Genomic DNA, 288,358 nt, shown 5'->3' with positions numbered 1-288,358 from the left:
TCCATTAATAGTACGTATCGGTGTAATTGTAATGCGACGGTGGTGGGTTCCATCCCCACTCGGAGGGAATGAACTATTATTTATTAATATTTTCCTTTCTTCGCTCTCGTACCAAAAAAAAAAGCCCGGCGGTAAGTTCCACCACTTAACACGCAATGCATCGAAAAAATCTAAGGAAAAAGGGGAACGGAGTGTTTTAACAGTAGATTCCCTCTGCCTACCCTGCTATATACGGGATACAACGTGAAGTTGAAAAAAAAAACAATAATTCTTGAGATTAGCACGTTCAATCACCTAAAAATTTCCGTAAGCTAACGAAGCTAAATCAATCCCGTCAAAAACATAAATGTAAAATGAAAGCCAAGTTCAGTAATAAAACATATGCTTTCAGCGATAAAAGAAGTGAGATGTAAATGTATGCCAAGTTCAATGGTCAGTCCTGAAATTTATTTTTAACAATATAAAATATTTTATAACAACTGTAAATGCCCATTTTTCTTACAACTTGGAGACTTTATTTATGTCTAATATCTGATTTGGCTAGTTTTCTTATGAATTTACAATAGAATCTGAGTAGAATACAATTTGAATACATTCATTTATATCGATGTAAATTAATTTGAAAACTAGCCAAATCAGATATTAGACATAAATAAAGTCTCCAAGTTGTAAGAAAAATCGGCATTTACAGTTGTTATAAAATATTTTATATTGTTAAAAATAAATTTCAGGACTGACCATTGAACTTGGCATACATTTACATCTCACTTCTTTTATCGCTGAAAGCATATGTTTTATTACTGAACTTGGCTTTCATTTTACATTTATGTTTTTGACGGGATATCATTACTTTTTGTACAGAAATCATAAGTAGAAAGGTTTATAATGTAATCAAAATCAAAATATTCTTTATTCAATTTGGCCATTACAAGTACTTTTCCTATAGGAAGCTAATACGGCAAGAAACTCAATAGTTGCTCAATAAAAAACTCATAGGACATTTCTGTTCCCCGAATAAACCAAGTAGGACACCATTGTGATAATACACTTCTATCTTAATCTATCTATCTATATATATAAAAGGACTTGTCCTCACTGACTGAGGTAAGACGCACGCACAGCCGTAACCGCTGTGCGTAGAAACGTTAAATTTGGACAAAAGTTTACTTTCGTAATCTGGACATCCACTAAGAAGGAATTTTGAAAAATTTCAACCCTAAAGGGGTGAAATAGGGGTTCAAAGTTTGTATGGAAAAAAATTTAAATTGGCACTGATTTTTCTAAAATTTGAAATTTAGATTTTTAAAAGTATTTAATTGAACACGTGTTTCATTATTTTCTAGAATTCTCCCCCTAAGGGTGCAAATAAGGGGTTGAAAGTTTGTATAGGTTTTTTTGAAATCGTCACCAATTTTTATAAAATTTGAAATTCAGACTCTTAAACGTATATAATTAAACACGTGTTTCATGGTTTTCTAGAATTCACCCCCTAAGGGTGCAAATAAGGGGTTGAAAGTTTGTATGGAAAAATTCTTAAATCGCCACCGATTTTTATAAAATTTGATATTTAGACTCTTAAAATATTTAATTGAACATGTGTTTCATGGATTTCTAGAATTCACCCCCTAAGGGTGCAAATAAGGGGTTGAAAGTTTGTATGGAAAAATCTTTAAATCGCCACCGATTTTTATAAAATTTGAAATTTAGACTCTTAAAAATATTTCATTGAACATAAGTTTCGTAGTTTATTTTAATTCATCCCCTAGGGGTGTAAATAAGGGGTTGAAAGTTTATATAGAAAAATCTTTAAATCGCCACTGATTTTTATAAAATTTGAAATTGACACTCTTAAAAATATTTTATTGAACACGTGTTTCAAAGTTTATTAGAATTCACCAATAAGCAATAAGCAAGCGAAGCTGCGCGCGTCCGCTAGTACTGTACAAATCTACTGCAGCCTTTATTTCGGAAGTAGCTCCGTACGTAGTTAAGCAAAGCATGTCTTCTTTAGAAGAGTAAGGATTCCCGTTTCGAGCGCTAGTGTAGATACTTAAATCATTCCAGTTACGACATACGTACTCTACCATAGTCTCGCGCAATTTATTAGTTTGTTGTATATCAATTCGCTCAAACGAAATGAGAAAAATGCAATAGCATGGAAGAGACAGCTCCCATCGGGAGGCATTGGAACAATTCGGTGTAAGGTTCTTGTTTCAACCACAAGCAATTCTATTGAACGACTCATTGTTCAACATGTCTTGGAAAAAATATAAACAATAAGTTTATTAAGTGCTGACGGTACAAATCTGAATTGATATGATCCCAAGGTCGACTTCGTTCTCTGCCGTTTCCACAAGTGTTCCTAAAACCAGTAAAATCATGAAACCCAGGCCAAAAAAACCATTAAAATATGAGCGCCTTCGTACAATAAAATATATCTAATATAATTAGGTAAGTATTTACTTTTTTATTATGGTCAATAATATTATGTTTTATTACTCTTAAGACGATATTTAATTATATATGAAAATAGATTATATTTATCTATGAATCTCGACTATAGTTTTTATTTTGTTGATTAAATGACAGTTGTCAGATTAAAAAATAATGAATGTATGCTGCGTTTAGAAATCTGATATATTTATTATTATTTTTTTCTAATGTTATTATTTTGTTGGAATAACTCAACACGCAATGCCTCCAGAGTTCGATGGAAAGAGGGGAACTGAGTGTCTTAACACTAGGTTCCCTCTATCTACCCCGCTATGTGTGGGATACATCGTAAAGCGGATTTATTTATTTTGTATTATTTTGTTTAAGTAATTTTTAATTTTCTCTTTTTTTCTCTTATTTTTTATTAACAATTACTTAAATTTTTACTGTTAATAATTACTTTACAATTACTTCTGTTAAGATAGCTGGTAGGCTGACAATATATCAAATTAAAAATAAAATCAGCTTCACGCTGTATCCCGCACACAGCAGAGTAGACAGAGGAAACCTAGTGTTAATACACTCAGTAACCCCACTTTCCATCGAATTCTGGAGGCATTGCGTGTTGAGTCACGGAACTCTCCGCCGCGCCTTGCCTCGACACCAGAGCGAAGAAATGGAAATATAAGTTTAAATTAATATTTCATTTCCTCGAGTGGGAATCGAACTCACTACCAGTCGGTTTAACAGTCACACTTTGTGCCCCTGTGCCACGACTGACCTTGCAGATAGTATATTATTATTAAATTTTATATATATTTCTATCAATATAATTATTTTTTTTATATTTATTTTTTAGTGTATTTTTTCTGTTTTAGGGTTCTGTACCTCGAAAGCAATAAAGAGAACCCTTATAGGATCTTATATAGGACTTAGTACTTAAATATTGTAATAATAATTTAATATCAAATACGTTAATCGACTATGCAAATACTCTTAGTATAATAAGTACTAAAACATATGTTTAAATTGTAATAAATAATAATGAAGGATGTTAATCCATTTATTATATTTTTATATAAAAGGACTTGTCCTCACTGACTGAGGTAAGACGCACGCACAGCCGTAACCGCTGTGCGTAGAAACGTAAAATTTGAACAGATGCTTACTTTTGTAATCTGGACATCCACTAAGAAGGGATTTTGAAAAATTTTAACCCTAAAGGGGTGAGATAGGGGTTGAAAGTTTGTATGGAAAAAAATTGAAATCGTCACCGATTTTTATAAAATTTGAAATTTATATTTTTAAAAGTATTTAATTGAACACGTGTTTCATCGTTTTCTAGAATTCTCCCCCTAAGGGTGCAAATAAGGGGTTGAAAGTTTGTATGGAAAAATCTTTAAATCGCCACCGATTTTTATAAAATTTGAAATTTAGACTCTTAAAAATATTTCATTGAACACATGTTTCGTGGTTTTTTAGAATTCATCCCTAAATACGTAAGCGAAGCTGCGCGCGTCCGCTAGTATTTTTATATTTTTACGTGAAGCCCTTGAAGTCCACATGATGGCAGGCTTTGTCAGGACATAAATTAGAGGCATTTTCAGCTACAAATGGAGACATATCTTATCTTATATTATAAAATATACTTGAAAGCATCGTGTTGTTTTAGATGGCTTACGTAAGTAATAGTGAAGTTAGTCTCCATAACAAATAAAATATTTACTAACGCGTGACATAAATTAAAGCAACATATATATAAATAATGCATTGCTCTTATTTTTTTGTCAGGCGCTAAGCCTAAAAATCAATTATCATGAACTTTGATTGCTATGATTTCTTTACAGGCACTATAAGTAAATGTTCCTAATTGAATCTATTTATTGAAAAATTATAAGAAAATATGAAAAAAATACTAGTTTCGGATTTTTCCCTTGATATACACCCAATTACTTAACCGGATGCTAAATTTCACCATTCTAGGTCATCTGGAACTTGGTTAACATTAAGGTCTATAGGTCAGTCACCCCCCTAAAAATTTACGATTTTTGGACGTCATTATCTAAATAACTGTTTGAGCTGTGTTTATGAAATTTAATGCACGTATACAGGTAGGGGGTCTAAATATTTGAGCCAAATATGACAGCTTTAGATGGAATAGTTTTTGAGTTACGAATAGGTAAAAAGTGGCTTCAAATGGTTCGTGTAAAATAACACACGGTGCTGCTCGCCAGTTTTGTTTGTAAAAACACTTGGCTACGCGCTCCGCGCGTTTTAAATATACCAAGCATATACTTAAGTTGCGATACACTGGCATGGTTCCACCATAACATATGCGTAAAACAGCTTCTTAGTAAAAGGATATTTTCGTGAAATTGGTGCATAATTTTTACATTCGAGCATTCTTCAGTCGATGGTCGTGAACAGTTCGGTCACAGACGGACAAAATTCCATTAGTGAGTTTTGGAAGTACGCCAGAGCGGCCACCGTAGGATTTTAATTTTAAAGACTCGAAATAAGTGAAAAGTGAATAGCTCTTGATGAGGTCTCGTGCTTTATAATAATAAATAAGCACTGAGTGAAAACATGATGTTAAACTTTATAAAAGGTTTAAAATGTGGTTGGTACATTTGGAGGAGGGAATAATTATTAATGAATATTTTCATTTCTTCGCTCTGGTAACACGGCAAAGCGTGACGGCAACACGCAAAGCCTTAAAAATTCGGCGGAAAGAGGGGAACGGAGTTTCTTAATATTAGGTTCCTTCTGTCTACCCAGCTATATGATACTTACAGCGTATAGCTGAAAAAAAAAGATATTTGTTTTTTTTGTATGAAGATAAAATTAATACCTAGGTAAATTTTTATACAATATAAATTTTGGTCTTCCATGCCAAAAACACGGAAACTAAAAATAAATAATCATTAGTACTAGATAAACATAAAACTAGTACTGTAGTATGCTGGTAGCTGACGCCTTTAAAAAATCTAATTTGCAACTTTTAACATCGTTAGCAATTAAAACCGAATGTGAGTACACTCGTCATAACAACGTTGCTAAATCCGAAAATGTGAGGTTTACGAGACTTTGGAAATAAAACATTGAACTGCACCTACCAACTTTGTCCATACTAAAAATTTAATTCACATGAACTTCTCGAAACAATAAAATGACCGCGACAATTTTTGGCAACGAATTCTCGACGAAAATAAGTAATGATTCACAGCATAGATATACAGGGTGTCCCAGGAGTCAACGATAAAACGAAACCAGGTGATAGACCAAGTCGTGACAGTTATGAGAAAAATATAAAAAAAAATCTTTGTCATGCATTTTTCATATTATATTGATTTTAAAAAATATCGGAAAAACCGACACCCTGTGATGGTTTTTCAAGTCCCAGCTGAACGTCATCCCGATTATCGTGTATTTCGATTTTTCTCTCTTCAACAAAGAAGTAATCCAGCAAGTGTCGTACCATTTCGAAATTCAGATTAAATGCGCCAACTTTTAAAGTTACTTGCAAAAACAGTGTAGTACATTTTTTTTATAGTACAGTCGGTTAAAGTTGGGTGTAGTAAATATTTTAAATTTAATGTTTGGCAAAAACACGATATTTTATTGAAAACTGATGCAGGTATGTTTCAATCTTAAACTGTAATTCACAGAAAGGTTACTCATGATTACATTACAGAAAAAAAAATGAAGAAAGAGTAATATTTGTAGTCCTGGGACTTGAAAAACCATCACAGAGTGTAGGTTTTTCCGATATTTTTTAAAATCAATATAATATAAAAAATACATGACAAAGATTTTTTTTTATATTTTTCTCATAACTGTCATGACTTGGTCTATCACGTGGTTTCGTTTTATCGTTGACTCCTGGGACACCCTGTATATAGTGTATGTATATTTTTTTAGTTTCACGATGTAACCCGCATATAGCAGGGTAAGCAGGGGTAACTTAGCGTTAAGACATTCCTTTCACTACTTTTCACTATATTTTCGAAATATTACATGTTGCGTTTGCTTTTTTTTGTATAACAATCGAATCTACGAACTTTACATTTACAGTCTATGGTGCAGCACACCATAAGAACCTCGAGCGGCAAATATATTTTTAGATTTTAATTAAAAACTTATTTGAAAAATTTACAAACGTTGCATTTCTATACTAATATAATAAAGCGGAAGAGTTTGTTTGTTTGTTTGTTTGTTTGTTTGTTTGTTTGTTTGAACGCTAAGATCTGTGGATCTACTGGATCGATTTACTTTGTTTTTGTTTTGTATGAAAGCTGCATTGTTCAGAAGTGCTATAGGCTATATAATATTACATTACATATATATACTAATAAATTAAAATACTTTCTAATTTGACATGCAATTTATTCTGCCATGTTAATAACAATCGTCGTCGCTACGCGACCGCGTTCGTTAACGCGTCATTTTGATATTCATCCTTATGAAAATAAATATAATAGTCACTTTTAGCATTTCATCTAGATTGAAATTATATTTCTATAGAAATTATATTCTTATATTTCAAGCAGGCGTAGCCGCGTCCGGGTCCGCTAGTTATATATAAAAATATTTCCCAAAAGCTTATTTCAAACAAAATGTTAAAATATTTCAGTATGAATGTAGCGTTACAATGGAGTTTAAGTATGTCAATGAGTAATTTTTTTCATTATTTGAAATGACAATGTTTTAGTATTTGTGTCATTTCATAATCCACTTTCCGCCAATTTTGTATATAAGGTTTAAATCCTGAGCAAGAAAATGAAAACAAAAAATACTCTCAAGTGTGAATCGAACCCACAATCGTCGTACGAAATTTTAACAATAAAACGACAAAAATAATAATAAATGATTAGAAATGACATTACCTGCATTAAATAATCAAAAACTGCGTCATTAGCGTAGTTTTCTTATTTCCTTTCTTTTTAATCTTACGTTTAAATTACTTCGTCGAGAGAGCACGAGATAGTCAACTATTTGTTTATGTTAAAACTAATTGGCTATACTAGCGTCGGTGGATAGTTGTTTGGCACGCACAACTGAATTTATTACTATTTGCCTTTAACATTCGTAAGTAAGAGATTGACTTAACTTGAACAAACTAGAATTTAAAAGTTTATTTCCATATATAGCTAAAAGTAGTAGGAACTAAATATTGTCTCAGTTAAATTGTTTAAAAATGTACTTAGCCAATATTATTTCAATGTTTTGTACAAATGAAAATATCATACAATTGATTCTTGAGCATCAATCATCAACGCTTCCAAAAAATCTGATTTTTTTTAAATAAAATTTTATTTCTCTTGATAATATTTATTTTTATATTATTTATATTTAATACAAAAAAAAAACCTGTACTTAGTAACAGTTAAAGCAAAACAGCTAAGATTAGATTTAAAAACAAAAGCTTTAGCTAAGAAAACTTTTGTTTACTTATCTTTATTTATATAAAAAAGTTTCATGTAATTTAAATGTACACAAACAGTGCTTCCCAACTTTTAGCGAAGTTAGCTTGTTTGTTTCTTGAAGTTCTCGCAAACACTACGATCTCTGCGAGCAAATATTCATTTATTCATCATATATCATGCAAAGGTGCATAATCTTTGCACTAGTTATGAAATTCATAACTTATAGTCTTCTACAAGACTATACTTCTGCATGGATTAAGTTGGTAATATTGTAGTCGATTGTTGAGAAAATAATATGACTACCTTCTTTTTTATTACTGAGATTCTTCTTCTTTTAATTTCTAGCTGGGTAAGTAAAGAGAAACAAGTGTTAAGACACTCTATTCGCTACTTTTCGTTAATTGCTAAATTTTGGGTTTGATAAGATTGCAGGTTTGATCTTAATAAGCCGAAAAGTTTCACAAAATTTAATAAAGATTTTGGTTGGTGGTAAGTCATGTTTACATGGTATTATCAGACTCTATCTGATATCTATACTTCTCTTGTATTCTCTATCTTCGTGTACTTCTATTTAATATTAAGATGTTAACGTAAATTAAGCTTGAAGCTTTATATAAAGACATATTTTATATTGTAAAAGCTTCGTAAAATATATTGTTTTAGACAAATGAGCTTGCAGTGGCGTGCGGTGCGAGCTCATTACACGTATTATTAGGTAAAGCTCCATAATCTCCGTAGAACAAACTGGATATTATAAAAGGACTTAATTTTATATATTGTATATCTATATTTCGAAGCCAGTCGTGGCGCAGGTGTGCAAGCGTGTTACTATAAACGTAACAAGTTGTGGGTTCGATTTTCAATCGAGAAAATGAAATTTTTATTTCATTTCTTCTCTATGGTATCGAGACAAAACGTGATGTTCCGCCACTTAACACGTAATTCCTTCAAAATTTGGCGAAAAATCGCCGAATCTACACAGAGTGTCTCAACACTAGGTTTTCTCTGCGCATAAAGTGTACAGGTACAGTTTGAAAAATATCCATATTTTCCATACTTAAGCTTTTTACCGAAGCCTTTTACGCTTTAAAGAGATGGATAAATTATATCGTATATCATAATAAAGATTGTTCGACTTTAATAACATAATGATTTACAAACCGAAACTTCTAATATTTTTAATTTTAAGGTGAAAAGCAAAGATATTTACATAAAAAAATAGCTTAATGAGACGAAAATGTATTTTAAATCCGTGCCAAAATTCCATCAAATTTAATAATGCCTCGACAAATTAGGATTTTTAACAATACAAAACAGAGAGTTGTAAAGGGGAATTTTAATCTTTTTGGCGTCTTTAGTCTTACGTCAATCCGCACTCAGAGAAGCGCGTTTAGAGGGTCGAAATTAATGAACTTGTTCATTACAGCTAATTGGTATTACCACCGTTGTTTTAGTAAATGCTGTACTTTTTATTTCATTTTGTTATTTGTAACTTTTTTCTACATTTTATAAAGTAATCTATATTCAATGAATGTAAGATTTTAAGTAATCTATATATATATAACGACTTGTCCTCACTAACTGAGGTAAGACGCACGCACAGCCTTAACTGCTGATGGTAGAAACATGAAATTTGGACAAAAATTTACTTTCGTAATCTGGACATCCACTAAGAAGGGATTTTGAAAAATTTTAACCCTAAAGGGGTGAAATAAGGGTTGAAAGTTTGTATGGAAAAAAAAATAATTGGCACCGATTTTTATAAAATTTGAAATTTATATTTTTAAAAATAATTTAATTGAATACGTGTTTCATCGTTTTCTAGAATTCTCTTCCTAAGGGTGCAAATAAGGGGTTGAAAGTTTGTATGGAAAAATATTTAAATCGCCACCAATTTTTATAAAATTTGAAATTGAGACTCTAAAAAATATTTCATTAAACACATGTTTTATGGTTTATTAAAAATAACCCCTAAGGGTCCAAGTAAGCAGGCGAAGTACAGGGCACTAGTTTTAAATATTTGGAATGTAATTTGTATATAAACAAACTATAGGCGATCTTAAAAATACACATGTAGCTTTTTTATCATTTAATTAGTGACCATAATTTTAGATTTTAAAGCTATTAAAAAATCTGTGCCATTTAAACTTTACTGCAATAAATATGCTGTGGATTTTAACTACAGGTAAGCAAAATTTCCCTTAAATCCAACGTTATTTTGTTTACATTTCTCCTACTATGTGACCTAATTAGCGTCGCTGGTGACACAAATCCTGTTGATAGAAACACTTGGCTGTATTTCTTGTTAAATAACATGTGGAAGTCTTAGTATGGAGTTTATATTGTTGATGTAGTTGTGTCTTTTTATTGGTAATTAAAGTAAAAAAAAAATGTCAAGTGTGATTTGCCAACTGAGGGTTCCCTACCAATTTCGTGATTATAAATCAACGGGAAGTATAACTTATAACGTTGACATACATAAGTTTGCGGGCTTATGTACCTACTCATTTTATATATATATTTTAACTTCACGCTGTATCCCGCGAGTACCAGGGTAGGCAGAAGGAGCCTAGTGTTAAAACACTACGTTTCCTACTTTCCGGCGCTTTCTGGGGGCTCTCTTTGCATCATACCAGAGCGAAGAAATTAAATTATTAAATATTTCCTTCCCTCCAATGGGAGAAAACCTATAACCAGTTGCGTTTAGTCATACGATTGTGCCCCTACGTTATGAATGGCCTCTAGTATCGGGGTTTTAGATTTTAAACTTAATTTTTATAAATGTTAGTCCTATACCAAAACCATCTTATAACACTAACACGACTTAGCTACGCCACTAGATCCGTATAATCTTCTTATAAGCATTAATTATTCAATATGACTAAGCCTCTTTGCATATTATAATTGTGTAACTTCTTGTCTTCATAATCTTTGACTAGTATTATTTATTTAAAAATAATTGTATTTCCATATAAAATAACTTTATTTGGTAATAGTTCATAGATAGTAAGTTAAATAATAGTGGATATTAAAATAGGTTAACTGTATTTTTTTTGTAAATTATAGATAGGTAATTTATTCTATACTGTATCAATCAAAATTTCTTGTGAAACTTAAAAAAAAACAAAAATTAATCTTTTGTAAGCACTTTTACTTTTAAGCATAATTAGTTTGCAAGCCGTCGATGCAAAACTTATGTTAAGATATTTGAACGTTTTCAAAACAGACGCGGAATTAATTATATTTTATAAATATATTTTATATACAATTTTTTTTTATTTTATTTTCTTTTATTTTTATAAAGCGACAAATATAATTAAGATATTTTAATTAAGCTTAACTAAATAAATTAAAACAAAAAACATACCAATTTTTAAAAACAACTCTATTCGTAAACAAAAGTTCACTGGAAAATTCTGTCTGCTGCCGTGGAAATTATATTTGTTGGACTTTTTAATAGAAAAATACGAAACTTTATATTCATAGTACATTTTTGTTTATATTGTCTAAAATGGTTTATAATATTGAAAGTAAACATGAAGGCATTGTGTGTTGAGTAGTGGAACTCAACGCAGCGCTTTGCCTCGTTACCAGAGCGACGAAAAGAAAATATTATACTAATTTAATTTCCCCTAGTTAGACACGAACCCATAAGCAATGCTTTGACAGTCGCACCCTTATACCAATGTGCCACTACGACCTCATCACTTAAATATTTAAACGATTACTTTGCAAATTTACGAAAAATGTGAAATTTTTCAACTGTACCGATATTGCTGGTATAATCTTAACAACAAAACAAGAAAAAGCTGACGTAGCTAGGCTGACGTTCGGCAACTGAACAGCATAAAATATTTTTCATTTTAAGCAAAGTTGAAATTGTGCTTATTTGATTAATTATATTTTATTATTTATTTATTACATTTCAATATTTTGCATGAATATTAATTGGGAAATAAATATTATTTTAGTATATATATTTTTTTGCTGTAAGTTGTAGAATTACCTCTGAGCTCATCGCCGTGCTTTGTCTTGATACCAGGGCAATTAAATAAAAATATTAAATAATTGATTCCTTTCCTTGAGTGGGAATCAAGCCCGCAACCGTTGCACTCACACGCCGTGCCACTAAGCCACGACGGTCGTCATTAGTATGTTTACTATTCTCGTATGTATATTTGACTATTTTCATATTTTTCAATATAGAATAATCTTACTTCTATTTATGATATTAGTAGGATTCGAAGTAATAACTTCGAATCCTACTAATATCATAAATGTGAAAGTTTGTAAAGACATATGTTTGTTCCTTTTTTACACAAAACTGCTTAACCGATTTTGATGATTTTTAACCGACTTCTGTAAGAAAAGGAGGTTATCAATTCGACTGTATTTTTTTTTTTTTTTTATGCTTGTTACCTCATAACTTTTAACTGGGTGGACCGATAATTTTTTTTTTATTTGAAAGGTATAGCTTCCCGAATAGTCCCATTTTTTTTTTGGTCCATGTCTGACAATGGTATCCATGAGAAAATCACATAAGTCTAAAAATTTGCATTATGCATGTGCGCGACTAATAGCCGAATAACTCAATGTCGCGCCAACCGATTTTGATGATTCTTTTTTTATTTGAAAGGATACACTTCAAGGATAATTTGGTGAAAGTTTGGTTAGGTTTCGATTATGGAATCCGGAGAAAATTGAGAAAGTTTGTTTTTTTTGGTCAAAAATTAATTATACTGTAATAGTTACAAGCAAAAACTTTTTAAATTGATGTCAGAAGTGAGATTCCTGATCGTTGCATTTCTTTTCAACCAATCTCAAAAAAGAGGATGTTCTCATTTTCAACCAACTTCAAAAAAGGGAGATTCCGAATTCACCCGAATACTTTTTATGTTTGTTCTTGTCAATATACCAAAATGTAACTTTGCACAAAAATAATAGCTAATTAAATGAAGTTTTACATAGAACAATCACAACCACTCGTTGACAACCACTACCACCACCATCACCACTAGTTCAAGAAGCATCATTTTACGATCTACCCATCACTAAAAATCGTAAAATAAATTAATTTTTAACAAAAACAAAAACCGACTTCTAACAACGAACTAAAAAGTGAAAAATAATTATATAAAGATTTTATAATTTTGAAGTCGGTGTCAAACTAATGCTACAACACCTTTACTACAATATCTAATTACTAAGCCTGTTTGTTCTACTTAGCACCGACTTTAAAATTATAAAATCTTTATATAATTATTTTTCACTTTTTAGTTCGTTGTTAGAAGTCGGTTTTGTTTTTGTTAAAAATTAATTTATTTACAATAATACGTTAGAATACCACAGACTACAATTAACGTAAAGATTTAGATTAATTTGGCTAAATTAAACAATAATTTTAAGACAGTAAATGTCAATTGGTCCATATTCGAAAATATTTTTTAGTATGAATACTAACAAAATGCGCTACATAAAACTCTTTCCTGCACAGACATTGGAGTAGCCTTTTAGGCAGACAGTTATTCACTTTACAGGGGAAAATTGAAAAGTTAAGAAGCTTATTCCATGTTTCCTGTTTCAGTAAACTGCTCTTACAGTTACCGAAACTAACGTTTTTATTATTTTTTGTGCATATATTAAGAGATATTTTATAATAACAACAATTAAACTAACGAATAATATGTTTAGATATTGGATTCGGTATTTTATATATAGGTGGAAAGTATGCAGAACAGAGTAAAAATCTTTAAAATAAAACCTCTGTTTGTTCTGCTATGTCAGTAAAATATTTATTTTCAGTTAATTTTCATTTCTTAAATGTGAGTTCTGTAAAAAAATATTACTTTATTTAACAATTATTTACTTATTAGGGTTACGTATTTCATTAAAAAAAATATTACAAACTAATATATGTAGTTCGTTGCATGAAAATGCAATTTCAATTTTATTCTTCCCGATGATTTACCTGTAATCCTGGAGTTGTACGGAAACCTTAGTGAGTGCGTCCCACTCGCACTTAACTGGTTTTTTTATTTCACTTAGTGATGCTATTGCTAACTCATGTACCAGTATCGTAACCTATAAGGTATCGTATACACTATAAGGGTGCTAAACACGTAAGGTGGTACAGGTGAAAAATTAAATCTTTTATAAATTAAATAAGGTACTTGGAATCAGCTTAATTGGTTAGGGGATAAATAAATCAATTAAATTATGCCGCTGAGCGCACCGCTTAATGGCTTCGATGGAAACCGTATCGACCTTCGAATCCTTTAACTATTTGGTGAATATTTTGTAAGATTTTTTTTTAGTATTTTTAAAGATGGAATTAATATAAATTGATATAAAAATATTTTCATTTAGTAAGTAGATACACATTGTATCTTGCAAATGGCAGGGTAGGCAGAGGGAACCTAGAGTTAAAACAATCCATTCTCCACTTCCCGCAAATTTTTCGACATATTACATGTTGAGTGGATATCAACACCGCGAACGAAGCTTTCTTGCTACCAGAGCGAAGCAATGAAATAATATAATCCATTCCCCCCAGGTTGGAATCGAACCCCTAACCATTAGGTTAATAGATAGATACTATGAGATTCACCACGACAGACGCAAAAGACCAAATCAATATAGATACCTAAAAAAATCCAATTGAAATATCAAACTAAATGTTTGTATTTCGAAATCAAAATTGGTATTTTAATGATTACCAGGACGCCAATCACACTCACGCCTAAATCCACTTCCTAACGAAGGCATTGTACCGCACACCGGTTAACTCGAACATATCATAAAGCCGAGAGTCGTTTATCAACGGTCGAGTAGCGAAACGTAATTAAACGCTAACCACCTGACACACTGACGAGGTATTTTGGTCATTATTTTATTTGATTTCGAATGTTTTTTTTTATTGTTTTTTTTTGTTATTTATTAGAAGGAAGATCGTAGATTCAATTTCGGTATGTTAAAATAGAATTTGAGACATAATTGCTTAGGTTAATTTTTTTTTTGCCTAATTAAAAGATAATCTTAATATGCATATCATTTAAGCATTTCAAAATCATAAAAATAAGGATGATTTGCTATGACGATATATATTCATACTTTTTATCATTTAAGAAATTCTTTCTTTGGTATAGCAGAGTAGACAGAAAAATGTAGAGTAAAGACGAAGTAAATTCTTTACTTTACTCTTTTCTCCACTTTTCCTCACTTTCCCATCGAATCGTTTCGAAATCGTTTGTGTTTTGAGCGGCGGAACGCTACGGTCTCTGCATACCTCGCCTCGTCCGCTATCGTCGACGTTTTGATACATTCTCTTTGGAGAATCCTCATCCTTTTTAGGTGACCAATAGGTTACTCTCATTTTCTTGTTCACTCCCTTTTAGGCATGAAGTATGTAAAATTTAATGTTAATTTTCGCCTTTACAGGAGTCAATGATTTATTACTATAAATGTAAACGTGCTACAGACTGCTATAATATTTGACCAGAAACATCAAAAGTAAGAAATTTAAATATAAATTTGAGTAAAGTTTTCATTTCTCAAGTTAATACACCTTTAAAACATTCCAAAGTATTTTAAATTAAATTTGAATATTTAACTTCATTGAAAGCTAGGCCTGTGGGTGCAAGATACCCAGCATTAGCAATGCATTCGCTCTTAAATGGACAAAGTAAATTATTCCTTAGTGTCCTATGACTGCTGAAATCCACTATAATGATATTAGGTACAAGAGCCAGTGAGAGCCAGTGAGATAATCTTGTTGGAACTTCTTGACTGTGAAACCTTGGTTCTCGATTTAAGTCGTGTTAGGTAACTTTAACGTCGTTATTACCTTTTACTACTTTCACACAGTATTTATGAGAAAAGAAATTGTCAGAGTAAAATTCATGGAAGATCTCGCTCTTTTCTCTTTTCTTATAAAAAATTGAGTAAATATTTTTGCCTATCTCATAATAGCATAAGTTTATGAATAAACGTTCATATAATTGCGATTTGAACTCACCTTTTTAGCCATAGCTATAAAATATTATAGCACTTCAATACATTTTAAAGTTTTCTTTCATGTTACGTGGCCTGGGGCTAACGAGTTTAGCTAAGAAGAGACGCATCAGCGACCACAAAGTTATCTTCGTTCTGATCACTCACAGGCGTCCACCCTTTAAGGTCACAGTTTGGTATGAAAAGCGGTACCTACTGTAAACGAACTTTGATCCAAAGGTTTTCTATTCAATTTGTATATTGTGAAACTGTAATTAATTTCGTGTAAAATATTTTAAATCGTTCATTTTACGTACTTAAATGATAAACTTTTCTAATGTATTGAAATTTTAAGCTTCTGTATAAAAAAAATTAAGAACCAGTATTTGAATCCACTCCTCTATGTATAATTATGTGTTAGTTATCTTCTCTTAACATTCATTTTGTATTTCTAGAAGAAAAAGTGAAAAGTCGTGAAAATTATTGAGTTGGGATGGAAAACAATCCTTAACAAGACACTGTTTCCTTAATATGAACTCCAATCAATATAGTTGTATATTAGCATTAACACTGCACTAGAAATTTAAGTAAATTAGTTCTTCAAATTCATTCGGAACTAAATAATTGCTATGAATTCTCACATATATATTTAAAAAATTTTACAGTTTCAATACGTAAAATTTTCTTCTGCCTTTTAGCGTAAAATAATACAATAATGAAATTTCATTCCCCCATCATTATCCACGTGTTCCAACTTTTTAATTGTTTTCACTTATATTTCATGAAATAATGAATAAAAAATGAACGTTTGTTTTGAAAATGAATTATTTCAAAGTGTGAATGTTGAAATCCAGCAATTATTTCAATTAGGAACTGTCAGAAACATCCTATCTATTGTTTAAGGAGACAAGTAGATTTTAGTAGGTATGGGAACGTTTAGAATAGAGATTTGGATAATATTCTTTTATGAAGGCTCTCGTGGCACAGTGAAACCGCGTCTGACTGTAAATTCGATGGTTGTGGGCTCGATTTCCACTTAGGAAAATATTAATATTTAATAAGTTTTCACATTGTTTTTCTTTTCCTCGCTCTGGTCGATGGCAGAACTTAACAAACACGCAATTTCTCAAAAAAATCGGCAGAAAATGGAAGACGGAATGTCTTAACCCTCTGCCTATCCTGCTGCGGGAGAACACGTGAAGCTGTTCTTTTTATGATTTTAAAATGATGTACAAAGAATACGTGAATGGACATACATTGGCTACAGTGCTATGAAGCTTTATTCTCAATTTTTATCAGAAAATATAATATAATATCAAAAATGAAATGAGCTTACTAAGTTGTACCAAAACTACTTATGCGATTCCTTTTCAGCACAGATTCTAAAATGGAAATGGCTACTATAGCTTCACTTCCTATAATATTCTTTTTAATATAGAAAAGTTATGAGGTTAATTAGAATTTAAAAAGCACGATGTATGTTTCGCCAACTAACATTCAATGCCTAAAAAAAATGGAAAAGCCTGCCTGCCTGCCCTCGCTAAGTGTAGGAAAATGTTGTTATAATTATTACAACAAATAACTTACATCACATCTTAATGTAAAATAAAAGAAACATTATCTCTTTCTCTGTATATTTAATTTGAAATCTTTAACAGTTAAAATATTACAGGAGTTTTCACATACAGGCCGTTTAGGGACTGTTGAAAAGCCGGAAAAGCGGCGATCCATCACTGAGAGTTACCGCGTGCTCCAAGTAATACAATACCGTACAGTTGAAGCTAAATACGTATAAAAATCTGTTGTTTTAAATATTTAAAAAGAATTAATATGTTATGCTTAGTTTTGTTTATTTTTTCTATGGAAGAGACGAAGCAAACCAGTTTAGGGGTTACCAGATTTATTAATATTTTTATTTCTTCACTTTGGTATCAAGGCAAAAGCGCGGCGTTGAACGCCAATTGTACATGCAAAACTTCGAAAATTCAGCAATAAATGGGTATCGAAGTATCTGAACACTGGGTTCCCTCTACCTACCCTTCTGTATGCGAAGCTGGACATTTGCCCTATCATTCACAGGTGTTAGTATAACACGAGTATAGTTAATTTGAGACATTGAACACTTTGAATAGCGTCTGCATTCTTGACGGTCTCGTGAGGGAATTTGAATTAAATTCTGCTGTTTCCATTCTCTAAATTATGTGTCTAGTGCCTCTAATATTTAACCACGTAGGTAATATATTGTTATTCGTTTAAATGATTCTTAGTAAATCACTAGTGATGTGCTTTAGGTGTTCTCAGGTGCATTTATTTAACATCTATGTTTTAGTTTCGTTTTCTTGATAATATTTTTAACTTTGAAATAATATTTTAATATTAACTTTGTCATTAGAAAAATGTTAAGAATTTTATATTGTTGAAAGCTATTTAATCTGTATTATGTAAGACTGTAACCTCGTCATAGCATAATAAAATGCCTTTGTAAAGAATTTATTAAAAATTGTTATTTGACAAATTTTATCAAGGTACTTTGAGTATGTTTGAGGTATGTATGTCGCACATAATAGGGAAGGCAGAGGGAACCTAATGTTACGACACTGCTTTTCCCATTAGGACAGTTCCAGTCCCTAATTTTCTCCGAATTCTTGAGACATTACGACTTGAGTGGAGAAATTCAACGTAACGCTCTACCTCGTTACCAGAGCGAATAAATGAAAGTATTAAATATTCCATTACCCAGAGTGGAAATCGACCCCACAATAATCGCGTAAAGGTAAAATCTGTGTAAAAGTACATATTTTTAACGTCATATACATTTGTGAAAAAATATATATTTTTGTCTTAATTAAGTTACAATACTAATTTTAGATATTGATATTGTTATGTATTCTAACTGACAATCAAAGTAAGTAAAAAAAAAATCGAAACGGAAAAGATAAGCTTATCATAGCTAAGCTTTCTCTAAAGTTTATTACAAATATTGACAAAACCACTATCTGTACAGTTTCCTGACGTAATTGAATAGGGAACAGCATTAGCAATTTTATGCGGGAAGATCAACACGACGACGACGGGCGGGCGAAGCCATTGCTTCATTTGTATTCGGGAAACGTCCCTCCTTTATAATAGGTTTATGAATACTTACGATAAGAAGTTGAAGGAACCTGCCTAATAATATATATGAACTAGAAACACCTATATATTTTATATATTTTTGTTTAAGAAAGCTTATAAAGTAATATTATAAATTTATTTTTAACTCGCGCAATGTACTGCCTATGGTGGGGCGGAAAGAGAGTAAATTTGCGTTAAGCTTCTTCAACCAATCCACCCTAATTCAACACTATTAAGTTTTATAGTGAAACTCAACACTGCGTTATGTCTAACCCCGGCCAGGGGTATCCATCTCAGCTTTTGGACCAAAAGTTGCGGTGTGGTACACGGGTACGCGACCCCGGCTTCCCGAGCTTCTACTGTCGCTTCTTCTCAAACTTCCAGGCAGTAGTATCCTATTCCCCTTTATATCCCTTCCCACTCTTACCATATTCCTTTTCATCCCATCCCTACTTTCCTTCTCTAAGTCCAAGAAAAGCAGTTCCCTCCTGCTAAACACAAAAGTCTGTTTCGGCGAGGATGGCAGCCCAACGCAGATAATGCAAAAGGGCCTGGCGGAGATGGCGATCCAGCAAGGCAAGGTGGATGGCCCAGGGCGACGGTAGAGGGCGCGTGCAGTTACCGTCGGTCAGACACTGCATCCAATCGTTCCTCTGATCGTAGCGGTACTCCGTTCCATTGGAAGAAGGAACGGGCGGACGAGAGAGTGCGTCTGTGTTTGCGCACACACTTACGTACTATAACATATTCCCGCGCAGATGACACCTGGCAATAATTCGGACAGTGAGCAAAGTCCTACGGCGATGGAGACTGGTGGTGGGGTACTGATCTGGTGAGTTTGGTCCCTAGCTGGATCTCTGCACGTAGGCGGTTGAGCGGTGATGGTCGTTTCATGACTTGACTGAGACGGAAGTCTGGTTCGGCAGCTCGCCCATTGACAAAGCAGCCCTATTTAGGGATCGCACTGCTTTCCCCAATCCGGGGAGGGGCCTAGAAAAGGTGGCCTAAACAAAGTTCGTCTCACTTTTTCCCGGTCGGCTAACCGCGGTCGCCCGGTCACCATCTTAATGCGGTCGAAAGAAACACAATTATACGAAACCTTTTACTATAGCTGCTTGGAATGTAAGAACTTTGCTAGACAACGAGAACAACTTGTGTCCCGAGCGAAAAACAGCGCTCATTGCGCGTGAACTGTCCCGCTATAACATCGATATCGCTGCAATTAGTGAAACGCATCTAGCAGACAGTGGCGAGCTCTGTGAGAGACTCGGTGGGTTTACATACTACTGGATAGGTAAACCAGCAACAGAGCGATCCGCTAGTGGTGTAGGTTTTGCCATAAAAAATGAGATAGCTAGATCTCTAATTGAACCTCCAAAAGGCATCAGTGATAGAATCATGACTCTGAGACTCTACGTAAGACCTGGTAAATACCTGCATTTCATTAGCATTTACGCTCCTACCTTGACCTCATCAGATGAAGATAAGTTCAAATTTTATGGAGACCTTCGTACAGTTCTGTTCAACCTACCACAGCAGGATAAGATTGTTCTTCTCGGAGATTTCAACGCGCGTGTTGGGACGGATCACATAGCTTGGAGAAACGTACTGGGCAAGCACGGTATCGGAAAGTGCAACACCAATGGTACTGCATTATTGACTCTATGTGCGGAATTTGAGCTTAGTATCACAAATACGTTCTTCAGGCTACCTGATAAATACAAAACATCTTGGATGCATCCGCGCTCTGGCCATTGGCATCTTCTTGACTACATCATAGTTCGAAGGCGTGACCTGAAGGATGTACTTATCACAAGAGCGATGCGTGGTGCCCAGGGTTGGACAGATCACCGTCTCATTCGATCCAAAATGGGGCTTAACTACAAGCCTCCGCGCAGAGCAGAACATAAAACTCCAGCGAAACTAGCTTTTACAAAGTTAATAAACGACGAGGAAACTCGGCTCCTCCTTGACGCAGAATTTGATTATGCTATGTCCAGTGCTGATGGTGACTCAACCATTGATGTCAAATGGCGTTTGTACGCGGAGACCCTACATGAAGTATCACAAAGAGTTATTGGTAAATTGCAGAAGAAACACCAAGATTGGTTCGATAATTCTAATGAAGAGATACTAAAACTTGTTGAGAACTTCAGAACTACTTTGAAAAGCACTGTTGACTTTGGACAACGAAAATCTATGCAGCAGGAACTTAAAATAAAAGTGCGCCAATTAAAAGATAACTGGTGGATCAGAAAATCCGAGGAATTACAGTGGCTGGCAGATACCAACCATACTGCTAAATTCTTCGAGGGACTTAAGAGCGTTTTTGGACCTCGGACTAGGAAGACAGCCCCAGTATACTCGCGAGATAAGACCAAGAGGCTGACTGATCCCGCAGAAGTTCTCCTTCGTTGGGCTGAGCATTTTGATGAAGTGCTCAATCCCGGTAGTCAAGGAGTGGATCTACAATATATCGATGCCCTTGAAAACCTGCCTGTCGCGTCTGAGTTGGATGAGCCACCGTCACTTGCAGAATTTGTTTCCGCTATAGATGGTTTGAAAGACAGCAAGTCACCAGGTGCAGATAGTCTTCCTTCAGAAGTTTTCAAATACGGAGGACCAAACATTAAATCTAGACTGTTTGCCCTAATTCAACAAATTTGGGCTGATGAGCTTGTTCCACAAAACTGGAAGGATGCTACTATTGTTAAGCTTTACAAAGGCAAAGGGGACCTCTCAGATTGCAGCTCATTTAGAGGAATCGCTTTGCTTTCAGTGGCTGGCAAGATCCTGGCGCATATCATCAACAAGCGCCTGTGTACGCTAGCTGTAAACTTCCTTCCCGACACCCAGTATGGTTTCAGGCCAAATCGAGGGACGGTTGATGCCATCTTTGTTGTCAAACAATTACAAGAAAAAAGCCTTGAGCAACACCGTGACCTCTACATGTGTTTTGTGGACCTGGAAAAGGCCTTTGATCGCGTACCAAGATCTGCCCTCTGGATAGTACTCGAGAAATATGGCTGTCCTGTGAAGTTCGTAAATTTAGTGCGTCAATTTCATGAAGGCATGATGGCCCGCGTACGCCACGGAAACGACTTTACAGAACAGTTTAATGTAACAAGCGGAGTGAAACAAGGCTGTGTAATGGCTCCAACCTTATTTGTTATATACTTTGCTGCGGTTATAAAGGATGCCCTTAGGAACTGCAATGATGGTGTTTCGCTAAATGTTCGTATGGACAAGAATGTACTTGACCTTACCCGTTTCAGAGCAAAACATAAAATCCAGCGGACATCTGTACTGGAAATTCTTTATGCAGACGATGTTTGCCTTATGGCTGACAGTATGGAGAATCTGCAAAGATACGTCGACAACCTAGACGACTCCTGTCGAAAATTCGGCCTTGTAATCAGCGCGTCAAAAACTCAGATTCTGAAACAGCCTGTAAGGGGAAAATCTGCTAGTGACACTGCTCTCTACTTGGGTGGGAAAAAACTAGTCGAAGTCAATACCTTCCGGTATTTAGGGAGTCTAGTTCGTAACGACAATCGTCTCGAGTCTGATATATCTGCGCGAATCGCCAAAGCCGCTGCTGCTTTTGGTAAACTGAACCAAAGAGTATGGAAGTCTCACGACCTAAAGCTTCACACAAAACTTGCCGTCTATAGAGCAATCATAATACCTCTGCTTCTGTATGCCTCGGAAACCTGGTGTCTGTACAAGAGTGACATCAGGCGTCTTGACGTCTTTCACATGAAGTGTCTTCGCACCATCCTTCGTTTGAAATGGCAGGATCGTGTCTCTAACTCTGAAGTTCTTCGTCGGACGAAAATTGCCGGTATGGAGAGTCTGCTAACGAAGTGTCAACTACGCTGGTCTGGACACCTTGTGCGTATGGACTCCTCAAGGTTGCCAAAGTCAGTCTTTTATTCAGAGCTTAGCTCAGGAAAGCGCAAAACCGGAGGACAATTTCTACGCTACAAGGATGTTCTGAAGCGCCACCTAACATCCTGTGGAATATCTTGCGATTCTTGGGAGGAGCTTGCTACTCGGAGACCGGAGTGGCGAAATGCTGTCAAAACGGGTATTATTAATTTTGAGCGCGCTCGCATCGAACATCTTGATGCCAAACGCCAGTTTCTGAAAACGCGACCCAAGCCCTCCTATAACTACACTTATAATGATAATGGGCAGCTTCACTGCGCTATCTGTGACCGAATCTTTAAAAATAAATTTGGCTTTGCAAGTCACATTCGCGCTCACGAACGTCGAAATATAAATTAGTCGAAATATAACAGTGTGTCGCCGTCGACGGATACGTCTGGGAGGACATCATGTCTAACCAGAGCGAAATAAAGACATGTAGATTATACAATATGAAATATTAAACTTTAGAAGAAGTCTTATTTATAACTTAACTCCCCCTGAGTTATATTTAAGAAATTATTAAGGTATTAGTAAGACATACGGCAGTATTTAGCTCTGTCGATAGTTGCAATACTTCAAACAACAACCTCAAAATTATTTGACAATAAACAAATGAAATGAATAAATATTTTAATAAGCATTAATGATACAATTTTGCCTTAAAGGTAAATCTATTGAGCGCCGACACCCACGTCCTACACATGTGACGTGAACTCTCAAAGGATTCCGTCACTTCCAGTAATTCAATTTATATATTACATACATATAATAATAACATTTAAAGGTTATATTTTTGGAAATACCTAATATGTGCTATTGGCGTAATAGTGTAGGATGTAGTAAGGAATTAATTATTTATTTTATTTCAAAAATATCTTCACGCTGTTCTTCCAGAAACAAGTAGCGTTAAGACACTCCCATCCTCTTTTTCAGCGTAATTTTGTGCAAAACTACGCTTTATGTCGTTAACCGAAAATTAAAACAATTCATCAAATGAACGGAATGGCAGTTGAACCCACAATTACCGTTTGTAGTTTACCGCCGCTGTGCCACGATGCCGTCAATTCTATTCTATTAAACTTGTTTGTATATATTTTAATACTGAAACAAAATTTGCAAATATATTTAAAATCATATCGTTCATAACGTTCTGATATATATTCTATATCAGAACGTTATACGAATCCGCCCTTGCCAATTCTTACTCGGTTGATTAAATTCCTTAGCAGCCGTCCTCAAATGTCACCAACTTTGTATCAATTAGCTGGTAGTGAACTACCTGATTGTATTTATATCTATGGTAAAGAATGTGTTAATTTCATTTCTTCTCCTTGCTCCCACACAGTCGGGGTTTTTAAAGGTATGGTTTTTGTATTTTATATTTTCTCTTTGTAAGTCTTATTTTTATTATGTAAAGAAGCTATATAATCAGACTTATGATTTAATAACGCATTTAGAACCAATTTTACTTCTCATTTTCAATTTATGTAAAATTGAAGTTAAGAAACTATATTTTTAGTACCAACACAAAATTTTTGTGCCAAAAAAAACAAATACTTACTAGAAACATTACAAAATATACATTTATAAATATTTTTCTATTTTTATTGTGTGAAAAATGCACTTGTGGACATAAATATTTTTATTTCTGTTGCTATAGTTGCGCTTTAAAACATATTGCAAAAATATTTTTTAAATCTATTTCAAGAATTGGATTTTTTGGAGTTTGTATATAGAGAAAAAAATATTGAATGAAAAATACTGTTAAAAGATAGAATTGTACTTATAAAATGCATACATATTTTAAAATTGCAATTTCAATTTTCGATTAACACATTTTCATTGACTTCCATAATATAAATAACTAAGAGTGAATGAAAAATAAAAATAACAAGAAAGTTGTGACCTCGTTGTTAGTGTCATATTCAAATGAAATTTCACAAATGAAGGCAAATTTAATGAAAACATGTCATTGTCAATATTGAGAACACTTTGTCGTTATAATTAATTGCACAATGTGCTTATGGAATTATATTTATTCACGTTATTTTTCTATTATATAGTTCACATTATTTTTATATAAATGTTTGACAAAACAAAGGAATCATTTTGAAATTATTTTAACTTGCCGCCCCTAAAAATTAAAAAGCAATTGGCAACAACAGGACGACAACAATGAAATAGCTTCATATTGTTAAAAGGCGGACAACGACTATATACAGTTCATATAAATTCCAACGTAATCCTTTGTAAGTATTCGAGTGCAAATATTTGTGTTTCATTTTCCGTGTTAACGATGTTTTAATCTCCGCGCCGCCCATTATCGTTCTGATCGCAATACGAATATGTAGGGGGTAAATTGAAGTGCCGAAATGTGGTACAAATAGCTTGTATAATGAAAGAGCATATCAGCTCGGTTTATATTAAAAAAGCTTAAAATGACAAAAATATGGTGCAGAAGTGTGAAAAGCTGGAGCTGCTTAATATCTTTGCAAATATATGCAAACGAATGTAAACATTTGCTAAAAAAGTATATATAATATATAGATATACATATATATAATATATAGGATATTTAATATCTAAAATACAGGATAACTAGAGGAAAAAGAAAACCAATATAATTATACAGTTATAATATAAAGAAACTATTGCAAGTCATATAAGATGCTAATATTACCCAAAAAACTATGGTAGCACCCAACATTAGACTTCAGCAAGGAAATTCAAACTACGTAAATAAACATAAAAACCCCACCAACCCATATAAAACGTGACCTTTCTTAATCAGGCCATATAATTCGAGGCAGTGTTTCCTTCCCATTCGATGCAAAAAACAGTTTCTGGTATTCCATTCCATTCCATTCCATAGGGCAAGCGTGGCATAATGAAGATTGTTATCACGATTTCAATAAATTGTTCCTTTAACCCTCTTTTAGTTAGCAATAGATGAGATAACTAAATCGAATTAATTTTAATTGTATAACATAGCTTAGAAGTGTTGTGGCGCAGTGTAAGCGTGGTGGTTGAGAGTTTGATGTCCATTCGGGGGAATGATTACATTATATTTGTTTTTTAAATTTTCAAGTCATAATTCTAAGGTGTCCGCTGAATCCCACATAGAGCAGGGTAGACAAAGACAACCTATTATTAAGACGACTTCATTTCCCATGCTACGCCGAATTTTGGAGGCATGTGTGTTGAGTGGCGGAGCTCAACGCCGAGAGCTAAAAAATGAAAATATAAACGTAAATAAATATTTTATTTCCTTGAATGGATATCGAACCCACAACGAGTCGCGTTTACTGTCACCCACCTGTGTCCCAGCGCCACGACTGGCCTCTGGAATTTAAATAGTACCAAAAGCTATAGCAATAAAAAAACATACAAAAACACTTAATGGCATGTACATACCTAATATATATGTGTATTTAAAATTATAGCTATTTGAAACTACGGGTGGCATTATAAATCGTTTACACTTGCCTTCTTTCTATATATGGGACCGGATATCGGATTAGTGATATACGAGTATGTATAGTGGTTAAGTGAACTGGTTTGAACTAGTTCTATTTGTTATCTCATTTTGAATGATCTTTGATAATATTGACGATAGTATCAAAAATAAATTAATGTGAAATATACCTTTTTTACAAGATATTAGTTTGGATGTAATGAGATTCCAAGAATTATATGTAAAAATTTTTATACAATTTCTAAAATGTATGTTACCGAATTTTGTTAAATTTATAAATACACATACATACTATAATTATAAACATATTACATACAGGAAAGGTTCATCTTATTATTTTTTTTGTATCTAAATACCACGTCCCAGATAGGCCGCGAATCAAGAACGGAGTGTTGTATCACTAGTCTCAGAAAACGAATATCACTAACCTCTTACTGCTTATCCTACCACGCAAAAAAATGAACCTGTACCCTCTTATCTCTTCATATCACAATAAACTTAACAACATCAACTTTCATACATTAAGTTAGATTAAGGTCAATATACAATTACTACACATGAACTGTGACATATATACGTCAATTATCTCCAGTCCGGCTTTTATGACGGGAGGCTTTTACGCTTAATTGAAAACAACTCATGGTTTATTCAATACACGAACTCTATCGAGACCAGTGTAACAAGATCTCCCCGATAGGAAAAGTTCAACACGAAATAAACAAAAATATATATCACTGATTATAACGAAGAGGTCCAGTTAAAGTAGATATATTTCTACTTTTGGATGCTATTTGATTTATTCTAGTGGATGATACGAGTTATTTTCCAATTGCATGGGCATTGAGTGAGTTCGTTTTAGAATTTTATAGTGTCAATTTAAAGTATTTATTAATATAAGCTCAAGGGAAGTACGTGTTATAATTATTTATTTATGTTATCTTTATCAATTTTAATATGTTATTCCAGATTTATATACTTAAGAAATATTTTTTAGGAAGACAAAAAAAAATCAACAACATTAATAAGTTGTAACAAACGTATAATAGGTTCGATGTAGATAGATGATGTTAATGAAAAAATATGGTGTTTATTTTCTCCGCCACTCAACACGAAATACCTTCAGTATTCAGCGGAAAGTGGGGAACGGAAGTATTTTAATAGGAACGAGTATCTTAACACTAGGTTCCCTCTGTCCATTGCTATTCTAAAAGGAACCTCGGTATGTTAACACTACGTATTCACGACTACAACATCTTATACAAAGGCATTTGCTACTTTTATTCAAATAAAATATAAATAAAATGTTAAACAAACACGACTTCTCTACAAATCACACAAAGGATGGCAGAAACAAGATGTATAAATAAATCCCAGTTCAAACCTATCGAATAAAGATATACTGATAAAGATGTAAATGTTTCTCTCCTTACTTCAAAATTTACGTTTTTTCAATATGTGTAAATTTTTATGTTAAAGTATTATTTAAAAACGGTAAATCCAAGAAACGCTAACTACACTCTTATAAAGTTAATATTAGACATTTATTTCTGTAAGCACTTACAATTTTGTTACAGTGTAAATTTCATTTTTCATATTAAAAATTTTAATATTCCAAACGATTCCTTCCTTATAAAATTTAAACAAAAGAAATGAGATAAATATTTATTTAAGAACTCATATTAGTCTTGTTACATCTGGATTTCTTTTTAAATAGTTCCTTTTCGAATATTTATATGCTGTTTTTTTAACTTATGAGCATATAAACAAAAAAATTAATCATAAAATTACAAAAATATATATGTGTATATGTATTTTTACATAATATTTAAACTTTTACAAACAATAAAGTAAACATACAAACCAACAAACTAACTTAAGCGGCTCTGGCTACAGACAGTTTATCTGTAATTTCCCAAAACATCCCACCACCACCGACAAAGCAGTCAGTTCGTAACTGTTGAAACTGAGTACAATCGCCTGTTGCCTTAACTCGCAAAGCTTGGTCGATCATGGAATAGTTTGGTCGTTCTAGTGTGTATATGGCCGAATGCGATATATTAATAAGTTTATAGTTACATTTTTCTCAATATTAACATTTTTTTTATGGATATTATTAGAAATAAATATTTTTTAGTCATAGATAATTCCGGTCTTCATAAAAATAATATTTATTACATGGTAAAGTCTCTGTCCCTATTTTATTAGTCTAATGACATCTCAACACTAATTTTGCCTTAGAGATTAGAGATGGCAATTGTCAGATATAGCGACCAGTCAGAAAATTAATTTCTTAAACAAATCTGCACTATTATTTATACATGTAGATACCAAAGCAACGTCGAGGCAAAACGCGGCGTTTAGTTCCACCACTCAACAGGCAATGCCTCCAGAATTTGGCAGAAAGTGGGGAACAGAGTATCTTAACATTAGGTTCCCACTGCCTACCCTGCTGTGTGCAGGACAGCGTGCCAATACCAATAAGCAATGTATAAAGTAACTACGTCTTATTTGTCAAATGCACTAAAGATTTTATTTAACCGCGCCCCTTCAAGTGACAATATAAGCGATATCTATAAAAATGTCGATAGTACCTGCTGTGAAACTCACGCAATAATAATTTTTAAAATCATATTTAATGAAATTGTATAAAACATCTCTAAATCGTATTTGAGGCATTACGTGATATTTTAAATGTTTTTCAATATTAAATCATTAAAAAAAATTTTTGAGGGCTCTGGAGTGTTGATGAGTTTGTATAATTTTCCGATTTTCTAATATATATTGATATTTTCTCGGTTGGGTTCCGCCATTCACTATTTAGAGGTTTTAATTAATAATAATAATAAAATAAAAATCTTTATTTCCACAAAAGATAGTAACTACATAAACAACAAATTGAAAACAATTGAATGTTTTACTAGAAGAAATCTATGGAGTATAAAGTAAAACACATAATCCTTTAATAATATCACGCTTTTCCGCCGCGGCTTTTCGTTTTTACATAATTTGTAAGTTACTTGACCTTTGCCAACTATCCGGGGGAAACGACCGCAACGTTTTACTTAAATATGACATAAAAATTAAAAACAAAGCTTATGTTTCAAGTTTACGAGTGCTTTACAATTGCCAAATATGGTAGCCAACATTTATATATAAAGAACTAAAACATCGTAACTTTATATTTCTTTAAAAAGCATTATATTTCTTCTATTTTTGTTTTCATCAGACAAACACATCCTAGTAGTTACATATCCTAATTCCTGCCCCAAATCACGACATTCTCCAACTGTCTTCGACGGCTTCCAAAGCCAGTGAGTTCAAATCCCGCTACGTTCAAACTTTTATATGTTTCCTCAAAAAGTATTTTTCTTTCTTAAATGTGGAATTACACTTTAAAAATGTTAAAAACTATATCTGGACTCAGACATATAGTGTAACAACAACTAAAACAGTATTATTATATTAATATATTTGTATTAATCCATTCTTTCATATAAACCAATAATATTTTTTTTTAATTATAATTTTAATTAGATTCAGAACACTGTGTGAATCCGAGCGCTCTTAACTAATACATTTAGTACTTTACATGTATTTCCTACACATATATATAAAAAATCCTATATGTTTATTAATTAGTTCTCAACCTAGTTTGATTCGTATGCTAATTAATTATTACCACGTAATATATGTACATATTAATATTTGCGCTTGACTCTTCACGTGGAACGCTAATTTGCTACCTGCGGGTTCGCCTCTGGCTCTTTTATATTATAGTTAACGTAACGGCAAAACTGTGACAAATATTAAAGTGAAGCTATATTTTTTTTTTAATATAAATTTTGATATAGAATCGATAAATGTAGTCAAAATGTATAACTAAATACAATAAAACTGTATAAATATTATAACTTCTAATATGTATAAATTTCATATGTATTTTAAAAAACTTTTGTTCTTTGGCGGTCCGAGTTTGAAATATAACATGTTGAGTAGCAAACTTCACGCAGCGCTTTTTATAGTCAGACTGGAGAAATGAAAAATATTTCAATGAAAATAGTCATAGCTCCAAGCTGTATCCTGCACATAGCAGGGTAGGCAGAGGAAACCTGGGAACTTCCACTTTCCGCCGAATCTAAAGGCATTGTGTGTTGAGTGGCGGAACTCAACACCGCCACGTGTGACGCTAAGAAAAGTCTACCCCGAGAGGTAAACGTGTCCCAAAACCACAGCGCTTACAATCAGGCCCTGTCCGCTAACAACTGCCTCTATAATCAGTTACTCAAAATAATATAGACTAATAACAAATTAAATCTTTTCATTTTACCCTAATTCAGACAAAAAAATAATAGATATTAATATATTACTTAAATAAGATTTTTTTACAAGAACATTTAATATTGCTTAACAAAATTTATATAAATCTTAAATAAATACGTCCAATTTCTTCCGAGGCGTACAAAATATTGGTTGACTTAAAAGGGACTATTAATGAGAACTCTAGATTTTATTACAATTAAAATTAATTGCATCGTGGTATACTATCTTCAGTTTTATATAAAAACTTAGAATTACAAATTAGAAGTTTTTTTATAATATTTAAAAGAACTTTTTTTTATGTTATTAATTAAAATTTAATTAATTTTTGTTTTAAGTTTAACTTAGAGCATAATTATATTTCAGTGGTGTGGTTGTGAGTTCGAGGCCCAGTCGAGGAAATGAAACATTGAATATTTTGAAAGCCCTTACTCTAATGACAAGGCAAAACGCGGCGTTAAGTACCACCATTCACCACGCAATGCCTCGAGAATTCAGAAGAGAGGGCATGGGATGTCTTAACATTAGGTTCTCAGGTTCCCTCTGCCTACCCTGGTATATACAGGATGGGCAGAAGAATACTCTCCACTCTGTCCAATTTTTGAGGCATAACTTCTTTAGTGGAAGAACTCTACGCCACGCTTCTTTCTATTACTTACTAAAACGAAAAATGAAAACAATCTATTCCTCTGAGTTAGAACCGAAACAACCTTAAACATAAAGTCTCACGCTAAAGAAAGAGAACTGTATAATAAATCCTGTACAATTATGTATAATCCGTGTAATAACTGTATAATTCATAGCGAGACGTATCGCTTCTGACGTACGTTAAATACCAGTCTAATTGCAGTCATCTGCACACGATCGCCATTTTTCATCCCACCACCGGATTAATCGTATGAGGATAAATGCTTGTATTTTATAGCTATCTAAATTGCACACTAGTTTTTCTTTTTTTTATATATATATATATATATAATGGGACTTATAAAACTTTAGGGGTTTGATTAAAATTACAGTAAAAAAACGGTTTTTTTAGCGACACGATCGTGGTTATTAATTATTGTCATTTCCCCTTTCTATTAAGAGACAACATATATATACATATTTTGTTGTGGCATATACATATTTTGTTGTGGTTGTCTGCATATACATACATAGAGGAACAATACCGCCATTTTTATTTCACCCATATTAAAGTAAAAAATATACATTTTAAAAATCTAAATAAATCTACGGTCCATTTTCTCTGGTTAGGGAAACAGCGTGAATTTAAATTAACATAAAAAATCTTCGGATTTAGAGATTAAGATAACGATACCTTAGTGGTCAAAATTCATCAAAGATACAAAATAAAATAAAATAAAACATAACCCCCCTTCGCAGTCGGGTAAAAATGTTAGCCGATTTAATATTATTTATACGTAAATACTGGGAATCTAAAAGTCAAACTGTTTAATCAATGCTTCAATTCAATGAAGTCAATATTGATAAACCAATTAGAAAATGCTTACTAATTATGAATGAAATACTAATGCTGTTTATTTAAATTTCAAAATGTAGGAAAAAAGGGATATTTATATGAACATTTCTAGTTTATTAGAACAGTTCACAGAAGAATATTTCACAGAACATTGGTAGCCACTTCAATGAGAAGGCTTGAGCATAATATTATTAAGGTTCTTCTATAATATCGAGTGCTCTTCGATGCTTCGTCTGCGCCTTGTATCTGCCATATTAAAGTCTGCATGTTGTCTAGACTGGAATCTGAAGCGGATATAAAATTTTCTAGTAATTGACGTTTCCTTTTCGAACTTTAATTTGTTGAAGAATTTTTTAAATTATGTTAAATTTATTTCTTTTATTTTTATATTGGAAAACTCTTCTGGAAATTGCTATTTATAAAATATACCTTAAACAGATGTTTATATGGTTTATTTATCAGTTTTATAATATAGTAGTACATAGTATCTAGCTACTTAAGAAATACAAATATTAACAGTTAGTTAATTATAATTATTTTAACAAGCTTAAATATTTTAAATAGAATTCCTTCTTCTAGTCATTGACAAGAATTTTAATTAAATATGACGTTTACGATTTACTTACTTAATTTAGATTCTATAAAAAAACGTTAAATTACTGACTATAAATTGGTACTAGGGACATCTGGGACGATGTCTTTAGCTTTAAAAAATTACTTTAAATTTTAATTCTACCACAAAATTAAACCATAATTTTACACTATTTATTATAATTGCATAACATTTCAAGTGGAAGCAATACAGCTGTTTTATCAAGAGCCGGTTGCAAGAGACGAGCTTTGCGTTGCTTGAGACAGCGAACATTGTAAGGAGATTGCTTACACTGTACGTAATGCCTTTGGTGCCGATGGCATATATATATATACATAAGTATTTCATTTACGATCATATTTAAGTACTAGAAGCCCTTCTACGGCTTTCTCCGCTTGAAGTATACGATACGATACGATTATAATATAAAATTCTAAGTTTACATTATGGTAATTTCCATATAGTGAAAATATATATATAGATGTTTCATTAATAAGAAAAATCCAAGGTATGTTATAGTAATATACATTTGCATAGTATATGCGAGAGCTCTCTATGTTTACTATAAAAGAATAGTTAAACTTTCATTCTTCACTTTCCAATGAATTTTCGAGGCATTGGGTGTGGCGGTGGCGGAACTCCACACCGCGCTGTGCCTCAATATCAAAGCAATAAAATAAAATTTTAAATATTTTATTCCTTCAAGTGGAAATCAAACTCACAACCGACGTATTTACAGTTGCATTCTTGCCTACGCCACTACGACTTCAATGTTATATTCAACAACAGAACAAGGTGATAGACGACGGTGACTGTATCACAGAATAACAACTCTGTTTACACATTCTGGCCGTATACCTGAAAAAATGTGAGATACATAAATTATGAACTAAAAATTAGTTACGAAAAGTTTTCGCAAAGGTACTGTTTATCCAAACTTTTAAGGGCCAGACCCATAAATAGCTGGTCCACGTCGTATTTCGCGGAAAGGTGGCCGTCCTTCTACCTGATCTATGCGCTGTCCGAACATGGAATTGAACCCACTGTCCTCTGAATGGATAATGCTAATACGCTATGAAAATATTAAAAGAGCTATGTAATCTATATATATAAAAGGACTTGTCCTCACTGACTGAGGTAAGACGCACGCACAGCCGTAACCGCTAATGGTAGAAACGTTAAATTTAGACAAAAATATACTTTGGTAATTTGGACATCCACTAAGAAGGGATTTTGAAAAATTTTAACGCTAAAGGGGTGAAATAGGGGTTCAAAGTTTGTATGGAAAAAAATTTAAATCGGCACCGATTTTTATAAAATTTGAAATTTAGATTTTTAAAAGTATTTAATTGAACACGTGTTTCATCGTTTTCTAGAATTCTCCCCTTAAGGGTGCAAATAAGGGGTTGAAAGTTTGTATAGGTTTTTTTTAAATCGTCAGCAATTTTTATAAAATTTGAAATTCCGACTCTTAAACGTATATAATTAAACACATGTTTCATGGTTTTCTAGAATTTACCCCCTAAGGGTACAAATAAGGGGTTGAAAGTTTGTATGGCAAAATTCTTAAATCGCCACCGATTTTTATAAAATTTGATATTTAGACTCTTAAAAATATTTAATTGAACATGTGTTTCATGGTTTTCTAGAATTCACCCCCTAAGGGTGCAAATAAGGGGTTGAAAATTTGTATGGAAAAATCTTTAAATCGCCACCGATTTTTATAAAATTTGAAATTTAGACTCTTAAAAATATTTCATTGAATACATGTTTCGTGGTTTATTAGAATTCACCTCTAAATACGCAAGCGAAGCTGCGCGCGTCCGCTAGTTAAATATAAATAATAGCCTCTAGAGGGTGCTTAAACAGAAAGAGCGGTACGATGATATTAATTAATCTTTTCATAAAAGTTTTAAAGATCCGTGCAAGTTAATGTATATAAATTTACTTTGGATACTTTAAATTATTTAGAAATTATATTTTTATTAATACTACTACAACTATATTTGTGGTACAAAAAAATATGATTGTCTAAATATGATGGATTTATGTTAGAACATATTTACCAGCATACTATTAATCAGCTTCACGTTGTGTCTCGCACACAACAGGGTAGGCAGATGGTAATGTTAAACCACTCCGTTCTCCACTTTCCGCCGAATTCTGAAGGCATTGCGTACTAAGTGGCGGAACTCAACGCCGCGCTTTGCCTCGACACCAAGCGAAGAAATGGAAATATAAATTTAAATAAATATTTATTTTTTTCTCGAGTGGAAATCGAACCCACAACCAGGCGAGTTTACAGTTACACTGTCCCTCTGCGCCCCTATTGGCCTCATACTATTAATTTCAATTCAAGTCGCATTCAACATTTATAAATGAAACTATCTCACAAGGTAAAGTTTTCAGTGGATAGCGTACCTAATGCAATTTACACGTGGACATCGCACCCTAATAAATTCCATACTTTACTATTTTAAGTACATTAGTACTTAATTTAAGAAGACTAGACAAGTATATAGCTTTTCATAGCTCTTTATTTTAGAACGTGAAAGAAGTAAAACCTAAATAGGTAAATAAATAAAATAATTTTTAACAAAAACAAAAACCGACTTCTAACAATGAACTAAAAAGTGAAAAATAATTTTACAAAGATTTTATAATTTTGAAGTCGGTGCCAAGTAAAACAAACAGGCTTAGTAATTAGATATTGTAGTAAAGGTGTTGTAGCATTAGATTGACACCGACTTCAAAATTATAAAATCTTTGTAAAATTATTTTTCACTTTTTAGTTCATTGTTAGAAGTCGGTTTTTGTTTTTGTTAAAAATTATTTTATTTTACGATTTTAAGTGATGGGTAGATCTTAAAATGATGCTTCTTGAACGAGTGGTGATGGTGGTGGTAGTGGTTGTCAACGAGTGGTTGTGGTTGTCCCATGTAGAACTTCATTTAATTAGCTATTATTTTTGTGCAAAGTAACATTTTGGTATATTAACAAGAACACACATAAAAAGTATTCGGGCGAATTGGGAATCTCCCTTTTTTGAAGTTGGTTGAAAATGAGAACATCCTCTTTTTTGAGGTTGGTTGAAAAGAAATGCAACGATCAGGAATCTCACTTCTGACATCAATTTAAAAAGTTTTTGCTTGTAACTATTACAGTATAATCAATTTTTTACCAAAAAAAACAAACTTTCTCAATTTTCTCAGGATTCCATAATCGAAACCTAAGCGAACTTTCACCAAATTATCCTTGAAGTGTATCCTTTCAAATAAAAAAAGAATCATCAAAATCGGATGGCGCGACATTGAGTTATTCGGCTATTAGTCGCGCACATGCCTAATGCAAATTTAAGACTTATGGGATTTTCTCATGGATACCATTGTCAGACATGGACCAAAAAAAAATGGGACCATTCGGGAAGCTATACCTTTCAAATAAAAAAAAATTATCAAAATCGGTTCACCCAATTAAAAGTTATGAGGTAACAAACATAAAAAAAAAAAAATAAAAAAAAAAAAAAATACAGTCGAATTGATAACCTCCTTTTCTTACAGAAGTCGGTTAATAAATAGACATTTTCCATGTCTACCCAAGACTATTGACTACTGCAAAGTGTTCGAAACGTCGAGTTTTCAAAAATTTTTATTACTAAATATAACAATTAATCCGGTTAAATAATTTTATTTAGGTTTAGATATGTTATGTTTCAAGCCTAATATGGCATAGGTATAGTAAAATATGCAAACGGAATCTAGTGCTAAAACACTCCGTTCCTCACCTTATAGCGAATTTTCGAGATTGCATTTCGAGAGGTATAATTTGATGCCACGTTTAGTCCTCTTTTTTCGTGAAGAAACCCTTTTAGGGGTACGCCGTCCGAGTGGGGACTCGAGCGGGTTATGTGGGACTCATAGCCCTGCATATGTGCTCCTCCTCGACTGCCACAGGCCGGGGCTACGGGAGCCAAGGTTTTTTCCACAATCCAGTCCTTCTACCAGAGCGAGAAAAGGAAAATATTGTTGATTTCACCGAGTGGGAATCGTACCCATAACCATCGCGCTAGCACAACTCACAACGTGACGGTATATAATATATGAAATTATTAATATATTTTTTTTTCAAATTTAATTAAATTACAATAACATAGTTATAATCATAAATATGTAGTATATGCAAATTTTATTCAAATTATTATTGAACATGCTATTTTGTATAATATCATATTTATAGAAATAGCAAATTTGCAATGTAGTATATTTTGTGACTGGAGGCTATTTATACTAATGGAGATTTTAATGTTATTAAAAATCGTATTTCATGGGGTAGCACGTGACTCGAATACCTGCAATACCTGGTTTTGGGTTCCATCTCCACTCGGAGTATTTTTTTTTCATTTTCCCATTCTAACAAATCAATAGTAGTCTAATGTCTCGAAAATTAGGCGAAAAGTACCGTACTGCTATATAGAAAAAACAGCGTGAAGCGTGAAAAAAATGTATGTTTTAGTACTTGTGCCTTAAACGATCAAGTCACCTGATCACCGAATTTACCACCAAATAAAAACTAAACAACATTTATCAAGACAACAAACGAAATCAACAAAAATGTCTAATATCCTCAAAAATTACATTACATATCCGAATATTATGTTATATTATACAAGAAACTCATTTTCTTTGATTTTTAAGTATCTTCCACTTGATGGCGCTCTAAATCGAAAACATCCATTTACGAACACTTTATTATTTATAGATGGCGGGATCAAACGCTCTTGTAACGTACCCGTCGCACTTAATTTAGAACGATTGATGTTATACTTTATTGGTTGTTATAGATTTTCTGAGTGGTTTATATTTTATATTGAAAATTTGGTTTCTTATAAACTGTGGGTGGATAAATTGCTTTCTCGGATTGTGGTCCTCAATAAGCCAAGGCTTTATTAAATACTAATTTCATATGGTTTGATATTGCGTTATTGACTTCACTCCGCTCTTCAGTTTAACGATTAATTTTGTAGGCAGCTTTTGCTATGAGTGCATAAGGGCGGAGGGAAGAGGCAGAGAGAATCTAGGAACCTAGTGTTAAGAAACTTCGTTCCCATTAAATAACTTTCATTACCCATTTTCCACCAAATTCTTGAGGCATTCCGTGTTCCGGTCTGGTTTCCACTCCTATCTCCTCTTTGCCCTTTTTCGGGCAAAATGGAGACCGGAGTGAGCTAACTCTAGATCTTGTTTATTGAGATACGTTACGCTAAAAAATCATACATTTTTTTAAAGTAAGTAATAATAACATTTTCACCTAAAAAACGATACCTGTGTAATAATACTAGTGGATTCCAAATTACACAGTAATAAGAATACTAAGCAATTCCACGAATAAAGATTGTCGTTATTTACTCATTAAAACTTTGAATTGGGCGTCCCCCATCGAAACGGAAAAGTAAAATAAACTTTTCAATGATATCTGAAGACGTTGCAAGCGAGAAAAAGAAATTCTGGAAAGCATTTTATGAAGTGCTCATTTCGTCAAAATAGGAACTTGAAGGTTTGTTTCGATTATACATTTTTTCATTATTTACATTTTGTGTATATTTTTACTTTAGGTCGTTTTAACGCAACGGATCAGCGTCTGGCTATAAATGCGATCGATGGCTGTGGATTCGATTCCAATTCGAGGGAATAAATTGTTTGCACTTTCTCGCTCTGGTAAAAAAAACAAAGCGTGGCGTAGAGTTCCGCAACTCAACAGTCAGTGTTTTGAAAATAGGACGGTATTTGAGTATATGTAAAAAACGATACCGACGAATATAACGATAACGATAGAATTAGAATTTTCTAATAATTTAATTTATCTAATCTCTGGAAAAAAATATTTCGAAAACTTACTATATTCGCTATTTAATTGTTATTAGGTGCAATTTTTGCATACCAACAACACCAGATAAATAAAATTAGTATTTAATATTTATCACAGAACAACAATATTCGTATAGTAAGTAATGAATATTAAACTTCTAATATTTTCCATATTTATTGCTTACTAGGATTTTCAATCATGAACCAAAATAACAACAAATTGAGCATTCCATTCCATCCACAATAAAATTTAAATAAAATCAACACACACATTGCATGGAATGGAAAAACGAATAGAACGATTGTTTGATTACCATTAAAAGTTTTCGAAACACTATTGTTTCCATCGTGTTTGCAAACAAATCGTATTGGCTGAAAATTGTGGCGTTCTGTAGATAACGGACGGACGTACTCGTATGTATGTAATTTTATATATGCCTATTCTGATTTCAGTGATTCGGGAAAGTTAGATTAATATACGATGCACGATTGGTTAGATGATATACATACAGACATACATACATACAGCTTAAATAATGGATGAAGCTAATCTATTTGACACTTAAACTTTTTTTATTTTCTAATATTCTTTTTAAGTGTCCCTCTAACCATTTCAGTCAAAAATACTAAATGTACAGACAAAATATTTTTACTGTTTTATTATAAGTATAGATAAAATGACTTCAGAATAAACATAATATAAAAAATGGGAAAAATACAAAATACTCCTTATTATGCTGTAAAAATAAAATTATTTTCATATTTATATATAAACAAACAGAACAATTTTAGGTCAAACAGCGTTTGGATGAAATTACGGAGAAAAAAATATACGTACAACTGCTGAATTATTCAAACGAATTGGGAAAGTAAAAGCACTCTACTCTTTTGAGACTAGCGCCTGTCAGTCAGTTTGTCACTTATTTATGATATTCACTCAGGCTTTTGATGGGACCTGGCTGTGCTATTTTAATATAGGTTTCGACTGTTTGAGTTAAATATTTTTGGCTTGTACCTTGAAGAATTTTTACCTTTTTTACCGTGTTTAGTGATAAAATTAATATATTTATTATATTTCTTAAGCACGAGAGAGAGAATAGATTTTTTTTCGACTTTACGCTGTATCCCGCATATAGTAGGGTAGGCAGAGGTACCCAAGGGTTAAGATACTTCACAGAAATATTAAATATTTCATATCCTCGAGTAAGAATCGAACCCACAACTAGCGTTTACATAGTGGCGTCAGAAATAAACAGTATTCAATTGGCCTATTCCAAGTTACAAAGAAAGCACACCCTGTATATACAGACAAACAGCAAAACTGCACCAAACTGCGCTCATTGAAGCATGAAATTGAGCTAGTGCCAATTTTATTTTTCAATTCCTTTAGCATCGGCGCTACATTACGGAAGATCCAATTAATGTTTATCGCACTATCGGTTTTGTTGGTCGTGGGGAACGGCAATATTCAATTTATATTTTAGTTATAATTGAAATACTGAAAGGTAATTACGCTTATTTCTTTTAATGCAATTTTTGCGCTATTTAAGGTAGACTAGAAATTTTTAGATAACCATAGGAAGGTAATGGAACTAAAGATACTTTTATTCGCCAATATTAACGTTATTTATTTTTGTATCCCGTAAAAAGCAGAGTTAGACAGATGAGGCATGGGTACATAATGTTAAGATACTCCGTTCCTATTAAGAAACTTCCTTTCTCCACTTTCCGCAAAATTCTAGAGGAATTGCGTGTTGAGTGGCTGAACTCTTTGTCACGACACCAGAGCGAAGAAATGAAAATATAAATTTAAATAAATTTAATTTCCTCGAGTCCCCACTCGAATCCACAACCAGTCGATTTTGCAACGCATTTGCGCCTCTACGCCACATTTGGCCTCAAATAATTAATTACCATTAAATAATTACTAAGGAGTTAACTAAAATATCTTAAGACCAATAAATCATGCGGTGCATGACAATCAAGTGGTTGTTTTTGTTCCCCCTCGCCTGTCTCCAGCAGATCTTGGTAAATAGCTAAACAAATGATCGACAAGACAAATTGCTAAGTGGTAAAATGTGAACACCCTTTGCATTTTATTAAGCTCTACCCCTCATAGCTTACGCTTCCTTGATCCTTGAAGTTTGTTTTTATATTAATAATTTTATAAGATGATGAATCTTCCTTTTGTATTATTATTGATAATAAATAATCTACCAAAATTCGGTGAAAAATGGGGACCGGTGTTTTAACACTAGGTTAGGGTAGGCAGTGCAGCACACTGTATACGCGAGAGGTTATGAGTTTGTTCCCCACTTAAGGAAATGAAATATGTAGTGTTTTCATATTTTCTAAAATGGCGAGCGGAGTGTCCTAACACAAGGCTCCCTCTGCATTACTACCCTGCTACGCGCGGGTTACAGCGTGAAGCTGAAAAACAAAATTAAGTTAATATAATATTCAGCTGCAACAAATAACTATACAATATAATTACAATATTTAACATATAATTATGATTAATGATATTTATTACAATGGCCGTTTATTACTACGGAAATTACTTCATCACAATACAAGTAATATTTCAAATGGCGTTAGACTTAATTTATGTAATCAATTATTTATCTGTGTTCCAAAGTACTATGATTATTACTTAATTATCTAAATGTCGTATCTATATCATTTAATACAATTTCATTTTCTATATCACTATATGTATTTTTAATCTATATTATTTCTTTTCTCTTTTTTTAGCTTTCGGCTGTATCCCGCACATAGCAGGGTAGGCAGAGAGGACCTGGGAACCTAATGTTAACACAATAAATGAGAACGCCCTTTCTACTGAATCTGAACCACTAATATATTATTTTAGTTTAAATTACTTTTTTTTACAACCAATTAATTACATCAAAATTATAATTTTGCACTTATTTATACTAACAATATAATATTTTAAAAAAATATAAACAAGGAAGTCTTAAACGGAGAGCTGTCCGGTATATTAAGATATAATCTCTTTGTTTTGCATTGTAAGCACCTTAGCTACAAGTTGGCTGAGTGGGACTAATTAATAACTGAGAATGTTGCCAGGCTTTAATATTGTACTACATATTATGAAGATAAGGTTATATTCTAAGACTTTTAGAAGTAAATATTAAAGTACTTGTTCTAAACATGGCTACCGCTTTATCGTTCTATTATATATATTTCAGTTAACTACCTATTTCAGTTAACATTTTTAAAGAACTAATAAGGCATTCCCCAAGGCAAATTGGAAATCAAACCCAACCTACACGGTGATCCCATGAGATGTTAATAAATTTCTGATCAATGGGTCGCTAAGATATAAATGTCGTTGGATTTCGTCGTCCAGGACATAATAAAATAAATTAGTCTTATCAATATATTTTATATTCTGTCCAAAATGTAAGAAAAAAGGCAGAAAAATTAAAGAAATATATCATGAAAGTAAGAAACAGTATTTAATCATAGAAAGAGCTACAGTAAACGGGTTCTAGGTCAACGGTTCACTGGCACAGTGCGTATTTCTTCACGTCGCTTTTGAAACCGACTCGTGCGTTAACGCTGTTTCTGCTGCAAATACAGAAATTAAATGAAATAAAACTTCCAAGTAAATGTAGGCAAACTTAGAAAATTATTGAATGCATAAAATAATGTAGTAAATGTAATACGTTTTGTCGTACAATAGCCTCAAGTGTATCAGATTTCTTTACTTAAGTTGCAAGTCAAATTCGGAAATATTTTATGAAAGCACTAATATTTCTTCAGAGACTTCGCCCTCGTGGTCAACATGGTTGTTTGTCTTTTTATTTTTCCTCTTTTTGATGGTAAGCCTGGACCTGTCCAGGTCATCTTTCAAACTAGATGAAAATCGGTTCATTCGTCCTTCGATGCCACAGACAGACATAAATAATGTTTCCGTTAAAAAATGTAATTTATTTGACATGCGAAAAATAATAGAAAATAGATGTGAAAATAATTATTTTCGGTAATTTTGGTAACTTTAAACATAAAAATTACCGACCAATATTAATATAAAGTTAACTTTTATCGTTATTTTACAATAAAACGTCTGGAATAAGAGATAGTAGAGACGTGAGGCCCTCGTCAAACCTGTGCACCGGCCGTATAAACTTGACAGCGGTTGCCACGATATTGTATGTCCTTTATAAACTGAAAAATATATACGTGTGTGTATTTTGTATACTAGTATATTTTCAATAGTGTTCGTGGTTTTAAATAATAATATGATACAGATTTTCAACATTTTTATAGTGTTATTCCACACTTGGAAAGGAGAACAAACTCTTCTACAAAGATAAAAGTACGTTGTATTAAAATAATATTTTCAAAGTGGTGATGTACATGCACAAGTTAAAAGTCATAATTTTATAGGATTCTAATCTTTACGTATCTCTTCTACACCGAATTTCAATATTCCCCTAATTTTTTTAACCGTATTGGCGCAGATGCACTGCGTCTGAACGTAAACTCGGCGGTTGCGGGTTCTATTCCTATTCGGGGGAAATAATAAATTAATTTCCTACCTTTCCTACCACCACTACGCCACACCACACGCAATATCTTAAAAACTAGGAGTTTCTTAAATAAATATGAAAAAGTCAAAGAAACTATCAGTTTTACAATATTATTAGGAGAAGCCATAATAATAAATATTCTTAGCAGTTCTAATGCAGTACAATACTTAACTCTTAAACACAACTTCCTTCACAAGTTAGCTTGTAACCGGAAAATTCCAATAGATTATACGCACGTTAGCCAACTGGAGTATATGCAGTTAATTATATCGCTTGGCAAGAATGTCTTCAAATGTTGGCATTACTGTAGTACAGGAAAGAATTGTCACTTGTTTTATCTTTTTTTTTTTCTTTTTAAATGTAAATGTTTTAAATAAAATATATCTTTTATATCATTAATCATGATGATTTCTTTTATTCTTCATCAGGCATAAAAAAGAATGCAGTGCTCACTATATTTTTATCATCTTCTTGTTCTTGTTCTTCCTGGCATTAATCCCGGCTATCACCAGAGTCTGCCTTTCTACTCAACCTACTCCACTTTGCATGATCTTTTGCGTCCTCGGTGGTTAGACCATTGGGTCTCATGTCCTGCATCACGACATCCAACCAGCGCTTCCCTGGGCGTCCGGGAGGTCGCGCCCCAGGAACTAGTATAGCAAAGCACTTGCTATCTATCTTTTATCTTCAGTTACTATCTTTTATATCCAGTTTATTTTTTTTTTTATTAGATGATAGTTCTGCTATATAATATAATAACACAGTTTTAGGAACTTCTATATAAATTCAAGATAAAGAAACCTGGCAATAGAAGTTATATTAATGACCTAAAATTATTTTAAGAGAAGTCAAGATGAGAATGTATTATTAAACACATACTGCGCGAAGTTGAGTCTTACTGGTAACAGAGTGTCTGAACACTAGGTTCCCTCTACTTACTCCACTATAAGCGAGATATAGCTTGAAGCTATAAAATATACACATTAAATATTAATCTCAAGAAGATATTTTGATTAGCTACTATAAAAGATTAGGTCTATAAATTATTTTAATGGGACTTAATAAACTAGAGTACTATACTTTCGTCATAAAAACTTTTATCGCCTTTAAGCAGTATTGTAACAAATGTAATCACACCCCCTGAACACTTTTGAATGGTGCAAATGAAATTACATTTCGGCCTTATCTTAAAAAGTTGGTCTTTGGAGGAAATTTAATATCTTCGAAAGTTGTTGTTATCTTCACCCGGAACAGATGTTATGAAATTAATTTTCAATTTTACATGTGCAAGTTGGGTAAGAGGGCCTCTCAGTGTACGTGGTAAAAGTAGATATCCTATCCTATATCTTATAAAACAAATTCGCTTTTTGTGTCTGTCTGAACTTTCTAACTCTTCTTCTTCTAAACCACCCAACGGATTTGGATGCGGCTTTCACCATTAGGTCGAGTATTTCTCAGGGAAGGTTTATATATAGTTTATTATTTGTACATTCTTATGTAAATTAACATAAATACGATAAATATGTATAAAGTCCTACCCGCTGAGACACTTTGGCGCATGCGCTGCTTTAATGGTAAATACTACATGAAAAAAATGTACTGGAGTATTGTTCCTCTTAATAAGATCTACAAAAAAGTCCGCGATGGCATATTCGTATCTTTTAAGAATAACGCGTAGTGATCATATTTCTGTCTAAAAATAGTAATTTCAATATATTTTTTATTGTGAGGGATATTTCTCCATAATGGTATTAATCCTTATCCTTTAAAATACTTTATTAATTTTCTACGTTAAACGAAGATAAAATTTGCTTTATAAACTATTTCGAAATTGCGAATAGTTTTACAGAAAAACGCATTTAATTGTTGACACATCCCGCCGTTGACACATCCGCTGTATGTTACTCAAGTTTCACTTATCCCTTACTCTCAGCATATAAATAAGTACATTAGTTACGTTGGCCATTTAATGTAGACCAAAACTGTCTTTTACTGTTTTTCATTTTAATAAGTACTTTAGAAGTTGTTACAATATCAAAAAAATCCTTGCTGCGAAACGGCTCGCCACTCGCCATGCGTCCGCCGTGCCCGCTTGCCTTACACGCATCGGTGGTTCAGTGGTAGAATGCTCGCCTGCCACGCGGGCGGCCAGGGTTCGATTCCCGGCCCATGCATTCTATTTAATTTTCCTCACAGGCAGCCACGTCGTGCTTGCTTTTCATCAGGGACAGAATACCCCCTTCAGCATTAACCACAAGCTCGGAAAAAAAACCCGGCTGCCTCTATAGCAACGAAGATTTAGTTAGATGCGTTTGCACGTATTGGATAATTGGAGTTGAATGTATTATTTAAGCGCGATATATTTGGTTTCACATTTTTTGTAGTAGTTATTAGTAGGTAGGTTTTGTTTATAATTTCTTCCGTTTAAAAATAGTCATTTAACTATCTAAAAATAGTCATTTAAATATATTTTAATAAGTACTTGAAAAGATTAGTAGCACAGATTTAAAATTACGGTACCTACTAAAAAATCCTTGCTGTGTAAAACAATTGGAAAATCCTTATTGAAACTACAAAAATGCGGGTTGCATTAGGGTTTAATTAATTTTCACATTATCTTAAGTGCAAATATACATTATATGAATAATCCAGTAGTTAAAGCGGGCGAAGCCGCAAGGGGGTCGCTAGTAGATATATATAGTAGATATTATTAAAAAATGTATAAATAATCATTACTTATATATTTATGCATGATGGTTATGGGTTTGATGCCCATACAGATTAATTAATTTCATTTCTGCTGAGTCTGTAATACGGGCAGAATCTGGAGAGCAGAGAGTATTGACACTAGGATGTCTGTCTCTATCTGCTACATAATAGGGTAGTTCTAGTCCTAGTTCTCATTGTGAATCTAAAATACTTAATCTTTACATAATAACCATATTTTAGTAGTGTTGTGTCCCTCAACGTTAGTCAGACATATTCGTACTAAAGGCCTGCCATTTAGAGCTTGTTGAAAAGCCGGAAAAACAGCGATCCATCATCGAGATTTACTGCGTCCTTTTATATAGAGGACCCCACGCGATATATTTATTCCGGTACGGTCTTTAATGTCTCGTATTTTTATATTTAGTTTCAACCTTTTAAATTTTCTTTTAGTATTCATGTCAGCGATTTTATTTTCATCAATTTTTAAAATACTGTATTATTATTTTTTTGTTTTTCATTTTATAGCAGAGTAGGCAGAAGGAACCTGGGAACCTTGTGTCCACTCCATTTATCGATAATCGAAATTTAACACCGCGCTTTGCCTTGATAGCAGAACTAATTACGTACACAATGAAAATAATTTGTACATTTACTAATAAAATAAGAATTAATTCTAATTTATTAAGAAGAATTACGCCAATATTGTAAGAGAAGTTATACAACAGACAAGTAAGGAATAAACCCGCAAGCCTAACTCAAGACCACAGTCTACCTTTTCATGAAAAACAAACAAGCGATTAGAGCAACTCATGAGATAGTCCTTTGTTCCGGTCGTGCGCAACTTTTGAAAGCTGGGAAGCTTTGTTGCAATCACCACGACGATTGAAGCTTGTATAAACCAAAGGCTTCCATTTAGGAGAATATTTTATAATTATTGTTATTTCTATAACTTCACATATAATCGACATATTGCTTGTTAAATGGCAGAGTTGTAATTCAGCGCTTTACGGGCTTTAATCCATCCATTCCCCCGAATGGGATCTGAACCCACAATCCTCGTGTTCAGTAAGACAGGACTGGAGGACTTCTGTTTTAAATGTTTATCTTTCTATAACATATTAACAATAAATAAACGACAAGGCTTATATTGGCAAAAAATCTAAAATACGAAATTAAATAGCAATGTGAAGAATGAATACCAGTTCATTAAAGCAAATACAAATACACTGTCATCAAACAATTTGCTCGTTGCTATTAAATTCAAAATCACAAAAAAAAATACTTTACATTTCTCGATGCTCAAATTAAACGCGTTCAAAGAAATTGTAATAAAAATATTGTAGTCCTTCAGAATTTTACAAATTCTTCTATTATTCTTTCTGTTTATATCTTATCTGGTGTCTTTTATCATTTCGATTTCATCTAAAATATTGTAAAGTCTCGTCTTGTATTTATTTACTCTGAAATAATTCTCTTCAAAATATTTTTTTTTTCATCTTCACAGGCCTAGTGCTAAAATATTCCGCTCCCCCACTTTCCAACGAATTCTGGAGGCATTGCGTGTTGAGTACCGGAAATCAACTACACGCTTTACCTCAACACCGAATGAAGAAATGAAAATATTAATTATTTCATTTCCTCTACGGTCTCATATAATATAGGATATAAATATAAATGTAAATGATTGTTTCGCTTTTAGGCAAAACTACTGAACGGATATAGATGAAACTTTACAGTTATATACCTACTTTATATATCAGAATAATACATAAACAATTTACATAAAGATTTTGTCTTATTTGGCTCTAACACAACAATAGGCACTTTTAAGCGGGCGAAGCCGCGTTTGGGTCGTTAGCATAATATAGATAAGTAAATTAGAATAAGGGATGGTATGAAACATTTGTACTGTAAATATATAGGAGTATATGGTACATATATTGTAAATACAATCTGTCACTAGCAGGACATGCAATTACGCGACGCCACGTCAAAATAATTAATTCACAATTTAAATTATCTAACCTTTTGTGCACTTTAATTTGTGTTAATATATTTACAACGGAATTATATTATAATATTTAATACATTTTAAAGTCCCAAAATACATATTGGTATTAAATAAAATTATGTTAACGATTTTCATTGAAATTATGTGCAATAAAAGGTTTAAGTTTTACTTTATTTATATAGCAGTTGTGAGAGTTAAAAAAATGAAAGTATACTGAAATATATAATCTCTACTTACTTGAGGTGCGACTGAAACTGAAACGCGACTGGTTGTGCATTCGATTCCCACTGATAATTCAATTTTTTTATTAGATTTTCTTTTATTTAGATTTTTTTATTTAGATTTTCTTCGCTCTGATCTTGACAGTGGTGTTTAGTTCCGCTACTCAACACGCAATGCCTTTGGAATTCGGTGGAAAATGGTTTACTTAATGGCAAAGGATGGTCTTAATACTAGGTACTCAAGTTCCATCTACCTACCTACCTCAGCTATGTGCGGGTCTGTATCCCGCAGCTACGAATAAAAAAACCAAAAAAAAGAAAACAGCTGTAGAATATTATAATCGATGTTAAAGATATTTACCATATACCACACTGTATATTAGAATAGAAAATCTTTGTATATGTCATTAATATTTCTCCTTCTCCGATTTTCGCCCGAATTTGAGACAAAACGTGTTGAGTGGCGGAAATTAACGCCAATCGCAATAAGCAAAGCAGTAAATTCTAGTCTTTTACGTTATTTCGTAGAAACAGTGTGGTTGACGTTTTAGTCTAGACGAAGCACAGACAATATATAGCTGTTCCTATCTTGTCTAACGACAACAGAGCGATACGATTCAAAATTAAATGTATTTGAAGAATAAACTAATTTAATCTATAGGTACATCTATACATATAACGATACAAAAATACAAACAAACAAACAATTTTAAAATTTTTGTCTATTCTATTTGTCCAGGCTAAACTCCGGAACAGCTGAGCCGATTTTTATGGGACTTTTACTGAAAGTTAGAGGTTGTGGAGCTACATTTCATTTAGATATTAAATAATTAAACATTTTTCTAATAAAAGAGAAAATTTTTGGGAAGAAAATTAAATAAAATCTCAAAATATTTTACTTAAATTACCATTTATTTCATTTATAATAACCGTACTTAAATAATCAAACAATGTTCTGTTTACAATTTACTGTTTTTTATTAAAGCAGGCGAAGCCGCATGGAAAACGCTACTTTAAGATATAATTAAATTATTCATACTCGACTTCAGGGTACGATTATATTTAATTAGACGTAATCTTAATTGTTATTAATTCGACACTCTGATAAGACAGTCAACGTTAAACGCTACATTTGAGGGAATGAACAATTTTCATTTTCTCTCTCTGGTAACAAAACGAACTGCGGCATTCACTTCCGCCACTCAATACAAAATATCTCATAAATTAGAACGTAGTGTTTGTTGCTACCTATATACCCCGCTACATACGGGTTACAAAAAAAAGTTAAATATCGTTAGACACATACAGTACTGCCTGCACTAAACTTATCATGGGTGTGGCTAAGCGAATGTTTACTTTGCCGGCCAAACTGCGAGCACTAATGCATCACACCCTTATCTTACCAGACCAGACCTAAGTTTAAAGAAAAATCTTTTGTGTTCCAATTTTTATTTAATGATTAAATTTATTAGAAAAATATAGTTAGTTTTTGTGTTTTTGTTAATGGCTATTTAAGACAAAGCGCGATTTTGAGTTCAGCCAAGCGACCTGTGAGTGGAGAACGGAATGTTTTAACACTAGGTTCCGTTTGTCTACCCTACCATACGCGAGATAGGTGTACCTCACGTTGTGGTGTGAATCTAAATGAAAAAAAAAAAAAGAAAAATGATACTTTTTAATATATTAAGATTAAAAACGCATACATACATATTTCACTTATATAATTTCTCTTGACTTACGTAATGTTCATTCACTTACGTGATTTGAAAAAAACGATAAGAAAAATGTCTACAAAATATTAGGTATATAATACTTAACTTTAATTAACAATTACCTGACTTCCTCATTAAATATCCATCATTCAAAATTTATGAGGGTATTCCAAAATTTGAGCGACACCTCGCGCTTCTATCACTTTGATCCGCTTCTCTAAACCAACTTGTTTGTTTTAATAAGTTACATACTGTTACATTATTTGGCCAATTAAATATATTAAATTATATATTTTTTTGTAAATATAAGCTATATTTTGCAAACTAGTTACTTTGCTCTATTTTCAATCTATTTTAGAAACGTTATAATATGTTTCGTGGCGGAACCCAACGCCGTGATTCAAGTAACCAGATTATCAAAATCGATTTTATAAAACTCTGGGACAAAATCATAACTACAAAGTATAATGACAGTCTACTGCATAATTGGCAAAAATATACTAAATAGAAATATATCCAAATTTATTTGCAATATAAGATACGATATCTGTTTTCGTTAATTAAGAGATATGAATAAAAAACCAAATTGTTGAAAATGTCTCTTTTTATCCACCAAAAAATATACAGTATACCTATTTCGTTGAACATCGGGGTAGTGTACGTAACTACTTATTTTTTCCAGCTTTGCACTGTATCCCGCATGTAGCAGGTTAGGTAGAGGCAGCCTAATGTAAAGACACTTTACTCTCCTCTACCCGCCATCTTCTATCGTCACTCAACACTGGGCTTCGATGGGTGGTGGCTGGGCTTGGAAATATTAAATATTCATTTCCTCAAGGGGAAAACGAACCCGTGACCTATAGCGTTTACTGTCATACGCATGTACCACTGCACTAGAACTGGCCTCATATATGTATACAGATATATCACGGCTTTTAGCTAAGTTATTAGAAAACTAGTACAAGTAGAGGAGACAGGCAATCGCGTGCGTCACGACATTTCAAGTAACATCTCACTACGACCCTATCATTTCAATTCGCTTGCCTAAAATACTTTGCCTACATTAGGTATCACACATACAGTTGTTTGAGAGAGAAAATGTATGAAGTATCAATATAAAATTTTATATTTTACATTTTATTGTTCTAGATATTTTCTTCTATATTCATATATTTGTAAATGCGATGTATATGAGTTCGATCCCTATTTGAATTAATTAATAATCAACACTAGGTTCTCTCTGCCTTCCACGCTTTAAGCGTGGTATAGTGTTTAATTAAATGAATCCATAACCTGTTAAGCTGTTTAAGCTAGAATTGGGCAAAGCTGGGCTAAAATGCATACGATATATGGCCTACACTATTCCTTACATATGTAACAACCAGAGATAACATAGTCTTATGTCACTCCATTCTCCACTTTCCGCCATATTACCGACACACTGCGTTTTAAGTGACTCAACTCAACAAATCTTGTCCAAGTGGAATTCGACCTCACGACCCTCGTATTCACAACCAGCCTTCCCACTATAACGACATCAGACCTCAAAATATAACAAAAAAAATCAATCAACCCCCACAACCGTGTGTCCCACGTGTAACGCTTAATTACGCGTCGCTACTCGACCCTCTGATAAACGACTCTCCAGCGCTCAGCCTCGTGACATGTTCACGGTTTTAACCCGTTAACAATCCCGTTCATTGGGCAGCCCGTTGGATTTAGGTGAAAACTTATTGTTATTCACTAAATTGAGCTAAGCTAAGCTATTCGATAACTGCGAATAGTTGCATGCTATTCCGTTTTAGTTTAAATTGTTTGTGCAAATGGATTGTTGGTGTTTATTTTGTTGTAGTGCTTTAGATAGACTTCATTGATTGTTTTATTTAGATAGATATTTGAGAATTTTCTTGTAATGCCACTAATATCTATTTAGTACGAAAAAGACAAAGCGAGTTGTTTTGTTTTACCACTCAACATTGTGTTTTGTTACGAAAATTGGGCGGAAATTGGGGAAAGGGGTGTTTTAACACTCGGTTCTCTCTGCCTACCTCGCTTTATGTGAGGTACAGCTTGATACTCGAGAATAAGATGTAGATTACACTTCCAATTAAGGATAAATTATAAGGAAAAACATTACAAAGTGCTCTAATAATTTTATAACAAGCAATATCACCATACAAAAATTAAAAGGGATGGTCTTATCACGATGTTTTTTCTGTGATTTTAAAATATAATAAAGATTTCCTGTATCTGATCTGATCTGCTATATGGGGTAGAGTGGGTAGGTAGAGGGAACCTGGTAACATTTCCTATTAAGACGTCTTCGTTTCCGTGGTGGAACTCAACGCCCCGCTTGCCTCGATACCTAAGCCCCTGCACCAAGACGGCCTTAAGAATACATAAATTTAGACCTTAAAAATAAATATGATGTTGAAGTTATAAGTTGAAATGTTAGATCCCGTTTTCACCGACGCCATTAGGCGGGGCGCTCGCCGGAATAATTCAATTGATTTATTTACCCCGCAACCAATTAGGCTTAATCCAAACATCCATCGATCTAGAAACGATTTTAATTTTACGCAGTGGTTGAAATATCCATTTTTAAATCCTGACTATTTTTATTTCGTGATATATTTTTGTTATATTATACTTTATAGAATTTCTATATGAAAATAAGAGGTAATAATAAAATTTTATATTTCTAATTGAATTGAGAAATATTTTTCTTCTAATTGAATGGAGTAATATTTTTTATGAAATGCTATCATTACAATAAGTCGACAAAACAAAACAATAATGATAATGATTGATGATTAACAAGCAATATTATAATTATTTGAATATTTTTTTTTAACATAACACTACATCCCGTACGTGGCAGAATAGGCAAAGGAAAAGGCGTTAAGACATTCCGACCCCCAATTTCCAAATTTTCGAGACATTCCGTGTTCATTGGATATAGGTAGGTATATATTATAAGCATCTAAGTGGCTCAGCCTGTCCGTTCCTAAAACGTAGAACTAATCTTGATAGAATTTGACAAATACATGATGAGTTTGCATTTCCGTTTCGGATATAGACGACCTTTTATCCAAGGAAAATGGGATATTTCTAAGGGATAACATGTTTCCCGCGGGGTACTATCATGGCTTGTCACTGTAGTCATAAATAATCTTATTTTGTAGGTCAATATTCTTTTGAGAATTAAGTTCAATTTTTGTATGACAAAAATATATATAAAAAACTGTACATCCTTTAGTCCTATAAACTTGAATTCCTTTTTATTGGAGTTTACTATAATATAACATTCTTTTCGAGCAAAACTTTATCACGTTCCAAGGCTCTAGCATAAGGTACCTGGATTACTCCAGGCCATGGTCAAAAGTAGACTAAGACAATCGTCTATCAGTTTTTGTTATCAGATATTAGGTTATTTTTAAAACAGTTGTAGCTGTCGTGGTGCAGTGATACAGGGTTCGATTCACACTTGAGAAATTGAATTATTTTAATTTTCTCTACTAAACTAATGAAAAGACGAAGCGCGGCGTTAGTTTTCGGCACTTAACACACAATGCCTCGAAAATTGAGCAGTAAATGGAGAATGGCCTGAAGAATGAAGAATCTTAACTAACCTGTGTCTAGTTATATCTAGCGGTATATTCTAATAAAAAAAAATAGTTTATAATTTAATTTCTAAGTAAAGTCTGCAACACATTAAGTTATTTAAAATTCTCTCTGCATGTAGTAAGTGAATTAGGTCATCGGTTAACAAAAGCTTTGCGCTTCTTAAAGCAATTTCCGTCATAACAACAGTTCAGCCAACGAAAAGTTAGAAAAGTGGTTAGAAAACACGCGCTTAGGCTTGTTAACTTTTCAATTTTCAATTTAAAATTCTGTAACTACCAGGTAAAGGCTACCTACAATAAGTAGGTACTGGATTTACGAGATACGAAATTGTTTTAGAAAAATATAGATTTATATATATATAAATATTGATTATAAATTTTAGCTCAGCTCAGCTATTCCTCGCAAACTGTAATAACTTTACTAAGAGCAAAAATTGAACCCATACCATTCGACTAGACACATTAAAACTCTGCCACCAAAGCACAAATACAAACAATATTATTGAAATATTTATAGAATATAAAATAATATTATTATAATGGAAAACAAGTCGCTAAAGACGTTCCATAATCCTAAGACAGCATTATTAAAGTTCCGTTTGTCATCGTGACTTTCCACTCGGGTGAGGCATTAGTATCCCGTTTAATATACATAGCCGTCGTTGACAATATCCTATTTAATAATTTATAAATATTGAATATATTAAAACTGTCTTAGTCCCAGTTTTAGATAATTTAAAATGTTTTCTTATTGTAGAATATTTGGAAAATATTTTTTTGTGAAAAGTAGTATGGTAGTAGGGATTTAATACTAGACGAGGCAAAGCGTGGCGTTATGTTCCACCAGTCAATACGTAATGCCTCCAGAATTCGGCGGAACGGAAGTGTCTTAATGGGAGTGTCTTAACATGAGGTCCTCAATAAGTTAAAAAAAAGTACTTTTAAATTTCTTTAGTTTATTATTAATTAATAGAAACCTTTTGATTCCCTCTCTCTTCCAAAAAACAGGGTGGACCTATAAAATAATACAAAAATATATAGTAAAACAAAAAATCCGAGTGCAAGTAGCAGTGTAAAACTAAAAATAAAAAAAACAAGGCCAATAATACGAGATAATCATTTTCTCGAGAGGGCCCCGAACTCACAATCACCCCGCTTACAGTCAGACAGTCTTACAGTTATCCCACTTTGTCACAACGTCCTCAATTCCCATCTTGAAATATAAGAAACATAATCCATAAAATTTCTCATCATCTAAGATCTTTCTTAACTAAATAACCATCTTTTTTTATCTATCCACAGAGCCCTCTGAAGTTGAAACGTTAGCCTTATCGTATAATTTCGGACTTTTAAACCTCGTAAACATAAATCATAGAACTTGCGTCGCTTATAAAATTGTTCTCGGTTATTAAAAGTTGCCCCCTTGATTGTGAACGCTAAATCCTTATTACAGCTTAGGGCTGTAACTTCACGGGAATACCGCTTAAATCCATTAATATCTGGTCCCTACCACCCTTTCAGGATATATTGACAATGTTTTATAATATTCAACCTCAATAACTTTTAATATATTATTGTTTATCCTTTTTTTATCTATTTAATTTTGTGTTTTTAATATATATTTAAATAAATAAAACCGTACTAGTATAGTGATATTTAAGTAAAAAAATCATAATTATATTTTAATTAGATTTTAGACAGAGGGATAGTTTTCGTTTCAATGCCAATTTTCCGTCCAATTTTTCGAAATATTTTATGTTAATTAGCAGAACTCAATCCACGCTTTGTCTTGTTATCATGGTAAGAAATTAAAAATAACTCATTTCTCCAGGTAGCACTCGAACCCATAACCGTCGCGCTTATATTGCGTGCCGCTACTCTACGATGGTCTTTACGTTTTTTACCCTTCAATATACCTATGCCAGACATAAACATATCCTTGACATTAATTATTATACTTAAGAATAAGTGAATAATAAGTGAATAATAAGCATATTTTTTTCTAAAAACTGAATAAATTATCACGCTTTTTCACGTAAAAGTTTCACTTACAATAGTTTTTTTTTGTAGAAGCGCCCATTAAATATTCAGTTTCAGATTTACTTCGGGTCGCACCGCAATGTCCAAAAGTGTAATTTTTACATAATTTATGTTCCACGCTCCGTTTCACTTCACTTATTTTGGTATATCCTCTGGGAACAAATGATTTATGTGAACGAAAAGTATCATACACCAGTACGATATGGGTTAAGTAAATTATATGATACAGGTATCTTTTAAAAGCAGTTAAAAGAAAAGCAAAGGAAGTAAGTTACTTTATATCAAAAAAATATACAAAGAAACAGGTTCCATAACAGTTTTAAAATATATACTTGAATGTATATAAAGGATGTAATTTAGTTTAGTTACTGTTTATTTTTATAAAAAAATATTATTTTCTAAAAATGTAATTTACCTTTTAGTTTTTACGCATGATGAAAGAAAACTTTGCGATACGGAATACCTTGTTGTTTAAAGATTGCGAGTTTCGTAATGGAACCCATCACCGTTATTCATTTGTTGATAATAAAAACTATAACAAGATTTATATGTAACTAGCGGCCCGCTCCCGGTTTCACCCGCGTGAACTATGGTATTATTAATTTCTGTCTCCATGGTTACGTCCTACTGACGTCTATGCAAAATTTGAGACTCCTAGCATTTAGTAACGAATGACAAAGACAAATGTCATTAGTAACGAAGTTTCATACAAACTTTCAACCCCAAAAACAACCCCTTAGAAGTCGAATATTACAAATTCCCGTCTTAGCGAGCACCTACGTCCTATAAGTAACTCCTATGCAAAATTTGAGATTCCTAGCACATGTAGTTTCTGAGATTTCGTGATGAGTGAGTGACCTTTCGATCTTATATATATAGATATCTCTACAATTCTAGAACGTTTTTTAGAAACGCAAATAAATTTAATATTATGTAACTGTTTTACTACAATATATTTTTGTAGTTAAGACGGAGTAAGGAGAAGAAACATAGTGTTAATACCCTCCGTTCCTCACTTTCCACCCAAAGAGGGAGAAGTCCCGATTGGGAATCGTACAAACATTGCGTACAGTCAGACTCAAATATTACAGTACAATATCTAAAAACTACTTTTGCAAAAATATAACAACTATAACGTAAATCCGTACAAACCTGGGACAGAAACTCACCGGAAATGTCACTAAAACCTACTTTCGTCGGCCCCTATTATTAATTCAGAACATAATGCTATTATGAGATGACCTTTACTTGAAATCACCTCTCGCTAGAAACCCCAAGTATAAGTTATTGCTATTAATATTGTAAGGGTCATCCGTCCTTTTTATGAACTTTTCATAGGTCAGCATGTCATATTGCTGTTCGAAATGGAATTTTATATGCAATTTTTACGTTAACAATGTACCTAATGATTGCAATTTTTTGATTATTATATATTTTAATACGAACGGCAGTGTTTCCAGGTCGGTACGATATGGGTACCTTCAAATAGCGTGTCTATCTCCACCGCAAAGGCCGGTAACGCACCTCCGGTGTTGCACGGGGTCGTGGGCGGCGGTGATCACCATCAGGTGACCCGAACGCTCGTTTGCCTTGTCCTTTCTCCGTAAAAAAAAAAAAAAGCCTAGCAGGATAGGCAGAGAGAATATTAGGACCTAGTATTAAGACATTCTCATTAAGAGACTTCTGTCCCCCACTTTGCACAAGTACTGTATGTTGTGTGGCGGAAGTCAACACCGTGCTTTGCTTAGTTACCAGACCAAGGAAATGAAAATATTCCTGCATAGGATTCGAAACCGCAACCGTCGCGTTTAGAATCACACTTGTGCCATTGCGTTACGACGGAATTAACTGCTTTTTTTTAATAGAAAGTTCTAAATTTGTACATTTTGTATCTATCTGCCGTAAGCTAACTAAAACTCTGTTCGTTGAACATCGTTCTATTTTATGTCTCTGTTGACTTCGAGTACCAATACCTGATAATCAAAGCTAAATTTAAAATGATTATAAATGCTTAAATTTAATATTTGAATGCACTTTCTTATAGAAAAAAAAATCCCTAAGGGATTCCCTCTTCATTTTTTGATTTTTAACTATCTGGATCTCAACAAATATTGTATTCAAGATTATGCCACTAGACGATAAACAAAAATTTACAAAAATACCGAGTATAATGAATGTAAATGGCAATCAATTAAAAATATTTCAATCAATCTATATTAAATTTATTATCGAAAACAAAGGAACAATGCTAAAATAATACAATATTGTTTATGATAATAACCTGTTATACAATTATACATCATTAATTGTTACTGTTATCAAATTATCTATTCATATCATATATGAAATTATATTTAGGGCAAAAACAATCTATTATTGTTATAACTGAATATATCTTTTTTTATTATCTCTAGGTATTATACGCAATGTACAAAAGGTATCAATAGAAATATTTTTATTGAGAGTTTTTATGAAAATACTAGTGGACCCGAACGCGGCTACGCCCGCTTGAACTATACGAATATTTATTAAATATATTTATGAAATTATTTTCAGTTTTCAATAGAGAGCTGGTTTAAGGCAGCTCATTTTGAGTAACGTTTTCTAACAACAAACTTTGCAAATCATTGCTTAGCAACGATAGCTTAGCGACGTTTGTTATTAACATGGCAGAATAAATTGCATGTCAAATTAATAAGTATTTTAATAAATAAATATTGGTAGATATCGAAAATATTATAAATATGAGAAAAAAAAGTATCCTATGTTTATCCTGAGACCCTCAAGTATCTCTATATGAGTATTTTATCACAATTAAATTAGCGGTTTGACCCTGATTGCGTAAAAGACAGACAGACAGACAGAGTTACTTTCGAATTTATAATATAGCTATGGATTGCACACTGAAAGAAAATGCGACGGTTGCGAGTTCGATTTGTACTAATACGAAGCTTTACAAATATATCTTTAATAATAGTTAAAAATCTTAAACGAAATACGCATCCCGAAACGATTTCCACTTTTCATCTATTTGAAATCTTTGAAGTCGTCCTCTACTGGCATCCACCCAAAATTCACTAATAAACGGTGTCCGCCTGTGACCGACCTCTTCACGAGCATTGACTGTGGATTATTTGAATTTAAAAAGGAATAGCCAGTTTTGTGCGAAACATCTTTTTAAGAAAACAGCTACTTAAATACATATGTTAGTTAAAGTGGAACATTGCCAACGTACTTACTACGGCTAGCTACAGTTTTGTAAGTAATATATGTAATTCTTATCTTGTAAGTCGCCAAGATTCTTTGATATAGCTGTATAGAAGTTGTACGTGCTATACTGAAATAGGAACTGAAAAACATTTATATGCTTTAAAATAGGTTGAATTGGTGGGTTTCATGTAACCTACGGTATATCGCTTAATATTTCTGTTATGATATATGATAATATTGTTATTATTATTTTTTAGCTTCACTCTGCTAGCAGGGTAGAAAGAGAGAACTTGGGCACCTAGTGTTAAGATACTCCATTTTCCTCTATTGGGCAAATTCTTGAAGTAAACATATTATATTTTGCATTTCCTTTACTGAGAATCGAGTTATTATAACAAATATTTTTTAGTAGAAGTAGTAGAAGCTGTATTAAAAACATAACATTAGATACACTTTCCCAGTCTTTAATCGATTAAGAAATAAATGGAAAGATAAAACGAAACAAAACCCAAAATCTAATTTTCACTACAAATTATGCATGGAAAATACGTACATAATGTTCTGTGGAAATCAAAATGAAAATCGAACTTAAGAGCGACGACGTGTTCCTTGTTTATTATTTTTAATTTTCGCCGAAGCGAGGGCTGCATAAAGGAAATAATAGTCGTTAAATTTTCAATCTCCTTGTGCCAGGCTAATGACATCGCAGGCCATTTCACGTAGCTCAGTACAGTCTATCAACCCTCTAGGTTGATAGAACGACTTTCATAATGTTCATCTTAAAAATAACTTAATGAAATATCGTAAGACATAGGTAGAATTTTCTTTAATATCATAAAAGAATAATTACTACATTTAGAAATAATAATATTTGCCAATTTAGTAAATATTTTAAATTATTTATTTATTAAGTATTTTATTATTTTTTTAGGGAAAGATTTAGCTTCAAATTTTAAGTTCAAAAATTTATTAAAAAAATAACGAGTAATACCTATGCATTATTTGAAAAAGCTATACAAATTCTCATAATAAACTGTCGGTACCTTAGAAACCTTTTAGTGTTTGCGTTATATTTTAACTACAAATTGCAGGAGTGCGGCGCAGTAATCACACATCTTAGAATGCTGTATAAATAATGGCGGAGACGAGATTCATTCAAAGTAAAAGTAGAAATACCGTTTACATAAACATTTATTTAAAATAAAATGTCACAGAAATCTTTCGCCTTTGACAAAATTCAGAAATAAAAATATCTTAATGAGCTTGTGGTTTTTTGACTTATTTCTTAAGATAGAAGTTAACATTCATATTTCTGTAAAATCTTATAATATTTATTATAGTTAGTAGTTATTTTCCGTAGCATAATGCTTGTAAAGTTTTAAATTATACTTTTTATATTTCTATTCCTACAATTTTTCGAATAGGCTAAGGTAACCTAAGATATTTTCATGCAACGCAATGTGATTCAGGGAAAAGTTGAGGTTAGCAGGCCACGCGGTAGATCCGCCATGCGATGGACAGACCAAGTGAAGGTTACCCTCAATGACTCTCTACGAGTGCACCAGGCAGACAGTCAACCGCGTAGACTGGCGTCGGACTGTGTGGCGCACCACCAACCTTTAAAAAGGACGACCACGACCGCTCTGTCAAGAGTGAAACGACAAGGAAGAAGAAGAAGAAGGTAACCTAATCAAAAATTACCCTGTTCCCCCAATTTAAGGAATTAATAACCACACCCGTCGCGATTATTCAGATATGTTTTACCTACGTTTCAAGGTTGAATTTATTTTATTTGCAAAATATTCTAAAATAATATATCAAGTATCCTACTAAATATTATTCGATAAATCATCGTTACGACCCGAAAACTAAACTTTACGTAATTTATGTATGGGCAAGCTTAATCTACATAATTATTTTTCTTCATTTATCCCATATGAGCTAAATATTAGTTTTTCAACAAAACATTGTTAAATTATTTCCAATAATAACTAGCTATTTAAGTAATGTAAGGTTAAATAATAACAATCCCCAAATAAAAAATACTAGCCAGATCTTTAAATAGATATGCCTGATCCAAAGATTCTCCCTTCCAAAAAATCCAAAGATTAAACTTGCAACATACAAATTGAAACATCCAAATGTAAATACTTGTTAACTACATTCCAATTCCCGAAAATGTCATCTTACATCACGACCGAAATAGGAACTCGTCGTTCTGAAATTTCTCAATGAATAAAATAACACTAACTCTCGTTCGGCCCAATTTGCTTTACAATCGGAAACGCCCTTCGTTCTAATAGTGCGTCTTTGTAACGAATTTGTGAACATCCAGCCCTTGGTGAGTAACTCGCTAATGGTATTCGTATGGGTTTCAATTACCATGCATGTTCTGTTAGGTAAGGTGGAAGGATGACTATCGGAATTTCTAGAAAATATAGGTAAATACATTTTCTTATGTCGGTATATCTTGTACATGTTAAAAAGAACTGAACTGACTGAATATTAAATATGGAATCACTTTTGGTAAAAAAATGGTCGACCTGAGGCTTATAATTGAAGAAAATGTTAATTGCTTGCCTTAACATATCTGGATACTTAGATATGAACAAAAATTCATTCAGATCATTTATTTTTTATACAATAATTTACTTTTTGTTTCTTTTTATGCTGAAAAAATAGAACGATGAATAATAGACATTTTAAGAAATAAACAAGTACAAAAATTAAATTATACTCGAAAATAACTTAATTGTAATACTCTACATTTTCGTCGATTTACGGTATAAAAACTTATATGCAATGAATATTACAAATCAGACAACTATAAACTGAAATCTATTTATCACTGTTCTTTAATACTAATTGCCTGAAAGTTCAATTTCTATACTTAATACGTTTACTTATATTTTATAGCTATTTACGAAATGTTCCCATAGCGGGGGTATATTGAATAGGATCCTAATTTTCTTTAATATCTATTCTTCTCTTATGTTCATGGTATAAGGCTAATGGTAATTACCACAGCTATGCTTTAGGGGACTAGTGTTGATTTGATGTGTACAAGTTATTAGTAGACTATTGGATTTATAAAATTAAGACAATTTTATTCGATTAAAAGGAAGTCAGGTTGATTCTGTTGTTACTGACATCATTGTACTGGGAAAAATGTTGTCGAGTCTAAAAAACTTAAAATATTTTAAATATTATTTTCTTTTATTTGTCCTAGTCTTCCTGAAAGAAAACCAGGACCATGATTGAAAATATTGTATTATCATCTGAGTCTTACCACCCGAGTTAAAATAATATTCTAAGTATTTATTTCTTTTCTTGAATAATAAATAGACAAACGATACATATGATAGTAAACTAATATAAAGCTGTTAAAAAAAGTGGAATCGTCTTAATAAAATCTTTAGTAACAACCAAAAGTTTCATCATAAAATTCAACTATTTCTATAAAATGTTTATACCAGTAAGTACAATAAATCACGGCATACAAATATGAAATGGCGCAAAAGGATCGTTATCAGAAAAATAAAAAGTCCACTAGTCTAACCTAAAGCAGCAAGTTAGTTTTATCTAACACATTTCAGCTTCAATATTTTCCGAACTAAAATGCTTGCGTCGAGGCAATGTGTCATTTCAGTGGCCAAAGTTAAACTTAACGCTATCGCTACAAGTACAATGGGGTGCTTTTGAAATTCGACACTTTAAGCGTTTACGTTGTAATAATATGAGAATTAAACGTTTTCATTTAAAAGCTGAATAATCTTTATTATGACTTTTTTATTTTTTAGGGGTATTTATAAATCTATCAGGTTAACGGAACGCGGCGATAAAATTTAGCATTCCTCGCTCTCGAGAGGTGCACTTGGGAGATGGAACGTGGCAGACCTCGTAAGGGTTGGCAAATATCGCTGTAGGCAAGCCGTACATCGTCCATCACCATTTATTATTTGCATGTATGAAAATGTCGATGGCTGTAGACAAAGCCATGGAAGTACTTGTATGTAGAGACCGTAGCGTTTGGCGCTCCCTTCTCTCTGTCTATGTAGTAGTAGTACTAGAAAAAATTAAACGCAAACCCGTGCAGCAGCTTCGAAGATATGCATATGTGACGAATACAGTGAGTAGGGATTAAACTCTCCGCCAATACGTTTACAGTTAAACTTGCATCACAATACCATACATATTTAAAATACCAATGCATGTATATTTAAAATCAAGTAATAAATAACAAAAACATAAATAATAAATAAAGTCGCCGAAAACTGCTTGTATATTACGTGAATTCCAAGGTATAAGTAATCCTCCATTTCAAGATGAGATCCGATGTTATCATTGTGAGGGCAACAAAAGAAAACCGATCTTAATATTCCTATCTATATGTAGTATCTATAGAAATAAAATATCCCAATCGTTTATATTACATATTTTTATTTGATAACGGTAAGAATATTTTTTATTACATCTAGGGAAACGGATGTAATAATAAAATGTTCGATCCGAGGGGATTTTTTCAATTAAATCAACAGTATAAGATGGATTTGAGGTAAAAGATTTTTCTCTTTTTTAAATTTTATGTAGTTACATTGAAATCTATTAATTTTTTACCAATAATTATTATTTAGTAATGTTTTACGCACTTCTTTTCCTCTTCTAAACTTAGGCCTATCTCATAGAGCGCCAACCTTCTCGTCTTGGACTACTCACTCCCGTCCACTGACAGTCACCTTCTATAAGTCTCCTATCCAATGTGTAGAGAGAACTTGGGAACCCAGTATTAAGACACTCCGTTCCCATTAAGACAATTCTGCCGATTTTTAAAGGCATTGAGTGTTGATTGGCGGAATTTGACTTCCACGTTCTTTGCCTCGTTACCAGGGCGAGGAAATAATAATACTAAATATTTCACTTCCTCTAGTGCGAATGGAACTTACTACCTGTCACGTACAGGCGCATGTTTGCATCTTATATATGATACTCGTATGCTTGGTTTCAAAGGTCCTGGTAAAGATTGGTATGTCGCCGGACGTTTATTAAACATGGTTAAACATTGCCATTGTTATTTCCACTCGTTTCACTCTCTCTAAAAGTAATTAATAAATCAATCCAAGCTTAAGTTAGAAATTAATCAAGTTTATTCAAATGGATTATAATAAATTTCTTAAACTATGTTTCTTAAGTTATGTTTTTATGTGCTAATAAAGTTTATGAACAAGATATTTTAATGGTTCAACTCATCTAACGATATAAAACTTTACTATCAACATACAGTTACTTGTTATTTATTGTCCTTCTGCTTTATGATCTTGGAAATTATTTGCTCTCAGATAATTTCCAAGCTGCTATCAGAAGGATTGCTATCAGAAGAAGCGAAAAATATATCTAATGTTAGAAAACGGAAGCGATTAACGTTTTTAAAATAAACACGATAAAAATACATACCGTCTATATGTTTCTAACGTACTCGGATAGAGGTTCCACGTAAATACAATAAGTGACGTGTATCACTCAATAACAACACTACATACTAGATACCTTCCAATCAGGGCTTCAGTGGTTAGCGCGGCGTCACGGCGTCCTAACCTTCCGCATGACACAGGTGCTCACGGGGCATGGCTGCTTCGGGGGTTACCTGTGTCGGATCGCCGGAAGGGAGCCCGACGCTCGCTGCCACCACTGCGGCGACTGCCTCGATGAGACGGCCCAGCACACGTTGGAGGTGTGCTCAGCCTGGGCGTCTCAACGTTTGACACAATTCCACTGCTTTTATTATCTTTTTCACCTAAATCTACCCACTTTTACACTTTTACACCAAATACTTAGTTAAGTACTTGTTTAATTTAAGTAACAAATCATAATCAGACTCTGTTTCTGAAAAAAAAGTAACTACTTTGGTACATTACAAACTATATCGAATTATATATTATATCCATACCTATATTATAAATTCGAAAGTAACTCTGTCTGTCTGTCTGTCTGTCTGTCTTTTACGCAATCAGGGCCAATCCGCTAATTTAATTGTGATAAAATACTCATATAGAGATACTTTAAGGTACCGGGATGAACATAGGATACTTTTTTTTCTCATATTTGTAATATTTTCGATATATATCAATATATTAAAATAATTAATTTGACATGTAATTTATTCCGCCATGTTAATAACAATCGTCGCTACGCGTTGCTAAGCAACGGCTTGCAAAGTTTGTTGTTTTAAGAAAACGTCACCCAAAATGAGTTTGCTTAATGGCGTGGCGCGCGCTGATATAGATTTGTATATATTTACAAAAATTAGATGATTTCTATGATTTGATATTCATCCTTATGAAAATAAATATAAGAGTCACTTTTAGCATTTCATCTAGATGGAAATTATAGTTTACTGTGTAACATTCTAATAAATAAATAAGGAGATGTCACTGATTCCAAATGACTTAGGCTACGAGTGGTATAGTATGAGTATGACCGACGCGAAGGGGCAGATGACTTTGATGGTTTTGTAAATATTTTCGAATTACTGTTAATTTTTATGTAATTATTTGCTGCTTATAATTAATTCATCTCAGTTCTGTTGTCTATACCGATGTTGTACACTTAGAATATCGTAATTTTAATCATTTGGGATTTTATTAAATATTGTTCGCAAAAATTAATAATTATTTAATATAGAACACTGTTTAGTACACGCGCACGGCAAACTTTAGGTACTTTTTCTAATATGAAGAATTTCCTTTAGTTACTTTTACTTCTTTTGTTCGTTCATTTCGGTTACTCAGATATTTTTTCTAATAATAAATCTCCACTTATTATTATTATTTAACTTATTTTAATTATTTAGGCTTATATTTTCGCGGGCGTAGCCGCGTCCGGGCCCACTAGTATTATTATAAATATTATTTCCACATTATTTCCATATTTCAAATCTTATTCCATAAAGCAAAGTAAAATGTCCAGCGGCAAACGAGCGCATCCAATAAGAACGCGATATGCATCGCTCGTATACGATATATTTTGTTATCCTTCACTGAGTTGTCTCTTTGATATCGTTTTCACACTGGGACTTTATTTTTAAAGATTTTAATAAGAATCCGACTGTAGTAGTAAATATTGTGTAATTTTATAAAAAAAAATCTATAAAGTAGTTAGTTCTAAATAAAAAAAATAAACATTTTATCCATAGTAAAATTAATATTAATGTTAAGGGAACAAAATAATAATAAGATAAAAAGCAATTGTTTGTAGTGTCCTAGTGTTAAAAATAGGAATCAGATTTTTGAACTCTTAAATTATTATTTTTTTTATTCATTTTATTTTTTCTTTATGTTGAAGACACTTGACGATGAAAATCACAAACCAGCTCAATTCATATATATTCCACCACTCAATAGGCAATGCCTCCAGAATTCGACGGAAAGTGAAAAAACGGATCTCTTAATGGGAACGGAGTGACTTAACACTAGGTTCTCTGGCTACCGTGCTATGCGAGATACTGCGTGAAGCTAAAAATATCATAAAAAAAACGCCACTTGCGTACGAACCTTTATATAGAATATTCGGTGGCCAAATGAAGCCACTCTACTGAATAAGTTTTATTGCGAAACGGAGATAAAAGAAACCGGACAATGATAATAAATATAGTCAATGTTTGGATTTTCGATGTATATTTTGTATGAACCCAGAATTTTTATGTACCAAGAACGTATATATTATGTTGTTTATAGTTATCAATTTAAATTAGTTTTTTTTTACTAAGAAAATTTATCATGTCATTTTTAAATACTTAATATAAAAAAATACTTAGTTAAAATGTATTGCTGCGACAAAACGGCATTTTCTTAAAATGATTGTAGGAACATCTTAAATGTAATTAAGAATATAGAATCTATATTTTTAACAGGAATTAAGATTAGCATATCATTTAATAATATGTTAATCATATGAATTCATTAGGATTACTTAACTGCTTTATATGTGTATTTTTACACAGTTGTTTTTTTTATATAATATTTTTTTTATTCTGCACGTTTTGGCCAAAATTTATTACCTTCGATATAAGGATTATAAAACACAAAAAAAGCCATTCTCAATATTATCTTGAGTAAATTAATATCGTGGGGATTTGATTTGAACCCGTTTCGCAGTCCACTAACAGCAGGCTATCACTGATACTATATTGACGTAATAAGGACAGACTAACGACGTGTTGTAATTTTATTACGTGTTGAAAAGATCATCAAAATCAATAATTTTGTTTATTCTCTTCTCTCTTCAACGCCACATAAAAACAAACATAAATAGATATCTACCAGCGTTACCAGATGTCTCGAGTTTTAGCTCAAACGTTCTGCGTTTTAGATTCTACTTAGTATAAAAACCTTTTAATAAGCTCACTTTTTAATTAGTTACTAACAATTTCATAGAAATACAAATACCTAAATATATTCGTACGATTTATTTAATGTCTCTGAAACTTAAATGCCTTACAGGGTAAATCGAAAAAAATATCATTTAGGTTCCGTTTTTCCATTGGAAAATATTTTATGTTGCTATCTGTAACCATTGGAAACCTTATTTAACACTCAAATGGATAAATTTAATAAATACTTTTTTTGTCCCGCTCTTGCGAAACAATCTTGTTTTTTTACTTAAATTGTTTAACCATCCTAGTTTTCACAAGATAATCTGGTGACGCTGATACATGCATACAGAGTGATAAACACATTAACCTCCTTTGTGTCGCGCAGTCTGGTAACAGAAAATAATATACATGTATATAAAAAATCAATTAAATATAAATAAAACACAAAAATTCAAAATATATCTTATACTTTATTTATTACTTAATTAATTACAATCAATAATTATAATTTGGTTCAGGCGGGTGATGCGGGAAGTGTCCAAATGGAGGCGGTCCACGAGGGGGGAACTGCGGCCTGAAGGAAGGAGGCGGCGGCCTCCAGGGCGGCGGGGGCCTCGCACCGGGTGGGGGTGGGGGCCCAAAACCTGGAGGGCCAAAGGGTGGTGGAGGAAAGTGGTGGAAGGGAGGCGGGGGCCCAGGCGGTGGAGGGGGGCCGGGTGGAGGCATTGATGTAGGGGGAGGTGGGGGAGCCATAGGTAAAGGGGGTGGAGGTCTGGCACTCATTGGGGGTGGTGGTGGCATTGGGGTAGGAGTGGGCGGTGGTGGAGGGGCCATTAGTAAGGGACCCATTATGGTTGGCGGCGCGTCTGCGAAGAGTTGATGAGGACGGTCCGCGTGCGATAGTGGGTTTTGGGCGGCTAGTAACCTGGAAACAATTTAATTTATTGTTAAGTTAGTGTCTCTTTCATAAAATATTTGTCAATTGTGACTAAAAACTGTATCACACACATAGCAGGAAGAGGGAACCTGGAACTTAATAAACTGTTACGGCATTGTTCCCATTAAGACACTATCATTCCCCTTTTGTTTGTTTGGCTTATTAATTTAATGTAAGAAAAGTAGTAGTCATAAAAAAAAATAAAAGTTAGGCTTAAAGCAGAGACATTTTGTAGGTACAATTTTAAAACATCGACACAGCTGCCATTGCTACATAATCAATCATCTTTTTTATCAAAATGCATTTAAATTAGGAGCAAAATGCAACTTTTGTTTTTTTTTTATTTTCTTTCACTTGGTATGGTGAAGGTTTTGATAATATACATAATATATTACATACCTCTCAGCTGCAGACCCGTGCCTTTCTCCCTTAACATCTTTCTTGAATGCATATGACACAGAAATAGGTCTGTTGCACAAATATTGATTGTTCATAGCTTCTATAGCCGCATCGGACGCTTCGAATGATGCAAAGTTTATAAATGCAAATGCTTTGGAGTTTCCAGTTTCTGGATCTCGCATGACCTTGAAAAAAAAACGTCAGATTATTAGTATGCCTGACTGTATATTTGATGGATGTGAGTCCAATTCCTCTTGGGAGAATGATTATATTGATATGTTCAAAGTCAAAGTCAAGTCAAAGTCAAAATATCTTTATTCCATAAAAATGCTTAACATTTACTTGGACATGTCATAAAAGTAGAAAAAAAAAAGCAAAACAAAATAACAAAAAAAAATGTGCAATTTCGACTTGAAAAAAGCCCGTTCAAATGGTTGAGCTCATGAGAAGATACAGGCAAAGAAACTCATGGCCACTCTTTTTAACTGCCCATATTTGTTACAAATTACAATTACAATTAACAATTTTAACTTAGAAATAGAGCAACTCATTTCCAAACATCTTTATCGCGAACATAATCTTTAACAGAGTAATATGCTTTTTGGCAGAGCCTGTGCTTTAGCACTTTTTTAAATTTGTTCAGTGATAAATTAACCACGTCGTTTGGAAGTTTGTTATAAAAGTGTATACTTTGACCTACGAATGAGTGAGACACTTTATGGAGCCTAGAGAAGGGCAAAGCAAGCTTATTTTTATTTCTTAAATTATGTTGATGGAGGTCACTGTGTTTATTCAATTTATTAATATTCTTATGCACATATACTAAGTTGTCGTAAATATATTGGGAGTGTAGTGTGAGGATGTTAAAGTCTTTGAATTTATTCCTTAGTGACTCCCGTTGGTTGGTTGTGGTTGTTATGTTGGTTGACACAACTCAACAGTCAATAAAACTTTAATTGCATTGAATAAAAATATAGAAAGGGTTTTACAATACTGGGGTCATTTTGCCTGTGCCATATGATAATAGTAAAGCTTCAAAAAATTGTCATCTTTAGGAAGTCATATTTTTTACTTGCAATCTATGTGAATTTTGATCTGTCAGAGAATAGTCTTCAAAATTGGGCAACAAAACAACATTAATAAATTAGAAAAGAAACAATATTTTCAGTCATATGACTGTCATAGCACAACTGATAGCAATGTAAGTAATGTTGGTATGATTCCCATATGAGGGAAGTTAATTTTTATTATTTCCTCACTATAGTATGCAGATGTGTGGTGTTGTGTTCTGCTACTTAAAACACAATGTTTCGTTAAAATTAACCAGAATTTGGGAAACAAGAGTCTAACATCCGATTCCATCTTCTTACACTAATATAAGCAGAATGCAGCAAGAAGGTAAATAATAAAATAATAAAAAACAAAGACAATACCTTAGGTGTTTGCAGTATAACACCAAATGCAGAAAACGTGTCATATAATAATTTCTCATCAACCTCTGGATCTAAGTTTCCAATGAACACATTAGCACCCACATCCAGATTCTTTTGATGGGCTGATGCTTTATTCACTCTTACTGGCTTACCATATAGTTTTATCATGTTCATGACCTTAAATGAAAGTTGTTTAATGAGCAATTTTGATTTCATGTTTCATAAACTGAACCAAACAATCATGGTGGTGGATAGGCCATAACCTTAGGCAACCTTTTCACAATCTTAATGAAATTAACAAGATTATTTTATGACAGTTTATGTATGTCTTAATAACAGAAGACAGGGGAGCTGTCTGTAATTTTTTATTGTTACTTGTCATTTGCAATTGATGGCCCCAGCAAGCTTTTATTTATTTATTTATTTTTGTATTCTACAATAAAAGATGCCCGTTACCAGTACATGGGCTCTGCTCTCATATTTTATTAGATTCCACATATGAATACAAATCCACATTGATTGAATTGAAATTGTAAATGATTCTAGATATGCCATGATCCCATAAAAATTGCTTTTATGTATTTTTTTCTCATAATATATAAACTATCCTTCTATTATATTAACAAATATAATCACTAGATATAATTATAACCAGAAATATTTATAGGAATGGGTTAAGATTTATAATTATAATATATACTAGTATACAGAATAATAAAATATTCTTACTTTAATTGCATAATCTGCATCCTCCTCTCCCATGAATTCCACAAATCCATAGCCTTGATGTGTTTGTGTCACACGATCTTTGGGCATGTGGACATTGACTGAAATGAAATTTTACATAAAATAAAAAAAATATTGATCTTATTTAAATTTTAAAATTGTTAGTTCTAAGAGATATCACAGACTTCAGTCTTTTTATAAAACTGTTATTGTATACTATTTATTCAAGATCATTGTGGTGCAGCAACTTATGATATATCAAACTGTAACTGCATACGTTCTGGGTTCATATTTTAATTATGGTGACAAATTTGTCACCAACACAATATAATTATATTTCATTGAGTTTTGCCCCTCAATATAATAAAAGCAAGGTCTCAAAAAAGGTGGAAAATAGTGTCTTAGCACTAGAACCCCTTTGACTACCATGCTATATGAGGGAAGCTAAAAACATACACTGCAACATAATATAGATATTATATGATTTTATGTATTGGACTGATACTGTTACAAATATCAATTAAAGTCATGTACCACACCAATTTACAGATTTTTATAAGTAAATAAATTTCTTATGGAAGATGTTAATAGGAATTATCGAATAAATTATTGAACCCACCCACAGGTCCGGCTTGTACAAACAGCTCCCATAGTAAACTTTCTGTTACTCTGTCATCCAAGCCGCCAACGTATATAGTAGCATCTGAAGATGACAAAAGATTATACATATAAGAAAGGAATTAAAAATAATAATATAATATGTAACTTAACAAGATAAAATGTATAATTTCATATAAATCGACCAGATATAACCTAAAATATATTGATTTATAAAATAGCACTTCTAGGATATAGCATGTTGCTGCTAAAGACAAATCACTCTACGTTACCTTGATTTCTTTCTGCTATAGGGCCTGCAGCCATTGTTATATTTTAGTCAAAATACGCGATTTAAGATTAATATGTTGACATGACAACAAATTACCGGACTGACGCTGTCGCTGACATATTTTTAAGCACAGATAAATAATAAAGTCGCCATAAATAAAGAACAACAACAACAAATAATAAAGCACAGACTAGAGATTGCATTGCGTTATCAGACCAGTCACGGAAGGCAATAAATACACTACCTAAAATTTATTACGTCCACTTAAAATTACAAAGATGAATTTGAATATATTTATTGTTGAATAATGTAGTTGTTTGCTTCATATATTCAAATAAATATGGTTTATCTTTTTTCTTTTTAAAATAATACAATTAATTTAAAAAAAATGTTAATTAAAACACTGCCTGCATACGCGTGAGGCTGTAAACGCCGTACGGGATACAGCGTGAAGTTGAATAAAAAAAATGTTTTATCGTTTTTATTTTTAAGATGTGCCGAGTATTGTGTCAAACGTTAAAAAAAACTTATTCAAACATTCTTCATCTGTGGTTCTATTTATATTTTGTAATCTGTTGCTAAGTGATAGATAATAAATTACATTAGGTACATGAGGTTGAAGTGGTCTGTTTGTTTTGTTTATTTTCATTTCATTTAGCATTCTGACTTTGTGTTGTACGTTATTTTCCATTGCATAATTAAAATAATATATGAAAAGTAGACATGCAGAGCGCTGCCAATATAATATCTTCGTTATTTTGGTTTAAAGACGATTCACATCCTAGTGAAGAGCTTAATTCACAAGTAATAGAACAATTTGTTCAAAATGTAGAGGATTTTAGTTCTCAGTATGGGAGCGAAATAAGTGTATCGTATACTGCAATTAATCTCCGAGGTCCTCCTTCTAATTTTCCAGATTATGGAGACTATCCTCAAGCCTTTGTTATGGTATGTTATCTTACTTTTTTAACAAAAATATTTGAAAATAAATACTCTATTTTATGCTATAAAATATGTAAATATTACATATTTTTGTCACTTATTATAGACTATTTATGTTTAACATTTATATATTCAAATTAAGTGTCAGTTTTAAGTAAGAAATAACATCATCCCAGTGTTCTTTTTATTTTCTTATAGAGAACTTATGGTACATGGTGGGATGAAGCCCCCTCAGTTCAAAAGGATTATATGCCACAAAATAGTGCAATACCAAGTCAAGATTTTGTAGGTTTGTATATGATGCGAAATATTTCCCTATGTTATTTTTATATAATTTTAAAATTATTTTTAATAATAAATGTAAGTTAAATAGATAAGAGAGTAGATAAATAAATTGTTGAATAATAAATGTCTTTATAAAAAAAACAAAAATATAATATTATTCTCCTATGTATTTTTACCTAGCATATCACCAAAATGGTTCTTAGTTAAAAAATTAATAGTCATAATATTTAATTATAAAAATTTTTATCAATAAACAATGAACACATGAGAATAAATATTTGGCTTTTTTTAGTAAAATAACATAAAAATATGTATCTCCTTTTAAATACAGAAGTTTCATTTGAAAGAGCCGTATATCCATTAGAAGTGGCAATCTTTGAAACATATAATCCAGGTGCACTAGTTAGGATATGGGCTTTAGGAACTTCATGGATGCTATTATGGGAAGGTGAACCTGAATATGTAGGTGATACACCGAGGATATTCAGTCCGCCTATTAGAGAAATAAAATGTGCTGTAAGGTTAGTTTTATTATTTTAATTTATTAATATAAATAAAATGAATATTGAGATGTTTGGTGAAATAGTAACAACTTAATACTAAATATATTATTTTAAATATATATTTAAATAAAATCATATTATAGATTCTACATGTGCCTTAACAATGCTCTTCTATTTATTCAATTTAATGTGAAAGTATTATTGTATGTATTATTAAGTAGTTACAAAATTAATTATCATGTTTTTTAACAGAATATTAAGGTTGGAATTTAATCATCGACTACTGCCATATTATACAGAGTTAGATGCAGTATTACTTAAAGGAATAATGCCAACAAACTTGATTTCTGTGAAAAATAATTTTGCATATTCTACAATTTTTTATAGAAAAGATAATGCATTGACTGATAAAGGTAAGTTTTTTTTTAATATTACCATTAAATTGTCAGCTTCTTTGAATTAGTTTAAAATCTTGGAGTACTTTAAAAGAAAACGGGTAGGGACTTTCCATAATGACATTGTTTCCCATGTTAAACAAATATTTTGAATTGATGTTTTTGTTAGTTTGTGCTTTCTTCTATTTCTACTTATATACTAATAATATAATTTGTGAAAATTATATATATAGCAAATACAATATAATTTCCCTAATTAATTCACGTTTAATTAATAAATCTATAAAATTTTGTTTTGTTGTATTCTATCAAAGATATACTTACTATAAGTAATAGGTCAAGGGTTATTTATATATACAGTGGAAAATTTGCATACAATATTTTCTTTTACACATAATAACGTTGATAATCTAAAAATAAACATTAATACATATTTATGCTTCACTACACAACACTAGCTAATTTAGGGTTGTGCTTTTTATAACTTTAAAGTTAGTTTTGTAAACAATATTTTTTAATTTACTAATGTATTTTTATTGAAGTTTTAACTGAGATTTACTTTTCCTGTAAATAAATCTAGATAAAAATATTTAAGGAAAACCATTAATTAATTAATTACTTATAACATGAAGTAGAGAGAAATTAGTATAACGGCCCTTAGGGCGTGCTAACAAAGAATATATATTATTCTGCTTTACGCTGTATCCCGAATGTAACTGTATCTCGAATGTAACAGAGGGAGAATAATGTTAAGACACTCCGCCGAATGCCGGAGGCATTGCATATTGTGTGACGAAACTTAACGCCGCGCTTTGGCCACGAGAGCGAAGAAATGAAAATATTCAGTATTTCATTTTCTCAAGTGGAAATTGAATCCACAACCCGTCCCGTTTACAGTACCATGATTGTGCCCATGTGCCACGACTGTCCTCAATAAAAAATATATTAATTCTACATTATTACATAGTGTTGTCAACCCTAACACGCACGTGACTGTCATTATAGACATGAGACTTGCAAACTTATGACGCGGGAAGCCTCAGATTGTTTAATAGCCCCTTAGGTCATCTTACCTTGATAATTACGCATTATACATATTTAATCGTAGATTAAGATGAAATTATAATTTTAAATTATATTCTATTTTAACAAGGTTTTAGGTTTACATTACGTTTTTAAAAACATTCTAATTATACAACATCCTAATTATAACCTAAAAAATATTTCAATAAAAAAAAATTAAAAACAAAAACCCCGACTTACAGTCGGAACCTATAAGTAATTTTTCAATCAATAAAATCTTTACCAGGAGCACCGCATAATATAAAAAATAGGTAGATACCTTTAAAATATGTAGTCAAGACATTTTTAAATGATAAAATGTATATTTACCTAATTCCACTGACTAAGGAAATCAATTGTTTCTGCAATTATAAACTTTTAACGACATGGACAAAAACGGTAAATTTGCAAATTAAAAACAGTTTCAATTTTCATCTCGTTAAAATTGACCTTCGCCATGATTAATATAATCGATCATTACTTAAGATCGACTTATAGTGCATTAATTTCCTTATTTTGTAACAAAATTCAAGCAGCACTTTGTTTACATTATTTTATGAAGTAAAAGATTTACCTTCTTTGTTATGGTAAATATTTATATTACATTTAAAGGTTTTTCGTTTTTCTTACGTTGATTTCCCTCTTTTAATAGCAATGCCTGTAATTCTTGGGAAGAAGGAAAACGGAGTGTCTTAATACTAGTTATCTTCTGCTTACTCTGCTATATGCGGGAGCATACACGTTATGTACTTTTCGTCGAATTTTCGAGATATTGTTGCTGTTTGTGTTGAAGCTTACCAGAACGAACCACTGCGCCACGACGGCATGCCACATAGGGCAGTGGCATAGCGTCTGATTTTTTATCAATTTGATAGTTATGGGCTTGATTCCCACTCGAGGAAAAAAAATATTTTCTTCGATCTTCGTGCGACGTTATTCTTTTAAATTATAAATATTAAAAATAACTGTAAAGCACGCTTTTCTACACCAAGCGCTTTAAACGCATGCGTCTCGAGCTATAAATTATATAAACCTTAAAACGAGTGGTTTACTAGTAAAAATTAAAGACACTATTGAAGTCCTGGATACTTCATCAGAACAGCGCGAAGATAGAGAATCAAATTCAGATTCTAGAATTTTATTAGAAAGTTGTTTAAAAAATGTATTCAATAAACATTATTATTTAAAATGTTAACATTTATAGTATTACTTAAATGGTTATATTTATGCTTATGTTCATTTTAAAACCTATTTTTAGTGTCAACGTTTTAGAATTACTTGCCAACTTATCAGATTATGATGAAGCTTAGTATATGATATTCATGAAGTCCGTATTATATTAACATGCTATAAATTTTAATACTTTGTTCTTGCTTGGATCTTTGGTCTAAATACTATGCTTTAGCTTTGCGAATATAAATAGGTCAAAATTGTATTTAAATTGCATCAATCATAGACACTGCTGCCTTGTGACATTGTTTGTGTGAGTAGGTGTTATTGCCATTTATTTTTTTTATATCAGAGGATTCTCATATTTTTTACTTGCCCTTTCACCCCTTTTTTAAAAAAATCTATTGTGTTTATGAAAAAAAAAATAAAACAATAAAATAACAGGCTTGAGGCATACACTCTTTCTGTTTTATCCAGAGTGGGAACTGAATCTACAATTTGCGATTGACGGATCCTAATCACTCCATCAAAAATATCTATCAAAAATAATCTAAGTATATACTTAGTAAAAAAAAAAGATCTAAGTATATACTTAGTAAAAAAAAAGATCTAAGTATATACGAGTAAAATCCCAACTTCGCACAACTCACCCACATAACTAACTAAACTGAGTGTACTTAGTGACATATTTTTCAATTTTTTTTGCCGGAATCTAACGCTTTACCAAAGTACGGCTAGCAATACTCTGAGGTTGCATTGGGCGTTAAGCCATTGTGAAACTAGACAAATCTTAACTACAATATTATTAATTCATTCTCGTATTTTGTATTTATCTATATATTGTTTTCAGAATTCCTAAAGAAAATGATGGCAGTGAATCGTCATGAAAAACTATTACAACCAATTGCCGTATCGACAAACGACGCTCTTATTGACACGGGACCTCCGTTAGGCGCATTTCAACAGTTACCGGTAAGTTTTAGTTACCATATATGTACTAGTAAGTTTGTACGTAGGCCACTCGTGGCGTGTGCGAAGCATTGTAAGGGCGAAAGGTTATGGGTTCGATTCCCACCGAGGAAATGAAATATTTAATATTTTTATTTTCCTCGCTCTGGTATCGAGGCAAAGCGCGGCGTTGAGTTCCGTCACTCAACATGCAATGCCTCCAGAATTCGCCGGAAAGTGGGGAATGGAAGTTTCTTAATAGAAACGGAGTATCTGAAGACTAGGTTCCACGTTCCCTCTTCCTATCATGCAAAGTGCGGGCTGTGTGAAGCTATAATAAAACATACATATATTATTATGTATAATAATAGCATAATTATTACATCTAGTTCCATTGCGAACAACAGCAACCTGCAACCTAGCGAAATTTCTGCCTATCATTAAGTAAACAAATTATAATATAGATGGTGGAACCTTACGCCACATTTTAGTATATTGAACTTTTTGCCGTTGAAAAGTCGTTCCTTGGCTATGTTATCTTACGTAAATTTTCCAGTACAATTAAATAATTATTTCACAATATATATTTAATATTAAATTACTTCCGTTATACAACAACAATGTGGATAAATAAATAGATTATTAACTTAAGTCATTATTTCATTGTATGAGTGTTGTAACGATTGTAAATTTCCATTGCTAGGTAAGGCGATACATATATTTTATTATCAATTAGATTGTAGAGATTGAATCTATGGTGGTAGATTTAAACTTAAATAATATTTAAGGTATAATTTTAATTATACATGTTAAAAGTAAAAAATAAGAAGTTAGGTAAAATAAAAACAACAATGCGATTTTATAGAATAGATTTATTTTATCGAAGAGACTGAACGTATTCATTTGATATTTAAATATGAATAAGAACAAAATAGTAATGGCTTCAAGCCATTTTTATAGTAAAAATCAAATAACAAGTACTCTACAGGTACCAGTCAATTGACAATCTAAAACATAAGTTTATAATAATAAAACAAGAAATCAAATGACTATCTCTAATATCAATTGACGTTCCAATATAAAGCTTACAATTGTAAGTTATATCTGTTATTATAATAAGATTTGTTGTTTGTTCGTTGCCGGTATAAATAAAATGATTGACAGCCAATGCTCGCGGTTGTAAACTATAGCCGTATACTGGGTCAAGTTTTGTTTATAAAATATCGATATAAAAAATACTAGAAAAACTTCATGGATTTTTATAAAAAAAATTATTGTTTCATGTAAAATTTGCAAAATAATATACGAATTTTATTTTATTTTATTTTGTTTTCTTCTATCTATTGACCTTTGATCTCTTGAAAAATCGTATTTCTACATTTACTTAAAGATATGGCCGTTTATATCGCAAAATACGCTTATTTTGACACTATGAAAGGAATCAAAATTCATAGCGTACTTCCTGTTGATCTAGAATTATGTAATTTGACACTTAGCATCTACAGGTAGTACCAGTTCAAAAATAATCTGAAAACTATCCATTTGGGGTTAAATCCTAAAAATATATTTTAAAATACGGAACTCTCGGTGGGCGAGGCCGACTCGCGTTTATCCGGTTTTTTTTATTTTTTTACGTTCAGAAATACATACTGATTGTGCGTTGTTCAATTTATCATCTACGAATAATTCAATAGGTAGGTACCCCTCATGCATTTTAACAGCGGAAAATTCCTTGCCTTGCCTTGTTTGAATTTATATTGAGCAAGATATGTACCTAACATTATTCAGTATTTTGTGTTTGTTATACTTATTTAGTTTTTGTAACATTTTATATTAAATATTTTTTTTCAGTTTCAGACTGTATCACGTGTAATCGTTAAATTTTTAACTATTTTTCTACTAGAGTTAATTTACAAGAAATACTATTATAATTTGCAAGAGTTAATTATAATTATATTTACTAAATAACACTGTGGTATATTGATTTCATTAAGATTAAAGAAATATTGAACTCAATACATGTCCGCCGATAAAAAACTTATAAGTGTGTCTGTTCTAGATTCTAGAAATTTACGAGTTCACCAATGGTTCGTTTAAGCATTATATTAGGTATATTTAATGTTCACAAAATAACTTCGGAAATAACTTAAAAATAAATAAGGAATAATTTAAATAATTACATATTTATTCTTCGCTTTTGTTTGATGCAATTGTAACACATTGTCATTGATTGTATGAGATGTGTTTTATTAATATTGGTCTTACTTTTATTATATAGTGGCACGTGGAAATTATTGCAAGTTTTTATATGTATTAACTTGCAATGTTATATGCATTAGGCAATTTACCTAACAACATTTTAATGTTGCAGCAATAAATTACAGGGATTTTCATTTTACGTCAAGTTTTCGAAATTAATACTTATAATAAGTTTTCTATATTACACGCTGGTTGACGTAAACTATTTTTACATTTTGTAATAAAATTGTAAATTACCTCTGTCTGTACAGGGATGAAAAATCTACTGTTGGGAGTATTTATATTAGAACCCAATACAATGGGTTTAAAATGTTTATACTTTCGTCTGTTTATCTGTGTTGTATGTTTGTCTAATCTCAGAAAAGGGTTAACCTGCGGTGAGAGTGTCATACACAAATTTAAACAATTTCCATCTCATCATGCAGGTGAAACCGCAAGTAAACGCTAGTATTGTATAACCATATATTATGATAGGACATAACAATGGTTTTATATTATATGCACCTAAAAGAATAAGAAATGTTTATAAGCCATGTGAGATGGGCTATATTGATAAGAAAATTTGTATAAACTATTCAATATAAGTAGTATTATGAAAAGAAACGTGTCTTGTAATATATATGGCTTTATGTAACAATAACATGAGAAAATTAGCAAAGTCAAATTGGATTCGCACTCCAGTCATACGTTAAACTTAGTATTCTTGTTTTTATTAATATTAATAATATTTAGATATGCTTATAAAATAGATGAACTTTTTAAGTATGGATAATTAATTTACTTACACGATGATTGAGGAGTTAAGACTAGTCGTGGCGTAGTGCCAAAAACGTGTCACTGTGAACGCGACACGTTGTGGGTTCGATTCCTACGGAATCTTATTATGGACTAGCGGACGCGCGCAGCTTCGCTTGCTTATTGCTTAGGGGTGAATTCTAATAAACTTTGAAACACGAGTTCAATAAAATATTTTTAAGAGTCTCAATTTCAAATTTTATAAAAATCAGTGGCGATTTAAAGATTTTTCTATATAAATTTTCAACCCCTTATTTACACCCCTAGGGGATGAATTAAAATAAACCACAAAACTTATGTTCAATTAAATACTTTTAAGAATCTAAATTTCAAATTTTATAAAAATTGGTGCCGATTTTAAAGAAAATCTATACAAACTTTCAACACCTTATTTGCACCCTTAGGGTGAGAATTCTAGAAAACGATGAAACACGTGTTCAATTAAATACTTTTAAAAATCTAAATTTCAAATTTTATTAAAATCGGTGCCGATTTAATTTTTTTTCCATACAAACTTTGAACCCCTATTTCACCCCTTTAGGGTTAAAATTTTTCAAAACCCCTTCTTAGTGGATGTCCAGATTACGAAAGTAAACTTTTGTCCAAATTTGACGTTTCTACGCACAGCGGTTACGGCTGTGCGTGCGTCTTACCTCAGTCAGTGAGGACAAGTCCTTTTATATATATAGATTATTTGGAAATGAAATATTTAATATTTTAATTTCTTCGCTCTGGTGGCGAAGCAAAGCGCGGTGTTAAGCTCCGCCACTTAACACGCAATGCCTCCAGAATTCAGCAGAAAGTAGGAAGCGAAGTGTCTTAACACTATGCTCTTTATAGAATAAAGATGCGGCTTGTTAGGTAATTAGGTATAGGTACATTATGTAGGAAATAAGGTCGCATATATATTTTTTTCAAGGCTAAATGGTTTTTGACATATATCTGATACTTTGTTATTTACTGGTATAAATGGTCTATACATTTTATTCATCTATGTGAAACTTCAAGTTATTTAGTTTAACTGTTTCGTTGTAGTTTATTATCTTTGGAAATTAAAAATTATTGCATATACATATATAACTTAGACCACATGGAATCGAACCCACAACCATCACGTTAATAAATTTAATAGTTATGCGGTGTTCCACTGCGCCACTATGCTCTCTTTTCTCATTATTATTTAAACAATTATTCATTCAGCCATTTTTTTTGTAACATGCAATTGATTATTTTTCAAGATAACGTTTTAATGCATATTTCAAGGCCAGCCCTTCTTGCCTGTACAGTGGCGATGCCGGAAATTAGAATTATAACGGTTCTATGTACTTTTGATGAAATATCTGAATTCAATTTCCGCCATTAAAAAAATGTAACTAAAGTAAGTGATTTTTTAATGAGTTTTTTTTTAAAATAAATTGATATAATACAGTGGAAAAAAAATAGTTATATGCAATATATTTATGATATTTAATAATGTCATTTATTATTATTATTATATTAATTTTACGTGACTTTTGTGTTATGTTATGATTTATATAATTGTTATCGTTTATATTTTGTGACATAAGCTATAGTAGTTAGATATCTATTCAATAGAAATTTATTCAAATTAACAAATTGTAGGTCGTTGACCTATCGGAAGTACAACTTATTAAATCTGATAAACTTAAGATTGCGGGCATTTACACTAATTTTGGGCAAGTTAACTACAATTTAGAGTTTGGAATAGTTTTTATTTGTATTATAAATGTAATGAGAATAAAGAAGAAAGTGCGCAACTGGTTTGGGCACGTTGAACGAATGAGTGATGAAAGAATGGCAAAAAAGATTTATGACGATAAAGTAAGCGGTAAGAGAGGTATCTCGAGATAAATAGTCTCGAGATACGGATAACAAAGTGATCCTATAAGGATTCCGTGTTTCCTTTTAGGGTACAAAACCCTAAAAGAAATAGAAAATAACAAGTATAGTTAAAACAATAATATTTTCTATTTCAGGACGAAACGATTCTATCGGTGATGAAATATTTGGACATGCAATCTCTGTGTAGGTGCGCGCAAGTCAACAAACATTTTAGCAGATTGGCCTCAGATGCTATACTTTACAGAAGTATAGATTTGAGGCCTTATTGGCACTGTGTTAGGTCCGAGGTAAGTTATGATTTTACAAGTAATTTACTTAGTAATGAGAATTTTATTATATTCTGTTGCATTTGCTGTTACAATTATATGTCGATTTACATACATATATGTGAGGGGCTCAGTCCACCTCAAACGTGTTCAACAAAACAACATAACATACCTATAGTTTCTAGAATTGATTGTTGATGAAGTCATAGTATATCTGTAATATTAGTGAATGCGTTCTCTTTATATAAATAATATATTTGGTATAAATGTAACAATGTAAAACATTTGAGATAAGGACGAATCGTTTGTCATCTTGTCTGTACAATTAATTACAAACTAGACACAATGACATGTGTTTATAATATAAAATCTTAATAATCCACATAAACGTAGTTTTTAATTTACTAATCAAAATAATGAAGTAAATATATTTAAGTTTGATTAATACTGCATATTTAAAAATTTAATACAGAAATTGAATATATGTACTTTCATTACTGTCCTTTCACATATTTGGAATTATTAATTAAATTAATATATTTATTAATTAAATAAATATTTATTATTTAAATTATATTAGCTTTTACTGTGGGAAAAACTTTATATAAATAAAATGTATCTCATTACAATTCAATTCAAATATTTAAGTATTCCTCTAGATTTACAGTTAGCCTTTTATAATTATTTTACATATTGTTTTTTATATACCTTTGCAGGTTTTAGCAACACTCTCTATGCGATGCAAATTCCTTCAGAAACTGGATCTCTCTTGGTGCGGCAGTCACTGTATGATAAAAAGTCAATATGTTGTCAAGTAAGTATTTTTTTAAACTTGGCATTGTATCCCGCACAAAAAGCAGTTTAGGGAGAGAAGGCAGCCAAGCTCCAAACAATTAACAATAGCCCGTGGTCACAGGTTGAATGAGGTGGTATTCGTTCATCAGTCGATACAAACCACCGTCAACGGCACGGCGTTTAGTTCCGCCATTCAACACGAAATGTCTCGAAAATTTGGCAGCATGTGGAGAACGGAGTGTCTTGAGATACTAGGTGGTACCCTCTGTGTACCCTGCTTAATTAGGGATACAAAGTTTAAAGAGATAAAAATTTAAAAAATCTAACGTATTTTGTAAAATATACTATTTTATTCTTCTATTTTTTTGAGTCATATTTATATGATTTCAAATTTATAGTCGACTTGAAATTATCTCAATTACTCATGTAACTTCCTGTACCACAATGGTATTATAGACTTGCGCATTGTTTTTTTTTTAATTTAATGAAGTTATTATAATAATCATAGAAATTAAAGATATTTTAATTATACGATCGTTTCAAAACTTGTAATTATCATGAATATATTTTATTCTTTATTCCCGTCATGGTAATGACTATAATGTTCTATTGTTATTTTTAATTTTAATATAATCTTGCCCAGAAGGCAAGATATTCAAAAATATGAAAGACTCATTTGAGTGTTCCCCTCCACGGAAATCTTTAGTAAAAGGCGAAAGATTTATGCGTTTTGAAGGGAAACCAGAGATAATTTCGTCAAAGTCGTAAAATTTCTTATGCTTTTACATAATAACATTTCGGTAGCGCGATTCAGAAATGTAACTAAATAGTACAGAGCCATCTATCGGTGGATGTGATAATATTGAGTAACATTGGTTATACTAGTAATTAATAATAATTATTGAAATAAGTTCCGCCACTCAACACGCAATGCCTCAAAATTCAGCAGAATGTGGGGAACGGAGTGTCTTAACACTAGGTTCTGTGTAACACTAGGTGACTGAGCTGACTATGTAAAAATATATATTGCAGACTTCTAAAAGAGAGCGGTGCTGAATTAACACATTTACGAATGAATTGTTGCAAATTCGTCGACAATACAGTGCTAAGAGCTATAGTAGACACTTCGCCTAATTTGCAAGGTATGTTTTTTAATAAACGTAGTAGAATACTTTTTATATGGTTACAGTTTCTTTTATTATAATATATTATAGATTGATACATATATATATATAATTTTTTATTTTTCATTTTATATGATACAAATATTATTTGCCTGAGTTTTTGAATGCTATTCTTGTATAATACTTAAATATTTATAAATAATTATATAAAGGATAATAAATATATGTTTTTGCGAAGAATAACTTTTAAGGTTTGTAGAGAATAAGAAAATTTTCTTTGTTCACAGAATTATGCCTCAGATCAGTTGTAGATTGTTCCGAATGGTCCTGTCTGTCAAATTTAACGAAACTCAAAAGGTTGGATGTATATAGAACGCATATAACGACTGCAGCTGTTGTATGTATTGTATGGTCCAATCCCGGCTTGGAGCATCTTAATCTTGGTAAAGAATTATTTTTTGTTTTAATGTATGTATGATTTTATAAAACGGAAATATGCCTAATAATATATTAGGACATATAAAACTACAGAGATATATAAATTTACAGTAATTAAAGCATAGTGAGTCGTCGGTAATCGTTGGATCAATGGTAATATTTTTATTTAAAGACAAACATAGTTATTACTTATGTTAAACAAGGAAATAGTTACTAAATTGTTATTTATTACTGAATTATTATTTAGATTTAGGCTTTCTGAACTTTTGAAAGAAAAATATTAAAACCAAATCTGCGCATCAACAACCGACTTCAAAGCGGCCACGCATCGTCGGACCCACTGTATATATCTTCCTATATAGGCACATTTCGTTCCAGGTTCGTGTAAAATGATATCAAGCATGGACGAAGTAGCAATGGCGTTAGGTGCAAACTGTCCGAATTTATTATCAGTTGATTTTTGGAAGTCATATTCGCTAACAGCGGTCGGTTTAAGAGCTCTTAGTAATTGTAGGAGTTTACAAGAATTGGACGTTGGTTGGTGGTGAGCAAAAGTGTTATGATATAAATATGTATAGATTTATGTTATTCTTTTTGTATAAAAATCTTTGAATGTCTTAGTTCTTAACACGGTAGGTCTATGCATTCATAATGCAATTTATTATTATTAATTATAATTATTACTGCAATTATAATTAATTATTATTACAATGAATGCAATAAACTTTCATCAACCAACAATACATTACCACACGTACGTTTACGTTTTTTCTTAATATGTATACTTTTATGAATAATATCTTTTATAACTATTCCAGTTTGCAAGCAGGTGGTTCAGGCGAATGGTTATCTTCACTAACCGGAGGTGAACTAAGAAAGTTATTTCTGGGTGCGTTAAGAGGAATATGTGATAGAGATCTACGGGCTTTATTACCTAAAGCAACTAAATTGACGCAGTTGGACTTGCTTGGAGTGAGGGCGGTTACACCTGATATATGTTCAGAGTGAGTTATTTGTTATTGTATCTAGGTAGTTAAAAAAAAAAAAAAAAAAAGTAGCTCCACGACAGAGTGAACCTAGTGTTAAGACACTCCGTTCTCCACGTTCTTACTAAATTACTTGGTATTATTTAGCGATGGAACAGAAAGCCGTGTTTTTTCTTGTTAGCAATGCTAGATTGAAAATAATTTATTATGAGTGGCAATCAAACCTCAACCGTCCCACTGTGTCTTTTCTCTCTAATATTATTAGTTATTAATACGTAACTACGTTTTATATTAAGAAGTTTTAGGAAATGATTAAGTTATTAATTATTTTTTAAGGATCCTAGCGGAATGCCGACAACTTAGACTTCTGGATGTTAGTTTTTGTGACCAGATATATGAAGCTCAGGTATATTAATATATTTATAGTAATATTAGTGACATGTACATTTCGTGCTTAATAAAATACAAATTATGGTTGTAAGTTCAATTCTCGTAGACGAAATATTTTTGATTAAGATGTTGATTGATTTTATATCGTTTTAGATTTATATATTAAAAATATTAATAAATGAGAGGTAGATGTAAAACAAGTAAACCCGTGTAATAAAAATAAAGCAGTGTTGGTCGTGAGCTTGTTGTTATATCATTGCTATTTGGTATAATACTTTTCACATATTTTTAAGTGTTGCCTCATTTTTATTAGCCTATAGAAAAATAGAAATTTTGATAAGAGAGAATACTGTTAATTCAATATTTCTTAAAAAAAACTTTATTATATTATAATAATTATGTATTTGTATTTATTTCTAGGTACTTGAATGGCGACAACAATATCCTAATGTTAGTATTAAACGTTCCTTCCAATCGGCTAATTTAACTACTGCACCAAATGCGTTGTTTTTGGCCCCGAGTTTAGAATAGTTATATTGTACTTAATGTTTAAATGATACCAAAAGTATCGAATAAATATCCGTATAATCGAATAAATATCTAACTCGATTAAATATCGATTTAGTTGTTAGAGTACATTTTAATCGATTTCTTTATACTTGGCTATATCGTTTATATGTGATGTTTGAAAATAATACGTATAAATATAATAGGGATGTGCAATTAAAAAAAATGTTTTTTTAAGTTATTAAATTATATTTTAAATGAATTTAAAAGAAAATACAATTATTTATTTTAAAATGATTGGTTATATGAAAGATTGGGAAACCCTATATTCTAAAGCTTTAATAATGATATTTAATTGGACTGAAAAATCATAATACTAAGAAAATCAATAGGTAGTGTATTATCCACACTATAGTTTTGTGTGAAATGATCATTCTTGTAAATTTTGTTTGGGCAGATACTAAATAAAAAGTAGTATTCATAGAAAATATAATATTTATTGATTTACACTTGAAGTTAAAAAAATAAGTGCACATTAAGGCAAAAATTATAAAAATGTTTAAATTTACAATATTAGGTATATTATTGTATTTAATTGGTTGTAATGTAATCTAGATCTTCTTCAATGCCAAATTTATATATTTTTCTCTTGGATGAATTGAATGTGATTATAAAAAATATTTTTTATATTATATAAAATTAGACTATTTATATATGACTGTCTCATTGGGATGATTTTTTAAAATTAAATTATAAATATGGTTTTTTTTAAACTTAATTTATATTCCATGTGGCTTTTTATAAAAAATCATAGACTGTAGCTGTGGTTCTTTTTTCCAAAAAGTTAACTATATTATACTACTGATTCAGAATGAATACGCTAAAAAAGCGTGTTTATTTTGACTCGGTTATAATTATTTCATTAAATTTCTTACGTCATTTGTGGTTGTACTTAATACATAATATCAACGTGTTCTACGTACACTGAAATAATTTATAAAATTGAGCAAATTTTAAAATTAAATGTTTAACATGGTTTTAAAAGGTGTTAAGATAATTTTAAATTTTTAATGATCTTATGTGAATTAAAACTTTTATTTCGATTCTAAAAGTAAATAAAACAAAAAAAATATATAACAATTTTGTGATAATATTTTATTCTATCAACTGATTCTCTGATTCTGATCTATTTTTGTGTACCTATGTAGAACTCAATCATCGATGTAATATATTATAATGCAAAGTCAAATTATAATAGTGTTCAAATACATTTAACGAAGGCTGCTTTACGTCAATTATATTATTAATAGTTATCCTATGAAGTAATGACGTACACCCCGCGAGGCGTAAGCTAAGCTTTATACAGGGTGGAAGAGGCCGCGCTTCTTTAATTGAAACTGCATATAGGGTAAAATATTTCAAACCCGGAGCTAAAGAAATTAATCAAGATGCCTCAACAATTTGGACGTAGGATTTTTTTTTCATTTCACGATTTTTCTCCATACCTGTATTTCGTGTGACGCACACATACACATACTACTACAAAAATACTACTAAGCGTTGCCAAACTTCTACTTTTCATTCGTCAAAACAAAACCGAACGAGAAAGAACGATATCTCGCGTTCTTTTTCACGCAATTACCTATTTATTATAAATCTAAATAACGTTCAAACCTCTTATTAAAATTGTTTAATAAAATCCTACTTTAAGTCAATTTATTATATCACCTTTATTATGAAATTATTTAGAAATACTGCATGGTTATTGAACCACCCACAAAATTATATTCAAAATTTTTAACACACAAAATGATATTGAACTACGATAGATAGGTACTTACATTTAACATTAGTTTTACATCGTCGTTGTCGCATTTTTCTTTTACTACCACTAATCACATCACAATCACCACATCATAAGTAATATTAAAAACTCAACATTTGTTTGAAATGTCTTAAAAGAATGTATGTTTTGATAGTAAACTCAAATACTGACACAATAGTTTCTTATTTGAGAAAAATACTCAGTAATCACATCATCACGATCACGAAACATTCATCACGATTTTAGAAATCCGATTAATGATAAAATTAATATTAAACAACATCCAAATAATTTAAAACACTTAATAATTATTCAACGTATAAAGTTAAACAAAATAATGTAAATACAACTGTTCTGAACTGTTCTTACACAGATAATTAAAAACATTGTAATAGTTGCCATTAACTAAAATACTTATCGAATATACTATTATTTTTTTTATTAAGATTTTCATTATTATTTATATTTGTATAATTATTTTGATAGAAAATCGTATAAAAATTAAATAGTAAACGAGTTTTATAATGTTACACGAGAACCTACGAAAACTCAATACGAAATAAATTAATATTTAGTAATTATTTGTAAATAGTATTGATAATTTTATTAATTATTTTAATATCAACTCATGCGTAAAAAGTATAATCTACATTTATTATGAATTATAGTATTATATTAAACTATCAATCAATATTAAAAATGCATTTTGTTATCTGCACAAAGACACCCCGCTCACGCCGCACCGATTACCGGGGATTCCCATAGAATCGGTGCGGCGCGTACATTCTTCGCAATAGTAGTTGGGTCGGACTATAGCTGAATGCTATTTACTAAACCATATAAATACAACGGGTTATGGGCCCAGACCACGTCGTAACAATAATAAAGAAGATTGCATCAATCGTAGAAAATTAGAAATACTGGCGAGATTAAAACAGCGTTACTTCACGCGACGCTTCGGCGTTGGTATTGAAATTTGGAGGTTAAGTTGCCGGGAAGGAATAAAAAAGAAAAACAAGCAAAAAAAAACAATCACAATGGAAGGGAAACAGCACAGTAATAAAACTGGAAGGAGTAAAAAATTGGAATGCTTGGAAGTTCCAAACATCATCATCTGCATTTATTGTAAAAAGAAATGCTACAATTAAAAGAAATATTAAATGTTTGAAGTGTAATAATATGGGTCATTGTCGAGCTGAATGTAATGTGGACAGAAAATGTAATATTTATTGTTAAAAAAAGTGAGAAAAAATGCTATTATTGTAATAATTTTGTAAACATGTTAAAAATTAGTGTTAGTTTAAAACGGGAACATAAAAAATGTGTTTGTAGTGCAACAAAAGTAAAATTAAAAACCTAATAGAAATAATTCAATAAAAGTGTGTGTAAAGTGTATTCCTAAGTGTTGCGTTAATTTAACATCAGCTCGCCGCCGTTACCTACATACCTACGCTAGTTGCTGCGACTCTGCGATTTCTTGAATGAAGCGTGTGCGACGTTGCCGCTTTGACAGGTAAGTGTGTGAGTGATAATATTACACTTTACAAATGGCGTTTTTTTTTAAAACTATTATTTTATTATTTATTTTGTTTGAAAAAATAACTTTTTCATTTTTGGGAATTATTTTTTTTCTGAATTATATTAGGCTTTTATAGAGTAGTTAAAACTGTGGTTTCATTTAAAGTGGTGCCGTCAATTCCACCCTGTATATTGTGTGAAGTAATCACCAAAAGTAGGGCTAAAAAAAAATCTTAAAAATATAATTTATTTTTAGTAATCAATAAAGAAAAATAACAAAAGAGTATACCACTTTTTCTACATCAGACTTGCTGTTTGTTTTAATAATTAATTGTTCTGCCAATAACAGGCTTTTGACTACGAGATTTCTTATCGTTTTACTGTTGTTCACATAAATATGTCTATTCTAGATTCTAAAAAAAAAAATTAAAAACTTTAATACGCGGCGTTGACGATGCATTATTATAGTAAATGTGTTGTAAGAGTGCGGTATATAGCGTCGCGGGAAGTGCACGCTGTCGCCCGTGAAAATTCAATTCACGTAACACGTAAAACGTATCCCGACGTGACTACCTAACTTACTAGTTAAGTATTTCTGATTAAATGGTTTAAGAAACCTCAATATACAGATTGACTGCGCCCCTTTTTCGGGGTCAGCGTATAAGGTAAAATATGTATTTAAAAAATATATCAAGATTCGTCAACAGTTTAGAGGTTTTTTTTTTAATTTACAACGATAATTTTATTGTTTATTTTGTTTGAAAAAATGAAGCATAAATTTTTGGCAAAACCTCTTTCTTTTTAATTGTATTAGGCTTTTATAGAGTAATTAAAACTGTGCTTTCATTTAAGGTGGTCAATATAAAAACACTTCATATACACACTTCAAATAATGAGTGAAAATATACATATGAAATATTGAAAAAATATTAAAAAAGAGTAGAATGCCTTAATTATAGATTTCCTACGATTGTTCAATTAAAATAACATTACTTCATTGGATAAAATACATGTGTTGCTCATATTTTATAAGGTTTTTTAATTATAGTTTCTTGTATTGTATTCATTCATCAATGTGTAGCTGTGTAAAGATTTTCACTTTTGGTTTATTTTATTCACTTTTCTACTACTACTCATATTTTATTGGAAATATTAATAGAAATGAATTAATGTCTAGACATAGACTAAATTGAACACATATTATAACTAAGTTAAATTAAAACGGCTCTTAGATTAAGCATATGTACATATATGCAAAAATAAACGACTATACTGAAAAGCTTGTTAACTATATAATTAAGAAAAATAATAAATAAATGTATCATCATTATATAAATATGTGCCATGTATTTTCTATGCCAGGGCATGTATTTTTGAATCGAAACGAATTTTTAGCTTGACCCATTACGATAGTATATATTGTATTTGTATATAATAGTACACTATTTGGATAGAATCCAACAGGTTTTGTCATTAAAACACTAACAAAGAAAACTAAGAAATTAAAAAAAGGTTAATATAAGAAAAAGTTGAAACTGAGTACTAAAAGTAAAGTAATAATGAAGTAACTTAACAGAAACAAAAACAATATAATGTTAAAAATTATTCGGTTCAAAGATTGCGATTTTATTTTTATAGTCATTGTATGTAAAATGATACGAGTAAATAATATATTTTCATAAAAATGTAAACATATATTTATAAAATATTCTGGCTATAAGCGAGGAGATGCAATTTCAAATTGATGAAATAACCTTAGTCTATAATGTATAACGCTATTTCTTTAGGACTTCGATATGGTTATTGTTATTCAGAAATTGGAAGTATTTTTAAATATAAACAAGACATTGGTGGGCATTGCCTTCATAATCTCTGAAATAGTGATTAAAAATGGAAATAAAATTTTGTGGAAAATTTATTTTTATATTTCTTACTATATTTTCACTGCCACAACTTTACTCAATTTACAAATACCGTCATTCAGTATAGTATAAATAAATTGAATTATTTGACTTTAAAAGTAAAAATGCTATATACTTTTTATTACATACATAAGTATTTGTCATAATATTATGTAATATTTTCTTAAATATATTTTTATATAAATCTATGTTTTATTTTTATTACAGTCCTATTTGATTATTTAAAGAGTTCAAATGTAGTATTTAACAGTAATGAAGGTAATAAAAAGTATATTTAAAGTGAAATAGCCATTTATTAAAAGTTTATGATTTTGTTTTTGTATGTTAGTTGAAAGTAATTAAATTTTCTGACCGTAAAGGCGACGATTGTGGGTTCGATTACCACTGGGGGAAGAAAATTATTTTCATTCACTTCGCGCTTTATCTTGTTGCCAGAGTAACAGGAAAGAGTTCTGCCACTGAGGGATCCAAGTGAAGTTGAAAAATCCTAAATGTTATATTAAAGATTTTATTAAGATAACAGGTTTGTTTTTAATTTTGTTTTTGTTTTTATACTAATTTTTGTATTGTCATTTCTGCACCAAAAATACACAACATTATGTTATCAAGGTTATTTAGGTCAGAGATTATGATAAATAGTTTTATTAGGTGTAGTGTCGAAACGATCCGACGGTTTGGGGTTCGATTGCCGAATTATATATAAGGGAGAAAATATACCAAAAATGTTAACGTCTTCCTTACTTTTTCAAATATATCAATATATATATAAAAATGGAAATTGAATATTCAATATTTTTATTTATTCGCTCTAGTGTTTAGGCAAAGTGCAGCGTTGATTTTCGCCACTCAACACGTAATACCTCTAAAATTCCGCAGAAAATGGGAGAATGGAGTGCCTTAACTCTAGGTTCTGTCTGCCTACACTGCTGTGTGAAGCTGATTAGTTTATTTATTTATATACATATAAAAATACAGTTATTGTTAATTTACAATAATAAAAAATGCACTGATAACCTCTGCGCTGTCCTAAATTGCCTATTATTTAATTGTAATAACAAAAATATGCTATTATCTTGTTTTACGATAGCACAGCTAATGAACGATAACTTATTTTTTTTTAATTATGGCATTTTTTTAGGTTAATGCTGTATCCTGCATATACGTAGCTGGGTAGGCAGAGGGAATACTGGAAGCTCAGTGCCATTATTTAAATGAAAATTGGAAATATTTAATTTCCTCAATTAGGAATCGAACCCACAAACTACCACGACAGGTGTCAGACACTCTCTCGACAAGACAATTTATCATTACATAAGTGTTTATTGCAATTGGCTTAAGAAAATTGAAGTAGGTATTTACTTCAAGATTGAGGAAATATACAAAACATGCATTATCTATGACAAGACTAAATTATAGATAGTCAATAGTTATTAATAGCAATGGAATAGATAAAAGATTGATCGAAGATTTGTTTACAACGATTTATTTAGATATCATCGTGGCGGAATGCATAATATGCAAAATAACATATGTTATTTTCTAAGATGTAAAGACTTTTATATTTTATTTAAATAATAAGCTCTCGTCGTTCGCCTGAGCTTATTTATGATTCAAAGAAAAATATGTTGTAAGGATAGAAAGACTGTTTCTTCTATTATTGTAACTTGTGATTTTTCATGAACGATATTTTTAATTTCACTCTGCTATATAAATTATGAAAATCCCTCAAAAACACTTATTATGTGTGTTACCGGCAATCTGTATAGCATCGGTATTCTATACATAATCTTGACAATGTTTGAAATACCTACTTATTAAGAAAACGTAAAAAAAAATTGAACGTAGCGGTATATGAACCCGTGCCTCTTTGGAAACTGTCGAAATTCTTATACTCTTTTTACAATTTATTTATGTTGTTAGTATTTCTGTAGGCAGATTTTTACAAATTTCTACTACCCAAAGATAATTACTTAGAATTATCGTTTGGCATGAGCGGAAAATGGAGAGGAAAAAGATTTTTCCTTCTACCTTGTATGCCACATATAGACAGAGGAATCCTGGAAATTTTGTGTTAAGACACTCCTTTTACCATTAAGACATTTCCATAGGGTGGAGGAATTCAAAACTGTGTTTGGTTTCTTTACGGAAACGAAAATATTAAATATTTAATCCAGGGGGAATCAAATCTGTCGCGTTTAACAGTCACGATTGTGTCCCTACGACACGACGGCGACTCTTTTATAGAATTTTTAATAATTTATTATTTATTTAAATTTAATTATAATAATAAATTAGAGTAAGTAAGTATACCTATATAGGATCTGATTAAATATTAAAATTAAAGAAGAAGCCTTAGATTTAGCCCGAACTTTGATCCTGTAAGCTCAAAGTATTAATTCAATTCAATATTTATTATTTACTGATGGCTTGTAAATTGAATATTGAAGGGTTCAAAAAGATAAAGTAAAGTTAAAATTGCTCTTTTGTTTATCTTTTTTCACCTTCATGTATCTTTTATAGAATGAAAAGTTAAAAAACTATAAAGTAACCTTAATATGATTAATATAAAGATTTGTTTGTTTGTCACAATTCACGCATAAATAATTTAACCGATCATCATCAAATTTATACACATATTTTTAAGAATAGGTATATATAGTTAAGAACTAAAGATACTTTAAAAAAGTAAATAAAAATTTTCGTAAGCTAATTATTTTTTAAAATAAAAATTAATATTTAATAACATTAGCTGAGTCCTCAGTAACTGAGTAATATTTGTATTTCTCATTCGTGCACATTAACTGAGTTTATTGTTCTATAGGTTAACAATATACAAGACAGGTTTTTTGTTCGATTCCCACTCAAGGTAATGAAATATATACTATTTTTATGCTCCTCGCTCTAGTACTGAGGCAAAGCGCGGCTCTGAATTTCGCAACACAACGCAATACCTCCCGATATCAGCGGAATGGAGAATCTTGACACTAGTTTCCTTTTGCCTATCCTGCTATCTGCGGGATACTGCGTGAAGATGAAATATAAAATTAAATATATATGAAATATAAAGGACTTATAATTGTAATTCTAGTTGCTCATTTTAATTAAAAAAGGTCCTGATATTTGCAGAGACTGGTTATGTAAGATAAAAGGATTACATAAATGTTTAATTGGGACTTGTAGTAAGAAAAAAGGGCAGTCGGTGCAAAAGTGACTTAAGCCGGAAAATGCTTTAGGAAATTTTGTATACAGAAGTATAACAAGATTATTTAGTATTTGTATAATTATAATTTCGAATTATCGATCGAAATCGAATTATTAACTAAAATAAAAATTATCCTTAAAAAAGAGGAACTTAATACGTCGAGGCGCAGCGTTGTGTTCCGTTATTCAATAAGCAATACCTCGGATTCGGAAAGCGAAGCACAGAGTGTCTTGTCACTTGGTTCAATTTAATCAAAAAACGGAAAAAGTATGTAAAACAATATTTTCTCTAATTAGTGGAGTCATGTAGGGGACCGTATTGTCTTAACATTAGGTCTCCGGATTTGGTGCGGGATACAGCGTGAAGTTAAAAAAATGAATAAATCAGTTATGAATGTAAATTATTCTTTGTTATACAATCTTTATTACTAATACTAGCATTTAATGTATAGAAATTTAGCCGTCTAGTATAGAATGTATAGAACGAAGTGAGTAGGTGACGTACTAGATTCTCGGTGTTATCGGATCTATGCGGGAGATGCATGGAGATATTATTTTTGCAGGGTTGGCAGAGTGAGCCTGGGAAATTAGTGTTAAAACACTCCGTTCTCATTAAGACACCTTCGCATGTTGAGTAGCGGAACCTAAAGTCGTGTTTTACCGCGTTGTCGTAGGAAATGAATGTATTAAATATTTCTCGCTCTTGTATAATTTGTATTTATTGCGTTACAAAAATTATTATTTATTTTCATTTTGTATATTTTCCAATTGCGAAAAAATATTTATTATCAAATTATTAAATGGTTTAAATATATAAAAATAACATTAGTAATTCTTAGACATCGATCATTTTCTAAATTAATTTTATTTTATTTTCCTTACTTTAGTTAAATTACTAAAATTTAATTTTCTCAACAGTACGCCAATAGGTGATTCCACAAAATGTGTATCGAGCGCAATTCTGCAAACTTTCAAATACAAGAGTGCACTGAATTTAAAATTCTGCACGTTTCTTCTCTGCGATACAATTTCTACTTATGTTTATTCTAGTTAGAAAATTGTCAAAGTAAGTTTATTACCTTAATTAAATTTACAAAAAAATAATATTGTACCTAATAGTAGTAATTTATACATAGGTAATATATCATCCTGTCAGTGGAACACTATCGTACTGTAATTACAATGGTCGTGGATTCAATTTCCATATAAGGGAATGGTCAAATTTATATTATTATCATTTTTTGAGTTTGTACTCATTTTGTTCTTGCAAAATGATCAACAATTGTGTCAACAGTTCAAACTTAACTCAAACGAGACCCTATTTGTGTTTAGTGACCTGAAAAATATGAATAATACTGAAGCGTAAATTTCTACACGAAGGAATAATTGTTGTATATAAAATACAGACATTTTCCGCAGCTGTTGCTTTTTCATATACCTATAAACGAATTTGTATTTAATAGACGGTTTTAGCTGAAGGATTATGTAATTTTAATCTTATCAATTAATAAGTTAAAGTTATCATTATAAATTAAGAAATGGGAAAGGTTTTTTATACAAAATAAAATAACTTTCGTTCACGCTTTCAAATACGTAAATATTCAGTTAGTATCTACATAGTATACGGTAAGTATATACTTTATACAACAAGTATCTGTTTTAAATTAAGACAATTCTTTTATATTTCTGACAAATTATTATTTTTTCTATATTCGAGAAATTTTGAAAAAAAAAACTGTCGAGTTTATTCAGACATTTTCTAAGTAAGCCACGCCACGTTAATATCGACTTCATTTTGTTCATTTCAAACAATAATATTTATTCTTTTAAAAGAGAGTTTGCAATAACATCATTTTTTTACAAAATGTGAAATTAAAATTATAGAGCAAAAATAAAAATTAGTTTTTAGTAAACTAACAACGACGACGTTAGCTGAAAGTTAAATAGAATCGACTAACTTTTATTCTTTGTTCAGCTCTTCACACTTAAGATAGTTTAATTACAAAAAATCTTCCAACTTTCGTAGTAGGTATTCCTTCAACGAGCTTGACTCTGGAGCTCTGGAGTCTTGACCAATTAGCTGTATGAAAAACTATTGAAGTTTCACAATTTTGCAAAGATCCTCAGTTATAGTTTTTGAGAACTTTTACTGAAAATATTTGTTCTTATATTTTTATATAATATTCTTTTTTATTTTCAAATATTTTTCGATTTTTTATTAAGTTCACGCTGCATCCCGTTGCAGCAGTGTAGGCAGAGGAAACTTAGTGTTAAAACACTCCATTCCCCATTTTCCACCGAATTCTGGATTTTATAATTTAAAATGTAAAACAATTAGACCAAATTAGACAAACAAAATAACAAAAGCATGTAAATCCCGAAAAAATGAATTATTTTCCATTTTATCATCCAAAGGAATACAATCGGGGAAACACAAGAGATGATAACTTGAAGCCGACTTAAATTTTAATTCAGTTTGTCTGCACGAACCATGAAACGTTCAGTGAAATTTAATTGAATATTCTGTATTCTTGTCTATGACACCAGCATTATATACTTATGTAGTGTTTTAAATGTGATTTTACTGAGCTCAAATCTTGTTACGTTTCCTTTTTCATATGAGTTTCATTATCGTACTTATATCTATATATGTAAAATCGAAAGGTCACTCACTCTTCACGAAATCTAAGAAACTACATGTGCTAGCAATCTCAAATTTTGCATAGGAGTTATTTATAGGACGTAGGTGCTTGCTAAGACGGGAATTTGCAATATTCGACTTCTAAGGGGTTGGTTTTGGAGTTGAAAGTTTGTATGAAACTTCGTTACTACAAATGCTAGGAGTCTCAAATTTTGCATGGACGTCACTTATAGGACGTAGGTACCTACTCATGGAGACAGAAATTAATAATATCGTAGTTCACGCAGGCGAAGCCGCGGGCGGGCCGCTAGTTATATATAAATGTGAATGTAAGTTTGTTTGTTACATTTGGTTAAGAACTAAGTGTGAGAGTAAATTTTAATTTCATTTAACAAAATACTAACTATTTGAAAAAGTTAATATTTAACAATTAATATTAATTGAACGATTAAGTTTTAATTTAAAACATGCCTCTAAACATCTTGTTCAGAACTTAAAATTAAGAATAATTAAAGTCCACGTAACTTGTCAGTAAATTCTTTGTTTTGTAAGGAAATTTACGTATAGCTATAAAAGTCAGTTCGTATACGACGGCTTACTGAACTGTTCTACTATATACATGTACTCTACTCTACTCGTGTGCGCGATATTAACACCACAGCTTTGTGGGAGATTTAAACACTAATAAAGGCAGGCCATAAAGCCCATGGACTCCAGTCGTTTTAAAATGCATTTTTATTTTAGAAAAGATCTCGTGGTGCCGTTGATGATAGGGGATTCGAATCCTCGTAATATTTACTATAGTTCTAGTGTAAAAATCTTTAACTAATTTTAATTAATAATGTTATTTTATATCCGGATGCACGATTACGAGAGATGATATAATAAAGCTTTGAAAATATCCAAATTATTTTTCGTTAAAAATTTTAATATCTTTGTAGTTATAGCATTTTTAACCGACTGCGTTTTATATTTTTTAAAAGTGTGTAATCTTCATAAGATAAATTAAGTTTCTTATACTTTGCTTCAATTAAAGTAAGTAAATTTTAGATATTCTAACATTCTTATAAGCATTTCGGGAAGTTTATTGCTTGCAATTTATAATATACACCCTCATCCATTTCTCGTAAAGGTTAACAAAATAAACCTAATGACAAATCGTTTGTTTACTCGTCCCTTTTCCCTCTTTCACCTATCTTGAGACAATACAAAGGAAAAGTTACGCAGCAAAAGTTGAGTTATTTTGTTTAAGTATACTGAAAAATGACTTCCCTGTGAAATTTATTATTGGTAGAAGCAAATTATGAGTAGGTTTTAGTTGTGATTTCGAATCTATAATATTTGATAAAATTATACAAAGTCTCATTATAGCTTTTAATATATATTATTTTAGGTAAATAATATTACAGAAATAAGACACTAAAGTGAACTTATAAGTAATAAAAAAACTGACGTCGATTTCATACTGGCGCAGTGATTGATTAAACTCGAATCGACTGAATTGTAGGTTCAATCCCCACCCTAAACAATAATTTTGTTAAAAATGCCTAGAAAGGTAAAATCTAGTTTTTTTTTAAATATATAATGAAAAAATGTATTGACTGAATTGTATTTGTTATTTAGATATACTATTCCCCTATTTTTTTTATTATGTTACTGAAAATAAATAAAAAACATTTTACGTATAAACTGTGTTCCTACCAATTCTACGCAGTGACGTTCAATAATATTTTATAGTAAAAATTTACATATTACATTTTCAGACAGAAACGTAAAACAGTAAAAGTTTTGTGATTTCATTCGGATTATTTAATTTTTGGAGCCCATCTGTGTGGATTAATGTATTTTAAAAATGAAATGTTCACAGGAAAATGTTCTATATAAAATATTTTACTGCTTGGATTGGTATACGAGTATATATAACGCATTTCTTAACTATTAAGGGTTTTCATATTTAATACTTTTATCCTTTATCTTCTATTCATGAAAATTAAAGAAAAAAAGATAAATATTATACATTTTGAATTTCCATATTATATTATAACTCGTGTATGAATATAACTTGTCACGTATATAAATGTACCTACACAAAAATACATAAACTGAAATTTTCCGGAATAATCGCAATCGGAAATTTTGGTATTAAAAAAAAATCGTATTAATGTCATAATAACTAGACCTTATCTAAGGTTTTTTTGTTTATAAAGACATATTTTATATATTTTTGCTTAGAAAAGTTTTCAATACGCTTTTAAATTTTCTTTTCAGATTGCACCAACAAAGATGCAGCTAAGGTTTTATGAAGCATCTCATACTTAATACGGTAATAATGTACCGCATTTTCACTTAATTACAATCACAGATATCTTTTATAAAGATTTTTAAGTTTATTAAGGAATAAAATATATCTTAGGTTGATATATTTCTTTAGGACCCAATGCATCTTTTAAGATTTAGTCGACGTTCACTTCACATGTTAAAGACAACTTATTTATTATTTTGCTATATTTTTTACATTGTATCCTGCACATAACAGGTAGGCAGACGAAACTTCTCTCCGTCGAATCCTCGCCTATTGCGTGTTGAGTGACGAAACTCAACGCCACGCTTTGCCTCATCAAAGGAGCGAGGGAATGAAAACATTGAAAATTTCATTCCCAAAAAAGTAACGGATAATTTAATATTGGACCACACAAATGTGGTTTTTAATTTACATCTAGAAAGTAAGTAGTTCTAGGATAATATAATTTATCATTCTGTCCCTTAATGCCGTTGATAAAAAACCCTTCCATCCAAAATCTTGTATCACCATGAGACGTATATTCCTGAGGATAAATAGGTTCCCTGTCGTAATATATCACCGCTTCGTCAATATTGAATGTACTTTGCGCTGTAGTATGATAAAATTACAGAATAATATATTTAAATTGTTATTATCTATAAGTACCTACTTTTAATTAAACTGTTAGAGGTTTTAAAGTGTTATTCCATACTTAAGAAAGATGAATATAAATAAATACATATATATATATATATATATATATATATATCCATACCTATATTATAAATTCGAAAGTAACTCTGTCTGTCTGTCTGTCTGTCTGTCTTTTCCGCAATCAGGGCCAAACCGCTAATTTAATTGTGATAAAATACTCATATAGAGATACTTGAGGGTCCCGGGATGAACATAGGATACTTTTTTTTCTCATATTTGTAATATTTTCGTTATATACCAATATATTAAAATAATTAATTTGACAAGGAATTTATTCCGCCATGTTAATAACAATCGTCGCTACGCGTTGCTAAGCAACAGCTTGCAAAGTTTGCTGTTTTAAGAAAACGTCACCCACAGTGAGTTTGCTTAATGCATACATGGTGCGCGCCGATATACATTTGTATACATTAACAAAAATTAGATGATTTCTATAATTTGATATTCATCCTTATGAAAATAAATATAATAGTCACTTTTAGCATTTCATCTAGATGGAAATTATAATTTACTGTATAACATTCTAATAAATAATTAAGATGTGACTGATTCCAAAGGACCTAGCCTTCGGGCGGCATAATATGAGTATGACCGACGCGAACGGGCGGATGACTTTGATGATTTTGTAAATTTTTATAGATTTTCGAATTACTATTATTTTTTATGTAATTATTTGCTGCTTATAATTAATTTATCTCAGTTCGGTTATCTATACCGATGTTATACACTTAAAATATCGTAATTTTAATAATTTGGGATTTTATTTAATATTGTTCGCAAAAATTAATAATTATTTAATATAGAAAAATGTATAGTACGCGCGCACGGCATACTTTAGGTACTTTTTCTAATATTAAGAATTTCCTTTAGTTACTTTTACTTCTTTTGTTTGTTCATTTCGGTTACTCAGATATTTTTTCTAATAATAAATCTCCACTTATTATAATTTTTAACTTATTTTAATTATTTAGGCTTATATTTTCGCGGGCGTAGCCGCTTCCGGGCCCACTAGTATATATATATATATTAAATAAATAGCATTCTCCGTTGCGAAATGATAATTCTAAGCAATTTCTTTGGGTATAGCAAATTTATAAAAATCCTACCTCGCTACAGAAATATTAACAAAATAAATAGGTTGTAACAAGCGTATAAAAATTTCGACGTAGCTCGATGAGAACCTATGACCTAGTAGTTAGAGCGCTTGAACAGTTTCCAAGAGACGCGAGTTCTAATACCGTTAAAATATTCCTAAATAAGCACATATTTTCAATACTTTTTATTAATATTTATTTGCTAATAATTACCATAAAGATCATCTTTCGCTATTAATATATGATATGAAAGATATCCTTTGTACAGATATTTTTATCAATCGTAATTAAAATTTGCCTAATTGATTAATATAAAATTGTTTGTGTCGGTTTATCTCGGATTATTGTGGAACGATATGCTATCGAGAAAGTAACTGAGATTTTATCGTACAACTATATAAAGAAAATCGTAGTGGGAGAGCTAACCAGGTTGAAAATACAATTAGTAATAAGATAACGTTATTAGGTGAGTGATTATTTAATTTGTTATTAATATTTCTAGAATAAATTTGTGTGTTTTGTAATATTTTTTTTAATTTACTCACTGTTATAGGTTTTAGTAGTTTTCAGTTATTTATTTTTAACTTATAACACAATTAGACCTTATAATAATCTCTCTGTCTCATCTCTCTATTTCAATTTTAATATTTTGTAAGTATTTCGTTTATCTAAATGTAAATACGTTAGTTAAAGTGTCACATGGACTAGTTGAAATATTTTTTTATATATAAGTTGTACTCCGCAGATTTTGATCATCTGTGTCATTCTAATTCCTCTGTGTTCCTCTGTTTTCCTTGATTTACTTATAATTTTTGATGATGGTGAAGTGAATATTTATCGGACTATCAGTAAAGTTGACCAAATAGTGGTGTCCTCATCAACGTCAAACAGATGTTACGGTGTTTTAAGGACCAGGACTTATCTATGTACATTCCTAAGATTCTATGATATGCCCGAGTTTTCCCCTATTCCGTATAGTTATAATAATACATGTGGTGGATTTAATCCCGACTCAGGAAAAAAGCACGATGTTGAATTCTCTGAGGAATGTCTCGGGTCCTGTTGTTACATTTCCCGAATATTTCTTATGTAAAATGCACATATTAAATAAACCAGATCAACGTTGTTATTATTATTGAGTCCAATGATAAATAATTTAGATAATAGTAAACTATTTGTTTTAATATGTGATGCAAGAAATATGATTAAATGGATATACTCGTATATTAAAACTTCGTGTATAGGGCAGGTCCATAGTGTCTTTTAGTGATTTTTAATTATTTAAATTCTATTATATTTAAAAAATCTATTATTGATAGCTGTTTCATAGAAACCAAGTAATAATATTAAGTGATGGTGTGACCAAACAATAACCTACTTAACAAGGTGAATTGAGAAACAATGGTGCGCAAATCTTTTCTATCTTCATTTAACACGAAGAAAATACTAATTACTTACATAAATTGTGCTTGCGTTTATATAAAACTAGCGACCGGCCCGCGGCTTCGCCTGCGTGAACTACGTTATTATTAATTTCTTTCTCCATGAGTACCTACGTCCTATAAGTGACGTCCATGCAAAATTTGAGACTCCTAGCATATGTAGTAACAAAGTTTCATACAAATTTTCAACCCCAAAAACAACCTCTTAGACGTCGAATATTGCGAATTCCCGTCTTAGCGAGCACCTACGTCCTATAAATAACTCCTATGCAAAATTTGAGATTCCTAGCACATGTAGTTACTGAGATTTCGTGATGAGTGTGTGAGTGACCTTTCGATTTTATATATATAGATAGATAGATAGATAGATAATAAGATATTGGTAATACCGGCTTAGCAACTATGCGTATTATCAATTATTATAAACCGGATATTTGTATATCAATAAAATTACTATATATTATATTACTATCACATCAGTCTGCTAATCATAATTATCATTTACACAAAATAATAATTTATTGTATAAAATCTTTAATGCTGTTGTCTTTCTTTCTATTGATACATGATAGCCGTTAATTGAAATCCCATTCGAAACATTGTTTATAATATTTAAGCTAGTTATAATCGATCCCGATCTTTTAAACTAGTGGAAAGTTAATAATTCCGCTTACATATTGTATAAATCGTGGTGTAGTGGGACTGTAAACGTGACGATTGTGGATTCAATTCCTACTCGGGGGAATAAATTATCTTTATTTTCCTGCTCTGATCAACTAATTGCAGCATTGAGTTTCGCAATTCAACAGACAATGTCTCCAATGCATGCAGAAAGCGGAGAACGTAGTGTTAAATCACTATGTCCTCTCTAGTTACTCTCCTATTAACGAGATTTACCTTTAACCTAAAAAAAAAATTTTTTTACTGTTACGTAAATTATGTTAATATTCAGTTCGCATAAATTCGACGTAATCTTCCAAATGCTTTCAATTTTTAATGGAAAGACGCTGTAGATCAGAAGTGTAAACGGGAGAACACAAAAGATATATTTAATAACAGATTTTACCTTAGTCGTGTTCTGTTACTTTCAATTTATTCACAGAAATATATGTAAGGATTGGTAGAAAAACGTTTGTTGGTAGAAAAAATAATGAAAGAAATGTTTCTAATTTACGTATATCGAATGTCTGATTCTTTGTCTATACTATGTATTATAATTGGAATTAAAAAAAATTGTAAGGAAATATAAGTAACAAAATGCTTAATCCATTTAAATGATGATAGTTATAGGAAACATAGTATTGTTATTTTCTTATTCTACTCGTATATAAGTATTTTAATTGTTTTTCCAAACTGTATTAATTTTCAAGATATCATGGATTCGAACACTAATATCGCTTGCCTATAATATAAAACCACCCACAAGTAGGATTCTTTAATCTCAAACCATATAAGACGTATCTTTTATAAAAAAAATATTCTTTTGGAACATAAACTATCCAGTATTCTATCATTCTCTGTAAACTCGATCGTTTATTTCGATATGAATGTATGTAAGTATGCTTAAATAAGCCTATTTGTTGCAATCCAAACGATGTGCAGTTCGGACTTGGGTTACTGATAACATTATCTAATGCGATTGTGAGTGTAGAGTAAAGTATTAGCTAGCAATTTCTTTGGTTTCACGATTTATTATTAAATTACAATCATTTTTATTTAGAATTCAATATTGATCAAAGTATCAAAAAAATAATTGTAATTAATGGAAGTTTACGAATTTAACTTCGTTAAATCTACTTTTCTATGTAAATCATGAATTTCTGTTGTACATTTTTGGACTTTCATATTTTTGACCACAAAGCCAAAATGAGCTACTGATAAGCAGAACAAATATAATTAATATGACCTCCAGATTAAATCTATTAAATTTTAATATTAAACTACTAAAAACAATAAACTTTTGCTTATTATCTAATTATCCTGCATTTTTGGTTTACAGCATCCAGGATGATACGTCTCATCCTCCTATTGTCGGCCGTCACTCTGGCGGTGGCATTCAAAAATCCACACTATGCGTCCGGGCGGACCACTATGGTCCATCTCTTCGAATGGAAGTGGGATGACATAGCAGCTGAATGTGAGAGATTTCTTGGACCACGAGGATTTGGTGGTATTCAGGTAAATAATAAGTTAATACAATTATTTGTAGCTTCACGTATCTAAATTGAGGTTCACTGTTTGTTGTGATTGTTGAGGTTCACACAAGCACAGCGTTGACTTCGGCCACTCAACACGCAATGCCTCCAGAATTCGGAGGAAAGTGGGGAATGGAAGTGTCTTAATGGAAACCGAATGTTTTAACACTATTCGGTTCACATGTTCCCTCTGCCTAGCCTGCTACGTTTGGGAGCACGTTTTGGTACGCAGGTCCTGCAATTATAGCAAAAAGCTAAAAACACCATATCTATTACATTGTACTGCCCCTTTTATGAGCTTCGATAAATTAAAATAATAATTATTAGAAGTAATTTGTCCTATCAACAGCTTGATGACAGTGTACGTCTATGTATATAATATGATATGAACAACGACAGATGAAAGTAAATTTATAATCATTTCATTTAACTGAGGATATAGTGGAGATACGGAAAGCAATCAAGGGTATGTGATGTTTACGAGAACGAGCTCTTCGCGTAAACCTGAATTGTTTATGACGACAACTCAACGTTAAACCTCTTAGATGCCGTTATTAGAATTATTTAAAAACATTATTAAAATATTATATTTATAATCAAAACATAATAATCATAAAAGATAAACATTTTATTTGTTAAATAATATTATTGTTTTTTTTATTTGATTAATTGCTTTATAGTATGTAGGTATAAAATATCAAGATAGGTAGATAAACCTAGTGTTCAGACACTCCATTCCCCATTAAGACACTTCCACTCAATAGTGGCGGAACTCAACGCCGCGCTTTGCCTTATTATCAGAGCGAGAAATTGTGCTATATGCGGGATACAGCGTGAAGCTAAAAAAGTGTTTTTTTTATTAAGCTTAAACTTTTAAATAAGCTCAAACTATTTCAATTACCGTTAAAGACAGTTTAGAAGCAATCCGTTAGTTGATTAAACCTAAGGTGAAATAGGGATTCTAGGAGACAAGAATCAATTTACTAAATAAATGGTCGGAAATTTAATTTGCAGAAAAAGGACTGCGCTCCTCAGGAAAAAATAAGACAGCCCATGATTAAGTTACTCGTGGAAAATATATAGCTGTATTAAGTTTGCTCTTTGGTTAACGATTCGACGGCTTTATAGGGAATGTGTACAATGTTTTTTTTATTCTGGATGCGGAATTTGGTCTAATAGTTTTTTTATTAAAAAAATTGACACCCTCGTAGCGCAGTAATGAAACGTGTAACTTTAAGTGTGAGGTTGTGGTTTCGATCCCGACTTAGGGATATAATTTCTTTTAATTTTATTGCAAAAAATAACAACAACAAAGACAGAGCGTATTGCAATATTTTAAAAATTAGGCGGAAAGTGGGGAACGCCATTCCGTTAATAAATTTTATACATTGAAATATGAGTCTCATATAAACTTTATAGGCATTTACCAATTAAATAAATAGGTTATAATATAATATATAATATTTAATTTTTTTGTAGATTTCACCACCAAACGAAAACTTGGCGATCTGGTCTCACAACCGTCCATGGTGGGAACGTTACCAGCCCATCTCTTACAGACTGGTAACACGATCTGGCAATGAACAACAGTTCGCTAATATGGTGCGACGGTGCAACAATGCTGGAGTAAGGTAAAGGGAATAGTTGTTTATGTTTTTGTATACGTTCTTGCGGGTGTATAGTGTGAAGACACTCCGCTCTCACTTTTCGCTTAATTGTCTATCTTCTTATCAGAAGGAGGAAATGCCGGCCTCATTATATTTTCACATATATGATTTTTATTTCAATACTGAATGGTGTTAATCGAAATGTTATATCACTATATTCTTTTTTCTACCCCAAAAATTATTGAAAATGTTTGAATGTAAAAAAATTAGTAAATTGTCAATAATTAATATTTGCATAACTAATTTTTTTTTGTCAAAAATCTGAATTACACTATTTTCTATTTCTTATACGTCCTCTTAAATTCTTAGGATCTATGTAGACGCAATCATCAACCATATGACTGGTACGTGGAACGAGAATGTTGGTACTGGTGGCAGTACCGCCGACTTCGGTAACTGGCACTACCCTGGTGTGCCGTACGGTAGAAACGATTTTAACTGGCCAAATTGTGTTATATCTGGCAATGATTACGGATGCTGCGCAGATAGAGTAAGTTTAACAATATTTTGGAATTTATTATGGAATTAGCACGAATGATAATATTAGAAATATGCTAGCAGTAATTTGATTTTGATAGTATATTAATTATATGAAATAATAGATATACTATCGAATGGGATTTGTACTCACGACTGACACTTACTGTCAGAAATGTACTATATTTTTATTAAATTAAACAGCAAAGAGAGCGGAAAAATTTGAGATTATTTTTCAGATTATGATCTCATCTCAAAATCTGTCCATTTTATACCATGGCACGCTAAAATTAAGATCAAATAATCAGATCTACGGTGCCTTGCAACACAGAAAAAAACATGCTTTATTTATATTACTCATAAAAACTATAACAAGCATATAATTGTAGAAACCTCTTCGGAGAATGTAGTGTTAAGACATGTCATTCTGCAATATCCACCTAATTTTAATATAATCCAATTCCATTCCAAATCAAATTTTTGTTACATATTCATGTAAAATGTACCATTTAATTTGTTACTAATACATAAATAACACCAATAACCGATTTTCATGTTTGTCACACAGATAAATCGTCGGCTTAAATTATAATCGCCGTGATAAATCTAAATACCGTTTACAAATTTATTTGGAATGAAGGCACGTACGCTTATATCTATTATGAATGTCACATTTCATACGAGCCTTACGAGCTTTGAAAATCGAAATTTAATTTTCTTTTTTGTAAGAAATATTTTTTCACACAGACCTTAAAGGATTCTGATTCAATTTTATAAGAAAAACGATTTAGTAATAAATGAAAAGTGTTTTGAGTTTATTACACTTAAGATTTCAATATGATTGAAGATTTGAAAGGCGTAAATTTCTTAGAAATCAGTTTCTTTTTTTTTATGTAAAATATTATTTATATCAAATTCAATAACAGAAACTTTATTAGCGAACTTTGTAAATAAAGAACTTGAACTAACGAATTAAAAAAAATAAAGAATTTAAATATAATTATAATAAAGTAATTAGTGCCCCCAACTTCATTTCTGTAGATTTTTGACTTTTACGTGTAGACTCTAATCTCTTAGAGTTCCACTTGAGTGTCAAGTGTTGAGTTTCAGCTCTTCGATTTTTATTACGTATTGAAGAATGCTCATCATGGCGAGCAACTTTTGCTACGATGGCATTTCCATATTTTAATAGTTTAGCAACCTAGTCTTTTATGGTGCTCCCTTAGGTATTGCAGTCTTTAAAATCAGTTATATTCTAATCCTAATATAATTTTTTTAAACCCATCCAGTATATGCGTGTACAAACATTAATATTTTACTGTTTTTAATATTTTTTTCATTTTTATATAGTAATAAATAAATATTTAACTTGTCATTTAGGTGCGTAACTGCGAATTATCAGGCCTCAAGGATTTGAACCAAGGGACAGAATACGTACGTCAACAGATTGTAAACTACATGAATCATCTCATCAACCTGGGTGTAGCTGGATTCAGGTAAGAACTGCAGTTCTTTCTTACTAAAATAAGATATAAGAGGGTCAGATTGTCGATGATTGTCTACCCGAAAAAAAATGTTTTATAATTCCATTATAGTGGAAAATAAACACCGTTACACTTGCGCTGTGCCACTACGCCTATATCTTCTAAAGATATATAAAAAACATGAAAAATATATTTTTTTCTATATCTTTAGAGGATTTTTGAACAAACATAAAACGTATTGTAAAAATGTTAGATATGGGTGCGAAGTGATGGGTTTATGGAGTAGGATAACTGACATTTTTAGGGTCGTGACCGGATTTATACAGATTGTAAGGATTCAATGTGTCTTTTAACAAAATATATTATAGAGAATGGTCTAAAGCATTACATTTTATTTCATCTAAAATAGCCGTAAGAAAACAGCGTATATAAAATTTCAGGAAAACCGTTTCAATATTTTATTATGAAAATATCAAAATAGGTACCAGTGTGTATATATGTGTGCAAATGTTAAGACAAGTACATAGGCAGATCTACGCATTTCTCGTATAGCAGAGTTGGCAGACCTATATTAGGACACTTTATTCTCCATTTCCTGCCTATGTTCCAGTCATTGAGAGAGAGTAAACAGTATCTAGTTTCTCAAATTCTTATGCATCTTATTTATTTTCATAAATACGTAAATAAAAAAGATTACTATTAAGTGAGAACTTTATTATTTGCCATAAATTCTTCTCGTAAGGAAAAAGAGGCAGAAATAATCTAATGTTAAGACACTCTTTCCCCATTTTTCACAAATTTTAGACTTTTTAACTAAAACAAAACATTATTTACAGAATCGACGCTGCAAAACACATGTGGCCAGGTGACCTCGGCGTTATCTACAACAGATTAAGGGACCTGAACACCGATCACGGTTTCCCATCAAACGCTCGCCCCTACATTTACCAGGAAGTCATCGACTTGGGTGGCGAAGCTGTCAGCAGGGACGAATATACACCTCTAGCTGCTGTCACCGAATTCAGATTTGGCTTAGAATTGAGTCGTGCCTTTTCTGGACAAAATCAACTTAGGTAAGATTATAAAATCAAAATTATAAAATCTTTGTAAAATTATTTTTCACTTTTTAAGTTTTTAGTTCGTTGTTAGAAGTCGGTTTTTCTTTTTGTTAAAAATTAATTTATTGTTTGAAGCTTAAGTTAATAGCTAAATTTTAAAAATACCATAATTTAATTAAGACAACTATTACTAATAAGCATTATTGAAACTTCTTTTAAGACAGATAATTCCAATTAAGATTTTATATGCAGAAGGTAGTTCTACAATGGCGTGGCGTTCATAAGAATGCTCGGAAACTTAATGAATAAATCCTTTCAAGTACAAAACGTTCATAGACTTCGAAGAAATAGAATAGTTTTCTACAAATATTATTCTACAAAATTAATTAACGTCATTGAACATATAAATATCGACTTAAACTAGATCCGCTTTATAGTAGCTTACTATATTACATTTCAATGATTTTGGTGAAAGAATACCTACTCGTATATAGCGTATTATCCTTATCATAAAGACATTCTAAAAATCATCTTCATGTTGTATCCTCAGCAAAGGGTGCAAGATACTCCGTTCTCCACTTTCTGCCGAATTTTTGAGGCATTGCGTGTTGAGTAGCGGAACTTAACGCCGGGATTTTGCCTTGGTGCTAGAACGAATAGGAAATAATAATATTTTTCCTTTAACTACAGATGGCTAGTAAACTGGGGTGCACAATGGGGTCTTCTAGCATCAGTCGATGCTTTAACCTTCATTGACAACCACGACAACCAACGAGGCCACGGCGCCGGTGGTAGCGTATTGACGTACAAACGCTCTAAGCAGTACAAAGGAGCTATCGCGTTCATGTTGGCTCATCCGTATGGTGTACCTCAGTTGATGAGCAGCTTCGACTTCCATGATTCTGAAGCTGGACCTCCTATGGATAGCAGTGGGAATATTATATCTCCTTCTATTAACTCTGTAAGTATATAAAAATATGTCAGATATATTTTTTAGCTTTACTGTATTCTATATTTAGCAGGGTAGGCAAAAGGAACCTAACCCTAAGAGACTCTTTTACCCACTCTCCGTCCAATTTTCGAGACATCGCTTGTTGAGTAATGATGCTCAACGCTCGCAACCATTGATACGTGTACAGATAGATGCTGTGCTGTTGCGTGAGAACATATACACCTACCTTAAGATATAATATTAATTTATGCATTTATATTTAGCAAATTCCAATCCACAACCATCGCATCATATTTAACAAGATTTTTGTACTCTCGGTAAGAAAATATTTGATTTAAGCTAGAACTACTCGAAAAATTGGACAAGGTACTGCATGATATTAGTTGATGATTGTTATGATCCCTGTATAAAGAAACCCAAAAAAAAATCTATATTTATAGCACATTTAGTATTATTCAAAGTATTTAGTGAAATTGAAACAATTATGTAGGAGTGAGTGTTCAAGACAGCACATTTAGGTTAAAATAAATGATTGTAAATACAAAAACACATTAATCTAACAGTAAGTGGAAGAAGTCAAGAGTTTAACATTTACATCGTAGTGTAGTACGCATTTAGTACATTGCGTAGGTAATTATAAATCTAATCTAAATATATTATATAAAAAAGCATTAATTCGGGATTTTATATTATTTATTTATTTATTTATATGTATTTTGTTCTTGAGGTAAACTAGTATTAAGACACTCCGTTCCCATTAAGACATTTCCGTTCCCCATTTTTCGACGAATTGTGAAGACTTTGCGTGTTAAGTGGCAGAAAACAACATCAACGCAGCACTTTGCCTCGTTACCAGTATGAAAAAAATAAATTTATTGAATTTATTGAGGCCAGTCGTAGTGCAGGGCACAGAGATCCTCATCTGAAGAAATGCCTACCCTGCCGTGTGCGGGATACAGCGTAGAGCTGTGTTTTTTAAAAAAAAACACAGCTTCACGCTGTGAAAAAAACATGATTTCCTCGAATGGGAATTCGCCACGTTTTCCATCTACAAATCATTTAAATATATCATTAAAATAACTAAAATATAATTTCACTTTGCAGGACAATACTTGTGGAAACGGCTGGGTATGCGAACACAGGTGGCGACAGATCTACTCGATGGTAGCCTTCCGCAATGTCGCTGGTACCACCGGCATCAACGACTGGTGGGATAATGGTAGCAGTCAGATTGCCTTCTGTCGTGGCGGCCAAGGTTTTGTTGCTTTTAACAATGATAATTGGGACTTGAACCAGAATTTACAGGTAAATAAGCTTAATTTCTTTTTGTTTATACACTCCTTTCCTTACACGTCGCCCATTTTTCGAGAATTATTAAGTGTTGTGTTGCGGAACTGAACGCTGCCCTTTGTCTTGTTAATAGAGCGAGGAAATGAAAATAATTCATACGTCCGAAGAGGAATCGAACCAATAAATGTATTTACGATCAGACGCGGTGCTGCTGCTCTACGACGGCTTTATTTCTATATTTAGTGTTAAATAGTATTTAAAAATTATAAAATTATATTTATATTAAAATAGTTGCATAAAATACTGAAATACCCACATCGTTGTCTTATAACTTCAGGGGTTTTCTTCGAGCAATTCTCTAGAATATGGAGTTATATGAAAATTAAACGCTAGGAAGTGCATTTAACTTAATTTTATATTATAAACAAGATCCTATATTGTTTAATATTAAGTTTCTTGTCGGAGTAAATTCATAAAGGTACTAAAACTTATGAGTTTTATAAGTAATCATTTGAAATGAAAAAACAAATTTTATGAATAGTATAAACCTTATTACACCCTCAGATATTATAAAGGTACTTAATCTCGACCATTTAGTAGGTACATAGATAAAAAAGCACTATATTAATAATTGTAGTAATATTTTTTCTTAAACTTCACTCTGTATACTTCATATAGCAGACAGAGAGAACCTAGTGTTAAGATACTATTCCACACTTTCCTCTTTCTTTTGAAATGTTACGTGTTGAGTGGCGCAACTCAACGCCGGTTTGCCATGGTACCAGATCGATGAAATGAAAATATTCACAAATACCCTCTAATGGGGTTCGTACTCACAACCATTGCACTACAGTCGCACGCTATAACTAACTATATTATTTACACATACTTTCAGACCTGCCTACCAGCCGGTAGATACTGTGACGTCATATCCGGTGAAAAGAGGAACAACGGGTGTACAGGAAAAACTATAACAGTCGGCTCTGACGGCCGCGCCAACATTAATGTCGGCGCTAACGATTATGACATGGTCCTTGCTATACATAGAGGAGATGAGGTAGAGTTTTATTTAGATTGAATCCTTTATTTATATCTTAATCTATTTTAAATTTTAAGGGGGTGGGATATCATTATCATATTTCACGCTGTATCCCTTATATAGTACGGTGGGCAGAGGGAATTAAATTAAATATTTTTGGATATGTGATAAGGTTCCATTTCTTTAAGCTATATAAAATAAATATAGTTGACACATTCTTTAATAAAACACATGCATTTATTTGTTTCAGTCACGATTATAAAAAACTGCTATGAAACATTAACACCGAATAATCATTAAATGTATCCCACCTGAAAAGTTGAAGATTGCTTGCTTACACGAAAAAATACTATATATATATTTTTGTAATTAAATCATAGAGCTCATACAATTATTTTATTTTTGATGATTCCTTTAATGTTTAATTTTCACCAGTATTAATGTGCAATGATTTACAAATATTATTGCTTATTTATAAATACCTAGCGGTCCGCTCGCGGTTTCGCCCGCTAGATCTTCACAATTATTTATTTACTAATCTGAATAACTTTCGTGTTCTAATAATTATCATTTGAAACATAAATTGGAAACTAAAATTTCGGCCAATAAAAAGAAACTAATCAAACTACTTATAATAAAATATGGGATTCGAACCTACTACCCTCGCGTTTACATTAAAATAATAAAAAATATATATATATTTCTAACTGGTAACAGTTTGATTATCTAAGTAAATTATGATCTCACAAATCAGTGGCTGCTTACGAAGTTAAATTGTGTTGTTCAACTAAGTTCTAGACTTAGCAGATTGTTTGACTGTTGGATCGAAATTTGACACTGTTTAGTAATGCCTTAACACAAAAGTTACCGAGCAAACTCCAAAGTAAACATAATATTATTAGAAATTCTTTTCAGCTAAGACAGAAATTCACTAAATATTATATTTCATTACAAATTCTTTGCGAAGAAAGTTGTAAGTTTGTTTCATAAGAAAAACTTGTAAGTTGCGGTTATATTAAGGCTATAGTTATACATATCCATACCTATATTATAAATTCGAAAGTAGCTCTGTCTGTCTGTCTGTCTGTATGTCTGTATGTTTTTTTCGCAATCAGGGCCAAACCGCTAATTTAATTGTAATAAAATACTCATATAGAGATACTTGAGGTTCCCGGGATGAACATAGGATACTTTTTTTTCTCATATTTGTAATATTTTCGATATATACCAATATATTAAAATACTTATTAATTTGACATGCAATTTATTCCGCCATGTTAATAACAACCGTCGTTGCTAAGCAACGATTTGCAAACTTTGTTGTTAGAAGACATCGCCAAAATGAGCTTGCTTAACGCATCTCTCTATTAAAAATTTAAAATAATTTCATAAATATATTTAATAAATATTCGTACAGTTCAAGCGGGCGTAGCCGCGTTCGGGTCCACTAGTACATAATAAAGACGGCTACATAAAAATAATATTATATTGTTTTAGGTATAAATTATAATTTTAAGGGTAGTTACATATCGCAAATAATCGCGGTAGAGTGCAAGTGTGTGAATGTAAACCCAACTATGGCGGGTTCGATTCGCGGTCGGAGGTATGAAATATTTATTATTTTCCACTCAATACTTCGAGAATTCGGCGGAAAGTAGAAAATAAATAGAAAATAATATGAAGGCAAAGTCACAATACAGCGTATAGCTCGATAAGAATGATATATTACAGCCGAAAACAGTTAGCCGTTACGTTAGACATGAGATTTGTCTCTTAAGGGTTCATGTCCCGACCTCTAATCTATAACGGCCGGGTCCAAGTTAACAAGCCTTGATTAACCCCCTATCTTTGAAGACGCCATTGTCGTTTTAGTATAAGTACTTCTATTAGTAAACATACAAGTTATTTAGCTGGTTTCTGTTGAGAGTCATTTTGTTAATTTTTTGGTTAATTTTTTGCGATAGGTAACTACAACAGTTAGTATATTATTATAAGCAAGTAGTAAGCTTATTTACAATATAAATATAATATACATATTGACGCTTTTCAAGTATCCTTCGAAATGTAAGCATAATAAATCTCACTGAACTATGACTAAACTAATGTATTACAAATAGTATTTGTATTCGTTTGCGACTTAAAAGGTTTTAAAACAAAATGTCCGTTACATGTCATATTAGCAAGTAGCGAGTGTGGCATCTAAAATTTAGTTTACTTCTTCTGCTTTTAACTTCTTTCTAAAAAGAATAAAATAAATGTATAGAAACTATTCGAAAGCAGTGCTAAAATAAGATTAATTTTGAACCCATTTCTAGGAAAATTGTGCGTCGAAGGAGTATGAAAGCACAGTTATAGCTTATACATATAGAGAAGTAGCGCAAAATGCGAATTAAAAAAAATGTATAAAAGTTACAATAAATTAATAAAATAAATATAATCAGTAGTTGGCAATATATTAATATACACTTTTTAACATACTTCTGTAAAGGAGGAAGTTATCAATTCGACTGTATGGTTTTTATGTTTGTCACCTCAGAACTTTTGACTGGGGGAACCGATTGTGTTGATTCTTTTTTTATTAGAAAGCTGGTGCGTCCATGGTCCAGTTCTGTTCTGATCCATGAGAAATTTACATAAGCCTTAAATTTTATATAATAAAATCGCAACATATACTTATATACGCGGCGACGGGAGCTCCAGTTTATATTATAAGTAGGATAGGATCGTTACAATAGCAAAGTGAATTTAAACTACTCCGCGTAATTACTATAGTTAAGGACAAAGAGGTGAATACAAAGCTTGATAAATTACGTCGCATCATCATATAGATCATTAATTTACTAAAACCCACACATCATCACGCCAGCCCCCGAATATTAGTTTGTATATCATTATTTATTAAAATGATTTTACACGCGGTTTGCGGGAAAATTGTGATTTAATTTTGTTCATATTTGGTATGGTTGTTGATCTATACAGTGGTCTGTACATAAAAAAATATATGAGGAAATTTATTTTTGGGGGCATTTATTAATGTAAGAGAACCCAAAACGATGATTTGTTATTTTTTCTGTTTGTCGGTTTGTCCGTTCGTCTGTGTGTTTGTGCACGCTAATATTAAAAACTGACTTTACCGATTTGAACACAGTTTTCACTATTGTATTTTGCCAAATTTTCTTGATAATTATTTGCCTCGAGTGAAAATCGAACTCACAAAGGTCGCGTCAAACGCTGTACCATTGTTTCACGACGGCCTCTGCAAAATTCGAATAGTGTTAATTAAAATAAAAAATCCTGCATATGCTTAGTATTGCGATATTTCGATTTAAAACTTATTTATGGTGAAAATTTTTCACCTAACAAAAACTTGAAAGCCGCATTCAGAATAATTATTTTAGTTTAAATTAGTTAACTTTTAATAAATAGTGAAATTTATATAGAAATACATTTGAACACATTTATATAGGTATATCTTTTTATTTTTTACTTTTTATTTTATAATTGCTATTTTCACTGTTTATATTCATTACCACTAGTTAGCTGTAAGAGATTTATTTTAAAAATAAAACCACCTCATATCAACTAACCTTTTAATTATATATTTTTACATTTTTTATGTGCAGTAAAGAATAATAAATAATCCAGGGACATAGAAATAAGTAATAAACATATATTTTTGTATCCAGTCCAGTTTGTTTGGCGAACGTGTCATGTTGACGAGAAACGGTATTCATAAAATACACTATCGCTGGACGTTTTCATTAAACTAGTTACAACTTAGTATGACCTTTCTGCTTAACTGATTAATTTTATAGTACACACTAAAAAAAGTTTAAATAAATAAAATATTTTTTATAAGAATTATGTATAATATACATTTATATTTTCATTTCTTCGCTCTGGTGTCGGGGCAAAGCGTGGTGTTTAGTTCCACCACTCAACACGCAATATCTTCAGAATTCGGCGGATACGGTCTCCACCACCTGGATAGATGCCACTCTACCATGTGCGGTTCCGTAGGAACTTCCCCCCAAGCACCACACAACTGTCGAATAGCCTACCTGCAGTGTTTCCAGGTCAATACGACATATGTACCTTTAAAAGTGGGTCTACCTCCACCTTCGCCAGCAAAGCACCAGTAGTTCCTCTGGTGTTACACGGAGTTGTAAGCAGCGGAGTTTATTTACCACCAGGTCCTTTCCATAAAAGAAACATATATAAGAGGAAGTAGGAATATATTTTTATTCATATAATAGATTGTATCGTTTGATATCCTCACATGTAGACATCAATATTCACAGAATGTGATACTTCATTAAACGACAAAGTTAATATCGCTTCAGTGAATAGCTCTGATTCAGTCTAGACATCTGAATATCCGTCATTTGGAATAATATTACAAAGTTCCTTCGAGCGAAGCTAAGCGAATGCAAATGTACAACAATTTGGTGGACGAGTGAACATCTCAAATGAAATAAAGTTACATGCTTTTAGTTTTAGTAATTTATCATAATAGGTAAGTTTATTTTTTATTCTTGTTAGGGTTCTGTATCTCAAAAGGTAAACATGGAACCCTTATAGGATTAATTTTTGTCTGTCTGTCATGACCATTTATCTCAAGATCGTGTGGAGATATGAAGCTGTAATTAATATTACATATTTAGGTCTACGATCCTTCGGGTCATAGAAAAAATCGTGCTTGTAAGGTAAAAAGCTAAAAGATATGAGTATTCATGCATCGATTCTTTTGCATTTTACCGCTTTTTTGAATAAAATACACCGCATAATCTAAAACCTAGAGTATTTTCCGTGGACTTACAGTTCTGAAATTTGGCACGAAGTGATAACTTACAATATATATAAAGAAAAAAACCTGGTAATTTATAGGTATTTCATAGAAAAATATAATTACAAACTTATATTTGTAGTTTATATCACAAAAAATAATGCGTACGTCCCCAAACTTATTTTGTTTATTGCATAAATGCAGTTACCTACTGCAGGCGTTGATTAGTGCATAATTTCAACATTCCGAAACTCTATCTACCTTCAAATTATGGAAATTAATTTTCTAAGCTTGAGTTACCTAATGTATAGGACATATATATTAAGCAGATAATTTCAAAATTTTACAAGTAAATGCTTAATCCTATGCAATATAAAAACGTAAACTTCTTCCAGCTTTAGTAGTAAATATTAATTAATTAAGCGTTTCCATGTATGGTAAGGTAAAAAATAATATAATCTATTATAATCACTGAGCCGCAACAACACGTGGCTGGGCAGCTAGTATAAATATAAACAAAGATAAGTAAAAAATTACATTATTATTTTGCAGAAATATTGATTCTATAATAATATCAAAGAACAACGCAATTATCGACAATTCAAACAAACGACGCAAATACACGATCGAGGGCTTATGTAAATGTGGAGCGTGTGCGAAGCATTCAACAAGTACTTAATTTGAATATAAACCAATACTAGATTATATATTTTTTAGCTTGACACTATATCCTGCACCTAGTTAGTTAGGCAAAAGGAACCTGGGAACCTAGTACCCTTTGCACTTGAACGGCGCCGATTCAGTGTCAAGCCGATATGAAGTCGAAACACCTTTGGACTCGCGGCTTTTCAGTTTCCATTGAGCCACTTCCGCGCCCCCCGCCGCCTAAATCTGGAAATTTTACCTGTTGAATGGCGAAACTTAACGCTACGCTTTGTCTTATTACCCTAACGAGGAATATAAATATAATTCAATCTTCTCGGGTGGGAAACGAACCTGATAGCCGGACTTTAAATATATACCTTAGCTTATCTATGTATCTTTGAATACATTACATTATTTTATAGTTTATTACTACGCGTCACCTTTCAACTTTCAAAAGTTTAACTCTAACGAATATAACCTTTATTTAATAGAATTTAAATTAACTCAAGCACCGTTAAAGGTAAAGTAGCGAGCGGATTACTTCCATCCGAGTTATTAACGCCACCAGCAACACCTGTTAGTAGTCAACAAGTATGCTGGTTCCTCTTTACATGTTAATTTCTCTAGAGATTTTGTTTAAGTAATTACTATTACTTAATATGTAGTTCACATATTACGTTATATATGTTTTTGTCAGCTTAGTTTTGGTTATTTAAATTGCATTTGATATAAGAAAATAAATATGTAATGTGAAATTTAAACCCCCTAACATTGCAGATATAAGTAAAATAATGTTATCGGTGCAAAGAAATGTGTAAAACAGAGCAGGCAGAGGAAGTTAGTGTTAAGACACTCCGTTCTCCACTTTTCATCGATATTTTGAGGCGAATTTGAATGGCGTAACTCAACGCCGCATCGCGTTTACAATCGCATGTTTGTGCTACTGCGCCACGATGGCCCCGAAATTATAATTTTATTATAAGAAGTTTATTCGAAGCGACCAAGATTTTGTATATCAATCATTTTTTAAATTACAAGATGATAGATTTTATATCAAAATTGAAAGAAAAAGAACTCGTCTAAGTCGGCGATTATTCAATTTAGAATAATGCGAATTTGAAGGGTCTTAACGTATATCATTATCCTAAGTGAAGCAATGAAACTTTTAAGTAAAAATATTTTTTAACTATAGGTATTCCTTATTCTGTTTTTTGCAGGGTTATAGAGAAAACTTAGTGGCAAGACACTCCGTTCGTCGTTTTTCGACACTGAGTGGGAATCGAATCCGCAACTAAAAATATTATTTTTGTTAAATAAGCATAATAAGTTATTTATTACTCTTAAGATATTATTTTAACAGGTTAGTAAATATAGTGTTATTATATTTTTTAACTTGCCTTTAAGAAGTGGCAGGAATCCAACTCTCCTGAAGACAGACTGGAGTACACAGTAGCTAAACATGCCTGTAAAAGAGCTGTAGCCAGAGCCCGCAGTGAAAGTTTGTCACCATTGTATGATAAACTTGATACTGTGGAGGGGCAGAAGCTCATTTACAAACTGGCACGTTCCCGGGATAAAGTGACGCAAGATATCGCAAAATGTCTTTGCGTCAAAGATTCCCAGGGCACGCTGCTCTGTAGTCATGCCTCTGTGAAGGAGAGGTGGAGAAGCTACTTCCAGGAGTTGCTGAGTATTCACTCAGCACCCATGCAGTCTTCATCACGACCCACCACCTAACCTCAGACTTATTGCCCCAATAACCCTTGACGAAACACGTAATTGCCTTCGACGCATGAAGAACGGAAAAGCGGTGGGACCTGACGACATTCCGATCGAAGCGTGGAAATCGTTGGGCTCTCTTGGTGTGCTCATGCTTACTAACCTTTTTAACCATATCTTGAACACTGGTAAGATGCCGCATCAGTGGCGGCTTAGCTTCATTACCCCTATTTACAAAGGAAGGGGCAATGTTCAAGATTGTGGTAGTTATAGTGGCATTAAGCTTATGAGTCATACCATGAAGCTCTTCGAGCGCATGATCGACCTCAGGCTCCGCCGAGAGTGTACTATCTCTCAATATGGATTTCAGCCAGGATCGGGCACCATGGACGCCATTTTCGCCCTCAGAACTTTGATGGAGGCATACAGGGAAAAAAGGAGAGCTCTGCATGTGGCCTTATTAGATCTGCAGAAGGCCTCTGACTGTGTGCCTCGTCAGTTTATCTGGTAGGCATTGCGATCCAAAGGGATTCCTGAGGCCTATATTGAGATTATCAGAGACATGTACCACGATTCCGCTTCTATGGTTAGGACTGCTGTTGGCGACACTAGACCCTTCCCGATTACAGTGGGGGTTCACCAGGGCTCGGCTCTTAGTCCGTTCTTATTCAATGCAGTGCTCGATACTGTCTCGGCTCACATCCAGGACCAGCCTCCATGGCTGATGATGTATGCCGACGACATAGCACTCATTGCAGAGAACCGACTGACGCTGGAGCGTAAAGTGATGTGCGGTGTAACGCGGACTGACCGCATACGCAACACATTCATTCGAGGTAGTCTTGGGGTCCGTGACGTAGCGGATAAGCTCCAAGAGTGTCGCCTGAGATGGTTTGGCCACGTTACGCGCCGGCCTAAGAACTATGTCGGGTGCAAGTGCCTTGCTATATCAGTTCCTGGAGTGAGACCTCCTGGACGCCCAAGGAAGCGCTGGCTGGATATCGTGATGCAGGACATGAGAGCCAATGGTCTAACCACCGAGGACGCAAAAGACCGTGCAAAGTGGAGTAGGTTGAGTAGGAGGGCAGACCCTGGCAATAGCCGGGATTAATGCCAGGAGGAAGAAGTAAATATAGTGTTTAACATAATCATCATCATCATCATCATCATCATCATGATTATGATGATATAACAATTCAATTACAAACACTATCTGTGTTATATTTTAATCTAGTATTTCTAATTAAATTATGCTAATACACTCATGTACTAATCTTTACTGCGATTTAGCTAGTAAAATTACTTAGCATATTTTAGATCTCTAGAGAATAAGAGCAGCTTAACTAATGCAGTTCGTTTTACATACTATTGCAAGTATGAGGTTTTTTATTTTTTATTATTATACTAGCGGCCCACCCGGCTTCGCCCGCTTGAACTACATGATTATTCTTTTAATAAACAGAGTCGACTGACAGTCAAATGTTTTGATGTCAATGAATAATTTAATTTACTCGTTCAGAAACAGCCTTAAATGTCAAATTATTGATTTGGGTAAGGATTTATAATATTTTTTGTAAAATAACTGTAAAGATTGCAAGTTACAAAAAATATTCAAATTGAATCGAATAATTCGATATCGAAATGGAATCGAATCAAATGGAAAATATTTACTTGAGAACCTCGTTTTGAAAGTATTCTTCTTCCCGTTGACCTATAATCCTTAGTTCATCCAATTAGTTCGAAACCTGAGTGGACAAGTCCGACTCGCACTTGACCATTTTTTTACCAAGCTAGCAACAATTCAACCAACACCAGCACGATTGATGACCAAAAATTGCCTTACAAAAAACATTTCCCAAAGATACTTGTTAATAAAATTACAATAAACTTTAAGAGTACAGTACTCAAATTGAATATGCTAATAGAACGAGAAAGAGCGTAAGTAAAAAACGAGATAGCGACGAGATTATTAATCGAGGGATTTCATTTGAATCACTGGGATTATTACTTTTATATTGTATTTTTGTTATTTAGGATTTCTATTCATTTATATTATTAGTACAATAGATACCGCCTGGAGCTTTTTGAGATTGAACTTAGAATATAATGCATGTTATATTGTGAAGAAAATTAATGCTGTTGGAAGTATGTGTCTGTCTGCCTGTCTGTCTTTTACGCATTCAGGGCCAAACCGCTAATTTAATTGTGATAAAATACTCATATAGAGATACTCGAGGGTCACGGGATGAACATAGGATACGTTTTTTTCTCATATTTGTAATATTTTCGATATATACCAATATATTAAAATACTTATTAATTTGACATGCTATTTATTCCGCCATGTTTATAGCAACCGCCGTTGCTAAGCAACGATTTGCAAAGTTTGTTGTTAGAAAACGTCACCCAAAATGAGTTCGCTTAACGCATCTCTCTATTGAAAACTGAAAATAATTTCATAAATATATTTAATAAATATTCCTATAGTTCAAGCGGGCGTAGACTCGTTCGGGTCCACTAGTAAGTAAATAAATAATAGAATTTGAGGAAAAAGGCTTATTTCTAATTAATTCAATAAATTATATGAAAAATGTGGTAAATAGTTTCAGGTTGTATAAGTTTAAAACGTTTTCAATATTTTCCGATCAATTTTCGAGACATTATATTGTGACATTTACATTTTAGATTACACATACGCACACAGCAGGATAGGCAGAGGGACGTTCCCCACTTTCTGCCGAATTCTGGAGGCATTGCGTGTTGAGTGACAGAATTCAACGCAGCTTACCTCGACACCAGAGCGAAGAAATGGAAATATAAATTTAGATAAATAATTCATCTCCTCGAGTGGGAATCGAACTCACAACCAGTCGATTTTAGAGTCAGACTTTCTGACCCTGCGCCACGGTTTGCCTCAAGATATAAAAAAGAAACAAGAATTATATATACGCAGCAAAAGTACCAATGTACATAGTTCTATTAACGCGAATAGAAAATCAGCATTTCATTTACACAAACACGTCGGGCTACCACTGTAAATTGGTGATTATTGAAAACAAAGTGACTTGCCGATTGTAAACACCCGTTTCTAAACACAGCGTGTAGAGGTGGAGTTCATTGGATACTTTCCTGTGCCTAAAATATATGCTGACGCCGTAGTTTAATTTAGAAGAGAAGTGACGGATCTTAATATATTTGCTTGTTTATAGGTGAAATTCAATGCAAGTTCATTTATTTATTACCTCGTGTGGGAATCGAACCCACACCTTACTGCCAGAGTAATTCTTCCAATAAATGATCTTAACGGTTATATAGTACATAGGTTGTATTTGTACATGTGTGTAAAAAGAGCTACTCATTTTTTTTAAAAACAAATTCCAATAATCTACAATGATGTAAATATTTATTTACATATCATAAAGTGTTCATATTTTTCATAGCAATGTTACTTGTTTATTTGAATTTGATCTAATAAAAATGTTATACTACTTTAAGTTGTTGCAGAAAAATATCAAAACGTTTGTTACTACTTGTACTTTCAATGAAAGTGGATGTAATATAGATTTTTATTTCATACATAGTTGAAGACGAGACAGGGTGGGCAGAGGGAAACTTGTGTTAAAACACTCCGTTCCCCAATTTCATAAATAACAATTCACTTCTTCTAGTGGGGATCGAACCCACAATCTTAGCAATACAATCACACTCACGTGCAACTGCACCATGATGGCCTCGACATATATTAGGTATAGATTAGTCTTTGATATGTCTTAATCAGTTCAGTCTGCTATTAAGCTTTCAACATACTCATTAGTAAGTTTTATTCAATTCAATTTTAAATTCCTTGAACCCATTTAAATTCCTTCTTAACGTGCCAGGTTTTACATCAAGGGTCAATTGCCAAAGTCGTAGAATGGATGTAAACGATTAACTTTGAGCCATAAAAAGTAAAGTGTGAAAATGAAAAGAATAAATAAAATATAATATTATATCACCAGGCCAGTTGTGGAATAGGGGCACAAGTGTGTGACTGTAAACGCGACTGGTGGGTTCGATCCCGCCTCGAGCAAATGAAATATTTATTTAAATTAATAATTTTATTTCTTCACTCTGGTGTCGAAACGCGGCGTTGAGTTTCCCCACTCAACACGCATTGCTACCAGAATTCGGCAGAAAATGAGGAACGGAATGTCTTAACAATAGGTTCCCTCTGCCTACCCTGCTGTGTGCAGGATACAGCTTGAAATTGATTATACTACCATAAAAATACCCTAGAACTACACTTCTATACCAATGTCTGTACAAAAACACGTTGTATTCTATACATATTATTATTGATTTCCTTTGTATATAATATACAAATAAAATAATATCAAAACTTTTAACTATTTTCCTTGACCTGCTTTCATGTGAGGCTTTTTCTTTGAAGCCAGTAATAATTAGGTTATTGATTTTGACAAATTATTTAGTCAAGGTGACTAAATTGGTTTGGACAAACATCGATTTATTGAATAATTATTATTGTAAAGATCCTATTATTTGTATATGTTTAATAGAAAATTGTAATAATTATTTTATTTCATATTGAATGATTTTATTTTTATATTTAGAGAGTGTGGTTAGTAAACTTATATATCACTTTATTTCGGGTACAAAACAACACGTTGTGTTTTGTGCTAAGTAAGGAATAAACCTACTACCATCGTATTTATTTCAACATTTGATAATGCATTGGCGGAAAGTGGAGAGTGAAGTGTTTTAACACTGGGCTCTGCCTAACCTGCTACATGGGAGATACGACGTAAGGCTAAAAAAAGTGCTTTCAATAATTTTTCATAAAAATAAAAAAGAAAACATTATTGTCATAAGCAAAAGCTTAAGTTTTACATATATTTCATTGAAAAATAAAAATCTATCCAACCAATATAATAAAGTAACATAGTTTCTATTTTATTCAAATCTCGCTCGAGCGTTCTCCATATCATATCCAAGACTAAATGTATACGAGTATGTTCGACGTTCGTGGATAATATTTCTTTGAAACTCTTATTTAAAAGTATTCTTTACCGTTGTAGAAACATTTTCTTAAACTTTGTAGGACTTGTATAGTTTTGTCTTGAAGTATAGTTGAATTTCAACATCAAGTGGATGTTGTTATAGTTTCTTGTCATAATTTAATTGTAAATTATTATAATAATTATTATATTAGAGGTTGTCGTGGTGCAGCGGCATACCGTTTACCTATAAGCCTGTGAGGATTTTGGGTTCGATTTTATTCGGGGAAAGGAATTGTTTTCATTTCATCGCTCTGATAATAAAAAACGCGACTTTATAATAATAATAATAATAATAAATCTTTATTTCCACAAAAGAAAGTAACTACATAAACAAAAAAACAACAAAAAACTTTGAGTTCGGCTACTCAACTAGCAATGTCTCAATTGGGCGAAAAGCTTGGAACGGAATGTCTTAACACTAGATTTCTCTGCCTTCCATATAGGTACATAAAATTAGAGGTGGAGGAATAATTATCTTGTATTTTTACGTATACTGTTCACAAAAAGTTCCGAGAAAATGGAGAGAGGGACTGAGGCCATTGTAGGGGTACAAGTGCTCATGTAGGTGCCCAAAGGTTATGGGTTCGATTTCTATTTGGAGAATGAAATATTTATTATTTTCATTTCCTCGGTCTGATAAAAAAGGCAAAGCGCGGCGGTAAGTTCCGCCACTGAACACGAAATACTTTAAGAATTTTGGGGAAAGTGGGAAATAGGAATGTCTGAATGGGGAACGGAATGTCTTAGCATTAGGTTCCCTCTGCACATAGTGCTACGTACAGGATATGGCGCGAAACTGAAAAAACAAAAAAAAACCGATTAGATAAGCAGCTACTGGATTTAAACATACTTCTTTCGTTTTTTAATTTAAGCGTTATCCATTATAAGTACATGATCTTATTAAAGTTTTATCTACAAATACGATTTAATGATGAAGCCTTTCCTTGTTTTCTCTACTTATATATTATAATATTATAACCTTAATATTAATTATTTATTTTTAAAGTCTAGCAGTTATAATAAGACATCCGTGTTATTGCATATAAAATGTAAAATTCAAAATGGAATTTAAAGTATAAAATTTTAAAATTGAAAGTAATCCCGGACGTAAACCGAACTTCACATTCACACGCGAAAACAAAGAAAAGTTCCAAAACGTGTCAGTTCTGAAACCTAAAATTGATTTTCACTTCCAGTGGAATAGTTTCATAAACTTATAGCCTAGTTTTTTCAATTTTTGAACAAAAGAAAGTTAGTTACTTTCAATATTTGTATGGAAAAAAATAAAAAAACATTAATATATTCAGACGTTATGTAATTATTTTAATAACCTTGCTACAGTAAATCCTTAATATATATGTGTGTATACATATATACTTAAAGTACCGTGGGATCATCGTGGGGTAGCGTGTGTCTGTACAAAAGACGGGTGTGGGTTCGATTCCCTTTCGGGGAAATGAATTATTTAATATTTCCATTTCCTTATCACATATCTAATATTACAAGTTGAGTTGAGTTCCCACACTCAACACACAAAGCACATTAGGCAGTGCGTGGGGAACAGTAGGTTACCTCTGCCTACCTCGCTAAATGTATACAGTGTAAAGATAAAAATACTCATATAAAAAGTACATAACAGATTTTTTTTCAGCTTCACGCCGCATACAGCAGGGTAGGTAAAGGGAACCTAGTATTAAGACACTACGTTCCCCACTTTCGGCCGAATTTTAGAGGCATTGCATGTTGAGTGGCGTAACTTAACGCCGCGCTTTGCCTCGACACCAGAGCAAAGAAATGAAAATATAAATATCAATAAATATATAACTTCCTCGAGAGGGGATCAAACCCTCAACCAGTCGATTTTACAGCACACCTGCGCCACAACTGGCCTCTACAGATAATTGACTATTTGTCAATTAAAAATAAGAAATTACCCAAAAAACACCACCTGAACACACCACTGGTAAGTTTTAATCTATGGTAACAAGTCCGCCCAACGCCTCTTACGACTTCAGTCTGTAATAACCTCGCGTCGGGATAGCTCGCGTCCGCTTTCTCTCCATACAAATGCCGTGAATTTTTAATATCGATGTTCAACATTTTCCAATATTAGTACATTTCCAATATATTAAATAAATTCTGTTGTTATAAACTATTATGGAAATAATATATTTATTTATTTGTGTATTTTTCCTAGATGGACTGTAGAGTGTTAATTTTTACGTTGTGTATATAAGTTTTGAAGTGTTTGTCTGTAGGTGTTACCGGGCCGTACTAAAACTTATTTATTGGGCAGGTAAGTTGTTTATAATTAATTATTTTGCTTTTATAATTATTTTGAAGAAATATGTATAATCTTTTTTTATTATATCAATATTTGTGCATTATATTTTATGAGCAAATACAAAAATACTTTTTTTTAATAAGAATTCCATTTTTAAATAATGTGTCACGGAAACTGTAACTTTTTTATTACTAGTAATATAAGTTATTCACAAACATACATAACTACGTCTAATTAGAAACTAAATTTCTTTAAAGTTACTTATCTGTGTAGGTGAGGTACAATTATATTATTAACGAAGTAAATGCGTATAAATTAAAATAATAAATAATTAATTAATATTTATATACTATATTTATTGAGTATACCTTTTATAACATCGATTGATACCAACAAAGAAAATTACGGCTTTATTTGATTTGAAAACGTAAAGAAACATCGACGACGTTTTTATGACAATAAAAAATTACCTAATTTATAAAAAAAATACTAAAAGTATTTTCATAAGCGTGTTTTCTTTTTTTTCTTAAAATATGCAATTGTTTTATTAAGTAAATACACAATAAATGAAATTTGGTATAAAAATACATACATAGATATATCGTTACTAAGTTCATGAAACTGAAGAGTTTGCTTAAACGGTCTAATCTCAGGAACTACTGGTTCGTATTAAAGATTCTGTTTGTGTCGAATCATTCATTTATCGAGAAATGCTATAAGGCCTATAAAATGTATATATTAAAGTGCGGTTTAAGTTACCTCGTGGTAAAATGTATAGGATACAACTATTGTTATATATGTTATATATAAAGTGTATATGATAAAAGACTCAATTATTTTATTATTTAAAACGAAATAGAACTTACTAAAATATATTACATTTTAACCTGTTTTTCATATATATATGTTAGGCCTATGGGACTACAAATTTCATACACTATCTGTTTTTCTTATTAAATTATTTAATTTATATTAACACTAGCGGACGCGCGCAGCTTCGCTAGCTTATTTAGGAGTGAATTCTAATAAACCATGAAACATGTGTTCAATTAAATATTTTTAAGAGTCTAAATTTCAAATTTTATAAAAATCAGTGGCGATTTAAGAATTTTTTCATACAAACTTTCAACCTCTTATTTGCACCCTTAGCGGGAGAATTCTAGAAAACTATGAAACACGTATTCAATTAAATACTTTTAAAAATCTAAATTTCAAGTTTTATAAGAATCGGTGCCGATTTAATTTTTTTTTCATACAAACTTTCAACCCCTATCTCACCCCCTTAGGGTTAAAATTTTACAAAATCCCTTCTTAGTGGATGTCCAGATTACGAAAGTAAACATCTCTCTAAATTTCACGTTTCTACCATCAGTGGTTAAGGCTGTGCGTGCGTCTTACCTCAGTCAGTGAGGACAAGTCCTTTTATATATATAGATTAAGTATTTTGAAAGATGTACCGTTTAATTTTTTAGTTTGTTTTAATTTCAGACTATATTCTGATTATAGCGGGTAGGCAGAGGAAATCTACTGTAAAGACACTCCGTTTTTCACACACGTGCTCTTAACCAGAGCGAGATAATATTACATTACCCCAAGTGGGAATCGAACCTACGTGCCATTACAGCCAGAAGCTCCCATTAAAAACCAACTACAGGTACATTCGATATATATTTAGTCCGTATTTCTTTACTACGATATTATTTACCATAATTGAGTCATTTGTTACAAACAACGTGTGCTAAATGGCCTTAGGAGGTTTCTTCGTGACACAGCCTTACACGTAAATCTTGGCTTCAATTATATAAGTATAATGGGTTTAATTAGAAAATTGATTACATGCCTGATAACGACGTGCCCTACGATGGTATATTATGGTATTATGGAAAATACAATGCTATATTGTATTCTATATTGATAGCCTAAATGGATGTTTTTCATATATTAATATGTATAGAAATCTAAGTTTGTTTTATTTACAATTGATAGCTTATGACATCGCTTGCTTTGCCTATGCTAATTTAACTAGAACGTATTATGTTTTCTTATATTCACGCTGTATTCCGTATATAGCAGGGTAGGCTGAAGGAACCTGGGAACCTAGTCAGGCTGTATCATGCATATAGCTGTGCAGATAATAAAAATAATATAATAATGAATATTATATTCCTATATTCATTTAGTGTTTTAAAAGTATCTTACAAAATCCGTAAGCTTTTACCGTTCAAATTTCAATCTGCAACTCCAATACCTACTAACACGATATTTCCATAAAATACTTCAAATTTATCTCACTCTTATACGTGTACGCTTACAATAAGCGCGGCTACAGACAAAGCACGGCGTTAAGTTGCGCCATTCATGATTCCATAACTCCAAAATTAGGCCAAAAAGGAGAACTGAATGTAAGCAACTTTCGAACTGGGTTCTTCTGCCTAATCTATAAAGAAAATAGCGTGAAACGGGTCCTTACAAAATAATAAGCCAACTTATAACATGACATATTTTGATATGCATTTACCTATTTATAACACAAAAAGAATATCTCGTATATTCCAGTAAGAGATATGGCTAGCAATATATCTGTGAAGTACAAACATCTGTTTCGTAAAATAGCTCGCGAGTACCTACTTGAAATGGTCGGATTATGTCTAACAACTGACGTTGATCTTCTAATTTTACATCCTTATTGCGCTGTAACGACGCATTAAACTTGTAAGGAAAATGGATGTGGTTCGTTTTAATTATTCATTTTATGTTGAAAGTAGATTGGAGATTAATGAAAAGTGGAGAGCGGAGAGTCTGTGTGCCGGTTTTAAGCAAGCAATGTTTTGAATATTGGAACAGAGTGCTTTAACACTAGGTTCATCTGCTTTCAGACAATTATAGCACGTCTACACACTTTTTACAGAGCAGGCAAAGCAATTCTTAAAGATTTGAAGCAGGAGAAATAACTAAATTCTAAGACAGCCTTTCTTATTTTTGAACCACCCTTGCCTATTTATAAATTTGAAATCTATTTTTTTCGTGCAATTTCATATTCTGATTGGACCCTTTATGTGCTTGGCTGGAGAAGGTTAGATGCAGTATTGATTAAATTTTAAAAAAATACTGTTCTACGCACAGTCGGCGGGGCAGATGATATAAGACAACGTATAAGGATAATTATATATGTGTTAATCTTTACACAGTATAAAATAAAGCCGCGTACAACTTATACACGCTTCAATTTTTTAAACTATGAAACAAATTTTGATGTGGTTTTCACTAATAGATAGAGTTATTGAAGGAGAAGCTTAATTTGTACATATTTACCTGAACTTTATTTATATATATATATATACGTGAAATATACGATAAAACGTGATTAAGTAAGAAACATATTTATGCATGGCCAAGACGGAGAATAATTCTTACAAACTGGTTGAAAATGGAAAATTATTATATAATTCCATTTCGGGAAATGAATGATCTTCATATCAACGCTCTGGAAACAAGATAAAGCACGGCGTTGAATTTCGTCACCTTATTATATCTCCGAGTTCTGATGTAATTGACAACCATAAGAGACTCAATTTCTATTTTATTTCTTTTAATTCCTGTATGTTTTTTCAGCAATTGAAATAAAAAAGTTCATCAATTCAAATATTAAAAAACATATTGTGTTTCAATTACACAGACCTTTGTCCGACACAGCGATATTGTTAGTGAAAACAAGAATGGACGTGCTCGTAGCAATTCGTTGCTTGCATCAGTTACTTTATTTATATACTCTCAAGAATTCTCCGCTCACGTTGTTTTACATATTTTTTTGGACTATGAAAAAAATATTATTTATTTTTGCTAGCTTCACGCTTAGAGAGAGAAGTCTCTCCATACATCTTTTCGCCTCGTGCACTGCCAACCTCTTTATCTAGGTCTGGAGGTTCTTTTTGTTTTTACGTGAGTAGATTATTGATACTGTATTTCTTAATGGTTAACCGAGGCTTGCCCCTACCTTTCTTAGTAGGTACCCATAAATCTTTATTTCTGTTCTATCGTCACTTATTCTTTCAACGTGCCCAATCCATTTGAGCACATTCTTCTTCATTCTCACTGTGATATTCTCGTAATTTTGGGGGAATTTATTATTTCCATTTTCTCGCTCCAATAAAAAGACAAAGAGTTCCGCCACTCAATACACAATGTGTCGAATATTGGATGAAAAGTAGGGGACGGAGTGTTTTTACTCTAAGTGGGGACTTAGAGTAAAAACACTCTCATCCTGTACATTCCACATATCACGTGAGTATAGTAGACTTATTTATCCTTGGCAAATATTAATTTAATTTACCTACTAGACTCCATCATCTTCTTAAGTACAAAATAATATTTTCAAATATCATGTTAATATGGAAAAACATCACAAAGCAACCCTTTTCCCATTTATACAGAATTACGTTATCACAATATACAACTCATTTGAATATGCGTTGAATGATGTATACTAATATCGCTAAAAGGTTATAAAATACTTATAATTATGTATCTACATACATTTGCAAAATTATTTATTGAAAATTGTTTTTGTTTAAATTAATAAATGTTGTACTTATTAGGAGTTTATGGTGTAGCGGATGTGTTTGTAAATGTGATTATAAGTTCGATTCTTAGTCGGGTAAATTATTATCCTACTAGCGACCCTCTTGCGGCTTCGCCCGCTTTTATTCATATAATGTATGTTTGCAAAGCACTTAAGATAATGTGAAAATTAATTAAACCCTAATGCAACCCGCATTTTCGTAGTTTCAATAAGGATTTTTCAATTGTTTTACACAGCAAGGATTTTTTAGTAGGTACCGTAATTTTAAATCTGTGCTACTAATCTTTTCAAGTACTTATTAAAATATATTTAAATGACTATTTTAGATAGATTACACGCGAGTGGGTCGCTAGTATTTAAATAATTTTCATAGCATAAAACTCATCGCTGCGCTTAAGAAATAAAAAAGTAATAATAACAGTTCATTCCCCCGAGCGGAAATCGAACTCATAACCGTTGCGTTTACAGTCACACGCTTGTGCCACTGCACTACGGTGGCTTCATAAATAATAGATAATATTTAAAAAATAAAATTAATCCATATTTAATCGTATAATTTAAGTCAATGTTTTAGCTAGATAATTTTTCTCGGTAGTGTTTATTTTATATTTCAACGAAATTCGCTACTTAAATACTAAAGAGATAGAGTTATTTAAAGTGTAGTTAGCCAATAGTAGAGTTCACTGATTCGAATAGAAAAATTAAAGATTTTACATTAAAAATCGTGGATTTGATTCTGTGAGGTACAATTTTTGTTGTACTCTCACGAATGTTTCGTATGTAACAGAGGAGAAAGAGAATATTAATAGAGAGCTAAGACACTCTAGTTTTCGAGTTTCTCATACATATATAGTAATATGTATAAATAAATACGAATATAATTATATAAAGAAAACTAAAATGGTTGAAATGTTTTTGTATGACGAACCGACACAAATCTTTCAGAAGGTGTCAAATTTGCAGAATTTTTACTCACACGATGTATCCCACGCTTAGCACAGTAGGCAAAGGGTACCTTGGAACCTAATTAAGACATTCCGTTCCCCTTTAAGACAGTCCGTTCCCCTTTAAGACAGTCCGTTCCTCATTTTCCACCGAATGCTTGAGGCATTGTGTACTTGAGTGGCGGAATTCAACGTCACGATTCGTCTTATTAGCAGAATGTGAGAATGAAAATAAATCGTTCCCCCGAGTGGGAATCGAAGTTATAACCGTCGCAACGAATTCTTGTAAAATATACCAGTTTTCCTTTGAAATTTAAAGTATTTATGAGTATTAAAAGCGTCGTATTAATAAATCAAGACCGTAATCATGTTCGTGATACCATATCAAGTATTAGTATTTATAAATACCCACGCATTGTTAGAAGCCCTTTAAGGCTTTCACGCGAACAGCTATATAAAATAAAAATTATTTAAATTAATTCAGCTTTAAACGATTTTAGTTATGTTGCGTTATTACCGATAAAATCTATACAAATTATTATTATTAGATTCTAGTCGTTATGCAGGGTACTAGCATGTCAATGTAACGCGACGGTTGTGGGTTCGATTCCTTCTCGAGAGAAGGAATTATTACTTATTAATATATACATTTCTTCACTCTGGTACCAAGGTTATTCAATATACAATGCCTCGCATATATGGCGGAAAGTGAGGAGCGGAGTGTCTTAACTCTATTCTTCCTCTGCCTACCCCGCTATATGCGATATACAGCATGTATATAAAAATATATTCAAACGACATTTTCGTTACAGTGCGTTATTACTGATAAAATCTACACAAGTTATTGTATGACGGGTTATTTCATTTTAATTTATTGCAATTTAACACTTATGTCTTTATGAATAAGGGTTGCTAATTAGTCATTATTGCTTGCTTATAACGTGACTAAGCAAACTTCCAAATAAAATCGTCAATGTCAGGGAATGTGACCGGAATAACACTGAAAGTGCTAAGAGAGAGATAATTTGCGTGAAAGAGTCAGTAAAGTAGAAAAACTATCTCCCAAATAATTTGTATTTTTGACATTTTTAAAGTGTTATTCCACACTTAAGAAAGAAAAATACTTTTTTACTCCTTTAAATCGGGAAACCGTCTGAGAGGCGCGGGTTCAATTTCTGCTACGTTCAATTTTTTATACGTTTCTAAAAAATCTGAAAAAAAAATGTTGTAGCGCATTTGGTAATTGCTTACTTAATTTTACCCACAATTTTTATACATTACTATTAAATTAAATTTAAACCTTTTTAACTTGTACGGTTAAGGAAAAGGAAAAGGAAAAGATTGAGAAAAGCCGGAACAGAGATGTGTATTTTAATGTATAATGTGGAATGTACAGTTAAATTAAAATGGTGACGTCAGAACTATGACAATGATTCTCCTATCCACTTACCTTAATGAAACTTATAATTGGGATACATAAATCAGTCAAATGGATTAGCCTAATGAGGTCATCATAGTGCATTGGGATAGCATCTGAATGTAAGCACAATGGTTGTGGATTCGATTTCAACTCGATGAAATAATTAAAGAAGGTGCCCTCTGTCAACCACTCTGATTTAATAGGAATAATGCGGGAAAATCTTTTTCTCGATTTTGAAGCTGAAAAAGGAATAACTTAATATTACATAATCTTATATATTTCATTTAATTTGCGAACCTACACACTATTTTACGCTTCCCGTCAAAACGCTAACTTTTGAAAAGCAAAGTTCAAACCTATCTAGCTGATGGAAAACCAAACTTCGGTATTGTTCTCCACTAGCTTTACTTCATACTTATTAATATTGTTAAAATATGCACAGAGTGCTTATAGTTAGGGAGGCGAAGCAGCAAACTGTGGAGTCACTCGAGCGTCATGGAGACCTATTGGGTTGCGAAGCTTAGATGATAACAAGAAAAAAATGTCATATAAAAAATTTCGTTTCACCGGTGGGTTGAGGGGTTATAGATTTTCAAAAATGTAAAAAAAAACTGTTCCATGGACATACTCGAGCGCGTCAGATATTGATATCATCAATTGCCTACGTCTTCTTAAGCATGAAAATATGTTAATCTGACAATTTCCGTGGTGGAGGTGGTCGTACGTAAGAGTTAAAAATGGCAAAAAAAATAATATTATCGAGCGCGTCAGATTTTCTAAGTGGGTGTTAAGTGAACCTAAAAAAAAGCTCTTATGTAATAATCTGACGATTTGGATGTGACGCAAGCTCGTAATCGTTGTTTGAAAATACAAAAAAAAATCGTCATCTTGAAATACTCGAGCGCGTCAGATTAAGATATATATGGTTCATCTTCATGCCCTAGACGTGATATCTCAAAATTAGACGATTATTTGAAGGGACTTGCTTAATCTGACAATTATTAATATTTTTTTAAACCAATACAAGAAACGAGTCAGCTTTACGTTGTATCCCGCACACAGCAGGGTAGGCAGAGGGAACCTAAGGTTAAGACACTCTGTTCCCCACTTTCTGCCAAATTTTGAAGGCATTGAGTGTTGAGTAGCAGCACTTAACGTCACTGTTTTGCCTCGACACCAGAGCGAAGAAATGGAAATATAAATTTCAATAAATATTTCAACTCCTGGAATGGAGATTGAACCCACAACCAGTCTGTTTTACTGTCACACTTTGTGCCACTGCGCCACGACTGGCCTCAATTTTTTTATTCATTGAACGCAATCAATAGAAAAGCTCAAGAAATAGAATATAACTAAAAGAATGTATGTTTGAAATAGAATACTTGTATTTATAAAAAAAAGTACAAAAAAAAATTTTTTTTTCTAGTATTTTTTTTAATTTATCATCTTCATTGATGAGTTAGGGACCAATAAATAAAAAAAGAGTGCGATAGGAATAGAAATACGGTGAGAGGAATATATGCAATTCTTAGGTATATTAAACTTTATCAATCAATTTCTATTACTTCGGTTTGTGGAATTTGGCAGATTATATGTTTTTCATAATCCTTGAATGATTCCCTTTAAAATAAAAAAAAAATTAGCCGCGCTCGAGAATGTCCAGGTAACGTTTTTTTTTTACAACTTTGGAGCCCTCTCCCTCCTTTGCGTCACTCTCAAATTGTCAGATTAGTGGAATATACACGATTTAGCATGTAACTAACTTACCCTATCTTAATCTGACGCGCTCGAGAATGTCCGATGATCAATTTTTTTTTACTAATCTGATCCTTTATCCTAGACACGCGGCCATACATAGGAAGCTCATATTTGGTGGAAGTACGTAACCGAGTACAAGGAATCCCCAGTATCTTAATCTGATGCGCTCGAATGACTCCACAAAGTCCCCTCTTCGCCGCCCCTACTATTACTTTGCATAGATTACTTGTAATATAGTATCGATAACATTTTTAGAAAATATAGACGGTTAAATATGCAGGGAAAATATGAATTGCATATTTGGCATAGTCTTAAATAAGTCATAGTATAGTAGTCAAGTGCGAGTCGGAACTCAATTGTATGTCAACAGAAAACGCTTTTGACAGATACACAGGTAGACAAATCGAAATATGTTTTTTTTTAATAAATAATATTTATTAATTAGGAAAGAAAAAATATTATTATAATTTAAAGTAATATGTACATAAAAAAAATTGTAATAAGTAAATAGAAGGAAATTGAAATTCTACACTATTTGTATAAATTCACGTTTAGATTTGAGAGCCGATTATAAGTAAAAGATCAGTTTCTAACTGAGATAGCTCCATTATTGAAACAAATGAATCACTATGTATGTGAATACGATAAGTAGGTCACGGTCAAGATGCTGCTTTTCCAATACATATGTCGTTTTGTTAGAGCCTATTCACTCATCATTCAGTGATAATTATATTGAAGTGTGAAGAGAATAGAGATTCTCTTCAAATTGTGATATAAGATGGAAAGCTTATTCTGTTTATAACTTGACAAACAAATCTATATCTGTTAAATATATACAATAAGGTAAGAGGCATTCTACTAGACTAAACCCAATTTTTTTTGGTTAAATAACAAAGTACGTCGTTGAGTTTTGTCACTCCAAACGCAATGTTTTGAAAATTGGGCAGAGTGTATTGTCATAAGGTCCATTACATTTATTTTCTTCCAAAATTTAATTACTATACCCATTCAAAGTAAAACACTATGCTTCAGACAAACCTTTTGATAAATGATCTTTTTCATTCAATTCGATTGAAAGGTTTACAATTAAAAAAGAAGGTAATTTACGTCTGTCCTAGACAGGCGTGCCCGTGCATCGACACTGTCCCAAGAGAATACCTAATGAACGTCTTTATTGGCTTGAAAGTAGTAGCTATATTAGTTTCGTAGTTATATTGCAATAGATTTAAAATTAGTTATTTTTATTTTGTAGAAGACACTTCGCTTCCCACTTTCCGCCGAATTCTGAAGGCATTGCGTGTTGAGTGGCGGGATTCAACGCCGCGTTTTGCCTCGAAAATATATCATTTACACAAGCGAGAATTGAACCCATAATCTGTGTTATTACTGTCACATTTTGTACCCCTGAGCCAAGACTGGCTATACTATATATACTATATGGTTTAAAAATAATACATCCATCCATTCATCAGCCTTTTAAAGTCCACTGCTGGACATAGGCATCCCCTAATGGTCGCCACTAAAAAATAATAATTTAAAGAAAATGCGAGCTCTAAATATTATAATGTAAATTCTCTGTATATGGCTGTTTCGTTTATATTCAAATTATAGTATTTACTAATTTTGGTAATGTCAGTCAGCTACAAGCAGTAAAAACCACAAGCTAGTGGTCACTTTAATTAAATCTGCATGGCTTAGATTTGTTTTGTTAATAAATATGTTTTCTATAGGTATAACAAGAAATTTTGTGTCATGACACATACACACATATCCGCTAGAGTAGCGGAACTTAACGCGGCACTTTGTTTAACGTGAGTGGTGAAATGAAAATAATTTATCATTCGAGTTTAAATCAAATTCAAATTCCATTTCTTTACCTTATGACAGCTATATTTACCTAAAAACGTAAAGTTGTATTTGTAAAAGAGGATCTTATTTTCAAAAGTAAACGACAGTAATAATATTAATGTACTCTTATATAAATTACCTTACAATAAATATATTTGAAAATATTTAATAAAATTTTACTTATAAATAAATAAATAATTATACGATCAAGCTTTTGTATAGCAAGAATTACTGATTTACTTTTCGTATACTATTACTTAGTTCTCTTCAAATCCCAAAGGGCACATTAAATATCTCGACGTACCAATAAAATATACGTCTAACTCAATCACATTTTTGTAACTAGAGATTTGAATGAAGAGAAAAGTAAATACTTAATATTAGACATTTTTATGTTTAGATTACTTATTTATTTATTTACTTTTTAGCTTTAACTTACTAAATCAAACTGGGAACGAACCTATGACCCGACCTCTAGCACACAAAAATCACTTAACACCACTTGTATAGAAATACAACAAAATAATACAAAACAGCATTTTTATCTTTTAAAAACATCAAATTAACTACTATCAGAGGTAACCTGGAAACCTAATGTTAAGATACTCCGTTTCCATTAAGACACTTTTGTTCCCCATTTTTTGCGGAATTCTCGAGGCATTGCATGTTCAATTCAAATATACAAAACATTTTAGATTATTTAGTATTTACTAATGTATAAGAGAATTAAGGTAAGCGTATAAATGTTGAATGGCGAGGACATAATAATATCAGTAAATTTTTTAGATGTTTTCTAGGGCATAAAGTTAAAAGTAAACTAAAAAGGCTTAAAGGAAACTGGGGCTCTGAAAGTTGTTATCGATAATATTATGTGGTAAGGCAAAATATAAAAAGGTTCTACATCCGATCGTTTAAGAAAAATACCCAAAAATTCAATCGAGCCTTAAATATCGTTATTTTTTTATCACTTTTAATAAATATTCCAAGAGTTGGTAAATCACAAAGAAAAATTATATACTGAGTGACAGAATTCATCACTATAATTTGTATATCGGTTTTTATAATAAAAAAATCCGTTAAAATAAATTAAAACCCACCGCTTCTCAGTCTGATATATTCTTATTGCAGAATGAAAACCTCCAAAATGTCTTAAAGCTATATAAGAATACTTAGATACATTTTTTCAGTTTTGCGTTGTATTCGCTCGGGTAAGCAGTGGGAACTTAGGCTCCCAGTAGGTGTTTTAACATTAGTGTTAAAACACTCTGCTCTTCGCTTTCGTCGAATTCTGAAGGAATTGTGTGTTGAGTGGCGAAACTAGCTTCTCTCGCACTTCCTGAAAATATTAAATATTTCAATTCCTCGAGTGGGAATTGAACCCATAACCATATCGCGTTCGCAAGTCCTCGTAGGGACACTATAATAATTGATGAATTAATATCAGATTTTCAATATCAGTCGCGAAACTCATTTTGATCCTAAGCACCTACATCTTTCTTTCCATTCCGTAGACGTTAATTGATTTATCACGCGGTTAGTGAAGACGTTCCAGGCTTAACCTCATCTTTGCCTCCCTAGACAATACAATTTCATTTGTTATTCTTGTTTAAGTCCAACGGGATTTACTTTGAGTATTTTTATTTTTGTTAATCATTCCTTTTTTTTTAATTAAGTGCAAGTGGTTTTATATAGAAACTGAATTATATATTTTTCTTTTAGTGTTATGCTTGTATTCTGCGCATAGCCGGGTCGGCAGAGAAAATTTATTGGCAAGATACTCCGATCTTCGTTGTCTATTACTATTTAAGTGGTGAAATTTAACGCCAGTTTATCTATTCTATCTCTTCGATCGAGACTATATATATCTCTTCGATCGGGACATCCAAAATAATTCTTCTGAATTATAATCGAACCCTCAACCATCTCGCTTACATCAGACGACGTTGGGGTTTGCGCAATCTGCCTAAGCTGAATAAAAAAATAAACAGTATATTTGTATTAGTACCTACGTCGTATATTTAAGAATCAATAGTTATTTAACTTCCAAGAATATATTCTATTATGCGTCGGCAATTGATCTACATTTAAGTCGGTTCTTCATGCAAGTTTAATGTTACGAGCCCATGTGAAGCTCGGAATGAGGTTTGGAGTCACTAAATATAAATAGACAGACATTACTTGAGATAGTATTTAATGTCAAGTATCTAATCTTAAATTCAATTATATGAGTGAAACTAGCGGCCCGCCCGCGGCTTCGCATCCGTAAATTACGTTATTATTAATTTCTGTCTCCATGAGTACCTACGTCCTATAAATGACGTCCATGCAAAATTTGAGACTCCTAGCATTTGTAATAACGAAGTTGCATACAAACTTTCAACCCCAAAAACAACCCCTTAGAAGTCGAATATTGCAAATTCTCGTCTTAGCGAGCACCTACGTCCTATAAATAACTCCTATGCAAAATTTCAGATTCCTAGGACATGTAGTTTCTGAGATTTTGTGATAAGTGAGTGACCTTTCGATTTTATATATATATAGATTAATTTAAAGAGTTAATTTGATTGTATAGCATAAGTTAGGAGAGCCACAATCAGAACAGTTAACGTGACATGTTGGGGGTTCGATATCTACTTGTGGAAATGAAATATTTTCATTTCGCTCTGGTGTTGAGGCATTTCAGCCACTCAACATTCCAAAATTCAGTTGAAATTGGGGAACGGAAATGTCTTAATGGGAACGGACTGACTTGACACTAGGTGTCTGCCTATCCGACTATGTGCAGGATACAACGTTAAGCTAAAAAAAGTAAGTTCCGCCACTCAACACTCACTTGTCCGGCCGGGAAGTGGAGAAGAGAGACACTGGGTTTTTCACATTTACCCTTACAAAGTGTAAAGCTGAAGAAGAACGAAAAGCTATACATACCAGTACATCAGTCCCGCCACCAAAATGTTACACTAAAAGGAATAACAGAAGACCGACAAGATAAACCGCGTTCGAGTGCTCAGTTGCTGAAACATAACGGAAATATATTTCCAAATCTTCTTTGTATCGATAGGTATATCGCTTTGGTTGGATTTGTTTGCAACTGAAGTTTGACGTTAGTTATTTAGTTCCTATTGAAATAGTAGTAAAAATGTTTTATATTTTACGTATAGTATCAAAAACATTGACACAGATTGAAGCAATTTTCTATTATTTTGTTGACAATTTCCCCGTATGTATTTCTAAACAACCAGCGTTAAGTGATTTTTATCTGCTGAAAGGGGGAAAGGGTCATAGGTTCGTTCTCAGTCTGATTTGCTAACCTCGAATTAGGCTTGGAGAATGAACCGCATTGAAGGAGATTTTTGAAAGTTGTATTTGGCTTCATATCTACTTTATATAATGCAATCAGCTTAATATCACAAAATATTTTACAACGAATTTACGCGAAAATAAGAAAACATAACGAACAATCGTATAAAAATGACAGATTGCAAATTCAAAAGAAATCTTTTGTTTATTTTTAGTTGTAACAAACAGTATTTAAGGCCAAACTATCTATTATTATTAATTTCAGTACTATGAGCATATTAGGGACTGTATAAGAATTGGGAGCCCTCACCAGACCACACCACTTCAGCATCAGTTCTCAAGTCTTTTATAAAACAAGATTAATTACGGCTACTGTATAAAAACTCCAGAGCACCAGATTAACTTGGCTCGACAGATGATTGATGTTCCATCAATCATAGTGTACCAATCACTTGTAATTGTTGATGACTTCATTTTTGCCATTTTTTTACTTTGAAAATAAGTCTATTGGAAATGTTTCAATTAAAATAATAGATTGGTTTTTTAATGGATTATTTTTAATATACGTTTCGAATGCGTTTTATTTTTAGTTTACCGCATTTTTTCTATAATAACTGACTATTGCCTCGTTAACAGAATGAGGAAATGAAAATATTAAATTTCATTTCCTCGAGTGGAAATCGAACCCACATCCTGTCATATTTGTGATTGTAAGTCACGTTTAAAACTTGTTTATTTTATATATTAAACAAAATTTACGGTAAAGCCATTCAGTTCTTCGCTCCGGTTGAGTTCTGCCACTCAGCACACAATGTCTCTGCCTACCCTGCTACATGCGAGATATAGCGTGAAGCTGAAAAAAAGAAACAATTAGATGTATTATTGCGGAGACTTTCAATACATACATCTATTGGCCATTATTTAAATTAGTTAACGAGAACAGATTTTGGGTTCGATTCCCATCCGAGAAACTGAAATATTGTATCGTTTTATCGTGGAAACGGAAGTATCTTATGACTTACTGGGTTCCCTTGTTTCTTCATCTATAGAAAAAACAACAACTTTTTAAAAAAAAAAAACACCACATTTATTCAAAAGCTAAAATTTTACGATTATATAGTAAAATCCGAACACAGTGAAAGCATGTCGCTACCACATAAAATACTTATTAGTACCATAATATAATTCCGTATGTGGGATGGTATGCATGGGTTATTACCCACCCCCCACTTAACGACCATGATCTAGGTTATTAGCGAGTTAGTACGTCTGACATGCTGTAAATGGAGTTAGTGGTTTTTGGTATTTCGTATAGTGAACGCGAGGAGGTTTTTACGCTTATATGTTTATACATGATTTATGAGCCTAGGGGTTGTTTAGTTATTTAGAAGAGTATTTTTTATTTAAGAATATATTATATTTTAATGTGTTTTATACATTTCTATAAAAAATTGAGTTCAACTGGAGCCGAACTCGCACCTCTTGGTAACCATTCAGGCTACTTTTAGTCAACTTAACAATAATATTATTCCACTTTTGATAAAATGTATAAGCAAAAAAAATTTTATAAACAAAAAAAATAAGACTTTACAATGTGAAATATTTTATTCTTATTTTTTTATCTTCACATACATAGCAGAGTAGACGGAGATGTCATGGTGACTTAGTGTTAACACACTCCGTTCCCAACTTTCCGCCAAATTCTCGAGGTATTGTGTGGTGGAACTCGATGCCCTGCTTTGCCTCATTACTAAAGTGAGGGAATGGAAATATTAAATATTTCGTACCTCTGAGTGGGAGTCAAACCCATAACTACCGCGTTTACAAAAGCAACGGCAGTGGCGCAAGGGCACAAGTGTGCTTCTTCCAAATTAAGAATATAAATATTGTACCTATATTAAACATAGCCTTAATTTAATATGTAAAACAAAAATAACTGCATGTCATATAACTTATATATATGTAATATAAAGAAGAATAAAACTACAGTACTGTTTCTGGTGTACATTTCGGACATTCCTTAGGGAGTTTCATAAAAAAGTTTAATGTTTTAACTGAAATTGAACATCCAGTGTCATACGTAATGTTCATATTTTTACTACAAATATTATAATATTTTTGTATGAGATGAAATAATTTTATATGAGACTAGCTATCCGCGCGCGGTTCCGCCCGGTTATGGGTTCGATCTCATACATAGACATTATTGGATTATGCTCAACTTGCTATGTCAATTCGAAAATTGATGGTTAAAATAATAAAGAATAAAACATATTTATATTTATATATAAAATCTTTATTTTTATATACTGTTATTAAATGTTCCTTTTTAATTGGCTCGCTAGGATTAACAAAAAATAAACAGAATTGAGAGGCTGTCCAATACAGTTGCATTAAAATATAGAGTTTACCGAATCTATTTGAAAGGTTATGAAAGTTTCTGAAAAAAAAACTTGATAACTTTTTAAATTTCGATTTCTTTTTATAGATATGTTTTTGTCATGCCATGGCGCAGTGGTACAAGCGTGTGACTATAAATGCAATCGTTGTGGCTTTGATTCCCACTCGGTAAAATGAATTATTATTTGTTAATATTTTTATTTCTTCGTTCTGGTAACAAAGCAAAACGCGGCGTTAAGTTATGCAACTCAACATGCAATGCCTCGAAAATTCGACGTAAAGTGGGGATCGGCGGCTCTTAAATTCAAAAGTATATAAGTATAAATAAATTGTACTATCTCTTAAACGAAAGGGAAGTAGATAATCGAGTTGGTTACCTTTGTTTATCCTAATATGAAGCATATTAAAAAAGCCATCAGTTTGTATGAAATATTGTTCGAAAGAATTATCATATACGTTATTGACGTAAGCCTTTAGGGCGCGGCGTATACATAACTTTCTTTTTCATACAAGGTTAGAACAAAGTTTATGAATTTCTCTAATATAGGTGCCTAACATATAACGTCATAAGTTCAAGGGCGTTTGTTTAGTTTGGGAATTACATTTGGGCGTGTAATATCCTTTTGTCACGATCGTTAGGTTAATTTTTTAACGATGATTGGGCAAGGAAATTTGAAAATAAACGCTAAAAATAGTAGTTTATTAATTGATTTTTATAACGTGAATTATTCAGGCCTTCATGGCGCAGTAGAATAGAGTTTAACTATATGTGTATGTCAGTGGATTCGATTCCTATTCGTATTGAGAATTATTATCAATTTCCCGAGACATTTATAGCAAGGTAATGTACGGCGTTGAGCTACGCCAGTGGACTCAAATTTGGCCAGTAAATATAAAAAACGTATTTTAACTGTAAGCTCTCTCCGTTTTCTCTGCTAGAGGTGCTAAAATATAAAAGGAAATGAATTCCCAACAACTACGAGTATATCGTATACTAAACAACTGCTTTGTGGAAATAGTTTTAAAAGTTTGCAACATTTATCCAATAATTTCACTGAATATTTAGGAATTTAGTTCCTAGAATTGAAATGTGCATCTGGCGATGGAGTGTTGCGATTCATTTCAAACTTTATGGCGATAAAACTTTAAGAAAATATATAAAACTTTATCACTTTATTCAAATGTATATATTTTTTTCTTTTAGTTTCTATAAAAATATTCTTCTTCATAATCGTTTTCTTCGTAAAAATGTTTTATTTTGTTATGTAAAATCGACTAGCTGTAAATATGGTGGTTGTGGGTTCGATATTTATTTATTTTTATACAAATCATTATTTAAATAAAAAATATGATCAATTTTAATTTAAACTGCTGTATCATTAGTAAATTTGGAATTTATTTTTTATAAAAAATCATTTTGGTCACATTTAAAAATAATCTAAAACCAGCGATGAGTTCTAAAGTTGGGCGATGCGTGCTGAACGGAGTGCCTGAACACTGAGTTTCCTCTTACCCTGCTATATGCGGGATACAGCGTGAAATTTGTTTTAATTTATACTAACTACAAAAGACTCATTAAAATGTGAAACGAGTACGAATCCAAGTTAAAATAACAAAATTCAAAATAAACTTGCTAACAAAAAGATTTACAGCGAACACGTAGTGTACGTACTGTGCGACAAGAATGCTTGACTAAACAATGATAGGGCTAGCTGGGAAGACAATACAATTTTCCATTTTCCTTAACATACGAATAAAGAGATCGATATTTAGTTGTAGATAATAGATGTAACGGAAGTTTTTGTGTTTAATAGTTTTATTTCAAGATAAATATCTTAGCAGGGTAGGCAGAGGAAACGTAGTGTTAAAACACTTCGTTCTCCACTTTCCGCAGAACTTTCGAGGCATTGTACGTTGAGTGGCGAAACTCAGCGCCATGCTTTGTCTTGCGAGGAAAAGAAAATAACTAATTCCTCTGAGTGGGAAATGAACCCATAGCCGTCATGCTTACAGACATAAGGTGCATCACTGGGCCACGACAGCCTCACGGTATTTGTATATTTAACAAATGTAAAAATAGTCTATTAAAAGGTTGTTACCTTTTATATATTTTTTTTTCACTAATAACAATTTAATATAAAGATATTTTTTAATTTGCCAAACTTAGAGGCAAAATCCCACAGGATAGATTTATGGGATTTATACATATGAATGTTTGATTAGTATGCGGGGAGTACCATTCTAATTTAAATGTAACTTTGCGTAATTGCTTTAGTATCTTTTAACTTAAGGATTACGGCAGCTCTCTAATTTTATTTGGGAACTCTCGTGGGATAATGTGTAAGTCAAAGTTAAGTAAAGGGAAACGTAATTTTGTAATACAGTACGAAGATGACTATTAGTATTAATTATTTATTGTTATAAGCTAGTAAACAATGATTGTAGGTTCAATTAAAGGGAATTATGAGATGCAAGATATTTTTTGTCAAAATTTGGCTTGGATTTCGTAAACATTCATTGAATGTTTTTAATAATTAAAATAATTTATAAAATGAATTGGTTCTCTCTGACAATGTCACGATCCCTGAAAATAAAAACATACTTAAAACTCTCTAGAAATATAGATTAGATAATAATTAGTGTTTAGACACTCTGTTTTTTGTTTAATATACGAGTTTATGTTTGCCTACCCTAATATACGGTTAAAATTTACTACAAAATAGTAGAAAAAAATAAAAAAGTAGTTCTTTGTATAAAATTGACAAAGAATAACTATATGTTGGTCTCTATTTACCTATAGGTAATAATAGGCAATCGAACACGTCCTTCGACGTCTTTTACAAAAAACACAAGAGTTCACTCGTACAAATCGATACAATGAATAAATAATTAATTAATCACCATGAAAAGTGTGTAAGGTGAAACTGGTCAGTGATGTGGAACTTTTATGTAGATATATATTATCTTTTATACCATTAATGGGAATAGAAAGCGTTTAGTTCTGCTACTCTATCCAAAATGTCTCGAATTAACGCAGAAAGCAGAGGAAGGACAGACTTGAAATTATATTGCAAAAGAGAACCATACATAGGTATAAATATGTACTCACTAATATGATACATATAAATAACATACATATATATATATATATACCTACTAATGTTATAAATGTAAAATTTTGTGAGATTGATCTTTAACGCAAAAACTACTGAACGGATTTGGATGAAACTTAACAGTGGCATAGCTTATGCGTCAGATTAGATTATCATCATCAGAATTTGGCTATAATATAACAGTAGTTTAAGCGGGCGAAGCTGCATTCTTGAGCAGAGAGAGTACATGTTTATAGTACTCTCTAGATGAAGAAACGAAATTTATAATTATTTAAAAATCCAACTACAGCCAAATGATATATTTAAAAACAATTTTCATATCATTTGCTTGCTTTTCTTTATTTCAATATATTATTCTCGTTTTACGGGTCAACCCATAACACAGGTCGTGTCTCTTACTGCTATCGACCGACCACTTGTTTATATTCGTACATTTGTGCTTCCGAAGTAACATTTTCGATATCCATTAGCGGAAGCTATATCCGGAATTGAATAGAAATTATATACTTTGTTTCCTTTATACTTATATCTGAATAAGAAAATCTTTATTTTATTTTTCTTTTAATGGGGGATAAATGATTTCTGTATACTGACATTAAAAGAAACTCAAGAATAACTGGTTGAAATTGAAATAAAATTAATTGGAATTTTGTGTAAAATATTCCATTATCGAGAAAAGACTATTTAACCTATTGAACATGCGGTCAAATTTAGCACTATTCTTAGTTATACTTATTGTATAAGGACGCGAAGTCAAAAATGATTTTTATATGACCATATTCAGATGATATATTCAGTATAAAATTACTTCGTCCATCAACCATCTACCACTATATATACTAATGGGAAATAATTGGATCTAGATTAAATTATCCTTTACAAAACTGAATTTTTATGTGCATTTTCTTGAAAAGAAATCGAAAAAAATAATAATATAATATTGGTATTTTGCCGAGTCGTTGCGAAGAGATATAAGGGCGCGACAAGTTGTGGATTCGATTCCTACTCGACGAAATTGCTGTAATTATCTCGTTTTGGTAGCAAGACAAAAAACGGTACTACTAACCACACAATATCTCGAACATTAAAAATCAAAATTATGTTAAATTTGAGTAAAGTTACTTACGTCAATGTAGGTAATAGGTTCTGTAATAAATTATGGTAAAACGACTCGGTAAAACGTTCTGCCTAAATGCCGTACTCACTAAAAATCGATATATTAGTTTGTAATACGAAATAGATATAGAGTGTTTATGATTTGATGTGTTTTCAGTAAATTGGAGTCAAATTTTAACAAGTTCTTTTTTATTATTTAGTTTAGTTATATTCCAAAATCAAATATATCAGCTTCACGCTGTATCCTGCATCTAGGCTTTTGTCTTGGTGCCAGAGCGAAGAAATGTAAATATAAGATAAGATATAATAGAAATAATAATTCCCTCGATTGGAGATCGAACCCATAATCGTTGCGTTACAATGAAACCCTAACATAGTTATATTCTAGACAGAAAAATTGTAAATTTGACATGGGCACTCAAATTTGTCATTTGTGTTCCTTGGGGAGAGAAGCACTACGAGGATTTCCGGAAATTCATACAACGGAATTTTACGTTTACGTAAAGCGCACGAAAAGAATTCGTATATGGCCTTTTCAGTAATAATTAGACCAGTAGCTATTGAATGATTGTTAAAGCGGAGTTTTTATATATATTTCTACATTATTTTAATTATAAGTATTGGTTCTGTATGTTGTTGATGTTTTTAATAAATATTTATATCTTTTTTTTTAATTATAAAAAATGTATACCTTGTATACATAATAACTTGTGCAGTCATCTAATCATAAAAGTGTGCTAAAATTATTCTACGAAACGGCCAAAGCAAATATTAACATAATATATGAAGTTGAGTGAAAGCTTGTGAAATTAGAAATGAGCTTACGGTGCTTTCGTTAAAATATACATTATATTTAGTATGAAAATCGTAATTACTAGATTTTTTCGTCTTTCACAGTAAATTATAAATTAGTAAAAATTTTACTTGCCTAAATAATGCGTAGAAGAATTAAAGTAATCTCAATTCTAATTCTTCTTCTCTTTCTTCTATAACTATTCTTTATTACTTATAAAAAAAATACACAATGTACTTATTTTCTAAACAAAAGTAAAATATTGATATCAGTGTAATAAAACGTTTTATGTTTATACATTTTTTTTTCTTTAATGTCAATTGTTTTTAAGCCGTTCCAAATGGCAAATATAATATCTTTGTATCTGTCTTACTGATAGCGACTCGTTACATCCTTTGGATACGGAACCCTAAAAATTACACACTAGGTCTATTTTGCATATAAAATTCACACATACAATTTTGAGTTTCCAACATTTATAATATAGTTAGAGTTTATTCTATATGTTAACAAATTACTTTACGTTTAACATATGCTGTCTATAAAACCTAGAAGGCAAAAACATTAATTATGCAAGAAAATAAGAGTCAGAAGGAAAGTTTGTAATACAGTGTGTTCACTGAAATATGTCGAAACCCACGGAGTGTTTATTTTACTTTGAGTTTAGACATTTTGAGTAGGTACTCTACAAATTACAAATGTTAAGAGTAAATACGGTTAAGCTAGTAAGAATACTTTTGTTGACCTTTAATATATGTATGTATTTTAATATATGTATGACTCAGTTATATCAAATAATTACAGATAGAAGTAGTTACAGATTCGTTTTCCAGTTATCATTTATACGTATATTTTATATATTTAGTTCTAAATCGTTTGTCAGTGTAACAAAAAGCAGCGTTGGGTTCCGCTACCTTTTACGCAGTGTCTCTAAAGTAGGTAGGATGTGGCGTGAGGAGTTCTTTAATCTTATGGTTGAGATAAGAGAGCTAGTTTGGCTTTATCCATTTTAGTGAAACCTAATTGCATTAATACTGAATGATATTTATATGTTAGTGGTGTATGGAATGGTTTAAATAACTCATATAGGTAACTCAATTGCAGGCAATTTACTGCCACAGTATAAATTATTTTTAGAGATAGATATGCAGAAATCGTACTACATATAAAAATTTTTTATTAGTATTTTACGATTTCGGTATTTTAGGTTTCTCTCTGTATTTCTTAACAATTATCTATACAATATATAATTAAAGAGAATTATAAATTATTTAATCGATATACTCGTAGCATACACCCTATGGAGTTTATACTGCGTAGTTTGATAAGAATGTTCAATATGCGTGTGAAAGACACACGTGATATTGTAATAATATAGTTTTAAATGCTTTCTTTGTTACTAATTATTCTATTAAATGTCAGTAGGTTTTTTTTTCTATCTAAGAAAATTTTTATAACTAGATATTGGTGGAAAAATTAAAATTGCATATAAAGTATTATATATGGTGTAGTGCGCAGCCGTGGTATAAGCGTGTTTGTAAGCGCTACGGTTGTGAGTTCAATTCCCACTCGGGGGTATGAATTGGTATTTATTTATTAATATTTTTATTTCATCTCTCTGGTAACAAGGGAAAACGTGGTGTTTAGTTCACGCAATGCCCCGAAAATTAGTACTTAACACTAGGTTCCCTCTGCTTACTTTGCTAAGCTAGTTCAGTATTATTTTTCAAGTAAATATATAACTTAATTCAACTTTCACTAAAATTAGCCTTTCTGCCTTTTGAAGGGCTATGTTTTTAAAATTTTATGAAATAGATAAAAACTACTTATGAAGAATTACGAAAATTATCCAAATTTTTCATAACTTTTGTTACATATTTTTTATCAATTTTTTTTGTACATTTTAAAACGTATTTTTCCATAAGGACTAACAAGAACATATATTAAAAAAGCTATATCAGTAACGCTATTTCACAGATAGTTAAAACCTCATAATTTTGCCACGTCCGCGTCCACGTAAAAACAGTTTCAGCTCGGCTCGCCATAAAGTGCATGTGCTACTAACACTGTGTTACACTAAAGTAATTAACCAAGGGAGGTTCACTTTGTTTTTTCCATGTCTAAAACTAGTTGACTTTATGCGTACAGTTGTTTGTTCAGATAAAGTGTTATTCTCTATTTATTTCATGAATTCTCTATTTATATATTATTTCAGTTTTTCAGGTAGGATTTTTTGAATGATGTGGTCTGTTAAGGTAAAAAACATGATTGAGAATTCGTATTCTTAGAGAATTATTTGTTATAAAGGTGTTTTGCAAGTTAGTTTAAAAAAACGACACGTTTTTCTACGTTGATTTAATACATACCATGTTATATATAATTTGGTCTCCCAATAAGCAGATATCGCAGACAGGTTATTCTTAGCACGATATATATTTTAGCTTACTTTACTATTTAATAGCAAACGATATGTCAATCTAAAGAAAATAATTTAAGAAAGTTAGGAAATTACTAGAAAGTGGGGTTATCACTTCCAAAGTATAATTGTTGCAAGACAGATGAGTTTATTGTAATAGAACGAAAATATATTATATTTTTTAACGAAACTTAAAGATTCAGTATCTTAATTTTAATTCAATAAACAAACAATTCTTTTTACATTTTTATATAGCTAAATACAATTTGCATTTTATATACTTTTACGCCCTACAAAGATGACAAGGAAACATCTAAATTCCTTTATCTATCTAAACACCTTAAGTAAGATTAAACCAATTATTCCCACCAAAAGTGAACCACAAAAAGCTTATTTTATTACGTAGTAATTACGGTAAAAGTATCTCATTTACTTTGAAGAAGACTAAAAAGTATTCTCAGAGCGGTATTCTACCGATGCGATGGCGAAACGTGAGCGCAAAGCTAATTGCTGTACTCACAAAACTTAATCAGATTCTGAAACTCTTAATTACCACTTTGTTCACAACAGAAACACTGACTTTTTATTTTGGTTGATTCTTCTCTATTAGCAATGATGGTAAGAAAGAAAGTGAAAAGAATATTCGTTCGTTTTCGTTAAATATTAATGTTGAGTCAATCGGGGAATTGAAATTTTAAATATTATCAATTCTTTAAACACTAGTGACGAGGTAAAGGGCGGCGTTGGGTTCCGAAAAATATAATGAGTGGGGAACGGAGTATCTTAATACTAGGATCCCTCTACCTATCCTATTACATGCGGGAAACAGCGTGAAGTTAATTTTGTTAAAGTAAAAAAGTTTTTAAAGTAAATAATTGCACAGCTGAGGTATGCAAAGCCGCAGGCGGTTCACTTGTCTATATAAATTATTTTATAGAAGGGAGCATTACTATTAAATCTACTATCTACCTGGCTTTATGTCAAAACGAAGAAAAATGTACTCTCGACTGTACCGTAATGTCTATGACTCATTTCTGACATTAAGCTGCTCTTAAGAAGTATTGCGTTGAATTTTCGAGTATTTTGTTGATTTCGAATGAATAAAAAATAATGGAGTACCTATCTACATAAAAAGGGATGATTTTTTTTCGAATTTTGTTCATACAGTAAATACTTTTAATATATGAAAAATATTCACAAAATGTCCTTTATTTTTTTCGTTACGAATAGCTTTACGCTGAGATATTTTTAAGACATTGCGTGTTGAGTGGTGGAGTTTAACGCCGCGTTTTGCCTTATTATTATAGCGAAAAAATGAATAAATGAAAATTAAAGTGGGAAACGAACCAAGAACAGTTGCGTTTCCGTTTCCATTGCGTTAGGACAACCTATTATAAAGAAAAAAAAATATGGGTATATTATTATGATGAACTTATTGACAGATTTAAATTAATAATTTAAATAAATAGAATGATTTTTACAAAGATTTGCCTTGCAAATATTTGAGACATAGTTCCTGTGATCTATTCTGACGTTAAATTAGCGTAAAGTCGTATGTCACATCCATGAATCCGTCAATATCGGACATTTCAATAATTAATAGCACTTGGAACAGGGGCTTAGAGATCGCCAATATTGATTGTAATTAGACAATTTGCAAGCCCGATTACATACTATTGTATTATTCCTATCTCTATATATAATAAAAGGATAGAAAAATCTATTCTGTAAATGAAACATAAAAGAAAATAAAAATAAGGTCGGTTAACGTATCGATTATAGAAGCTAATTTTAAATATAACCTTAAGCACACTTTATCCTGCTTAATATAATAGATTAGGTAAAGTGAACTTATTACCGAAGGGAAGAATTGAAAATATCATTCCACCAAGTAGGAATCGAACCTCTAACCTGTCGCGTCTACAGTCACACGTTTGGGCCACTGCGCCATGACTGTCCTCAAAGCTATTTAATTTATTATACAAAAAAATGTTTATCCCCATTGTCATACAAAACAACAAATTTTGTTCACGCACAAAACATTTTTTTTGCTGATTGTTACGTTAAATGAACACGATATTTATGATTCTACAATTTGAATTGTCCGTATCCATTATTTGCGGTGGGAAAATTTTACTTAATTTCTATACAAACCACTTAAAGCTTGTTTTACAATTCCAACAAATAAAGAACTAAAATTCAGTTTAGTGTTCATCATGTTGAATTGATTGTGATTAATATTGTTGGAATTGCATAGTATGATAGTGTTACGCCGTCTTGGCGCAGAGCAGAGTGGGACTGTAACGCGACGGTTGTGGGTTTGATCCTCGCTTGAGAGAATTATTATTTATTAACATTTTTATGTCTTCGCCTAGGCACCAAGGCAAAAAAGCCTGGCGTTGTGTTCCGCCACACGCAATGCCTCGAAATGTTCGAGTTTAGTGGGTTCCCTTTGCATACCTTGTCATGTGCGGGATAGAGCGACGTGTTAATTTTTTTTGATAGTATCTAGGAGGTCTTAGACCTCCAAGGACGCTGCTTGCTAAATGTTAGATTTTAAGTCAATAAAAATCTTAAAAACTAAATGTTTCACGAAATGTCGTATTTTTTATTAAATTTACATAAAGTATACGAGGCATCCCCCGCGAAGCGTATAGGTAAAAAAAGAAGTCGAGCTTTCCGATTTTGATTATTTTCTAATATGTTTTTATGTTTATGTAAGTAAATAGATATAGTTTTAAATATTTTTATCAGTTACATTTATAGCTTGCTAGTAGATATGTATATTGAAATAATATTTTTAATGTAATTTCGTGCAACTTCCTTCGAGTATGCTCCATACAAAGTGAAATTGGCGAAGCGATTAGTGCTCAACTGGAACTGTAATAATAGAAAAGATACCTTAATATCACATAACTCACAATAAAAACAACATTAGCAAAACCAACACTAACAACAATAACGACAAACAAGAAATTAATTTAAAATTTAACATCCGCACCGTATCAGAACAATGGAAACGCACAAAGCTCAGTTCATAACAATGATTGAACGAAAACTGGAATCGCCATTTGATTGTGGGATGTGCTAACAGAACGAATGAAATGTAAACGTCGGGAAATGGCGGTGCTTTGAACATTTAACGATTTACATTCGATAAGCAACTTAGTTGGCGATGAAAGATGCAATCCTCATTTGCTTCGGGAAACAGTTTTAGTGATTGATATTGTAGAATCGTAAAATTGCTTTGCGTAGTATTTGAATGCAGTTCTTTCGGAGTAAATGTTTTATGTCGAAATGTGCTTCGAAATATAGTGATATAATTGGGATTTTGTTGGATATGTATATTAAAAATTAAAGAAAAATCGTGGCGTGAGGGTACAAGCTTGTAACTGTAAACGCGACAGATCGTGGGTTCGATTTCCAATAATATTTTCATTTCTTCACTCTGGTGTTGAAGCAAAGCACGGCGTTCAGTTCCACCATTCAAGATACTTTGCCTATTAAAATCTTTGGGAATCTTTGGGATACAGCGAGAAGCTGAAAAAAAAGAAAAAAAAGTGCCATTAAATTGCAATAAAATATATTTTTTTAATTTCATAATTCTACATAAGTATTTTTATAGTAAGCTACTCCTTATGTTCTGTTTCATCAATAACTACAAAATGTTGAACAGAACACTATCTAAAGTTACATCAAAACAAAGAAAGGCAAGTTCATATTTTACATACAAATATCTAACTTTCATTTGAACCTACAATTATGGTATACATTATATAATCCACCACGACGTAACTGCCACATAAGTAAAGTACATACGCTTCAAGATTGTAATAATTCAAGCATAAGCCCACTTAAAGGAGTGCGAAGCACCTTGCGAGTGATAAAAGAAAAGTAAATAACGTGAACATTCCTTTGAATATTTTATTTTTGTGAACTGACGACGGTCGTGACGTGCGGCGCGGCGTGAAATAAATATAAGTAGCGCCGCCTACGTGGGAAATCGATTCGATTCTTGCTCGAAGACAAAATAAATATAGAGTTAATTGTTATATTAAGGTTCAAAAAAATATTTGTTTTGTTTCTTATGTAGTGATGAAATCATTGAAAATGATTTTGCATTACATTGAAATAATTTAACATTTGCAAGCTTAAATTACTAGAGGCAAGTAAGACCGAGCGTTAGAATAAAATGATGTATATTTAAAAAAGTTAATAAAAGGAATAATTACAGTGCTAGGTAGCTTTATTTAGAATTGTATAAAATATATAATTCTGAGTAGAAAACAGTCAAAAACGGTAAGAGAGGCACAAGGGGATTTTGATGATCTTTTAAAAACTGATATTACCGATCATATTGGCGAAAGACTACGTAGAAAACATAAGGGTCCCCGACAACCTACCTATGCAGAGACGTTTGTAATTAAAATAATAATCGAAAAAATTTTAGATATGTTTTTCAAAGAATGAAAAGGGTGAAAAATCAAAAAAAATCAAATGTCTCCTACATTCACAAGGATTTTTCACACTAAATTCTCATTTTTTTTTAACACTAAATTCTCATTACCACCGAACTTTACGCATTATAATACGAGTAAAGCTAAAATTGTATCTATAAATATAAACGTTTTACATCGCCTGGATATGAGGCTGTCTGATAACGTCGCGTCTGAGCAGGTGATTGATTGGGTCCTTAATTGATTTTAAATTAATTGCCTCTAGAATAATATAATTATTGTAGTTACAAAGCTTTTACATTCATCAGATTATATTAATTTATGTATAAAGTTAAGTAATATATTGAAGTGGATAATTATATTTAAGTAGTTCAAAAGTTTTGGTTGTTTAAAAACTTTTTATTTTTACATGCATATTTATGCAGTTCTTATAAACAGTTTTAAATAAAGGAACGTCTCACTTTTCCTGTAGCAGAGGGAATCCAGTGTTGAGACGTTCCGTTTCCCATTTTATAGCTAACTTTCGAGACAAAGCGCGATAAGAGGCGTAACTCAACGCCAAGTTTTGTCTGTAAGAGCAAATTAAGCCACATTTAGAGCGAAGTAAAAATGTACTATAAAATATAACAATTGTTACATACATTGTTTTTCATTTATAATAATGGCACGATCTAAACGTGACCAAATCATTAATAATTTACTTAACAACGAGCACTGAATGACGATAATTTATTTGTAAAAGCCAATACGCTACGTTTTAGCCATATACAAACGAATTCAATAGAATTAAGCATAATTTTATAGCGATTATCATAGAAATGATAAATTAATAGTTGATATTAGAGTTTATATTTTATTATTTACATGCTTTTTTATTATGTTTAATAAATAGAAAGAACCTTGTTATACATAAAGATTCGTTTCGTCTATATATTTCAAAAATAAATAGAAGAAGAGGCCGTTTTGGCTCCGGGGCACAGCTGTAGGTTCGATCTCCACTTGAGGGAATGACTAAGGAAGACTAAGGAAAGTAGAAAGTTAGAGAGTAGTCTCTCTAACTTTCTACTTTCACAACTTTCTAACTTTTGTACAAGTAAGCTTCGAGAGAGGATTCTTACAAATTGTTACGGGAAAGGGGATTTTCCATTTTACGTAAACAAAGTCGCGGGTGACAACTAGTAATCATGTAAAATTAGTAATTCATCTAGGTCTCTTAATTATTCACTAGGACTTGATTCACTTAAATTGTAGAAATTTCACTGTGTATATTAATAAAACTAGCTTCTATTGAATTACTTGAATTGAAATTGGCTTTGTTATATTTCAATTAATTTGGTTCAATTTTGAGTTTACTTTATTTTTAAGACATTAGAGAGAGATACTAGAAATATAATTTCTTATGATATAATCATAACATGAATGAGGCTTACTTTAATAATACTTCCAACACTAAAATATTCCAACACTAATTAAAAAATATTTCACATTTAGTAATAAAAATATTTATATTATGATTTTATATAATCTGAGGCCAGTTGTGGCGCAGGGGTACAAGCCTGTGACTATAAACGTGACAGGTTTTTTGTTGACTCTGGTGACGAGACGGCGTTGAGTCACGCTACTCAACATGGAGTGCTTCCTGAATTCGATGGAAAATGGGGAACGGAATGTCTTTGCAGCAGGTTAACTCTGCCTATCCTGCTGCGTGCGATATACAGCTTGAAACTGAAAAAAAAGTAATCTGTAATTTTGCAAATAAATGAAAAATAAAAATCAATATGCTAATTGCTTAGCTCTAAGTAATCGTCATTGACATGACATACATCTACATAATTGTTGCTATATATAACTAGAACTTAACTACGCTTGGAAGAGTTCAGACCCAATGCCTGTGATACTAATATCCTGTTAACTTTTACACTCAAGTTTGAGTTTGAACGTTAAACTTGATTCACTTACAAGTCAACGACTAGATGAGAATTGGATTGGGATTACGAAATTTACATATTTGTAATATCCAATTTATTAGGTACTTTTTCAGACTATTTAGAGGAAATGTAAGTTGATAGCGAGATATCTTTCTCCATTAAATATGTCTTAAATAAGTGGGAAACGGAGGATGTATTTAACTACCCCTTTTCAATTTATAGATCTGCAACTAATCCAAATATGTGGAAGTAATGTATTTTAAATTTAATAAATTATAAAAATATAAAAAAATTATTTAAATTTATAAAATTGAAATTGAAAATATATGAAATCTAAATATATCAAAGATCCATTTAAGAAAATGAGTCAATACATGAAGTATACAACCGATATTTGTGAGACGAAACGACCGCACATGAAACAACTTGTTCGCTTCCGCACTCGTTACTGCTGTTGACCTTTCTCTAATTAAGTGAAGTGTTTGGAAAATCGACCTCACGGAAACTCAGTTTGTATTACAAAAAATGTACTGTATATATTTCATCGTATAACGTAAAACAATGTTAGGCTTAAAATATATTTTATTTATTAGTATATATGTTATCATAAATGTATTGATTATGTAATATATATATATTTAACTCTATTACTTATATAATAAATAACACAAAATTGTATAATATAGGTGTGACATCACACTGTGACCTCATAAGGTCAAGACAAGTTGAAGAAAATGAAATATTTAATGTTTTAAATTCTTTCTTTGTTCTGAAAGTGGATAGCGAAGTGTGTTAAATGTAGGCTGCCCCTGCTTATCCTTCTCCACGCGAGATACACCGTGTAACTGAAAAAAAAGTGTACACCCCGAATCGAATCTGCAACCATCGTGTTTATACTCAGACGGTGTAACACTGCGCCACTAGAGTACACATAATAAAAGTAATATATTTCATATTCTAAATAAAAAATACGAAATATTAACCTTTTAAAAATATCAAAAGTAAACAATATATAAGCAATTTAAACTAAACCTCGTGTCGTACAGAACATTATGTCATGAAATATTTACAATGACTAAGACCCTATAATGGTCGTTCGCTTGACTTCGATTAGTAAACAATGGGTGGTTGGAAGAATATGTGGCATCACGTTGAGTAATGGTTCATTTTTTATTTTTTTTTAGAAAGTTCTTTCTAAATGGTTTTTTAATTAATGCTCTGGCTTTTATAAAAATTGTGAAAAAAATTTTTTGAAGATCAAGCTTGGAGCTGCTTGAATATATTATTCTTAGTTTTTTCTAAAAACTATAAACAAAAATATAGCTCGAATAGATTCCCAAATCAATCAATTTCCCTAAATAATATTAGATAAACATTCGTTTAGCCGAAGTCGAGTGGAAGCAGCTAGTGTACTTATTATAAACAAAAATTCATTTTAATTTCGTTATCACGGAAAAGTAAGGAGATTTAAGAGGAAGCGTAGATCCGAAAATGTCTATTAATAATTAGGTGTTGTTAACAAAATTGTTTTCGTGCGTTTATTCGCCATAAGATTTATATCTCAGGTAATGGTTAAATGCCGTAGTTGTAGAGTCCACGCAAAGAAACTTTATTGTATAAAATATATTGGTAGGCAGAGGGAACCTATTTTGGGAACGCGAAAAAATAAATAGTTCATATAAATTTTAGATCATAAAAACATCAGTATGTTATAGTTATAAAAAATAATAAACAAACTATACAAAAACATAATAATCATAAATTGCAATTTCATCAATTTTGTTAAAGCAAACAATGTGCCACATTAACTATTCGAATATCAACATTTAATATTTACCATTTTATATCGCGATGAATCGTTCTAATGTCGATTTATCATATAATTTAAGTGTTGTTAAAACAAACTGGTATTTTCAATACATTGTAGGTACGACGCAGAAATATGAAATTACATAAAATGTAGGGTACGGTCGACGAGTCGTGCCCGGCTTGACTCTCTCTCTCTATCTCTCCGCCACAGAACCCCGACCAAAACTAATCTTCAGATTTGTGGAGGTACTTTACTATTTTTGTCATAATAGAGGTAATTATGGAGGCCAGTCGTGGCGCGTGGCGTAAAAATGTTCATTTCTTTGCCTTAGTGTCGAGATAAGACACGCAGTGCCTCCAGAATTCGGCGGAAAATGGGAAACAGAGTGTGTTAACACTAGGTTCCCTCAGTTTACCGTGTAGCTGAAAAAAAAGAAATTATTATTAACTGTTATCGAACTGTTTTAAGCGATTTATATACAACCTTTGGCTTTAAGCTTAGTTTAAAATAAAATACTGCATCAAATATTCAAGGAACTAATATCAACACGTGACTGTGTTACATTCATTAAAGTATTCCCCACTGACTAAATAACTACAGTAGCTATAGTTAAGTCACCGCAACGCGGTCACTGTAGCACGCAACTGAACGCCTCGCGTCTAAATATTTTATTATAGAGTATCTGCATTATGGCGAAGTATTTATGTTTTCTTTTAACAGTTATTTTGTGTTATGGTTATAAATTTCTTAACATTTTTTTTTCGTTTCACACTGTATCGTGAACGTAGGAGGGTAGAAAGAGGGAACCTAGAATTAAGTCTAGTCTAGTAGTGGTTCTCGGTCCAATCTCAGTTGGTAGAGGCTAGTTGTCGCGCAGGGCCACAAAATGTGACTGTAAACCGACTGGTTGTGGGTTCGATGCCCACTCGAGGAAATGAAATATTATAATTATTATGAAATTCGGAGAAAAATGAGGAACGCAGTATCTTATCACTAGGTTCCCTCTGTCTACCCTAACGCGTATGGGAAGCAATGTGATGCTTAAAAAACATATACAATGCACAAATTAATTCTGTTATTTGCTTCTACAGTTCAAAAAACAACCTTTAACATAAATACATACATAAAATGTCGTACAGTTCAAACTTCGCGTGATGACAACTTATGCATGTTTGATGTGGACGCGCCCTCACTCCAATTTTTTTATTATTTTTAGGCCAAATTACAAAAGTCACATAGTATTTAGTGCAATAGGTCGATGGCGATCGATTAAAACGGAAATAGAAGCCGACAGTTAGTTTTACCATTGACCCAAATACGCTTGTGTTGTCATTCTGTATTGAATTACGTCTTATCATATGCTACTGAGTGCGGAATCCTCGTCATAATGGAAGTGTGAGTTTTCGTGTTTGAGAATTAAACTTATGCGGCGTTGTCTTCCGCAGCTTATAGTGCTTCGAACTCAGGCGGGAACCAAAGAACGGAGTATTTTGACACTAAATTGTCTCTGTCCACTCTGTTTTACACGGAATAAAACGAGGAGTTATAAAAAATGGCTTTTACCAACGTAAACGGTGGTTGTTAATTCGTTGCCTGGAGAATGCTCGTTTTTCAATAGCTTTTGATTTTTAGATTGTTTAAAATAACATATATTTATTATATCAATGACCCCCTTTTTAACATTTTAAAGAAAGAATTTTCAAATATTTTCTCAAAAACTTGCTATAAAAGGAATATTTATAGTGTTTACATAATATTTAACTTATAACACCCATATAAAATCATTATTATTTCATTCTATTAATGATTTTGATCCTACAGAAAAATTATGTAATTTGTACTGTAAAATATCATATACTTAACCCGAAACAATTTTTAATTCCATATGTGCCATTTACCACCACTCTAATTCTCTATTACACACTCAAATATATCAAACGGCTTCATTTACGAGAAACCCAAAAAAAAAACATAATTAAAAACATTGGTAAAATTCTTTGGAGTCACATTATATTTACCATAACGCTGAAACGTTTACCAACACATGTAATATTAGGTAAGCGAAATTAAGGCATTACGCTTAAATCGTCCCTGGAGGTCCTTAATGGCGAATTTTATTCGGAGTTCACGAGCCTCTTAATGCTCTCATTTAAAGGGACAAGTGGTACTAATCATAACTTTACGCTCGACCCCCTATTTGGTACACGAAAAACAAGTCACTGCTCTACTTTCATCAATGTTTTTTTAATGTACTCATATTATTATATTTTGTTCTATATTATTTATTGTTCTTAGATTTTTTTTTAAGTTGTAGGGTAGTTATTTTTAATATAAAATATTCCAATTTAAAGTGAATTATTGAATTTAAACTATATATGACAATAATAATATGTCTAGTACTATTAGATAATAGTCGATTCTGTACATGAAAAATATAAAAAAAAAATTACGTATTGATTATAGTAGCAAAAAATTATAATTATCATTAAATTATTTACATTTCCCCGCTCTGGCAAGGCAAGCTGCAGTGTTAAGTCCGGCATTTAATATGAATTTTGTCCTCTTTTTGTGAATCTTATCTTATCTTTCTAATATTATAAATGTAAAAATTTATGAGGATGGATGTTTGTTTCTTTCAGGTAAAAACTAAACAGATTTAGATGAAATATTTCAGTAATATAGCTGATACATTAGAATGCATAGGCTAGAATATATGTAAAAAACATGTACATTTTGGCTATAATATCACAATAAGCTTAAACGGGCGCAGCCGCTTATGGGTCTATAGACCAGATATAAAGCTATATTTCTAAATACATACTAATTTTCAGCCTAAATCATCAAACGCTAAATCTAAAGCAAACAGAACATACCGTAATGTTTACATGCACACGTATGTACACTGAATATTCAAAGTCAAATGTTCATGATTCAAATGTTTTCAACAATCCGTACGTTACGTAGATATTCTGGAGGCCATTAGTACTTCTAGCTGCCTGAATACCTAAATACAGTGCTACAGTCGGTTTGTTGATACAGGATGTATCCAAATGAGTAATTATTTGGCATGGCTTTTTTTCTATTTGTTTGAATTTATGATTTTTTGGGTATACTTTCGTCACTAGACTAAAAAGATAAAACAATTGAAATAATATATAAAAATCGAATCCATGTCGTACTACTATATATGATGCAATTAGTGGCTATTCAATTTTTCTTTTGAATTCTCTATTAAATTTTTTTGTCATAACTCCTGAAATTTTAATAAAATTTAATAAGTATATTAACTTGAATTTAATGATCTTTTATATTATAAATGCTGTATTGTAAGAAGTAAATATGATTTCAATATATTTATATCGACTTCTTGTCGTAACAATATTATATTTATCATAATCTTTGAGATGCGGATGGGTCAGCGTTTGACTCTACTCACGATGGTTGTGGGTTCGATTTTTCCATTCTGGATAGGCGTCGAATCCCTAATGCAAATTCTATTATTTTATATAGCTTGACACTGTATAACACACGTAGCAGGATACGCAGAGTACACCTAGTGTTAAAACACTCAGTTCCCATTAAAATACTACTGCTTCCTACTTTCCGCCGAATTCTGCAGGCATTGTGTGTTGAGTGGCGGAACTTAACGTCGCGCACTCCACTCTAATAATTATCTAATGAAAATAATTAAAACGTGTAGCTGAAAAAGGAATAAACCGTAAGTAAGCTTTCATGTATGTCCGTGTGAATTAGACCTCATAATTGCAAAAGAGACGGATCTAAATGAGATTATTTCAAAGGTGTATAGTGCGTATGAAAATCATTATTCTTTTTGGGCTAAAAGGAATGGCTTTGTGAATATCTAAGTTTTTAAATCTCTCATTTGTTATGCTCTTAGATTTAGTAATTAGCGTTATTTTCAGGGGATAGTTATCTTTTTATACATTTTTATAATTAAATATTATAATTTTCATTAGGTTTAATTATAATTAATAAAAAAAATCTCTTACTTTGTCCAGTTTGACATTCTGTGTGCGCGATACATCATAAAGCTGAAAAACAAAAAAGAGATTTAAAATTTATTAAATTAAAAAAAAATATTTATAAATATATTAAATAATATTACTTAAAAAACTATAAATAATAACCTATTTCCATTCATACAATTTATATTTTAAAATATATTTGAGTGTTTCAGTTAAAACAACTATTATCCGTTCACTGCCATTATTTACTTCCGTCACATTCAATGAGGGCAGATTCAACAAGTGTTCCGTAATTATTCCCAGCACGGCATTTAAGAAGGAATTGTTTTGTTTTGAAACGCTAACGGAATGTTTCATGAAAAATTGTGAAAATTTGTTTTATTTTTATTCTTTTTTTGTATAGTCCATAATTTACTTTTATCGTATGTCCTAGATCTGTGTATGTTATTACCTAGGTTTATATTATACTTCGTGTTAACATAATATAATAATAGTAATATGCTTTTAATTTCTAAATCTATATTCATATTTTTTTTAGTTTCATAGATTTGGATGACTTAAAATTTTATAATTTCTCAATTCTTTTAATCTTTAAATTTTATCTACATAAAGACAATTTAAACAATGGCCGGCAAAAATACTCTGCGGTATAAATAAAAGATCCTACATTAAATATAAGTGTTTCTAAACTGTGCAGAAAGCGGAAAACGGAGATTATTGACACTACTTTTTCTACCTACCCTACGCATAAAGATGTGTAAATAAAAATAAATCTTAAAATTCTAAAAGAATTTGCTGGAAAGTTGAGAATGGAAGTGTCTTTATAGGAACGGAATGTTCTAAGGTTCCCTTTGTCTACTTTGTACGAGAACAGCGTGAAGCTAATAAAATCTTATTTTTCATCCATCCATACGAAAAATATTCGAATAAAACTTTTTCACGTGTAATGTCCTAACGTCACGTGTTCCCATAAACCTTCCTATATGTATATGTACGAGTATACCGACGGCTGGCAATTAAAAGAGGGTATTGGTAACTCACCCCGTTTCGACTGATTGCTCTTAGATTAATTGCTATGTTAGTACTTTAATCGGTTAAATTATCTAGTCAACTTAATTATATTAATTGCATTCGATATTTTATCTTTTACGGATTTAATTAGGAAAAGTATTAAAAAAGTGTAATGGACGTTCTGCTTTTTTTAGATAACTTATCTAATAACATTCAGATCAGATCCCCTAGGTTCCCTCAGCCTACCCTGTGGGATATGAGGTATGCAGCGTGAAGCTGAAGCTGATTAGCAGATAAGTTCAGCTTATATCCGATACTAGTTTTGACCTGTGGTTTCGTCTCCATGATAAAATGGAAATTACTTTTCATCCCTCTCCTCCCCATTCTGGAGACATTGCATGTTTAGTGGCGGAACTAAACGCCGCATATTGCCTCGTTACCAGAACGAGGAAATGAAAACATTACATACATACATCATTTCTTTGAGTGGGAATTGAACTCACAACCTTTTGTGCTTACAATATACGTTTAAACATTTTAAATAATTATTCAAGTTTTACTGTTCTAGGTCACTTTATCCAATTCAAAAACAATATTGACTTGTTTATTGCTTGCTTAACACCGTGTACAACGCTCCAGTAGGTAAATTGCTTTGTTAGCGTTTTGTTTGAACACTATCCCCCTGAGCTACACCGCAGTTTTACATGTAGCCGATGAATTCAAACTGCATTCTGTTTTTTATGTGTTTTTTAGTATTTTTTTTGTGTTGACGAATTTATTGACTATTATTGGTCACATTGGTGACTATAATTGGAATATTGTATATTCATAATTTTTTTGTTGACTTTCTGTCGTAAATATTTAATTTAGAAAAATGGGCTAGTAATTGATAAAATTGTTATTTTCTTTCTATCTACATATTTTAGAAATATTCAATGAAATAACAATAAATGAAATATTTATTATACTTATTTATTATTTACTTTTTTTAGCTTTACGCTGTTACGCTGTATCCCTCAAATAGATATGGGGTAGCGTTAAGATATTCCTATTCTCAATTTTCTAAATATGGAGTGTAAATAAAAATAATTCATTTTCCCTAGTAGGAATCGAACCCAACACCTGTTGCGTTTACAATCACAAACTCGTGCCCCTGCGCCGCCACGTCCTCATATAAATTATATTGCTAGTATTTTATATTATTTTCTTACTAACTATATAAGAAGAACAAGATTAGTGTAATATTGAATTTAATCTATAGTGGTTATATTCTGTTCCGACGTTCGAGCGGTTCGGCGAGTTAATTAGTTAGTTAGTACTTGTTCACTGACAGCGAGTCGTTCCAATCGAGTAAGTGCTAATCAGGATGTCATACTTCCTTTAATATAAAATATTTTTATTTATGTAGAAATTGTAATACTAACATATTCACAGTCGATAGGTTGTGGGTTCGATTCCCACACGAAGAAATATTTTTTTAACATTTTCATTTCCTTGCTCTGGTAACGAGGCAAGCGCGGCGTTGTATTCCGCTATTTAACACGCAATGCTGTAGAAGATACTCCGTTTCCGCCGAATTCTGGCAGCATTACATATTGAGTAGCGGAATTCAACGCCGTGTTTTGCTTCTTTAGCAGAGCGAGAAAATGAGAATACCTATCAGTTATTTCATTTTTAACGTAGATAATGTGATATTCTAATATCGACCACTTATATTTTCATTTACGTTTAATAAAATGTACTCGAAAGAATATTTTACAGCCATATTTATATATTTCTTAACTGCCTACTCATAATAGCTTTCGAGTATAATAAATTTATGCTCTCACTCAACATTGCCTCTTGAACGTAAGAACTTTTTAAAATATTCCTCGTTAAATAGCCTTAGGGACTTTATGATTTTGCATTTCATATCAATAATTAATTTTGTAGTCCATTAGAAATTTAAATTAGTCGAGGGCTATAATTGTCTTTTAATATAATTCATTCTGCTGACGAGGGTATCAAAGTTACTTTTTCTTGGGTGAAGTTTTATTAATTCATATGGCAACTTTAAATTTGTAGCTTTGGTTTTTAAGACTTAAATAATTTTTAAATATACTTTAAAATACATATATACTAACAAAATAAATACAACTACTCTCATACACGGATTACGTAAACAGATACTTGTTCCGGCTTCACGCTGTTTCTGTCTCCATTTTCCTTTGGAATTCGATACATTATGTGTTGAGTCAATATCGCACTTTGTCTACCAGAGCCAGTTGACTATCATATGTCACCGTTCCTCTGCGCCATGAGTGCTCATGCTCAATCTCAAATATATATTTGTATATATAGACATACACATTTGAGGCTGTCCGAATGTGGTTCAAGTGTGCGACTGTAACCGCCACGGCTCCGGGTTCGATTCTCACTCGGGGGAATAAAACACTTAATATTTTTATTTCAGAAAAATGGGGCACGGAAGTGTCCTTAATAGGAAAGGGAGTGTCTTAACATAAGGTTCCCAGGTTCCCTCTGCGTTCTTTACAGCGTGACTCTAAAAATTTATATATACCCAAATATTAAGCTATATTTTCAAAGCTGGTTTTACTTTTATTCATTTTTGTTTACATTGTCTTTTGCACGGTAGAGAGGTAAAGTGTGAAACTAGAAATAGAATTTTACGTAAATAATGTACAATTTTTATTCTTCATATTTTTGTTTCTGAAATTTCGAGAAGCTAAAATAATTTCTATTATATTCAGCCATTCACATATTTCTTTCACGGAAAAAATAATTTCCTTAATTAGGATTGAGAGAGACGAATTGACCCCTGGGATTGATTGTAAATGTTCATAGATTTATAAAAAGAAAACAAATTAATGGTTGATTGCTCTATATAAAAATATGTACATAGCATTTAAAAAATCTATATATATAATAAAACTGTAAAGGGGGTAAAATCTGTACATTGAATATAAACTAAAAAAAACACTTCAGGGGCACTTAATACAACTAATAGAAGGTAAAAATATGATTTTTGGAATTCTTGTCTGTCTGTCTGTTGTGACTCTTTAACTCAAAAACTACTGGACAGATTTAAATGAAACTTCTTTTGTTGCATAGCTATTAGTCTTCGGCAACATATAGGCTATAATTTATTTTGATAGTCCGAATACCTGATGTGAGACCCTAGCAGCCCGTCTAATCTATAAGAGATATCAATACAACGAATTAGGAAAAGTTATTCAGCGTGATGAGCATTTTCTGTTGACATAAAAAAAAATTGGATCCAATGTGGAACCCCAGTCACCCAGCTAAACTTTATAACATATAATTCGTCAGTCGTCTTAAAATAAATTATTCTACGTAATAAACATTTGTTTTGACGTTTACGTAATACCATAATTATTATTTAAAATGGTTCAACACCAAATGATACAAATTTAAATAAATATATTAAGTAAATATATACAATTCAAATATTTTTTTTTTAAAAAATCCATAAATCGGTAACATATATGTGTATCACAGAAAAAAATGTTACATTCTTATAATTTTGAGGCCCGTTGTGGCGCAGTGGCACAAGCACGCGACTTTATACACGACAGGTTCTGGGTTCCATTCCTACTTGAAGAAATGAAATATTTATTTTCATTACCTCACTCTGGAACGGGGCAAAAGCAATTTTATAATATTAATAAAATATACGAAATATCTTCTATCTTTAATGTGTTGCTAAGCGCAAATCTCAAGAGCAGCTGAACCGATTTCGCTAATTATTTTTTTATAATATTCCTTGAAGTACGAGGATGGTTCTAACGGACAGAAAAAAATAAAAAATTACCAAAAAAGGTCCAAAAACATGACTTTTCTATATTCCCATACAAAAGATTCGTATTAATATCTAATTAAAAGTCAATTTGGACTTTAATACCCTACTATAAAGTTTAAATGTTAGTACCTGGATTCCTGGAAGGCAAAACAATTGAGTGACGTTAGTATCGTATAAATATTATAGCCCAAGAACCCAGAGCTGCCAGACCGACGTCATTTTAGCAAAGGGGAAATTTTGAGGATTATTAAGACAGTATGCTTACTCACTAACTTGAAAATGGGATCCTTTCAGAGGTAGAGAAAAATAACGGTATATCCCTTTTTGGGAAAATGATAAAGCCATCGGATTGATCTGGTTGCTTAGGGTCTGGGGCTAGAGGGGTCTTAAAATAGTCCGTAAATAATATATTTAAAATTTTAGATGTACTTTAATGTAATTTGCCCAAATTTTAAAGATCCTTTATGACGTCTGGCAGAAGTAAAGGTCCACGTGAAAGAATGTGAAATATATATTTTTTACTTTAAAACATATATAAAAACTCTCTTCCTTACTTAAGGGAGCGTTTTCAATTGACACTTCCAAGTGAAAGACCTGTACGCTCATGTGTAACTCTAAGAAAGCTTGAGTGCCCTATATTTAATACCTCTTTCTATGAAAAGTCCTTCACAGTTCAAGCAGTGCGCTTATGGAACTCACTACCTAACTCTATACTGTCGGGCAATCCATCTCTAAATACTATTAAAATCAAATTAAAACAACATTTCTTAATCTCAATTAGAATCTTTAGTAGTCGCTTTGTCTTTTTTTTATTAATTTTCTTTTTCTGTTTCAACTCTTTTATGTCATTGTATATATTTATGTAGGTATAGTAATATTGATTAATATTATGTATATTTGTATGTAAGTTTATTATTATTACTAACATTATATTAAAATACCGCACCCGAATCATTTCTTTTAACATCCCCTTACATTCAAGGGTTTCTGGTAGAGATCTCTATTAGAGATAAGTTATCCTTTGTACACATTTTTTCTGTTATCATAAGTTTTCTGTACTTTCTTTCTTGTGTGGTACATAAATAAATGAAAAAAAAGAGACTTTCTACTTTAACGCAACTGGAAGTGTGCTTTAAGTTTTAAATTAGAGAGTCTTAAGTACATATTAGACTATCAATCCTCAAAATTTCAGCTTTGTTAAAATGATGTAGGTCTGGGGGCCCTGGGATCTCAGTCTATTAATGTAAATATTGGTCAATATTTCTATGGTAAGATATCAATTGAAATGTAAACGTCTCATTGTGCGTCTATATTACTAAATCTAAAAGCCACAAATTGTATAAAATTAATAAAGTGTTGTGTATTTGTGACTTACAAAATATGCCTTCTATAAGGCGGTGGACAAATTTAGGCAGAAGAATCTAATCGTACTGAACAGAACGTGAAGATTGCAATGAACGTGAGCACGATAGTTGACTGATAATTGTGCAAATTTGAATGGAACTGCTTTTTGTTACGATATATCAATTGATACCAGCAGTGCCTACAGCTGTGTTGCTATTGGGCCTATGAACTCAGCTTGCCAATATTGTAAGGTTATTGTAAAAACTCAGTTTGCTAATCAATTTGGTAGCGCAATGATTTTATTATAAGGAGGAGGATTGCCAGTGGTTCCATGTTCAATGCAAGCTGATGAACTGAATTCATGTTTAAAGTCCTCCAAATTGTGGAAACATGTCAAGGTATTACATTTAAGCAAGAATATGCGTGTCATGTTGCAAAATAATCAATCTGGAGACATATTCTCTAAACAACCCATTGATATTGGTAATGGCAAACTTCCTATATATGCTCTGACTTGCTGCATCACCTTTCCTGATTGTTTTTGTCAGTTAACGTAATCAAAAGATGAACTCATTCATAAAGTGCTTCCAAATGTTGCTGAAATGTTGCTGATTATTTATTCCATAATTGGTTGAGCGAAAGAGCTTTACTGGCTACCAAACACATTGGTGTAAATGAATTAAATATAAATTTTCAAGATGGCATTCCTAGCAAAATAAGGACACATAAGTCAGTTGATACGGCAACTAATGAAGATGATGTCGTGAACTATACACCGGAATTTTTAAATTCACTTGATTTGCCAGGATTGCCGCTTCACAACCTTCAATTAAAGCTTGAATGTGTAGTTATAATGTTGCGAAATATTAACCAACTGAAACTTTGTAACGGCACACGATTAGCGATAAAAAAAAATGAATAACGTAATAGAAGCAATCATATTGAAAGGAAAGTATAAAGGAGAAGACTTTTTGATGATGCGGGGCATCCCAATGATTTCGACTGACATACCATTCGAGCTTAAAAGACTACAGTTTTCAGTACGGCTTGCTTTCGCAATGACTATAAACAAATCCCAGGGGCAGTCATTAAGTGTTTGTGGTATTAATATAGAAAACTCATGTTTCTCGCATGGTCTGTTGTATGTTGCCTGTTCTCGTGTTGGAAAACCATCTGCTCTGTTTCTACGCGCCAGATAACCAAACAAAAAATAACGTGTACCATAAAGTACTACAATGAAAATGAAACTGAATTTAGAATAAGTAAAAATAAAATAAAATATAATAAGTAGGCATCATAATAAGATATCGGAAATTGTTATTTTTATTATAATTTTTAATGAATATTATAAGAATTAAAAATTATTTAAGTTTTTATTTTTTTTATCTTACTAGCTGACCCGGTGTCGCTAATAGCAGAATACATATTAAAAAAAAATCGACTGTTAGGCGACACGAAGTTCGCGGGTCTGCTAGTAATAAAATAAAAAAGTAATTTATTTCTTTAGTTATGAGGTTTCTGTTTCGACCAATCAACTTCGCAAAATCTTTTCGCCGACGTCACTTTATTTTATATTATAGCTTTAAACAAATAAAAATTTCGCTTTTATTACTAACTTTTATTTTTTCAAAGTGTAATTTGATACCTTGGACAGAATTATTTTTAGAAAACGTGTAGTTTTTTTTGTTTTTGTTTCTAATCAAACTGTCTAAAACGTTCATATAATATGTCTCAAGTTTCAATTTCTAAAGCGTAATATAAATCTAGATAAAGTATTCACACATGAGATGACTTCACATTACTTAGATATTAGAGCTCACGTGGAGTACTGAACGAGCTTTAACTGTTCGTGTATTGATTTCAAGCAAATTGTATCTTGCTAATAGTATCTTGCAAATAGATATTTTAACCTAAAATTAAGTAGGTTTAATAGATTGAAGTAAAAGTTAATGGTATTTTGTAGCAAATTCAATAAATACTGAAAAGATTCAGAGAATTATCTGTACTAATCTTATTAATTTGATGAGTTTGTTTGGTTAAACGTGCCTATCTCAGGAATTATTGCATCCAGTCCATTTATCAAGCTTTTAAGCAAAGCTAGTTTAACTAAGTATATAACAAAGATTTATATATATTTGTTTTGTCTTTATAATATGAAAAATATTTATAGTGCCTTTGACTTAATTTGATCATTTAAATTAAAAAAAGAAAACTGACAGCTTATTTTTCTTTAACACTAGGTTTATGTTATATATTCTTTATTGCACATAAGAAATACAAAATTTAAAGTTTAGTTAGCAAAGGTGGGCTTATTTCTAAAAGAAATCTCATCCAGCCAACCAATAGAATTGGGTGACTGTTAAACAGCGGGAAGAGAGTACAGTGCAGTTATTAATGGAGAAAAATCACTAAGAATTTAAAAAATAATAATAATAATCACAAAACAGAAGGTTAAAGAAGGAAAGTTTAAGGTAGGATAGGCAGAGGGAAACCTAGTGTTAAAGATATCCATATTTTTCGAAATAAGATGTTTGTTAACCTTAGTGGGGAAAAATAATTTTACAATGCAAACAAACAATAAGAATATGAGTTACTTTAATATTTATATTTATTTACCTTTAACAATACAAATAAAAAACACGATTTGCAATAAAAATGCTTGTTCGGAATGGAAATTGAGTGCTATATAAGTCACATCTTCGTTACGACGCGATTCAATCACTACCGACGGAGCTTTATATTGTTAGGATTAAATAGAAATTTTATGCCAATTTGAATAGAGCTTATTGACTATTGAATATTAAATAACATTATTACTTTTCTGAACAATAAAAGTAAGCTTATGTGTGGATTTAAATTAGAATTCTTATATGTTTTATTTTATATAATGGAATTCTGTGTAGTATTAATTTTGCTTTACGCTGTTTGCCGCATTTAGCAAAGTAGGCATAGGGATCCTGAGAAACTAGTGTTAAGATACTCTATTCCCATGAAAATATTCAGTTTTCAATTCCTCGAGTAGAAATTGAACTCACAACCATATTGGTTACACTCACTCTTGTGCCTTTACGGCTTTCCCATATAACAATTTTAATGTACTTATGTATATGTCATATACCCCATAGAGTTTTTTTAATAAATTATTACCGTTCTGTGTTAATTACCCTTGAATTTTCTTTCAAAGCATGATAATATATTTGTCGGCTGGTGATAATTTATTTCAATATTAAGAATAAATTCATAATTAGTTAATTAATTACAAAAGATGTTTTAAGGAGTAAAATTAGAATTAACATTTAAGAGTTAATAAAATGCTGTAATTATTGAATTGATGGTTCTGTATTTGTCAGCTTCCGGTGGCGCCACTTTGGGCGCGTCACCCTTGTCAATGTCATTGTTAATTTATAAAAGGCCGTGCGGGTGTTGTACGCCCAGTCGAGGCTCTGCCACTCGGAGCACTACTCGTGCTCCACCGCTGGTTAACCTCGACTATTTTAATTATGAATGTTGTTAAGACCTATTCGTAATTATACTGGACTGGAGCAGTGAAAGGCGAGTGTTGATATATCGGAAAGGGATCCCTTAAGCCTACTCCTGGGGTCACAAGTCCCAGGCACTGCTCCAAGCCATCATTTAAAGAATAAGATAATGTTGTTATTATTTTCCTTGTAATTTACTATGTTTCCAGTTATTATTTGGTTTATTTATTTGTTTTAGATTTACTTATTTATTTAATTTAGTATTTCGAGTAGAACCAAAGGCCAGGACATGGTCGGGGGTTCTACTCGTTTATTTTTAATGTTTATTACGCCTTTTATTTCCGACATATTTTACTATATTGCTTTCTACGAATGAGGCTATGGCTATGATGATATAGAGACCTAGCGACCCAAACGCGGCTGCGCCCGCTTAAAAAAAAGTTTCATCTAAATCTGTTTAGTAGTTTTTGTGTAAAAATGGAAAATATATGCATCATCATTAACTTTCACATTTATTATATCTCATATGGATAAAAATAAAAAATATTTTCTTAACTAAACAATATAGAGCTCCTATCCAATCCGCTTTTCACTTCAAACGATCGCATCACAAAATTCAATAGAACCAATCAATAGCCAACTACATTACATCAAGAAAAATGGACTTAAACATTTAGTCCTTTCAGACCTTTTATTCACAGGAAGAAACAAATATTCCAATCACGAAACGGAAAAGCTGGAAAATCCTTTCACATTGTCCTTTGAAACTGTTATTACTCAATTCTTTCATACTGACCTCTATGGCTACACGTATCACGATTGTTGGAAGCCAATTTGGCCCAAATTATTATAGCTGTTGGACTTCAATCTTCGTAGAAGACTTTATTCGTAATGGTCCTGTAAAGTTCAATAGGAGTCCATAAAATGGGAAATTAGGTATATTTTTTACACAACCAACCCTTTATGAGTACCAAATGAACGGTAACTTGTAGTATACAGTAATATATTATAAAAAAATTGAAATCCAAGGTGGCCGCCAGTACGAAATGGCGGATTAGGTACATATTTTATTCGTCAACCCAGTATGGGTATCAAATGAAAGGGAGACAGACTATTAATAACACAATACTACAAAGTTGATATAAAATAAAAAAAAGTTTTTAAAAACAAGCTTTTATTACTTATAATAAAAACGGAATTGAAATTTCACATAACACGGTCTCTAGTTTGAGCTTAACGAGTTTATCTTAAGCAACTTATGAATAATAAAAATTAGAAGATCTTAAGCCTTCAAAACTCGTCATTTCTACAATTTCCCTGAAATTAAATGAAATTTGGTTAAATATTTTCGTTCTTACTCCCAGACTCGTTTTGAGTAATTTTAGTTAATTTTCTCAATTGCTCGATGTTGAGGTACATTTTCTTGATGAATGAGAACCCATTTAAAATTATGAAGCTATAAAGGATGCCAGAATATACTATTATATGCTGATATTTTAGTACATGAAGAATTTTTTTAGGCCAGTTTTCCTTTCCTGCAAACGGAACAGGTTATTGGTTCGATTCCCACTAGAGGAAATAAAATATTTAACGTTTTCATTTTCTCCGGGGACACGCTTTTTAAACCCTTACCGCCGTCGGCATCCTCACAAGCAGCCACATAGTGTTTGCAAATTTTTCAGGAACAGATTACTCTCTTCCTTATTCACCCGGTATCGCTGTAAAAACCAGTAGGGCTAAGATCGTTCAGAAAAATAATGGACAATTTTTTTTTTCTTATAAAGACGAAAATTTATTATAAGAAAATATAATTTTAAAACAATAAATATAAGTGTGCAGTCAGGCTTGCCACAGTATTTTGATAGTAGTAGATTTGAGTAGAATAGCTGAAAAATACAGTTCCATGTATTACTATTTATTTAACCAGTAGAAATAATATATGAAAAAGAAAGAAAAAAATTCAATTTTATTAAGTTACTTTCAATAATTTTTCTTTTGTCCTTTAAAAAGAGGAAAAAGCAAAAGATAATTAATATTAATATTGGTTGGTTTGGTCTACCAGTGTTGCCATATCATAAACTTTAAAAAATATAAGTATCAACTAAGTGAGATTTAAATGTATTGCTTTACAATGTTAAAACATGCATAACTAAAGTTCACTGGCTATTTACTGCAAAGCGACATAGCGAACTTCTCACGACTCTTTGCATCAAACACATTCCATGCATTCGACGACGACTACGAATTCAATTCAATCATGTTAATTTTAAATGGAATTTAATATCATGTAATAGAGTACGAGAACTGTTTTCTAATTTCACTTCGTCTGAACTTTGAGTCTAAACTTCAAGCCCTATTGGCTTTAAATTTCATGAACTTATTACAAAGCAAATATGTCCTTAAGTTCACTTGATATAAACAAAAGGATGCAATGAAAATGTTGTGATAGATCAATTTTATTCAAAAAATGTAACGAAAATTGTAAAACTGTCAAATCACTAATAACGAAAAATTATTTCATCGGGTAGTAGTCAAACCCACAATCGCACAAAACAGGGTAAGCAGAAGGAACCTGAAATTTTGTGGAAAAAGATAGTTAAGTCCTCAGAATTCTTGAGACACTGTGTCTTTAGTGGCGGAACTCAACGTTTATAAACATTAGCAAATGAAAATCTCCTAAATAGCAATACACTTGTAAATCCGCCCAACTAAGTACGGCATTAACGCACTGAGCCAGTATTAGGAAGCACTACGTAGTAATCGGTTTAAATAATCGATTTTATTACTATTATTATGTATATTCTTTTAATTGTCCAACACAAGACGAAAAATATATTATTTTCAGGTATATTGACTATGTTTTTGTAAAGTGAAGCGGAAAAAACAATAAATTAATCTTTCTTTCAACTATGAATAGAGATGAAGCGTGAGACGTGTCTATTCATGTCAAGTAGAGCTGTTTTATAGTCAAGTGCTAATAATCGATCTGGGCTTTAGCACGCTTGCGTTACTTCACTATTTGTGACTTCTGTGTGAAAACTAGTCCTACAGTAGAACATAGGTTTTGTTTTATTAAGTTCGTAACTTTTTATTAAATTCTTCTCTTCTTTAAAAGAGTTTATTCTGTATTAGGTCGTTTTAATAGCAGCTTAACTTTTTTTACTAAATGGTAGAGTAGGCAGAGGTAATCTAGCAGTTACATTTAAGGCTATGTGATTATCATATATTTTTTAATATTATTCTTTCACTAATACCGGATGACGCTGAAGGCTTCGTGGTGCAGGTACAACGTGTTAACGATTCGATTGCCACATTGAAATATTTAATATTTTCTTACATTTGCTCTGGTAACGAGACATAGAGCGGCGTTCAGCTCCGCCACTCAACAAGCAATACCTTAAGTATTCGGTGGAAGACAGGGAGCGAAAGTGTCTCAACGTGAATGGAGTGTCTTAACACTAAATTCCCTTTATCTACCCTTATATGTGTGGCTTATAACGTGAAACTAATAAATTCTTAAATAAAAAAACAAAATGTTATAGAAAATCGTAGGATAAATATCTTAGCGTATATTACAGATGAATGATGGAAGAGAAGTTGTTGAAAATTATTTGCGCTACATCGTGCAAGAGCGAGGCAACTCTTGATTACTTTATGAAAATATAATTTGAGAAGGTATAGTAAATTTTAGCAAACATATATTAATGCTAAATACGGTCATTCACTTTAAAGGATAAATTAACATATTTTTTTAGGCATCTTGATATATGTATTGGGCAAAAAATAAATCTAACACAGTTCTTTCGTTTATTCTTTCACTGAATTCTTGAAGCGTTGCGTGTTGAATATAATTAATCTTAATATATATGGTATATATTTTATTACAAATAAATACTCCAAATAACCTCAGACCCTTTAAAATTTCAACATAACGATAATGATTGTTCGAGTTACGAATTTCTCGAATGGGTGAAACTGAGTAAATTTTGTTTTGTGTTAAGCCGACGGATTAGGGGAGTTAAATTTATTGGCACATTAACCTGAACTGGTACGAGTTTCGCTATTTACTTAACAATTGTGAAAATTAATAATATATTTTAATTACAATAACGATATACGAGGCAGCCATGGCACAGTTCTACTGCACCATCACAGCGTCTAGCTGTAAACGTAAAAGGTTCGATTTTTATTAAAATGGTTAAATTTTACCGTTTTGATTTAAAGTAATGTACGAGGCATTGGGTCGTAGCTCAACACTTACTGAAATGAAAAATGATGAATTAGAAATGAGTTAAGTACTTTTTTAGATTTATGGTCTATCCTGCATATAGCAGGCTGGGAACCTAGTGTAAAGGCATTTTCGTCCACTTTTTGACGAATTCTTGTGCAATGCTTACCGCATTGTGTGTTGAGTGGTGGAGCTCAACTCCGCCCTTTGCCTCTTTACCAGACCCAGGAAAATGACAATATTAAATATTTCATTTTCTCGAATGGGAATTGAACCCATAACTGCGCTCTTCTTTGTAATTATTATTTAAAAAAGCGTTATAGGTATATATAATTTTAACCTTGTGATAGTTTACTAAGTAAATATCGCCTTCCAGTCACGTTGCAGCGTCGCTATGTAAACTAAGCTTTGTGCACACTATTTTATTTCTGCTGAAACTCGTAGGTAGTAAAATAATGACCGAAATTTGAATATGCAGAGTCAGGTTTTCATAGCTTAAATTCCCCCTTAAAACTGTGTGCCTCTAAAATTCATTTAATCAAACAACGCAACCTACTGTTTTTTGTGCTTATTATATTTTAAATTATAAATGATTTTAAATTATATTTTAAATTATGATGAATTTTAAAATATGAATCACAATTAAGTATATCTCGTATACAACGACATATAAAAAACATAAATTTAAATTATGTATTGTATCACTATTTGTTTTTTTTTATAATTAAAAATAGATTTGTTCAGCCAAAAAAAAAACAACCGAATTCAGATCCTTTTTAGAATCAGTTAAAAAATTATATTGTTTACTCTTCCTTCCTTTATCCTTTACTTCCTTTATCTTAAAGAAGTCTCTCAGGGATCTCTGATTTAGCATTAAGCTCGCCTCTTGTACATTTCCGTTTCCGTTATCTATTTTATTATTATCTTTTTTATTGGTATACAATAAAGATTATTATCATTGAATATACTTTTTGAATAAATTTTACATTTTTAAATATAAATTATTATAAATTATTATTATATTTGTTCCAGAAGCGGCATGGCATGAGCGGCCGCGTGGGCGCGACATGCGGCGAGCGCCGCTCGCGCAGCACGCCGCCGTCGCTTTTGCGCTTTCTATACTCTTGCGGTTTGTTGATGCTGGTGAGTTACGTTTTTTCTTGCATATTGCTTATGTTATAGGCGAAGGGAACCTATCGTTAGACATTCCGCTCCCACGCCACCAAAGCCTGAAAAAACTTTTTTTTAAACAAATATAACTTCATATAATTTTAATTAGTTAGATATAAAGTGATTTCATATTATACATTAACTTTCCATATTTTTTTCTATGGTCTAAAAATAAAAATGTACATTTCCATTTTATTTTATTTACAAGTAAACCTTATGGTGACATTTCTAGCTTCGTCCAACAGTGTATTTTAATAATGAATCAAGCACCACAAAGCAACTGTCACGGCGGTCAGCACTTGTTGACTCGAGTATAGGTCAAGCTAACGTTTTTCACAATTTAATGCCTTTTTGCAACAATATTTCAAAGTTTTTACTTACTTTGTAGGTGACATTTTGAAATGGCATGTTAAGTTAGTCATAATTTGAACACGTCGAAGCCGATGTCGTAAGTTAAGTATGTCGGAGAATTTTATGATGGTCTTTAAAAAGGCTTTTAACTAGAAACATTGTTATGAGAAATCTGTTACAATAGCTCTATTTTTTCTATACAGTGGCAGGATGTAGTCGTGGCATAGTGGCATACTGACTGATATGACAGATGTGGGCTCGTTTGCCACTCGAGGGAATAATTATATTAATTTTTTTTCGTTTCTTCACTCTGGTAGATGAAAAATGCTGTTGGGAATCGCCGTTGAATATAAGATTATTGCTAAGTATCTGAAAAAAATCAAAAAATCAATAGTAGCAGTTACTAACAGACAAAGCACAGATGTAATATCTTCGTGTAGAAAGCTGAAATTTGAAATGTAGGTTCATTGGAGAGAGCAAGAGGCCATTAGGAAGGGAATCTTCTAAACTCTGACAGAAGCTTCCGTAAATGATGCTATGGTTAACAGCTACATTTTATAATAGCTTCAAGTATGCCTACTGTGCCACAAAGCTTCTTGTAAAAAGTAATGATATATTATTATTTATTAACATTAATTAATGTTAATAAATAATAATATATCATTACTTTTTCAATTCAATTCAATTCTCAAATCAATTCTCAAATTCAACAATTCAATTCTCAAATGGCAGAGTTTCAAAAACAATTGAACTCAACACATAACACGGCAAGTCCAACAGCGAGCATAGCAGTACAATTCAATTTATTCAGATCTTTTGTGTTGAACGCTCTTGAGGGTCTCCAACATCAAGTTCTACTCCTTACTAAACAGTACGATAATTTTGAAATGCGTAGCAGAAGAAAAATCTTGTTAGTGCATGGCGTTGCTGAGGATAAACAAGGAGACACTGCCTCGCAGGTGATCCAAGTCCTAGCCAAATATCTGAAGCTTCCAGATCTCTGTGTTGATGATGTAAGCAGATGCCAGCGCCTGGGGAAAATCTCATCAGGAAATCCTAGACCCATTTTGCTCAAGCTTAGAGACCAGTCTATGAGGAATCAAATTTGGTACTCAAAGGCCTCTCTTAAAAGCACTGGTATTACTATCTCCGAATTTTTAACCAAATCCAGGCACGAAGCATTCATGGCAGCGCGACAACGCTTCGGAATCTCTAAGTGTTGGACCAAGGATGGAATTATAATTGTCATTGGTCCAGAAGGCAAGCGACATAGCGTTGTCTCGTGCTCCGAGCTTGATAAGATCACTCCTAATCCTGATGCCCGAGGTCAAGTCAATTCTGCTTCTGCTACGGTCAAGAATCCAGCTATTGCCAAACAGGTCGCCCGCACAAAGAGAATCATGAAGAAGTAACTTCTCTGTTTATGTTTTTTTCTTATTTTTTATTATCACATATATCTTTAATACTCTCCTCTTTGCTTATATAACTATTAGCCTTTTTTTTTTTGTATATACCTCTATATTTATATATAACTCTCTTCATATAAATTGTTATTGTACCCACATTGTTTTGATAATGCTTATTACTTTGTATTTTGTAAACAAATATCACAATGACAGCTGACACTTAGCAGCTGTATGACCATAGATGGCGTAACAAAGTTCTCACTAAAACCTATTTCGTTACACGTTAATCATTTATTTATTTATTTTGTTTTTTTTTTCTTTTTCTTTCTCTTATTTATAATCAAAAACACATCACTGCCAGCAAGTGGATGAAGTCTAAAGTAACTTATTACAATTGTTATAATATCTCTTAATATATTACTGTGTATATATATTTATAATTGTCTCTTTTTGTTTATATATTATTTATTTATCTTATTCTACGAACATTATTATTTTTATTATTATTAGTATTCTTATTGATTGTATTATTAACTTAAAACTATATCTTATTTTGTACATACATATATTTATACATTTTTTTTATCTTTTTAAATTAAACTTGTCTTTTGTTTTGCGTAGTTATGCATACTAATGACAGTGTTAGTAGTGATAGTATAAATAGCGACATCTTTCACCAGTGCGATTCTACAGAATCCGATTGTAGTCTTCATAGCATTTCTGATCCTCTCAGTTCCCTCCTAGAAACCAAATTTGATAATTTCCCAAAAAATTTTAATGTTGTCCACATCAATGCACAAAGTATACCGGCTCATTACCCAGACATGCTCGACTCATTCAGCTTAAAAAATGTTCACGCTATACTTGTCTCAGAAACATTTCTTAAGCCGTGTTTGCCATCCACCGCATATGCTCTGCCTGGATTTCACCTCATACGTAATGACCGTACTGAAAAGGGCGGAGGCGGAGTAGCGATCTATCTGCACAGTCACATCCCTTTCTCATTACTACATAAGTCACCGTCTGTCTACTCAAATTCTTCGGAGCATATCTTGATAGAAGTCCTCTTTGGCACTCTTAAAGTTCTGCTTGGTGTCTTTTACAGTCCCAGCTTACACATAAATTACTTTGACTCACTTGAGGATCTTTTAGAAAGATATGTTCCTGGAGCGGACCACTCTATCATTATGGGTGATTTTAACACTTGCTTAATCAAAAATGACTCACGTGCAGGTCGGTTAAAAAATATCATTAACAGTTCCAACTTAAACATTCTTCCTACGAACCCTACCCACTTGTTTCCTGGTTGTACTCCATCTCTGTTAGATCTTATGATCGTCTCATCAACTGAACGTCTCGCAACTTTTGGACAAATGTCAGCAGAAGCATTCTCTTATCACGATCTCGTTTATCTATCATATAAAATACGTCCGCCTAAACTAAAGCCGACGGTGGTGATGCGCAGGTGTTTTAATAATATAGATAGTGAGAAGTTCATGAGCGATCTCGGTCGTATTAATTGGGATTGCATATTTAGTGCGGATAATGTTAATGACAAGGTAAATATTTTTAATTCTCTTTTGATTGAGATTTTCGATACTCACGCACCGCTGAGGCCAGTAAAAATAAAACATCTCCCTGCCCCTTGGTTAACTCAGGATATCAAGGTGCTGATGGCCAAACGTAATTCTGCGAAGTCTAAATATAAGAAAGACCCTACTGACGCTAATCTGCAAAGGTACAAAACACTGCGGAACGGATGTAACAAGAGTTGCAGAGATGCCCGACGTAATTATATCCAGTCGTCAATTGACTACAGCAATCCTGCAAAAACTTGGAAATTTCTGAACGGGATGGGAATAGGTGGACGGCGTACTAATAATACAGCTACCTTAAATCTCTGCACGGATTTGGACTCCCTGAACAGATTCTTTACCACCGTCAATTTGATAGATAACAAAACTAAAATGAAAACCCTTCACTCACTATCATTACGTTCTAGTTCTTCTACTAATTCCTTTCTCTTCTCTCCTATCTCTGCAGCTGAAGTACGTAAGAATGTGTTATCAATTAAATCTGATGCTACCGGATCCGATAACATAAGCCGACGTATGATCCTACTAACGCTCAACTCTATTCTTCCTACCTTATGTCATATCTTTAACTTCTCTCTTTCCTCTAGTGATTTTCCTGATGCTTGGCGACATGCACTTGTTATACCTTTTCCTAAAACATCCAATCCAACATCTTTCGCAAACTATCGTCCTATTTCTATACTCCCTTTCCTTTCGAAGGTTTTTGAGCGCATTGTACATAAACAAGTGTATCAATTCCTGCACAATAACAATACCCTAACTCCTTTCCAGTCTGGTTTCCGTCCTGGGCATAGCACAGTCACTGCACTTAATAAAGTCTGTGATGATATTAGATACGGTATTGACAACCAGCAAGTGACTCTACTCGTCTTGTTAGATTTTTCTAACGCCTTCAACACAGTTGACTACGATTTACTATTAGCATTATTAAAATCCATTAACGTCTCCTCCAAAGCTACTGAATGGTTTTCTTCTTACCTTCACAGCCGCAAACAGAGCATTAAACTTGAAGGAAAACTTTCATCAGTGTGCCATATCAGCGCAGTGTACCGCAGGGTAGTGTACTGTCCCCCCTACTTTTTTCCATATTTATTAACACTCTCGCTCCACACATAACGTCATTTCACCACCTATATGCTGATGATCTACAAATTTACACGACCGCCGCCATAAATGATATCTCTAGCGCAGTAACCAAAATTAATTCTGATTTACAAATAATCAGCACCTGGTGTAAATCGTTTGGGCTTTCAATTAATCCAAGTAAGTCTCAGGTATGCGTGTTTGGTAACTCTAAGCAATTATCTAAAGTAATTTCTCCTCTCCCTCCAATTATGTTGGAAAATGTTTGCTTAGAGGTTAGTGCGAGTGTTAAGAATTTGGGAATAAGGATGGACAGTACACTTACCTGGTGGCCTCATGTCTCCGAGCTTAGCCGCAAGATTTTTTTTGCCATAGGTAGATTGAGAAGATGGAAGAATCTGTTACCTTTAAAAACTAAAATATCTTTAGCCCATACTCTCCTTCTACCTATACTAGATTATGCCGATTCATGTTGTTTAGATATGTCTCAGCAACTGCTTGGTAAGTTTGAGCGCCTTCAAAACCTTATCATAAGATTTATTTTTGGATTAAGAAAACACGACCATGTGTCACAGTACCGTAGTCAACTTAAGTGGTTGTCAATAAAACATAGGCGCTATTTGCATTCCCTCACACTCCTTTATACCGTCCTTTACCATCCTATCACTCCACCGTACCTCAAGGAACGTTTTAAGTTTCTAGGGTCGGACACCCAACACTCCCAACCCCTCCGTTCCCGTAACAACAACCTCCTTGCAATACCTTTGTCCCTCACGAAATGCTATGGCGATTCCTTTACTGTGATGACAGTAAAACTTTGGAATGAGCTGCCAGTGGAAGTGAGACTGTCCCAATCGGTTGGGATATTTAAGCGGCGTCTTAAGCAGCACTATCTCAAGCTAAATACCTAAACTGACATTTTTGCTTAATCCCTTTATTTATTTGTATCTATTTACTCCCTTTATTTATTTCTATTTGTATCTTTGTATATTGGGTGTATCTAAGTATGTATGTACATATATATGTATATATTTATGTATTTGTATGTATGTATATATTTGTATGTATGTATGTATGTTGTGTATTTATCCGTGTATGTATGTTTATATGATAAATAACGTATTTATATTTGATAGTATCATATTTATTATTACTTTTTGCACCTTTTCGCTATCTTTTATATAATAAGTCCTTTCAAATGGTTGCCTGTAAGAAATCGCTTTTAGTGATAAGGCCGCCATTGCACTATGTATTGTCTTTCTGTAATTACTGTTACTGTACTGATTCTTTGTTTATTTTAGTGCAATAAAGTATTATTATTATTATTATTATTATTAATTAATTTGACGTTGCATATTAAATCTAAAGTTCAATAATTTCTATGAAATTGATACCTACATAAGTACATGCATTGCCGAATGAACTATCATTATGAAATGATGTAAGTCAAATTTACATAATTACATAATGATAGTTTAGCGTGGGATTGATTTAAATTAATAAAATAGATCTAACTGTTGTGAGGAATGAGCATGGTATATTTGTGTAGTTTATTTCATTATGTGAACCTTTACCTTTACACAAAGGTAAGGTACCTCGCTAATCGGAACCACTCCTGATTTAGATCCTAGAAGCGTGGCTATGTCGGCGGATGTTGCTCATCTCGGCGGTAACTCCATCTGTTCCGGCAACCTTACCACATTTCAAACTTCGTATGGCACTCTCAAATTCTTTTATAATATTTTCCCTTCGCGTTTTAGCATTTCGCTGTTACTCGAGACTAAGACGTAATCACATTCACACATGTCCTTATGAAATTTCGCCAATCAATGTAAAAGGAGTGGTTGTTCTATTAAAATTTAATCGTTTTTCGAAAGCATTCTTTTTATTCTACAAGAAATTTATCAGTATTTTCGTTTTGGTGGTTTGTGGAAACTTGTGGAGAGATATCATAAATGTAAAAAAAACAAAATGTATGACAGATTAGAACCGAGTACGGGCCGTGAAAGTACCCTACCCATTTTTATTATTATTATACCAATTATGTAAATTTCCATAATAGCATTGTTAACCAGCAAGTAGGACATTTACCGTGATTATATTACGAACCTAACAATTTTATAAAGCCATTTTTTTATTATTTCATTCTGGGTTTCCAGGACGCTTCAGTAACTGGAATAGTAGGTTAGGTCATGTTATTTATGTCCCGAAGGATATGAAGGAATCTGTATGGGAAGTAAGAAATTATTATTATGTTTGACATGATTTTTTTAAATTTTATATATCTGAAGATTAACTTCATAACCGTAATTAATATAGAGTAGAATATTTTTTTACATTCAGAGGGAACTTGAGAACCTAGTGTTAAAACATTCCGTTCTCCACTTAATAAGACATTTTGTGACTGGAAACCCAATACCGCACTTCGCTTCGATTCTGAAGTAAAGAAATTAAAATCTTAAATATTTTATCACCTCTAGTCGGAATGGAACCCATAACCGTCACGTTTACAGGCTTGAATCCCTGTACCACGACCACTTCAAAGTTATATTATAACCAAATTAATAGAAATGAAAATTACCTTTATAAATTAAACTTTAATCAAACTAAAAGTGTAATATAAATTATTTATGGAAATTAAAACTTGGAAATAAATTTTCTACTTCAATTATTGTTAATATATCCGTTTAAATGAAACCGTTAAGTTGTAAGTTGATGCCAAAATTGAAATATCGTCTGAATAATGATCAATTTAGGAGGGAACCTAGTGTTAAGACACGCCGTTCCCCTTTCTCCGCAGAATTCTGGAGGCATTGTATATTCAGTGGCGGATCTCAACGCCGCGCTTTGTCTCGATACCAGAGCTAAGAAAAGGAAATATAAATTTAAATATATATTTCATCTCCTCGAGTGAGGATCGACGACGACTTAGAATTATAATATTATACGTATAGATTTTCTTTGCAATTAAGTAAATAGCAAAACATTTATTAAACATGCAAACTATGTTGGTATGGTACTTCATGTTGTATCATGACATGAAGTTGCAAGTAATTAAATAGTGTGCTCTTGCAACATAGTAGCTACGATGGAAAATCCGTAGTAGGTAATTAAAATAGTTGTTTATATACTTTATATGAAGGAAAAGTAATGAAAATAACATATGATAAATTGCTTGAAGTTTAAAGAAAGTTGTAAGCTCTGTAGATTCTCTTTTTTTCTAGAGTTATTGTATCATATTTCATGCCAAATTCTGTAAGAAATTTGATGTTATCATACTTTTAAGAAAACCTATAACATTTGAATGTAGCGAGATTTGAACCAGCGCCTCTTGGAATCGCATCTCTGTGGAGAGATTTTTAAGACAATTACTTGAAAAAAAATGCTATTGATTAAATATTTGTAACATATTTAAAGAATTATTTCAAAAAGTATAAATAAGACTTTCATATTTTAAGTTTGCCGGGAATGTCTTATTTGGCGAAAAGTGGAGAACGAGAATATCTTAATGGAAACGGACTGTTGAAATTGGGTTCCCAGGTTACCTTTGCATACCCTACTATGTGCAAAATACAGCTAAAAAAATAATGTTATAGTAACTAGTTTTATGAACTTTAAAAAAAAAAAAAAAAAAGAACTATCCTTATTACACGAGTAATTATGTTTAAGCTTTAATTTAAACGTATAACAGGAAGCTAATTTTCAAATGTGTCAAAAATTTGATAAATGATGATCTACGGCAGTGATTTATAGAGCAATTATAGTTAATAACCTGAAAAAAAAGACATTATTACTATAGCTGATGTTCTAATTTCTAACAACATGGTTGTGGATGGCGAAGATAATGAACTACGCTTTTATTACGGACTAGTTACATATATATATATATATGTGTTTATTTTGTTCTTCTTTGATTTTTCATATAGCCTTAATATATAATTAATTATTATATAGATATAAGAATAAAAAAAATAATTTTAATAAACGATTTATATGCGAAACGTAGAGGTAATTCCGATATCGTTGAATTTATTCCGTGTTTCACCTGCATTACATACGGCGCTCTCAAACAACCAAAAACGTATCTTTACGTATTTAAACATAACATGAAAAAGAAATTCCATAACATATTTATGTATTTACCTGTCCTAGATTAAAATAGAACCCATGTTTTTAAACTTTTAAAATTTTTAATATCATTAGTCAATGTTTCTGTATTAACAGATCTAACTAAACATATGATATAGCTAAATAGTAAATATATAGAAATAACATATCTTATTTATATTGTATTTATCCCTAATCTACTATAGACATACAAACTATAGTAGATTAGGGAGCACTCGCCGCGTAATGTCTCCGGAATACGGCAAAAAATGGGGAACCGAGTGTAGAGTGAACACTAGGGTTCCTTTGCCTACCCTGTTAAATATGGAATACAGCGTGAAATTGAAAAAAATATAGAGAGATATTTTCTTCCAGGTTCAATGGGACCCGGCGTGCCAGAGAATATAACTGTCACTTTCTTAAACCCGACCACGGTGCGTGTCTCGTGGTCCACCACGGCGGACTTGGTTGAAAAGTATGACGTTACCTACAAGCCTTCTGACGCGAGGTAAGATGATTTTGCTTCCTTTACCCTTCTTTTCTGTTTCTATTCTGCATCTTTTACCTTTTTCTTTTTTCGTACTAAACGCTTAAATCTTGTATAGTAATTAATAACAACAGACATCATGAATATATTTGATCCAGAGGATGTCCTGACTAATATCTGTCCGATATTTGTTTGTGGGCATACGGGTACGCGACCCCGGATCCTCGAGCCGCCACTCTTACATCCTCATCCAGTCCGTAAGAATGGTGTCCTAACTCCCCCCCCCCCCTCCTTCCCTTAGCTCCCTCCTTCTATCTATCCTACCCCTTCTATTTTCCTCTCCCTTCCTCGGTTTTTCCCCACAAAGGGGTTTTGGAGGTCAGACGGCAGTCGCTCCATTTAAAAACCGCCAACCGCCACTTATATGGACCGACAAAACAACAGACTGGGTACGGCTAGGGCGTCGCCGCAAAACGACGCGCAGGCACATCGCCCTACACCTGCGACAAGTGGGCAAGGGCTACCGTGTCATGTACGGGCACGGCTAAAGACGCTAGTACCCAGAAGGAAACTCCGCTTTGCAACGTGGAATATTGGCTCTCTGACCGGACGATGCAGGGAACTCGCAGATGTACTCATGAGACGTCGGGTCCAGTGTGCTTTCCTCCAGGAAACACGCTGGAAGGGCAATAAGTCCCGTAACATCGGACAGGGTTACCGGCTTATATACACTGGGTCACCGTTAGGTAGAAACGGTGTGGCGGTAGTGCTTTCTGAAGAGCTTCAGAATGGGCTCCTTGAAGTTGACCGTCGCTCCGACCGCTTGATGCGGGTAAGGGTACTGATTGAGGGCGTTACCACAAACTTAATCAGTGCCTATGCTCCCCAGGCGGGATGTAGCGCGGCCGAAAGGGAGACATTTTGGGAGCAATATGAAGAGGTTCTGCTTGCTATACCGTCTACCGAAGTGGTCTTAGTTGGGGGGGACTTGAACGGTCACGTTGGTAAGGCTGCTGAGCCGTATGAACGTGTTCACGGGGGTTTTGGGCACGGTCTTCGCAATGCAGAGGGAGAAAATATTCTGAGAACCTGTATTGCGTCTGATCTGGCCATCGTGAATACGTTCTTCCAAAAGAATCCTCAGCACCTTATCACGTATAAGAGCGGGTCCCACTCAACTCAAATTGACTACTTATTGACCAGACGGTGTCATATGGGCAGGGTAACTAACTGTAAGGTCATTCCAGGCGAAAGCCTAACGGCCCAACATCGTCTTCTTGTCATGGACTTTAACGTCACTCCGAAGAAGAAAGTAGCCGAGAAACGTAGCCCTCGGATCAAGTGGTGGTTGCTGAATGGACCGATGCAGACCGACTTCCTGGCAGAGGTGAAAAGTCATAATCTTTCGACTACCACCGAGACTGCTCAGGATGCTTGGGATCGGGCCCAGTCGGCAATCATTGCGGCGGGCAGGCGAGTTCTTGGCCTTTCTAGGGGAGGACGTGTCATCGACAGGGAGACATGGTGGTGGAATGACGAGGTGCAGGAGGTGACTCGTGAAAAGAAGGCTGCCTTTAAGAAGTGGCAGGAATCCAACTCTCCTGAAGACAGACTGGAGTACACAGTAGCTAAACGTGCCAGTAAAAGAGCTGTAGCCAGAGCCCGCAGTAAGAGTTTGTCACCATTGTATGACAAACTTGAAACTGTGGAGGGGCAGAAGCTCATTTACAAACTGGCACGTTCCCGGGATAAAACGACGCAAGATATCGCAAAATGTCTTTGCGTCAGAGATTCCCAGGGCACGCTACTCTGTAATCATGACTCTGTGAAGGAGAGGTGGAGAAGCTACTTCCAGGAGTTGCTGAATACTCAGCACCCATGCAGTCTTCATCACGACCCACCGCCTAACCTCGGACTTATTGCCCCAATAACCCTTGACGAAACACGTAATTGCCTTCGACGCATGAAGAACGGAAAAGCGGTGGGACCTGACGACATTCCGATCGAAGCGTGGAAATCGTTGGGCTCTCTTGGTGTGCTCATGCTTACTGACCTTTTTAACCATATCTTGAACACTGGTAAGATGCCGCATCAGTGGCGGCTTAGCTTTATTACCCCTATTTACAAGGGAAGGGGCAGTGTTCAAGATTGTGGTAGTTATAGGGGCATTAAGCTTATGAGTCATACCATGAAGCTCTTCGAGCGCATGATCGACCTCAGGCTCCGCCGAGAGTGTACTGTCGCTGAGTCTCAATATGGATTTCAGCCAGGATCGGGCACCATGGACGCCATTTTCGCCCTCAGAACTTTGATGGAGGCATACAGGGAAAAAAGGAGAGCTCTGCACGTGGCCTTTTTAGATCTGCAGAAGGCCTTTGACTGTGTGCCTCGTCAGTGTATCTGGTGGGCATTGCGATCCAAAGGGATCCCTGAGGCCTATATTGAGATTATCAGAGGCATGTACCACGATTCCGCTTCTATGGTTAGGACTGCTGTTGGCGACACTAGACCCTTCCCGATTACAGTGGGGGTTCACCAGGGCTCGGCTCTTAGTCCGTTCTTGTTCAATGTAGTGCTTGATACTGTCTCGGCTCACATCCAGGACCAGCCTCCATGGCTGATGATGTATGCCGACGACATAGCACTCATTGCCGAGAACCGACTGACGCTGGAGCGTAAAGTGAACCTCTGGAAGGGTACGCTTGAGAACGGCGGTCTTAAACTAAATGTGTCGAAGACAGAGTACATGGCCTGCGGGAGCCGGGACTCGAGCACCATCCTTATAGGTCCTGAGCCAGCCGTTAAGTCGGAGAAGTTCAGGTACCTTGGATCCGTTATGCACGAGTCTGGAGGCATCGACCACGATGTCCATGGCCGGATAAGCGCTGCCTGGGCCAAATGGCGGGAGGTCACTGGTGTGGTCTGCGACCGCAGAATACCGCCCAAGCTCAAGGGGCTGATATACAAGAGCATCGTCCGACCGGTTCTTTTATACGGCAGCGAATGTTGGCCAGCACTATCTCGGCACACTCAGGAGCTTCACGTCACGGAAATGAAGATGCTGAGGTGGATGTGCGGCGTAACGCGGTCTGACCGCATACGCAACACATTCATTCGAGGTAGTCTTGGGGTCCGTGACGTAGCGGATAAGCTCCAAGAGCGTCGCTTGAGATGGTTTGGCCACGTTGCGCGCCGGCCTAAGAACTATGTCGGACGCAAGTGCCTTGCTATACTAGTTCCTGGGGCGCGACCTCCCGGACGCCCAAGGAAGCGCTGGTTGGATGTCGTGATGCAGGACATGAGAGCCAATGGTCTAACCACCGAGGACGCAAAAGATCGTGCAAAGTGGAGTAGGGTAAGTAGGAAGGCAGACCCTGGTAATAGCCGGGATTAATGCCAGGAAGAAGAAGAAGAAGAAGAGACATCATGAATATATTATTATTTTAAAATATAAAAATATCGACGAATTAATAAGATACTAACTATAATACTTATCTTCCAATAAAAATATGTCTTTATAGCATCCGACTTAGCTAATAAGTTTGTTTATTAAAAGTTTAAAGTCATACTGCATATTATGAAACGTGGACGATGGATTTATTTTATTTTCTAGAAAATTTAATATTATATAGAGAGCGTATTAAAATGAATGCAAAAACTTTAAAAAAAAGGAGTAGTAAAAAATATGACAACTATAGAAAGGTAAAAAGAATTAACTTTTTCATATACAACAGAAGCTAACTTATAAAGTTATTTAACATTAACTTTTAATACGAGGCATTATTTAAATTCAAGCATCTCTTTCATGATTGTTAAACTGATTCCATCCTGTATTTTTTACTTATTTAGAAACATTCAACGTCTAATACCATAAGCTTTGCACTTTGCGCTTTGTCTCTACTGGAATTTAAAGCAATAACCAAACAAAGTTGTCATAATCCTGCTTTTGCATACGGCTTCGCCCGCGTCATAATATCGCTATATAGCTAAGATGTATATAATATATGACATTATAAATATGCGAGGTTACATAGAACGGGCTTTCCAATACAAATTAAAAACAAATTCAAACTAATAGTTTCTGAGGTTAACGCATTCAAACAAACATAACAGAACTGTTCACCTTTAAAATATTAGTAAAGAAATAAATAATTTTACTGTACCGGTGTTCACTTTAAAAATATAACAAAGTGACATATAATTCAGTCACAGGTGTCCGCATGGATTGCCTCGAGCGACGAGACGAGACGAGTTTGTCGCATCTTAGAATTCAAATACATTATGCATTTCTGCAACGTTGCTTTAATGGAATCGCTTAAGAAACATCTTGCATATTGTGTTTAAAAGTGAATGTTACATGACTGAGTAAGAAAGCGAGTAAGCAAATATTTTGAAAGTCATAAATAAAGGTTAGACTAGTTCTTAAAATCTACGAAAATTTAGATTTTTACTTATTTTAAAGGTATGCCCAAAACTTCGTATGCATATATTTTAAGATGTAAAATGGAATATCCTATTTTGACGGTTCCGTACCCAAAGGGTGAAAGGAAACCTGGATCATAAGACTCTGCTGTCTGTTTATCTGTTCGTCTGTCACCAGGTTGTGTCTCACGAACAGTGCTAAGACAGTTGAAATTTTCACAGGTGAAGTGACAATTACATTATTATCAGTAAAAAAATCTCGTTTGTCTATTACAATATAAATTTATACAACTGTTTTGTTTTCCTCGAATATTCACCTAAAACTAATAAGGAATAGTTGATAACACTATGCAAATTGATATTGATGAATAATCATGACCCCTGTTCTATTAATGGATTCTATTTTCATGATAAAATATTCGGTGTAAGCCTACTAATATTTTAACATAATAATTTGCATAAACTATCCACAACTCGGATATCCATTGCAGATTTTCGTTGTGGTTTGGCGATGATTTTTAAAACCACATATCGATTTTAACTTAAATAATTTTATTTAAGCTAATTATAATTAAATCATTCTTTAATTATAATATAACGCATGTTCGACTCAAAACTCGTGTTATTTTAATATTATTCGATATCTCCTATATTTTGCATATATTAAAAAAAACAGCTTTACGCTGTATCCCGCACTCAGCAGGGTAAGCAGAGGGAACCGCACTAGGTTCCCTCTGCTTAGACACTTAGACACTTCTTAGACACTTCTAGACACTGCTCTTGTCGAACCCACAACTGTCGCGTCAGTCAGTCGTAGTCCCAATACACCAAATGACCTATGACCTATACCGTCATACTTTATGATTGACACATTTTATGTATTTCATTTATTACAATACAAAACAAAAATGACTTTTTGACATTTATAGTGTATTTACCAAAATCGATTTTTATCATGTTTCGCCCACAGCTCAATTTTATAGCGTGAGTAATTTTATAAAATTCAATTAAATATTTAAATTTACTAGAAGCTTGTCCCGACTTTCTTTTAGGATTTTAATGGTTTGGTAAAAATAGATATTAAGAAGGTATCTATAGATTTTAGTTGCATTCGGCAATATCATCTATTATTTTTACAAATAAAGCTAAAAACCATTTACGTGTGTAAATAATTTAAAATTGACTTCACTAATTTCAACTTTTTTATTCTATCAAAATAAAATTTTAACGACTAGTCGAAAGCTTGTATTTCTATCATATTTTGACATGTAATCCACATTTTTTTAGTTTTCAACGAAAAAATAAAAAAAAATTAATTTTGTTACATATTTTCACTTCTGATAGTCGATTAAGCTGTCAATACCTTTACACTAAAACATTAGGGCAAGCCACCGACAAAACTCGAATATAGCTATAGCTGGACGTCATGTAAACTTATAAGCGCTTAACACTGTAATTATTAACTTAATGGAGAAAGTAGAAATAGATATAGAAAAAAATATATATTTGGGTACAAATAGCAATAAAGATTTTTTCTCAATTTATTTATAAGCTTCTTCTGATTGTAAGCCTTAAGTACAGAAATCAAAAGCTTAAGGTAATTTACAAACTTCCTTTGGAAAAAGCATTTCTATTATACTAACATTATTAATAGTAGTATGCAATTTGTTACTTGCAACAAAACAATACAGTATTATAAAGTGAATAATTTAACATTACGTGGCCGTGTTTAATTGCCTTCATATGTTTGAATAGGTTTATTTATATACCGTATTTATTATGCTTTCGGTTGGTAGAGCTTTAACAAAGGTAAAGAAATTGTTAATATATTATGCTAAGCTTATGCTGTTGGTATTTGTCAAGAAAATGTATGGAATGATAAAGGCGTTTCTTGAAATATAAAGAATAGAGTTGTGTCATTAAACTCTTATTTTCGTATAATATTAGTGTTTGATGAGATTCCAAGCGTTTCATTTGATTAATAAATCAAATATGTTTTTTTTTTATATAAAAAATGTCTACATATTTCAAATTCTATTAAAATTCTTAACAAAAAATATTTCTTTTTGCATTCACAGCCCGCAAGTAACGTAAGTGTTCACTATATATAAAATATTTTATACAAATTACCCTACCCTTACCATTACATTTAATCCAGAAAATAGAAGAACAATATACCCAATTATATTCTATATATATGTATATATTATAGTCCAAATAAGTAGCTAAGCGCCATAATTAGTGAATGCTATAGGAATTCCAAATTCTTCCATATTTCTTATACCATTAAAATTTTTCTATCTTTCAATTTCATCTTTCCTTCTTACCTTCCCTTCTGTGGTCATAGAAAACAACGAAATTGACTCATGTTCAATTAGTTACAGAGTGGTGTTGGAAGTGGCTGGCAACTCTGACGCGGTAATACTGAGTGGGCTCGAAGCGGACACCCAGTACCAAGTGACGGTAGCCGCACTGTGGGGTGGGCACAAGTATAGGAGTAGGCCTATTGTCTTCCGCACGCTGGGTGAGTGTTTTATTTTTAATTTGAGATTTTTTTTCGTTTTTTTGTTATGAAATGACTGTTTTTTGTAGCTTCACGCTGTATCCCGCATATGGCAGGTTAAGCAGAGGGAACATGGGAACCTAGTGTTACACATTCCTTCACTTTCCTCCACTTTTCGCTGAATTCTAGAGACAAAAACAGAGATTCTTGATGTTTATTAAAAAATATATCATCTACCAAAGTTTTTTTTTTTTTTCAAAAATAGGTTTTGAAAAATTGGTATTAATTTTACGAAATTATGATCTCTAGTTGAATAGCTTTAAAACATTTTAATTTGAGTTAGAAGATACTAAACATAGTTTTGAAAATTTGTAATTTAAAGAGATTTTCTGTAGATTTTTATATTTAATATATAAAGTTCACTGACTTAACTTTTCCTTTCGCGTGCAGACATATACTGTGAAGAGCATGCAAGTTGAACATCAGCATTAGCACAATATGATAATAATGTGTAGACTGTATACACTATAGATCAACGTTTAGGGATCTGTGCTCAAATAGGTAGAACTAATGGCACTATATATTTTTTTAATATACTTGTATCTTCAGTTTTATTTTGAAAATTGACACTCGAGTCACTCCGTTCTCCAGGAAAATGATAATATTTTCAAATACCCATAATTTTTATGGGAACCAAAACCAATAGTTCAATCGCGTACAATTTGACATATTCCATATTTTTTTAGTTTAATGGAAGAACTAGGAGTACTCTAAAAGAGTACACTAGGTTAATACACTGCTTTCTTAATTTTACATCTAATTATAGAGACTACTCGAGTTGAATGGCAAAAATCAATACTGTATTTTAGCTTACAAATTAAAAGATATATAATTTATAATTTGTTTTTAATATTAAAATACCTATAAGTATGTACGTCGCCTTAACACGGTACAGAAATATCTTTTGCTACAAATGTCTACAGCGTTGCCGGTAATTTAACTCGCTTGAGTTGTCAAACATGTTTTGAACAAGTCTAGCTCGTGTATTTTTATTTATTAGGAGTTTATTAATAACTGTCTCGCGTTATTTATTAGTGTTTTTTATATGTACAATTTTGTTGAAACTTCTAGTTTTATTTTATATGTAGAGGTTAGGTTAGTTATAACTTAGTAATAAATCACTTTTTATTTCCTCTTTATACTTTTTTAAGCTACACTGTGTCCCTCACAAAGCAGGACAAGTGAAGGTAGGAGGGAACCTGGGAACCTAGTATTTACGTACATTTAAATGTGACCAATAAATAATAAAGTATGCTAATAGTAAATTTAGGAAAGGTAAAAGGGTTTAACACTAGAAGCGCCGAAGATTGAGACCCCCCTTAAGCCGCCGTCGTGACAAATTTGTCCCATTCTACTTATTATGTTGATTTTTGGTATAATACAAAAAAAATATTATTAAAATAATTCGTAAAATGTGTAGATCATCTTTAATAATCAATTTTTGTTCTTTAACACACATAAAAGTACCAAAAATCCAAACACAAAGAAAGAATCGAATATTTCAAATAGGTTCTAAGGTCGTGATAACTAACTGAATAACTCTTACAGAATTATAAGTTATTGAAATTACTTAATATTATTAGTAGGCCAAGTAATGCATTAATATATTCTTCATCAGTGATACATCACAGATGATTTATAACATTGCATAGTAATGCCTCCAGAATTCGGCGGAAAATGCCAGCGGAGTGCATAGCACTAGGTTCCCAGGTTCCCTCCACCTACCCTACAATTGCCCACATTTGGTATCGAGTGTTTTTCTAAAATTCAAGCCTAGCTTAGTCATCCTTTCATCTGATACCTCACTTGAACTAGCGGCAAAATTTAGTGTTGACACCAATTTTACCCCACTTTTCAGGCTATTATTTTTTCTAACAGCCAAATTTCATAATTCTAAGTTAACTGAAAGTACCTTATTAATTTGATTCCCTTTATAGTGTCGAAATACACGTTTTTTATATTTAAATGGTCATATCTTTTTTTAAGGGTGCTTTTTCAGGAAATCCAGGGACTGTAGATCGTCATATAGTTGATATTCATATACTCATATGAATATCAACTCGATTTCTCCAAGCGTTCCTGAGATAAAGACAAAGACAGCCGGATGGACATAAAATGTAAAAAAAATCTTATAAGGGTTTTTTTTTCCTTAAAAGCTACAGAACCCTAAAAACTTAGGTATTGACTGCTAAACCTACTATTCAATTTTTTTCCGCCCCCGCATCGTCCTTTCACCTCCACCTCGACCCCGAGGCATGAAAATATGTCAAATTATACCCTCAAATAATAAAATAATAATGGCGGGACAAAAATGACCCAGCGGCAGTTCTAGGTAAATATCATTTTTTTTCAAAAAGTATGTAGTAAGTAGTAACATTATTTATATTTTTAATTAAATAAAGGTGTAAAATTGGTAATAGTCAAAAAGTTTCATCTACATACATTAACAAACAAAAAAGTTATAAACAATCAACCTTGCGTTTGGGACAAAAATGGGACGGCGGCGCTTCTAGTGTTAAACCCTAATTTGCTTTGTAAGTAATTCACAAAACTTTATAATTTTACTTAAAAACTTCTCATCGCAAACTTGGTTGTAAATAAACTTAGATTTTAATTGCTTTTCATAATAAGTACAATTATTTGTTATATTAATTAAGAAACTACAATTTTAAATTGTTATTATAATATTGAATTTAATTAATTTTTTTTTTTTTCATTTCTTCGCTCTGGTGTTGAGGCAAAGAGCGGCGTTGGGTTCCGCCACTCAACACGCAACGCTTCCTGAATTCGGCGGAAAGTGGGGAGCGCAGTCTCTTAACACTAGGTTAACCTCTGCCTACCCTGCTGCGTGCGGGATACAGCGTGAACCTTTTTTTTATATAGGTATATCTATTTACCAACGATGTTTGAAAGCTTAAAGATATATAGATAAAGATAAATCTTGAAAAATGTTAGTAGCAGTAATAATTGATTTATTTCAACCAAAATAAACATAATTTTACCTTAAGAATATTTCTTATATTGACATTCTCAAATTACTCATTTTATTCTAATCTAATTTTACATGAAATGTTGCAAATATGTTTCGCGCTGTCACTCAACATATTCTTACATTCGTCATTCACGAAATTCCACTTGATGTTTCTTAATCCAATATAAAGTTGTGAGTCGTTAAGACGAATGCTACGTTCATACGCTTTACTGAGGACAGAAGTTAAACACTTAATTATTCTTGCTAAATTGTGGGAATTTTGCATACTTTTCAATAAGTTTATTTATAGAGAGTTCGTTAATTGTAAATGTTAATTTAGTTTAATTTTGGTTTTTCTTACAGGTACGAATTTTAGAGATATTTGAATCGGGGAAATCCACACTGCGCTTTTTGTCTTGGTAATAGAGCAAAGAAATGGAAATATTAATAAATAATAATCCATTTCCCCGAGTAGGAATCGAACCCTCAACTTTCGCGGTACAGTAAACGCTTGTAGGGGCATCTACGCCACAACATCTAAATTTGTATATTACTTCATTAAAAACACAAACTGAAATTTAATACAAGAAACACGGCCAAAGTCTAAGTTCGAAGTAAATCATAGAAGAGCATGAAAATGAAACATAACATATACAAATAATAAAAGAAAATGGGTCAAACCGACACGTGTGAGTAAATACATATTAAATGTAACATAGCACACCTGTTGCGTGACTTGCCGTGCGTGTATACGAGAGAGTCCCGGAGGTAAAGTACTCTTGGAAATTGATATACTCGTGTTACTCATTAATACAGGTTTTTTAGTTTCACGCTTTATACGTAGTGAAGTACGCAGTTAGAATAGATGGTCAAATTCGCCTCGTCTACTGTCCTCAACCTTATCATACATATCATCCGTCTCCTCTTGCCTTTTACGTCACCTTTTTCTAATCTCTACCATTAGGCATACGTCAGACGAGGTCTTCATCTGCCTCTCTTACCGAGTGGTAATACATAGAGAGTGAAGACTCTTGCTTCATAAATCTTCATGATGTAGGATATATTTATTAATTTCCTATATTTTTAAATATCTAACGCCCATATTTAATACATAGTACCTACAAACGGTGGTTATAAGTTTATACACTGGCTTGATGAGATAGGCATTAGATGGTTTATATCAAACAATAGAGCCCTCTATTGCTTATTATAAACTATCTAAATTAACGTAAAGTTGGAATGATTTATTGGAGTCTACGTAGTGTCTTAACACTAAGAAAATGTTTAAAAATGTTTTAAAAAATCTGTTTAAATAAGTAGGCCTTGATATATTACGATTCATTAAAAAAAATATTCATTTGTACCTAATTAAGAAAAAATATCCTTTTCATATTAAATTTATTCTAATCGTACTTAGGGGATATTAATTATTGAAATGATTTAGTTTTCTTATTTCTGGTTAGATTAAGTTTGCTGTTTCTTTTCGCTATTTTTTATGCATGACCTAATTTCGTTGTATGTGGAAAAGGAATAAATATATGTGGCTAGATGTGGCGTGGGGGTACGAGCGTGTCAACGCGACGTGTTTTGGGATTGATTCACATTCTTTATTTTCTCACTTTGTTAACGAAACAGATTAAATTGGGGATCGAAAGTGTCTCGTTAGGAACGGAGTGCCTTAGCATTATATAGAGCTTTATAATAGAAGACTTTATATAATCATAATCTGTTGTAAAAATTTAGTAGGGTAGACAGAGGAAATCTATTGTCCCTCCATCCTACAGTCTCATGCTTTCCAAGATCGTTGAGTTGCGGAACTCAAACTTTTTCAAACAGGCGCTATGTCGTACTTGCTGGCCTCGTATGAACGAGTATCTAAAATACTACTACTATTATTAAATTGAACGTGTATGTGGATGAATAGCATCCATGTATATAAACTTTCCATTATCACGTAAAAAGTACTGAGCGGATTTAGTTAAAACTATACGGTAATATAGCTTATTCACCAGAATAAGACAAGGACTACAATTGATGTAAAGTAATTGTATAATTTAGCTATATTATAACAATAACTTTAAATGGCTAGCTATTATACAACAGAATTATTCTTATTTTTTCAAATAAATAAAAATATAAACGAAAAGTGTTGAAGGAAATAAAAGCATCAAGAGCAAGACCGGTAGATAGATGGATGTCTCGATGCGATCTAAAGTCTAAACCATTTTTCACATCGCACTTTAAAATGTAATGTAACCTTATTTTAGAAGATAAAGAGTTAACTAAAGTTAAAAAGAATTATATGTGAAAATTATTATTTTTTACGACAATTGTGCGGGTGCAGTGCAGTATTAAATTTGGCACAATTATGGTTTATATAAATACAGAAGGGGTACAGAATGCTAATATATTTTTTTAATAATGCATAAACAATATTTAATTTCTAAAATAAAATGGTAATAACCAAATGTTTGACAATATACATTTTTGTATTTACCACTGCGATATCGTTAAAACAGAAAGAAAGAAATTTATATTTATAAAAAATTAGTATTTTTCGTGTCCATTTAATACTGTTGTATAGATTTCATCAAGTAAACAAAGTTGGGTTACGTGACAGCTTTGAACATCTAAATGAAGGCAGCATTCAGAATGCTTATTTGCATATTTTAATTATTCTGTAATATATCCTTGTATGATATCAATATTTTATTAATTATCTATTTTTTAGTAAGCATATGGCATGTGAAAAAACCTTCTTCTTCTTCTTCTTCCTGGCATTAATCCCGACTATTACCAGGGTCTGGCTTCCTACTCAACCTACTCCACTTTGCACGATATTTTGCGTCCTCGGTGGTTAGACCATTGGCTCTCATGTGAATAAACCTATAGAGGTAAAATAGGAAAATTTGTAAAATTTGTATTTGTAAAATTTGTGGTTGACATTGCGTTGAGACGTACACGTGGTCGTATATCATCATCATCATCACATCCAGACGTTCACTTTTTATATTACGTTTGTTCTCTAGTATAATAAAATAAGACATGCATGTGCGTCCCCCCCTTCAACTTTATGACAAAAATAAATCTGGAAAATTATTTTCTTTTTTTAATAAAAAAAAATAAAATAACCATTTCCACAAATAAATACCTACATAATATAATATTTCATAACATCAACACTAAAATTCAATAATAAAATATATTACAGCAATAACAAAACACTGCAACACAAAACCATTGTATGTCAATCAAAAACGTAGCTTCCGTAGCTCGTTGAAGCGAGTAAATCTCCAGTCTTGGCTGTTCTCCAGATAGTTCATTTACCGACTGATCTTTTAGAGGAGGAGATCTATACGTAACACAGAAAAAAAAACATTAGGAACTGTCATTTTCCTAATAGCTTTTTATGTGGTACGATTATGACGGCCCAGATTTTAAAAACTGCATAAAGCGAGGCCTTCAAAAGTTGGCACTATTCTGTAACCGCACGAATGCTGAGGTTAAATTTTTGCTATTCATCCGCAAAGATATCTTTTTTACGTTTTGAGATTTTTTTTTTTGTAATGGTCTTTTAAAATGTATAGTTCTTGTCGTATTTAGGCTCTTCTACATTATGATTATGTACTCGTATTATACATTTATTAGGTACGTATTATACCTTTTGTTTATTATACATTTAAAGGCTTATCTTTATTTTACACAACCAATTGCAAGCTTGTACCAATAGCTATTAAATATATAATCATTACTATAAGATTATCTTTGTCTATTGTATCTCATATATTATGTACATGGAGAAAGAATAAATATATATTTTTTTAAAAATAACATATTTGAAATATAAGCACAGTACAAACAAAACATATTGCTACGTTTATATTTATTGTAAGAGAATTCCAAAGAACTCCACTGATGGTGCAAAAGTTGTGATATTATATTGAAAGTGCTGGACTTGGAAAATTGGTTTCTTAGAATAAGATATTGCTCGCGGCAAAAGAATCTTAACTCTGGAGTATATTTAAAAAAAAATAATCTGAATTTGGTAGCTACATATTTTTCTAAGCGAAGCTAAATTGAATTGATATTTTTTACATTTATATATGTACGTATATATATGTATAAATTATTTTTTTGTTTCACAAGATTGCATGGAATCGCTTTGCTTCGTTAACGAAGATTTCCTCGAGCGGGAATCGAATCAACAACCTGTAGCATTTACAGTCGCACAAACGGTTGCATCTGCTCCACGACTGACCGTATATTTAACTTGACAATAGAATTCTTCTATCTACTTTAATTGCAAAATGGAGAAAAAAAATATAACTTCGAGTATTTCCTAGCCTTTGGCCGCTTTAAAGCAAAATTATACAACATTTTCATATAAATTGTCTAAAACTATTCAGTTGTTTTTGTGTTAAAGTGGAACAAACATCTATTCTAATAAACTTTCAATAATATTAGGTACATAATATAAGTACCTAATATTATTATAGAAATCAATGCTATAATTCGATTCAATAACTTTATTATGTCACAATTCCATTATATTTTCCATTTGAATGAACCCAATAGCATATGTATAACAACACACGTACAAACGCTACAAAGTGCACGACCGTTCACCGATGTCTAAAATTGGCCTCGACATTTACAAGCTATCTTAGTTTGAGCTTCAGATTTCACAGCTGCTTTCGTTGTTTTGCTTCTGGTTGGAGATATGTATTCGCGAGCTTCGCTGACTTCCTGAAATCAATCAACGTCACCTGAGTGTCCTATATTCTATTTATAAAGAGGATAAAGGCATCGTTTATCTTCTCGCTGTCTTTGGATAGTCAGATCTAGTGGTATTAAATAGATACTTCTTTGGTCTTGCTTCTAGATTCTGGGTCGTGCTATGGGTACATTATTATGATTTTTTATTATCATATTTTTTTTGGATAGGTTTAATGAATCTAGTGATAGATCACTTCGGTCTCCATCTTTGGAGTTGCTCCACTTAGATTAATTGCGTGTTAGGTATTTATATGTATTTTTTAATATTTTTTTTGCTTCATGCTGTATTCTACACGAAGCAAGGTGGGCAGAGGGAACCTGGCAACCTAATACTAACCTTTTCGCCGAATTCTTTTTATAATCAACTGGAAAAATTCTTTAATTTAAATATTAATGTTTCTCTGTGTTAAATATGAACCTAAAACTATCACATTAGATAGACAATGCCATGATATATCTATATTAATTAATCTACAATTAAAACTAAAAAAAATATATAGTTTTATTTCATCAAGTCTCAAGACCACTTGGACACGTCAATTCTGCACCGGATTTCAATGCAGGTTGGCTTTCGCTACTCAACACACAATAACGGTATGAAAGAACTTATTAAGATTGAAATTTCTTACTAACTAATCGGTTCAGTAACTTATCTTATTAAGAAATGTCAGAAAAAGACGACTGAGAGAAGTGCAAAAACATAATTTATTATCTTTTAAGAAATATTTTTGATTTAGTTAATCGGATCCGTCAAAAAACCACGCGACGATTGTGGGTTCGATACCTACTCGGAGGAATGAATTATTATTTATGAATATTTTCATTTCCTCGCTCTGACTCTCGCTGGAGATCCGCAACTCAACAAACAATGCTTCGAAAAAATTAGTGGAACGTAGGGAACGGAGTGTCCTTAACACTAAATTCCCTTTGCCTACCCTGCCGCGTCGGCAGGTACAGAAACTGTTTTAAAACTTTTGTTTAAATATAGCTATTTTTATTTTAAGGATAGAGGTGTTCACACAACTGCACTGCACAACAAATGCAACTGCACTCAAACATAATGACCATTTTGCTTAGAAGTTTGGTACAAAACTGTCTCAAAGCCACATTTTCATTAACGTAACATGCAGGATAATAAGTGAATCTGACCACAAATGTGTTTTGTATGCAAATCCGCACTGCATCTATGCTTCTAACCTCATTATTGGACTTCCACGTCTACCGTCGTGTGTTACTATGTTACTATTAAGGAAATATGGAGTCTTACTTTTAATTTCGTTTTTGAATGTTTTCTGTATTTCTATACAGATGAAATTTTCGAGGCTAGTCGACATGGTCGTGGCGTTGAGTTACGCCATTCAACACACAATTTCTCTAGACTCGGTGAAGAGTCGAAACGTCGTCGAGTCGAGTGTCTTAACACTAGGCTCACTTTGCCTACCTCGCCTACCCTGCTACATGCGGGATATAGCGTAAAGTTGTATTTAAATACTTTTTTAACAAATGAGTTACTTTTTAAAACTATGAAAATTTTTGATAATTTCTTAAAGAAGTGAGAAAAATTTTAAAAAGTTGTAAGTGACTATTACATACAGAAAATCAATTTTTAAAAAACATCGATATATATATATATATATATATATATATATATATATATATTATCTAGCATTTTATATATATATATATATATTTCAGTCATAATACATAATTAAGGGGTAACTATAATGCGACGCGACCATTGTGGGTTCGATTTTCACTCGAAGAAGTGAAACATTCAATATTTCATTTCCTCGCTCTGGTAAAGAGGCAAGGCGCGGCTTTGAGGTTTCAAATGGTTTCTTAATGGGATTACTATTAATAATACATAATTAATATAAATATTACAGGTATGATGGTAAATTATGTTTGTGGTAATAATTTAGTCAATAGAGTTGCAAGCTATTAAAAGTTTTCATATCTTATAACAAGCTTGTTAATAATTTAGGAGACTTTAAGGAAAATTATAATAAAATATTAAGTAACTTGAGGCCAGTCGTGGCGCAGGGGCACATAGTGTAAAGTAGTATAAACACGACTGGTTGTCAGTTCAATCCCCACTAGAGGAAATGAAAGATTTATTTAAATTTATATTTCCATTTCTTCGTTTTGGTGCCAAGGCGAACCGCAACGCCTTCAGAAGTCGACGGAAAGTAAGGAACAGAGTGTCTTAACAGTGGGTTCCCTCTGCCTACCCTAGTGTATACGGGACACAGCGTAAGGCTGATTTGTTTTTTAACCGACTTCTGTAAGAAAAGGAGGTTATCAATTCGACTGTATTTTTTTTTTTTTAAATTTTTTTTTTATGTTTGTTACCTCATAACTTTTGACTGGGTGAACCGATTTTGATAATTTTATTTGATAATTTTGAAAGGTATAGCTTCCCAAATGGTCCCATTTTTTTTTGGTCCATGTCTGACAATGGTATCTATGAGAAAATCACATAAGTCTTAAATTTGCATTAGGCATGTGCGCGACTAATAGCCGAATAACTCAATGTTGCGCCAACCGATTTTGATAATTCTTTCAATTATGGAATCCGGAGAAAATTGAGAAAGTTTGTTTTTTTTGGTAAAAAAATGATTATACTGTAATAGTTACAAGCAAAAACTTTTTAAATTGATGTCAGAAGTGAGATTCCTGATGGTTGCATTTCTTTTCAACCAACCTCAAAAAAGAAGATGTTCTCATTTTCAACCAACTTCAAAGAAGGGAGATTCCCAATTCGCCCGAATACTTTTTATGTATGTTCTTGTTAATATACCAAAATGTAACTTTGCGAACAAACTACTGCTACAACACCCTTACTACAATATCTAATTACTAAGCCTGTTTGTTTTACTTGGCACCGACTTCAAAATTATAAAATCTTTGTAAAATTATTTTTCACTTTTTAGTTCGTTGTTAGAAGTCGGTTTTTCTTTTTGTTAAAAATTAATTTATTTTAAAGTAACTTTATATTTTTTTCTATACTTGAATTAACATATTTCTATTAATAAATTTAGCTTTTTCTTAGATATAAGGCTGTCGATTAGGACAATGGTGCTATTTAAAATACATATATGTGTACATCATTATTTATTATATGCTCTATACTTGCATTTGAATTTTATAAAAAAGATGTGGCGTTTCACTCTTTGTGCATACTTTGGCAACTTTCCTCTGTTTTCATTTAGAAATTTTTGTCTAGCATTTTATATTTTAATATAAATATTTCTTAAAGTAATCTAATAGCTATCTTAGCCCTACATACAATTATATACCTAAAACGTACAATTAGGTACTACGATTAAGACGCAGTTAAACCACAAAGCTTATCGCAAATCTTATCGACCTGTCATACCAGTGTTTAAACTACAAAGGGTATTGAATACTATATAGACTATCAAGAAATATAATAGAGGCCAGTCGTGGGACAGGAGCACGAGAGGTGGAGGGTGTGGGTTCAATTTTCACTCAAGTAAATGAAATATTTAATTTTCATTTAAAAAAATATTTTCATTTCCTAGTCACTCAACACGCAATGCCTTCAGAATTCGGCGGAAAATGGAAAACGCAAGTGTTTTAATAGGAACGAAGTGTCTTTCTTAACAATGGCAAGCAGAAAGAAACTGGAAACCTAGGTTCCCAGGTTCCCTCTTAATTTACTGGTTATATTTATCAATTATTATACCAGCATCATGTTCTTACAGAGCCGCCGAGGACGTCGCCCCAACAGGACGGGGGGCTGGGGACGCCCCGTTCCTCCGTCTCGCCACCCGATCCTTCACCGACTTTTCCAACGGTAAGTTGACTTAGCTATCAACTTAGGAAACAGTTAATTATTACAGTTTTATTTTATTATTTTAATTTAAATAAATTGAGGTCATCGTGGCACAGTGGCTCAAACGTGCTAGTCTAAATGTGACGGTTGTGCGTTTGCTTCCGACTTCCTATCAACATTTGGGGGTATGAAGTGTCATGCCTCATCCCGCATATAGCGCGGTAGGAACGTTTGAAACACCTTTTGAACGTTTTTCTTCTACACGTTCTTAGTTTTCCACCCAAATTTTTCCAAATTGAAATTTATTTTAATGTCTAAATAAGAAACATTATTTTGGTTCATGCTTAAATTACTTTTGACACATATATATATACTAGCGGCCCTCTCGCGGTTTCACCCGCGTGAACTATGTTATTATTAATTTCTGTCTCCATGGCTACGTCCTAGTGACGTCTATGCAAAACTTGAGACTCCTAGCATTTGTAGTAACGAAGTTTCATACAAACTTTCGACCCCAAAAACAACCCCTTAGAAGTCGAATATTGTAAATTCCCGTCTTAGCGAGCACCTACGTCCTATAAATGATTCCTATGCAAAATTTGAGATTCCTAGCACATGTAGTTTTTGAGATTTCGTGATGAGTGAGTGACCTTTCGATTTTATATATTTATAATATTCAGCTTCATTTAAAATTGTTTTTTCCGAAATTTACATATTTCCAAGTTCTCTTAAAAATAAACGTTGCCTCAAACTTTGTTCGTAATGCAATCGAAGCGTATTGTTTGTACAGTTTTCTTTTTATTTTAATTAAAAAAGGGTAAACTAAATTTTAAAATATAATAAATACTTCATCTTGATCATGAGAATGTGGAGATAATAAAAAAATGTCAAGAAAATAAGTGCTCGCTTTGGGAAAATTATCTCAAGTGGCGGAACTCAACGCCGCGCGTTTTCTTACTAGAATGAAAAAATAAAAATGGTTTCCATATAACCATATTCATCGAAATGTATAAAAAAAATGCTTTTCGTTGAACTTTTCGCCTCGACGATTTATATTCCTTTGATTTCAACGGCTACGAGTATAAGAGTACGAGATATACATAAGTATATTGTGAAGGGGTGAATATTTTAGATTTACTATTTAACTTTCGCTTTTGAAATTATTCTTTTTACGCAACAACGTTTCTTTGAAATGTCAGTATAAAATTTACTGAATATTAAAATTTACATGTCATTTAAAAAAAAAATACTATGCTCATAATAATTCATTTAGTATTTTATAAATTGCAATTTCTATGTACGTAGTACTTATTGTTCATATACATTTACATATGTATATGTTGCATTTGTGCCTTTCCCTATAGTTTCTTTGTAAATGAACTACTAATTCAATTCAATTCAATTCAATAGTTCCTGAGATTAGCGCGGCAACCAAACAAACTCTTCAACTTTGTAATATTAGTATATTTATAGATATTTAAGATATTTATTATTCGTACAAATATATATATATATATATATATATATATATATATATATATATATAACTTATATTTATAGCACGACCAATGTTATTGCGTCATTGCGTATCGCGTTTGTTATCGTAAAGTAACGCGCATTCGTGGTTTCCTGTAATGCTTTCCGCATATACTTCCATATCCTATTATTACTTGATTTATTAGATAGTCGAGTTTGTTGTAATAAAATGAACTATTTACTTAAGAAAAAATATTTAAAAATTAATTATATTTTTAAAAAGAATAAACTGTGTGTTAAGATAAATGCATGTTAACTTACAATTCTCTAAGTATATGCGGATACCGCTAGAAAGGCAACACGGAGGCTTCTGTAAATATTTATATGAAAAACAAAGATCTCTGGTTTGTCCGGTAGCCTGCATAACTAGATTATTTACATTTATAATTTTTTTTTTCCACACTTGGGACGGAAAAATCTACATTTTTATACTTTTTTTTAATAAGTGAGATCTTAATTTTTTGGCACGGTATGACAAATATACTTCTCTATGCCTATGCAGTTGGGTAAATCTGATAAAAAAATAGAATGTTAGATATTTAATAAATATTTTTTTTTACATAAATTGTTATTTTTATATATTTTTTCTTCCATCAGATACGTGGTGTGGAGATCGGCATCGTAGTTTTAGTACTGATCGTGTGGATCGGCGCGATAGCACTGTTCTTCAACAGATGGGGCAAAATACGAATGTTGCTGCCTTACCAGCCTGATTACAAACAAGAACAGTTAAAGGTAATATAATATATTTAATTCTTATACTAATATAAATTTTTATTATTGATTTATGTATTATTATATTTTGGGTTCAATTTTGGGTTATGGGTTATCTTGACTACAACGACGACGACGTTAACTAAAATAACTAAAACGTTTTAGGATCTACATAATGTTCACAACAATATATTGAAATGTAACATGCTATTATATAGCCTATTTTTTATATGAAAAAAAATCGATATTATGTTAATTATATAGATAAATTTCCAGCTATTTTAATAAAGATAGAGAATAGTTGTCGATGATATTACTTTGGAAATTTCATTACTATTTACTAGTTAAGTAACTCTAGTTCATATTATATTGAAATATTTTACTACAATAACGATTGAGTATCTTTAATCTTAATTTATCCTTTAAATATATAAGATATAATAATATATAATTATCCTTTAGACATAGTTAATTTACTGCTCTTATACAAAATAATACGTATAAACAAATACGTCTTTAGACCTTATGTACGTAACTGTTGTTAAAATATTGTATTTTTATTACATTTTAAGCTAATATTGTTAGTTGTAGATAACTTATACATTCCATTTGTCAATAAAACTTCGACAGGTTGAAGTGCATCCTTCCAATTCGACGCCGTAGGACTCATGGTGTGTTATAAATTTACCTAACTGTACACGTTCGCTAGATTTCAGTAACAAATTAACTAAAATTTACAAAAATTTAACTAAATATTGAAAATAACGCTTGAAAATAACATTTTGTAAATAATACTGATAATAATATATATCGTAGAGCTATTTTAACTTAATTAATTTTATATATTATCAGCTATACATATATATACCTATACAATATACAAGAGAATGCTTGCTATTCATTATATATTTCTCCAATTTTAAATAGATAATTTTATGAGTAATTTATTCGAAAAAAATCTTTATGACTAACGCAGTACTAATAGCATTAAGTGAAACGTGCTTTATATTATAGAGTAATAAGAAACACTAATTATAATCTACGAAAGTTTTTTTTAATATAAAGGATATATGGTATATTTTAATAAAATGTATATTATAAAAAAATGAGAATTATATCAACTTTTTTATTTTTTGGTTAGCCTTACCTTGGGCCAAATATCACTAATAGATTCTAAGCCAAGATTAAATATGTATTTAGTGAAATATAAAAATTAAGAAAATACATATTTATTTAAATTTATAGGTGCCAGGAAGTAGTGCCTTAGCTGCAGCAACAGCTGGAGGCACTTGTGGAGCGCATTCAGCACCGTCAGCATGTTCGGTAAATATATATTTTTACCAAATATTGATTTCACATTCTTGATTTGACTTGATTTCCCTTGATTGATTTTATGTTTTCTTTCAATATCAACTTAACAAACTTAGGTCGAAGGACCTTTTGTCAAACTATATTAATTTTATAATTTTTATCTATATTATGCTATAAATATTAATAATGATTATTTAAGAAATCATACCTTTTCTAAGTTTTTATTTTTTCTTTTCTTTATTGTGCAAATGACATTAGGATATCGGGAATCACTCGGATGTAAGATTTATTGTATTTATGTAATTAGCACTCACATGTACTTTTTTTTGTTGTACATAACATGTAGTTTTTTATTAATATAATAGTATTTTTTTTGTAGTTTTCGAAAAAAAGTCATAATATTTATTATCATTATATTTATCATTATACAATGTAAACAGAGTTATTTGCTATTAATTTCATCATTGTATTTATGGAAATTTAAAAAATAAACATTTATTATATTTTTATATAGTTAAGCTCCATTTTTATTTTAAAACAAATATGTGTTATAATATTATAATTTTGTGTTTCTTCATTAGTTATAAGAGTTAATTATATATTATTATCATTTTTTTTTTCGTTTTTTTATTGGTTCTATGTACGACTGTGCGTTTAAAATATTTAAACCATTGACATTTTAAGCAACAAAAAATGTGATTTTTTAAATTATCGTTTCTCTGTATTTTCTATAAAACCAATATAGCAAGCTAGCTTTGACCAGTTTTTAATATAATTTTGACGTGGTTTATTTTTTAGAAATGTTATGAAACTCTCACAATATATTTTTGAAATTATTCATGGATATAAACGTGTTAAATGATATTTTTGATAATTTTTAGAAAGAAAAAACATTTCCAGAGTTTAAATATTAATTTAAAATATTGAAAACCACAACTTGACACGAGATTCCCTTTTACATGCTACGCAGACTCAGTTCGAGATTCACACAAAAAAATATAAAATAATGATTCTTCAGTAATAAAAGAATTCATCAAAAACAAAAAAAATAATTAAGAAATAATTCATTTAACAAAAATATATTTTTCCTATAAACATATCTAACAAACACAGTATTCATTCAATTAACGAAGCCGGAATAAACGGAATAAATGAAAAAATCACATTAAATATGTAAATGTTCGCATAATGCCGTTACAACGTGACACATCAAGGTTAGGCAAAGGTTTAAGATTGCAGTACAAAGACACGCTAAGCGTGATTCCCATTCGACCGCATTGCACCATTTCCACCACGTTAAAGGTCGAGGAAATCCTGCATTTTGTTATACGTATATAATATACCTAGTTGATTATTATTATTGAAAGACAAAGTTAAAATATATTTATATGAAATAGATTTTAAAGTTTTTTTTATTACCGTGGTACAATCATAATTGATGAGTATGAATTCCAGTTATGCCGAATAAACTATTTTTCTGCTGAATTCTGGAGGTGGAGTGTTGAGTGGCGAAATTCATTCATTCGCTTATCTCTCTCTATATTTCTCGTTAGCAAAGCGAGGAAATTAAATTGAAATATTTAATTTCTTTCAGTGAGAATCGAACCCACGACCTATTTCGTTTACAGTCTCATGCTTGTGCTTGCAACAAGATTATCGATAATAGTAATTAGCACGCTAATGTGTATTGAATAATTAATAGTTAAATTTTAATTATTGTGTAGAAAAACAAGATTCATACTGTTTTTCGCATATAGCACATGTGCTGGGTGGACAGAGGAAACCTAGTGTTACAAACAGTCTGTATCTATTCAATACTGTAAAATACATTGTCACGCTTTGTGTTTTTACCTGCTCGAAAAAACGTAAGTATGAAATATTTCATTCCCCAAGTGGGAATCGAATCCACAGCTATCGCAATTACATTAAAGCTTCATGCCTGGGCGCCACAATAAAAACCACTATATCTTGCATTTAAATAGAACATATTTAAGCCTTTATAAGGTGTAAAGTAAGGAAATGGCAAAGCTTACACACTGCTGTGAAAACATTTTAAGTAGTCGGCATCAATTGACCTGGTTTTTCGTTGAAACAAAAGAAAATATTTCCTTTATTCAGAAATGTTCTAAACATTGAGTAGACTTTTAGTCAATTCTAGCATTATAAACCAAAATTTCTATACAAATACATTTTTTTATTATATCTAGAAATTATAATTTAAGAAAAAGTATTATTTTTTATTTTTCAAATAATATCTTAATTATTGTTTTTTTTATGTTTGTGTGTATAACTGTAAAAACTAGTGAACTAAGTGTCTTACAGCTTGGTTTCCTCTAATTTATATGCCAATATTTTAATAATGTCTGCCTTTTAATAAAGTAAAGTATCGATAACGTTGGAAGCTTAACCAAAAAATGTCTGAAATAGCAAGTCATGTCTAAAAATATAAATGACCATACATTAATATCTTTCCAAATATATACGATTCATATAATTAAAGCGGCCCTAAGTAATTACTAAGCAAAGTATTTATGTTTACAAATCATATTAATTTAGTATGTGATCTTTTTTTATTAGTCTTGCCTTCGGTAAACCAATTTGTAAAATTCTAATTGCTTCTATATATTAGAGTATACCGGAGTCGGCAATTTGTGTTATTTGTACTGTTCAGATACAATATATAATCCAGATTATTAACCCTTAAGTAAATATGGAGACGGAGGATTTAAATACTTAAAAGATGAACAAAAATTCGTGTTTATAAATTCCATTTTTTTTCTTCACATTGTCAATGCCTTCAGAATTTAGTGGAAAGTATCTTAAAACTAGGTACCCAGGTTCCCTCTGCCTACCACGCTATATGCAGGATCCAAAAATAAATATATAAAACATTTATTTGTAGTTATTGTTTTGACTTTTAATATCTTTCTTATTTTGCAAGACAGGCTTTTCTAAGTAATAAAATTTTACATATTGAAAGATTAACCCAATATTACACTGAGAGAAAATGAAAATATTTTAAATTTAAATATATATAGTCCGAGAACTTGTTTTAACGAAGTTATGATATAGTAACTTCAACATACAAACATCACGAAATTTAATATATTTAAAAAAAAAACAGCTTTACGCTGTATCCCATACACAGCAGGGTAGGCAGAGGGAACCTAGTATTAAGATATTCTGTTCCCCACTTTCTGCCGAATTCTGGAAACATTGTCTGTTAAGTGGCAGAACTCAACGCCGCGCTGTGCCCCGACACCAGAGCGAAGAAATGGAAATATAAATGTAAATAAATATTTCACTTCCTCGAGTGGGGATCGAACTCACAACCGTCGCGTTACAGCTACACCCTTGTGCCGCTGCGCCACGACGGCCTCATAATATATTTTCTTCAATAATAAATCAACTGTATATTCCAATATTGTCAAACTTGGGAGTGATGGAGCGAAAAGTCAAAGTTCATTAATTATATATTACTATAACCCAAGTACCGAACAGTGTCGAGTTTCTTACTGTCTCATTGTTGGGAACTAGTTAACTGCTAATTGTAGTCGCCATCTGATATACGCTTTGTTCCCTTTTGGTACTAATTTTGGTCCCGCTTGGTATTAGCCTGTGTTTTGTATCAAGGGCAAATGTTTGTTTTTCCATTCATATTGCTATTGAAGAGGGAACATGGGAACATAGTGTTGAGATATTCTATTCCCATTAAGACAATTCGTTCTTCACTTTTTACCGAATTCTGGAAGTGTGGTGGTTGGGTCACGAGCGAGGATATGTAAAAATGTTTTTGTTTTTTTTTTTTGTGGATGGGAATCGAACCCACAACTCACGAATGGCCTCAGTATTGAAATGATTTATATAAAACGAATTGTAACTTGCAACTTCATGTGATTATAAAATGGTTAATCACATTTATTTCTGTTCCCGTAAGTATTTCTACAATCCGTTTTTAGTATCTCTACTCTCCCTAAGGAACCTATTTTCAAACTAAACGTTTTTTTTTGTCAGTAACTCTGTAACAGAATATTTTTTATATAGATATAGATTGGAATATAACTAAATACTAAAATTTCTCGTAAGCTGAAACACGTAGTTAACATACCGCAATTTTGTACCACATTGTTATTAGTAAACATCGCCCAGGTTTAACAAGTAATTTATTGTAAACTAAGCGTATATTAGTACTAGAATTTAGTTAAAACAATCTAAAATTTAGTTTAAAACCATAATTGGGGTTGAACTTTGGATATTATTTATATATATATATCTATTATTACTTAATTCTTATATACTATTTTGAATTATTAATTCTCCTGAATCCAGCAGTGCGCGAGGAAGCGCCTTACTTAATTTCCACTTGAAAAATGAGGTATTTTCATTTTTTCAACAAAATATGAACGTCTTACCTTGCGAAAATCGAGCATAAGTTACGAAACCGCTATGATGGTACTTTAAAAGGCCCTCACATCTTGTTATGTTCCAATTTTAATATAAAATTCAGTATTTTAAAATTCCTATTGCACATATAATACTTAAAAATAGTTTTTATTAAGAAATACAAATTCGATATTTTATAAAAATATAAGAAAAACTCTATTTTAATGAATACACAAAAACGAAATGACACGAAAAGGTATTAATTTTTATTTGTAGCACTAATTATGAATACAAAATATTGTAGCTGAAGCGAATTACTTGGACGAATATTTATAAAAGTAAGTTATTCACATACTAAAGTACATGTGATGAGGAACTTTCTTAGAATATTTATTATAAGAAAGATCAAAAGGTTTAAACGTAATAATGTCGCGCTTCTCAGGTTTAACAAGAATATAAATGTGGTGAAAATTTACACGTAAAATTCATATTATATAAACATGATTATTTATTACTTTATTTATATAGTCTTTGTATATATATATTTTTAACTTATATTTCATTTATTGAAAGCAATATTTAAAATAATTGCGTGTGAATAAAATAAATAAAAATCTGGTTCACGCTGTATCCCGCACACAGCAGGGTAGGCAGAGGAACATAGTGTTAAGGCACTTCGTTCCAATTACATACTTAAAAAGCTCTAAAATTAATATTTTAAAGTTTATAATAATTTAAAGAATTTAAATATTAATTCTTTTTTATCTTTCTAAATCAAAATATCTCCTAGCCTATCATGAGAGTATTAAATACCCTATTTACATAAGATATATTGCTTCCAGTATTTATCAACGTTGCCTAATTTAAACACGATTTGTGTTTATTATAAACATTTATATGAACACAGCTATATATTAATATTTTCTTAATACAAATATTTGTATAGGTACCTAAATTATGTTTAGTATTACGTAGGCTGATATGACTTTTTGAAACGGCCCTTTACTGTTGAACTTTGACCTTGTCTGGAATTTAATTTCCACTGATATTTGAAACTCGGAGTAGAGTATTTATAGTTCTAGCTGGATTATATCCTGTACATTACTAAATCTAATCTTAGATTTAAAGATAGTGATTATTATTATATTATGGAAAAATACTAGTTTTAAAAGTAAAAAACTTCGTTCTCCGTTTTCCACCCGAATTCAAAATTCTGCGTATTAAGTGATGGAACTCGCCGCTGCTTGGAATATCAAAGCATTCGCTTGCTTTAGTAATTTAAAATTTGAAGCATTTTTGCATTTTGGACAAGATAGTCCTTATTATTATAATAGCATAATATTGGACGTATATATATATTACTATATTATATATCCTCTATTTCGCTAAGTCATTGGTAGTACTTAAATGAAGACACAAACCCTTTCAGCAGTATCCAAATAGCCACATCCTTATGACGTACTAAAACGGTAACAACGAACTATAAAACTCATTCCCATTGCGATCGTAACCGATGCCTATCGCATCGATTGCGTAAATATAAAAATAACATTAAACTTAGCTTTTCATGAATATGTAATTATTTAAGGAGTTTTTATGGAATTATTTTGTAATATTTTTTATTGACAATGTAAGTAATTTTAATATTTAACATATAATTTTTATTTGATAGCATTTTATAGAAATTCTTCATGATATAAATTGATTTTTCATCAGCTTCACACTGTATCCCGCGCACAGTAGGACCGTCAGAGGGAACCTAGTGTTAAAGCAATCCCATCCCCCTATTTACCGAATTTTGGAGATATTGCGTGTTGAGTGGCAAAACTCAACACTACGCTGTTCCTCGTTATCAAACTGAACAAAATGAAAATAGCATCGAACCCCCAACCTGTCACGTTACGTCACGCCTGAACCCCTGCGCTACGACTGACCTAAATTTTTATACTACATAAAATATTAAATGGAAAACAGCAACAGAAAGTTTTTCTTTTTTTTATTTTTCATCCACCATCATCATGTGCATTATCTCGTAGAACATTTCACATTATATCATCACAACTCCTCGTTTTAATACTGCATCCATTACTCCACGTGAACGATGTCGTATTTTTGTATAGTTGTAAATCCTTTGAAGAATTCCGCTTTAAAGCCCGGCCATTAACTCTTTTTACTGTCCTCTGGGTTTATGTGTTTTAATTATACAGCTTGTTATATCGTATATCTAAAAGCTATTTGATTTTTATAAGTATTTAAATTATAAAATTTCTTATCACGTCTTAATATTCGATGTCAACTTTTATATGCATAATAAAAGTACTAAGCATGTAAAAAAGTATTATTTACACACTCCGTTCTCCATTTTCCGTTGAATTCTAGAGGCTGATGAAGAATATACCTAATTTAATATTTTATACGTCAAAACATTTCCCCAAAACAGAATTTGAACCCTAACCTATCACATATAATTTAACTCTAACCGTACCACACGAGCTTTACCTATTAAATTAATTTAACCCAAATCTAATTCTATTTAACATTTACCTTAACTATTATCTCTCTTGATTTAATGAAGGCGATGCAATGTTGCACATACATTTAATAACCAGTAATTGAAACCGATAACACAGTTAATTAACTGTTACATGCATGGACTTGATTGTTATTTGGGAATGTGCGCCATTTCGTGATATTCTATATGTTTATAATTGTATGTATTACAAGTAAGGCTTAATAATATGGCTTAGATTTTGCAGTGGCACGTTCATTATATACGAACAACAATTTAAAAATTAACAGTAAGATTATATCTATAAGCAATCATCGTTAATTGTGCCAGAAAATAATTATAATTTTACCATTTAATTTTGGATTAATTAACTTTGAATTGATTTTTTCATAACTAAAACGCAATTCACAATGAAAAAAGGAACTTACAGTTCAACTTTGTTTACCTTTTAGTGCCTTATAAAGGTAAACTTTTACAGAGTTCTCTACGAATACAAATAAACCCTCTCAAATAGAAGACCTACGAAGTATTTCTAGTACCGATAGCATGTTTCACAGTCAAAAAGGCTTTACGGCAGCAAAATGCGAAGTAATCGGTCGTATCCAACACTGCTACGATCAAAGGGACTCGCTGAATATTCATTTATTCGTGTTTTGTTTGCGTTTGTTAAATAACTCCGAAACAAACAGATTTTGTATTTTTTTCCGTTTTAATATTTATTATATTAATTAACAGTGCGCGAGGAAGCGCCTTACTTAATTTCCACTTGAAAAATGAGGTATTTTCATTTTTTCAACAAAATATGAACGTCTTACCTTGCGAAAATCGAGCATAAGTTACGAAACCGCTATGATGGTACTTTAAAAGGCCCTCACATCTTGTTATGTTCCAATTTTAATATAAAATTCAGTATTTTAAAATTCCTATTGCACATATAATACTTAAAAATAGTTTTTATTAAGAAATACAAATTCGATATTTTATAAAAATATAAGAAAAACTCTATTTTAATGAATACACAAAAACGAAATGACACGAAAAGGTATTAATTTTTATTTGTAGCACTAATTATGAATACAAAATATTGTAGCTGAAGCGAATTACTTGGACGAATATTTATAAAAGTAAGTTATTCACATACTAAAGTACATGTGATGAGGAACTTTCTTAGAATATTTATTATAAGAAAGATCAAAAGGTTTAAACGTAATAATGTCGCGCTTCTCAGGTTTAACAAGAATATAAATGTGGTGAAAATTTACACGTAAAATTCATATTATATAAACATGATTATTTATTACTTTATTTATATAGTCTTTGTATATATATATTTTTAACTTATATTTCATTTATTGAAAGCAATATTTAAAATAATTGCGTGTGAATAAAATAAATAAAAATCTGGTTCACGCTGTATCCCGCACACAGCAGGGTAGGCAGAGGAACATAGTGTTAAGGCACTTCGTTCCAATTACATACTTAAAAAGCTCTAAAATTAATATTTTAAAGTTTATAATAATTTAAAGAATTTAAATATTAATTCTTTTTTATCTTTCTAAATCAAAATATCTCCTAGCCTATCATGAGAGTATTAAATACCCTATTTACATAAGATATATTGCTTCCAGTATTTATCAACGTTGCCTAATTTAAACACGATTTGTGTTTATTATAAACATTTATATGAACACAGCTATATATTAATATTTTCTTAATACAAATATTTGTATAGGTACCTAAATTATGTTTAGTATTACGTAGGCTGATATGACTTTTTGAAACGGCCCTTTACTGTTGAACTTTGACCTTGTCTGGAATTTAATTTCCACTGATATTTGAAACTCGGAGTAGAGTATTTATAGTTCTAGCTGGATTATATCCTGTACATTACTAAATCTAATCTTAGATTTAAAGATAGTGATTATTATTATATTATGGAAAAATACTAGTTTTAAAAGTAAAAAACTTCGTTCTCCGTTTTCCACCCGAATTCAAAATTCTGCGTATTAAGTGATGGAACTCGCCGCTGCTTGGAATATCAAAGCATTCGCTTGCTTTAGTAATTTAAAATTTGAAGCATTTTTGCATTTTGGACAAGATAGTCCTTATTATTATAATAGCATAATATTGGACGTATATATATATTACTATATTATATATCCTCTATTTCGCTAAGTCATTGGTAGTACTTAAATGAAGACACAAACCCTTTCAGCAGTATCCAAATAGCCACATCCTTATGACGTACTAAAACGGTAACAACGAACTATAAAACTCATTCCCATTGCGATCGTAACCGATGCCTATCGCATCGATTGCGTAAATATAAAAATAACATTAAACTTAGCTTTTCATGAATATGTAATTATTTAAGGAGTTTTTATGGAATTATTTTGTAATATTTTTTATTGACAATGTAAGTAATTTTAATATTTAACATATAATTTTTATTTGATAGCATTTTATAGAAATTCTTCATGATATAAATTGATTTTTCATCAGCTTCACACTGTATCCCGCGCACAGTAGGACCGTCAGAGGGAACCTAGTGTTAAAGCAATCCCATCCCCCTATTTACCGAATTTTGGAGATATTGCGTGTTGAGTGGCAAAACTCAACACTACGCTGTTCCTCGTTATCAAACTGAACAAAATGAAAATAGCATCGAACCCCCAACCTGTCACGTTACGTCACGCCTGAACCCCTGCGCTACGACTGACCTAAATTTTTATACTACATAAAATATTAAATGGAAAACAGCAACAGAAAGTTTTTCTTTTTTTTATTTTTCATCCACCATCATCATGTGCATTATCTCGTAGAACATTTCACATTATATCATCACAACTCCTCGTTTTAATACTGCATCCATTACTCCACGTGAACGATGTCGTATTTTTGTATAGTTGTAAATCCTTTGAAGAATTCCGCTTTAAAGCCCGGCCATTAACTCTTTTTACTGTCCTCTGGGTTTATGTGTTTTAATTATACAGCTTGTTATATCGTATATCTAAAAGCTATTTGATTTTTATAAGTATTTAAATTATAAAATTTCTTATCACGTCTTAATATTCGATGTCAACTTTTATATGCATAATAAAAGTACTAAGCATGTAAAAAAGTATTATTTACACACTCCGTTCTCCATTTTCCGTTGAATTCTAGAGGCTGATGAAGAATATACCTAATTTAATATTTTATACGTCAAAACATTTCCCCAAAACAGAATTTGAACCCTAACCTATCACATATAATTTAACTCTAACCGTACCACACGAGCTTTACCTATTAAATTAATTTAACCCAAATCTAATTCTATTTAACATTTACCTTAACTATTATCTCTCTTGATTTAATGAAGGCGATGCAATGTTGCACATACATTTAATAACCAGTAATTGAAACCGATAACACAGTTAATTAACTGTTACATGCATGGACTTGATTGTTATTTGGGAATGTGCGCCATTTCGTGATATTCTATATGTTTATAATTGTATGTATTACAAGTAAGGCTTAATAATATGGCTTAGATTTTGCAGTGGCACGTTCATTATATACGAACAACAATTTAAAAATTAACAGTAAGATTATATCTATAAGCAATCATCGTTAATTGTGCCAGAAAATAATTATAATTTTACCATTTAATTTTGGATTAATTAACTTTGAATTGATTTTTTCATAACTAAAACGCAATTCACAATGAAAAAAGGAACTTACAGTTCAACTTTGTTTACCTTTTAGTGCCTTATAAAGGTAAACTTTTACAGAGTTCTCTACGAATACAAATAAACCCTCTCAAATAGAAGACCTACGAAGTATTTCTAGTACCGATAGCATGTTTCACAGTCAAAAAGGCTTTACGGCAGCAAAATGCGAAATCGGTCGTATCCAACACTGCTACGATCAAAGGGACTCGCTGAATATTCATTTATTCGTGTTTTGTTTGCGTTTGTTAAATAACTCCGAAACAAACAGATTTTGTATTTTTTTCCGTTTTAATATTTATTATATTAATTAACTTTGGGGAATTTATTTTTTAATTTGATTTCTTTGGTGTTTTCATTAAATCATTGTTTCGATCATAATTCAAATATGTTCTGTAAAAAAATAAAATATACGTACAAACTTACACAAATAACGTATAACCTTTCTTTATTGGTAAAATAATATGTTTTAAGAACATTATAGACTTGATACCCAATAAAAGTAAATTGTGCATATACGAATAAAAAAATATATTTGAGAATCTTATTTAAAAATATCTTAAGTTGGATAATCTGAAAATGTAAATATCATTAGATTATAAAAATTAACTTTAAGAATTAGTTAAAAAAAAATCATGTAACGACTTAACACAAAATCAGTATACCTTTACATTATATAATACGAGTATATTCAGCTTCACGCTGTATCCCGCACACAGCAGGATAGGCAGAGGGAACCTAGTGTTAAAACGTTCTGTTCTCTGTTTTCCGCAGAATTCCCAAACAAATAAGCTATATAATATATTAATTTATATCCCATTACAATATAATTAAATGTAAATAATAATTTTATAATTGATCATTACTCTATTTGGACATCCATCATCAAAATATAATAAATCATTTTAGCGTAGCAATTCCGGAAGCTCATTTGAATTTCAATAATAATATTACGCTACTGAATTAATACACTGCTGTTTTCGGTTACTGCTGCTATAGTATAACTTTCAATAAGCCCTACAATATGTAGGTTTTTAATTATTTGTATTTCGTAGCATCATTTGTTATGATATATTTACATATATATTTTTTATATTTTTAAATTTTTTTATGCTTTTAATTTTAAAATCAGTATTATTTTAATATTTAATTTTTAATATTTATCATCTACATCGCTTATACTCGTACAATTTTTGCTCATTTTATTAGTTCCCTAATAAATATATTTATGTTGAAAAGGCTTACAAATATAAAGTTCAAGTATAGAAACCACAATGTCAAGTATTTTATACTATTAATTTTAAGGCAGAAATTTGGCTTTACGTATTTTTACGTGTAACTTTTTAAAAAAGTTAATTGGCTGGTCTGAAAAAACAGAACGTTTCTAGTATAATTAAGAAAGTATAAGAGCTAGAAAAAAAAATTCGAATAAAAATTGTGGGCTACATTTTGTATTTTAATGTCTCTAGATGTTCTCGCTTGCTCCCCAAATTAACGGAGTTAGGGCGGCTGCAATTAAGAGGATGAAATAAAAATACAAAAATCCCACTGTGTAAGTTGAAATATCAATTCTGCGAATATTTTTTTCATATTTTCATTCGTTCGTTTTTTCCTCTTTTCATAGCGATAGAGATAAAGTTATTTCTGAATTGATTGGTTATAATAGATGAGAGGTAGTTCAATCTTCAATTTACTTGCACAAAGAAATTTAAATTACATTTTTTTTAGCTTTATTTCGTTATTAAGAAAAAAATACAGAATAAATACATTTTCTAATACATTGTACGGCTTTTATGGATTCGTATTATTCGTATTATATTTTCATTATACTTCCTACTAGTATCTACTTTTAATTGGATTAAAATAAATAACTATTTATTTTAAAAGAAAGTTTTTTCAAGAATTATAGCGCTATTATAAAATTTTACAATATTGTTTAGAATTTTTGACAGGTTGTGGGTTCGATTTCCACACGAGGAAATGAAATATTTAATATTTCCATTATTTCATATTTGAAAAAGACAAAAAAGTCCATATAAACATTCCATGAAAGAAAAACGAACGAACTCACAACTACCGCGTTCAGCCAGAACTACCCCGCCTTAGCCGCAACGACTTCAGCAAATAAACATAGAAATTCTAATACAAATAATCCCTAATTTTATGTTTCCGGTCGTTTGGAATGAAATAAAGAAACTGTAAAACATTATTCACCCCCCGGGCTCGTTCTGAAAGGTTTGTATGCTAAAACGGTTTTTGTTCGTCGACTTAAGTCACTCAGTATTGTTTACGGAGCGCGGGTCAAAGGTTAAATTAACAGCTTTTGTAACCGGCTTTAAGCAGACTCTTTCAAATAGTAATGGTTGTTTGCACCACATATTAGAACTGGCTGTGGTAGTACTTTCTATTGATCGTTATATTCTAAAGAGAGTATATAGACATTTCTACTTTTTTATTTATAACTTTATTATATAATTATTATGTATTTAAATATTTCGTTTCGAAATTTCGGTTCAATTTTTAAAATTGGTATGTTGAACGGCAGAGTTTTACGCCGTGCTTTTTCTGAATACCTGAGCTAGGAAATGTAAATAACTTGTTTTCTCAAGTGGAAATCGAATCCACGATTCTTTTATAATCAGAGACTGTTCCTCTGCACCATAACAGACTTATATTTTTTATAAAAATACCTTTTTTAAAATTTAATTTACACATATAAATAAATTAACTGACTCTATGGAATATTTGTTAGTACAAATTCTTAAAAAGTCTATATTCTGGATAAAGCGGCGTATCTATAATAATCTACTTCAAAATTTGAAAAAATAAGTTATTTTTATTATTTTTGTGTAAGGAATGTAATAAATCGAAGATTCCGTATAAAAAAAGTATTTATCTTTATCTTTCTGCACTTTGTTATGATACTTCTATAATCTTCACCTATTTAAAATACATTGCGTATTTTGAGGCGGAGCTTAACGCCGCACATCGTTGAGTGATTGCAATAATGTCATCATTTTTAAAATGATTCGTCAGATTTCTTAATTGCGTCACGGCGATCACGTCATGCATAATTTATTTTTAAGCTATAATAAGAAAAAAAAAATCTGAGTTTCCGCGCCAACCTTTGTGTGGTTAATTAATCAACTGAAAGAGTCAGTTGACCTAAAAATTAAAATAAAGCTACCTCCAATAAAGGAATATTAAGGACGTTTTTTTCTCATCGTTATAAAAAGCCTTAGAGCGCTAGCGGTGACGTTTATTCTAATTTATAAAGGTGGTTTAAGTAGTTTAGAATTCTAGTTACTGTATCAAATTTTTGAGTTAGATTCATATATGAATGAATTATTTTGATATTTCTTCTTTTGACTTCAGCTACCGCTTCACGCTGTATCACACATAAAGCAGGGTAGGCAGAAGGAACCTCAGAACCTAGTGTTAAAACACTCTGTTCCTATTAAGTTCGTTCCCATTTTACGCCGAATTCTTAAGATCATGATCGAGAAATTAATTATTGTTTATCCTCCACTTATTACACTGCGTTGCCGACGGACCCAGTGGCGTAACTAAACGAAAGTATTGTTACGGAATTAAACTCTGTTATAGTGACTCATTGATACAATTCTATTTTAGCTAAATATTCAACAAATCACTCCGTGTTTGACGTAACTTGGAGTTAACCCAAAGGAGTAAACATAACAAATATTGCTACAAGGGGGGCAAAACTAAAAATACATACTAAAAATTAGTGAATTACACAATCTTTAAACACGATATCTCTAAAATTCAGACAGTAAGCAAAAAACAGAGAATCCTGACACTGGATTCTTCGTGTGTACCTCGCACTGCAAGATAAAGCGTGAAGATAAGAAAAATAATAATAAAAGACAGAATTTGAACTCGTAAATATTATACACAATCACATATATTACAACTGTACCATAAGGGCGTTACGTTATTTATATAATACCAAATTAAAATATTTTCCGTCTGTACGCCGCCGACACGTGTGTTTACAATCGAGTCGCAATATTACTTTCCTCCATAAGGTTTCTTATTACTGTCCCCGACATTACGAATTCATATTTTCAATCCTAAAACAAATACGTAGAGGAACTGAAATATTTTGTAGATTTAATTGTTATATTATTTTAAGACATTTTTGCTGGTATTTTATATATCTTGCTTGTAGAAGAGGGACTTGCTCTACTAATAAAACTTAGTGTTAAGACGTTAATTTCCCCTTTTACGCCTGAATTCGAGACATTGCGGGTTGAGAAACAGGCAAATTAAAATAATTAATTCTGTTGAATGCGAACTGAACTAAAATTCTTACGATGGCTTTACATATGTTATAATTTTAAAATAAATAGATTAAGTTTATAATCCGGGTTCGCTCTCCGGGTTTTTGACTTGAGGGTGGGCTATTATCATTTTCTCGTTCTAATAACAACACAAAGCGCGAATTTGAGTTTCGCTACTCAACACACAGTCTCTTAGAGTTAAATCTCAGAATAGAATCTCTCAACACTAGATTCTGTCACAAAGCTGAATAATAAACGATAAAATCATAATTTTAATTCATAAATATTATGTACAATTATAGATATTCCAACTACATATTATGCTAATTAAAATATTTTTCTTCTACAACCAACACGTGTGCTTACAATAGAAACAAGCAATATTACTTTTCTCCATAAAGTTTCTTATTACTATAAATTAATAGAACAAACGATAAATGAAGGCCACCATGGCGCAGCAGCACAGTGTCTGACTGCAAACGTGACTATTGTAGGTACAATTCTCATTCAGGGAATAGGCCATTTTCTTTTCCTCGCTCTAGTAAGTAACAAGACAAGCAAAAAATCGAAACATTAAAAAATAAAATTAAAAATTACCCCATTCATTAGCCTATCTGTTTAGCCAAACCTACTAAAGAAAATATTAAAAAAATATATTATAATCTATTTAATATAAAAAATATGTATATAATCTATTTTATTATATAAACAAGGAAAGTGACGAAGCAATCCCAACACGAAATTGCATTGGTCTGATCGGCACTGAGATTGAAGTAACGTCCATCCATGTATAGTGTTTCCAATATCTAGATGGAGGGGGGAAGGCTCGCAAATCTAATTCATATATCGTATTAGGGGGTACTCGTATATGTGGTTCCTGAATGTATCCGAACATGCAATCTGTCGATAATCTTTTCTGTTTTGGGTCAATTACTTTTTGATGTTAATGTTGCGACTGACACGACACCTCTACGTGTATTATACATATATATTTTTTGTATCGGATATTTTGGTTTAGTTTTTTTAGTAATTATGATTAGGTTAGGTTAGGTTTTTATGGTCTATTATGTAAATGTGGTTTCGCCAGTCAAAAATTCGATGGAAAGTGGAGAATGGAGTGCTTTAATATTAGGTCCACTCGGCTTGTTAAATGCGGAATACAGCGTGGAGTTCAGCAAATTACGATTTGCTGAATTATATTTTAGTATTTAGGATAGGATAGCGCTTTGACTCGTTACCAGATCGAGAAAATTTTAATAGTTAATTATCTCAACTGGGATTCAAACCCAACACCGTCGGTTTTATAGCAAACTGAAACAAAATACAAAATACAGGTTACTATTGCTTCACAAAAAAAATGCTAATATATGTAGTGGTGAAACCTCAAACAACTTTTCTTGGAAGAGCTTACCCAGTCTCGAATCTACCTTGACTTAATAATGTATGCCATTTTAAAAAGCCTGTAAAAGGTGAAGCCCAAAGGAAACTAGATAGAAAATATAATAAAAGGAAACCTGCGCGGAAAATTGTTTGTATATTTTATGCAAATCTAGTATTTCGGAATCTTTTAAGCAAGTTCGTAGAAAGCGGTCGATTTCGAAACGGCAAAACCTAAGGGAATATGAAGAATATTTTAACTCCGAGTTTGTCCATAAAAGTGAGTTAGGATGATAGCATCAATTGACATGGGATTCCTTGGGTAAATTTTAAATTGCTTACAAAGAATATGTGTTTATATTAAACATGTTTTATTTCAGTTATTTGATATGCTTAATGTGACTTTTGATATCTTCATGCTATGATGATATTGCAATAATAATAATAATCAGTTTCTCGCTGTACCCAGCACAGAGCCAGGTAGGCAGAGGAACCTAGTGTTAAGACACTCCGCTACGTACTTTCCGCCGAATTCTAAAAGCATTGGGTGTTGAGTGGCGGTACTCAATGCCTTTCCCTTGATATCATGGCGAAGAAATGAAAATAATAAATTTATCATTTCTCCAAGTGGGAATCGAATATCAACCCTCCGTCATGATTGGCCTTGCAATATCTATTAGTAAATAATTATGCTTTTTCAGTTCAGTTTTAAATATAAGGCGAGAGAAATGTAATAATAAAAAAAATAGTGACTCAGATTATAGTCTGAATGTAGGTTAATTGCGTCGTTAGAATTCATCAAAAAACGTTAATGACCTTAGGTTTTGACGTTCTAAGTGAAACATTGAAGATCTTATTTGACATTTCTGACTACAAAAAAAAACATTCACACATCGAAATGTGCAATATTGCGAAAATTCGGCATAAAGTAGGGAGAAAAGTGTATCAACACTAGGTTCCTTCTGCCAACCCTGTTACGCAGAAGATACAGAATGAAGTTGAAAAAAAAGAAGAAAAAACAATACATATCTTTTACAATACATAAGTTGAAATTGTATATAAAAAAATATATTCGACAGCAAATTGAAATCTAAATGAAAAATCAATAAATATACAGAACTTCAAAATGGTAAAGCGATTTTTAATGACGACAAAAACTTATTATGTGCCATTATCTTAGTGTTAGGTTGACTTATATTTTATTTTCTTGAAAATTGAAATGCACTATATGGTTGCTGGCTTTTTGATATTTTTATTCCTCCGTAGCTCAAAAGGAAAAAAGGGAACCCTTATAGGATCGCTTTGTTGTCTGTCTGTCAAGACCATTTGTCTAGATCGCGTGATACTATTAAGCTGAATTAAAATAATATTCAGATCTATTGGAACATAAAAATCAAGCTTTTACGATACAACTCAAAAAAAAAAATACTAAACGTGAAAATTTATAACTACTAGTAATTCATAGTAAAAAAATATAAAGAATGCATACGCCGGAAAATTTAGTTTTATTAATTTTCATGAATTTTTAAAAAAACTCCCTGTTGCCCTACTGCCATACCATAGATGGAAAACAAAGAAAATTGTCTCAATTATTTACGATGATATAAACCACATATACCCCTGTACGTATTTATATAAGCTATGTGTATGTATAGGTTACCTCCAAAGTGTTCTAGAAATTGAATTTCCCGATACTCGAGTAAATACCTCGAAGCCGATACATCATGTTTGAATAGTTCACAGTATAATACGCATTGCATAAACTTACTATGTAATGTCAAGTTGATATCGTCGGTACCAGTATAGGTGCAGTCAATTTGTTACTTAAATGAAAGTAAATATTGCATATATTTGTATTAATTTCCTAATAAAACATTGTCATCGTGGGTTCGTTCGCCCTAGTAAGTTAGTGACTAATCACTTTTTCTTCCATTTCCATTCCTCCGTCGTCTCTGAAAGGTGCTTGTGGATTTGAGACCACCTGATGGGAAAAAAGGGAAGAATTTGTGCCCACTATATCATCATAGATAAGTTCGAACACACACAACTTTAAGTACGAATATGGAGAAATTTAGATTTTGCATTTTAATACGTAAAGAGGTATTTAGTATATCCTATCCTATATCTTATAAAACAAAGTCGCTTTTTGTGTCTGTCTGAACTTTCTAACTCTTCTTCTTCTAAACCACCCAACGGATTTGGATGCGGTTTTCATCATAAGACCGAGTATTTCTCAGGGAAGGTTTATATATAGTTTATTATTTGTACATTCTTATGTAAATTAACATAAATACGATAAATGTGTATAAAGTCCTACCCGCTGAGACACTTTGGCGCATGCGCTGCTTTAATGGTAAATACTACATGAAAAAAATGTACTGGAGTATTGTTCCTCTTAATAAGATCTACAAAAAAGTCTGCGATGGCATATTCGTATCTTTTAAGAATAACGTGTAGTGATCATATTTCTGTCTAAAAATAGTAATTTCAATATATTTTTTATTGTGAGGGATATTTTTCCATAATGGTATTAATCCTTATCCTTTAAAATACTTTATTAAATTTCTACGTTAAACGAAGATAAAATTTGCTTTTTAAACTATTTCGAAATTGCGAATAGTTTTAGAGAAAAACGCATTTAATTATTGACACATCACGCCGTTCACACGTCAACTGTATCGAGTCAAGTTTCACTTATCCATTACTCTCAGCATATAAATAAGTATATTAGTTACGTTGGCCATTTAATGTAGATCAAAACTGTCTTTTCTGTTTTTCATTTTAATAAGTACTTTAGAAGTTGTTACAATATCAAAAAATCCTTGCTGCGAAACGCGCCTCGCGACGTTATGCTTATACAAGCGAGTCCGCCGGGCCCGCCTGCCTTACACGCATCGGTGGTTCAGTGGTAGAATGCTCGCCTGCCACGCGGGCAGCCCGGGTTCAATTCCCGGCCGATGCATTCTATTTAATTTTCGTCACAGGCAGCTACGTAGTGCTTGCTTTTCATCAGGGACAGAATATCCTCTTCAGCATTAACCACAAGCTCGAAAAAAAAAACCCGCCTGCCTCTATAGCAACGAAGATTTAGATGCGTTTGCACGTATTGGATAATTCGAGTTGAATGTATTATTTAATGTCATTTAACTATCTAAAAATAGTAATTTAAATATATTTTAATAAGTACTTGAAAAGATTAGTAGCACAGATTTAAAATTACGGTACCTACTAAAAAATCCTTGCTGTGTAAAACAATTGGAAAATGCTTATTGAAACTACGTAAATGCGGGTTGCATTAGGGTTTAATTAATTTTCACATTATCTTAAGTGCTTTGCAAACATACATTATATGAATAATCCAGTAGTAAAAGCGGGCGAAGCCGCAATAGGGTCGCTAGTATTAAATATGTACAAAAATCTTCCATTACTAACAATGTGACGCAAACACACAGACAACGCATAACGAAACTAATGCAAGTAGAAAGTTGGGCATACACAAGTTCTTTACACAGTATAGGAGAGCACTAAGAAAACATTTCCTGATATTTCTACAGAAGGGAAAACAAAGGAATTTAATACTTCAGACAAGCGAAATTGCGGGCTACAACTTGTTTTATAAATGACAGTGAATGAAGTAGTGGTGACTACGACGTCTTATGCCTTTATTTCACAGTTTATTTAGCGATAGATGTTTAAAAATATATTATTTTAACTTCTTTCTTATTATGGCAAGCAGAAAAAATCTATAATGAAGACATTACCGTCTCTACTTATCAGCAGGAAAATAATTAATTCCTCCGACCGGGAATTGAATTCACAAACACCGCGTTAAACATCATATTCTATTCCACTCAACCTCTATTTTTTTATAAATAAAAATAAACATAACAACGATATGCTCAAATTAACGTATTTGTTGACATGTTTCAAATATATTGTGCGTAAAATAAATATTTAATGTTACGTTTCGTTTCTGCAAACACTTCAATGTTGGTTCTATACACGCAATTAATCCCATATGCAAATGCTGGACCGCGTTTAGTTCTAAGTATTATGTTTAATAGAGGATGTTGATTAAAATAACAATATTAACATCATTATACACCTGTAAATGAATATCCGTATGAATTTGGGACCTAAGCGTGCGATTGGGGGTTGTTGGCTCGATTCCTTGGGGGATGGGTTGTATTTGTTTTTATTTCGTCGTTATAAATTAAGTTAATTAAAGATTTATAAAATATATTAAAACATGAGCCGTATACCCATACGTTTATATTAAAACAGGCAAACACGTAAAACATACCAAAAATAAACGAATAATATTTTAAAATGCATTTTATAGGTATTAGGTTGAGAAAATAATCAAAAATTATTAAAAAAAATATAATTAAAGAAATAAAATTAAGTGTTTGACAAACTTTGTTCATATAATTAAAAATATTATCTAGCATTCATGTAGCATTTAAAAGACGCATTTACGAATCCTGCTACGCTCAATTTTTTATAAGAAATTTAATATTCTTTAATCATAACAGAATAACATTTTAAAATATTATGAAGCAATATTTTAAAAAAATACCTGTTAGAAATAATTTTTACAAATTATTAGTTAGATAACTACTATAGAATATTAATTTTAAAATAGAACCAGCGTGCACGTACACGTAATACCTGCCCTCACATTCTGAGAAATTAATGTAATCGCCGATAGTACTTATTCAATTAAAATGCAAAGAGGTAACTGTGTCGTGGTATTTATAACTCTAGTAGACACTTGGGGTTGAATAATTTATTAATAAAAACTACCCCCGCCTTGGTACAACACTAAGGCTTCAAGGAAACTTAGACGATAATCGAGTGAACCCCCTGAACTTCCTTTACTTTAATGGAATTTTTAAACAGTTTCCTGCATATTTTGTTGAGTATTATTAGTGTTATTATTTTTTGAATATGTCGCGTTTGAGAATTGCATGATGAATGCATGCATCAAATATTCAAATATTTCATATCTACATTTCCTCGGTTTGGTAATGAGACAAAACGCGGCGTTGAGTTCTGAATTCGGCAGAAAGTAGGGAACGGAAGTGCCTTAATGGGAATTGAGTATTTTAACACTGGGTTCTCAGGTTCCTTCTGCCCACCATGCTATATGCGGGATACAGCAGGAAGTTACAAAAAAAATTGTGTATTTTACACTAAGAATAAATAAAAATAATGATATTTATTGTACTACAAGTAGTGAAAGAAATTTACTTTGTTAAATTTAGTAGGATACCATAGAACCATTCAATCTACGAGTATAATAAAACTGAAGTTTTCACACATTCCTTTTACAAACCTTTTATCTTATGATCGGATACCCTTTTATGGTGTTGCTGACAAAGCAACGTCACTTTAAAAAAATTACCATATGACTTCAAAGACAAAGACAAGCATATTTACATATTCTGAAGGCTAAAGTTGGCGCTAACTCTTATGCTAATAATGTGCACTCGGTATATAAGTTATTGTGGACATTTTTTAAATTTATTATAAAAATATTCTGTGAAAAACCGTCGTGGCGTACCGTGCTGAAAAAACGCGCTGTTCTCAGTTCGATTCCGGCTCGGGGGAATGAATTATTTTAACGACTTTAGTTACAAAGAAAAGTAGTGCATTTAAAAAGAATCTAGTGATAATTCACTCCCTTCTTCATCTAGCACTTATTTAGACATTGGAAGACGGACGGTGAAACTCTACATCTTTTAGACATTGCCAATAAAAACCAAAGAAATTCTGTATTTATTACTATATTCTTCCAGCATTTGAACCCTAAACCATTACGTTTGATTAGGAATATCTTAGTAGTTCAGTTACGTTGTCTTCTTCTTTTTTTATCATACTGTTATAAATGATAGTTCTATTGGTATAAGCCAAAAGTTAAAGTTACTCTAACATTTAATCAATAAAACATCAATCAATTTATCAGAGGTCACATTGACCATTTGCGTCGTTATTTCTACCGTTCGCTCATATGTTTTTTTTCTATAAAAAAATACAACTAATTGCCTATAATTTACTTACCTACATTTCCGATAGCGTACCACTATGTAAATGCCACGCGAGCAATTTCAATCCATAAAACACATTTTTCCATTCCATTAAGTGTTCCATTTTAATTGGTATAATAAAACAATTGGCCATTACCATCGCCATGCACTTAGGGATACGTTCGTAGTTTGCTATAAATCACGCTAGTAAAACATGAAAATTAGATCGCACCTATAAAAGATGGAGGGAAATGAATTCATCTTGTCGTAGAAATCGCGGCGGACACATAAAGTTTGTAACAGAGTCGTGAAAGAAAGAGCTATCTCAACTTTATATCCGCTCTGAATGTTCCCGACTGTGTTTCGGATCATGGATTTTTTAACAATTTCTATCACCATTTATATGTTGGATGACAATAATTTAGGAAACTTACTAATGTTAAACGACCCGTTGAAATATATTACTGAAATTCTGAGTTTGTTTTATAGAAATGTAATGGCGTACTTTAAAACAGAAAGGTATATCATATTTTACACAAAGTTAGATAAATCCGTAATACATTAATTAAGTACGCTTGCTAATTAAATAATAAGCTTTTCAAACACTATACTATGAACATGTATTCATCATCCGTAGTATATGCTCCTCAGTTTAAGCAAAGAGACTCATACATTCGGCTCGAAGGACCAAAATTCAAATTTAGGTTAAATCAATGAAATTGGATAGTTATAATAATATAATTGGAACCATAGATGTCGTTGCTCAAACAATCTGGTGCGCAGGACGTGTGCTGTCTTCTGGACCGTTGCTTCCAATATCCTCGCCGGAGCGCGCGCGATTGCGGCTGTCAATTTGCATTGCTGCACGCTGCGCCGGACGACTTAAACCAAAGCAGCTAGCGGAGCCCCGCCCGCGCTAACCCGCGGGCGTGCCCTCACTGCCAATGCCGCTGTGCCGGTTGCGACCACCAAGTAAGCCGCACGCTTACTAGTGTGTTCTAAATTCGTACCTCCTATAGAATAAAGGTGATTTAAAAACCACCATTTGGTGCTTATTGAAATTAAATGGATTTTTCAAAATTTTTAACATTGCAAGCCTAATAGTGTTTTATAAATTCACGAAATACTTTGTTCTTACGGTACGAATTGTAAGCCGCGTCACGTATTGCTATTCAAACACGCACGCTCAAACTGTATGGTTTTGCACAGGCATCACGATTGGGTTTTCACTTCATGGATGCACTCATAACGCGTGCTGTTTTACCTCATTTTATGTAATTTTCTAAATTTTCACCGTTTATTGACAGGTTTTTGCTTAGGTGTAAAAGGAACTTTTCAAGTGCTTATATCCTTAGCTGTGTTAAGGAAGTTTTCCCCAGCGGGGCACTTTTACGTACGTCTTCTTGTATTCACAAGTTTCATGTTTAATTGAAACTTCAAGTCTAACAGTAAAGTAAAATATTTACAAATTTTATTCAAGAAACTGAATAATGTAAAACTAAGAAAATACACATGTAAATTATAATTGTAAATTAACTTAAATGTAGCTTTCTCTCAGCAAAAATATTTCAATTATTTTTGTACAATTCTGCAGGCATTTTCTGCAGGATTTTGATATAAATAATATATATTTTCGCCGTAAAATGCAGTTGGAGTTAACGTACAGAATTTTCTTTCCCAAGCCAATAGGAAAAAGAATAGGTTACCATTTTATGGTATTAAAATTTCTATCATGGTAGTTTTGTTTCTACGTGTTTTTACAAGTATACCTAATAATTGTTTTTAATATATACATTTGACTGATATATTAATAAAAACGACGTTTAGGTTTTAAGCTGATAAATCTGATAGCAATAAAAGAAATATTATGATAAACTTATTAAAATATTTTGTAAAATTTTTAAAAAATATGTAGGGTTTTGTACATAGGTATACAAAAAATATGGAGGATAAAAAACGTTAACACGATCGTGACTCTACTCCATAACAGAATTATAAATGGTTAATGCAAAATGCATTTTTACCGTATCTCATTACTCACAATATAAACTAAAGCACGGCACATATACTTATATATTTTTTCTTGAGCGAAATCATGCTATGAGTTTTTATTCTTATAGCTTTGTCATATTTATTAGACTGGTAACACGAGGCAATGAAACACTTTGTACTAGCACGTCATTGTGTTAAAAGTTTTATTTAAACTTTTTATAGTTAAGTACTTTGTAAATAAGATTTTTTTAAATGTTACAGTATATATATTATATATATTTTTATATACTATTTAATTATTTTTGTTACTTAAATGGATAATTGTAAATGTTTAGCGAATTGAATATCTTTAAAAAGCATTTTTACACAATTATGCATATTGTTTATAAGGATTCTTTATCGAGAAATAATAGTTGTATTTTTTAATCGCCATAACTCTAATAGCTAGTAAAGTAATTGTTTATTTTTTTAACTTCTCACTGAACCCATATAGCATTTAAGGTAGATGGAACCTTCTGTTGAGTTGGGAACGTTACGCTCTGTTTTGTTACTAGAGCGAGGAAATGAAAATAATTATAAGAAGTAAAAGTAAATTACTCAAAAGTAAATAAAAGAACTTTAAAGTTTTTTTAATACTAAATTCTAGCGTGATTAAGTACAATTTTAAAGCATCCAATTCGTCTAACCAATAGAAATTAATAGGTACAATATGCACTCAAAGCCAAAGTTCACTAAACAAATATACACGATTTCCTTTTACGTTTCGCGAACATTTTCGTTAGTCGCAACAATAAACGATTCAGGTTTTTGTTTCTCTATCGCGTGTTTTGCAACGACGGGAAGTCAAAGTTTGAGTATAACTTTTCACAATATGAGATATTGGGCCAATATTACGGCAATATTTGCCGGCATACACCTCTTTAAATTTGATAATTATTTAAAGTCAGTTCGATAAAGTATTTTTGTATTAAAGTAATTAAAATATACCATCATGTCAATTATATATATATATAAAAGTACTTGTCCTCACTGACTGAGGTAAGACGCACGCACAGCCGTAACCACTGTGCGTAGAAACGTGAAATTTGGACAGATGTTTACTTTCGTAATCTAGACATCCACTAAGAAGGGATTTTGAAAAATTTTAACCCTAAAGGGGTGAAATAGAGGTTGAAAGTTTGTATGGAAAAAAAATTAAATCGCCACCGATTTTTATCAAATTTGAAATTTAGACTTAAAAATATTTCATTGAACACGTGTTTTATGGTTTATTATAATTCACCCCTAAGGGTACAAATAAGCAGGCGAAGCTGCGCGCGTCCGCTAGTATATATATAAAATACTACTTTCTAATGGATCCGGAAATCAAACTTTAATATCGCTAATTACTCGTATGTCGATGGTTATAAGTTGGCATATAAGTATAATAACCCAATATAAAACCCAAACCCAAATAACCCAATTGTATGACCACATTCCTATTATTTGCCAACATTGGTCCAATCTAAACAATGTTTGCAATTAATATTTTGAAGTCGTCGTAAAGGGTTAACTTCAGAACAAATGTACCGCATTTTACAAGTAATGAATTTTGTTACTGTCATTATAACATTACATGTTTATGGGCGTTTCAACAAAATACTTTATAGCCGTAATTTTGAATTGTAATCGCTATACCGCAATCTTAGTCGAAGATCACAGGTTCGATTTTTGGTAAGATTTAATATAAAATACAATACATTAAATTTAACATTAAAATGCTTACATTACCGTGAAGAGCTCATTTTCTCATCCTTTATATTTTATAATCGTGTTCATTATTGAAAGTTCACTACAACCAGCTCGTAAAACAAATAACAAGAACCGCAAAGTTAGAATAACGTATATGAAACTTGACGGCAACTTATTACAGAATCGAACTTATACTTAGAGATAATATAATCTAAGACTTTAACAATGTAAGAATGTAAGTAACAATATTCTTACCCGACTTTTCAACAGTATCATTATTTTTACTATCTTTTTAATACTGATATTACAAATGTGTATGTAAGTTTGTTTGTTACGCTTTCCCGCCTAAACTACTCAACTGACTGTTATAAAACTTTGTACAACTATTCTTAGAGATATTAGAAAGGGCATAGGATACTTTTTATTTATATTTTAAAATATATAGGTCTTTTGGCTATAATATAACATTAAGTTTAAGCGAGCAAACCCAAGTTTAAGTGTCTAGTAAATACTAACTAAATAATACACGTCAAATTGTCATTGCTTATGGATAATTATGTTATGGATAATCGAATACAACTTTTGAAATGATTTTATATATAAAAATTCTTCAACGAGCTTTAAGCGACATTATCTAATTATCTACAGTTTGGAACGGTGGCAATAAAAATCACCTTGAGCTAGAGTCAACCTTATAATCATCCCACACTATTTACCTAACTTACTATCTACCCCTCGCAGCTAAAACCATTTATTGTAAGTTTTATTGTAAGAATAATTAAACTAATTGAATATTTAAACTAAAAATGGACTGAATTTGTAAGGTAATTTTTAATATATATTATGTTTGAAATAAGCACTTTTATCGATCGCCATTGTCAACACCAGTATAGCTGTGTAAAAATATATATACAAAGTTAAATTTCTTTTTCAGCTTATAATATATTGAAATAACAACATTAAATATGATATTTCTGTGACTCGGATTTGAACCCAAGACCATCGGAAGCACTCTGACAATTTCAATTTCACGGCGACCTAAAAAAATTTCACCTTTCTTTACTTACTTTTTATTTATTTTCACCTATGTTACTAATTTTTACCCATTTTGACAGCACATGCGTTGGTCCCACACGCACACTCAGAGTCTGGAATGTGAGGAGCATTTGCTGGCGCGGTGTAGTCGACCGCGCGTCAACTCAGCGATATTCGTTTCGGCCGAGCCTACTAGTTTCGCGGGTTTTGACCCTAGTGAATTTCTTAGGCGGCACGGCTCCCAATCTAAATTGTGCAGAAAAGCAAGGTAATATAGTTATATAATATGGTATAGTTTGGTTAAAATAAAAAAATTGCATATATGGTATCAGATTTCTTGCCCTGGTGAGATCGATAAGGCCTTCGATGACCTTTTCATATCTTTTATTTAAGGTGGTATGGATGTCCGAACATAGTATGTACAAATTCCACAAAATTCGAAAATTCGAACCCATAAGCCCAAGTAAGTGGCTGCCAAAAGCGAAAAGAAAAAAACAAAAAAAATATCTTATATTTATAGCATTATGTACAGAAAATATTTAAATAAGCAGATGGATATTTAAAGAAAACAAAATATTATTTTGGTATAATAAGAAAATGTTACTATCTGGAAAAACTGCGCGAAAATTTATGTGTGCAGTAAAAATATCATGGAAAGGATTATCGTGTAGAATATTCACATGAAATTTATGATAATGATGCGAAATTTAGCAAATAAATAAACATAAGGCATCATACTCCTTACGTATGGACGCTTCAAAGTAAAGCCTCGAGTAAAAATTGTAGGACCTACATAGAGAATTCATCATATGCAAGCGTTCAATCAAAAATAGGTCTTAGGGACAAGTGATTTATAGTCCAAAATTGTGATTAGTGTGTGACAAATGTGTGTTGGTTTTTATCTCAGTGGTTTCTTCTTTTATGACTTCAGAGATTCTTAGATTACTTTGAGGCTTACATGACAGCAGATGAGTGATACCTATTTTATACGGATACATTTCGTCCTTGTTTCGTTTATTTTAGATTCTGAAAAAATCCTGGAATTGACACTGGTCGTAAATGAAATGCTATATATTTTCCTTTTAAATTCAATTTCGTGGATTGTAATTGACTTCATTAAAATATAATATAAATAATATAAGGCTTTAATTTTATCTAGTCTGGATAGATAAAAGGTTGCGTGAGTTTTCATCACCAAGTACTAATAACTCTGAATACGAAAATAATGATTTGTCACTAGATTTTCTAATATCTCGCAAAATGAATGACGCTAACAATATCCATTATTTCACAGATCAGCAGACAACATACCATTAACAGCCATGAGTGATTCATCAGAACGGCTCTGCAAAGCCAAGGCTCCACGGGAGGATACCATAAACGAGGAAGCAAAGTCAGACGACAGTGGCAGTGTTGAAACTGTCAAACATTTTGGTTTACCAATACTCTCAGTATCTGGACCGTCGCCTCCAGATGAAGATTATGATCAAATAGATGAATATCTGTAGCATTTCCAAACTAGCTTTCAGCTAAAGTACGTTCTTGAAAAGATGAGGCCACCTTGGCCAACATCCGCACAAAGTCCTTAGACTCTGAACTTCCATCTTTTCATTGGAACTTGTGGACTATTTATTAGTATTTATTTGGAGTGTGTGTGGTGTGTAAAATAAGTGAATCAAAGTGGACATTTGCGTTCGTGACCTATTCTTAAATAGTTGTGGAGTTTAACTTTCTTTTAGCGTTTAAATAGTGATAATTAATATTTAATAGACATATAGTTTGTTTTACAACGAAATTAGTAAGACTCGTGTAAATTTCAATTTCGGCTTAATTATTTTATAAATTAGCATTGTGGAGGAATGATTGTAGAAATTTTAAGACTTAGTTGGTTCTATGGCTATTAAAGTGTGTCTTGATGAGGGACCATCGACTGTAGTATGTGTGTCTATTCTTACCATAATCTAATATCATACTTAATTAATCACGTCTCTATTGAGTGTCTGTATACAATTAACTATAAAAGTAATTCAATTATTATTACCACTGGTAGCTCCTAAGGCTTGCACAATACACTCATTTATCAGCATCTACATATAATAGAATTCTCATGTCATTATGTAAGTATCAATTATACTATTAATATTTCATGGTCTTGACCGTAATTTAGTATTAGCATTTTCTATATATATTCTATAGCAAAGTAGATTTCGATCGCCTGTAGTCGTACTGCAATTTGTCTTGAAGACTAACATTATCTTTGTAGTGAATTAGCGTAGATTTGAAGGTTGAACTTTGGTCCAATGATATAATATCTGCACACATGGTGTTTCTAGAAATTAAGAATCTATTGAATTGTTAAGATAACATCAGATTGTAATAGTTTATTTCAATATATATTTTTTTGTTTTCAAGCTAATATAAAATAAATATATTTTTTTTATTATTATTATGATTACATATGAAAATTTAAATGCTTTTAAACAATTTGATGATAAAAAATAATTGTGTTTTCTTGTTACTTTTAAGCTTCTGTTTTTAGCTTCTAATTTTCCTCTCTGTTATTATCGTTAATTGCAATTAAATTTTGTAAATTGTAAGTCAATTATAAGAATGTAAATAAAATAAAATTAAATACTTAAACTCAATACAATGGCACTAATTAAGTAATGTAAACAGTTATTTACTCTTAGAAAAAAATCTAAAAGCAAGCGATTACGAATTGTTATCATGAAAAATGCTTAAATAAAATGATTGTGAAACAAAAACTTACATACAGCTGTATTTCACATATATTAAGGGTAGGCAGAGGTAAAGGGGGAATTAGTGAGAAAAATAAAATAATTCTTTCCGCGGAGTGGGAATTGTGCCCGTTGCCGGTCTCAAAAAAGATTTCAAAGAAGATTATTTATTTTTATTTCATTTAAATTCTTTATTCTAAATTAATTCTAAATTATTTAAATTCTTTACTCCACGGAATGCCACGTATTGACTTTCCCGAATTAGGAAATGAGAATAATATAAATATAATAACTCTCCTGATTTGAAACTGAATCTCACCATCACGTGAAAAGTCAGACACAGTACCACTGAACCACGATGTATGTATGTACTAAAATGATTAAAATATTGTACAATAAAGTGCCGGTTCGTAGTTACGAATTAATTGATGCATCATCATCATCATCATCGTCAGCCTGTCCTCGTCCACTGCTGGACATAGGCCTCCCCAATGGCACTCCACTGAGCTCGATCTTCAGCTCTTCGCATCCAGCTACTGCCTGCCACTTTGCGAATATCGTCCGCCCATCTAGCTGGAGGACGTCCTACAGTACGCTTAATTAATTAATTGATTAAGAATATCGAATTATTTAGACAATTCGAATGTAATTCGTAATCGCTTACGTGTAGGAAATAAGTTTCTTAACTGGTTAAGGGACCAAATGATATGGATAGTTTAGCTTTGAGGGTCATTTTGCCCCGATACCAGTTTTGAACCTAAGACTATTTTATTCCCTCCACTATTTTTAAACTACCGATCTTTATTATTCTGTTATTAAATCTATATTAGATCCACTTTCTGTTATAAAATTCACAGCTTTTCCAATAGATTTCAAAAATATATATTTCCAATTTTAGCTCCCATTACAAAAGGGGAAGAATATTAAAGTAAATTATTTATAGAAAGATTTATTCTGAATATTGTAAAATAATATTTTTCAACTGAATGTCATATTGCTGAGATAATTATAATAATTATCGACAAATCAGCCTTTCCTAACTCTCTCCTGTCTTTATTCTGTCTGTTTGTATGATATAAAATATCACAAAATAATTAAAAATTATGCACTCAATATGGATATTTGCAATTCTTATATAAGTGACGTAGATTTTAGGCGTGATGTGATGAATTTATTCGTGTTTTAGATTTAAATAGTTTTATTCGATTGAACTGAATGACATTTGTTTAGGTCGTTAGTTCATTTCTGCTAGTCTGAGGTCTTAGGAATTTTTTAGGCTATCGTCTAAGCGAAAAAACGGGGAGAGTAGTGTAAAGTCTCCGTTTTTTATACATTATTTACTAAGCTGTAAAGTTATAATTAAAATTTATTGTTATAGTAATTTTCTCTGTATTAGAAATAAATTGAAATTGTCACATAATTACTTAAATAATAATAATATAATTAGCCTACTAATTTACTATAGAGTTGTCTTGTGCCAATATTAATTGCTAATTTGTTTCTGCAATTTCGTCCATTCGTATCTAAATAGATAATTTTAAACGTACTGACAGCGTTTAAGGCTAAACAAACATTGCATATGCTGTGGAGATGACATAGTCTATAAATTGACTGGTTTTTTTTTTCATTTTAATGTAACTTTCAAGATATAACCCTACATACATATATGCAAAAATAATTAAATACAAATTAAGTTGTTATTTTTTTCTATATAATAAAATATTTAGAAAAAAGAAATTCGAAGCTTTTTTTTGGACAAAATTTATTAGAAAAATGGCAACATTATTGTTTTGTTATCAAAAGCTACATTTATAGCCATTTTTATGTATTTCCGTATGATTATATTATGTAATAATTAACTATTTATTAAAAAGAATATTAGCGTAGCTTTTACATGATATTAGAACGTGTAATATTTGTAGTTTTACCTAAAGTTGTACATATCTACGGTCACTAAATTGTACTGCTCATTATTCGTCTGTAAATTACATAAATTATATACTAATTGTAATTAAAATTAATTATTTATATCCTTAAAACGTCTATTTACTATCACAATGAAATAAAGTCTTTGAAAGTGGGTGGTAGTTTTAATTTTTTTATTATCTTTTTTTATTGATCTAGTAAATTGGTACAAGTACCAATTTAAAAAGAACATCAAATTGGTATATTTTATTTATTTTCATTTTATTTAACACAATATATAGGTACAAAAGGCGGGCTTAACGCTAAAAATCGTTCTCTACAAGCCAATCATATACGGAACAAAATATCACATACGGAAAAAATAAATAAATATACAATTTAAAAGTTATTAACAGATATGCATTCGATTGGCATATTTGGCTTATCTCGTGGAACTTGATGCTTTAATTTGACGTACAAAAACGGTAAATGGAAATATTTTTTTCCTAAAGGGGATAGAACCTCAATCTCGATGTCTCACTGCGCTACAACGGCCCTGTAATATGTTCTGTTAACAGAGGGAACCTAATGTTAAGACATTGAATAGCCAAATTCAATGTCGCACTTTGTCGTGTTACCAGAGCGAAGAAAAGAAAATAGTTCGTTTCCCAAAATTTGAACCCACGACCGTCTTGTGTATAGGCAGAAACTGAGCCTGAACAGCCTAATGAATGAATTTATAATTGAATTTAATATTATTATTAAATAAATTCTATAAATTAATCTAAATATTAATCATGAAAATCATATAGATTTTTTTTCCTTTCAACAAGCAAAATATATCTATAATCTATATCTCTTTCACTTTATCTAATACCTACGAGTATTCCAGTCAATTCCACTACAATAACAATAAACTAAATTGGTATCTTAGTATTTAAATTTATTAACAACGTCACGCGAACTAAGCGCGGCGAAGAAAACTTTGCCGGTTTGGCGTATTACAAGGCAATTATTTTAACTTACTTTTTTCTTACTAATTATTATGTATATTTTTATCAGATTTTCAGTTTGTTTGGAGTTTCGCGTTTTAAAATACTAAACTGTTAAGTCACACTAGATTTTTAATGTACAGTTTTAAAAATGTTAGATAGTTAAAAATAAACATAATTAATTGTCTATCTATTATAACATGAAAAAAGTTTTTCGAGTAATTTTCTAATTGAATCGTCCAATTGTTATAAATATACATTGTGTCCAAACACTATTTTATTTTATTAAATTAAATTTAGAAATAGTTAGATTGTTTTAAATCTTTATGTGCTTAACTTATTTTGCGGAGAAACTGATATCATTGTAAATAAAGTATAATATCACAGTATAAACAAACATTTTAATACTTTAAATTTAAACTGAAAAACAGAAAAATACAGACAAAATGAAAACAAATTCATATTTTTAAACCATAGACAAAAATGTCTACTATTACAGAACATACTTTCAACTTAAACAACATAAATGTACACTTACTTAAAACTAGTAATGTATATCCAAAGGAGATACGTGATATTTGTAGCGACATTAATTGATCGATTGTGACAATATTAGCCTATTAGTGCAGATTGTGTTACCACACAAATATTTACTTACAAATGCATCAACGTTTTCGATCTAGATTCATAACGTTTTGTGGGATAAATAAAGCGTTAAGTTACACTAGGGTAGTATCGGATTTTGGTGTGTTAAAATAGTATAACAAAAAAATATAAATAATTTTTTCAGCTTCAGTTTTCCTGAAATTAATGGGATATGGTGTCAACTATAAAGATGATGAAAGGTTGCTTAGCTCTAAATTGGGTACTTAAGTTCAATGATTTGCTTTTGACTGTTCTAAAGTCAAGAATATATTTTTTTAAACGTAAAAAAGTATATCTTGAAATAAACAAGTGCTTTTCCACACCTGTACCTAACGAAAAAAAATGTATGTAACGCCAGAGAAACCCGCTGACCAGCTTCTCATGATGGTGAAACTGGTGCAAAATCAGCTGACGACAGTGTCAAAAATTTTGCTAAAATCAACACTTCATGTTTATTGAGAAGCAACTGTTGAATCTCACTAAATATTCAAAACTGCGGTGCGACTGGCTCTCATAAATCAATTTACCTGCAATCCATAAAATAATAGTTGGTAACTTTAGAGCCAATAAATCTTAGGCACTAAAGCGTGGTACATACATAAATAAAGATGATACAGATACTGTAGTGGCAGTGTTTTTGAAATATTTTACTATATATACACAAGTTTCGGATTAAAGTTCTTAAAATATGTATTAAACATTGTTGATACCAAACGGGATTGGAATTCTTGGCACAGTGGGATGAGGATGCCAAAAAATCCTAATTTTCCTACTATGTCCAGGATATAACAGGGAACGCAGAGAGAACCTTGTGTTAAGTGGAACTATTGTGTCTGCTGGGAAGATGCGCCATTGGCCTCAGAATATTTATATAGAAAAATAAGAATCCAGAAGAAAAAAGCCTGGGCTAAAATAAATATAGAAAATCAAAAGGTAAAGTTTTCTTTCTTCAGATTTATCTCATAAGTAATGTTTCTCTAGCAAATATCCATCAATTAAGCTGATTAGAAATCCTACGTATCTAAAAGAGAATATGTATGATTAGGTGTTAGTAGCATCATTAATCTATTTGAGGATGTCAGTTAATCTGTATAGAAATTCACAAATATACGAGAGGAAAAAGAAAAATCTACATCAGTTTACCACTATAAGGAGTACAAACATTTTTTAATTGATTTTTATAGGCTCTTTCCAGGATGAACTTAGTGTTAAAACATTTTGTTCGTCGCCCCGGACTTAGTGACGAAACTCAACGCTTCGCTTCTTGAATATAAACGATTCCTATTTGGGTGAATGAAATATTTAATATTTTCATTTCCTTGGTTTGGCATACAGATCTTACTTATTATTTACATGAAAATCTTACCAATTTCGGCTTAATTATTAATATTAGGTACTATAAAGTATAAAATAAATTTAATAATAATTTAATTAGTAAGACTTTCCTATTTTTATTAATAATACAGGAATTTAATCTCTAAAGTCCTTTAGAACACAACGGGTTACGATCAGTCACTTTCAGTGATAGCAATTAACCGCTCTGCCTTAACAATCCACTCAAGAATTTACGACCTACGTTCTACGCTTTTGATTTGCTCGTTTAAGCGGATATTGCGGTTTTATTATTATTTGTACTGTATATTGATATCGAAATATATTAATTTTGTAATAGTTTTTAGTTATTAGCTGACTTGTTGTTACCTGGACTTGGAAATGTGCGGAAATTTGGTAAAAATGTTTTTTTTTTTTTTTAGATTTATGGTCCACGTAAAGCAGATCATGTAGATACAACGTAGTGTTGTGTTGTCAAAACATTGTGAATTAAGTGGCGGATGTCAACGCCGCAGTTTCTGTTGACACATTAAGTAAAAGGAAATTATTAATTTTTCGAAGTAGGCATCGAACCCATAACCGTCGTGTTTACAACCAGCAGCTACTGTGCCATGATATCAACATATTAAAATATCATAGCCCAACAACAATATAATGTATAGTATCTTTCAACGTGGAACGACAAAAACATCCTAATTGCCTCAAGCAGTTACTGTTTTGCAATAAACTCTGAGAAATAAGGTATTACAATTTTTTTTTAATTATAAACTTTTTAATTTGACATTTTTATAAACTAAACAAAAACAAACTTCTGATATTGCAGTAAGAAGAATATCTTATTTCTAATCAAAACATCCACATATCTTATCTTCAAATGAAATACGAACGAATTTGTCCCTATTGGTCGATTGACATAAATCCTGGATCTAAAACACATGTCATCCTAGGGGATATAAAATATTCCAGTCAAAGAGCGTCATGTTCGCCATTCAATTCCTTGCCGGTACTGAATTGCTTCGTAGTATAGAAGCTATCTATTTCTTATTATATATCTTATGTAGTACTAGTTTTTGACCTATAGTGGCGAACCACTCCGTTCCCAATTGCAGGACTGGATTTTTTAAGGTGCACGCTGTATCCCGCACATATGCACATAGACAGAAGGCACCTGGCAACCCAATGTTAAAACCCAATGTAAAAAGAAATATCATAATGGAAATGTGGAGTACATTTCCATTATGATAATTCTGCACTCCACTTTCCTCCGAATTCTGGAAATTAAATATTTTATTTTCTCGAATGAAAATCGAATGCACTGCAACTGGCTTAAAAACACACAAGAAAATACTTAAATTTCTCGAGAAATCGAATATTAATAAAAATATTTTTTCCATCCAAACCAGTAGTTCCTGAGATGAGAGCGTTCAATCCAATAAACTCCTCAAATATATAATATTAGTAAGTAAAGATTTTGTAAAGTCTCAATTTTCAGCGTCACAAGTAACGTGCTAATGACCGACAGTTCTTGAATAGACATTCGAGTCACGACACTGCGAGATATTAAAATTCATGAATAGTAATAGCAATTTAGTTTCAGAATGTTTAAATTTTGTATACGTTTTAAGTAAAAACTTGTTATAAAAGAAGTGATTATTAGCATTTTTTGTTAAAAATATTTATATTTTAGTTGGCCAAAATTATCTTTTTTTTTTCAGTTTTACAGTGTATCGCCCACTGAATTTTCGAGGCATTACGTGTTGAGAACTCAACATCGCGCTATATCATTATTTTTTTATGGAAAAGGTAAGACAAATGAGCGTACGGGTCATCTGATGTTAAGAGGAACACCAGAGGAGCTACAGCTGTGTTGCCGACCTTTGATGTGGATGGATAAATATCCATCCAATGACATCAAAGGTGCTGGTGGTGGATTTGTTCTAGCTAGCTTATAGTGATTATCTATCGTTTTAAGTTTATTAATTAATTCCTCTCTAGGAACTATCTGTCTATATCTCTATAGAACTATATAGCTTCGTCTATATGAAGCCATATAGTTAAACTATAAATTCGAACCCAAACTTTTTACTAACCTAACCCCATCTTTATATTAAATTTGAGAAGCAACTCTTAGGTATTTTTTTATACGGTTTTGAATATAGACTTAAAAGAAACATTACCCTTAAAAACTAGGATTATTATTGGAAAATATATATCCAAGTCAGAATTATAGAGAATTCTAAGCTTATCTCTGCTATGCATGTGTCATACAAACTCATAGAGCTATGTAGATGACTGAACAGTGGCCGTCCTGACTGAACATTCACGTCACGTGACGGTCAGAGCTGATGCCATTGAATTATTCACGAATTGTTATATTACACCGCTCCAGGAACCTTAGGGGGCTAAAATCATTCAGTAGTTTAACTGTAAAAGCTCTTGGACTGGATATAGAAAGACAATTTAAATATAATCTTAATATAAATATGTTATGGTATACAAAAGTGGAATTTCCAGCAATGGCCGCGTCGACAAGACAAGGCGAAATTAAGTCACGACGGCATTCTAATGTTATCACTTTCAAATTGATACATTAAGGAAAGTTTTTTGTTTGACGTGAACTTAGTAAATTATGTGTAATTACACTTATCCTCCTTAATGTATCTCTAATGATCAAAACATAAAGCTTAAATATGTTTTAAGTTTTTACACATTGTACATTAACTTCTCAGTGACTCTATACACAATGCCTCCAGAATCTTGTGAAAATTGGAGACCGGAATGTTTTAACACCTAGTGTTCCCAATCCAATCTGTTTACCCTGCTACATGCGGGACATCGCGTGAAAAAAAAAGATACATTAAACCATTAACAGAGAAATGCACATTTATCACCAAAAAAAAAATGGAAGTAAGCTTTGAGCTGGTAAAAAAGCTCTTCATATGCACACATACGTCTACATACACCTTATGTGACAGAGTAGCACAGCCTCACCGTGACCCATATTTGTTGAGTTTCGTGTTTGTCTCTAGTTTCAGGTGTTAGGGTGACAATAAGTATCTTACTGCTTATGTACTAGTTCCCGTACGTTTCGTTTATGGTTATTCCGTATTTCGTCAAAGATGATGGTCTTTAAACTTCCTTTTTTTAGGATTGAAAAATTGAATTATTTATTAGGAAAATTGAATTATTATTAGTAATAATCATACCTTTCTATGTATATATTTGTGTGAAGATCCCGTCGTGGAAAAGACTGGCGTGGCTCAGGCTGCGAGTTCAATTTCCACTCGAGAAAAATAAATATTTAATATATTCATTTTCTTGCTCCAATACAGAGGCAAAGCTTGGCGTAAGCGGCCACTCAACACGCAATGCCTCGAAAAATTCGACTGAAAGTGGAGAACGGAGTGTCTTAACACTAGGTTCTTTCTGCCTATCCTGCTATGGGAATGCGGGATACAATGTAAAACTGACTTATTTATTTTATTTTACTAAGCAATATCAACCCTTAACTCTGTAACGAGATTATTTAGACTTAATAGAGAAATAAACAATGCAATAGAGTTCCATTGTGAACATTGTCTCTGATTAATCGACCGACAATTATAGTGTGTCTGAATGTTACAGTTTATATATTACGTTGTTCATATTGTCGCCCACATCAAATATTTACATATAGGTTTTCTCATTTTATATACTTTAGTTATGGGGGTATGTATATTTTTCTATATAAATTTATATGGAATTAATTCATATAGTATACTAATTAAAGCTAGTTCTAATAATAGTTATGAGAAATAAAAGAAATTATAGAGCTCTGCCACCGCTACGAAAAGTAGGGAACGGAGTGTCTTAACACTAGTTCCCTCTGTTACCAGAAGCGTGAAGGTGCTATTCACATTGCCCGGTTTGAATAGATAGAAATAAATACAGAAATTTGTAGGGTAAATGGTAATTACAAAAAGTTACAAATGATGATTGTCTTCAAAATTGGTTTTCAAGTAAACAGTATAGAAAATTGAAGTTTCATGAAGTTACTAACATATATATATTATGTATTGATGAACACAAGTCCTGATTAGTTACTAACGATTTCACATGAAATTGTTCAAATTTTCGGAATAGTTCACTCTAATAGCTTATTTTCCTTGTAATTTTGTGTTTTATGTTTTCGTGTAGAGTTCACATGCAATTAAGGTAATATGTTAGATTAAATATACATTTATGTATAACTATTTTAATTGATTTTCGATATGAATCGTCAATTTTTGTGTAATGGTTTCCATTTCCAAGATATTTACGCAATGCCTACAAAATTCGGCGGAAAATGGGGAACGGAGTGTCTTAACTCGAGGTGAACTCTGCCTACCCTGCTGTTTTAATTGTCTATAGATAGTTAAAATCTAATAAAATAAGCTTAAAACTTTCGATTTTTCGAATTTTCTAATTAATTTGCTATTGTATAATAATTTGGTTTAATATAGGCATAGATTATTTGGAAATCGAAATGTTTTTGCAATAAGCATTAAAAAATATATTTTTCTTAATTTTATTACGCTTTTTAATAAATTAAAGTAAAACTGAATTAACAGAACATTGTCTCTCATGTGACAATTGTAAGCTCATATCGCAATCCCTCTTTGACAAAAATACTGTGAATTTTAGGAGTCACTTTTACAAGCTTTTGAAATCCAACATATGGGACATAGAACGATGTCACTTGCAAGCCATGCACTCTCATTCAAATTAAACATGTATGCAAATTACAACATAGTTTGTTAGACTGCTTTCGATTTCAATTTCAAGATTTGGTCCATATATCTGATTTATTTCAACTTTACGCTATATTCCTCATGTAGCAGGATAGACCCCCTCTGGTTAGTGGTTAGACACTTTGCTGCCCTCTTTCCGGCTGAGTGAGACTGAGTGGCGGAACTCAATTCCTTGTCACCAGAGCGAAAAAAATGTAAATAAAACATTCATTTCCTAGAGTGTAAATAGAATCCACAACCATTTATAGGCAACAATGTCAAGTCAACATGTTAATATGTTTTATATTATATTGTGTTTTTTTTTAATAGAATGTAATATAAGGGTTCAAGATTGACATCCAGAGATAATATTAAGTTTTTGTCTCCAGTAAACAATATATAAAACAGCCAAAAAGTTAAGAACCGATTGACTAATCACTTATAAGGAAAATAGAATAAGTTGAAACTTATTTAATTATTTGTATTTTAGTTGCCGTAATAAACTAGACGTGCAGAATGCCGTATATGGAATAGGTAGTGTTATAATAACCGCAACTTCCAACGTCACAGCTTCTCCATTGTACGACGAAATCTAAGGCTTTTGTTGTTGGAATTCTTGCGAAACTCTTAAAATATAACAATGACATACCTTCACGCTTCATATTGAAGTGTAAATTTAGAACAAAAATTATAACCGTATAATATTACTTATCCATTGCATGAATAATATCAATTTGGTGAGACTAAATATACAATAAAAGTAAATTTAAATAAATAACTAACTTTAATACCGGCCAAAAAACAAAGAAATAATGTATGGAAACTCGTATTTCAAAACTATTGAATCAATTTTAATGAAACTTGAACTTTTGAAACCGTTCACTTGTTGGGAAATATTTAGATATTTAGAATTTGAATCAAAGAAAGTCATCTTGATATGATTTTTTGTTTCAATAGAGACTGACTGTTAATAAACAAATAAATATACATAATATACATACACTCACGAAATTAGATAAAAATTTAGACGGCTCAATTAAGTATGATTTTTGCAGACATAAATTCAAATCGACAGGATGTATGTAAATATTTCAAATAAATTTATCCATTTTTAAATTTATTTCAATCTCTAAAGAAACACGTAATATATTTAATAAAAAGTAAAAGTGTAATTTTGTACTGTATATTTTTTGTAGTAAACAGATTAGCCAAAATGCGCAATATAAGTGAATATAAAAAGAGCTTCGTTTTATACCTATTCAAAACGTTAAACGTAATTAATACCTTTACGTCAATGTATGAGTAAAAATACTAATTTCCTCCGGTGGAAATCAAACCCACAACCTGTCACGCTTACAATCGCACACTCGTGCCACCACACCACGACTGGCCTGAAAAATATTATTAATACATTACATACAAGTGTATATAACTATTTTTCGTAATATTTCTCTACTGTACAAACAAAATTTAATAACCAAAGGCGTACCCTCAGTCAAGTAGAAGCTTACAAGACAGAATATATTTAAATTGATATAGGTTGAGTTACTTTAGCTATCTGTAGTACAATGTCTTTAACTGAATAACTTAGAATTATTACAACGGTTGCCTAACTACATTGTGCTATAAGCATAAATATTTTTGTACTTAAATATAATTTTCCTCTACGATTATATAGTAAACTAGCGGACGCGCGCAGCTTCGCTTGCGTATTTAGGAGTGAATTCTAATAACCCATGAAACATGTGTTCAATGAAATATTTTTAAGAGTCTAAATTTCAAATTTTATAAAAATCGGTGGCGATTTAAAGATTTTTCCATACAAACTTTCAGCCCCTTATTTGCACCCTTAGGGGGTGAATTCTAGAAAACCATGAAACATATGTTCAATTAAATATTTTTAAGACTCTAAATATCAAATTTTATAAAAATCGGTGCCGATTTAATTTTTTTTCCATACAAACTTTGAACCCCTATTTCAGCCCTTTAGAGTTAAAATTTTTCAAAATCCCTTCTTAGTGGATGTCGAGATTGCAAAAGTAAACATCTGTCCAAATTCCACGTTTCTACGCACAGCGGTTACGGCTGTGCGTGCGTCTTACCTCAGTCAGTGAGGACAAGTCCTTTTATATATATAGATATTGGAGAAAGGAGTGTCTTGACACTAAGTTCCCTCTGTTCACCAAGCTGTACGCGAGGTATAAAATAAATATGAAATAAATATATACAGAAAACAATTACGTTTCACACAGACTTTTATAACTCAACAATAATGATAAAATTCACAAAGGTGCTAAAACTATCGATAATAACTATTTTCCAAGCAACGGCGAACGATTGCAACCATCTGGCCACTGTTGATATTCTTTTCATACTCTACTCAAAATCCATTTCATTCAACATTTTAGTGCCAAAGCTCGAATAAAAGTTTATTAATATCGACTGGTTAGAATACGATTGGGATTACGATAAGGCTTAATATTCTTGAATGCTAGACGGACTTGCTGATAAGCCTTATATAGATTGAAATTGTTGGCAGGTAACGGTTTTAGATCTAAATGGCATAGCAAGTTCTGTTTTGGTGTTGATAGCAGCAAATCCTATATAAACCTATATAAAGAAATTTACTTATATAATGTATTTTGACATTCTCTAAATTATAATTTCTATACAAACGTAATGATGTTGTCCAAATTTACATATAAGGAAACATATAGTTAAATAATTTGAGGTAAGTATATATAATAACCTTTGTTCGAACACCCCTTCATTAGTGACGATCGATACTGTTGTGACACTGAATTATTTATTGTACATGTATGCATACCTATAGAGGAACTTTGTTTTAACGATTTTTTTTTACTTTATAAGGCTTTATGAAGTTGTAAAAGCTAAAATATCTATTTAAAGAAAGAAAAGAAATAACAATAAAAGTGGTATATTAAACATTTTATCAGAAATTTTTACCTAAAAATAGATATTAATAGAATACAAACTAAAAAAATATTACTTGTCCTAATTTTGAAATAATATTTATAAAAATATAATTATAATTAGGATAGTAACTTAAATAAAGTTTCTTTAACAGACGGCAATAAACAGTTTCATGCCGTTATCAATTTTATCTCTTAGGGTTTTATTACCCTATTCAAAACACCCCATCTGGAAGCTAATAAATCCTTAAATATTTCTTTGATTATTATTTTCTTATTCAAGCGGTTATCTTTTATTAAAGTTCATGTAAAAGATTTTTGTAAATGAATTGTAAATTTTTAATTGGAAGTAAACTCCTGTGAAGTGTTGTTATTGGGTGATACATATCACTTATAACAATGACGTGGAATCTCTTTCTGAATAATTTAGAAACATATAGACGATAAATGTTTTTATCTTGTTTTAAAAGCAGTTAGCGCTTCCGATTTCTAACAGTATTTTATTTCTCTTCAATTTTTCCATGAAATACCATGCTTGATTTTAAACAGACGAATGTTGTAAAGGTGATGTAGACTATTGCTACGAATATACCTACGGTTACGATTATATCTGCTACGAACACGAGCTTTAACTTATAAATATTGTGTTCTCCATACAATGTGACATTGGCAAATTTGGTTCCAATAGTCAATGAGCAATCTTCTCAAGAATTCAATAGAATATCGAGAAGAGATGTCTTAATGAGAACGGAATGTATTAATAATAATTTCTCAGTTTCCCTCTGTCTATTGCTACGAGTATCTGCGGAAAGATAAAAAAAGCAATAAAAATATACATAAGATAAATTACTGAAAAATTTAAGAAGTTCATAATTATGATTTCTTTTAAAAAAAAATTTTCTCCAGAAGCTAATAATAAGAAAGTGAGTTTAAAAAGAAAAATTCCAGCTTTCAAACATTTTCTACACGCTAGTTCATACAAATACAATAAAGAACCTTGACGATGTCAAAGGTCGACGATGGGTTGAGTGTTAAAATGTTTTCTTTAAAACTAAGATAACATATTTTTACTTATTTTATATAGGTACTATTTATATATGGTGAGGCCAGTCGTGGTGATAGAGGACATGTGTGAAACTGTTAACGCAAATGGTCGCAGGTTCAATACTCATTCGAGGAAATACTAAATAAAATATCAAATTTATATTTTCATTTCTTCGTTCCGCCACTCCACACGCAATTCCTCCAGAATCCGGCTGAAAATGGGGAAGTGTCTTAACACTAGGTTTCTACTCTGTCTACCGGGATACAGCGTGATTATATTTATTATATATTTTTATATATTTACTTAATTTAAAGGACACAAATAATATTTAACAAATAATACCTAATATCTATATATATAAAAGGACTTGTCCTCACTGACTGAGGTAAGACGCACGCACAGCCGTAACCGCTGTGCGTAGAAATGTGAAATTTGGACAGATGTTTACTTTTGTAATCTGGACATCCACTAAGAAGGGAATTTAAAAAAAATTAACTCTAAAGGGGTGAAATAGGGGTTGAAAGTTTGTATGGAAAAAAAATTAAATCTGCACCGATTTTAATAAAATTGTAAATTCAGACTCTTAAAAATATTTAATTGAACACGTGTTTCACCGTTTTTTAGAAATTACCCCCTAAGAGTGCCAATAAGGGGTTGAAAGTTTGTATGGAAAAGTCTTTAAATCGCCACCGATTTTTATAAAATTTGAAATTTAGACTCTTCAAAATATATAATTGAACACATGTTTCGTGGTTTATATTAATTCATTCCCTAGGGGTGTGAATATGGAGTTGAAAGTTAGTATGGAAAAATCTTTAAATTGCCACCGATTTTTATAAAAATTTAAATACAGGCTCTTAAAAATCGTGGTTTCTTAGAATTTATCCCTAAGGGTGCAAATAAGCGGGCGAAGCTGCGCGCGCCCACTAGTAATATATAAATTTATCAATATTTAATAAGAAAATTGTTGACTTTTCCATCTTAGGTTAACCGGATATAAACTTTTTGTGACTTTTGCGAAAATTTTGTCTTCCTCTTACAAGACCGGAAACTGACTTCCCTCAGTATACTAAAAATCGAGAGGAACAAATAAGATCACGTTTAATCTAATTTTCCGGTAACTTAGAAGATTGTTCAATATTATTTATTCTTTTCCTTGTTGTATTGCATTTGTAATGTATTATTTTAAGTACTTAGACAATGTTACTCGCTGGCATAATTAGTAAGTTAAAGAGAGTTTGTTCGAGCTCCACGCCTCATCCCACAGCTGCAAAGCGTGAAAGTAGAGAAAATCTAGCATATTCCATCCATTTCTTCCATCATTCGCCTAAATTCAAAAAATTAAATGACCTGAATGACAGAACTAAATACCATTCTTTACTCACTCACATCCATCATGTTTACAGTAAGTCACCATCCCACTGAACCACAACTCAAATATCAGAAGAGAGAGAAGAGAAATTTTATAGATATTTTCACAGAAAATTATTATTCCCAAATTTAACTTCAAAAACATGTCAAATGAGATTACTTGGTAATATTACACATTAAAGTAAAATACTGAAATTTGTCTAAACTTAAGTATATTACATGCGGTTTTAGGCTGATCGAGTCTGCTGGTATATGGTTGTATGGTTGGGTGGAACACCGCAACCAATAATTGAATTCCTATTCAAGAAACAACGTTGATGTTACAAGTACGGCATAAGATTTCTGTAATATTATTATGAAAATATGAAATATTATAAGCTACGATTAGTGACACCATCGTGAAGCAAGAATACAAGCGTGCGTTTGTCAACGCGACGGTTTTGGGTTCGATTCCAATTCGGGGGAATGAAATATTTAATATTTTATTTCCTCGCTCTATTAATGAGGTAAAGCGCGGCTGAATTAGGCGTAAAATGGGGAACGAATGTTTAAAGTGTTCTACCCTGCTATGTGCGGAGATATTAGTAAAAAAAACAACTTAACCCTTATAGTAGGGGCGGCGAAGAGGGGACTTTGTGGAGTCATTCTAGCGCATCAGATTAAGATACTGGGGATTCCTTGTACTCGGTTACGTACTTCCACCAAATATGAGCTTCCTATGTATGGCCGCGCGTCTAGGATAAAAGATCAGATTAGTAAAAAAAAATTGATCATCGGACATTCTCGAGCGCGTCAGATTAAGATAGGGTAAGTTAGTTACATGCTAAATCGTGTATATTCCACTAATCTGACAATTTGAGAGTGACGCAAAGGAGGGAGAGGGCTCCAAAGTTGTAAAAAAAAAACGTTATCTGGACATTCTCGAGCGCGGCTAATTTTTTTTTTATTTTGAAGGGAATCATTCAAGGATTACGAAAAACATATAATCTGACAAATTCCTCAAACCGAAGTAATAGAAATTGATTGATAAAGTTTAATATACCTAAGAATTGCATATATTCCTCTCACCGTATTTCTATTCCTATCGCACTCTTTTTTTATTTATTGGTCCCTAACTCATCAATGAAGATGATAAATTTAAAAAAATACTTGAAAAAAAAAATTTTTTTTGTACTTTTTTTTATAAATACAAGTATTCTATTTCAAACATACATTCTTTTAGTTACATTCTATTTCTTGAGCTTTTCTATTGATTGCTTTCAATGAATAAAAAAATTGAGGCCAGTCGTGGCGCAGTGGCACAAAGTGTGACAGTAAAACAGACTGGTTGTGGGTTCAATCTCCATTCCAGGAGATGAAATATTTATTGAAATTTATATTTCCATTTCTTCGCTCTGGTGTCGAGGCAAAACAGTGACGTTAAGTGCTGCTACTCAACACTCAATGCCTTCAAAATTTGGCAGGAATTGGGGAACAGAGTGTCTTAACCTTAGGTTCCCTCTGCCTACCCTGCTGTGTGCGGGATACAACGTAAAGCTGACTTGTTTCTTGTATTGGTTTAAAAAAATATTAATAATTGTCAGATTAAGCAAGTCCCTTCAGATAATCGTCTGATTTTGAGATATCACGTCTAGGGCATGAAGATGAACCATATATATCTTAATCTGACGCGCTCGAGTATTTCAAGATGACGATTTTTTTTTGCATTTTCAAACAACGATTACGAGCTTGCGTCACATCCAAATCGTCAGATTATTACATAAGAGCTTTTTTTAGGTTCACTTAACACTCCCTTAGAAAATCTGACGCGCTCGATAATATTTTTTTTTTTTGCCATTTTTAACTCTTACGTACGACCACCTCCACCACGGAAACTGTCAGATTAACATATTTTCATGCTTAATTTGACGTAGGCAATTGATGATATCAATATCTGACGCGCTCGAGTATGTCCATGGAACAGTTTTTTTTTACATTTTTGAAAATCTATAACCCCTCAACCCACCGGTGAAACGAAATTTTTTATATGACATTTTTTTCTTGTTATCATCTAAGCTTCGCAACCCAATAGGTCTCCATGACGCTCGAGTGACTCCACAGTTTGCTGCTTCGCCTCCCTAACTATTAGCACTCCGTTCTCTATTTTTCGCATGTATTGAAGATATTGTGTTGGTCCAAATGCCGGTGTTAAGATCCACAAATGAACATGAAATGTCTCGAAAATCGGAGAGTGGGTAACAGAATATTTTAACATAAATTTTCACCTACTATGCTAAGGTAAAACACTCTCCGCTATTAAAATTCATATGAGAAAAAGCAAAACTTTCTTCTCCTTCAATAAATATCGGTTACAAATTCATCCTACTTCACGATTCGTTAACTTCTGTTTGCCTCGCTGTAGGTACCCCCGAAGAAAATCAGATCTATGCGTACACTTATTGTAATATTTAATACGCTTATTTTTATGCGTAGGTCTTTTATTCGTATTCATTAGGAAATAAATATTTTTAAAGGTTTTACTTTGATAATAAAATATGAGATGTTTTTTAGAATAAGATTTATTATAATATTTATAGTATACTTATAATATTATATAATTTAAGATAGAACAGTCCTTAAGGTACTAATATGATATTTCCAAAAACGCCAATTCAAAAATTAATCTGTTAAGTATTTAAGATTTCATTGGGCGTCTGAAAAGATAAAGTGCAGCGTTGAGTTCAGCCATTCAACACGTGCTTACAACGTGTTCGGTACGATTATCTGATATACTATAATAAAAGAAACCGATCAAGTACCAATTTTAGGATTGTAGATCAACGGGAAGTACACCTTATAAAAGTTGATAAAGTTAAGTTGACAATTTGTTTTTATTATCTTGTAAGTTCTAAGTTAGTGTCAAATTTAAAAAGTATAGGTCCACGGGAAGTGCCCTATAGGTTTTGATTACGCGGCAACCATAAAAAAATGCAGCAAAACCGATGCAAAAAATTCTCCTGTTTTTTGATTCAGTCGATTTACAAGCTTAATTTTTTCCGTGCTCTTTCGGACCATAGACCAGGATATTTATTATTTATTTTAAGCTTGATACATTCATGCAAGTTTGAAATAAATGGTCTTGACAGAAGAACAGGCTGGCAACAAGGTGATCCTATAAGGGTTCAGTATTTTCCTTTTTAGATACGGAACCCTAAAAACATTGTATGTTAACGTTCGTGATAACTTTGTTAGAAAATGAAAGGCTTGGTTGACTTTAGTATAAAAACACTTCAATCAATCATACTATGTAGTGAAGGTGCGATAGCAAGCGAACATTATAAATTGAAATACTCAGCTTATGGTAAGCTTTAGGTATTTTTTCTTTAAAATATTCTGGTAGTAAAACAAGTTGTGTGATGATTAAATAATAAATCAAATTCACATGACTTTACCATATTAATATGTTTTTATTTTTTTGGTTTTTATAGATGTACATTCTATAATTTTTAATGTCAATATGTTATTTAAACACGCCAAATGCAATATCTTAAAAATTGGGCCCTAAGTGGGGAACGAAGTGTCTTGACACATAATTCCCTCTGTCTATTATTAATTATATGCGGGATAGAGCGTGAAGATAAAAAAACCATTTATTTTAAAATACATTCACTTTATTAACATAGTTTAAAAACTGTTACTGCAAAGTAGTATTTAAAAATTTTATTCATTACATTCATTCAAACATTAAAAAATGCTTTCAAACATTAAAAAATGCTTTCTATGAGGAATTGTTGCAAAAGTCTCGGACCAACCGTTCTGTAGGCTAAATTAAATTTTTGCACTTTCTTTGTAGGAGACAAATTGGATTTCGCACTTGATGTAAAGCACACAGTGGATTTTTTGCCCCTAATGACATAAGAAAATTAGAATCTGCTTTAGCTCACGAGTCGGTGATTTGTTTTGAACAACTTTGCCTGTAGTATACGCATAATTTATTTTATTTGGAGACATTTCTTAAAGCTTTTTGTAGGTTCACGTTATATCCCTCACACAGCTGGGCAGGCAGAGGGAACCTAGTATTAAACTAGAAATTAAAGAAGAAATGAATATTAATAAATAATATGTAATTTTCCCGAGTGGAAATCGAACCAGCTGTAGCACTTACAGTCAAATGGTTGTGTACGTCACGGTGACCTAAACTAAAGCTTTCCTTAATTATTCATTTATGTAATTGAATGTCATAATTTTGAAACAATTGTTTTCTAAATGATTTAATTTTGATATTAATCTTTAGTATGAAATAAAATATTTATAATATTATACATAAAAAAATAAAGATCTTATATTATTTTTTTCACTAGGCATTTTAGGACCGCCACCGCACCAAATGATCCGCAGTGAACGCGTTAATTAATGTATGGGAAAACAACGGAAGGCTCTATTTTGTAACAAAACAAACAGGTGAAGGTTACTAGATGAAAGTACAGATTAATTAACATAATTATAATTTATTTTTGTAGCATTATTCCTTCAAGCAATGTTGGGCTATAAAATAATGTTTAACTATAAACCGGTGGTTGTGAGTTCAATATCTATTCTAGGAAATATTTAAGTAAATATTATTGTACTAATAATTTTTATCTTTATTTAGGCTTAGACAATGGAACCAAGAATCTTCAGATATAATTTTACGTAAGAAGCTTATTGCTACTATTATACTAATTCAACAGAAATGTTAGTATGTATGTGGGTAGGTAAGTCATTTAGATCTGTCATCCATTTTTTAAATAATACATGCTGGATAAAGGAATAATAAAAAATAAATAAAACAAACGTACTGCTATTTATATGAAATCGAACCCACAAATATCACATATAGGTAATATACATTGGTTCTAGTTATTCAAAAACAAATAAAACGAAAAATTCTAAAGGTTCCCTTTCATAAAAACTACTCTACATAAAGAGCCATTATGAAAATACTTCAACTCGATTAAATAAACATTCCGTTTCGCAATGTTGACCGCGAACGTTCCTAGAAGGTTGTTAATATATGATTGCATTTCTAGAACTAAGCGATCTTATACCGTGATAAGGGCTTTTGAATGGCGACTTAAAACGTATAATCTTAATAATTAATTAGAACTATTTAGCTTACTTAGTATTTTTTCTTATAAAAGTCAAGTAAAGTTGATATGGTTTGTACTTTGATGGATTACAAAGGAAAGAAAGAAATAATATTAAATATCTATTTATTTTCAGTTTGATATTTATGTACCTACTCGTGCTTCAGTGTCAAATGAATGTATGGACAAATTGATGAATTTCATATATGATAAATGTATGTATCAACAGGTGCCGGTTTTTTTATTTTTGTATGTTATACACTACTTATAATCAATATAATCTCAATAAAACTCTTCCGTTACCGAGTGATTGACTGCAGCAGCAGCAGTCTAGAAGTCTAGTAGTAGTAATACTAGTACCAAGGTTAAAGCGCAGCGTTGAATTCCGCCCCTTAAAATGCAATGCCCCCAAAATTCGCTGCTATATGCGGGAAACAGCGTGAAGCTAGCTGTGCATCGAACTTGATTAAGCTGATGTGACATCACAGGCGAGGTTAAAGGATTTTAATCATATTTAGTTGAAATTAATAACACCAATATCATGAAACTTGCCCATTCTGGGTTTAATAAAATAAAATAAAAACTTAGATGAGCCAATAGAGATATTTTCCACTAAAGAAATCTGTTCATGCGAAGTTTAGTTTTTTAATGTTGCAGTTTTTTTTTGTTAGTAAAATTATTGGGGTGGGCCCAAGACGATTCTGGGGTAGGCACAGCCCATCCGGCTTAATTCTACATCTATACATAAATGTTTCCAAGCAATATAATTCCATTTTAACATTTACATTATATTTTATGAGGTTTATACCAACATAACGGCCGTTGTAGCGCTATTTGTACAGGAACAGTGACAAAGGCAGTCTCAAAGGGTGAACGGGTGAATTTAATTAAGAAGAAAAACACCCGTTGTAAAAGTATGCGGTTCTTTAAGTTTTATGTTGGCATAAATAACAAATGTTAACTGTAGATTTTTTTAAATTTAAATGAGCTTCTGTGTACTTTTTAAAAGTAATATGAAGTTAAATATTTTTAATTTTAATTATTTTTTTATTGTTTTTAAGTAAAAACGGAACCCTTATAGGATCACTTTGTTGTCTGTCTGTCCGTCTGTGAAGATTATTTATTTGTGTCTTATAACATTAAAAAATTAAATATTATGAAACTCACTACATTTTTAAATATTTAAATAAACATCTTACAAACGTTATATAGAGAGTCGTTCGTTTACAATATTATACTTACCTTACGGGTCGATGCTCATTTCTCAAATGCATACCGGCTTCGCGTTCCGAACCAGGTTAATGTTGAAGCATATTTTCTCTTGTCATGCCACTATAATAAATTTCATTTCAAAATGCAAACTAATAGGTCCAAGAATCACTTTCTAGGGAATCTTTCACAATTTTATCTGCATTTTCAAGATTTTTCAGATTTATACAGTTCTTTCAATTCTTATTGTCGAAGGAGATTTGTATGAATTTCTTCTGATATTATTTTATATAGTAATATTTTAGTAATTTTCAATTTAGAATTCTTTTCATGTAGTACTTTTATTTTCCCACTTTGACAATGTGGAATTGATATAGAGTTTATTTCCGCTACTCAATGCACAACATACCGAATTCCACAGAAATATGGAGAACGAAGTGTCTTGACACAAAATTTTCTCCCTGCTACCTGTAAAAGAGAAAAAAACGGAAAGCAACAAGCTATGAAGAAAAAATATAAATTCTATCACTGATCAAATAACACTGGAATCAAATAAAAATTTTATTATACCAGCTGTCCATAAAAATGGAAAGATTTAATCAAATCATGGAAGCTATAACTTTTACTGGAGTCCCATACGGCGCAAATAATAATCTTCCCTATGAACAAGTCTTTGAATGAACGATTTCATTTACCGTCAAGATCGACACTCGATATCGAGTGCGTGAACGTTTTATATGAAGAAATAAACCATCGCGTTCTACGAAACTATATTTCACGCTAGCGGCGATAGTAAAATCATATTGGGAAAGTAATATGACAGGATTTGATGGATATTGTAGTAGCAATTGGTCTTTTATTAACTATATAATAAGTTTCATTGGTTGGCGGCTCCAGTGGCTGCCGCTTCTATATAATTTATTGCTTATTTTTATCTGTCTTTCAATATTTGCTCTTCGTGTGGATTTTGGGATTGCTAGAAGAAAATAAATTTTTATTTAACTTCTCTCCCTGTTACGCATATAGCAGACTTGACAGAGGATATCTAATGTTAAGCTCTGCTCCTCACATCTCGCACGATTTTCAAGACATTACGTGTTGAGTGAAGGATCTCGATGCAGTGCATAGGTTTGTTTTCAGATCACCAGACCACCGCGTTAAGTCGCTATCACACTGTGCCTATAATCTAAATATTATCTTTTTCCTTGGCAATAAAAGCAGATAGTTCGTTTTATTATAATAAAAAATGTATGAATAATGATTAAATACAAATACAAATAAAAATAAAGCAAATATGATCAATTATTTAAACTTGAAAAGTTCACCGAGTTATGACTAAAATTGTACGGCAAATCTGAACAGATATATATGAACGTTCCCTTAGTGAGAATCAAACCTACAACCGCGTTAATAGTTGCACGCTATACCACTGTGCCTATAGTCCAAATATAGCAAAAGACATAAATAGTTAAACGTTAAACATGCAAGAATAACAATTAAATAAACAACACCATAGCAAATATGATAAATTATTTAAACTTGAAAAGTTCACCGAATTGTGGCTAAAATTCAATATTATATTGTACAGCAAATCTGAATAAATAAATACTAACCACTAAAATCAATTAATCTATATATATAAAATCGAAAGGTCACTCACTCATCACGAATTCTCAGAAACTACATGTGCTAGGAATCTCAAATTTTGCATAGGAGTTACTTATAGGACGTAGGTGATCGCTAAGACGGGAATTTGCAATATTCGACTTCTAAGGGGGGTTTTTGGGGTCGGAAGTTTGTATGAAACTTCGTTACTACAAATGCTAGGAGTCTCAAATTTTGCATAGACGTCACTAGGACGTAGCCATGGAGACAGAAATTAATAATAACATAGTTCACGCGGGAGTAACCGCGAGCGGGCCGCTAGTGATTAATATTTTGATTGTAACCTCATATAAAATTTTAACTCTGAAACGAATGAATCCAGATTTATAAACAGGCTTGTTAGTGGTTCGATTTCAACTCAGAAGGAATGAATTATTTCCTTACTTAATTGTTTACATAATAAATCACATTGAGTTGCGTCCCTTAACACGCAATGTCTCGAAACCGTGCATGAAAAATGGAGTGTCTTAGCACTAAGTTTCTTTTGTTTACTCTACTTCTATATATGCGATACATTAGGAAGCTAAAAAAATTGATTATTACTCTAAGCTTTCTGCCAAATCGCCGATCGTGTGTAATACTAGAGGAGCTACAGGTGCACTGCCGGTCGTTAAGGTGGAAGTAGATGCGCTTTTTGAAGGTTATTATTATAACATTTTTTTTTTGTACACATATATAAAACTAGCGGACGCGCGCAGCTTCGCTTGCTTATTGCTTAGGGGTGAATTCTAATAAACTTTGAAACACGTGTTCAATAAAATATTTTTAAGAGTCTCAATTTCAAATTTTATAAAAATCAGTGGCGATTTAAAGATTTTTCTATATAAACTTTCAACCCCTTATTTACACCCCTAGAGGATGAATTAAAATAAACCACGAAACTTATGTTCAATGAAATATTTTTAAGAGTCTAAATTTCAAATTTTATAAAAATCGGTGGCGATTTAAAGATTTTCCATACAAACTTTCAACCCCTTATTTGCACTCTTAGGGGGTGAATTCTAGAAAACCATGAAACACATGTTCAATTAAATATTTTTAAGAGTCTAAATTAAAAATTTTATAACAATCGGTGGCGTTTTAAAGATTTTTCCATACAAACTTTCAGCCCCTTATTTGCACCATTAGGGGAAGAATTCTAGAAATCCATGAAACATGTGTTCAATTAAATACTTTTAAGACTCTGAATTTCAAATTTTATAAAAATTGTTGCCGATTTCAAAAAAAATCTATACAAACTTTCAACCCCTTATTTGCACCCTTAGGGGGAGAATTCTAGAAAACGATGAAACACGTGTTCAATTAAATACTTTTAAAAATCTAAATTTCAAATTTTATAAAAATTGGTGCCGATTTAATTTTTTTTCCATACAAACTTTGAACCCCTATCTCATCCTTTAGGGTAAAAATTTTTCAAAATCCCTTCTTAGTGGATGTCCAGATTACAAAAGTAAATATCTGTCTAAATTTCACGTTTCTACGCACAGCGGTTACGGCTGTGCGTGCGTCTTACCTCAGTCAGTGAGGACAAGTCCTTGAGGTCAGTGAGGATAACCTTTAGGGCAAAAAGAATCTCCATAAATATTCCATGTCGTATCAACCTGGAAACGACGACCTGGAATCTATATAAGTATGTACGACACATTCAGTGTTATCTAGGGCTTATACATTATAGAACCATTTGTCTTACCTAACGTGACCTCCTTAAAGAAAATGCTGAGAGAAAAGCCCTTTTAACTTTATCGTTTATATAGCTTAGTACTAGACAGACCGTTTTATTTTATTGCTTGCAAGTGCCTACATTTAATATTCTTGATGTAGATATTTCTGAGTGTATTACAGATTCGATTATTGCTGTGATGAAGTTTTATAGCTACCTATAACTTGATATTAAGTATTCAATTTCAATAGTATATTTTATCATAATTTTTTTTCTATATAGATGACTTCTTAGAGTGCAAACATATCAATTTTACCAAAATTTATTTCATACAATCATTATTTATTATGGTTGGTTGTAAGCGCGATAGTAGTAGATTCGATCTTTTCACGAGGGAATAATTATATTGGAAAATATTTTCACTTCCACTTTTCGTACACTTAACACACAATGTTTCATCACAATGTGCATGTGCAAACGAGTAAGAAGAAACTGCAATATTTTTATCAATAAAAATAATCTCGTTATATTCACTTCTATTCATCTAGTCTTTGGCTAGTGGTAGCTTGCTATAAGATTGACAATTTTATGTAACTTAACTATTTAGATTTTACCATGCAAATTTGTATTGAAAATCTTAAAGGAACTCTTAAAAAAATAATTATATACTCGTACTTATCTAGATCTAGAACATTTTGTCAATCAACGTATAAAGATTCGCTACGCATAATCCAAAAACGGTGCTTTTGAAAGTTGAGAATAATTAAAAGTTTCTGATATTTACATCGTTATTCCATTAAAAGTTGAAGCTATAAATACTTTACATAATTACATTTTCTTGGTACGTATTTTTCAATTTCTTACTGAAATTAAAAATTATAACCAAATTGTGTGTTGAACGGCGGAGCTAAACGCCGTCCTTTTTCTTGTAACCAAAGCGGAAAGCTTCGGAAAGAATAATAACGGATATTACCGATACAAAATCATCACCACTCGGATGTCTCTGTAATGGATCGCATTTTAGCACTTTAGCAAGCACTCAATAGTATGTGCTTTACTGCTATCGAGGAAAGTGCACATTATTTTTAATACCCATACATACCTTATATGTGTATATTTAAGTATATTAAAGTTCAGGAAAAAGATACAGAAGCGACGCTGTCATATTTGTCTTGTCAAATTATTATAAATCTATAATTATTTGATTCCGTTTGCTCTACTCTATATTTGGTTGATTGTTTTTGTTCTTAGTTTGTTTAATAGATGTGCGTTTTCATTGCAATGAATGATTTTTATGTTAACTAAATCTAATCTAAATAATAAGTGCTTAGTTTAATGATCATATAATAATTAAGAATACGTGTAATTCAGATTCTTAAATGTTATTACATAATCACTTAGTAAAAAAGCGCGTCGTTGACTTCCGCCATTCAACACGCAATTCCTCCAGAATTCGGGAGACAATGGGGAACGGAGTGACTTAACACGAGATATTCTCTGCCTACCCTGCTGTGTGCGGGATACAGCGTGAAGCTGATTTGTGTTTGTTACTTAGTATCAGTCGGTCTACTAATAAATAAATGCGTGCAAAAAACTTCCAAAAAAGCCTTTTTTCAGTTAGACCTGCATAATAATAATTTTCTAATTTTCTTTAATATATTTTATTCTATCTGTATCTCTTTTCAATGACGTACTCGTAAATATTAATATAAAAAGAGTTACCTTGTCGTTGCTAACTTGTTTACAGAGTAAAATATACATAAAATTGCTTCAACCGTGGAGTGGAAAACTGTGTAATGTCGCTGTTACGTTATTGATTTATAGTTTTATATGAATTTTTGAATAATGGTGCCATATCAGTGCATTTTTATGATAACTTATATAGAATAACTTATGAAAAGTTATTTATATGTAAGTCCATATGATATTTATTGTTCCTAAAAAAACGTATTGTTCATGTAATAAAGTTTAAAATATAAATAATATAGTTGTTTTCGCTTCTTTCTAATGTTTTTGAGTAGCCACTTATTTCCTACATCATATAGGTCAATGCACCTTTCACTTCTGAATTATGATTAATTATATAGATGGGTTAATTTTAACAGTCAGACAGAAAACTTAAACTTAAATATAAATATGTTCCTTAGTGGGAATCGAACCCATGAACATAAACTATACAGTCAGTTACTTTTCAACAGCGCCATGTCGCTATACAGCTGAATAATTAATAGTTCGAATTAAAAAAATATTTTGTGTGGAATAGTCAGTTTATCGAGGAAGGCTATATTAGAATGCATCTTACATAAAATTTAGTTATTGTCATTTGGACTAAGCAGAATTTTAGTCCAAAATTTTATAAAATAACACACTAAAATAACCGCTTTTTAATACTTTATTTACATAATATAGTTAGAAAAAAAAACAATAATTCATACAGTTACTTTAGAATAATCCAGTCAAGACACCAACACATGCATTAACATTATACATACGTTATTTATTAACATCTACAAATCCGTATATGAAAAAAGTTTGGGCTATTTCGTTTATGGACTTGCATAACTTTAAACAACATTGCACAAAAATTATCAAAATTCTTAATATAATAAATTATGATTAGATTAATATAATAATACATAATAGTAATAGTGAAATTTTGCAGACTTATATAAAAATTGGTTAACATGGACTTGAATGGACTTCCTTAAAAACTAAGGACAGTAAACATTGTATTGAAATTTAATAATAGAACAAAATATAATACCAAAAGTATACAAAAAAGTAAAAAATGATTTGCAATATTTGTATAATATTTAACTTTTTTAACATAGTATCTAATGTAAATTTTCATTTATTCTATGTCTCTCTTATAATAGGACGTCAATTTCTTAAATAAAAACTTTCTGAATTTACGACAGTTTCTTATTTCAATACTATCAGGAAAGAATAAAACAAAATACTAAAATAATCAAAATAAAGACTATTACTTCCAAACGGTGGACTAAACAATTATTGATCAAGAGATTTATTAGGTGCTACTGTAAGAGTACGGATATAACCTCCAAATTGTTATACCGGTAACATTTTGGGATGTATGAATATTAAAAGATATACGATTAACATTGAATTTTTCATTGCTGAAATATTAAATCAAGCCTATATGAATATTCTCGAAGAATTGTGAAAATACATATGTGAAGCACATACTCCCACCAATTTGTATTTTATATACAGCTTATAAAAATATTTTAACATCAGACACTTGTATAACATCAAAAATACACTTAATACGACCAATCATTGGTATAAAATTACTTTATGACTAGAAAGAACTAATGTTAGGACAAGTCTTTGTGAGGGATTAAGAACAGATCTGTGAAACAGGCACATTCAATATCAAATAATCCACTATCGTACAAAATATATCATTTTGTATACGATAGAATCGAAAACATCACTTACAGCTAACTTTGTAACAACATCAACCTTATAAATGACCACACTAAAGTATACATGTACTTAATGTCATTCACAATTTTTTAGATTATATTAGGTGAGCAGATGCATTGAAGAAACGTACAACAAAAACGGACCACATATTTTGTTAATTTTCCAATTCGTTATTCGTTATTTCCAATTAATTGGAAAATTTTCAAAAATTTTTTTGGAACATTGGATTAACGCTGTTTTATTCATTATATCAACATCATTAATAAAATTTGCATCTACTCTCCACACTATCCATTTAAAACGAAGTAAATAATCGTTTGCTATTTAACAACTATAATCAATCTATATTATGAATGTCATTAGTAATGCCATTTAAAATATTCAAGAAAGAAACATTAATTAGTACATTTTATCATATCAACAATACATTTTAATTTCAAAAGGACCTGCCCTTAAGTTTCATAAGATTAGAAAGTTGTTTCGATTGCAGCCTAGCGTGAAAAACATTTTGTTCATGGTATCTTCCATGCCTAACTAAACTAAGCTAGCTTTACTAGAATTTGGAGAAAAGCGCGCATTTTCCTCGAGTACTCCATCACCGGGCTTCGGCCGCGCTTAGAGGAGGTACTCTCATTGTTCTGGTCTATCAAAGGATGTGTTTGGAGTGCTTTCCACTTTTTTCAAAACAATTTTGAAAGCAAATGTATGCTTCGGAGATACAGAAGCAGGACGAGGGGTTTCTGGAGATCGCGGTGGAGGATCTGGATGCATTTCCGAACGTGTTCGAGTTCGTTTTGGAGGATTTCCTATTACTGGTGCTGATGATGGTTCCTTTGGTCGTTGAGGAGAAATTCGACTTGGAGATAAGTGTCCAGGGGAAGGTTCTGGAGTTACGTTTGGTATCATTAATGGCGGAAGATTCGCGCAAGGTGACCCACGAGAGCCTCGCCGTTCTTTCAAACTCAATGGTGGTGGAGATGATTCAGGTGGATCATCTTCGGCAGCCGCCACTACTACGACTGGTTCAGGCCTTTGTATTACCACTCTGGGTTCAGTGTTATCCGAAGTTATGGATCTTCTAAAATAATTAAGACCATTTTCAATTTCCGCTAGTGCTCTGCGAACGAAAGGAAAGCTCTCCGATATCTCTGAAGCGGACTTTCTTACTGGAAATTCAGTTTCACTATCACGTTTTCTAGGTCTACAGCGTTCAAAAGTGGGATCTCCAGACGCTGCCACCGTCTCAGAAACCTGCCTCGTCAGAGCTGCATGTTTTATAGAATCCGATTTAGAACGAGGTTCACGTGTTTTCGGTGTTGGAGAGCGTCGATCACCGAACTTCTTACTAGCAGCGCGCTTTATAGAGGAGAAAAGGCCGAGTTTTTCAGGAGGCTTATCCGGTATAGGTGCGGTAGGTGCAGTGGAAGGTCCGGGGACGGGATCAGGCGCGGGACGGGGGATGTTCCCCTCGCGTTAGTTGTGCCGAGAGTCTGATGATGGACCATCGCTAGATCCGGTCGAGGAGAGAGTAGTGTTAGAGCCGTAGGGGTCAAGCGAGGATTGGACAGACATGGAGCGGCCAGCGCGCCGGATTCGCGCCGGAGAGAGCTTGCCTGGATCTACGCTGGCCGGGTCTGCCTGCAACAATAGTGTTTTCAGCACTCCACTATATATGATTTATAATATGTAAATTGGAATTTCATTGATGCTTATGAACTTTTTTGATTCTACGTGGATAACATTTTTGATTTTTACAAATTTTACTACAAATTCATTAATAACAAAACCAAAAAAAGTTCTGATAGTGTGATAATTCCATATATTAAACTTAATAACTAAAAAAACAAGCAACTAAGCGCTACGAACCTGATAAGCCAATGCGTTCATGATAATAGAATATGGCACCAATCCCAGAGGATGTACCTCTCTCATCAATACGTTGGCAGGAATCTTATGAAATTGGATATATTCCAAGAAATTTCCAATTATATCCTTCAGAGATATGTTTTGATTAGTATCGCAACACTTCTTACTCCACATCAAAGCAGCCTGTAATTAATATTCAGTAACTATTATAAATATTATTAAATTATTTTCCCGCTAAAATAAATAAATAATATACTAATCAAAAATATGAAACGAAAGCGTCTTCATGGGAACGGAGTGTCTTGGCATTAGGTTCCCTAGGTTTCCTCCGCCTATTCTGATATGTGCGGGATACACCGTGAAGCTTAAAAAAAATAGATATGTCCCACCCGTCTACCAATAGCAACGTTATTTTGTAGCCACTTTAAAGTTATATTACTTTCATCTTCTTATTTCCAAAGTAATTTAGTGTAGTTTGGAATGTCTCTAAGAAATTTCGTTTTAAACTTCATAAAATATATCCCTCCTTACCTGAAACTTAGTAAACTCATCAGCACGAAGTTCGTCTCGAGCTAATATGAGTCTTACGACATGTTGAGGCAATAAAGTAAATGAACCCAGATTTAGAACTTCATTGCCATGCTCGTCTACAAACTCCAGAACCTAAAAAAGAAAAATAATCAACGACTTCAATATTTTTTATTCAAATCTATTGTGAGTTGAGTGGTGGAACTCTACGCCACGCTTTACCTCATTACCAAATTGAGGAAATGAAAATATTAAAAATTTCGTTCCCCCAATTCAGAATCGAACCGACACCCGTCGCCTTTACTAAGTTAGCACGCTTGTGTGTCACGATGGACATAAGCATATAAAAATTATTCCTAAATTTATTAATTATTAGTGGTATATTCTATAAATGGTTAACAACTCAAAATTTTCATATAAATTGAAAATTTCCATAAACAGCGAACGAATACTTAATACTGAGTTTATTGTAATTAGATTTCGATACATTTCACACGCATTTGGAATTTCATTTATATCGTTCAGCTATATGATACAAAATTAATTCAATAATTTAAAATGTAAAATAAGTTATATTAAGTTCATAATAGCATGTTTTAATGATAACAAGTTATAAAATAAAATAAGCACGCGCGACCCTGCAATAAATGAAATAATAAAAGTACTCCATTTATATTGCCAGTGAGGCCAACCGCAGCATAGGGGCACAAGTATGTGATTGGCACCTCCAGAATTCGATGGAAAGTGGAGAACGTGTCTAAATGGGAACGGAGGTTCTTAACACTGTGCCCCCAGGTTCCCTCTTAGGTAGAGGGATGTGGATACAACGGTAAGCTAAACAAAAATATATTTTTCTAATCATTATTAATATAAATAATAGGTATATATTGAGCTTCAAATCGTAGTAGTAGTACAAAATACATATATAAGCAATCCATACGAGTGGGATTCGAACCTACAATCATCGTGTGACGGTTCACGGACAATCAGACGTTTTAAATAGCACTGCTATAATACATTTTAACTTTAAATTACCTTTTGCACTAAAGACTTAGTACACTTATACTGTATATATCTTTCGGCGGATGCTAGAAGAGCGCAAACAGTATCAACAGTGATACAGCATTGCACAAAACCGGCGCACGCGCGACGTAGCTCATCCAAACCGTAGTAGTCAGCTGCATTCATTACACCTGGAAAATTAAGATTAAAAAATTTTAATAAGAGATTAAAGTGAGGCCAGGGTAAGCGCGACAGGTTGTGGGATCGATTCTCACTCGAGGAAATGAAATTTTAATGTTTTTATTTCTTCCCATGCTAATGAAGAAAGTTGCCACGTAGAATCTCGAAAAAAAATTAACTTTCGTTATTTTTTAACTAATATAAAAATTAAGTTAATATAATAGTTAATGACTTAGAATGTAAGAGTATGTTGTAATTAGATTTTATAACAATCATTAAAAATAGATAAATCTTCAATATTACAAATCAATAAATCTTTTAAGTAATAATAAAATAAGTCTTATAAAGAATGAAATGTAGAAAAATTCTAAAGCAAAAATGCATCCACTATAACTAACTTTAGCGGCAAGTAAATTGAGTTACGGCGATGTAATTAGTTCAGAAAGGATGCCGGTAGAAAGGAATGCTAAACTTTATTAGGCACGAGACCACGTAAGTGCATTCATTATTGCATAACTCGATATGGCGAAGTACCTTCAATTTAGTTTGTTACAAGATTGTATTATAATTATTATGTAAAATATAAAGGAAAGACCAGTCGTGGCGCAGACGCACAAAGTGTGACTGTAATACCGATCGATGGGTTCGATCCCCACTCGAGGAGATGAAATATTTATTTACGCTTATATTTCCATTTCTCCGCTCTAGTGTTGTAGAGTTCTGCCACTCAACAGAATGCCTCCAGAAGTCGGTGGAAAGTGGGGAAAGGAGTGTCTCAATACCTAATATTGAATGTTCCCTCTGCCTATCCTGCTGAGTGCGGGATATAGCGTGAAGCTAATTAAATTTTAAAATATTAAGGTCATTGTGACACGGTTGGACGTAGTTTTATTTAATATTTAAATAATTTTTATTTCCCGCCCTTGACAGGACAATGATGGCATTGACTTTACACATACAGCCTTGAATTCAGACTGAAAATCCAGAACTGAGTATTTTAAGTGTCGGGAAAATAATATTCAATTGACGCTGATGACGTATGTAATGAAAAATGCCAAAAAAAATATTTACACGACCGACTAAAGTACCTTATTAAAACCTATGCCGTCTATTTTATTTTTAAATATACCAGTAATAGTAAAATAAACATGTCATGGAGCACTAGGATTATGCTTGTCGAAGCCATAAGAATTCCAAATCCACTTTATAATTAACTTATAGAATAGAATTTCACCGCTCTGCCAAGACAAATGCGATTTTCATTCACTCTACAAGAAATATCTTGAAATTGGAGATTCATCTACACTATCTAACTATCTAAAACGTGAAGCTGAAAAAATATTAAGATATACAAGTATATATTATATATATTTTTAATCTTAAAGTAAATTGCTAAACGTATTCATAAATTAAAAGCAAATTTAGTCACGACGATGGTTATTAAATATAATATTAAATTTTATCTATTATATATTTAATATCCGATGAAACTCGAGAATCCAATTAACGAAGTTAATAATTTTTTTCCCCTTATCTGATAGAATATCATAAACGGGCGAATTTGTAATAAAATATTATCTTTCACTGATAAAATGAAATTGTTATAGACATTTGTGCGGCTTAACGGAATCCTTTATAATATTAATTAAAGCTTACCTTTCTTCTGAATATAGTTTCTTGGTTTATTTTATTCGGATTATTTGATAAAAGAATTCCTAATCAGCGCTAGGTAAAAAAAATTGGCAGAAAGTAGATAATTGTCATTAGTATTATTTTTATTTATCTTCTCACTGTACCTCACACATATCAGGGTAGAAAGAGAACACCTGGGAACTTAGTGTTAAAACATTCCGTTCCTCATTCAAAGACTTTCCACCGAAATCTTGAGCCATTGCATGTTGAATAGCAGAACAAACAAATAAAAATATTAAAATATTTCATTCCATATAGTGTGAATCGAACCCACAACCGTTCCGTTGATAGTCGTGCCACCGCATCAAGACAGGCTCAAAGTTAGCTAAACTTTACATTTTCTATTCCATGAAGTTATCTAAGCGTGCATATCTATCCATACCTATATTATAAATTCGAAAGTAACTCTGTCTGTCTGTCTGTCTGTCTGTCTGTCTTTTACGCAATCAGGGCCAATCCGCTAATTTAATTGTGATAAAATACTCATAAGGTGGAAAAAAATATCCTATGTTCATCCCGAGACCCTCAAGAGGTGCTTGAGGGTCTCGGGATGAACATAGGATATTTTTTTTTCTCATATTTGTATTATTTTCGATATATACCAATATATTAAAACACTTATTAATTTGACAGGCAATTTATTCCGCCATGTTAATAACAACCGTCGTTGCTAAGCAACGATTTGCAAAGTTTGTTGTTAGAAAACGTCACCCAAAATGAGCTTACTTAACGCATCTCTCTATTGAAAACTGAAAATAATTTCATAAATATATTTAATAAATATTCGTATACTTCAAGCGGGCGTAGCCGCGTTCGGGTCCACTAGTACTAATATAATAAAGCGGAAGAGTTTGTTTGTTTGTTTGAACGCTAAGATCTCTGGATCTACTGGTCCGATTTACTTTGTTTTTGTTTTGTATGAAAACTGCATTCTTCAGAAGTGCTATAGGCTTATATAACATTACATTACACATATATACTAATATATTTTAAAGTAGTTTCTAATTTGACATGCAATTTATTCTGCCATCTTAATAACAACCGTCGAGTCGCTACGCGACCGTTTGACCGCGACATTTTGATATTCATCCTTATGAAAATAAATATAATAGTCACTTTTGAGCATTTCATCTAGATTGAAATTATAGTTTATTGTATAACATTCTAATAAATAATTAAAGAGATGTCACTGATTCGAAATGAATCAAGCAGGCGTAGCCGCGTCCGGGTCCACTAGTTCAAGATAAATATAGCATTTTACATCATTACACGCATCCTAGGTACCAGTGTAACCCAGCATCTCGACATCAAACAATTTCGTCCCTAATCGATCTTGCTTAGTTCGAGCATTTAATCTGCCTAAGTGCTAACGAAGTTAGATAATCCAATACGTTGCAAGCTAAATGAATTTCGTCTCTGATGTACGTTGGTATCGGATTTATAGGTGTACCTAGACCGACTATTTACAATATTAGATTATACTGGTAGGACTATTGATTTAGTTACTTTGAAGTCATTTCAGTGGTATTGGTATATATATTTACAACGGAGTGTCTAACACTAGGTTCCCTCTGCCTACGCAGGAAGCTGATATACTAAAGAAAAAACTGTCATTAGATTTGCTTATTGAAGTGTTATTTACATAAATGTGTTAGTTGCTCTAGTTCAAAGCTCTAAATCTAAGGTTCTGTTAAATAAATCAGAAATAAGACCATAAGATCACAATTGAGCCGCATTGTTTTCGCATAAAACTTGTGGACTAATAACACTCACTTAGTCATAAAAAATATGCTGACCTCTAAAATAGATAAAAAAGGATGAAATTAGTAGCTCTTTACAAGCTCTTTAATTTGATAGTTTTAGTATTCCCCAAACAAAGGAAATATTGAGTAATAATTGTTAAAACATTTTTAACTATAATATTCAAATTCGAATTTTGTATAATCAGGCATAAGCTATACCTCTCAGCAACACAAAGACCACAAGCAAGCCTGATGAAAACTATAATCTTAAACTTATAATGAATTCGACCCAACAGAGTTTACACCTTCATCAAAATCAACATTACATTTAACGATCGGTCTTCAGAAAGATTAAGTTCGTACTTCGATTGAGAATTCCTTGGGTTTAACGCTTAAAATATCTTTATTAGGAAACATTATATAGGCAATATCATTTCGTTTGTACTATAAAGGTTCCATACCTATCGCACCCTCTCTTGTCATTAAATATAAAATTGAATCTGTATCTCTCTTTTTATCTTGTGAAATGACTGAAAACGGAATTAGATTAAAACTGTTAAAGTTGAAAGCCGAAAAGAAAATTTGATATTGATTTTATTTTTAGATAGATACCAGAAAAATGGGACTTATTTGAATTTGATATCAGTTTGTCCTGTGACGGCTGTTATCTTTTTTCATGGTTGTTATCTATTAACCTTCTCATTGGTAGCATGATGACCTTTGTTTGATACATTGGCGGTTCTATTTGTGGATGAAACTGACTTTTGTTTTCAGTGACATGATGCGACATATCAATACATCCCGTAAAAGTTTATTCGAAAAAAGGCTTTTTGAGAGGTTTGTGAAATCAAAAATGTAAATATTTTTATTAATTAATGTAAATAATAATTCACAAATGATACTTCAATTAAAGGAATTTCTTCAATGAAAGGCATTCAAGGCATTTAAAAAAAGATCTATAATTAATAGAGACATATTTATTTGCATTGAATTATATTACTAACTTGAAACAAATCAGTCTAAAGTTTTATAAAAATAAACGCTAGGAAACTTCATTTCATTCTATTATAACTTTGAATCCATTGATTAGGAACTTTTCCGAGCTTGAAACTGCGTAAAAGTCTTTTGAATTTAGTTAGCTAGCAACTAACTAGCTCTTTGCACACTCGGAAAATTCATGTCATATTATTTTTTCCAATTTATACGTAATACTTAACAAAAAATTTCTTTGTGATATGAAAAAAATATGTTAATAAATATACTAAAGAGGTCAGTCACTATATCAAAGGGGTCAATGATAATATAATTAATTTAAAGAATAATATTATTCGTATTTTCAAATTTTATATTGATCATATTTTTTATTGTTAGGGCAATTGAATTTTCCACAACCTTCTTGAAATGAATCTGTGACTACCCAAAGCCGATGATATTATAAACCTACATAAAAAAACACAGTCTCTAAGCACATATTTGAAATTCATAAGCCAACAACTTTCACCTACCATTAATACTTCCGTTTCTCGTAAACACTCCCCTGTAATATTCCAATAATTGATATTACGTTTATTTGCTTCAGCAAATTGATTCCACGATTGCGTTCTATTGAACATCTTTTTATCTACATAACGGGAAATAATAAATTACTTACCAAGCAAAGTTCTAGGTTGCAGAGTTACACACCCTGTATGGATGTATTCGATAAGCTGACGAAATACATCAGGCTCAAACTCTTCTATAATAAGTGTCTGATGCTGCTGGGAGGAAGGCTGTTACAACAAATGTTAAAACAATATTAGTTGGGAATCAATATTCGAGGTAAAAATTTGATGATAAATTTGAAAATGTATAAAAATATACAACAAAATCCAAATAATTTTTATACAAAATAATTGAAAATATGTGTAGTAAGAATTATGAGTGTATATTGTATTGTAAAATAACAAACATGTACAATATAAATAAGCACAGTATGAAAAATATACATTTTTAAAATAATACAATAGTACAATGAATAAGCTGAAATGGGAAATTTGTAGGGTCACTTTATAGAATAAGAGAAAACAATAAACTGTGACAATTTCATATTTCATTATCAACATCAAGTCGAAGTATTTATAAAGCGTGTAATTTTCAATAGTATGACAATTTTTGTGCTGAAATTATAAATTAAGCACCAAAATTTAATTACATGCTACGAGTGCTAAATATTAAAATTATAATTATTGAAATTTACAATTTAAAATGATCTATTAAAAAAAATAACCATTTAAAAATTAAAAAATATTAAATAACCTGTTTTATCATATACAGGGTTACATTTAAGAACTAAAACCACAATAATCATGCAGCATTAAAGTAATATACTCAAAATATATAACAATTTCAAATAGTTTTTTATCAATATGTACTACGCTAGTGTGTAAAATGTACAAATTATTATTAACAGATGTAAAAACTTCTCCTACAACACCGTCAATTTTGATTTACCTCTTGAATTGGGGCCAATTGCTGCGCGAAAGTTGATCTCTGCATTGCACATGATGAAAATAGAACTAGTTAAAATTTTAAATCTCTTACAGAATTAGCTTAAGCAAGAGATGTCCAGATCCAGAAACCAATGGAAAAGAGATGTTATCTAGGAAATTGGCGATTTCAAAACAACAATGACTGAATGAATGTATAAGATAAATTAAATTATTTTAGTTCTGTATAGTTTGGTATAAGTTTTAATATAAATAAATTTTTAATATATTTTTTAGGTATACCTATATTTTTCAGGGATACCCTACTTTTGGACGTATGTATTTTATTGCTAGGCAAGGAGACACTATACGAGTATATCCTTCTCAAATTTATGTGCTCCTATAAATCATTGACGCGTAATTCATAATATATCGGGTGTATACCCAATTTTGTAGGCGAATGCTTTTGGTATAAATTGAAACATGATATTAGTTTATCTTAACATGTAGATGAATGTTCATTTGAATTAACTGATTACTTAAACTTTACCTGTTGGGCGGCGTTTTGAAGATTTAGCAGAGGTTCAGATGATCTCTTCAAGAACAGTCTTAATTTATTCTCTCGTGGAGCCGGTTCCTTCTTTCTTTGAGGACTCGGTGCTTGATAGAGCATTTTTTGAAAAACTCTGAAAAATCTCAACTTATAAGACATTACAAGAAAAGCATCACCTTTAAGGTGTTTGAATTTCGTGATTTTCGCTATAATGCCAATAGCAAAATTAAAAATCTTTTATGGTATGAAAAATCATATAAACCTATATAAATATGTACATTATACTTAACCATGTGTACTGAGAAAGGAAAATCTAAATTATACTATACTACCTATATTCACAGGTAAAACACAAAGTGAAGCAAATATAAATCCGCGTTCAAAGGAAAACGTTTGAACGTATCTTAAAATGTTTAACCTTTAAACACTCGAGTAAAAGGCGTTGAAATGTTCTAGATATTATGAACTCTTTACTCTCGAAGCGTAGGCGAATTACTAGTACTTTTCCACATGTGAAAAACATTTTAATTTTCCTGGTCTGTTACCTGGTCTGTTGTATGCGATAACGTTTTAAGTATTATGAGATGTAGGTCGAGGTATGAAGTTTATGAGTGTGATATATAAATATAAACAAAGCTTTACTATATAAAGCTATAGTTATAACAAAATTTTGGGAATGAGTAAAATATGTCAAATATTGTAGAACAGAATTATTTTTTATTCGGTATTAAAAAAGCGATTACGTAACGTCTCTATTATATTTATTACCTAAAACGATTTCGTCTTACTACTGAGAAATAATGTCAGTTACGTACATTCATTTGTTTACTACACTCAATAAGTTACGTAAAGGAAGCTTAGCTCCAAGTGATGAATTAAAAGCTGGATTAAAAAATCCCTAGTTGGAGGATTGGTGGCTTTTGGCCATTATTTCCAGAATAGACAGGAAGTAGAAAAAAGTGTTTAACCACAAAATTCTCATAGTATAGGTACCTCAAAGAAGTAAAAGAGGCGTAAAGTAAAAAAACATATAAAGTCTATTCTAGATAGTTTTGGTTATCGTTCATCATTAGATGTTCAAAATTTTTGCCTGATGTAAATAAATAAGTTAAACAGTTAATTATTGTTATCAACATACCTGCTCCTAGCTGCTAAAACAGCTTTGACAGCACACACTGGTTCCCTAGTATCTCCAACTAGGAAAGTGACATCACATAGTTCCGGCATTGACGCAAGGAACTTCATATCCTCAGCGAGTCCTGATTTATTCTCGAATGTGCTGAGGTCAGGCTCCGCCTCCATTGCAACTAGCGCTCCGCTTCTCATTGACGACTAAAACAAAATATATTTTTGAAATTTCCTTTAAGTACAAATGTATGGAAGACATTCAAGTCTTTTTGTCTGTCCGTTTGTGCGCTGTAATCTCAGAAACCAATTTCAATGCCAATGACTAAATCAATTTCAATGCAGTTTTCATAATTGTATTTTGGTAAAATTAGTTAAACATTTAGTGTTAAAGAAATTACTATATTACTTTCGCTACATATTTAAAATGATAATGTTATTAGAAAACGAAAGTTATTCAATTCAAATTAGTAAATAAATAATAAAATAGTTCAAGCGGGCAGAGCAGCAAGCTAGTCCCTAGTTTTAAAAAAAATAATTGACTTTGACTTATTTAAAGATATCAATGTTGCCCCTGGCTTTCGACACTATTCTTGGACTTGTAGAATCAATAGTTATATTCTAAGACATAGGCTAGATAAGGCAATGTGCTACTTGTTAAATACCAACAGTGTTAACTATAAATATAGGAAAAAAAAATTTTATTATTATTTTTGATTTAACGTGATAACATGTGTTCTTTAAATGAAATATAATACATATGGGTATTATTTTTATCAATATAGCTAAAATTATATATGCTAGACGCAATCGGGGTGCAGTTGCTATATGCGGGATACAGCATAAGGCTGAAAAATACATATGATACGTGAAAATTATGGCAACATTTTTATATTTTGACCTTTTCATTTATCATGTATTATACAAAGTATTTCTTTCACTATCCATTTTATTTCCTCTTTGTGTTACGATTAAAGCCTTAAACAATATCGAAGCGTTGTTCATGCTTTTCGAATCGTGCTGGTTAATAATTTCGTTCTTTTGTTTTACTGATGATTAAAAGACTCTTCATTATTTTTAATTCTACGCTTTGTTACACTTTACGAGAACAGGACGAAGGAGCCTAGTGCTATGACACTCCGTTATTCAATTTTCGACACATTTTCTAAACATTGCTTGTTGGGGCAGTGGTGGAAATTAGTATTGCTTATGACTTTCAACAGCTTTTACTTAAATTATACAAATGATATATTTGGTTTTGAGTTCTATACAGAATATTTTTTTAGTCTCAATGTTTCTACATGAACGAAAAGTGGAAAACAAAACAAATATAATAATTATATAATAAAGTTCCTATTTGCTCCTTGTCATATAATAGAGTAAGAAAATAAAAAAATAAACACTACTATTATTTCATATTCTTAAAAAAATTCACTCGTTGATAGCAAAATATCGAATAAAAAAGAAAAAAACAAAATATAAATAATAGTAAAACAGTTTCATATATAAAAAAATATAAAAAAACAATTTTTGAATGGACAGTGTCGAACGAAATATACAGGCACTATTGTACCAGTAATTGGATGTCGGAACGTCGTTTGACTGCTCTACAAAGCTGTTACCTACATTCATATTAAAATTAAATGTAACTACTTTAGCATTGCAAATTTTGCAGTATAAAATGATTTCAGTTTCAGAGGCCGTCATGGCATAGCGGCTCAACGTTTGACTGTGAACGTGGCAGCCCTGGGTTCGATATTCCGATTCAGGGAAATTAATTATTCTCTTCAACCTGCTGACAATGCAAAGCGCGACGTTGAGTTTCCTAATTCAACACGTAATGTCTCGAAAATTGAAGGCGGAGATTGGACTGTCTGAGCACTTTTCCACATTCCATCAGCCTACCCTGCTAAATGCGTAAAGTGGAAAATATTGGTAGATTTTAGAGCATATTGATACTTTTTATTATGATAAATATAACTATCACGTGGAAATCGAACCTACAATGTCATAAAATATTAATGAACTATCTGCAAAAGCCAATAATTAAAAAATCGTTTAAAAATCACAAACTATAAAAAAAATAAGTAAAAAAATAAAAAATACTCACTTCATCCAAACTGAAATGCCTAGTAATTGTTATATCCATTTTTATTTTTTAAACAAAATCTAGGTATATTTTTTGCAAACTTCTATAATTAGTCAGGAACGACCTCTCAAAGTGAGTACTCGACAGCGACTGGCATAGGAAATGGGGAAAGCTGTGTGCCGCTGTCGCGAAAATGAAATGGCACTTGGTCCAAGTGAAATGAAATACTATGAAATAAACTAAAATATGTATAAAAATAATTAATCCATGGATTTTCCATTTTTTTATTATCTACAAATTTGACATAAGGAGAAATATATTTTTTGTTGATAATTTCAGCCTCACCCCATAAAACCTAAACATTATAGTCTGTTTGCTATTTTATGCTTATTTAAAAAAAACACACTTTAGGAGGGGTGATCTTACGGTACCTTTTTGTCTAAGCAGAGTTGGTTATTTATTTTATACCCTTTTCATTAACAAATAATTATATTGATTAGAAAACATTTTGAACTTACACAATCCCCGCATCCATTGGAATCCCTTGTAAGTAATCCATCACTAACGCTATTTTAAGTCAAGAAAATAAAAAAACATATAAAAACCTAAATTAATGATAAGATACGTAACCCCAAATACCAAAAGAGAGCAATTATTAAAAGAGATTATGTAATTACAATATTTGCTTAATTTTCTACCACCAAACCATATAGCTATAAAGAGATTACTTAATTAGAATGTATAATTATAAAATATATTAAATTATAATATTATAATTATAAAGAAAAACAACCCCTTAATATTCTCACTTAATGGTACTCAACGCCGTGGTTTTTTTCGTCAAAGCGGTAATATGAAAACAATTTATTCTTCTGAGTCGGAATCGAGGTCATCGGCATAGGTATAAGAGGCGCTACGGTTATGGGTTCAATTCCCACTTGAGGAAGTAAAAAATTTAAGACGGCAAAATGCAGTATTTTCCGCCACTTACAGCTGTACGTACAGTTACCCGTTTACAGTGAGATACTGATCTACTACGACCCGACAGCCTCTAAGCATTTTGTTAAAGTATCTAAATATGTACAGGATGTAACGTGATCAACGGAGCAACGGTTATCTAAGGGTATGGAACCTTAGTACTTATCCATTGCAACCCCATGTATATCAGCAGGCCGGCAGATGTTTAGCGATTTGGAGTGGTGTGGAAGAATATCTTATATTTATACTAGCGACCCTCTTGCGGCTTCGCCCGCTTTTACTACTGGATAGTTCCAGTAGTATATTCATATAATGTATGTTTGCAAAGCACTTAAGATAATGTGAAAATTAATTAAACCCTAATGCAACCCGCATTTTCGTAGTTTCAATAAAGATTTTCCAATTGTTTTACACAGCAAGGATTTTTTAGTTAAATCTGTGCTACTAATCTTTTCAAGTACTTATTGAAATATATTTAAATGATTATTTTTAGATAGTTAAATGACAATTTTTAACACTAGAAGTGCCGAAGATTGATACCCCCCTTGAACCGCCGTCGTGACAAATTTGTCCCATTCTACTTATTATGTAGATTTTTGGTATAATACAAAAAAATATTATTAAAATAATTCGTAAAATATGTAGACCATATTTAATAATCAATTCTTATTCTTTAACAAACATAAAAGTACCAAAAAACAAAACACAAAGAAAGAATCAAATATTTCTAATACGTTCTAAGGTCGTGACAACTAACTGAATAACTCTTACAAAATTATAAGTTATTGAAATTAGTTAATATTATTATTAGGCCAAGTAATGCATTAATATATTCTTCATCAGTGATACATCACAGATGATTTATAACATTGCGTGGTAATGCCTCCAGAATTCGGCGGAAAATGCCATCGGAGTGCAGTGCAGCACTAGGTTCCCAGGTTCCCTCTACCTACCCTACAATTGCCCACATTTGGTATCAAGTGTTTTCCTAAAATTCAAGCCTAGCTTAGTCATCCTTTCATCTGATACCTCACTTGGACTAGCGGCAAAATTTAGTGTTGACACCAATTTTACCCCACTTTTAAGGCTATTATTTTTTAAGATTTATGCATAAATGTATAGTTTTCAGATTTTTTCCTATACTAGTACTACACGTAGATGCTAGCTGCCAAATTTCATAATTCTAAGTTAACTGAAAGTACCTTATTAATTTGATTCCCTTTATAGTGTCAAAATACATGTTTTTTACTATATAAATGGTCATATCTTTTTTTAAGGGCGCTTTTTCAGGAAATCAAGAGACTGTAGATCGTCATATAGTTGATATTCATATACTCATATGAATATCAACTCGATTTCTCCAAGCATTCCTGAGATAAAGGCACAGACAGACGGATGGACAAAAAAATGATCTTATACGGGTTTTTATTTCCTTAAAAGCTACAGAACCCTAAAAACTTAGGCATTGACTGCTAAACCTACTATTCAATTTTTTTCCGCCCCCGCATTGCCCTTTCCCCTCCACCTCGTCCCCGAGGCATGAAAATATGTCAAATTATACCCTCAAATAATAAAATAATAATGGCGGGACAAAAATGACCCAGCGGCAGTTCTAGGTATATCTCATTTTTTTTCAAAAAGTATGACTGCTATAAAATTATTTATATTTTTAATTAAATATAGGTGTAAAATTGGTAATAGTAAAAAAAAATCATCTACATAAAATAACAAATAAAAAAGTTATATACAATCAACCTTGCGTTTGGGTCAAAAATGGGACGGCGGCGCTTCTAGTGTTAAACGGAAAAAATTATAAACAAAAACCTACCTACTAATAATTACTATAAAAAATATGAAACCAAATATATCGCGCTGAAATAATACATTGAACTCCAATTATCCAATACGTGCAAACGCATCTAAATCTTCGTTGCTATAGAGGCAGGCGGGTTTTTTTTCGAGCTTGTGGTTAATGCTAAAGAGGGTATTCTGTCCCTGATGAAAAGCAAGCACTACGTGGCTGCCTGACACGTAGTGCTTGCTTTCGCAGCAAGGATTTTTTGATATTGTAACAACTTCTAAAGTACTTATTAAAATGAAAAACAGTAAAAGACAGTTTTGATCTACATTAAATGGCCAACGTAACTAATATACTTATTTATATAATAAGTGAAACTTGAGTAACATACAGCTGATATGTCAACGGCGGAATGTGTCAACAATTAAATGCGTTTTTCTGTAAAACTATTCGCAATTTTGAAATTGTGTAAAAAGCAAACTTTATCTTCGTTTAACGTAGAAATTTAATAAAGTATTTTAAAGGATAAGGATTAATACCATTATGGAAAAATATCCCTCACAATAAAAAATATATTGAAATTATTATTTTTAGACAGAAAAATGATCACTACACGTTATTCTTAAAAGATACGAATATGCCATCGCGGACTTTTTTGTAGATCTTATTAAGAGGAACAATACTCTAGTACATTTTTTTCATATATTACTTACCATTAAAGCAGCGCATGCGCGAAAGTGTCTCAACGGGTAGGACTTTATAAATATTTATCGTATTTATGTTAATTTACATAAGAATGTACAAATAATGAACTATATATAAACCTTCTACGAAAAATACTCGACCTAATGGTGAAAACCGCATCAAAATCCGTTGGGTGGTTTAGAAGAAGAAGAGTTAGAAACAACAGACAGACACGAAAAGCGACTTTATTTTATAAGATATAGGATAGGATAAGGTTGCAATTGATAGGTTGATCCATTTGATCTGTCGATCACGTTACACCTGTATAATTAACATAATTATAAACGGCGATCTTTATGAGAAGTTGAAATATATAACTTCCAACGTTCAAGTTAAAAATAAAATGTCAGTTATATTAATAATACTTTTTGCGTGGGAGATTCCTATTATTTTGTATAACATGTAAAGTTCTTGAGGTCTTAGTTATGTTTTATAGGAAATCAAATCTGCAATGCCCGTACTGTAAAAAAAGATTAATATATTGTAAAGTATAGTTGAATAAATATAAGAATTTTGTATCGTTCTCATTTAATATAAAACCGAGATAAATAAAAAAAGTCGTTAAAATTAATTGTATCGTTGCGCTACCGAATTCTTATCATAACGGGAGAGTATGCTACGCGTATATGCCACTTGAAAAGATATCATTACTTTTGAAATATTTCTATGAAACAAAGATACTATAAAAAATGTTTTGTCTCCAGAAAAAAAATAAAAAATAATATATTTTCTTTTGCAACGTTGGCTTATAACCGTCCTGGCCTCTCTGTCCTGTCCTTATTTATATAGGCGTCAATAAAAAAATGTACAAGCTTTTGAAATATAAAACTTTTACAAGTATTCGTAAAATTTTTCATTGCTTTAACTTTTTAAATATATATTCATATTATTTAAAGAGTCTCATTAAACTGCTTAGAAAGTTAATTAAATAGTATATTTTTTTATAAAATTCTTAACTTTGTCCATTTTTTTTAGCTTTACGCAGTATCTAGCACATAGCAGGATAAGTAGAGGGGACCTAGTGTTAAGATTCTTTGTTCTTATTAAAACACTTCCGTCCCCCACTTTCCACAGAATTCTGGAGACATTGTGTTTTGAGCGACAGGACTCTACGCTACGCTTAACCTCGTCACCTGAGCGAGGAAATTTCATTGCCTCGAGTGGAAATCGAAACCACAACCTGTCTCGTTCACAATGACACACTTGTAACCCTGCCCTCACCTCAATTATATTAAATTGAAATAAATCAAATTTCAATATACAAACAACAAGTAATTTTCGTTCTCAGCTTTTCAATTTTCCGAGAACATCAAGGACGTTTAACGCCTCGCCTCCTCCAATTTGCCCATATCGTATATCGTATAGCGAATGTAGGACAGGAGCGGCGAACCAAAAGCGCACTTAATTGTCAATATTGATTTTAGATGACTATGGCATAATACAATAGAATATTACTTCGTGTTATATTTAAATTGTAATTATATTTAAATTATATGGGGCCAGTTGTGGCGCTTGTGCCCACAAGCGTGTTACTGTAACGCGACGGTTGTGGATTCGATCCTCTTTCGAGTTCACTCGGTCCTAGCACTAGGTTTTCCCTCTTCTCTGCTATATACGGGATACAGCGTGAAGCTGAAAAAAAATAAATAAATAGCGTGATTTGTTAATATTCTGTATAAGCCATTTTCTGGCCTATTTAATGTTGTTATGTATGTAGATACGACGACGACAATTATTCCAATATATAATGAACATGTCGTTTGATCGAATTTAGGCAAAGGAAAGCAGTTATCAATGATATAAAAAATAGTTTACCAAGCTCCGTCTATAATGTTTTTGATCAATTTCTGTAAAAAATAACAGAATATTGCTTAATGATTTCTTGTAGGTATTTACAATGACTTTTAGAAAAAATATATATTTTATTTTATATTTTATATAGATAATAACATTTTTACAACTTATTAAAAAAGTAGGTAAAATTTAAACGCCATCACAACCATGACCTTTTAATCCAAAATTCCTTCAGCATTCCTTTTTATTTACCGATGCACCGTCTACGCTTCTCCCACGCACACCGTCTGGAGTAACACCCACGTACAGTGACTACCATTTAAGGTTATAAACTTAAAGTAAACATAAAACCTACCTGTTGATGATCCACTTAAATTCCTTTTAAATATTAACACACCCTATCAAATAATATGCAGAAAAGAATACACTGAGAATTAGTTAAAAAATTGGTACAAATTGTTATTATAATCTTTCTTATAATTTAATCACTCAACTAACTGGTTTTTGTGTTGGATTTAAACTATTTAATATATAAAAAATGAACTAAACTTATTATTTAAGCTTGACAGATTCTATCTATGCTATTAGAGTCGTACACAGCGTGGTAGTAGATCGCATGCGTGTAACCTGCGCATGCGTGCGAAGGCCATCAATATGCCTGACAGAAGGTCGGCATCCTCAATGGGTGAAGGAGAAATTATGAATGGAGAAATGTATCGAGTGTTTATATATGCCCTTGGAAAATCTTTGTATGAATGGTTGCAAGCTTTAAGTTTTAATTATGAAAGTTAAAACTTAAAGCTTAAAACTTAAAATTCCTACATGAATATGTAGGAATTTTTGAGTAACTTCTAGTGTTGGATATCTTATCAGGTTTTATTAAGTGATAATGATAGTTTACATCACTATTTGTTTATCACTAAGATGGTTTTTTTAAATTTATTCTTTAACTTATCAGAATTTAAATTACGATATAAATATTTTTTTTTTCTTTAGAAGGGTTAAATAGTAAATTAATGTATTAAAAAATATTTTCACATATAAGCTAAATAATTAAATTTAATTTCAAATTCCAAAATTTACGGATCATTTTAATTCATACTCAAAACGATAAAAAAAATATGTAATCTTTCTTATATTCATAAAATATCAGGTAATAAATAATGGTAACTAAAATTCTATTGATATGTAATAATGTAAAAATAATAATTATAATAACAAAATTACTGCTGCGCCATCTATGCTCAGAAATAAGAACTTTTGCTGAAACAGAAAAGCTAATTTTCGGAGCTTTTCTGTTTCAGTAAAAGTTCTTAACTTTCAGTGTTCATGAGGTACGCTAGTTTTACGAAAGATGGCATTGTTCAAAGAAAATATATTCGAAAACTCTTCCGTTACCGAGTTACTAACAGACAGCGCACAGACGAAACTACTGGACTTGGAATGATGAAATTTGATCGATATGTTATATTAGGTAGTAGAACTATTTATATAGGATAGGGCCAGCATTGGAGCAAAGCTATAAGACCATTTCTCGAAATCTCTTTCTCAATAGTCGAAAATCAGAACCTACAAACTGGCTTAGTCCTCGAACACTTACACAAACGTAAAGCTTAGTTTAGACCTCGCGGACTGTATGTACATTTTGTAAGCCACATAACAACTATGCTACGACCCATTATATTCTCCCTTAGCAACGTATATCAACGTCTTACCCACCATTACGCCACTAATCGTATAGGATTTTTAAATCATTAAAACATTGCAGTGTTGTTATGATGCTAGACTATAAAAAGAAAAAAAAATCATTAACAATGAATTCTGTTCAGCGGGTCTGGTATTGCCCGTAGACATATAAAAAATTAAGTTTTTAATAAAGGACCATAAGAGAAAAAAATATCTATGGCCCGAAAAATAAATTCAAAATAGATTTAGATAGATGTTATAAATCTTAAATTTAATATGAATTCATTAATTAATTTCATGCAAGCATTATAAAATCCACTCCCAAGATTTAGTGCTGTCGTCTTAGAAGATCAGAGGAAGGACGCGTGGGCTATTAATTAAAGTCATCAGCGGAATCCTATACGATTAGTGGCGTAATGGTGGGTAAGACGTTGATATACGTTGCTAAGGGAGAATATAATGGGTCATTTCTATTTAAATTAGAGAAAGCAACATTAATAATAAGAAATGAATAAACATTTTACTTATCAGTTACAGTTTTAGAAATACAGGCTAGCTTAATTTTGTTCGGCTATAAAGTTAGAACTTTTTTTTCTAGACAATAGCAACTGTTATTCTGCTACAGGGCCCACATTACAGTATACCGTACGAATTCCTTAAAATTGGTAACATTTTTAAATTATTAATAACTAGAAAACAGTACAATATCTTAAACTGCTTAT

At 31.8% G+C, this 288,358-nt stretch overlaps 5 protein-coding genes and 1 non-coding gene across 15 annotated transcripts; 3 read left to right on the top strand and 3 right to left on the bottom strand.

Annotated features, from left to right (window-relative positions):
• Positions 1-67,532: 67,532 nt before the first annotated feature.
• On the bottom strand, positions 67,533-71,705 carry Spx (Spliceosomal protein on the X). The gene is made up of 6 exons (XM_085194548.1): positions 71,468-71,705; positions 71,197-71,280; positions 70,581-70,678; positions 69,852-70,028; positions 68,419-68,603; positions 67,533-68,007 (listed from the first exon to the last, which is right to left on the bottom strand). The coding sequence occupies exons 1-6, from the start codon at positions 71,499-71,501 to the stop codon at positions 67,578-67,580; spliced, it is 1,008 nt and encodes a 335-aa protein (XP_085050674.1). The 5' UTR covers positions 71,502-71,705; the 3' UTR covers positions 67,533-67,577.
• A 363-nt stretch (positions 71,706-72,068) lies between these two features.
• Positions 72,069-86,468, top strand: Fbxl4 (F box and leucine-rich-repeat gene 4). The gene is made up of 13 exons (XM_085195047.1): positions 72,069-72,414; positions 72,607-72,697; positions 73,025-73,214; positions 73,449-73,609; positions 76,674-76,795; positions 81,823-81,975; positions 82,671-82,768; positions 83,782-83,891; positions 84,161-84,316; positions 84,690-84,855; positions 85,130-85,315; positions 85,634-85,703; positions 86,108-86,468. The coding sequence occupies exons 1-13, from the start codon at positions 72,190-72,192 to the stop codon at positions 86,216-86,218; spliced, it is 1,839 nt and encodes a 612-aa protein (XP_085051173.1). The 5' UTR covers positions 72,069-72,189; the 3' UTR covers positions 86,219-86,468.
• Positions 83,382-83,499, bottom strand: LOC146533818 (U5 spliceosomal RNA). The gene has a single exon (XR_014878609.1). It is a non-coding gene; the product is annotated as a U5 spliceosomal RNA (small nuclear RNA).
• Positions 86,469-101,697: 15,229 nt separating the features above from the next.
• LOC146533816 (alpha-amylase 2-like) lies at positions 101,698-113,325 on the top strand. The gene is made up of 10 exons (XM_085194532.1): positions 101,698-101,856; positions 104,832-105,010; positions 106,507-106,658; positions 107,004-107,184; positions 108,552-108,667; positions 109,492-109,728; positions 110,404-110,674; positions 111,770-111,970; positions 112,851-113,012; positions 113,245-113,325. Exons 2-10 carry the CDS (start codon positions 104,840-104,842, stop codon positions 113,254-113,256), a joined length of 1,503 nt encoding a protein of 500 aa, XP_085050658.1. The 5' UTR covers positions 101,698-101,856; positions 104,832-104,839; the 3' UTR covers positions 113,257-113,325.
• Positions 113,326-127,202: 13,877 nt separating this feature from the next.
• LOC146533815 (uncharacterized) lies at positions 127,203-241,414 on the top strand. Of its 6 annotated transcripts, none has more exons than XM_085195041.1 (11): positions 127,203-127,497; positions 178,268-178,378; positions 187,323-187,455; positions 193,935-193,946; positions 194,241-194,380; positions 205,895-205,986; positions 208,099-208,236; positions 209,461-209,538; positions 209,785-209,805; positions 236,677-236,864; positions 237,891-241,414. In XM_085195041.1, exons 2-11 carry the CDS (start codon positions 178,303-178,305, stop codon positions 238,102-238,104), a joined length of 1,092 nt encoding a protein of 363 aa, XP_085051167.1. In that variant the 5' UTR covers positions 127,203-127,497; positions 178,268-178,302; the 3' UTR covers positions 238,105-241,414. The 6 variants fall into 6 exon arrangements, with proteins under 6 accessions (XP_085051167.1, XP_085051166.1, XP_085051169.1 ...); XM_085195040.1 differs by having other exon boundaries at positions 194,235-194,380; XM_085195043.1 differs by lacking the exon at positions 193,935-193,946.
• A 24,904-nt stretch (positions 241,415-266,318) lies between these two features.
• Positions 266,319-286,551, bottom strand: gprs (speckle type BTB/POZ protein). Of its 5 annotated transcripts, none has more exons than XM_085195037.1 (9): positions 286,306-286,551; positions 278,561-278,754; positions 277,420-277,555; positions 276,895-276,933; positions 276,056-276,173; positions 270,824-270,981; positions 269,792-269,923; positions 269,261-269,443; positions 266,319-269,032 (listed from the first exon to the last, which is right to left on the bottom strand). In XM_085195037.1, the coding sequence occupies exons 2-9, from the start codon at positions 278,746-278,748 to the stop codon at positions 268,868-268,870; spliced, it is 1,119 nt and encodes a 372-aa protein (XP_085051163.1). In that variant the 5' UTR covers positions 278,749-278,754; positions 286,306-286,551; the 3' UTR covers positions 266,319-268,867. The 5 variants fall into 5 exon arrangements, with proteins under 5 accessions (XP_085051163.1, XP_085051161.1, XP_085051162.1 ...); XM_085195035.1 differs by lacking the exon at positions 286,306-286,551 and adding an exon at positions 280,658-280,800; XM_085195038.1 differs by lacking the exon at positions 286,306-286,551 and adding an exon at positions 280,658-280,800 and having other exon boundaries at positions 268,861-269,028.
• Between the last annotated feature and the right edge of the window lie 1,807 nt (positions 286,552-288,358).

Source organism: Heliconius melpomene, chromosome 12 (genome assembly GCF_056956725.1).
Source record: "Heliconius melpomene rosina isolate 202511_hmr_F chromosome 12, ASM5695672v1, whole genome shotgun sequence".
NCBI classification, from domain to species: domain Eukaryota; kingdom Metazoa; phylum Arthropoda; class Insecta; order Lepidoptera; family Nymphalidae; genus Heliconius; species Heliconius melpomene.
The sequence above is the reverse complement of the archived record's forward strand: the minus strand, read 5'-3'. Positions and strand labels throughout refer to the sequence as shown.

What these genes read in the sequence shown, in the direction of transcription:
- Spx (XM_085194548.1), bottom strand. Translation starts at nt 71,501, where the DNA reads ATGGCTGCAGGCCCTATAGCAGAAAGAAATCAAG. An exon ending in TGTACAAGCCGGACCTGTGG is followed by an intron (nt 70,679 to 71,196) that starts GTGGGTTCAATA and finishes ATTTCATTTCAG; the next exon opens with TCAATGTCCACATGCCCAAA. An exon ending in TTATACTGCAAACACCTAAG is followed by an intron (nt 68,604 to 69,851) that starts GTATTGTCTTTG and finishes TTTTTTTTCAAG; the next exon opens with GTCATGCGAGATCCAGAAAC.
- Fbxl4 (XM_085195047.1), top strand. Translation starts at nt 72,190, where the DNA reads ATGCAGAGCGCTGCCAATATAATATCTTCGTTATTTTGGTTTAAAGAC. An exon ending in GGCACTGTGTTAGGTCCGAG is followed by an intron (nt 81,976 to 82,670) that starts GTAAGTTATGAT and finishes ATACCTTTGCAG; the next exon opens with GTTTTAGCAACACTCTCTAT. An exon ending in ACACCTGATATATGTTCAGA is followed by an intron (nt 85,316 to 85,633) that starts GTGAGTTATTTG and finishes TTATTTTTTAAG; the next exon opens with GATCCTAGCGGAATGCCGAC.
- LOC146533816 (XM_085194532.1), top strand. Translation starts at nt 104,840, where the DNA reads ATGATACGTCTCATCCTCCTATTGTCGGCCGTCACTCTGGCGGTGGCA. An exon ending in GAGGATTTGGTGGTATTCAG is followed by an intron (nt 105,011 to 106,506) that starts GTAAATAATAAG and finishes ATTTTTTTGTAG; the next exon opens with ATTTCACCACCAAACGAAAA. An exon ending in TGCAACAATGCTGGAGTAAG is followed by an intron (nt 106,659 to 107,003) that starts GTAAAGGGAATA and finishes TTAAATTCTTAG; the next exon opens with GATCTATGTAGACGCAATCA.
- LOC146533815 (XM_085195040.1), top strand. Translation starts at nt 178,303, where the DNA reads ATGCGGCGAGCGCCGCTCGCGCAGCACGCCGCCGTCGCTTTTGCGCTT. An exon ending in TATTGTCTTCCGCACGCTGG is followed by an intron (nt 194,381 to 205,894) that starts GTGAGTGTTTTA and finishes ATGTTCTTACAG; the next exon opens with AGCCGCCGAGGACGTCGCCC. An exon ending in ATATCGGGAATCACTCGGAT is followed by an intron (nt 209,806 to 236,676) that starts GTAAGATTTATT and finishes CCATTTTGACAG; the next exon opens with CACATGCGTTGGTCCCACAC.
- gprs (XM_085195035.1), bottom strand. Translation starts at nt 280,696, where the DNA reads ATGGATATAACAATTACTAGGCATTTCAGTTTGGATGAA. An exon ending in GTTTTAGCAGCTAGGAGCAG is followed by an intron (nt 277,556 to 278,560) that starts GTATGTTGATAA and finishes GAGATTTTTCAG; the next exon opens with AGTTTTTCAAAAAATGCTCT. An exon ending in AATTGGCCCCAATTCAAGAG is followed by an intron (nt 276,174 to 276,894) that starts GTAAATCAAAAT and finishes TTGTTGTAACAG; the next exon opens with CCTTCCTCCCAGCAGCATCA.